Raw genomic sequence first — 219660 nt, 5'->3', positions numbered from 1 at the left:
AGGCACAATTTATGCTTACGGGTCGTCGTCTAGGCACATTTTATGCTTGCGGGTCGTCCTCTAGGCACATTTTATGCTTACGAAAAGTCTTGTCTGAATACGACACCTTTTACACAATTTATAATGTCATTCCAATACGATCATGCATCTTTTTTGCTCTTGAAATGCATGTGAATGCGACGTCATTCACAGAACAAATTTAATTTCAAAATTAAGGCTCTAAAGTATAGTCAACTGAAGGATGCACGTCCGGCTCATAACCCACCAAAATAATGTCTTGCTCCACCTATGGGGTCTGTGCCCCACGTTGGGAATCACATTGCTGCACAACAGGCATTTTCTAACAAAAACCGAAATCTTTGGCTTAAAAATGAAGAAAAAACAGGTTACACTTTAAAATTTCTACAATCGCTGATCAGTATTCCAGACAAAGAAAAAACATTTATTTTCACATTAAAACTCATTTTGAAATACATAATAAAGGACGGAATTACTTGCATTTGGACGGAAAAAACTAACGAACATTGTCAGTAGGCCAAATTAAATAAATCCCCAAAAGGAGGTACAAATTCATAGGCACATGGTATATTAGCTATACAATTGTATACAACTTACACTAACATTTTTCGAAAGATACAAACTGATTTACTTCAAATAGGGAGGATATTGGGGAGGGCCAGTTCTCCAGGGCAGAACTTTCAAAAGAAAGGAACGGTCGGTAAAATTGCGGGACACATAATTTTTCAGCCAATTTAGATCCTGACGAAAACACTTTTCTACAGCCCCCCCCCCCCTAAAAAAGACAGTATGTATATTTTGTGCATCTGTTTTCTCACAAAAGGAAATTCCATCATCCCCTCTTTCCTCCCAAACAGGGGTTAAGTTTAATTATAAGACAAAAACCAGAGAGACAAAAAGAAATAAACCATTAACATTCCCCCTTCCATGCTCTTTCCAAACATGGCAACCATTGCAGTCATAGTTGCGTTCCAGCCATTCCCTCTCCCCTTGACGGGATCAGACATATCCCTACGCCATATGCAAACGTTTTCTAATTTTATGGGTTTGCAATTACTTTGTACTAAATTCTCGTAAATAGTTGGTTCATAAAAAAACAACTGATTATTAAGTCTGCAAAGAGCATTGAATGGAGAACCAAACTGTATTTCTTTTTCATTTTTATTTAACAAGTAACCTTAACCCTAATTGGTACCACTGGACACTTCCAAAACACGTAGCAATATTAATTAACTAAATACTACAGACATTAAAAGAAGACAAAATAAAACACAAAACACCATTTAAAATATTTAACTTTCATTTTTAACTTTTTTCGTTTAAAGAGGTAAGATTTTGGCAACTTAACATTACCCTAACAAGGAACTACATTACAAATTATTGTTCAAAGATTCACGATTGACAAGTATTTTTTACTAAACAATTCGGCTATGTTCACAGATTCACGATAGGTAGACGTTTTTTGTCAACAAAATTCGGCTTTGCTTGAAGATTGACGATTGGCAAATTATTTTGGCTAAACAATTCGGCTTTGCTCGAAGATTCACGACTGGCAAATATTTGCCAAGCAATTCGGCTTTGTCAAAATATTTTTGCTAAACAATTCTACCACGGAGATTCAAAAGATGTCGAATTAAAAAACATAAAGTCAACAGGAGAGCAATTATCAAAAGGATGTCTTCCGTTTTTTTTTTAACTCCTTATCACGACTATACAAAATTTTTTTCTTAAACAGGTCTTCAAAGTAGGTCAAAAATGACTTTTTGAATCGAAAGCTCTTATTTTTATTTATTTATACAAATAAAAACAAGAAGTAGGTATACAACACATTTTGTAAACAATAAAACTTAAAAACGTGTTGAAAACCAATTTGAGCAGAAGGAATCATATTTAAATACAATCCAAAAAGCTTTCATTCGATAAATTTTAGTTTGGCGAATAAGTCAGGATGACTTGCTTTCTAAAACGTGTCGTCACCGCTCAGCGATTTGGACCGCAGCCGAGAAAGCAGTAAAGCGTGGCAACAGGAAAATCAAAGATATAATGAGTCAATGCTCGCCTTTTCTCATTACTCGGGCTTGAGACTTGATTCAGCGTTGCCAATGCGGTATAATTGAACCGTTTTCGGTAGAATTTAGAGATAGTGGTAGAATAAGGTACATTCAAACAGAATCCAAAATATCTAGTACATTTTGATTGCATTCGCCAGGTTGAGTAACTCAACAGAAAAAAATCTTCATGAATCAAAAGGTAATTATTACAAGAGGAAAGAGCACTTGAAATCGGTTTCTAAGAGAGAGTGAAGGTTTGAGTTGAAATAAGGCTGCTTGATTTTCAGTTTACTCTAGGATTTTTGTTGGTTAAATGGAAACTGACGTCGAATGCTATAATTGTGCCACAAAAATCTTTTGTGGTACACCTTGGTCAAAAAAGTGCTATAGTTTATCTGAAAGCATTGGCAAAGCTAACGCTTGATATCGATAGCAACACTTGATATCATCTAGGCCGTTCCAAAGATTTTCATTAAAGACAAAGCTAGTGTTTATAAAATTCAATTAGCATCGATCCCCAAAATCCTTCGGTAACAGAAAAGACGAAATCCAGGACTGTGAATCCCCATCCTTTTAAAACCTCGTATTATTTGACATTATTTGTCCTGCCAGCAGTAGTCTTTATAGGCGGATCATCTTTGAACAGGCAGCTATTATTGGACACTCAACATAACTGAACAGCCTTGGAGTATTCCGACGGCTATGATTGGCTGCCAAGTCAATGTCGGCCCTGCTACTGACATGGTGGATGATGTCAATCAAGATGAGGCTTTAGTTCTCTATATATACTGAATATTTACATACAGCTTCTCTTTGATTGGTCCTCTATATATTTTGACAAAGTCTATGCTCGACTCCTAATGATGATAAATTTTTCATAGAAAAGTTCAATTATGGTTATGATAATTATAGCAATAATGTTAAACAGCCGTGCATATTGAATCAGTAACGTAAGCTCCGTGAAGTTTGTCTTAAATAGTAATGTAAAGTCTTGGATAAACACCAATAGCACAATTATACAAGTAGATATACACAAAGGCACATTTATAACTTCTGATTGTTTAGAAATACCAAATTTCTAAATTCCTCGATTGGTACTCGGTAATAAGTTGGTACATGGAATAAACACAGAGAAAACAGTAGGCCTGAAAGAGAAATGAAACGAAAGGTTATTAAGAGTAGGATAAAAAGGATAAAGATCCTCCAGAGCCATTGCTGGCGCATAGGGAGCCGAATCGACGTTTCAGTTGCTGGGTGTTTTTTAGAGGGACAAGTAGCAAGCTTGTCGCCCAACCTTGCTGCGGCGGGGTCGAACCCTGGTCCCCATATTCCCAAAGGAAGAACATCAATCCACTGTGCTACAACAGGTTATTAAGAGTAGAAGTGCTTTTAAAGAAAGATATAATTAAAGGTTTAATTAAAAAAAGAATAAGAAATACAAAAAGTTCGCTCCTTGGCTATAGGTCCCCCAACATTTTTTCCCACCTCCGCATCTGGCTTAGACGAAATTTACCTGCAGTCACTTAAAAAATCAAACTTGCAATGAAAAAAGAAACGTAACTTATTTAGAATACCCATTGCCTACTGAATACATCTCAGACTTACGCCAGGAGCAATAGCACGTACCATGTACTACACTTTAAACCACCGAAACCTATACTTTAATTCATTGTTTTTTTTTTATTAAAAAAGACAAAACAAACAAACATTCACACGGTCATTTATGCTGATGTTAAGGTGATTCTAACACAAGACTCCCGAAATAATACGAGGATTCAATGAGGGGGGGATAAGGGTAACCTCCCGTCAGAATTTGTCCTCACTAAAACTTCCATACCATTCTTCACATTTTTAGAGCAAAAGATACATTTTTACATTAATATTACTTGTCTCAATTAAGTGATTTAGTTTTTATATAATTTTATTCGCCAAGAAGACATTATTAACCTCAAAACCCTGACAGTTTGTTTAGTTTTCAGAGACCATTAGAAAGATAATATATTATAACTTTTTTTGGTTACTAAAAAATGTTAATTCAAAAAGATAACTGTTTTGAAAATACACCTTAGAATATGTGAAGTCTCTATTTCTTTCAAAATAAGATCGATAATTTAAATAAAATAAAAAGATGGATAATTTAACCAAAGAAAAAGCTTATATTAAAAAAGTTCTTCAAAGAGTAATTTCATGAAAAGATAAAATTAACACAGTCCCTGGTAACTTTCACTTGTCTCTGTGGCCTAACATTAATACCATCTTCCCTTAAAATACCCAGCAAAATATGTAATAGTTGAATAAGGCATTGGATTCTGAAACACGACCCTAGATTTCTATTTCTTCTTACTTTTGGACAATACATAAGAATAAAGAATATAAGAAGAAAGAATATAAGAAAAAGAAAAAAGAACATAAGAATACAAGAAAGAATATAAGAACATAAGAAAAGAAGATAGAAAGAATTTAACAGTATAAGAAATTTAACAGCTAACGAATTTAACCTAAATTTAACCTAACGAATTTAACCTAAATTTAACCTAACGAATTTAACAGCATAAGAAAAGATGATAGAAAGATGTGCTTACATTCAATCCACCCCAGATCCAGCAATAGAAAGCAACGAGGACGCCTCTTAACTAAAAGAAAAAGTAAATTATGAATAATGTAGGATAGCTCTCATTGATTAGAATGAGAAAATGTCTTGATTAGATAAAACCGAAATATTTGAATTTTCTGTAAAATTTATCTAAGGTACAAAACTACTCCTGGCAAAACCAGAAACAAAAGGGACAAGTCTATCTAGTCTTACCACCCCTTCCTCTTTGAAATGTCTTCCTCGATGTTTTTCAAAATTTATTATATTTTTCATAATTTTTTTTTGCTTTCTATTTTGAAGTTGTTCTTACCCCACGTTATGGCTAATAAACATGGCTAAAATAGCAAGGTGGAGTTTTCTGCCATTTTGAAGGGCAGAACAACAATTTTGGCCCATAGAAGAACAAAATGATTCAACTTCAAGAATACTCATTTCCCTCTCCTTCCAAAAGATTCCCCATCCCTCTCTTTGATTTTCTCCCACATACATAAAGACTTCAGATAAATACAGTGCTATTTTTTGCAAAGAAATAGATGTCTGAGGTCTTCCTTCCCTTCAATATTAAAAAAAATATCTTGGGACTATACCAGATTTTTTTTTTAATATATCCCGGTAATAGCTCACAGTAATTCACAAGAGGATACGTTACCAGGGCCGAATCCAGGATTTTTTGTTCGGGGGAGGGGTTACACACAAAAACTTTTTAAAACACATCAAAAATTTGCTTATATGTATTTTTGTTACGCTTTTACGACTCAAAAAACATTTCGAAGAAGGGGGGATGCTCAAATCCTCTACTCTCCCTGGATACGGCCTTAAATGTTACATACAAAATATTCAGGGAAGTGCAAAAACTAAAAATGAATTGTCAAAAATATGCAAAAAACTTTAAAAATTAGCGATATAAAAATGTTTCCATTTTTGTTCTATCATGTCTTTTTATGGAGAGCCGATATTCTGGACCTTTACCCAAGTTTCTCACTATTTTATTTATTATACGATTAATTTGTTTCAGTAGGGTTGAAAAAAAGTGCTTCGTCGCAACTGTCGTCTAGTTCATCCATTCTTAGCTAAATTTGATGGTGTAATTTCCAGATTAAGATACTTGCTCTTTAGGGGCTATTTTGCCCTTTTTTTTGAAAATAGAGCATATTTTAAAGGCTTGTAGCCAATTCTTTTGATAAAAATATTGTTGCCAAAATTTTGGTTTTTGGAGTTTCGGTTACTATTAGCCGATGTAGCTCCTTACCTACAGTCATTACCACGATCTGTTTGGTTGGGTGATTCTTTAACGAGGATCTGACACCTAATAAATTTCAGCACGGCTGAAATTTATCGACCTCCCCCATCCTCCTATATACAAATATATAGAAAATTTGCATTCCCGCAACAGAGTAAGGGTGGGGTATCATACAATAAATATAATCAATATTCACAGAAGGGAGAATAATTGAATTCATAGCTAGAAACAGCCAACCTTTTAGAGAAAATAGAAAGACTATTTCAGGAAGATGTTAAGCCAAATGAACGAGTTGTCAGACTCATATACACTCCCACCCCCTTCCCCCCTACAAGCTGATACGCTTTACATCCCTGCATCACATTAAGGGTGGAATAACACACCATGGATATCATATCACAAAATATAAGAAGGGAATACAATTCTGTTTCAGGATTACATGCGGCTTTTCATCAGTCTAAATGCTCTGAGGTATTTGGGAGTCACTGTCTCAGTCACAAGTGATATTCATAGTTACAATGCTGAGAATTTGCTATCTGTTAGATGGCAGGTAACATTTGTTCTTTATTTCTTTTGTGAGATTTGCAATTTCTATTCTACCACAAAGACACCAAGTAAGAAATAAATATATAATTAAATTCAAAAATGGTTGTTGGTGTTGATTTAATCGAGAACCTTAAGCAGTAAAGAGCCACTAGTGAAAGAAAGGGCGTCAAATTCTAGATTTTTGTTAAAACTTGTGATAGTATTATCTAAAAAAAGTCTATTGTTTAGATTAATTAAAATACTTTTTCCCGCAAAAAAAAATTGTTTAAGTAAAAGTAAAGAGCTATATTAAACAAAAGAGGAACAGAAATAAAATCAAACAATTATTCAAGCTTTAAGGAGCGTAAGCCACTATCAACAAGTACATGAAATCACAGAAAACACAAAGTGCAATAAATAACCAAGGCAAATTTAAAACGAACAGACACTACCCACAAAGAGGAGCAGGCCTAACACTCACTCAATCTTCTGAAGACCAAAATATCATACGGGCTTTACTGAAAACAATTGTTATTTTAAGCTGTGCATTTTTATTTGCCGTAACATCAAAACGAAGAAAGAAAATTACCGCATAAAACAAACATTATTGACTGCCAGTTTTATATATGCTGATATTCATTCCTAGAAGTTTCAGCTATTTTTGATCTAGAAAGTGATACAAAATAAAAAAATATTAACTGACATTTTTGAATAGCGAAGTCAACATAGCATGAGACAAGATTTAAGGCTAGTGCCATGTTGCTAGACCTAATGAAGGCTTCTGACACAGTTGACCATGGCCTATCCCCGAAAAAATGTGGTGCTTAAAGGATGCGAGGACGACATCCCGATCTTACAGGAAGCTGTCTTAGTAACAAGCAGCAATTTGTAGAGATGAATCGCATACAGTTGGGAATTGGCCCCATTGTTTGAGGCATCCCAAATGGATCTGTCCTAGGTCAAATTCTGTTTCTGTTGTTTATAAATGATATGCCGATTATGTAGACAATTGCTGTTTTAATGTATGTGATATGACTAAAAATCTATTTGCTGAAGAAAAAGTAGCTATAAGCATTGCAGAGACAGAAAAATAGCTCCAGATATAGATGAAACACGTTCTTGATATGTTGCATTCTTAGTTGATGGCAATTAGGTTTAAGAATAATCTGAGTAATTCAAATTGTGTCATTTCTCCCGATCTCCAGATTTGATCCTAGGATTCAGGCAATGGCACGATATGGAGCTTTAAAGGAGGCCCCTTCCTTTGATAAGATCCAACGTTTCAAGCGTCAATGCAGACTGTTTATAAAACTGCGTCTCGTAACCTTGGTATAATGACAAAACTTCGGAATTTTTTCCTAATTCAGACCTACGCCTTCCATACTTTTCCTCATCCATTTAAACACTATATATCAAACTGTAGAAGTGTTTTATTTCGCGAATTTTCTTTTACTTATCAACCTGTACGCGGTCTCCACACTAACGCTGTTTGGTCACTAGTTGAGCCTCATTCCCAAGATTCGATACGGAATGCATTTGACAGTATGCAATACCAGCTTCTGGACTTCGGCGGGTTTATAAACTTTGTTATAGACTATTGCCTGGTGTACATCTCCCATGCTTTGATAATTTAGCAAGCCTGGGTTTAAGCCCGTGATTATCATTCTTAGCCTTCTGTAGAGAATAGCACCCCACTGGTTATTTCAGCTCGAACGATGCCTTCTCTCCTTCATATGGCATAAAATTCTCTATGGCTTAACAAACAACTGTGTCTTGAAGAAGTTTAAAAAAAGTGTTGGGATTGGGATTCGAAGGGATAGGGCCCCGCTCAAATCCATGGAGACATCACTGCTAATAATATTTTTAAGTTAAGTTTTTTAAGTTAATTTTTAGCTTAAGTTAAGATCATCTGACCGCATCTTGATTGAAAAAAAAAGAAAATATAATATTTCTCAGCTTAAAAGTCTTACTAATAAACACCTTTCAGTTAACATAACATTTATTTTCTTCTTTTCTAGGTGTTTGTAAGAAGGGATAAATACATTATATGAGCCTATTAATATTACATGATTATGATATTATATTATAGAGGGTTGTTAAGGGGTTTACATTTATCAAGTATCTTCTTTATGCTATAGTACCAGGGAGAGGGGAACGTACTTCGCTCGGCGAAAAAAGACAGCCTTTTTAAGCTCCTTCGATAAACAACTTTAATTTGATTTTCGCTTTATTTGCTGTAGAAAACAAAACCATTAGGGTCTTGGACGTTGGGTATTTGCGATGCCATTCATAGAATTTTTTTCAAAATTAATTTCTGAAGTTAAAAATATCCCACTTTTTCTAATTTTTACAAATTAACACCCCCGTCCCCAACTCCCCCAAAGAGAGCGGATTCAGTCCGGTTATGTCAATCACGTATCCAGGACTTGTGCTTATTCCTCCCACCAAGTTTCATCCCGATCTCTCCACTCGAAGCGTTTTCCAGGATTTCCCGTTTTCCCCTCCAATTCCCCAAATATCACCGGATACGGTCGGGATTTAAAATAAGAGCTCTGAGACACGAGATCCTTCTAAATATCAAATTTCATTAAGATTCGATCACCCATTCATAAGTTACAAATACCTCATTTTTTTTCCATTTTCCTCTCTCTCCAGCCCCCCAGATGGTCGAATCAGAGAAAAGACTATTATCAAGTCAATTCGTTTAGATCCCTAGCACACGTACCAATTTTCATCGTCCTAACACGTCCAAAAGCTCCGAACTCGTCAAAGCACTAAAATCCCCCCCCCCCCAAATAGAGCAGATTCGTTTCAATTATACCGATCACGTATCTAGAACTTGTGTTTATTCTTCCCATCAAGTTTCATCCCGATCTCTCCACTCTAAGCGTTTTCCAAGATTTCTGTTTCCCCTTTCCAACCCCCTATATCCCAGGATTCGACTCGAATTGAAAATGGGGCCTTTGAGACATAATTTTTCTATACATTAAGTTTCATTAAGATTCGATCACCCTTTCGTAAGATAAAGATACCTCAATTTTCACGTTTTCAAAAATTTCTTATTTCCACCTCAAACTCCCCCAATGTCACCGGATACGGTCAGGATTTATAATAAGAGCGCTGAAGCTCATGGTCCTTCTAAATATCAAATTTCATTAAGGTCTGATCACCCATTCGTAAGTTACAAAAACCTCATTTTTTCTAATTTTTTCGAATTACCAACCCCCTCCCCCAACTCCCCCAAAGAGAGCGGATCCGGTCCAGTTATGTCAGTCACGTATCTGGGACTTGTGCTTATTCTTCCCACCAAATTTCACCCTGATCTCTCCATTCTAAGCGTTTTCCAAGATTTCCAGTCCCCCCAACTCCCTCCAATTACACTGGATCCGGTCGGGATTAAAAAAAAGAGATCTGAGTTATGAGGTTCTTCTAAATATAAAACTTCATTAAGATCCGATCACTCCTTCGTAAGTTAAAATCCTCATTTTTTCTAATTTTTCAAAATCAACCCTCCCTCAACTCCCCCAAAGAGAGTGGATCCGTTCCGGTTATGTCAATCACGCATCTAAGACTTGTGCTTATTTTTCTCACCAAGTTTCATCCCGATCCCGCAACTCTAAGCGTTTTCCGAGATTTTAGGTTTCCCCCTCCAACTCCCCCCAATATCATTGGATCCGGTTGGGATTTAAAATAAGAGCTTTGAGACACGATATCCTTCAAAATATCAAATTTCATTAAGATCCGATCACCCGTTCGTAAGTTAAAAATACCTCATTTTTTCTAATTTTTCAGAATTAACCCCTTCCCCAACTACCCCAAAGAGAGCGGATCCGTTCTGGTTATGTCAATCATGTATCTAGTTCGTAAGTTAAAAATACCTCATTTTTTAAAATTTTTCCGAATTAACTCGGGGAAACGACTATTTCTAATTCAATCTAGTCTGGTCCCTAATACGCCTGCCAAATTTCATCGTCCTAGCTTATCTGGAAATGTCTAAACTAGCAAAACCGGGGCAGACAGACCGACAGAATTCGCGATTGCTATATGTCACTTGGTAAATACAAAGTGCCATAAAAACAAAAAACTATGGTATGTTCTTCGAGAAAAAAACTATAGACATATATACAATTATTGTTCATATAATAAGGGAGATAAGCAAATATTTGCCATCCCCTTGTACAAGTTTGTATTATCCGGAGTGGCAATTAAACTAGTGCTGTCATTTGGTTGTATAGTATTTGGTATGCTAAAAAAATCTCTTTCTAAATTAAAATTAATTTTAGTTCATGAACGAAGTGAAAAATATTGATTTTATCAGCTGTGCATTATGAAACGTCAAAAATGGACAAAAACGGATCCATCTAAATACAGAGCCCACCGCATCCTGAAAATGTGACTTACATAAATATAATATCCACAAATAAGCCAGAGACCGAAAACAACTTGAAAAAGAATAGCGATTATCATCAAGATCATCCATGGGAAGAAAAATCCTCGAAGCTGTTTGTGCACACCAACGCACAAGTAGATTGATGAGATTATCATGCTCAGGAAATAAAATATGAACAAAGATCCAATATATTGTGCGCCTAAAAAGAAAATAAAATATAAACTTGAATCAAGATGAGAAAGAAGACTAATGAATTGGAAAAAACGACGCAAAGACACACACAAAAAAAATCTTTATGTGCTGAAAATGTTACAACAGAGAGTCAAAGGGATGGAGGAGGGGGTTGGTCATTGTGTTATTTGAATGTTCATAGATTGACAAAAAATGTGTCAATATTTTGCCCAATTATGATGAAATAAAAAACAATAATAATAATTTATTTTTGACCCGCTACAAAAAATCAAAGCGGAGTATCAATAAAAGAAACAAAACAAACACTACACAAAACAGAAAAAACAAGAAACTAAAGCAAACGAGTAAGGCCTCTGTGGGCGGGCAGATACTTATAAGTAGACTGGGGTATTTTGCCAACAAGCTCTGTGAGCTTCGACCCAATATCCGAGAAAATATAAATAGATATGAGGCTCCTATTCCTATACCATGGAGGCAGATACAATAGAAAACGGGAAAAACGGAAATAATAAGAACGGATTGAACTGATATCTTTTTTATGAAAAATAGGGTAAATACCAGAAAGAAACAAAACCGAATAATGGGTAAAAGCCGAGTATAATTTAGCAAGAGACTTTCTATTGTATCTACCTCGGTTAGCAACAATTTTAGAGTAACTTAATTGGATTTTCTTCTTGCAATCAGCAACAGTGAGAGTCCGAAAGGATTTTAGAGTTTTACTACCGTTAATTCCCAGCCACCGAAATGAAGAAACCGACGGGATAGAAAAAGATCCACAGATTAGAGGAGTAGTGATATTGCTATTAAATGAAAGATATTCACACTTTGAAAGATTAAGAGAAAGTCCAATCGCATGAAGTTTAGATGCTACTGTTGAAACAGACAAAGAGAGCCCTTTTTTAGTCCTACTGATCAAAAGAATATCATCCGCATAGGCAAGATAAGAAATATTTACAGAATTGAGGATGCAAGTAGGTGGGATAGAGGAAAGGACAGATGATATACAAAGTTTGGAAATAGAGGGGGAGAGGACAGCACCTTGCCGGACCCCACGTCGTATTGGAATTTTACTATCTGAAACCCTCATATCCGTTTTAATCCGCAAAAAGGAATTTGAATACCAATATCTAAGAAGAAAAATTACCGATATGTTGATACCGTGACTAAAAAGGGAAAAGATAGCTTGGGAAGGCGTAACAGTGTCAAAGGCTTCGGAGAGATCCAAAGCACATAAATGTAACTCGAATCCCTTTTTAGTAGCCTCAGTAAGAACATTAGCCAAAACTTGATGACCCTGCTGGCAACCTACCCCAGCTGAAAACCTAATCTGATTTTCACCAAAATATGCCGAAGAATTAACTGATGGCAGGAGAAGATACTCAAACATTTTGCTTACATTGCAGGAAACCGTTATAGGCCTGTAAGATGCACACTCAGTCGGAATCTTTCCTCTTTTCAGGATTGAAGTAACTGTTCCACACAAAAAACTTTCAGGCACAACCGAGGTGCATAAGCACATTTGAAACAGAAGTTGTAAATGTTGGACTAGAGCTGGACAATCAACATTTAGGTGTTTGACACTTATACCATCACAATCAACAGAGCTAGACTTAAGCTTCTTTATAGCTTGTGCCACCGAAACTAAATTAACTGGGAGGATCTGGTTCTGGCGGAGTGATATGGGAAGCGCAGAAATAAGAAACCTCATAAAAGTAGCATGAACAAAATGGTTTATAGTGTTGAAAATCTGGTCGTAATATTTGCACCAAGCAGCAGGACTAATTGGGCTACTTGTTGACGAAGAGTCATCGATTTTATTTGAATTTACCACATTTTTCCAATCGAAATTACTTGACGGGAATTTGCAAATTTTAGATTTTGCAGACCGTAAATACTTTTTATACTCTAATTTAGTTTTCTGTTTAAGCTGAAATACTACACCGCTACGTGGTCGTTCGCAAGAAACCCAAATACGTAGCCAAAATTTGGCTTTATTTTTCACTGATTTTAGACCCGGATCCCAAGACCATTCAGGCTTCCGCGTATTAAATTTAACACGTTCTTCGGGAACAGCCACCCTCTCAGCTTCCTTCATGCATGATACAATATCAAAATAATATTTATTCAGAAAATTCTTATCATTTACAAATTTAGATCCAACCCGAAGTAGCTGAAAAGGAACTTTTATCCTAGACAAAAAAGCTGTAAGGGCAGAAATATAAAGAGCCCAATTAGCCTTATTCCAATTTCGTCTGGTAAACCATCTACGATTCCCACGTCTATTAGAACTATCTTGCGACAGAGAAATACCAAGCATGAAGGAAATTGGTAGGTGGTCTATATCGCTTTCTATTTCATGTACAGAAACAGTCGAAACAGATAAATTGGGAGAGCAAAGAACATGATCAATATTAGTAAGGCTCCCAGAATGATGGATGTAAGAAAACAGACGATTCTTATCCACTAGCTTAAACTCAGATAAAGAATCGAAAACCATATCAGACCGAATATTTGAATTCAGTAAATCAGCATTAAAATCCCCGGCGACAACAAATTGATAACCGAGAGATGACGCGGATTCTGTCACTTTTTTCAAAACACTACAGGTCTTGGCAAACTTATTCAGTGATTGAACCGACCTACGATCACACGGAAAGTACACGTTAATAAGTATTAAATGTGCAATTCGCACGGCCAAGAGGTTTTCGTCACTATGGAACAGCACAGGCGTCGTGGATGAAAAGGAGCTACGTCTCAGTATACAGGCGAGGCCTCGGGAAGGTCTACCAAACATAGATCTTGCAGCACTCACAAAAGTAATATGGTTTGCACTCCGTTTCGACAAGTTGGTATTATCTGAAGATAAAAGATGCTCTTGAAGACAAACGATGTCATAGTTGCTCGAAAGTTCGTCAATGATGTGCTCTTTTTGACGTGTTCCATTTATATTGTACGAAATAACCGAGAATTTTTGTGACATCATTTTTTCATAGCGGTCGCAATACGAGACTTGAGCACTGGACATAATAGACTATATGAAGTGTGAGAATCGCCGCAGTTTGCACATTTAGGTCTATTTGTACAGGGCACATCTTTCGAAAAAATGTGATTTTCGGCGCAGCGCGCACATTTTTCCACCTGACTGGTACAATCGTTGATAAAGTGATCAGGAGACCTGCACTTAAAGCAACATCGCGGTACACTTACGAAATCATAAATTCTGAAAATCTCGTAACCTATTTTTACTCCACTCTTCATAGCGTCACGTTTTGCAAACGAATCTGAAAAGTCTAGCTTGATAGTTTGGGACAAACCAATTCGGTTTGCGTCAACGAATCCTGAGTCCATTTTGAATTCGGAAGCATTAAATGACAGCGGGATTCCTTTTATTATTCCAAGGTAACGTTTCTGCAGAATCTTCGTGCCAATACCCGAGACTACAGACTTCACAGACTCACAGAAATCAGAAGCTACCGATTTTTCAATGTTTACGAACAGTTTATCTCCCACCGGCCGAGTACTAGCAACCGAATCATGACCACTTAATTGATCGATAAAGTCTTTACGGCTTGTCGGATCTCTAATAGATGGAGGGAATTTAGAGACAACAATAGTAGAGTGGTTATCGGCAGGTTTCGAGGCTCCAGGCTGTGGTAATGGCGGGAAATGATTGGAAAACACATCAAAATGATAAGAAATAGTTTTTAGCTGGATACGCAGCTCGTTTACTCCCGAAAAGAGAGCAAGATAAGCTGTAGCTGGTATCAATGGGACTTCACTAGGGTTTAATATACAAAATACCGGGATATCGAAATCCTCTGTATTGCCCTTCTTGATAAAATCCACTATATCTCCTAAATGACTTAGTGGCGCTTTCAATCCAGTTCGCTTCTGAAATAAAGAATCTGGATACGGCTTGGACCCAAGCCACTTCTTCGCATTCACAATATCATCGACGTCAAAAAATTCTGTAACAAACTTCTTAATGATCTCATCATCAATTCCTTTTTCAACATTTTGCTGAACAAAATTTAACACCGGAGAATAATGCAAATTGTCCTCATCACCTCCGTGCATGTTAACTAATTATAGCGCGCTCACAGTGAAATGCGTGAAATGCACAGTGAAATAACTTGAATGCGGCTCACAGTGATTACAATCTTGAATGCAAATTAAATCATGAGCGATGGAAATTAAATAATAAGCGAGGGAAGCGTAGTTTCTTGCTACCTGATCCCCGCAGTTTAAGGGAGAATCCACTCCCGGCAGGTACAACGGCCCTAGCGACAAGAGAACTCCCCTCTTCTGCTCGCTTATTATCGCGTAATAAGGCGCTTCTACCGTTCCCAAAGTTAACAACTCTCTCTCTTTATTTACTCTTTTCTCTCTTTTTCCATCAGAAATATCGATCAATCAAAGTTCTAATTGATTCCTTTTTTATCTTTTTATCCAGCAATGGAATTGGAGTAAACCAGTCAGACAAGTTTTAATTAAAACCAATCTTTTGCCAAATTTTTCAAATTCTACTAGCTTCACTGGGATTAAAATTTAATATCCATAAGGTCACTGAGAAAGCTTACTCCTTTGATTTCGTTCATAAATATCCGATTTTGAGATAGATGCATTCACCTTGAACTCTAAATTGAAAACTGCATCTAAAACAAGGTAATTCTAACAAAATACACAGAATAATATCGAGAACACAGTCGAAGGATTCCCTACCACCCAATTAAAACCTTGAAACGCAAAAAAGCTTGACACAGAACTATACAACTAAAAAAAAAAAGCATTTCATACTATCAAATGAATTAATTCTTCTTTCTAATTTGGTTAAGTTAAGTTAGTAACACAGATGAAGGTATGATAATTTTTCTTAACTAAAAATAATATTTGAATTTTTTTTCCAGTTAACACAAATTTTAACAAACCTAAATTTAGAAGTAGATTTGGTAAAATTCTAATTAATTGACTTCTTGCTATCTTGGAAAGGGTTTAGGTTAGGAAAATGAAACTTTCAAGAATGGGTCTACAGGCTGAAGTATGTCCCGGGAAGGTATTTTGAAGTACCCACCTCCACTCCTTCTCCCTCTAGAGGGCCTTGAAATTTGCCTACATGACAGGTCCTATTGACATTTTGACAAAACAACATTTTAGCTTAATTTTCAGTTACTAGTTGCTTTTTCTCAGCCTTTAGTTCTGAAAATACAATTCCTGTTATTTGAGTAGAATTTTGAACCATATCAATGTTTTTTTTGTTCAAAATTTAGGAAATGTATTTGTATATCTTTAAAACCTTATAAAATGGGATTGAGCAAAGTTATGAAGCTGAAAACAATTTTGTTGTACTTCAATTAAGCAGAAGATCTATTTTGCAAGGTTTCACTTTTATAACACACATATTTTTAAAGGTCATCAAAGGTCAGGGCCCTCTAGAGGGAGAAGGAGTGGAGTTAGGTACTTCAAAATACCTTCCCGGGACCTACTTTAGCCTGTAGACTCATCCCTGAAAGCTCCATTTTCCTAACCTAAACCCTTTCCAAAATAGCAAGAAGTCAATTAACTAGAATTTTACCGTAGATTTTGCAGAAGTTAACCAAATTCTGGCATCAATATGCACAACCATGGGCGTACGTACCTTCTTGTCTAGGGGGGGGGGGGCTGAAGTTATATTGGCAGTTCACAAAACCTTACATTACAAGCAATTTCTATCATACCTCATACCACTAGTAAGCTTCAGCATTAATCTTCTTGGATTAGTGCTAAATCTTTCCAACATTATGGATAATTATTTCTTGTTTCACTTTTATTCTGTCATTCTTAATGTTTAATTTCAGCTTTTTAACCATATACCTTTTATTAACAACTTTTTTAGCCATTTACCTTTTTCAACAGCTTGTTCAGCCATATCCAGTGTAAATTTGAGGTTTTAGGGGGGCAGAAGCCCCTCCCCTCTGTCCACACTCCGTACGCTCATGTACACAACCAAAATTATGCTTCTGACACAAGTATTTCAGTTTAGTGAGCAAAATTTTTCGCATAGCTATAATCTACATTTTAAGGCAAAATCACGGTTACAGGAACAGCTGCAGCAGTAGAGAGTGAACAACACCCCTAGTAACCGACAGTTTACAAACGCATTTTAAAAAACTGTCTAGTGAGAACTCTCACATTTAATGATAATTCAGGAATAACTTTTATATAGATTTAACTTAATCGTAAAATTCAACTGGAAAACAAATTTTAGGACATTTTGAAAAATAGCTTGAAATCCCCTGAAAAATGATAGTGGATCGAAATGAAAAGTACCCCATTGGAATTAAAATTGTCAAAAATGCTATACTGGTCAATAATAGTCCCTCAAATTGAGCAATAAGGAAAATTACTTATCTGCATGAGTAGCAGTGTTGTGCCTTCTTTTTTCCCCAGGAGTGACTGCATCGAACAAGCGGTCATATATTAGTGGAAAAGGGCTCATTTGAATGGATATCGCAATATATAAGGTCCTTAGAGGTTTTGACCCCCCCCCCATTTTGAAAAATAAAGGAAATAACTTTTCTGCATGGTTAGAGAGGATGTGTGTCTTTCATCTCAGATCGCAAAGTTTTTCTGTCAGAGATCCAATTAAGGCTGGAAGATCAAGAAATTCAGAAATGGTGGAACGACCTTAGCCAGTCGGAAAGCTTTAATTTCTTACTATAAGGTGAAAGAAAATTATGGTGAAGAGTTTTATTTTAAATTAGGGATTTCAAAAGAATCCCTGAGGTCATGGATGCAGATGCAAGCAAAAGTTGTTACCCGAAAATTCGGTATACTTGCCCGATTTGCGGTGATTTTGATGGCCTGGACCATTTTCTTTTCAGGTGTCAGGGGCTAAAAGAGCTAAGAGGGAGCTTTCTTTGGCTGGGTGGTCGTGAGCCCCTTCTTGGAACTTTGAAGCCGACGTCAAAAATAAATATGGTAGAAGTGGGAAATTTTGTCCGGAAGGGTCTTATTAATCGAAAGTCGAGTGTTACATGATTTAGTTTGTTTGTTGTATATGTATGTATACGGCCTGGAAAATGGCTTTAAATACAGTCATTCATTCATTCATATACAAGTGCATGTTTGTGATTTGTACTGTTGTTTAATTTCCTTGCTTGTTGGTTATTTATTTATACTTTTTTGTGTATATAGTCCATAGGCTTTTGAAATACACTTATCTATCCATCTATCTATTTTTCTGCCATGGCCAACAGGCATCCACAAGGTCGCAGAGATAAATTCAGCTGCTGATTTAGATCCTAATTCTTATATATACGTCCTTCTTATATATAACACTTAATAATTCCATCGTGAAGTGCCATGTGGCACCACAAATGGCACATTGGTACCTTTTCTGGAATATAAAAACCACAAAAAATACAATGGAACCATTGCAATCTGCTTGGTCAAAAGTGCTTTCGGTAGGTTGCAATCCCTCTTTTTCATACACTCCCTTAGTAATTGAACACTAAAAACAAGGAATGAAAAAAGCCTATTGAAAATAAAATGTTCGTTTGTTTGTTTTCATTTGCCCTGTGGCAGTGCAACGGCTTGGTCTCTGCTTGGTAATAAGAGGCCCGGTGTTTTATCCAAAAGTCACAAGGTCAGGCGACAAACTTGGTACTTGTCACTGTAAAAAAGAACCCGGAAAATGAAACTTCAATTACTGTCGACGCCATATGCACGACCAATGTCTCTTGAGTGTCTTTACACTTTATTCCTCCTTGAATTATATTTCCACCAGCGACAGAATTTGCGTTCGCTATATGTCACTTGGTTAATACCAAATGCCATAACAAGAGCTAAGAGCTCATATGGCACTTGTGACGAGGCAAGAAGAGCTAAGAGCCAAGAGCTCATATGGCATGAGCTCTAGCAAAATTTTAAGAATCAATAGATTGATTTAAAAGGAAAATCAGTGGCTTAATGCCGGTCGGGATTTAAAATAAGAGCTCTGAGTCACGAGGTCCTTCTAAATACTAAAATTCATTAAGATCCGACCACCCACTCGGAAGTTATAAATACCTGATTTTTTCAAATTTTTCCTCTCCCTTCAGCCCCCCAGATGGTCGAGTCGGGGAAAACGACTTTATTAAGTCAATTTGTGCATCTCCCTGACACGTCTACCAATTTTCATCGTCCTAGCACGTCCATAAGCACCAAATTCGCCAAAGCGCTGAACCCCACCTCCTAACTCCCCCAAAGAAAGCGGATCCAGTACGATTACGTCAATCACGTATCTGCGACATTTGCTTATTCTACCCACCAAGTTTCATCCCGATTTCTCCACTCTAAGCGTTTTCCAAGATTTCCAGTTTGGTCCCCTTCACCCCCCCAATGTCAACAAATCTGGTCGGGATTTGAAATAAGAGCTCTGAGGCATTATTTCCTTCTAAATATCAAATTTTGTTAAGATCCGGTCACCCGTTCTTAATTTAAAATACCTCAATTTTTCTAATTTTTCCAAATTAACAGCCCCCGCTCCCCCAAAGAGAAGGGACCCGTTCCAATTATATCAATCACGTATCTATAACTCGTACTTTTCTTCCCATCAAATTTCATCCCGATCTCTCCACTCTAAGAGTTTTCCGAGATTTCTATTTCCCCCTCCAGCCCCCATGTCCCGGATCCGATTCCAGTTAAAAAATGAGCATCTGAGACATAAGATCCTTCTATATATCAAGTTTCAATAATATCCGATCACCCATTCGTAAGAAAAAAATATCTCAATTTTCACGTTTTCCAAGAATTCCGGTTTCCCCCTCCAACTCCCCCGAATGTCACAGGATCTGGTCGGAATTTAAAATGAGGGCTCTAAAGCACAAAATCCCTCTACATATCAAAGTTCATTAAGATCTGATCACCCGTTCATAAGTTACAAATACCTCATTTTTTCTAATTTTTCCGAATTACTCCCCCCCTCCAACTCCACCAAAGAGAGCGGATCCGGTCTGATTATGTCATTCACGTATCTTGGACTTGTGCTTATTCTTCTTACCAAGTTTCATCCTGATATCTCCGCTTTAAGCGTTCTCCAATATTTCAGGCCCCCCCCCCAATGACGCTGGATCCAGTCGGGATTTAAGATAAGAGATCTAGTTACGAGGTCCTTGTAAATATGAAATTTAACTAAGATCCGATCGCTCCTTTGTTAGTTAAAAATACCTCATTTTTTCTAATTTTTCAGAATTAACCCTCCCCCAACTCCCCCAAATAGAGCGGATCCATTCCGGTTATGTCACTCACGTATCTAGGACTTCTGATTATTTTTCCCACCAAGTTTCATTCCGATCCCTCCACTCTAAGGGTTTTCCAAGATTTCAGGCCCCCCAACTCCCCCCCCCCCCCAATGCCACCGGATCCGGTTGGTATTTAAAATAAGAGCTCTGAGACACAATATACTTCTAAATATCAAATATCATTAAGATCCGATCACCTGTCCGTAAGTTAAAAACACCTCACTTTTTCTAATTTTTCTGATTTAACCGTCCCCCCACTCGCCCCCAGATGGTCGAATCGGGGAAACGACAATTCTAATTTAATCTGGTCTGGTTCCGGAGAAGGCTGAAAATTTTTATTTTTATTTCTTTTTAAATGAAAAAAAATGTTTATGTGAGCGCAGTATTCTCTAGCCCACATAATTGCTTTTTATAAGGCTACAGTTCCAGTCTTCAGAGAAACGGGTTTATTACTAATGGTCCAAAGAATACAAAATAAAAAGACAGGGAATTATTGCCCTATACAGAGAAGAAATTAGAAATATGTCCCAAAACAAAAAGAAAGAAATAAGTAAAGAAAGAGATGGGAAGAGAGAAAGAGAAACAGAGATTGAGTGAGGGAGACTTACTTCCAGAATGCCTGTCAGTTTCAAACATTGGGAGATAGAACTGATGAGACTCTCCACCATTCATGACAAAGGCAACATATGTGATACATACGACACTCATCATCTAAAATGAATTTCATAACTTTAAAAAAATACTATAGAATAATTTATCCTATTATTAACAAACATCAATACGAATAAAACAAGTGTAGGTATTTCAGATCGAATATTCCCCTAAAAAGATCCAAAAGCTCATATGGCACTTGTGATGAGGTTGGAAGAGCCAAGAGCTCATATGGCCCTTATGACGAGGTCGGAACCTAAAATTAGACCCTGTATTAGAGTTATCGATTTTGCTGTTCTTTGTTTATTCACAACCCCTTGGACATAGGGCCGAAATATTCATTAAAAAATTAGATTTCCACTGTCTTAAAAAAAGATCCTATTGTTCATCTTATTTTTAATGTTTGTGATGGAAAAAAGTGCGCTCTTTGTCACAATTTGCGCTGTCTGCCTTTTTGGAACCACGGAGAGATTCGACCCAGAAGGAGAAGAAGGATTTTACGGTCTTTTCCCTAAGGCCTTCTCTAATAGAGATGGTGCTGTAGCAGGTAAACTCGGGAGCAGTGAGACCCAGTGTCCTTCTTGGGGGAGGGGAAGGGCACAAAAGGGACCCTAAATTATCGACATCAATAACTCTACCAGAAGGCGTCATCAGATGCAAGCTGGACTTGGCGAGGAATAACACATAGTCCTTGTAGTAATTTTGTGTGTTCAATCATCAGCTTCTAACTACAAGAAGAAAGTACAAATTGGAACATTTTCTTCAAAAACCCTTCCTTAACTGTTTTACTGAGGTCAAACATAATAATAGGAAAAACGCAAATTTTACATGTTCTGAGGTAAGAAACTTGGGAGACATATAAAGTATTGGAGAAGAGGGGGGGTGATAGGTACCTTAATTTCAGGCATCAGAGTATCTACCTATAAAAAAGACCAAATCTCTGGCAGGGGGAGGGGGTGAGTTAAAAAGTCTCCTGGTATCAGCAGATTTACTTGCCAGGCTGGAACAATTCATTCGGACCAGGACAAGAGCTACTTGTTTCAGGAGCCCCTGATAGATCACACTTTTGCTTGGGAATGGCCTTAATTAGGTCATTTATATCCATCACAAGCACTTATTGGATCTCAATTAAAATTAGTAGGTAAAACTAGGTAGGAGTTTAGTCATTTTCATTTTGGGGGAAGGGTCGAGTCCAATAGCTTATAGATCATTCTCTGCTAGAAGCCAGTGCCTATGAAGCTTTTTCATTATTGAGGTGCTTCTTGAAATTCGCAAATAGATCGTTTCATGGACGTTCCATGAACACCGGATATCGTCCAGGGCGGAAACATAGGCGACAGAAACAGAAACGTTCTGGACCCAGAAAAATTCTACTGAATCCAGAGCCATCTACGGATTTTCTACGGAATACTCCTGACGATTAACAGATTCTAAAAAGGAGCTAGTGGAAACATCCTCACGATGTTTACGCACGATCTTCACATTTCAAACAACAACAACGAAAAAAAACGTTCTTGTTCATCTTTTTTCAGTAAAAGGAGCAAAAGTAATCTTGAACATTTATCAGTTTAAGGAGCAATGTCACTTCTGGAGAGCCGTCGTCTTTGAATTCACTAAGTATTACGAAGTTGGTATTTATTTATAAATGTAATTAACAAGGCCAGCCGCATAATTAGCTCACAAAAAAAGAAGAAATAAATGCAAAGCGCTGTTTCCAGTCTGGAATGCTATATAAAATCCAACTAAAATTACTATTATTTCAATTAGCACTTAAAAGAGCAAATAAACAAATTACTCCAACAGTGTAGTAGACAATTGATTACCTGCCAGTTTTGAGATTTGAATTTCAAATACATACCAACCAGTAAGTTGTTATAATATAGGCTTCTTATTTAGATTGTATCTTCTTTACTTAAATCGAAGAATAAACCGCAGCAAAGCTTTGATTACAATCTCAAACTTTCTATAGCACATAAATTGAAAATTGTAATTATTTCCGTAAATACTAAAATAATCAAATAAATATAGTTCTTACAGCAGTGTAGTAAGCAACAGAATACGTGCCAGTTTTGAGATTTGTATTCCAAATGCATGGCGACCAGCAAGTTGTTAAAATCGGCATACTGGCTTCTTACTCAAATCGTAAATGAACAAAAACCTAAAAATATAAAAGAAGAGATAAGCACACATGGCAAAAAGCGAACTTCCCTGGGGAACCAGAGAACTTTTAAACGAATATTCTACTTCGAGCTTCGATATCCCAAATCACCTTGTCCAGGAAATATTTCTTAAGTCTCGTCCTTAAGTCTAATGCCAAACAGGCGCTCGTCAAATCCTAATTCTTTAGTAAAATGTTGACATAAAACATGTCTTCAAACCAAAAATTCCATCATACATATTTGTTCCGAAGCTTGCTCGATTTATGACGAATTTTCGTTTCCTTTCAATTTAAATCAAACTCATAAACATATGAAATACTCATAAACATATACTCATAAACATATGAAATACTCATAAACATATACTCATAAACATATGAAATACTCATAAACATATACTCATAAACATATGAAATACTCATAAACATATACTCATAAACATATGAAACTTTATTTCTTAAATTAAAAATTAAAATATAATTAATTTAAGTCTATTTATAAAAAACAAAATTACAGTAAAATTTTCAAATTTTAATGTGGAACATTAACCCAACGATTTTAGGAAAACCTTAATTGAATCACTGTATAAGAAAGGTGATAAGAGATGAGTGTAGTTATTATCGAGGCATTAGTCTGTTCTCCGTAGGTAGCAAAATAATTAGTAAAATGCACTTTTTAGACTTAGAGATGTTGTGGAAAAAGTTATAAGAGAAGAACAGTGCGGACTTAGAAAAGGTAGAGGATATGTCGACGAAATTTCCACTCTTAGGTTAAAAATTCAGAAGTGCCTGAGTTGTCAAACACGTTTGGTCCTCAGTTTTATAGATTATGAGCAAGTGTTCAAATCTGTTGATAGAAGAGCTTTAGCAGAGGTCTTATCTTTGAATAGTATACCAGATAAATAAATTGAAGTGATGGTGCTATGTACGAGAATAGCACTGCTGCGGTTAAGGTAGGAAATGAGGTTAGCAGATGATTTTGTACTAAATCAGGAGTTAAGCAGGGTTTGTGTTCTATCTTCGTTTATATAGATCATTTTGATGGACTTTGTCTTAAACAGCACAGGAAAGGCAATCGGAGACCACGGAATCAAATGGGTAGGAAAAACTCTTCTGAACTTAAATTATGCTGATGATTTAAGAATCCTAGATGAAAGTATGAGCAAAATGAATGAACTTTTAGAGGTTTTGCGAGTTTAGGGTGCTTTGAAAGCTAGAATAGTTTTGAAAATTGAAGACTAAGTCACTAAGGCTAAGAATTCAGGAAGAAGAAAAATTAAACGTTGGGTAGCGAAAAGATTAATAAGGTGGGCAGCTTCACTTACCTTGGTAGTATTATTAGTAAAGACAGTGAGAGCAGTGAAGATGTTAAAAGTAGAATGGCCAATGCTCAGGGTGTTTTTTCACAGTTAAAACAAGATTGGAAGAACAGGAATATAAGTCTGCAAACCAAGATTAGAATATTGGAAGCTTAAGTGACGACAGTGGTCAAACTTGGCTCTGAAGCATGGGCGCTTCCAAAAGCGGATGAACGTTAGCTGGATGTTTTCCAGAGAAGTTGCCTACGGATTGTTCTAGGTCCCCGGCTGACTGACCGCATTTCAAGCGTTGGGCTTTACGAAAATCGCGGTTCAATCCCCCGCTTTCAAGGGTTAAAATGAACGAAAGGTTGAGATGGCAAGAGCACGTTCTGCGGATAAAGGATGACAGATTGCCGACGACTGTCCTTTTCGGCCAATCCTCCAGGGCTAAAAGGAACGCATGTCGTCCTCGTCTGGGGTGGGAGGATGTCATACAGAAAGATTTAAAGGAAAGGGGAACTTCCTGGGAGGGTGTAAATAGGAAGGTTTTGAACAGATTGGGATGGAGGAGGAGCATCCATAGCTGTGTTGGCCTCAGGCGGCTCGGCTGTGGTGAGTTGTTAGTAGTAGTAATATTATATATAGTAGTAATATATATATTAATAGTAGAATACTGCTATATATATATATATATATATATATATATATATATATATATATATATATATATATATATATATATATATATATATATATATATATATATATGTATATATATATACATATATATATATATATATATATATATATATATATATATATATATATATATATATATATATATATATATATATATATATATATATATATATATATATATATATATATGTATATGTATATTGTAGTATAATAAATATGTTAGTATAGTTATACTAGTACTATCCTATAAATTCTACTATAGCAGTAGTAGTATATGTGGAAAGAGGGAGGCTTTGAATAGATTGAGATGGAGGAGGAGCGTCCGTAGCTGTATTGGCCTCAGGCGGTTTGGTTCTGTGGTGAGTTGTTAGTAGTAGTAGTATTTTCAAATTTCCTTAGGGGGAATAATGAAACTCAACCTCATGAGAGGATATATTCTCTGTACAGGTGTGATCCTGAGGATTATCCGAGAACATATCATCCAAAATGTTAACAGTGGGTTTGCTCTCAATCGTCTTTAAACGAATTTGCAATTATGAATACAAAAAAAAAAAAATAGGGAATAACATATAATAAAGTTTATAATTGAAATTGATTGATTTATAATTAAAATATAATTAATAAAATTTATTTTTTTAAAGAATTAAATACATAAAGTTCTCAAATTTCACCAATCCACTGAAAGAATATCTGCTCTACACCAGTTTGATCATGAGGAATATCAAAGAGCATTTCCATCAACATATTATATCAGTGGGTTGTGGGTCTCTACTGGTATGATCATGAGAGCTAGAAAAATACATATAAACCAATATACTTTATCAATGACCTACTTTTTTATACTTTAAACGAATTGACAAAAATATAAACCAAAAAAAAATAAGGAATTACGTATAAATTAAAATTAAAATGTATTGACTTATTATTAAAGTTAGTGAATTTAATATTAAATAATTAATAAACATTTATAACTAGGTTATAGTATATTCTTTCTTCTTTTATTTTATAATTGATACAGATTTATTTTAGCTTTATTTTAGAATATGGCTCAAATCCAAGCCATGGGCGAACTTTGGGAACTGTGTGAAAATCTAGGAATAGTATGAAAGAATCGCGAAAATACTAGGCTTTGGAGGGCATAGGTTTAAAAAACTCCGCCTCGCCACGCATAAGCGCCTTCTCCCACTATTTGTCATTGCATCATTTCATAGTAGAAAACTGTAAATCTAGACCAAAACTTATTCAATACCATTAGAATGAGTCCTTTAACTTGTATATAATGGAACTTTTCATTATATTGGGAACCTTTTCCTGGGTATATTTTTCTGCAAGCAAAAATCATTTATTTGGGATATACTGGGTTAAAGACCCCTATTTTTATAATTATTACTTGTCAAGCAAAAAATCCTATGAGGCTAAAATGTCGAAGGTATCAACTCTGGGTGATGCAAAGCATTGTGAACAAGAAATTCTATCCATAATAAGATTGAAAATATAATATTTCTATCTTACAAACTTCCTTAGTCCAAAAGTAGCCTACTTTATCCTGTCAATTACAAAGGCATGTAGCCTACTCATGGGATACCATAGCTACAATGAGAGGGTCACAGTTCTAACCATGGGTTCCACAGGAGGGGCAGGGGGAGAGCAATGGCCTTCCCTGTGAGACGTAATACCATTAAAAATTGCATACAAAGGGAAAATGAGATATTTTTCCCATCTAAATCTTGGCAAAACAGAGCCCCCCTCCAATTTGCTATAGGTCTTTAAGGTCCAAATAAGCCTCTTTTTCCTAGTTTACAGAGCTTAAAAATATTCAGTCTGGCAGAATTATTTGATGCAAAATTTCGTTAGGCTTTACTGGGTTTTAACAGAGCCATGATAATACCTTGTCAACGACATTTTTACTATAACAAGCAGATTTTTTTTTAGAATGTAATTTTTCTGTAAATAATTTTTGGTGGTTATTATACCCTTAGTAAAAGCTAAACATTTGAAAATCATAATAAAAAGACAGATCTTTCACGCAATATTTTTTCTATATATATTTATACATTTGAAACATTTTAAGATAAACAGGATAGTAAACAATCATGGCAACATTTAGTGTAGTGAAACCATAGAAAAGGTTAAATAAAATTTGCAAGGTTAATTTACTTACAGATTAAATAAAGAAAAACTAATTTTTTTCTGAAAGTAAGGAGCGACATTAAAACTTAAAACGAACAGAAATTACTCCGTATATGAAATGGGTTGTCCCCTCCGCAATCCCTCGCTCTTTACGCTAAAGCTTTTAATTGTTTTAAAAAGTAGAATTGTGGCAAAGAGTCAAACTTTAGCGTAAAGAGCGAGGGATTGCAGAGAGGACAACCCATTTCATATACGGAGTAATTTCTGTTCGTTTTAAGTTTTAATGTCGCTCCTTACTTTCAGCTAAAAAAATTAGTTTTTTTTTTATTTAATTTCTGAACGTTTTTGAATTAATGCATGTTTGGTTTTGGCTCTCCGCACATAAATTATTAAAATGAAATTTGTATATTAATTCTTTTTTTGGCTAAATGGCTTTCTCTTAGTTTTGATCAGACGATTTTGAGAAATAAGGGGTGGAGAAGGAGGCCTAGTTGCCCTCCAATTTTTCGGTTACTTAAAAAGGCAACTAGAACTTTTAATTTTTAACGAACATTTTTATTAGTAAAAAATATACGTAACTTAAGAATTAACTTACGTAACAAACTTTCATAACCTTATATTTTTATTATGTATACGAGGGGGTTTGTACCCTCGTTAATACCTCGCTCTTTACACTAAATCGTAAGTTTTGCCCCAATTCTTTAAGAATGACCCCTGAATCAGAAAGGCCGTAGAATAAATAGTTGAAATTACTAAAAATACTTTAGCATAAAGAGCAAGGTATTTATCTCCTCCTAAATACCTCGCTCTTTATGCTAAAGCATTTTTAGAATCCCTCATATGCGTAATAATCTCTGTTCGTTTTAAGTTTCAATGCTACTTCTTCCTTTCATTTGAAAAAAAAAACGTTTTCATATTTATTTTTAATTGTTTTCTTATAGTAATGCTAGAGAATCCTGCACCCTTTTCATTGAATTTTTCTTCCCCCATGACAGATTCCTCCAAAGAGATCCTCCAACGTAGCCCCCTCTCCTCATTCCCACCCCCAAACAAAATAAAATCCCCCTGAAAATGTCTGTACACTTTCCAATTACCATTTCTATATGTAAAAACTGGTCAAAGTTTGTCACTTGCGGCCCCTCCCCCAGGGATTATGGGGGAGTAAGTCATCCCCAAAGACATAGCTATTATGGTTTTCGACTATGCTGAACAAAATGGCTATCTCAAAATTTTGATCCGCTGACTTTGGGAAAAAATGAGCGTAGGAGGGGGCCTAGATGCCCTCCAATTTCTTTGGTCACTTAAAAAGGGCACTAGAACTTTTCATTTCCGTTAGAATGAGCCCTCTTGCGACATTCTAGGACCACTTGATCGATACGATGACCCCTGGAAAAAAAAAGACAAACAAACAAACAAACAAATAAACACGCACCCGTGATTTGTCTTCTGGCAAAAAATACAAAATTCCACATTTTTGTAGATAGGAACTTGAAACTTCTACAGTAGGGTTCTCTGATTCACTGAATCTGATGGTGTCATTTTCGTTAAGATCCTACAACTTTTAGGGGGTGTTTCCCCCTATTTTCCTAAATAAGGCCAATTTTCTCAGGCTCGTAACTTTTGATGGGTAAGACTAAACTTGATTGAACTTATATATTTAAAATCAGCATTAAAATTCGATTCTTTTGATGTAGCTATTGATATCAAAATTCAATTTTTTAGAGTTTTGGTTACTATTAAGCCGGGTCGCTCCTTACTACAGTTTGTTACCACAAACTGTTTGATAAAGGAAGTTCCATGACAAACTAACATTATTTCTTAAAGAAATATATTTAAAAATTAAGCCTTAAACAATTAGCCTTTATTTTATTTTGATTTCAGGGCCTTCAGAACTCGTAATAGAAAAACAAATGTCAGAACAATTTAGCTCAAAAGCTAAAACACTAAAATTGGAACAACCTTTTTTTATAAGATGCCTATTAATGAATGCATTCGTTGAGACATTTTCACATTTCAATGCTAACGGGTGCTCTGCCATGTCCCATTAGGGTTGCCACCACGGTCTGTTCCTAAAGTGTTACAACTGCCCAAATTTGCGTGTTACATAGTGATTTTCGGCGCTATGGTAAAAAAAAAATATACATGGACTTAACCAGAGTCAGCCTAAAAATACACTTAAAGTTAGTCTGCTCCTAAGCTGTAAAAGGTTGATGGCAAGGCCACATCCAGGATTTTTTTTTGAAGAGAAGAGAGATGAGGAGGGAGGTGCAAATAATTTACCAAAACATATTTTTAATATGCGGTTTTGTTGCTTTTATACAATTCAGACAAAAATTTAGGGGGACATGGTCTGTCCCAGTAATCCTCCCCCTGAATAGAGCCATGGTAAGTGCAATGGAACAATTGATGCATATTCAGGTCTTTTATCAGCCATCATTATTTATCCTTAGACTAAGCTTGAATAGTCTATCAAAGGATTACTTGATTTTAATCAGTCTTCAAGAGATATAATTAGTAGCGATTGCAAATTTCCATTATTACTTACTGATTTACACATTACTTCAGTAATTTACTTCACATTACTTCAGTAATTTATTTCATATATTTCTGGAATAAAACAAAAATCAAATCTTACCTGGCCAAAGAAATTTTGTAAACCATATAATCCATACCAAAAATTTTGTAACGTGTTAAGAAGAAACAGGAATTTTTGAAAACTGTTGTTTTTCTGAATACTAAATTTTCAGAATCCTGCAAAATTTGCCACTTTTTAAGCTACCAGCAAGATAACAAAAGGAAGTGTTGGTCTATATTCTTATGTAAGCCAACACTTCCTTCCTGTATCAGAAAATTATAATTTGCACAAATCTGCAAACATATTTTAATTGAAAATATTTTTAGTATAAGTAAATGAAACTATACAATAATATCAAGCTAAAAAACTTGAAGTTTAACAGCCAACCCAGAGAGAGCATACTCAAATTTATTTCTACATACACAGACACATAACAGTTCATCTTCCTAACCCAAAGAAGAGACTTATTCTATGATTAAAGGAAGTGTTTTAGCACATGGTCCTTCAATATGGTGCAAAAAAGAAGAGCTCGCAGCCGTGCCTTCAACATTAAATTCAACAACAGGTTTCCCTCTTGCAGAAACTTGTGGCGCAAAAGCTGCAGCAGGATAAACAACAGAGGATGTTCCAATCACAAAGCACAAATCACACTCATTCACAAGTTCATCCACTTTTTCTAGGACACTTTGGTCCAAGGATTCACCAAACCAAACAACTCCAGGACGAACTAGTCCCCCACATTCATCACATCTAGGCAAATCTTTTAAGGGGATGGATATATCTTCTGCTTCAGGAAGCCCTTTCCCCTCCAAACCTTTACAGATAGGATTATCAACATTGTGTTTTCTTACTTTGCATTTAGTACAAATTGTTTCAAACAAAGACCCATGAAGGCGGTAAATTGTTTTTGATCCAGCTCGAAAATGTAGATCATCAACATTCTGTGTGACAAGGCTAAATTTTTTATTATCATTCAACAGCTGATTCTCAAGCTTCACAAGAGCTACATGAGCTGCATTTGGTTCGCATTTAAGAACTAATTCTCTTCTGTAATGATAAAATTCCCATACAAGAGCTGGATTCTGCCTAAAAGCCTGAGGTGTAGCTAAACTTGTAGCATCATATTTCCTCCAAAGTCCTCCAGCCCCTCTAAAAGTAGGAATACCTGATTCTGCAGATATTCCAGCTCCAGTGAGCACAAGAACATGAGAAGCTGTTTTCAGAATGTTTCTCACTTTTGCAATTTCAGATGACAGTTTTTCCAGCATCATATTTTGAATGTTGACAAAATGCAATGTATTTCTGAAAATTATAACAAATTTTCAATACATGGAAATACATTTTTCAATTCCAGGAGACAGGCTACATCATAAATAATCATAACATGGATGTTACAAGTATTGGCCACTGATGGGCATACCCAGATATAAGGGAAAGACTCCACACTTCAGACACAACCAAAGAAATGTCTGATGCCCCCACCCTTTAAGGTTCTTCAGACTCTCTCTCTCTTGTTAAATTTACATCCTCAAGTGTTACCCACCGACATCACAAAGCTGATTATAAAACCAATATAAAAATATTATCTGTACTTTTTATCTCTGTTTTGACTTTTACTTAGATTAGGCTGAATATAAAACAGCCACTTTCACCAAAAGATTACAATACATTTATTTACTTGCATTTAAAAATAACCTATTTTCATTATAGTACAAAAGAAATACAAACGAAAATACTTGTCATATAGTTTAATTTCATTAAAGTGCAAATGATGCAGTAGGCTTTAGACTTTCGCATTTATGAAAGGGGGCAGTAGCCAAACTCTTGTTTGTAGTGTTTTTTTTTAGATTTGATTTGAATATTCAATTTAAGTTTTACTTCTTTAAGATCTATTATTCATTTATATTAGTATCTATTGTATGATTATTAGCAATGATTAATATAAAAAAAGCAAAGTTTTTCCAAGGGAAGTAAAGAGCAAAGTTCTTAAAACAAACAAAAATTATTACTTCCCATCCTATCTAACATATATCAAGAAAACTAGTGCAAATAAACCAACTTATTATATATCCCTATGTTTAAAGGGTTACAGAAAACTAGCACTTTACCAAAAACACAAAAGCCAAGTTTAAAAAACATGAATATTGATTTAGGAGTCAAAAGTAAATGTGTAGCCTCACAACAACAGACTAGTCTATAAAACTTTTCATAGTCTTACAGGAGCTGTGATATCAGTGTCTTTCAGCATACAATTAAAATTATATTAAAGACTTGGGCATAAAAACAATATGTTTAAATACATTAAACAACATACAAAAAAACAGACTGATTTATCAGGTAACATCTTGGTTTCACATAGTATTACTCAAAATGAAGAACATATCAACCATAATAAGAACTCTCAAAATCCAGTTATTTCTTTCTAAAAAAAAGAAAATTTCAAGTTGTGATGCAAATTATAAAACAAGTCTGTATGCCTAGTCTTAATACTGGTACATTCAGTACCAATGTTTTAAGAGCCAACCACCTCTGGACTAGTGTTATTTTATAATTTGTAGTGAGAGTGTATTTAAATTTTTGTGCTATTCTTTCTTTTTCTTTTATATACTCTGTCTGTTTTTTTTCATTTTTTGATGGGTAATAAATTAATAATAATAATAAGATTCCTTCATTTCAAACTTGTCTACAAAAAAAATTATGAAATGTCCTTTTCAGATCCAAAACAACAGTCAATAATTGAACTAAAGTAAAACAGTTCAAAATAGGGATGATACCTTTTTATTGACAGTGAAATATAGAATTATTTAAATGGATATTTCGAACACATAAACAGTGTTCATCATCAGCAGTAACACTCTTACTTTTTTAGGAGTTTTAATGCTGATGATGAACACTGTATGTGTGTTCGAAATATCCAGTTAAATAATTTTATATTTCACTGTCAATAAAAAGGTATCATCCCTATTTTGAACTGTTTTACTTTCGTCATGGAAAGGCAGTGTGGTCTTCGAAGTTTTCTAAATAATTGAACTGAGCTCATTGTGCAGAAGTGATGCCAGATAAAAAAAAGCAACAGTCTAAAAATGCTTCACTTTTATATTGTTAAAACTGTCCTTAAATGGTTTACATTTACTGCACCAAAACTCCTATATTGTTTTGTGTTTTCAGTAAAGTGTTAGTTTTCTGTAACCCAAAGTAATAATTTTTGTTTGTTTTAAGTTTTAACTCTACTCTTTACTTCCATCAGAAAAACTTTATTTTTTAAAAATTAATCTTTGCTTGTTTTGATTAAAATTTAATTTAGAAACAACACTGCCATAATTTTTTTTTATGTATATGAAATAATTCCTTTTTGTTTTAAGTTTTAATGTTGCTCCTTTGTTTCAGTTGAAAACTTATTCTTTTACTTGATTTCTAAGCACCTCCAATCTAGGGGAGATAAGACATCTCATCCCTTATTAAGACAAAGAAGCTGTACAAGAATTGAAGGAAAAAATAAGTTTAGAGCAGAAAGAAAAATCAAAACACAGTGTTGCTTCTTTTTGTAAATTTCTTAAAAAAGAAAGATCCTTAATTCTTTGCTCTAAAAAATTAAATTTAGTAGCACTTGAGAAACTAGCTCAAGGCAAATAGCTTCAATAAAAAGGTTAACCAAGCAGATATGCTTGTACAGTGACACACATGTAGAAAAATATGCTAGCTCAACAGAAATGTGCCTTTAGGGTTAGGGAGTTATTTGACCTACCTAAATAGAAAAGCCATTCATTACTTAGAAATAAATTGAAATTTCAAAAAGATTATTTCTAGTGTAGATACTTTGTTTACATTTCAAAACTTTGGGAAGAATAACCTGTATTCTCCTACAGAACTGTTTCCGTTTCTCTTTCTTGCTCTTTGGATCCAAAATCTTACATAAAAAATCCTTCTTTTAATATATAACTTTAAGTACTTCCAAAACCAGATGTCTACATTTCTCTAAAAACCAAGTGGCAAGAGGTTGGGGTCAGGGGTATAATTTGCTATGGGGAGAGGGGCAACTGCCCTTCCAGACCCATTTTTCTCCAGACCCCATTTTGCCCCTCTCCCACTGAAATTTAGTTCCTTCAAAACTGTTGTCAAAACTAAGATAAGCTTGCACAATTCAAGCATCCACTGAAACAGGTCAATTTTCTTTAGTACATCTTTACCTTTTTTATTACTATATGGCTTGTTTTTCTGTCATTTTCACTTGATTGAGAAAATTGGCTCCACCTTTGACCCCCCCCCCCCCAAGATTTTGACAAAATTGCACCATTTGTTCTTGGTATGGATCTAGTGATCTACTAAGAATGTTGTTGCAAACCATAAACTACTACTAAAAACTCAACACAGCACCAAGTCACCTGAGGCCAACACAGCTACACACACTCCTCCTCCATCCCAATCTATTCAAGGCCTCTCTTTTTACACCCTCCCAGGAAGTTGCCATTTCCTTTAAATCTTTCTTTATGACATCCTCCCACCCAATACAAGGGCAACCTACTTTCTGTTTAGCCTTAGATGGTTGGCCAAACAGGACAATCTTCAGCAATCTGTCATACTTCATCTACACAATGTGCCCTAGCCATCTCAACCTCTTTTTCATTATAGCCCTAGAAAGTGGGATTGAACCAAACATTTTTAGTGGTTGCACTTTGACCACTATTGACTCTTGACAACAGCACATATACATTTGATATCCAACCAAAGTTTATATGGCCACCAATTCCATAAAAACCTTACATGTTAACAATAACCAACTTGCAAAGCTCATAGCCCTTGACCTGGAGGCTGGGGATTCAACCCCAGAAGCATAGTTATTTAGCCTACGCAAAATGGCCATCTCAAATTCTTGATCAGATACTCTTGGGGAAAAAAGGCACGTGGGGGGGGGTGATCTTTCATCACTTTGGACTCTTAAAAGAGGAACTAGAACTATTGATTTCTAGTCAAATGAGCCCCCTCCAAAGTTTATACAGCCTCCTTTCCACAAAAACATTATTTATTAACAATGGACAACTCAAATAAGTTACAACCCTTGCTCTAGGGGCTGTGGGGATTTGTCAAACACCAACTTATAGTTATTTGACTTCTTGTACTATTTTTAACAGTGTGGCAATCCAAAAACTTTGAAAGGATGCATTTCATGAAAAACAGAGTTTGAGGGGGCTGGTTACTCTCCAATTATTGTCAACTGTTAAGAACAGCACTGGAATCTTTGATTTCAAATAAAATGAGACCCCTCTAAAGTTTATACAACCACCTTTTCAATAGAATCTTATATATTAACAACAAGCAACTAGTATAACTTATAGCCCTTTCCCTGAGGCCTGGGGGTACCATACTGGGAAAAGTAGTTACTTGACTTTGGACTATTTTGAACAAAATGACAAAAAAACAAACTTTTGACTCTTATAAAAGAAACCAGAAATTTTGATTTCAAATCAAACAAAACACTTCTGAAGTCTATACAACCACTCCTTCCATAATAACCTTACATGATAACAATGGGCAAATTGTACAATTCACAATCCTTACCTTGGGGTCTGTGGTCTGCATTGCACCCCTGGAGGCACAGTTAATATACATTTTGCCAAATTTTGAATAAATGTGCTTTGTCAGAATTTTAGTCAATGATTACCATAATTAGTACTTCAGAGCCAATTATAACTTATCAAAGAAAAGAAGAAATCAATTGATGAAAAATTTATATTATTGATTTCATTTATTTTCTGAGTGAAAGGAACTAAAGCTCTTGCTACTCCTTTTGTTTGAGAAGTATTATTTTGCCTTTTCATATAAATCTATTGCGTGGTTAGAGTTTCTGGAATTTCCCTTTCCTGAACCCAATGTTTCCTAACACTTCTAGCCCCCTCAGGGAAGGGGGCCAAACATCTAATTGGTTATCAGAAGCTGATATTCCTATTGTTGTATCTCCAATATCCAATGATGATAGCCTGAATGAAACCATGATTACTGTCTCTGAGCCACCAATCTCTGAAACTGACAACCTGCTAAATGAAGATTTCCAGACAGTAGGCAGAAAACAGAAACGAAAAAAACCTTCTATGAGTCCTCCTGAAATAATGGGACTCTCAAACCCAAATCCAGCTGTGGAGATAAAGGACAAATCCATTATCCTATTTACTCCAACAGTAAAAGATCAATCTTTCTCTATCAAAAATATTACTAACATTAGAATGAATCTTTTCAAAACTTTTAGATGCAGTTTCACTGTGAATGTGAACAGAGATGGTTCACTAATGGTTATGTTTCTTGACAGAAATGAAGCCTACAAAGCCCTTAGCCTAAATAAAATTGGCAATATCCCTGTTACACCTGAATGGTGGAAACCAACCCTGAAAAATTCTCAGAAAATAGTATTGTACAACATACCATTGGAACTGTCAAATGACGACTTGAAAGATGGCCTTATGAACAATAAGGGGGAAATGCTGGAGGTTCTGGATGTTCATCGTATGGGCAAACTAGATTCTAAGGGAACAAGAAGTAGTAAGAGTGTTCTCTTTATCTTACCTGCTAGTTCCCAATTTGACTCAGTATTCCTTTTTGGTCAGCAAAAAGCTCATAAAATATACCAAGAAAAACCTCTTCAATGCTCAAAATGTTTTAAGCTTGGTCACTCATCTAAGTATTGTTCTTCTTCTGTGCCAGGGTGCCCTAATTGCCTTGGTAATCACTCCTTGTCTACAGAAAGTAGATGCACTGAAGTGCCTAAATGTACAAACTGTGATGGTAGACATCAATCAACAGATCACAATTCATGTCCTAAATATGTTCAACGAGCTAAAGTTTTAAAGATTGCTCTTCAAGAAAATGTTCCTTTCCCAATAGCTGCAATAGAGCTGGCCAAGCGGTCCAAAGTACCTTCAGGTCCAAGAGTTAATGAGGCCAAAGAAGGGAATTTAGCCCTTCCTCAAAAACCCTGGCTACAGGTCCACAAGAACCACCCAAATCAGGCACTCATACCTCCTACTGAGACTTCTTACCCTCCATTGGCTAAGGAGCATCCCAAGGTGGCTGAAGCTAGTCCATCCCTCAACAATCCTAAAACTAAGCCTAAATCTTGGTCTGAAAGAGTGGCAGCTTTTCCTAATATTTCTACTCAAGCCATAACTATGCAAGATAGAGTTGGACCTCATATTACTAATTTAATTAAATATGTTGCATCAGTGGACCTAATATTACAATCAAATATGGCTAAAGATAAAAAAGCCAGTATTACAAAAGAAATTGCAGAATACTACTTTTCCAATTCTATTTTCAATGAAATAGGAACAGAATTATCATCCATTCTCACAAAATATCATGCAGGTCACCTATTCAACCCTTCCTATGTTAACTAAGCTGCAGATCCTACAATGGAATTGCGTCTCTTTAAATTCAAATAAACTTGCTGATCTTATCCAATGTGCAAATGATAAGAGAATTGGAATTATTTGTCTACAAGAGACTAATCTTCATCAGTATAAGAAAATCAAAATGCCTGGGTACAAGTGCTACAGGAAGGATAGATCAACTAACAGAAAGGGAGGGGGTGTGGCAATTTTTGTTCATGTTTCAATCCAACACTCCCCTCAACCCTTAACTATCTACAGGGATGAAATAGATGTTGTAGGCATATTAATTACCTTAGCTAATGGTAACCATCTTGCCATAAAATCCTTTTATAATCCATGTGGGAGTAAGGACATCCAAAGTATCTTGGAAACAGAATTATCAGGTAATAATACCTTTATTTTTGGTGATTTTAATGCCCACAGTCCTCTCTGGGAACAATCAGCAGGTAGCAACAAAGCAGGAAGAGGAATAGAGTACATATTGTCCAATTTTCCTGACACCTTGATTTTCACTCCATTTGACTTTCAGACCAGGTATAATATTTCTTCTAACTCTTTCTCAACTATAGATTTGCTTCTAGGTCCTTCTTCATATTATGATTTAGTTCAGATGGTAAAGGTGTCGTCTCTTCAATCTGATCATTGTGCAATTCTTACATCATTTCAAGATTTATGCTACACTCCCAAACCCTACGTCCCTACATTTATCAACTCCAAAGGTAATTGGTCCCTTTTTCGTGAGATATTAAATGAAGTAGATTTTTCCTTTGTTTCTCCTAATTATGATATTAATGCCATTGAGTCTAATTTGAGATCAATCCTGCTGGAGTCAGCTAAATCGGCAATTCCAATGACTAGAGTACGTTTTTACAATGGTTCCAAAAGACCCAAGAATTGGTGGAATGATGAGTGTAGGGTTGCAGTTCTGGCAAAAAGAAAGGCTCGTAAAATGTTTCAAAAGCACCCATCTCAGTCAACAGCAATCTTTTATAAGCAGTCATGTGCTAAGGTGAAACTAATTTGTAGGAGAGCTAAACAGAGTACATGGCTGAATTTCAGCTCAAGTATCAGTTTTAGAACCCCAATTTCAAAGGTCCATAATTTCATTAGCCAACTAAATAGTGGAAAGCAGCCTAATGATGACCGTAGATATGATATCATTCAGGATGGATATCCAATTGTATCAGATAAAAAGAAGGCAGATCTGTTTACCAATGTTTTTAAAAACGATTGCTCAGATTTTCATCCCAGCCGACCTCCTTTTTGTAATCTCCCTCTTACCTGTTCTTATAAGGGTACTCTGATGAAACCTTTTTCCCAAGATGAATTTTGTGTAGCACTTAATTCTCTTAACATCAAGTCTTCCCCAGGTTATGATGGTATTTGTATGAAGTGGATTCTTGAGTCCCCAAAGGTGTTTCATACAGCCCTCTTAAGTCTTTATAATCTTATTTGGTCAAGTCAAAAGTTCCCAGATGCCTGGAAGATTGCTCAGGTATTCCCAGCTTTAAAACCTTCTTATTCATCTAATGATCTCAAGTCTTACCGTCCTATATCAGTATTACCTTCCTTTAGTAAAGTTCTGGAAAGGCTTGTCTTATCAAGAATTGAGTGGTTTTCTGAAGTCAACAATCTCTTTCCTAGTGAACAAACAGGTTTCAGAAAAGGACATAGCTCTTTAGATAACATTACCCGGCTAGAAATTGATGTTTGTAACTCCTTCAAAAAAAGACATGTCACAATGGCTGTTCTGTTTGACTGGTCGAATGCCTATGGAAATGTAGTCCACAATAAATTATTGGAAATCCTAATAAATCTTGATTTCCCGTATCCTTTTATAAGTTTTATAAAGTCTTTTCTAACTGATAGATATTTTTACGTTCAAGTAAATCAGTCTAGAGGTGAGCAATGCCCCATTACGAGAGGACTTCCTCAAGGTGCAATATTGAGTCCTCTTCTATTCAACTTGTATGTTTCTGAATTTCAAGTATCTCATGCATCATTTGGCCTTTATGCAGATGATTTGATCATTTGGAAGTCAGGAAGGGATATTAGCCTTCTTCAAAGCCTTATTCAACAGGATATAAGTCTAGTCCAGAGATTCTCTTTAGCATTTGGCTTCCCAATATCAATCAGTAAAACTAAAGCCATTATATTTACTAATGGTACTCTAGACCCTCCTAATCCACTGACAATTTTCTCAAGGGAGATCCCATATTGCAATTCAGTGAAGTTACTTGGTTTATTAATGGATTCTAAAATGCAGTGGCATGAACATATTAATTCTTTGAAATCTCTGATTATTCAGAGACTTTGTATTCTAAAAAGACTTGCTGGAAGTAAGTGGGGATGTCACCCAAAGATTATTTTGGATTTTTACAAATTATATATTCGTTCAAATATAGAATATGGGATTCAAATATTTTCAGCTCGTCCCCCATCCTCATTCAAAATCCTTGAATCTTTACAAAATTCTGCTATTCGAATAGCTTTGGGTGTGCATAAGCATACTCCTCTGTCAAAGTTAAGAACACTGTCGGGATTGGTGTCCCTAAGTGAAAGAGCATCTAGTCTAAGGATAAAGTATTTCTCGCAAATCCAGGCTTATGGAGCCAAGCATGCTGTATATGCACATACCTTTGCTGAGAAGTCAGCCTGTCCCAATGCCCATTCATCATGGAATCAGTTTCAACTGGAGGTCCCAAACTGGAATCAACATTCGCTTCATGCATATCCCTTTACGGAGTCCCCCCCATGGGAAATGAGTCCTCCAAGCTGTCAAGTAGAACTTATCTCTATTAGTAAAGATTTGATTCCTAATTATGAGATCCAGACTATTTTGGCTGAACACATCTCAAAGGCTTACCCCAACTATAGAAAAATATATACTGATGGATCCGTCCAGAGGGAAAGAGCTGGAGCAGGAGCATGTATCCCATCCCTGAATTTGAATATTTATTCTCCTCTCCCATTGGGATCTTCTATCTTGTCTGCTGAATTATGTGCCATCCGCCTGGCCTTGGATGCTCTCATAAATTATAACATTGAATCTGAAAATATACTCTGTCTCTCCGACTCTAAATCAGCATTACTACTGATCCAAAATATTAATAGAATTGCTAATGACAAAGATTTATATAATATTAGAAGACAGCTTCTTAATCTAAGGATCAAGGAAAATGAAGTTTATTTTCAACATGTTCCTAGTCATAAAGGTATAAAATATAATGATATGGCTGATTCTCTAGCAGCAAAGGCTTCCATGTTATCTCCTAGTCCTTCCTCTGACCTCAATTCACGAGATATTATCAGGCAAAGATCCAAAGTTAATCACAGTACATTAATGTTATCTCCATTTCATACAAGATTAAATACAGTGCTATATTACCGGCTGAAATCAGGTGCCCTACTTCTAAATAGCTTGTTATTTAATTGGAAGCTACATCATTCCCCTTTATGCCGAATCTGCTTTTCAACAGAGGAAACAATCCAGCATATTTTATTTGATTGCCAGGCTCAGAGTGAGGAGACTGTTGCTCTTAAGCGTTTCTGCTCCTTGGCTAAGATTCCAAATACTTATACAGCTATCCTGGATTCTAACCTGCCATGGGAAATTGATCGTAAGATATTTAAGGCAGCAATTGATACCTTAAAGAAGAGAAATATTGTTTAATAAGGATTAAAGCTTGAAGAAGTCAATTTTTAATGGGAGGCGATTTATCCATAGTTTTTGATTGTGCAGAAGAGAGCGGGAATGAGTAGGAAGAGCCGTATTGGTACCGGCCGGCCTAGTGCCTTAAACTGCTGGGGACAGGTAGCTCAGGTACTCGCACTTCCCACAATCAATAACAGTGTATTATTGTTCATAATCGTATATATCAATTGTTTGCAGACTGGAGGAGAATAGCGCTTCCAGTAGCTAGTTTTTCTGAAGAAGAAGTCAAAGAGGTGAAAGGACTTGTTGTTAGTCCATATACCTCCCTACAATTTTTGGAACTGGAACTGTTTTAGTTCTGAAAAATACAATTCCTGTTATTTGACTGGAATTTTAAGCCACACTAATGGTTTTTTTTTCAAAATCTAGGAAATCCATTTGTGGATATTTGGAACCTTATAAATTAGGATTGAGCAAAATTGTGAAGCTGAAAACAGTTTTCTTTGTTCTTGCTTTAAGCAGAAGATCTATTTTGCAAGGCTCTGTTTCTATGACACAAAGATTTTCAAAGGTAGTCAAAGGTCAGGGCCTTCTAGAGAAAGGGTGGAGGTGCTTACTTCAAAATATCTTCCTGGGATATACTTTAGTCTGTAGATAATTTGCTGAAAGTTCTGTTTTCCTAACCTAAACCCTTTGTAAGTGAGCAAAAGTAGCTAAACTAGAATTTTATGCATTATGTTAGCAGTTTTCAGAGTTTTGTTTTACATATCCTAGGGTAATATCTAGGACTGTGAGGGGGTTGGAAGGGCATTGCCAGGAGCATTAAAATGATATTTGGAAAAGGCATAAGATAGAGAATCCGTTAAAATTACAGTAAATATATGACTGTTCATATCATTGTCTTACCAATAAAGTTAACATAGCCTACCACTCAATACCTTTTTTTATACTCTTTAGGCCTACAAATAAAATAATTGCTTCTATTACAAATTTCATATTTAAGCCCTTTTTGAACTCTTAAAAATGACAAATTTTTAATTAAAGTATGAGTTATCAGTTGTTTTCTAACAAAATAATTACCTTAATTTGTACTTCAAAGCAATAAGGTTCAATGGATCTGTTACAGCTACTACATAATACTACATTTTCTCAGTATTGTTTTCTTGGTCATTTTTGACAAAGTAATGCTATACTCTCTCAGTGCCAAAATTATTTATAATAAGGTTAGCTTAGGTTTAGTTAGATGAGGGTAAAAAGTACTTAAATTTGAATTTCTGAAAGAAGCAATTATTATACTCAGAAAGAGCATAAAAAGGCACCAAGTGGTATGTTCACTTTATTGGCAAGTCAATAATATGAACAGTAATATATTTACCAAAGTTACTTTTATTTTAGTAAGAAATTTCTCTCTGTAGAGCAGCCAAGCTAGAATGTTACTGCTTCAGAAAATGCATTAAGTGGACAATCTTGTAGCAGCCAAGCTTATATTTTTCCTAAGCTATCTGATGTATGTTTTAAAGGTAACTATAAAAGATAATTATAGGTATGAATACAAATTGAATAAAAAATAGTTTAAATACAAAAAACAAGTTTCAATAATAAATTCAATTCGAAAGGTTGATTTACCTCTAGTAAAAAATTCGTTTGTTTCTTCTGAAAAGGCAAAGGACCAAAGAGTCAAATTTTGAAAAAAGGGAACGCTCCTAAGAACTTGTTGGTCTAAAAAGTTTGCCGCTTGTGTTGCTTATGGTTTCGCCCCCCCCCCCCATAATGCGATTACAATATACTTAAATGATAAAGTTGCCTATATGGTTTTGATTTTACCTATACAGTTTGTAATTTGGGTGGAAATTCAACCAAACTCCATATTTCTGGCTTTAAAAGAATGTAGGTGACGCATTAATTTAGAACAAACATCAAAGCTAAACCTTTATTAATCGCTATTGGTAAAATTAGGAAAAATAAATATTTTTTTAAAATTGCTGATAATTTGAAAAACAAATTGTTTTCACGTGGCTACGCGTTTCCCTTAACGTTTATTTCCCTAAGTTTATTCACTAATCTATGCGGTTTTCGAATCAGCATGGCTTGATTATGCTGCTGTGTGATAACAGTAGAGTGATATTCCTTAATCATACCATGTATTCGGACTATATAGTGATAGATTAAAAGACTTTTCCCCTTTGAAAGAATCCTAACGAATACAGAAATTACAATGATTTGCTTATCGAAATATTTGCGTGTTCATGAAACCAATTGAGCCATAAATCAAATTTCCTTTGACTAGAAAAACTTTTTCTGGTAGCTCTTGTTCCCATTGGTCTTTTTAAAGGTAAATTGCACAATTTTTGTAGGAAATTCACATTTTTGTAAAAGATTTCAACTGCGTTAAGATTATTGAAAAAAACAACCGAAAAAAGTATTACAAGTATTTCTGCACTTCAAGCATGATACAACTATGTTAATTTAAAACTAAACAGAAATTTAAATAAGTATATTCAAATTTAATGTAAATTTAAATTTTATTTGAATTTAAAACAAGTAGGGGGCTATGTAATGCGTCATACCAGTAAAAATAAAGTAAAAAAGTAATTATAACTAAAACAAATGAGAAATTACATTGAATTAATAAATGAAGTCTAATTTGACAAATCATTCAAGTCAAACTTAGAATGAACAGAAATTACTATTAAACCTAAGCCAAAAACAATTAAAATTTATATTCTGTTCAAACCTCAACCAGATGGAAACTCTTGCAAGAAGGATTCGAAGAGCTGCTTTTGCAATCTCCCTTAACGGTAAATTGATAAATGCGCTTACTGAACAATTCACAACACAGATAATTAAGTAAATTGCTTCACAAATTACCAAACAATAATTCAAACTCTTGTTCGAAAAGTTAAGCAATTAATTATTATTCAGATATTACCGAACACATTATGGAAAAGGGATAAAATCCTAAAAAGGAAAATTGAACCATAACTTGCAAGTCTTTTTTTTCTCAGTAAAAGAGCGAAAGGGATTGATTTGATAGAATTTCGAAAGTATCCTTCTATTGAAAAGTAGCCTTTTCGACTTTAAGATGTTACAGTTTCAAACGTCTTCGCTCTGTTAATTTAATTTCTTATTTTACATTTATCTTGGTTTAACCAAAAAACTCAGGCAAAAGTAGTAAACTCAGGGAAAATTTTTCCAAATCATGTATCAAGAAGTCGGTCATGCAGAAAACTCAATTGAAAACTGTCTTTAATAATGCTCTCTCTTTCTGTTTATTTAACTTCATTTGCTTTATTGATGACTTTCAGAAATTTTTTGTTTGTTACAACTGAACAGATATTTTTTGTTTTTGTTTACAACCGAAATTGAATGCTGCAGATAGTTTAAGCAATCTTAATCTTAGAGATTTTTAAATTATAATGTCATTGAGCGGAGGAGGTACCGTAGCCACTCTTTTCAATTACTTCTATAAGAGTATATATAATAAAAAAAATACTACGCGGGAAAACTGAAAAAAACAAAATGACAGTAGTACTATCATTCGGCTTTACAACCGAAAAAAGTCTTACAAGTATTTCTGCACTTTAAGCATGATACAGCTACGTTAATTTAAAACTAAACAGAAATTTAAATAAGTAGATTCAAACTTAATGTAAAGTTAAATTTAATTTGAATTTAAAACAAGTAGGGGGCTATGCGATGTGTCATACCAGTAAAAATAAAGTAAAAAAGTAATTATAACTAAAACAAATGAGAAATTACTATGAATTAATAAATGAAGTCTAATTTGACAAATCTTTCATGTCAAGCGTAGAATAAACAGAAATTACTATTAAACCTAAGCCAAAAACAATTAAAATTTATATTCTGTTCAAACCTCAACCAGATGGAAACTCTTGCAAGAAGGATTCGAAGAGCTGCTTTTGCAATCTCCCTTAACGGTAAATTGATAAGTGCGCTTTATTGAACAATTCACAACACAGATAATTAAGTAAATTGCTTCACAAATTACCAAACAATAATTCAAACTCTTATTTGGAAAGTTAAGCAATTAATTATTATTCGGATATTACCGAGCACTTTATGGAAAGGGGATAAAATCTTAAAAAGTAAAATTGAACCATAACTTGAAAGTCTTTTTTTTCTCAGTAAAAGAGCGAAAGGGATTGATTTGAAAGAATTTCGAAAGTATCCTTATATTGAAAAGTAGCCGTTTCGATCTTAAGATGTTACAGTTTCAAACGTCTTCGCTCTGTTAATTTATTTTCTTATTTTACATTTATCTTAGTTTAACCGAAAAACTCAGGCCAAAGTAGGAAACTCAGGGAAAATTTTTTCCAAATCATGTATCAAGAAGTCGGTCATGCAGAAAACTCCATCAAAAACTGTCTTTAATAATGCTCTCTCTTTTTGTTTATTTAACTTCATTTGCTTTATTGATGATTTTCAGAAATTTTTTGTTTGTTACAACCGAACAGAAATTTTTTGTTTTTGTTTACAACCGAAAGTGAATGATGAAGATAATTTAAGCGACCTTAAGCTTAGAGGTTTTCAAATTACAATTTCATTGAGTGGGGGAGGTGCTGTAGCCACTCTTTTCAATTACTTCTATAAGAGTATACATAATAAAAAAAATACTACGCGGGAAAACTGAAAAAAATGACAGTAGTACTATCATTCGGCTTTTTTCTTATAATTGAATTGGGAGGGGGGCACTGAAACTTTCTTTCCCCAGGTACCACTCTTCGTAGGAATGATTCTGCTTCAAACAAGATTTATAAAGTTCTGTAAGATTTATACACTTTTCCAGTGAAAATTTGTATATCTCCATAAAATCGCAGTTTTTCATAATCAGACTTCTATAATTAAATGTTTAAAAAGAGCGAAACGGTGGTAAGTATTCATTTTCATCCCAACTTAATTTCAGTCGAAGTACAGGTACATGCAAAAGCCTGGTATTCTGATGAAAGGGCGACAGTAATCGTATTTCAGATTAAATTGATTTATTTTATGTATTAATTAAAAAAAAACTTTTTCCACAAAAAAAGTTTTTCAAGGAAAAGTAAAGAGCTCCATTAAGCCAAAAACGAGCAAAAATAAAGTCAAATAACCTTCAAGTGGGTGTGGTAGAAGGGTTACTTGCCCTCTAATCACTTTTCAGTGTTGCGCTCGCTTTCAATTTCTGATTGAATGAGCTCTTTTCGAAGTTTCTTCGGTAACAAATTGCCCTCTCAAAATTTGTGTCAAATGCATTTCAGGAAAATACAAGGTGTAGGGTGGGATATCCACCCTCCGATTACTTTGAATCTTAAAAAGGGCAATGAAACTTCTGACTACCAATCCAATGAGCCCCCTCTGAAGTTTATACCATCACCCTTTCTATACATACTTCATATGCCACAAGGAGATAACTTAAAACCCATGCCTCGAGTGATGTAGGGGGTTGTCATCCTCAAAGACATAATTTCACGACCTTTCTACTACGTTGAACAAAATGGAAATCTCAAAATTTTGATTGAATGTGTTTGGAGAAATGATGGGTGTGGGAGGGGTTTAGTTGCCCTCCAATCTCTTTTGACCTTTTCAATTTTCAATTGAATGAGCCCTTTTCGGAGTTTTTACAATATCTCTTTCGATACGAAGTCCCCTGGTCTAAACCAAAAAACCAAAAAATAAATAAATAATACATTGTGCCCACATCCCTCTTCACTGAGGCTGCCCTACTGTGCTGCCTATGACTAGTTTGACCACTGAAAGGCTCTTTTTAGTGGTAGTTCTGATAGTAACCATGATAGTGACGCAGATGAGAAACGGCCTTAGTCCACACAGAGTGGATAAGTTGATTTTCATTGACAATAACTATAGCCACATCACACAGTTCTAATATTACTTATGAAGTTTGCCTGAAGGAGTTTTTTTCGGCTTTTACTAATATTTGAAGACAAACGATGAATTTTGTGATACGGTATTTAAAGTTTTGTGTTAACAACGAATAAAAATACTACTAATTTTGATAATAAATTCTGTTAGGAATGCATAGCTGTTAGAAACTTCAACTATTTTGTAATAGTTCTGAAATACCGAAGCCATCTTTTGTTTCTACCTGATTTCTACTTCTCTTGATAAACAATAAAGAAGACCAGCGTCCAGCGAGTGAATCGCGAAGTTTCTACCTAACAAATAGGTCCAAACCTGTTATAAATTAAAGATGGGATTTGAGACAAGACTGACCAAAAAATAAATGTTTCCGGCCAACAATGATCCCGTCGGCCTTCCCTTATAGATGTGACGGTGGGGACTAGCTGTAATTGTAGTAGGTGTGTTAGCGTACAAATATTATCTTTTTCATCATATTCTTTATCATTTCCTGAAAGTTCCAGATTGATGTGCCCAGTCAGTTATTAGTTACACCCTTTTGACAATTTGTAATACATAACATGTTTTGATTTAGTTCAACCCTCTCCTTTACATTCTCTAAAAGCTCACCTTTTTCCCTTAGTCTTTTTGAAAAATGAAGTTCAAACATGAATACCTCTCTCAGTGACAGTGTGTTTGGAAAATGGTGGACCCGAAGGGGGGTTGGTTGCCCTCCCATTACTTTTGTCTATAAAAAAGGGCTCTAATTCTTTCAATTTCCAATCAAATGATTACTTTTCAAAGTTTCCACGACAACTTCTTCTATACGAAGCGCCCTGGTCTAAAAAATATAAAATAAATAGATAATACATTGTGCCAATATTCATCTTTACTTAGGCAATGCTGTTGCGCTGCCTAAGATATCTGTCCTGTACAAACATGATACTGAGGACTAACGATCATATCAAAAACATATTTTATAGGTGGACTTATTCTCTTTCTGTTTTAAAAAAAAACTTGCTAAAACATGAATCCAAACAAAATAAGAAATAGCACATAGCAAAACTTATAACAAAAATCTATTGATTACTGTTTATTTTTACCAGATTTCTACTTCTCTTGATAAACAATGGAGAGGACCAGCGTCCTGCGAATGACGTCGCGGAGTTACTACCAAATGAATAGGCCCAAATCTGTTGTGAATTAAAGATGAGATTTGAGAAAGACTGATAAAAAAATAAATGTATCCGATCAACAATGGTCGTGTCGGCCTTCTTCAAAGTTTCTACGACAACAAATGGCCATCTCAAAATTTCTATCACTTTAATTTCGGAAAATACGAGGTGTGGGGGGAGCAATCACCCTTTCTATATACACCGTATTTGCCCCAGGGCATAACTTATAACCCTTACCCTGAGGGCCCTAGGGAGGTTGTTATTCCTGAAATGCATAATTTCAGGACCTTTCAACGACGTTGAACAAAATGGCTATCTAAAAATTTGATTGGATGTGTTTTGGGAGATGGTGGGAGTGGGAGGAGGGTTAGTTACTCTGCGGTTACTTTGGAATGTTAAAATGAGTACTAGACCTTTCAATTTCCAATCGAATGAGCCTTTTTAGAAGTTGCTACGACAATAAATGACCATTTCAAAATTTCTATCAGATTCATTTAAGGAAAATACGAGGTGTGGGAGGTATACGACCTTCAATCACATTTAATCTTATATACGGTACAAGAACATATGATTAAATATCCAATGGGGCCCTCCCAAGTTTCTATGACCATCCTTCCACACAAACTCTATATACCCCCAGTTGCAGCACTTGCCTTGAGGGCAGTGGAGGACTGTCATCCTCAAAGACATAATTTCAGAACCTTTTAACTACACTAAACAATAGTCTCTTCAATATCCAATCTAATAAGTCCTTTCAAAAGTTTCTAAGACAATAAATGACCATCTCAAAACTTTTATCAGATAAGTTTCGGGAAAATACGAGGTGTGGGAGGTATATACCCTCCAATCACTCTAAATCTTAAAGAGGGCACTAGAAATTCTGATTAACAATCAGTGAGCCCTCTCCAACGTTTATACGATCACTCTTTGTATATAAGCCTTAAATACCCCCTAGGGCATAACTTAAAACCCTTGCCCCGAGGGCTATGGAGGAGGGGCTGTCATCCTCAAAGACATAATGTCCGGATCTTTCAACTAGATTGAACAAAATCGCTATCTCAAATTTTTATTTTAACGTATTTGGGAAAATAGTGGGCGTGGGAGGGCGGTTAGTTGCACTCTAATCACTTTCAACCGCTAAAAAGCGTACGAGCCCTTTCAATTTCTAATCGAATGAGCACTTTTCGAAGTTTCTACGACAGCTCTTTCGATACGAAGCGCCTTGGTGTAAAAGCTCCTTACTTAGGCAGCACTATTGCGCTGCCTATTGCGCTGCCTATTGCGCTGCCTATAATGTTGCTTAAATCTACTCATATAGCTTCACGACCTTCTTTGAAATAAATTCGGATCGGTCTACATTTGGTCTTGGTATTTGTTTTTTTCCTTCAGTAGCAATCCTTACGTGACCAGACCTCCTAATTAGTCAGAGCAACTTTAGGAGATCTACGCAATTGGAATCAGCGATAAGATATATTCTAATAACGTTTGACGTTTTCCAAGATGTTGAGCTGGTTCTTAGACTAGTTTTTCTAAGAAGCTGTCACTAATAGCCTATAGAAATGTTAGCAGGTATCTTTACAGTTCTATTTATGTATATTTTTTGGCAATGGATTATGCTGCCTCATGATTGCTCTTTTTATAGGGGTAAGGTTTGGATTGATTTATTCATTGTTTCGTACTTGCTATCTTTCAGATCACCAAAGATTATGAGTGTGTTTCAGGATGTTCTTACGTTTGTCTGACCTGACAACTGAAATATGTTTCTATTTATTCTGTTGTTGTTTTTTAAGTCTCAGAGTTTCTGTTAAGTCCTATTACTTCAACTATGCGACTAGATTCTTACTGTTCGCAAGTTGTATGATTCAGTCTTTGTCTGAGATTGTTTCTGATTGTGGAAAACAAAATACAACAGAATGTAATCACCTTTTTTCATGAAGCCTTTCTCAGATTCTGCTTAAAATGAGAAGTCAATCAGTGGTTCAATAAAAGGGTATAGGACTAGGATTGCCGCCGTGAGTCTTTGCACATTTGGATTAGTCCCAGTGAACTGGTTCTGCTGAGTATTCTTTCACATTTTTAGCTGACGGAAAGGAGATATTTCGTTTGCTGCTGACTGCAGATTCATCTGAATTTGGGTCATAGGGCTCTATGACAAAGAAAAAAGGAAAAATCAGTTGGAATGGCCGTTCACGATACTAGCTTTCCAGAAAAAAAGCATTCCAATGTAGATTCATCAATTCAAAGATCATAGCAGGAGCAGTGTTTAAACGTTGGTTGTAACTTAAGTTAAAGGGCAATATATTGTGGCCAAATTCCATAGTGGTTTCTACTCCTGTTGTTGCTACTAAATGCAGCTGTCTATTGACTACGTATTGGCAGCTGTTTCAGTATGGATATCCGTGTGACTCTAACTTTTTTCTTAGCAACGCACACTACTTATCCTAGCTGTTCCTTGGCTTTAACGTCTGAGACAGTTGTTCTGAGTTCCCTTCGCGAAGCCATTTCTCAAATCTTGCTTTAAGGGGAAGTGAATATTGGCTCAATCACATGGTGTGGGACCAAACTTGCCTCCGTAAGTCTTTGTTCATTTACATTTCTCCCAAGGAACAAGTTTTAGTGAATATTTTTGCTAGTTTTAGCTGAAGGAAAAAATCAAATTTCTTTTGCTGGAGAACCTGAACAAATCAGTTGAGACTGTCAAATGTTCCAGCTCTCTGCAAAAAAAAAAAAATAATAAAAAAAAATCATATTTTGAGATATTTTCATCACCTTCAAGATTTTGACAGCGGCACTATTCAGGTAAGGGTTTTAACTTAATGCTGATAGCCTCAATTTGAAGTTTGTTTTCGGTGTTACTACTATATACAACTCCCTCTTCATTAAATAGTGATGAGTGCTTTTGCATAGACACCGGGGTGATTGTAATTCTTTGTTTAGCAGCGTTTTGAGAAGCTGACACATACTGCTTGCATTTCCACATTGGTCTTATGACCTCAATGTCGGAAAAAGTTATTCTGAGGCATTTTAGGTGAAACACTTTCAAACAAATCTTGCATTTTAAAGAAATCATTTGTTTTCTGTTGGGGCTTGCAAACCTGTAAACTTTTGTTTATTTCCGACAGAAAATGTAAAGGGATAGATCCTCACAAGTCACAATAAAAAGCAAAGAACCTCTTTATTAAGAAAGTAAAACAGTTCAAAATAGGGATGATACCTTTTTATTGACAGTGAATAGATATAAAATTATTTAACTGGATATTTCGAACACATATACAGTGTTCATCATCAGCAGTAAAAGTTTTACGAAAGTAGTTTCCATGACTACTTTCGTCATGGAAAGGCAGTGTGGTCTTCGAAGTTATCTACCTCTTTATTAAACTGAAATTTTCTTTTTCTTATTTCTTCTTGATGTTTGTAAATACAAAATAAGCTTGACTATTTGAAAAGTAAAATAGAAGTTTGACAAAAAAAAAAAAATAGAAAAACCGGCAGTAGTGGTTTTGGACAAATTTGAGAGACCTATGGAAACTTTCCTATACTGTTATGCTGTGGAAACGCTCCTATGCTGTTATACTTTCCTCATCCCCAGCAGTTTAAGAAGAAGTTTGGTCGGTTCCAATACAACACTTCTTGTTTACCCCTGTTGGCTTCTGCAAAAGATGTCAGAAATATGTCGTCATTAAAGTCGGCAATCACCGACATTTTGGCTATCATTTAAATTCACCCGATAACCTTCGATCGGCAACTTCCAACATATAAACGTAAAATTCAAAATTTATGAATTGGCTTTGACTTTCAGCAGGAGAAGTAAGGAGCAGAAACGAACTATAACACCAAGGTAACCACTCCATACAATTTTTAGGGCACAATATCAATATATATGCTAGATTCCATCACTGATGTTGGGAAAAGATGAACATACAACTGATGCCTTTTTTTTGCCATGCAACCTAAAATGTAGGCTACCCTAAATAAATTCCTTAGCCTAGATAGACCCCAAGGTGTACCGAATTCCTTATATTCTCAGAGAAAGTACTTTAACCCTTGATTGGCAACTTCAACTTTGATTGGCAACTTCAACATATAAACATAAAATTCAAAATTTATTGAGTGGCTTTGACTTATAATTTGAAATCAGCAGGAGAAGAAAGAAGCAGAAACAAACTATAACACAAGGTAAACACTCCATACAATTTTTAGGGCACAATATCAATATATATGCTAGATTCCATCACTGATGTTGGGAAAAGATGAACATACAACTGATGCCTTTTTTTTGCCATGCAACCTAAAATGTAGGCTACCCTAAATAAGTTCCTTAGCCTTAATGTCAAGTCCTTAGATGAACCCTAAAGTGTACCGAATACCTTATATTCTCAGAGAAAATACTTTAAAACAATCATACCTTAAAAAATCACTGTAATCCATTTTATAACATAGGTTAGGCATAGGCTAGGTAAAATTTTAGACTTGGGGTTTTTTGTCATTCTTGGAAATTAGTTGAATTTGGTAAATAGCAGCAAAGACCACACTGCCTTTCCATATCAAACAAACACAACTTCACAAAATAGAGAAAATTTTTCCAATACATTGGAATTATTGCCTTAGCCTTGCTATTGTCTTTACCCTTTATTCATTATGTTGAAATTCTGTTAAAATTCTAATTGATTGACTGCTTACTATCTTGGAAATGGGTTAGGTTAGGAAAATGAAACTTTCAAGGATGGGTCTACAGGCTAAAGTCTGTCCTGGGAAATCAGCAAGTCCTTGCTGATAATTTTCTGTACCAATCAGTAACCATACCCACAAGAATGCATCCAGGACAAATCCTTCAACACTTGTCCTTGTCATAACCAATGACCCAGAAAAGGTGATCAGGACACAGACTCTCAGTTTGATTGGCTCTAATGACCACATGCCAGTCCTCTCATCTATACAACTCAACTCCAAACCATCACAATATACTAAGCAATCCTTTACTAATTACATGATGATGGTGGAATAGCTGATAGATGCCAATCTGCAAACTCTTATCTCAGATGATGTGGAAGCTTCATGGCTAATCCTAAAAAATACCCTACTTGAGAGCCAAGCCAATCATACCAGTGTGACATGGAAAAAGAAACCAAAAACTCTACCTTTCCTCAGCCCAAAAATCAAGAAACTATGCAATAGCAAGAAAAAACTTTGGGAGAAGTTTGTGAAACAAAAAACAGCAACAGTATATGAGAAGCACAAAATTGCAAGGAATCTTGCAAAATTCCTAAATTGCAAAATCTGACTGCATAAACTGTTGATGCATTTGTTTGTTTGTTTTTTGTTTTTTTTTTATTTATTTATTTAGAGAGAGAGAGAGACACATTTCTTATTATACATATCATCAACGTACAAAAAACCACATCAGCCACTTTAGAAAGTCAAAGACTTGAAAGTCTTTGGTGGTTCTCCTTTGGACACCTTCAACTAGCAATTGATCTTTTGATCTTTAAAAAACATAAATTGAGATTAAACAAAGGTATAAGGCCCAAAACACTTTTCTCATGTCTTATTTGAGCAGAAGATCATTTAGAGAGAGAAGGAGTAAAAATAGGCAATCAAAATAACTTTCCAAGTGGATAATTAAGGCTCTAGATCTATTATTAAGCGTTTTATTCACCTGACTCAACTTATCTCATATTTGAAATTACATATAAGATTTGGGGGTGATTTGTACAAGCAAATTGTGGGAATTCCCATGGGGGGGGGGGAATGCCAGCTTATTTATAGCTGACTTGTTTTTAAGTCAACTAGAATATAAATATATGATGGATAAGAATAATCCAATTAATTTAAAACATGCTTTGTCAAATAATAAAAGATATTTAGATGATATTTTGGTCTTAAATTGTAAGGATTTCATTGATATTTCAAAAAATATATATCCATCAGAGCTTATTCTTGAGCCTAGTCATGGCGCTGGTGATGAAGATCATTTCTTAGATTTAAATATTAATATTTGTGATAATAATAAATTGAGTTTTAAAATGTATAATAAAACAGATGATTTTGATTTTGAAGTGATTAGTTTCCCATTCCCTGAAAGTAATATGCACTCTAATATCACATATTCAGTGTTTTTCTCACAGTTACTTCGTTATGCAAGGATTTGTAGTAATTATATTGATTTTAAAAATAGATGTAAAATCTTAAGCCAAAAATTGATATCAAGAGGTTTTTCTGCAAATAAATTAACTTGGCAATTTAAAAAATTTAGTTTTCATTATAACGAACTTTTAAATAAATATCAAAAGAATTATCTAGAAATACTTAAAGAAATTTTCAACTAATTTCAGAGGTTCAAGAAATGTTGTCGCAGCACCATTTATTTTGAATTGTGTTTCTAATTGAGCGGATTTTCTTAAAAATTAGCCACATGGTAAAGATGAATTATATAATTGTTTAGTTCATTCAGGTTTTTTGCAATGTGTTAATATTTGTGATTTGGTAAAATTTATAATATTTAGTTTACCAATTGTTGCTAAAGGGAGGGATATATTAACAGGATAAGCTTGTTTTGGTTTTACTTGGTTGTTTTACATTTGCTGTTTTTTTTTTCTTTCATAGGCATGTATTTTGGGGGTGATACCTGACGCGGGGATGCCATGGATATTCTGTGGTAGCCACAACAGTGACGAAACCCTATATAGGCCAGTGTATTCTCCTGATGAGCCCTTATGTTGGGTGTTGCCTCTGAATTATTTGTCTATATTATTTTTTCTATTGTTTGGTAAATGACAACTTATACTTATTGACGACATGACTGCCTGTTCATGGATTATTCTTTATGGTTGATTGTGTGTGGCTATGCTGTTTGACCTATGTGATTGTATGGATGAGTAGGGTTGAGGCCTCATTCAAGTGCTGGTCTATATTAATCACTAATTTAGGAAAACAGTCTTCCTTTTCTCCTTCTGTCTCTCTCTTTTTTTTTTTTTTTTTGTGTGTGTGCTGTTGCATTGGTGATTTCTCTTTTCATGATATTCTCAATAGTATTGCTTGGGATGCTACCAGATGGCTGATTTGACAGTGTATACATATACAAATCTTCAAATTAGCCAAAGAGTATTATAAGCCTAGGAGCCCAGCTGGACATAAGGAAACATGTTAAGATACTCCATAATATGCAGAATAATCATAGTTAGCACATTTTGCAGGGGGAGAACCTTTATCTTCACTTCTTTCCTTGTTTTTGCAGTTTTTCTAACAAATTCATGAATTTCTTAGAACCTATAGATTTACAGAGTTATATACTCGCACACCCCTAATGTGCAAATATACACCAAGAATTACATCCTAAATCTAAATATAACATTCATTTGCATCCCAGATGAACTTTACCCCCCATATTAGCAAAATGGGGCATGTCTGTGTAGCTTCATTCTTCCTACTGCTTCTTTTGTGTTTCAAACTTTCATGACACTATACAAGACAATAATATGCTTGGTGGTAGTATATTGTTCCTCTGTGTGGTATCCAACATGGAAACATGACTTGTAGCAAATTGAAAAGGTTTAACATTGGGCATCAAAGTTTGTGTCATATTTGAGTCATTTAAAGTATCAGCATCAACTGCAATGTTTGGGACTTGCTTCCCTGGAGTTTTGATGGGACAGGATTGACCTGATCAATACGTTCTGTATTATAAATTGTATTGATAATGTGGACTGGGTTGATTCTTCAAGCTTAGGCATTGCTCAGCCACTCAACAAAACTTGTATAAATTGTATCAGCTGCAAGTGCACAAGAAAATAGGTCAATGTAGCTTTATTGATGAAGCAACAAAACTTTAGGATAGTTTACCTGATATCATAGTTTCTGCACAAACAGTACAAACATTTAAGAGTGCTCTTATTGAAACTGAGTTCTATGAAAAACAGTTTCTGTAATATAGTTACAGTTGTTTTTACTGAAGAATGTTTTTTTTTGTGTTTTGCAATGTCGCTGTTGAGCTGTCATTTCTTGTATATGTATTGCAACAAGCCTATGGCTTTCTCCTGTTTCGAACAAAATAAATAAATAAAATAAAAGAGTCAGGCTATTAAAAATTCTTTGGGTATATATAATTTGACAATTTTTTTAAATTCATAGATTATTGAGATAGCTAAGAAATAGACTTACATTTAGAATAAGAATTTATCTGAATTCAAATGTAACATTTTTCTGTTGTAATTCAAAAATGGGTCTGGGTAATTTTGTCATTCAGAAATACCAATCTTTTCTTGAAGTAATTGACAACAACATGAAGAAAAAAGTCAAAGTTAGAAATCCTATTAATGTTATGAGTATAATAATTGAATATAGTTCCAAAAACTACTAATCAGAAACACATTTATTTTAGCGACAGGTTTTCATGGCTTACATTTACTCATTGGCACTATTTTTGTTTTCAATAGACAGGTTGAAGATGTTAGATACTAAAAATACTAAGAGTAATTGCCATATTGAAATCATCTTATTGATGCCACGGTTGCTATACTGATATCATTTAATAGGAAGAAGTACATCAGTCAGGCACAATGCAGGGATTTATATCAGAAGGGGAGGGGGAGGAAGCCACAGTTGCTATACTGATATCATTTTATAGGAAGAAGTACATCAGTCAGGCACAATGCAGGGATTTATATCAGAAGGGGAGGGGGCAAGCTCTTCAAAAGAATGGAAAAATGAAGTGAAATATTATGCAGTTATTGACATGACCGTTCCCAGGATTTTTATTTGGGAGGAAGGGGTTTATATTTTTTTGGGGGGGTGAATGGGGTATAAAAAAGCTTTAAAAACGTATCAAATTTGGTTAAGTGTATTTTCGTTGTGTTTTAACAAGTCGGACAAACATTTTGGGAGAGGTGTTCATATCTCCTAACCCCCTACTAGTTGGCTCATTTCACTTTCCAAGTCTAACCGATTCTTGGCTTTTCATGAATGACTTTCCACTAGGTGTAAATAATGGAAATAAATTATGGGAAGCTAAGCCAGTTTTGCTTTTCAGCTTGCAAAAAAGCTCTTATGCTACAGAAAGATTATGGATTTGGTTTGTAGATTTTGTCCAGATATTTAAATTTTAGGTCTATAAACTTAAGGTGTTATCTTGGATTAGCATATCCACAGATAGAAACATTTTAGTAAAGTAAAATTAGCAACCTACCATTGGATTCCTTATTTTATGCTCTTTCCAAATATTATATTTTCGTTCTTAACAAAATTCTATTGCCACCACTTGGTGAATAAATAAAGGGCTCAATTTCATGAAGATAGGCTCATTTTTAAAATTAAGGTAATATACATGGTTTCACAGACATGCAAATTTTTATCTTGAGCTTGTTTACTTTTGTCATTTGTAAAACCCCATGACACTTGTTATAAGAAACCCATCATTAGAACAATTTCCATCAGTGTGAGCACTTCCCACCGACATCAATTAGAGGAGGGCAATTGACCCCTAGATTTGGAAAAAAAAAAGACACATTTTGTCTGTATCTTTGTTAAAAAAATCTAAATTGTCCTTGCCCACTCTCTCACACACACAGCATTTTAGTGAATTGATACTCCTGAAACCTGATTAGTTTGACAGAACTGTTGTATTTTATTGACAAGACAAAAACCTAAAATTAATGTCCATACAACTATTTCTAGCAAAATTAAGCAAAGAGGTTTTTTGTGGAAATCTGAGTATGGGAGCACTAAGGAGTTAAGGGTTTCAATTCCCAAAATAAGAAGGGAGGAGAGGGGGAAAGTATTTTTTCATTGCTTTTAATGAAGATAAGAAAAATATGTTATTTTTAAAAATCTAGGGGTGGGGGCAATTTTGTGTTTTTTTTTCATTTTTTTTTAATGTAAAATGTCACCTTAACTTCCGTTATGCAGGTGTGAAAGGAGAGATTTTTCATGAAAGGAAAGGGAAGTGTTATCCCCCCTAACTGGCACCCCTGTATGATATTAAGACTATAACATCCAAAACCTTGATCTGACCCAAAACCAGGTTCAAGCAATCTTTGATGCTAGATTCAGAAAAATCTATTGCTCCAAGACTTAGTGATACTGTTATTTATTGTATAAGTTGCAGAAGTTGACTGTTGCTTGCTTCAGAGAACAATCTTGGGTCCAGCATTGTTCAACATTTTTATTAGTCATGCTCCAGAAGCTGTAAGAAATACGATGAGCCTTTATTCTGATGATTTAAAGCTTATTGGACCTGCAGAGTCGATAGTTGCAAGAGCTTCCATACAGAAAGACTGATATTTGTTTTCTCTTTGGGCCCATAAGTGGAAACTTGAGTTTAAAACATGTGCAAACAGCAGTTGCCAAAGCATCTAAGACCCTCAGCATAATCAACCATACTGTACACTACAGATCATCTAAAGTTATTACCAAACTGTGAAAGGGCATTGTGCAGCCATTGTTAAAATATGGTATGCATGTTGCAATGCCCCTGAATAAGGGTGATGAGCAGAAAATAGAATCTGTTCAAAGACAGGCAACAAAAGCTGTTAATGGATGCAAGAATCTTGACTACCCATATTGATAGAATAAGCCACATTTCCCAATGTTGTCTACAGACATCAAACAGGTGACGTCATAGGCCTAATGACATATAATCTTTTGAATGCTGACTCCTCCTGTCAAACGCCATTTTAATATGATGAATCCTCCAGGACAAGGGTGGGGGGGGGTGTATCAAGAAGTCCCAGAAGTGGGCATATACCTGAGTCTACAATTGCTACTTCTTCAATCAAGTGATTGCCCATTGGAATAATCTTCCTGATATTGCTGTTATTGCTCCCTCTGTTGATGCCTTTACTGTTGACAAAGGTTGGCCCATTAAACCCTGGAAGACAGATTGGGATGCAATGGAGTCAACAACTCTCCATCATCACTGACCAGCAACTCCACAGGATTATTTCCTTATTTTGCTGGACAGTGCAATTTATAAGGCAAAGGTCTTCAAGCTATAAGTATGAGATAAAATAAAGCATGCAAGGGAAAAATTTGAAGTTCCTGCTGCAATGCCCTGTGAACTTTGAAAGTACTTGGTTGTGTTGAAATAAAACTCATTTAATGGCTCCAATTTTTGTTAATATCAACTTATTAAAGGGTCCCCATTTTGAGGGACCTGGAGTTTGTTGCATATAGTAGTATTATTGCCAAGTATTGTAGCCAAGTAAAGTGCTTCATAGTTATATACTGTGGTAGTGTGGCTTGTGCCTTCACGATTTTTATGACAGGAGCTCTCTTTTGGGAAACTTGATATTTCAGTTCAAATTCAAAAGCTAAAGATGATTTTGGTAGTTTGAACTTGTTCCACCTCTAGATTTTTAAAATGATAATTATAGCTAATTATCACACTGGCTTTGCCTCAAAACTGAGATTTTGTTCTTAGAAAAAATTCCTTTTATGATCTGATACACTTATATGTTTTCAAAATATGGAAAAAGAAAAAATCATCATGCTGGACTGAAAACATTTCATTTTTCACATTTCATGTGAAAAATAATATTTGTTTTCAAAATATACCTTTTGCTGTTAAAAGGGTATTGTAAAAGTACTGATTTTCTTAGGAACAGCATATTTTGCATATTCTAATAGGGTGAACTTGGGTAACTCCAACCCCCCTTCATCTTATTTGGCTCAGTGATCACAGATGTCTTTTTTTCATATGCCATCTTCTTCCCTTAACTTGGGTACTTAACAACGGTGTTCAATATCTCCGCCATTTTCAATTCCTTTTGTAATAAAGCAATTTCAAAATTTCAAGGAGGGCATTTTTGTTGACCATGAGGTAGGTAGCAAATTTTTAGTGATAGTGCAGAAAAATAGAGAGATGGTAAAATTATTCTAAATAGCTGATAAGTTAATTGGGAGAGTTTAAGTAATTACTTCTATTTCTAATATTTGTCATCATCATTATTGTACCAATAATTCCGAATTTCATAATTATCCAACCACTCATTGTACAGATTTTTTGTGTGAATTTCGCCCTACGTCAAAGATTTCAGCATCTGTCATACTGGGTCAAAGATTTGGAACTCAATTCCAGTATCAGTGTGATAATGTAGCAATAAGCAACAGTTTTTAAATTTATTACAACAAATTAATACCGCAGTGATGAAAATATTTTTTTTCAAAAATAAAGAACTTACTATTTATTAAAAAATTGCAAAACATAATTGCGGAGTTGAAATTTGTCAAATTTATTGGGTGCGAGTGTTAAAGCTATGACAGGTTTATGTGTAAGCTATGGCGGGTTTTCAAATATTTAAATAAAATAACAAATAATTAGGTGATTTGTGTTTAATGTTTTTTGGAGTATTTTTATTTTGATGTTTAGGTAGATTTTTTTTTTACATTAGAACATTTTTTTTTTTTTTACAAAGTATGTAACATTGTCAGTGCTAGTTTTCATTTTCATAGTGTAACATTGTCAGTGCATACAAGTGGCTACGTTTTGGCAATTCTAACCTAGATTCCAGTGTATTTGTCAACTATTTTAAATGTCAATAATGCATGCTCAGACAAAGAAGCAGAGATATTTCTCCGACTTGTCCGCTTTTATTCTTGGAACATCTCTTGAACTGCCCAATTATGTTGAGCAGAGTATGGCAAATTCGCTGAAGGTGATGGCAAGTGGGGCATGGGGCTTACCAAATAACGTGTCCTAGACAGGGGAAAAATATATCAGTGAGAACAAAATCAGTACTCATTTTACAAAAAATCAACCAGGTAAAGACTGTTGGTTTGGGTTTAAGAAAAGAAACAACATCTCGCTTAAAGGACTGAGCAACTCGAAAACCCTGAGGGCTGTGTAATAAGCAGACCCTTTCATCATTTTAGGATTTTATGACCTGCTACAGAATACAGTGAAGAGCTTGACATCTCAGACAAACCAGAATGTTGGTACAACTTGGACGAAACTTCAATTTGAGTTTGTGTTTGTGTTATAGCCTTAAAATTGCTGGTGCAAAGGGATCATCAGCAAAGCGGCAAACTGGTGGCAATGGTTGTGATTACACACATGTTCCCGCATGTATTAGTACATCGGATGAGAGACTGCCACTACTGGTAATCTTCTCAGGGAAAAACACTTGGAGTTCATGGCTACCCATTAAATATCATCCAGATGTATATTTTTCAGCTACTATGAAAGGATGAAAGACAGCAGAACTCTTCTATGACTTGTTTCAAGATAATTTTCTGTCTCAGGTGAAAGAAAAAACACTTCTTATTCTTGACAACCTTGGCTCCCATTTATTCTTGGTACTTGTGGAACTTGCTTTAGAAAAGAATGTTACTATCCTCAAGCTGCCTGCCCACCCATAAAATGTTCAGCAGCCCCTTGACAGGGCTATTTTCAAAGGGCTGAAATCATCCTATGAGCAGAAGCTCGTGAACTGGCAATGGCTCGTGAACTGGCCCACCCAGGTGACGTCTCACCAAAAGAAGAACCTGTGAAAGTTTTATGTCAGATCAGGGATACTTAACTCACCTCTTTACTGATTAAAAAAATTTTAACGAAAGGAATTTACAATTCCGCTATTCCAGCATGTATCAATTTTAACATGATTGGCAAGGCGAAGTTTGACCCAGCCAAGATAAAACGATATGTTGAGACAAAGACATCAGAGACTCGGAATTTAACAAGAGCAACATCCAAAGTGAATACTGCGACTAATTAGATTACTGTTTAAATGTTGGTTAGTCCAAAAATGATTCATGTGCACGAGAAATCAATTGAAGAGCTTCTATTGGATTCAGCACCCAGCCCTTCTTTTGATGCCTCAGCACCTGAGACATATGGTAGGCAGAGAATTACTTGGGAATCTGAAGTAATCACTTCAGAATCAGATTCAGAATCACTTCAGAAGAAACAATTGAACAAAGAGAAAAAAGAATAGGTTGAGAACAAAAAACAGAAAGTAAAAGAGAATATGCTCAAACTACAACTGAAAAAGAACGTCTGAAATGATGTCTCACTGGGTTCCAAAACTGACCAGACGAACATCTATCATACCATTGGCAGTGACAATAAAGGAAAGAAGGAAAAGAAGCTAAAAATACAGCTAAATGAGCACTATGCTGTAGGATATGATAGCTAACGTGATCGACAAGGCTTGTATATTGGAAGGGTGCTTTATTTTCCAGACAAAAATCTTTTTTGCTTAAAATATCTCTACTGTCTGTGCCTAGCCAACTATTCATTTGACTGACCCCAAAAAGATGAAATTGGTAAAGTTGAAGAATACATCTTTGCTGGACCATTGGAGCTTTCTGGAGCTGGTTCCTTCACTCTACCATCATTCCAGATTTGGTACGTCATCAGCCTGTACAAGAAGCACACTAGGTGTTGCAAGTTCTCAACTCCCTCTGATACTTATTGAAATTATTTTTTTTAATACAAATTCCTTTTTTTCCACTAAGAAAAAACAACTTATTTTATGTTATATTAGTTGAAATTACAATTTTTCCCTATTATTTGAAGTGTGGTGTTATCTTTTTTGCATTTAAGTAATAAATTGAAAAAATGACGTTCTCAGATACTTCTTCTATGTACAGGGGTAAGACCAACACTGTCATAATTACCCCATGGTAAGAAGAAAACCTGTGTTCCATTGAGATACACGAAAACTATTGACAAGAGTTTTTGTCTCTTATGGTATTTCTGTACATATAAGTATCCTCTCACATGTCTCAAAGTGACATAATTTTTATCTCTACCAGCATAGGATTTACTTGGGGGTATCAGATATACCTTAGACTAGGGGTAAGTTTCACCTCCCTGAGATTGGTTACTTTAATGCAATAATTCATGGAAATAACAAAACTTGCTAACTTTCTGGATTGTGAAGAATATTACTAGTATGACCAAGGGTGATGTCAAATAGTTTTAATTGTACCAGCAACTCCAAAACAATTTTGGGACCAAATTTAGCTGAAAAAAAACTCAATAAGGGGTCGGACTTACCCAAGTTCACCTTATCTTTTCAAATTAAACTTATTCCTTCAAAAAACTTGTAGAATTTTTCCTACAAGTAGCTTTTTTATGGTACTTGGTATTTACCAAGTGACACATAGCGATCGCAAATTCTGTTGGTCTGTTTGTCAGTCTGTCTATCCTGGTTTTGCTAGTTTAGGCACTTCCAGATAAGCTAGGACGATGAAATTTGGCTGGCATATCAGTAACCAAACCAGATTAAATTAGAAATAGTCGTTTCCCCGATTCGACCATCTGGGGGGGAGTGGGGGGACGGTTAGTTTGGAAAGTATTTTTAACTTCTGAACGGGTGATCAGATCTTAATGAAATTTGATATTTAGAAGGATATGGTGTCTCAGAGCTCTTATTTTAAATCCTGACCGGATCTGGTGACATTGGGGGGAGGGGGGTTGAGGGGGAACCTAAAATCTTGGGAAACACTTTGAGTGGAGGGATCGGGATGAAACTTGGTGGGAAAAATAAGCACAAGTCCTAGATACGTGATAGTGATTGACATAACTGGAACGGATCCGCTCTTTTTGGGGGAGTTTGAGGGGGGGTTAATTCTGAAAAATTAAAAAAATGAGGTATTTTAAACTTACAAAGGAGGGATCGGATCTTAGTGAAATTTCATATTTAGAAGTACATCATAACTCAGATCTCTTATTTTAAGTCCCGACCGGATCCAGTGTCATTGGGGGGTTGGCAGGGGGGACCGGAAATCTTGGAAACGCTTAAAGTGGAGAGATCAGGATGGAACTTGGTGGGAAGAATAAGCACAAGTCCAAGATACGTGACTGACATAACCGGGTCCGCTCTCTTTGGTGGAGTTGGGGGGGGGGGAGTAATTCGGAAAAATTAGAAAAATGAGGTACTTGTAACTTACGAACAGGTGATCAAATCTTAATGAAATTTGATATTTAGAAGGATCTTGTGCTTTAGAGCTTACATTTTAAATCCCGACCAGATCCAGTGACACTGGAAGGAGTTGGAGGGGGAAACCGGAATTCTTGGAAAACGTGAAAATTGAGGTATCTTTATCTTACGAATGGGTGATCGGATCTTAATGAAACTTGATATATGGAAGGACCTTATGTCTCAGGTGCTCCATTTTCAATTCGAATCGGATTCGGGGACATGAGGGGCTGGAGGCGGGAAACAGAAATCTTGGAAACTGGAAATCTTGGGAAACGAGTTTGAGTGGAGAGATCGGGATGAAACTCGATGGGAAAAATATGCACAAGTTCTAGATACGCGATTGACATAATTGGAACAGATCCACTCTCTTTGGGGGAGTTGGGGGGATTTCCAGTGCTTTGGCGAGTTCGGTGCTTCTGGACGTGCTAGGACGATGAAAATTGGTAGGCGTATCAGGGACCTGCACAAATTGACTTGATAACAGTCATTTTTTCGATTCGACAATCTGGGGAGCTGAAGGGAGAGGAAAAATTGAAAAAATAGAGGTATTTTTAACTTACGAAAGGGTGATCGAGTCTCAATGAAATTTGATATTTAGAAGGACCTCGTGTCTCAGAGTTCTTATTATGAATCCCGAACGTATCCGGTGATATTAGGGAAGTTGGAGGGAGAAACGGGAAATCCTGGAAAACGCTCAGAGTGGAGAGATCGGGATGAAACTTGATGGGTAGAATAAGCAAATGTCGTAGATACGTGATTGACGTAACCAGACTGGATCCGCTCTCTTTGGGGGAGTTAGGGGGGGGGGGTCCAGTGCTTTGGCAAGTTCAATGCTTCTGGACGTGCTAAGACGATGAAAATTGGTAGGCATGTCAGGGACCTGCAAAAATTGACTCGATAAAGTTTTTTTCCCCGATTCGACCATCTGGGGGGCTAAAGGGAGAGGAAAAAGTAGAAAAAATGAGGTATTTTAACTTACGAGTGGGTGATTGGATCTTAATGAATTTTGATATTTAGAAGGACCACGTGTCTCAGAGCTGTTATTTTAAATCCCGACCGACATTAAGCCTCTGATTTTCCTTTTAAAGCAATCTATTGATTCTTAGAATTTTGCTAGAGCTCATACCATATGAGTTCTTGGCTCGTGGCTCTTCCTACCTCGTCACAAGTGCCATATGAGCTCTAGTTCTTGTTCTTAATAGAAAATACACTTCTAAAACCGCTGAAGCTTGACAGTTTGTTCATTATGTGCTTTACTCGTATCTCAGTTGGAAAAGTACCTCTGGAAAAGGTTCCTATTAAAACATATTGCAGTCCCATTTGATGACTTGAGTCAAAAGGTAAAATCATCAAAACTCTGCTATTTGACAAAGACCAGCTTCCATGCCCAAGTAAACCTAGTTTAACATGTTGATTTGTGTTGTGATATGCTTTGACTGCATTGAAATTTTATTTTTTATCCAAACCTGCTCATTATGTTCTATGTCTTGTCAACATTTTGTTTTGAGATGTCAATTGTGTTTGAAAGTTTACTGATTTCACCTCAGGATCTAAAATCCTATTGCACCTTTTATATTTAACTTAGATAGCCTTCAAGCAGGCTTCACATGAATCAAAGTCCTAGTGAAGTGCAACAGTGGCACTAGTCAAAAATGTACTTAGAAATGACAATCATAGGTACAAATGGTCTATCCCTTAGAAAGGGAGGGTCAGAATATTTTCCCTAGGAAAGGGGGGACAAGGAAAAGTCTGTCTCTTTGGGATTATTTATGAAGTAATCCTTGGGAATCTTTTGGACCAATCTGAAAGATGAGGGACCCCCCTGCTTGGTTTTTGTTGGTAATGCTATTGGTTGAAATGACTTCTAACTAGTGATGCAAATATGTTTTTATTGTAGAGCTTTACTGCACTAATTTGATAGTTTTTACATATATTTTCTCTTTTTAGGAAAAGTTTTGAGCAATGGGAAAATTTGCCACTGTGGCTGTTTGCACCCTTGACCAATGGGCACTTGATTTTTCTGGCAATAAAACAAGGATAATATCATCAATTCAAGAAGCCAAAAGCTTAGGTGCAAGACTGAGAAGTGGTCCTGAGCTGGAAATTTGGTAAGATCTCAACCACAATTCTTTTTAAAATATTTCTATCTTGTCCTTTTTTTCTTTTTTGAGAAGTGGTCCTGAGCTGGAAATTTGGTAAGGTCTCAACCACAATTCTTTTTTAAATATTTCTATCTTGTCCTTTTTTTCTTATTTGAGAAGTGGTTCTGAGCTAGAAATTTGGTAAGGTCTCAACCACAATTATTTTTTAAATATTTCTATCTTGTCCTTTTTTTCTTTTTCTCTTGTTTTTGTACAAAAGTTCCCACTATAGAAAGTTACTAATCATCTAGCTTACATTAAGCATGATTCAAGCTTGCTAAAGCAAGCCAAAATGAAGAGAAAAGCCTCAAACAAGCTATCTTCAAGCCTTCTAGTAGCTCAACTTTTGCCTTGTTGCAAGCTTTAAATCAATGCTTGGAACAAGCTTGCAAAACAAGCCAATAGCAAGGTCAATCCTTGATCCAAGCTTGTTTCAAGCATTCAATCTTGAAGCCATATTGGAAACGAGGCAATAGCAAGGGAGATTTTTGATTTGAGCTTACAACTTTCAAATTATGTTTACAAACAAGCCAATGGTACAGAAATTCTTTGATTCAAGATTATTTCAAGCCTGCCACTTCGAAAATATACTCGAAACAAGCTTGTAAAACAAGCCAATAGCAAGGTCAATCCTTGATCCAAGCTTGTTTCAAGCATACAATCTTGAAGTAATATTGGAAACAAAGCAATAGCAAGGGAAATTCTTGATTTGAGCTTACAACTTTGAAATTATGCTTACATACAAGCTTATGGGACAGAAAGTCTTTGATTCAAGCTTATTTCGAGCCTGCAACTTTAAAAATATTCTTGAAACAAGCCAATAGCAATGCAAATAATTATTTTGCCTTGGTGTTGGCCAGAAGAGTGAGACTAAACCCAAATCTTGATTCAATCTTGGCCTTTGCAATGTCTACCAGCGATTCATCTGTTACCTCATGGACACTTATTCGATTCATATCAATGATTTGATTTATTAGAGAAATTCTTTTGTTGTTTTTCTAACAATCATCTGTCATTTCGCAAGAAAATCTTTGCAAGTAGTATTTTTTGGATGGTAGAATTATTCCTAAATCCATGGGTTAAAAAAAAGCAATAAAACAAGACCTGAATAATTCCCGAATAATGTTATTATATTCATACTTAGGCATTGAGAGGCTAACCTGTGCCAGAAACATTGCAACTCCATGTATTTTAGGTCTTGTAATTATTAAATCAATTAATGGTATTTTAAATGACCATTTGGTATTATAAACATTTACAAGTGTAATTGAATCGCCGTCAGATTAGGTTTTAAATATAAATAAGAAGTGTAATAGTTAATAGTGTTATTCAATCTGTTTGGGTGGTAAAAAAAATATTTCCAGAATTAAGAGATAACCAAACCTTTATACCAAAGACACAGATTATATGAGATTTTTTTTTTTGTAAAGAAAAACAGTCTTTGACAATCATTCATGAAGACTAAGTTTGGTACCCCCTTAACAGTTGGTCATTAGGATGTAAAATTGAAAGGAAAGATGGTCTGTATTTAAGTTCCAAAGAAGTAATGTAACCCACATTCTAAGGGCAAATTGTGATGAATAAATGAGCAACATCCTATAGACGCTGGTCAGCAATGAAGGTAGCAAAGCTCATCACGGGCACTTCAAGCTCTGTGTCATGGCTTGCTGCACCAGTAAATCGGATGCACCAAAGTAAATGTGATTTGGACTTTGTCTTCAGACACAAAATGGCTTTGATTAGATGTATACTGTTTGAAAAGGGGGTAACATCCAATAAGTGCGTGCCCCGAAAATTCCTGTATTGCAAATTATTTTTTGTCCTGGTTGCAGCAGTAGGTGCAATCTAGTTGAGAGCCAAACTCGCCATATTATAACTGAAAATACAAAAACGTGTATGAAATACATTTTTAAAGCCAAAGAATCACTTTTTGACACTGATTCAGGAACAGTAACTATCATCCATTGTTAACTTTGAAGTAAAAAGTAACTACAAAAACAAATCTATGGAAGTCAATAGACGGGATTACTCCCTGTTAGTGTTGTACTTGTAAAATTAGTCACGATAAAATTGGTTATTTACGTATTTACCGTAATTATCTGGACCCCCGTAAAATTGGTATTTTACATAGTTTATCTATCTTACGTATTTTACCAGTATGCTTACATATTTTACTGATTATTTTACGATGCCTTGAAATTTTCACAGCTTCAAAACATACTATACCGTGCACAAATAATTTCTCTTTATCACATAGACAAAAACAGTTTTGAATATGATTCATTGATTTTCTCTGTGTACAGCTTGTATTACGTCAGCTGTATTAAAAGGTCGTTTGTGTGACTTCAATATCTTTTTATCAGAACAACAATAGATTATATTACAGGTAATTAGAATTTTAAAACGTAAAAAAATAAATAAAAAGAATTTTAAAATGGTGTAATATTAGCTAAAAATAAAATTATATTAGTTCTGTGAGCTAATATAAGATAGAAAGGGTTATAGGTAGGATTGAGATATGACGAACAAGCACAACAAAATAAAATTAAATAGTCGTGTAAAAAGAGGGTAATGTCAGCCAGTGGACAGAAAAGAAGCGTCAGGGACGTCAGGGAGCGTCAGGGAAGTGTCAGGGACTTCTGCCTAGCCGTCTCCAGTGCTAAAAAAGAAGGAAAACTAATTTTTGAAGCAAGTCTAGCAGAGTAGAAGAAAGACTGAATCAAACAAACCAAAAAAAACCAAGGCTAAATTAAATGAGAGACTCTTCGTAGACCAGATTGGGCAAGAATTCTAGGTACTTGTTAATTAGCAAGAACAAACTCAAGTTTTTGATTTGAATGTAAGATCTGGAAATTAACTGTTTTCATAACCACAAAGCCAAGTGACGGGTGAGAGGATGCATTAGTCATTAAGTATGGCGACATTAGACCCTCAAAGTCTAAACCGGCGGTGCTGATCTCCGTTTCGTGGCCGTTCAGCCAGGAAGTACAATGGGGGCTGGAGGCCAGCCATCCTGTGGTTTCGCACATCCTTCCTGCTTACCTTCCCCAGATTTCTCCAGGTACCCATTTACAGCTGGGTTGATCCAGGGTGACCTAACAGATTCACGCCGCTGACCCGTTCCAAACCAAATAACTGGCCACACCAAGGGGCGAATCCCCCCTATTTTCCCCTTGAATAATTCATTAAAAGAGGAATTGAAATTTCTACTCTCCTGTTTAAGTCAGGGGCAATCGTATAGCGTTACCTTTAGTAAAGACCCCCCCCCCCAAGGATTCAATGTATTAATATTTGTTCATTTATTTTTTCTCAAAGGCACCTCCTGTGTAAGGGGTGGTCGAATAAACTTCGGAGGGGGGCTCAGTTAATTGAAATTAGAAAGTTCCAGTGCCCTTTCTCAGATTTAGCCTGCTTTTCAACCAATTACTACCGAATGAGTTGTTACCCACTACAGTCTCTTTAAGGAATTATTATTCTAGCTTAACGACCCTTGTGTTTCAGTAGTTGTTTTGAAAGAATCTTCTCACAAATACATAATTAAGTACTTCCGTACTTTATGGTACACACTCGAGAAGTGAAGTGTGGTGAATATTAATGTAATAAAACAAAATATGATGAAAATATAATAGTTTAGTAACAAAACTATTGAAACCACAACAAAGAATTATGGAAGGGGGGGTGCCCAGACAGCATTATATTAAATTCATAATTTAACCTAACCTAACCAAAATACCAACTAAATATTAATTAGATTAATATTTCCGGAGTTTCCGGAATTTCCCAAGATTTCCGGTCCCCCCAACTCCCCCCAATGACACTGGATCCGGTCGGGATTTAAAATAACAGATCTGAGTTACGAGGTTCTTCTAAATATGAAATTTCATTAACATCCGATCACGCCTTCGTAAGTTAAAAATACCTCATTTTTTCTAATTTTTCAGAATCAACCCTCCTCTTCAACTCCCCCAAAGAGACCGAATCCGTTCCGGTTATATCAATCACGTATCTAGGACTTGTGCTTATTTTTCCCACCAAGTTTCATCCGAAGTTTCAAATACCTGGAAGTGCCTAAACTAGCGAAACCGGGACCGACAGAATTTGCGATCGCTATATGTCACTTGGTAGATACCAAGTGCCATAAAAACTCACTGGCAGCAACTGTAACTAAGTTTGGCTTCATTGTCTCTTTCAATCATGTTGAGAAAGTCAATCAAATTCTGCTACCAATTACTGCTTCTCTACAAAAAAAAAAAAATATTTACAGGGAGCAGGTCTTTCCATATACAGGGAGCAGTGTTGCAAAATGATCGTAAAATAAAAACTCGATAAATAAAATTTAAAAAATATGGTGAAATTGGTAAAATACAGTAAAATTGGTAAAATAATTTAAAATAAGGTGCTCCCTAGGAAATATAGGGTAAAATTGGTGTTTCAGAGTTGCGTTGTAGCTACAAGACCAGTTGATAGTTTTCCTCCAAGCCAAAGCTAATTGTCAGGTATAAAGGCTGTGAAACCGGTTATTGTCTGATCTTCGCGATGCAAATTCTCGAGTGTGTACCATATAATACGGAAGCACCCATAATTGGTTCTAAGGGAGAGACGATGGGAGGGTGGGACAAAAGTTGATATATAATATTCAGGGTTTTATCCAGGACTTTTGTTTGGGAGGGGGACATAAAAAACTTTTAGAAACCCATCCAAAATGTGTGTTAATCAAAGGGATAAATAAGACTGTTATTTAAACTGATGAAACTCTAGATGGTGAGATATTATCTTTTTTTAAGCCCAGGAAAATCAGAATCACTTAAAAATTTGATTAACAGCTGAAAGTTATGCTTAAAAAGAAATGCTCAACTGGTCTTGTAGCTACAACGCAACTCTAAAACACCAATTTTACCCTATATTTCCTAGGGGGCACCTTATTTTACATTATCTTTTACCAATTTTACTGTATTTTACCAATTTCACCATGTTCTACAAATTTTACTTACCGAGTTTTTATTTCACGATAATTTTACAACACTGCTCTCTTTATATGGAAAGCCAATATGTTTTGTCAGTTCTTCCATAAATCGATGTATTTGCGGCAGCAAATTATATGTAAATATTTTTTTATGGCACTTGGTATTAACCAAGTGACATATAGCAATCGCAAATTCTGTCGGTCTGTCGGTCTGTCTGTCTGTCGGTCCCGGTTTTGACACTTTAGGCACTTCCAGGTAAGCTAGGACGATGAAATTTGGCAGGCGTATCAGGGACCGGACCAGATTAAATTAGAAATAGTTAGAAATACGACCATCAGGGGTGGGGAGGGGGGGTTCCTTTAATTCGGAAAAAATTGAAAAATGGAAGTATTTTTGGCGTAGTGGGGGGGGGGGGTTATTCTGAAAAGTTAGAAAAAATGAGGTATTTTTAACTTAGGAACGGGTGATCAGATCTCAATGAAATTTGATATTTAGAAGGATATCGTGTCTCAAAGCTCTTATTTTAAATCCTGATCGGATCTGGTGACATAGGGGGGAGTTGGGAGGGGGAAACCTAAAATCTTGGAAAACACTTAGAGTGGAGGGATCGGGATGAGACTTGGTGGGAAAAATAAGCAGAAGTCTTAGATACGTGATTTACATAATTGGGAGGATCCGCACTATTGGGGGGGGGGTTTAATTCTGCAAAATTAGAAAAATGACGTATTTTTAACTTACGAAGGAGTGATCGGATCTTCATGAAACTTCATATTTAGAAGGACCTCGTAACTCAGATCTCTTATTTTAAAACTCAACCGGATCCAGCGTCATTAGGGGGGGCAGTTGGGGGGGGGACCAGAAATCTTAGAAAATACTTAAAGCGGAGAGATCAGGATGAAACTGGATGGGAAGAATAAAAACCTGTCTGAGATACGTGACTGACATAACTGGACCGGATCTGCTCTATTTGGTGGAGGTGCGGGGGGGGGGTAATTTTGAAAATTGAGGTATTTGTAACTTACGAAAGGGTGACCAGATCTTAATGAATTTTGATATTTAGAAGGAACTTGTGCTTTAAAGCTCTAATTTTAAATTCCGACCAGATCCTGTGACACTGGAGCTGGAGGGGGAAATCTTGGAAAACACTTGTAGTCGAGGAATCGGGATGAAGTTTGGTGGATAGAATAAGAAAATGTCCTTGATACGTGATTGACGTAACCGTACTGGATTCGCTCTCTTTGGGGGAGTTGGGGGGAGGGGTTCGGTGATTTGGCGAGTTTGGTGCTTCTGGACGTGCTAGGACGATGAAAATCGGTAGGCGTTTCAGGGGGGGGGGTCTAACTCCCTCTTTGGGGGAGTTAGGGGGGGTCCAGTGCTTTGGCAAGTTCAATGCTTCTGGACGTGCTAAGACGATGAAAATTGGTAGGCATGTCAGGGACCTGCACAAATTGACTTGATAAAGTCGTTTTCCCAGATTCGACCATCTGGGGGCCTAAAGGGAGAGGAAAAATTAGAAAAAATTAGGTATTTATTACTTACGAGTGGGTGATCGGATCTTAATGAATTTTAATATTTAGAAGGACATCGTGACTCAGAGCTCTTATTTTAAATCCTGACCGGCATTAAGCCTTTGACTTTCCTTTTAAATCAATCTATTGATTCTTATAATTTTTTTAGAGCTCATACCATATGAGCTATTCTTGCCTCGTCACAAGTACCATATGAGCTCTTAGCTCTTGTTTTTGTAGAGAAGCAGTAATTGGTAGCAGAATTTGATTGACTTTCTCAACATGATCGAAAGAGACAATGAAGCCAAACTTAGTTACAGCTGCTGCCAGTGAGTTTTTATGGCACTTGGTATCTACCGAGTGCCATAAATCGGAAAAAATAGAAAAAATGACGTATTTTTAACTAACGAATGGGTGATCGGATCTTAATGAAATTTAATATTTAGAAGGATATCGTGTCTCAGAGCTCTTATTTTAAATCCCGACCGGATCTGGTGACATTGGGGGGAGTGGGGGGGACCTAAAATCTTGGAAAACGCTTAGAGTGGAGGGATCGGGATGAAACTTGCTGGGAAAAATAAGCAGAAGTCCTAGATACGTGATTGATATAACCGGAACGGATCCGCTCTATTCGGGGGAGCTTATAATTCTGAAAAATTAGAAAAAACGAGGTATTTTTAACTTACGAAGGAGTGATCGGATCTGAATGAAATTTCATATATAGAAGGACCTCGTAACTCAGATCTCTTATTTTGAATCCTGACCAGATCCAGGTTCATTGGGGGGGGGGGGAGTTGGGGGGGGCGAAATCTTGGAAAACACAGCGGAGAGAACAGGATGAAACTTGGTGGGAAGAATAAAAACATGTCCAAGATACGTGACTGATATAACCGGAGTGGATCCGCTCTCTTTGTTGGAGTTAGGGGGGGGAGTAATTCGGAAAAATTAGAAAAAATGAGTTATTTGTAACTTACGAACGGGTGATCAGATCTTAATGAAATTTGATATTTAGAAGGATCTTGTGCTTCAGAGCTGTTATTTTAAATTTTGACCAGATCCGGTGAAATTGGGGGGAGTTGGGGAGGACCGAAAATCTTGGAAAACACTTAGAGTGGAGCGATCAGGATGAAACTTGGTGGGAAGAAAAAGCACAAGCACTTGATCTTGATACTTGATAATCGACGTTTCGATTATCCATTTTCAATACGAATCGGATCTGGGGACATGAGGGGCTGGAGGGGAAAACAGAAATCTTGGAAAACGCTTAGAGTGGAGAAATCTGGATGAAACTTGATGGGAAGAATAAGAACAAGTTATTGATAAGTGATTGACATAATTGGAACGGATCTGTTCTCTTTTGAGGAGCTGGGGGGTGTTGATTTGGAAAAGTTTGAAAAATTTAGGTATTTTTAACTTAAGAACGGGTGACTTGATCTTAATGAAATTTGATATTTAGAAGGAACTCATGTCTCAGAGCTCTTATTTCAAATTCCGGCCAGATCTGTTGACATTGGGAGGAGTTGGAAACTGGAAATCTTGGGAAACACTTAAGAGTGGAGAAATCGGGATGAAACTTGGTGGCTTGGATAAAAAAATGTCGTAGATACGTGATTGACGTAACCGTACTGGATCCGCTCTCTTTTGGGGAGTTAGGGGGTGGGGTTCAGTGCTTTGGTGCTTCTGGACGTGCTAGGACAATGAAAATTGGTAGGCGTGTTAGGGAGCTGCACAAATTGACTTGGATAAAGTCGTTTTTCCCGATTAGACCATCTAGGGGGCTGAAGGGAGAGGAAAAATTAGAAAAAATGAGGTATTTATAACTTAAGAGTGGATGATCGGATCTTAATGAATTTTGATATATAGAAGAACCTCGTGACTCAGAGCTCATTAAGCCCCTGATTTTCCTTTTAGATCAATCTACTGATTCTTAGAAATTTGCTAGAGCTCATACCATATGAGCTCTTGGCTCTTCCGGCCTCGTCACAAGTGCCATATGAGCTCTTAGCTCTTGTTATAAGAAGTTATTTGTGGATTGTTGGCAAAATTGCTGCACAGCAGTAACAGAGTTCAGAGTTCATTCATAACTCACCAATTAATACATTTTGGAATCAGAATACTCAAATTTCCCTCGAGAGGCTCCATGGCCACGGATACAAGGGAGATCAAAAAAGTATAATGTAAGCAACAACCCCAGAAGTACAAAAAGAATGCAAGTAGACTAGGTTTAGGAGCGGTTTTGGTGAGGAACGATTGGTGTCCGTAGCCAGACGCCATGCTTTATAATGCATTACAGAAAGTGACAGCAGTGTTGAAGGAAAAGCAGACATCCATACAATAGGGCAATACGAAACATGACTGGTTAAGGCAGAAAATATTTTTCAGAATATATCCAGGAAAGGTGTGTCCGAGTTTTCGAATGATTCCCAAACTCCGTGAGACTTTAATCCTAATCATGGCTATATGGTGTCTAAACGAAAGGTTCTCCTCAAGCAGGATACCAAGAAACCGGACCGTTCGATTCTCTGGTCTGCACATGGAGCCCTGTGACACCTGAAGGTGTGTAAGCTTAGGTGAAGCTATATCGATTCGAGAAAAGATAAGAAAATATGACTTAGAAACTTTCAAGGCTAAGTAATTCACATAAAACCATGGCATTACTCTCTTGAATATTGCCATAAGGTTAGACCTGATATCACATTCCGTCTTCCCACGGGTCCCAAGAGTGCTGTGATTAGCAAAAGCAACCAGACAATCTTCATTAGAAGTAGCATTGGAACACAAAGGAAGATCCGGATGACATAGCTTGAAGCACACTAGAGGCCTGGGGTTCTTGACTGCCGAAATTAGATCATTAACATAAATCAGAAATAAAACGGGGCCACCAACAGATCCCTAAGGGATACCATACTCCATTTCAGAAGGGCTCCGGAAAAGCGGAACAATTGAAAAAGTATACTAAAAATATATGATCCAAACCAAGAGAAAGAAATTGATCTTATACCAATATGTGATAGTTTCCAAAGAAGAATCTGATAGGTCAAAGAATCAAAAGCTTTACGAACACCTAAAATGAAGCTGCCGGGATAAAACCAGAATCTACTGCCGAATAAATGAAATTCAAATCGGAATCTCACTCGGAATCTGAACTGGAAATCATGCAAAAACTCTTTTGCATCAAGAATACTAAGAAGCCTGGATATCGTAGCCTTCTTAAAAATTTTGCTGAAAACAGACACAAGTGAAATCGGCAGATAATTATTAGGATCTCTCCGAGACCCACCTTTCTACAGCACTATAAGCTTAGCTCACTTGAGAGACTCAGAGAAAATTCTTATTTTGAAAGACAGCGTTTTTTTTTCGACGGCAGTCGATAGCTCTTGATGAGTTGATCAAAGTACACAGTATGTACCTTACTACTGAAGTTGTCAACCCCTTTAAACTTTCAAACTGGTATATCTCATGAAAGAATTTTCCTACAAAAAAATGAATGATATATACTTTGATCAGCTCATCAAGAGCTAACGACTGCCGTCGAAAAAAAAATCTATCTGTTTTAGTTCAAAAGTTGACTTTTTTGCCGTAGGCCAAATCTCTAACGTCATCACTTAGAAAGGAGCAGAGAATAGACTCTAATTTCTTTAGCAATGAGAGAACTTTTAAAGTTTAAGAGGCATATCTGATACCATTTCTTTATCGGTCTATTTTTGGTTTCAGTGTGTACCTTACTACTGAAGTTGTCAACCCCTTTAAACTTTCAAACTGATACATCTCATGAAGGAATTTTTCTACCAAAAAACGAATGATATATACTTTGATCAGCTCATCAAGAGCTATCAACTGCCGTCGAAAAAAAAAACTATCTGTCTTTCTATCTGTCAAGTTTCTAACATCATCACTTAGAAAGGAGCAAAGGATGGACTCTGATTTCTTTAGCAATAAGAGAAGTTTTAATGTTTAAGAGGCACATCTCATACCATTTCTCTACCGCAATCCCAAGTGCAAACAAGAGCTAAGAGCTCATATGGCACTTGTGACGAGGTCGGAAGAGCCAACAGCTCATATGGCATGAGCTCTGGCGAAATTCTAAGAATCAATAGATTAATTTAAAATGGAAATCAGAGGCATAGTGCCGGTTTGGAATTTAAAATAAGAGCTCTGAGACACGAGGTTCTTCTAAATATAAAAATTTATTAAGATCCAATCACCCACTCGTAAGTTAAAATACCTCATTTTTTCTAATTTTGGGGAAAACGACTTTATCAAGTCAATTTGTGCAGGTCCCTGACACGCCTACCTATTTTCATCGTCCTAGCACGTCCAGAAGCACCGAACTCGCCAAAGCATTTGACATTTACGACATATGCTTATTCTACCCACCAAGTTTCATCCCGATCTCTCCACTCTAAGCGTTTTCCTGGATTTCGGGTTTCCCCCTCCAACTCCCCCTTTGTCACCAGATCTGGTCGGGATTTGATATAAGAGCTCTGAGACATGAGTGCCTTCTAAACATCAAATTTAAAAATACATCACGAACGGTCACCCGTTCTTAGGTTAAAATAACTCAATTTTTCAAATTTTCCGAATTAACACCCCCTCTAACTCCCCCATAGAGAGCGGATTCAGTCCGGTTATGTCAATCAAGTATCTAGGACTTGTGCTTTTTCTTCCCACCAAGTTTCATCCTGATCGCTCCACTCTAAGTGTTTTCCAAGATTTTCGGTCCTCCCCAACTCCCCCCAATGACACTGGACCCCGTCGGGATTCAAAATAAAGAGATCTGAGTTACGAGGTTCTTCTAAATATGAAATTTCATTAAGATCCGATCACTCCTTCGTAAGTTAAAAATACCTCATTTTTTTCTAATTTTTCAGAATCAACCCTCCCCTTCAACGCCCCCAAAGAGAGCGAATCCTTTCCGGTTATGTCAATCACGTATCTAGGACTTGTGCTTATTTTTCCCACCAAGTTTCGTCCCGATCCCCCACTCTAGGCTTTTTCCAAGATTTTAGGTTTCCCCCTCCAACTCCTCCCCCCAATGTCACCAGATCCGGTCGGAATTTAAAATAAGAGCTCTGAGACACGGTATCCTTCTAAATATCAAATTTTATTAAGATCCGATCACCCATTCGTAAGTTAAAAATACCTAATTTTTTCTAATTTTTCTGAATTAATCGTCCTCCCACTCCACCCCAGATGATCGAATCGGGGAAACGACTATTTTCAATTTGATCTGGTCTGGTCTCTTATTCGTCTGCCAAATTTTATCGCCGTAGCTTATCTGGAAGTGTCTAATCTAGCAAAACTGTCAAAAACTAGCAAAACTAGCAAAAACTGTCGACAGACCGACAGAATTTGCGATCGCTATATGTCACTTGGTAAACACCAAGTGCAATAAACCTGAATGATAAACTCAGCTGAAATCACGAACAGAAATGGGTAGAAGCAATAGATTTTTGGCCCCAGGTAAGATTTCTACGAAGCTTTCCAAAATGCAAAGTCATATTCATCAATCCGGTCTAAGGTCCACGCTTTCCGTAAAAATCGCATATTTTAGACCCTAACCACTTTATAGGAAGAAGCTGAAATCGGGGTGCTAGAAAAAAAAACACGACAAAACCGAAGTGCTGCTCTCGCAACACAATTACATGAATATTTCGCCTGTATAACAAAAGGATACTTCAATGTGGAGAAGAATGAATTTAAAAAAAAATTACATAAAGGAGGAAAATTCAAAATTAAAGAAGAACAAAAAGAAAATATTCAAATCAGATGTTCTTTTTCCTTTTTATTCTTCGATTTTAAAATGTACTGTTTTTTAAAATTTAGTTTTCTTTTAAATTCTTTTTTCTAGACGCCGAGGACGCCTTACTTAATATTAAATAAAAAATAAAAAAAATAAAAAAAATAAAAAAAATAAAAAAATGAAAGTAAGGGGTTGAACCCCCTCATATACGTAATAAAAACATACGAATACGTTCGTTACGTAAGTTAATTCGTAAGTTAGGTATATTTTTTACCAATGAAAACGTTTGTAAAAAATTAAAAGTTCTAGTTGCTTTTTTAAGTAATCAAAAAATTGGAGGACAACTAGGCCTCCTCCCTCGCTCCTTTTTTCTCAAAATCTTCAGATTAGTTGCAATTAATTAATATGCAAATTTCGTTTTAATCATTTATGGGCGGAGAGCCAAGATCAAAACATGCATTAATTCATAATCGTCCAGAAATTAAATAAAAAAAAACAAGTTTTTTTAAATGAAAGTAAGGAGCAACATTAAAACTTAAAACGAACAGAAATTACTCCGTATATGCAAGGGGCTTTTCCTCCTCAACGCCTCGCTCTTTGAGCTAAAGTTTGACTCTTTCTCTTAACTCTATTTTTAAAACAATAAGAAACTCGTCGATACCTCGCCCTTTAAACTAAAGCTTAAATTTTGTCCCAATTCTTTAAGAATTCCCACAACTCTGAATCACAAAGGCCGTAGAATAAATAGTTGAAATTACTAAAAATACCGTAGCGTAAAGAGTGTGGTATAACAAGGAGGTAAACTCCTCATATGCGTATTTTTTGTTCGTTTTAAGTTGTAATGCTGCTACTTACTTTCAGAAGAAAAAACTTTTCATATTTATTTTTCATTGTTTTTTCAAATAATGCTAGAAAATCCTGCGCCCCTTCATTGAAATTCTCTTCCCCCATGAGAAGTTTCTCCATGGATATATCCTCCCACGTAACCCTCTCCCTTCAACTCTCCCCCCCTAAATCAAAAAATCCCCCTGAAAACGTCTGTACACTTCCCAGTAACCATTACTATATGTAAACACAGGTCTAAGTTTGTAACTTGCAGCCCCTTCCACGGGGATGTGGGGGGAGTAAGTCGTCCCTAAAGACATAGTTATTAGGTTTTTCGACCATGGTAAATAAAATGGCTATCTCAGAATTTTGATCCGGTGACTTTTGGGAAAAATGAGCGTGGGAGGGGGCCTAGGTGCCCTCCATTTTTTTGGTTACTTAAAAAGGGCACTAGAACTTTCAATTTCCGTTAGAATGAGCCGTCTCGCGACATTCTAGGACCACTCAGTCGATACGATCACCCCTGAGAAAAAAAAAAAAAAAAAAAAACACGCATCCGTGATCTGTCTTCTTGCAAAAAATGCGAAATTCCACATTTTTGTAGATAGGAGCTTGAAAATTCTACGACAGGATTCTCTGATACGCTGAATCTGATGGTGTGATTTTCATTAACATTGTATGACTTTTAGGGGGTGTGAATGAGGCGAATTTTCTCTGGCTCGTAACTTTTGATGATATAACTGATCTTCATGAAACTTATATATTGAAAATCAGCATTAAAATGCGATTCTTTTGATGTAACTATTGGTATCAAAATTCTATTTTTTAGAGTTTCGGTTACTATTGAGCCGGGTCGCTCCTTACTACAGTTCGTTACCACGAACTGTTTGAAAATTGCTCTGTGGGCAATAAACAGAATTAGGTGCGCACGTAGAAACCGAATAATGACAATATTTGGCTAAATTAGCGAATCCCGAAAGATTCTGTTCGGGACATAAGCCGATCAGATTTGTTAAATCAGAAATTTTTGGATTACCTACTTGTAAATACTTAGACCAGAAACAGAATATGTTTTTTTTTATTACAGCCAAAGGAGTCCTGGAAGGAGGGAGAGTCCGACTGTAAGCCATCTTTCATAAATCTGATGATTTGTATATATATATATATATATATATATATATATATATATATATATATATATATATATATATATATATATATATATATATATATATATATATATATATATATATATATATATATATATATATATATATATATATATATATATATATATATATATATATATATATATATATATATATATATATATATATATATATATATATATATATATATATATATATATATATATACTAGCTGTTGGGGTGGCGCTTCGCGCCACCCTAACGAAGCCCCCCTGCGCGCGTAAGTCGTTTCGCGCCATATTAGTTACGTGCCATTGTATTTGTGTCCCTGTGTCCCGCCTGTGGATATAGATAGATATATATATGTTTTTAACTATGTAAAACTTGCGAATATACAACATTCTTCGCTGTTCCATTGTCTGTGTATATAAACAGATTGTCGGGTTTACCGTCTCTTGAGTATGCGATTATATAATTAGACATATAATTGATAAATAGACATATAATCTAGAACATGTAATTGTCCATGGGAAAAACAATCCGTATCTATCCAATCTGTATTCAGAAAACTAATCCGTATTCAGATCTATACCTCATTATTCTAATAATTGCCCTTGGGCTTTATTGATAGTGATTGCTAATCGAACATTCCCTGCGTCACCGTCGTCATTTATATATCCCCCTGTGCCCCCCGGCGTCCCCGTTGTAGTTGATTCCCTGTCTCCCGGTCGTCATTTATATTCCCTGTGTCCCGGTCGTCATTTATATTCCCTGTGTCCCGGTCGTCATTTGTGTCCCGGTGTCACAGTCCGTAATTTCTCTTTGAGTGTCCCGGTCGTCATTTATATTCCCTGTGTCTCGGTGTCCCGGTCTGTAATTTCTCTGTGAGTGTCCCGGTCGTCATTTATATTCCCTGTGTCCCGATCTGTAATTTCTCTGTGAGTGTCGCGGTCGTCATTTATATTCCCTGTGTCCCGGTGTCCCGGTCGTCATTTGTGTCCCGGTCGTCATGTATATTCCCTATGTCCCGGTTGTCATTTGTGATTTGGTGTCCCGGTCTGTAGTTTCATCTTATAATGACGTCATATACAAAGCCTTATATACTTATAATGATGTCATATGCAAACCCACAAACTAACAAACATGCATACATACAACTTATTTTTATATACATGGATATAGTTTCTTTTTTAGTTTTTCTTTCTTTTTTGTTTTGCAGCTTTTTTAGTTTTTTTAGCTGTTTTTCTTTTTAGTTTCTTACCTTTTTTATTTTTTCATTTTTTAAGTTTTTTTCTTTTTAGGTTTTTTCTTTTTTTTTGCTTTTTTCGCGCCATATTAGTTACACGCCATTGTAGTTGTGTCCCTGTGTCCCACCTGTGAAAATAGATAGATATGTTTTTAACTACGTAAAACTTGCGAATATACAACATTCTTCGCTGTCCCATTGTCTGTGCATATAAATAGATTGTCAGGTTTACCGACTCTTGAACATGCAACATATAATTGTCCATGGGAAAAACAATTCGTATTCAGATCTATACCTCATTATTCTAATGATTGCCCTTGAGCTTTGTTGATGGTGAATGCTAATCGAACATTCCCTGTGTCCCGGTCGTCATTTATATATCCCCCCTCTGTCCCCCGGCGTCCTCGTTGTAGTTGTGTCCCTGTGTCCCGGTCTTTTATACTCCCTGTGTCCCGGTCGTTATTTGTGTCCCGGTGTCCCAGTCTGTAATTTCTCTTTGAGTGTCCTGGTCGTCATTTACATTCCCTGTGTCCCAGTATCCCGGTCGTCATTTGTGTCCCGGTGTCCCGGTCTGTAATTTCGCCAGTCGACAAACATGACGTCAGTCGACAAACAACTTCATGACGGCATAATGCTCAATCCTTATAATGACGTCAGTCGACAAACATGACGTCAGCCAACACACACACACAAACAAACAACTTATTTTTATATATATTGACATATATATATATATATAATAAAGAATCTATTTTCCAGCTGCTAAATGGCTAAAAATCGCAGAAATATGTTTTCTACTGTAGTCCTTCACCGAGTGGTGGTTTCAGGAAAAGTGTTTTTTTTTTCTTGAAATCTTCTGGTTGCCAAAATTGTAGACTCTAGGCCCCTATACTGACCGACTCTTGGATGGATGATCAACATGTGGGTCAGCATTAGAGGGTGGTCAGAACCACCTCAAAAACTCTTTTAGTGACAGGTCGGTAGATTCCTCATAAAAGCGAACTCAGAAGTCTTCGGGGAAACAGGTATTTACTTGTTTAGTTCAGAATATGACTTAATGCAAAATGACGAGTCTCAACTCCCTCCAAAAATATTGAGACTTTGAACCCATTCTGACAAAAAGCCATAACCTATTGAATGTGTAGTTTCTGAAAATTATTTCTTTTAATCATAAAGTATAATCATAGTAGCTCTTCAGAGGCATAAATTTTGCATTAATCATTCAAGAGTCCATATAGTCAGAATGTTAGGGTTTGATAAATTGTTAATCAAAACAAATGAACCTTTTTTTTCTGTAAAAGAACAAATTGTTCTAAATATTAGTTATTTCAAATAACTTATATAATCCATTTAGATGCATCGATAAAAGAATTTCGATAAATTATGACGAAAAGTTATGGCTTTGTTTTCCAAAATTGCTTTAGCAAACGAAAACGAGGAACAAATCAAGGCTACAATGAATTTTCGTTCCCTTTCTTGCAATTTTAGGCCTTATAATCCAGAATTTAGCTTAGTAATGAATAACTGTCTCCTACCGAGTTTTTCTTTATTCTTTGTTATTAATATTCATTAGATAAAGAGCACTGACGTATTGTACGAAGGAAAAAACCGACTGAACACAAAAATAAAAAGAAGTGTTAGTCCTTGACCAACAAAGTTTATCAATCCTTTGATTTCCGAAACTGTTTTTGTTTATTATTGTTTCTTACCTCATAAAGTTTTAATCTTAATGTTTGATTAGTCATTATCAATAGCGTATTTTACTTCTTTTTCTTTTTATGCACATGTAACGTATGTTTATTCGAGGGTTCTGAGTTTTTTTTTTTTTTTTTTTTTTTTTTTTTTTTTTTTTTTTTTTTTTTTTTATTTAACAGTCTGTGTAAGAGTATAGAGCAGGAGTTTATTGCCAAAGATCCATTAAGCCATTTAAAGTATTCGTAAGTTCTAACCACTCCTCCCCCTTTCCTCCTCTCAAAATGTGAAAAGTTTTGCTTTTGATCATAAAAAGCAGTTTAAGACTGGTTTATTCGTTAGAATTTACTCTAAATGACAAGCAATCCGCCAAAAGATTATTATAGGTAATTCTCGATGAGACGAAACTGGTAATTTCACTTTACTTGCACTTCTTCTGGAGACCAGAGGCCCCATCTTATCTTATACCACTAAGCACTGAAGTCGCTTTGGATCTTCCTTTTCTTCTTGTTGTGGCGGATACCTTCAAATTGTTTAGCCAGTTCCTGTGCCGGCTTTTTTCATGCCTTTGAAAGCAGTTCAAGGGTTCCACAACCGCCATAAAAATTGGTTTAAGGTTTTTCTCTAGCCATCTGGCTTGCTTATTCCATTGATGTTTTATTAGGAATTGCTCGAGTAAGAGCTCCCGGACTCTAGACACCCGACTAAATCACTCATAATATCAATTTGTCTGGGGAAATTGACAATGCTATATCATCCTATCAACTACGAGATGTAACTTCATCTCTCGGCTTGTGTCACCAGGGAGGAGGAGGATCAATCGGTTCGACGTAGCAACCACAGCTTGGAAAAGCTCGTACTAATCAGTTCCTGATTTTTGCATAAAAAGACGCGCAGTAGGCGTAGAGTCCATATTTTGCACCTTATTTACTTCAGTTTGGTGAAACCAATACCATTTTATAGCCCGTGAATAAAAATTTAACTATGCCTATCCAAGACGCTAAGAAAATCTTGTACAGATCGAGGGTCCATATTAAAGCCAACCAAGACAAGTAAAATATTGTAAGACTAATTTAAGTAATCTAACAACAATTCAGTGTTCCCAGAGGAAAGCAAGTCTAACCGACTGTATTTCAAGCCCACTTTTACATTCATGTAAACTGTTAGTTTCTTCAAGAAAAAGGTGTAAATAAAACACATATGGTAGTGCTCTGGTGAACCATCTTGGAGGGTATTCGAAATCTTTTCAGTAATGCAAAATAGACTTGTCTCTATCACATATGTGGCTCTGATTTCAAACATTTCATCTTTGTGGCATGAACACCAAACCGTTTTTCATGAACATTTTTATACGTTGAAAGGCTGTTTATCAGTGTATCTGAGCATAACATAAATGTTTTTTTTTCTTTTTTTACGTATTTTTTTTAAACGTCCCATTTGCTACCGAATGTATCTTTTAAACAACCACAATCTTTTTTTTTAACTAAATCTTTTCTATGTTCAAAATAATACCTTTTTCTTAGTTTGACTTTCCCTAGTGCCTGTATCACTAAATACTAATACCTACGAAAGATACATTTCAGTAGATAATACAATCAAACAGTTCGTGGTAACGAACTGTAGTAAGGAGCGACCCGGCTCAATAATAACCGAAACTCTAAAATATGGAATTTTGATACCAATAGCTACATCAAAAGAATTGCATTTTAATGCTGATTTTAAATATATAATTCCATGCATTTTGCTATGCGTATTTTGCTATATTTCCATGCATTTTACTATATTTCCATGCATTTTGCTATGCGTCACTCTCATTTCAGCTCGAAGTGCCTCAAAAATATGTTAACCACGATTTTACTGCACATTATGAAATAATAATTGTTTTCTTAACATATTTCCTTCTCAATAGTTCCAATTCCAGGTTTATAACCTTTCTTGAACAAGAGATACGTCAAAGTTAACCGTATTCAACGACAAGATTACAGTTTCATCAAGATTAGTCTTACCCATCAAAAGTTAACTTCACACAATCAGATTCAGCGTATCAGAGAACCCTATTGTAGAAGTTTCAAGCCCCTATCTACAAAAATGTGGAATTTCGCATTCTTTGCCAGAAGACAAATCACGGACGCGTGTTTGTTTTTTTTGTTCTTTTTTTTTCAGGGGTGATCGTATCGACTCAGTGGTCCTAGAATGTCGCGAAAGGGCTCATTCTAACGGAAATTAAAAGTTAGAGTGCCCTTTTTAAGTGACCAAAAAATTGGAGGGCATCTAGGCCCCCTCCCTCGCTCTTTTTTTCCCCAAAGTCACCGGATCAAAATTCTGAGATAGCCATTTTATTTACCATAGTCGAAAAACCTAATAACTATGTCTTTGGGGACGACTTACTCCGCCGCAGTCCCCGTGGGAGGGGCTGCAAGTTACAAACTTTGACCTGTGTTTACATATAGTAATGGTTACTGGGAAGTATACAGACGTTTTCAGGGGGATTTTTTTGGTTTAGGAAAGGGGAGTTGAGGGGAGGGGTTACGTGGGAGGATCTTTCCATGGAGGAATTTCTCATGGGAGAAGAGACTTTCAATGGAGGGGCGCAGGATTTTCAAACATTATTAAAAAAAAAAACAATGAAAAAATAAATATGAGCAGTTTTTTCTACTGAACGTGAGGAGCATTATCAAACAGTTCGCGGTAACGAACTATAGTAAGGAGTGACATGGCTCAATAGTAAACGAAACTCTAAAAAATGAAATTTTGATGCTAAAAGATATATCAAAAGAATCGGACTTATATGCTGATTTTAAATATATAAGTTTCATCAAATTTAGTCTTTGTCATCAAAAGTTACGAGCCTGAGAAAATTTGCCTTATTTTAGAAAATAGGGGGTAACACCCCCTAAAAGTCATAGGGTCTTAACGAAAATCACACCATCGCATTCAGCGTATCAGAGAACCCTATAGAAAACAATTTCAAGGTCCAATCTACAAAAATGTGGAATTTCGTATTTTTTGCTAGAAGGCAAATCACGGGTGCGTGTTTATTTGTTTGTTTATTTGTTTGTTGTTTTTTTTTCCCAGGGGTCATCGTATCGACCAATTGGTCCTAAATTGTTGCAAGAGGGCTCATTCTAACGGAAATGAAAAGTTCTAGTGCCCTTTTTAAGTGACCAAAAAAATTGGAGGGCACCTAGGCCCCCTCCCACGCTCATTTTTCCACAAAGTCAACGGATCAAAGTTTTGAGATAGCCATTTTGTTCCACATAGTTCAAAACCATAATAACTATGTCTTTGGGGATGATTTACTCCCCACAGTCCCTGGGGGAGGGGCTGCAAGTTACAAACTTTGACCAATGTTTACATACAGTAATTGTTACTGGGATGAGTACCGACGTTATCAAGGGGATTTTTTTTGGTTTGGGTGTGGGGTTCAGGGGAGGGGGCTATATGGGAGGATCTTTCCTTGGAGGAATATTTCATGGGGGAAGAGAAATTCAATGAAAAGGGCGCAGGATTTTCTAACATTACTATTAAAAAAAAAAACAATGAAAATATAAACATAAAACAGTTTTTTCAATTGAAAGTAAGGAGAAGCATTAAAACTTAAAACGAACAGAGATTATTACGCATATGAGGGATTCTAAAAATACTTTAGCATAAAGAGCGAGGTATTTAGGAGGAGATAAATACTTCGCTCTTTATGCTAAAAAATTTTTAAGTAATTCAACTATTTATTCTACGGCCTTTCTGATTCAGGGGTCATTCTTAAAGAATTGGGACAAAACAAGATTTAGGGTGAAGAGCGAGGTATTAACGAGGGGACCAACCCCCTCATATATATATAATCAAAAATATAAGAATATCAAAGTTTGTTACGTAAGTCAATTTTTAAGTTATGTATATTTTTTACTAATAAAAACGTTCGTTAAAAATTAAAAAATCTAGTTGCCTTTTTAAGTAACCGAAAAATTGGAGGGCAACTAAGCCTCCTTCCCCACCCCTTATTTCTCAAAATCGTCTGATCAAAACTAAGAGAAAGCCATTTAGCCAAAAAAAGTATTAATATACAAATTTCATTTAATAATTTATGTAGGGAGAGCCAAAATCAGACATGCATTAATTCAAAGACTTTCAGAAATTAAATAACAAAAAAACAAGTTTTTTGAAATGAAAGTAAGGAGCGACATTAAAACTTAAAACGAACAGAAATTACTCCGTATATGAAAGGGGCTTTTCCTCCTCGACACCCCGCTCCTTGCGCTAAAGTTTGATTCTTTCCCGCAACTCTACTTCTTATAACAATAAAAAACTTTAGCGTAAAGAGCGGGGTGTCGAGGAGGAAAAGCCCCATTCATATACAGAGTAATTTCTGTTCGTTTTAAGTTTTAACGTCGCTCCTTACTTTCATGTCAAAAAACTTGTTTTTTTTTTATTTAATTAAAACTGAAAACGAACAGACATTATAACGCACATGAGGGGTTTACCTTTACCTCCTCGTAATACTCGCTCTTTACGCTAAAGTATTTTTAGTAATTACAACTACTTATTCTACAGCCTTTGTGATTCAGGAGTCATTCTTAAGGAATGGGACACAATTTAAGCTTTAGTGTAAAGAGCGAGGTATCGACGAGGGGTGAGCCCTCATATACGCAATAAAAACATACGAATACAGAAGTTCGCTACGTAAGTTAATTCATAAGTTACGTATATTTTTTACTTATGAAAACGTTCGTAAAAAATTAAAAGTTATAGTTGCCTTTTTAAGCAATCGAAAAATATGAGGGCAACTAGACCTCCTCCCTCGCTCCTTTTATTCTCAAAATCTTCCGATTGAAACTGTGAAAAAGCCATTTAGCCAAAAAAAAATTAATATGCAAATTTTGTTTTAATTATTTATGTGCGAAGAGCCAAGATCAAAACAAGCATTAGTTCAAAAACGTCCTGAAATTAAAAAAACAAGTTTTTTTAAATGAAAGTAAGGAGCGACATTAAAACACAAAACGAACAGAAATTACTCCATATATGAAAGGGGCTTTTCCTCCTCAACGCCCCGCTCTTTACGCTAAAGTTTTTTACTGTTTTAAAAAGTACAGTTAAGAGAAAGAGTCAAACTTTAGCGTAAAGAGCGGGGCGTTGAGGAGGAAAAGCCCCTTTCATATACGGAGTAATTTCTGTTCGTTCTAAGTTTTAATGTCGCTCCTTACTTTCATTTTAAAAAACTTGTTTTTTTGTTTAATTATTATATTATAATGAAAATCAACTCTATAAGCTCTTTGAGATATTTTAGAGAAGGCCTTGTTTGTTAGAACTAAGTTTAGACGCTCTGTTGAATCACAAAAGAGATCAAGGTGTCCTACCATGAAAAAGTGACTTCTATTAACGGTAAGGATAAGTACTTATCCGACAATGAGATCTATTCTAGCTGTAATCTACTTTATAGAAGGTCAAATCTTAACCAACTAGAATCTATTTCAAATTATCAAATAATTTTTCTCTTTGTACATTAAAACTTATACAAAGAAGCAAATTCTTTTGTGTCACCGTTTTTTTTTTGCGGCTAGATATATAGCAGAGCATAACCGAGATGCTAAAAACCTCTGTTGATAAAGTTGCAGAACTTGAATATATAATAATCTTTTGAATTAAATGAGCTATTTTTACGTATGGATGTACAAATTTATCTACCCAAGAAGCTTGAAGTATCTGGTTCTAAAATAAATAAACTGAGATATACAACCACGTAAACATGAATGTTTCATAAATAATTAACTAAGTAGCATCTTTCGAATAAAATACATAACTTTTTTACTTTGGCCATCTATTGGCCGTCTATTGGCAATTGAAAAAAAAAATTCTCGAGACTTTTTGGGAAGTACCCAGCTATTCAAGGAAGTTTGAAGGGTCAGGCGGTTGCGGTTAATTTAGCCTTTGCGTTCGGCCTTATGCGAATCAAAGCCTTTATGTGCCCTAAACTAAATATTATTTAAACAAATTTTGAATTCATTTACGTTAAGAAAACTTCTATTTATTGGTTTTCAGAATAGCTTCTAGTTTATCTACTCCCCCCCCCCAAAAAAAGGCCTGTACGTGTCATATATTTATTAATTTTGATTCAAAGCTGAGCCTTAAAAGTGTGTGAACACTAATTTCCTATTCTCTTGCAGGGAATTTTAAAAATCATCAACGAATCCCAAATGAATCCAACTCTAATGAATCACAAAAACATCAAGCAATCTTAACTCTAAGATTTTGTTGTCCTTTTGTGGCAGTTTTGTTTTATTATTATTATTATTCTGATTATTATTACTATTGCTATTATTGTTATTATTATTATCATTATTATTTTTATTCCGTCGTCAATAAGTTCTGAGACCACACTAACAAAAGCCTGATAATAAGAGAAAAGAAAAGATAACGACATAAGAGACAACAACGGCAACAAACAGCGAAATAAGAGAAAACGCAAAAAGAAAATGAACAGCCAGTGAGAACAAGGAAAAGGGCAAATAATTAAGCTGAGATCTCCACTCAACCGTCATCAGTGCAAATACAAGAAAATAGACATAGGTCTAAGAAAACGGAATAAAAAGACATGCCTCAAAAACAACAACCTAAACGAAAAGTAACCTTGGTGACTAAATGTTACAGTTACGAGGAAACTATGCCCTCATAGGGCTCACACCTTACCAACTTCAGATGAATTATATTTTCTTCAACGTTCTTTTCTATTAAACATAACTGCAGCATTTATTCTTTCAAACTGCATTCACTGATTTTTTACTTCTAGATATCTAACAATGCCTATCTGAAAGGCTCACAATCTATATCCCTGACATTACTGAAGATATACGTAATATTTTTATATTAATTATAAAAAGTTTCATCTTCAATTTAATTCAGACCTATGAGTCTTTTCAGGCGCTCCGAACACTACCTTGTGAAGCATTATTTGTTAGCAAAAGATTTTGGAAAGGCTCCAATGGCTTACAAGAAACATCTATGCGTCCTACCATAAAAATGATACTTGCATTAAAGGATAGAATAATTCCTCTTTTCACAACCGAAAGTAAACTTTCCTATTCCTTTCGAAAATAATCAAATTCAGTGTGATTGAATGCATCAGATTTTACTTACTATATTTAACAGTATTGAAATTTACTGCGTTAGAAAGAAATAGATTTCAACTCGATGAGTTGGGACATGAAGAATATTTGTACGCAAAAAATTGCAAAGAATAATTTCTTTTTACTCCTGAGAACTTTTGTATTTCTGAATAAGCATTATTCACCAAAAAAAAAGAAAAATAAAAAGAAGAAAAAACCACAATATGTATGATGAACAGCTATCTTAGTCGTGACTAAAGCCACTTTCAGTGACGAGTAGAACAAATATCCTCGAGTCATCGCGGGCTACAGAGATCTTTTGCCAGAACGCTTTATCATATCCTTTTGCCCTCTTGTGGTCCCCATCTACCATGGAGAGCTCAGACCCACTATTAAAATGAACTTTCGGCAAATTAAAACAGTCTAGTGACCATACTATCAGACTAGAGCTCAGACAAATCGGCAAAACCGGTGTTACGGTTTTCCAGCTGTTACAAATATTACTATTGACCATTTGCTCCTTACTATTCTTGTTAAATTTTTAATTTACAAGCGGAATAAAGTCTGCATAATATCCATCAGGCCTGTCTGCTTAAAGCTTTCTTATCCTGTCAAGGTTTTCCTAGGCCAACCTACCCCTACTTTGTATGAACTACATTTTGACACAGAGCAAGTTATGATTCATTCTATAACCATCACCCCTTAAAATAATGCTGACAATTACCCTTGTGCCGGTATAGTGGAAGCAGCTGTGCCTACCAATCAGGGGAATGCAGGTTCAAGTCCCATACCGGGCAAGGGAAGTGTCACAAATCCAATGATAAATTCTATAATTTTTTAATTAGTTTTTTTAACATAATATTATTATAATGAAAACGTGACTAACTTAAACGAACAAATAACAATTGTGGTTGGCCAAGCTGTTTTATAAAAAGAATTTTTTTTTCTCAAAAAAACTTCAAAAACATAAGAAGTTGTTTATTCATTTGTATATTTGTATCTTCTTAATGTGTTTGTTGATTGCGTGTTTATACTGTAAAACACTTGTACATACTAATATTTAACAATAATCTGACTTCTGTCTAATTCTTGAATAGTGTCTTTATTTAAGGCTTAGAATTTAATTCGATATTTATTTATCTCAAGACTGTCATCTATGATATGAGATCCAGCTGCCAAAGATCTACTCCGGTTAGAATCTACCTTAATTTACTTAAAAAAAACAACAAAAAAACTCATTGATTAAAATGAGATCCGGCTATCGAGCATCGACTCCTTTCAGAACCTAGATTAATTTATTTGAAAAAAAAGAAAAAACCTCATTGGCTGACGTGAGATCCGGCTACAGAAGATCGACTCCTGTCCGAAACTAGCTTAATTTACTTAAAAAAAAAACACTCATTGGCTGACATGAATTTCGGCTAATGAAGATCAACTCCTGTCAGAACCTAGCTTAAAAACAAGCTCTGGTAGAAGATGAACGAGAGAAATAGCAAAATAGCATTTTCTTTGTATGTAAGGTCATGCTTCCAAAAAGTTTTTTTTTTAATTGCTCAATGCGTCTTTCACTACACGGCATGAAACAGAACTGTAGAAGTTAAATTTTCCTATTCCTTTCGAAAATAATCAAATTCAGTGTGATTGAATGCACCAGATTTTACTGACAACATTTAACAATATTGAAATTTACTGCGGTAGAAAGAAATAGATTTCAACTCGATGAGTTGCGACATGAAGAATATTTGTACGCATCAAAAAAATTGCAAAGAATAATTTCTTTTTTCTCCTGAGAACTTTTACAGTCCAGAATAAACATTATTCACTAAAAAAAAAAGGAAAAAAAAGCAATATTTATGATGAACAGCTATCCTAGTCGTGACTAAAGCCACTTTCAGTGACGAATAGAACGAGTATCCTCGAGTCATCGCGGGCTACAGAGATCTTTTGCCAGAACGCTTTGTCATATCCTTGTGCCCCCTTGTGGTCCCCATCTACCATGTAGAGTTCAGACCCGCTATTAAAATAAAATTTTAGCAAATCAAAACAGTTTAGTGACCATACTATCAGACTAGAGCTCAGACAAATCGGCAAAACCGGTGTTACCGTCTTCCAGCTGGTACAAATATTACTATTGGCCATTTGCTCCTTACTATTCTTGTTTAATTTTTAATTTACAAGCGGAATAAAGTCTGCCTAATATCCATCAGGCCTGCCTGCTTAAAGCTTTCTTAACCTGTCAATGTTTTCCTAGGCTAACTTACCCCTACTTTGTATGAACTACATTTTGACACAGCAAGTTATGATTCTTTCTATAATCATCACCCCTTAAAATAATGCTGGCAATTACCCTTGTGCCGGTATAGAGGAAGCAGCTGTGCCTACTAATCGGGGGAATGCTGGTTCAATTCCCATTCCGGGCAAGGGAAGGAAATTCCGTAAAATAATGTCCATAATTTTTTTTTTAATTCATATACATAATATTATTATAATGAAAACCTCAATGAGTAATTTTTCACCTTTTTTGAAACGGGTCGTGACTAATATATACGAACAAATAACAATTGTGGTTGGTCAAGCAGTTTTTTCAAGCTGCTTTAAAAAAGAATATTTTTTCTCCAAAAAAAACCTTCAAAAACACATAAAAAGTTGTTTATATTCATTTGTATATTTGTATCTTCTTAATGTGTTCGATGATTGCGTGTTTATACTATAAAACACTTGTACACATTAATATTTAATAATAATCTGACTTCTGTCTAATTCTTGAATAGTGTCTTTATTTAAGGCTTAGAATTTAATTCGATATTTATTTGTCTCAGGACTGTCATTTATGATATTAGATCCGGCTGCCAAAGATCTACTCCGGTTAGAACCTAGCTTAATTTACTTAAAAAAAAAAAAAAAAAAAAAAAAAAAAAAAAAAAAAAAAAAAAAAAAAAAAAAAAAAAAAAAAAAATTGAAATGAGATCCGGCTGTCGAAGATCGGCTCCTGTCGGAACAGATTAATTTGTTTGAAAAAAAAAGAAAAAACCTCATTGGCTGATTTGAGATACGGCTACAGAAGATCGACTCCTGTCCGAAACTAGCTTAATTTACTTATAAAAACAAGAGCTAAGAGCTCATATGGCACTTGTGACGAGGCGAGAAGAGCTAAGAGCCAAGAGAGCATATGGTATGAGCTCTAACAAAATTCTATGAATCAATAGATTGATTTAAAAAGGAAAATAAGAGGCTTAATGCCGGTCAAGATTTAAAATAAGAGCTCTGAGTCACAAAGTCCTTCTAAATATCAAAATTCCTAGCGGACGAGTTCTCGATTGCAAGGGGTGAACTGGTATCATGTACTATGAATGTTTGTTCCAGATCAAGTCCACGAGAAGGAATTGCTCGTGCTTCGTAGTCCCGGTCTGTTTTCTCTGTACACTTCCATCATACGACAACCCTTTTATACTAGCCAATAGTTTCGTATTTCCAACTGATTTTTCTCAACCTTTATCTTGCCCTGATACGATAACTCACCCCCCCCCGAAAAAAGCGAAATTTAATTAATTAACTGAAATAAAATTGTATAAACTGAAATTTAAAACTATAGGATATTCTGTACCATATATATTGTGCCTATATTTCAGAATATTGGTAGAATGTTCCCAAATCCCTTCTCTTTTTCATTATTATTATTTGTCGTGTTTTTTCTTTGGCTGCTCAATTTTTGAATGTGGGGAGAATTTTCCACGTGAAATAAGCCCTGGAACCTTTTCTATAATTAAATAAAAAAAAACAAGTTTTTTAACTAAAGTAAGGAGCGACATTAAAACTTACAACGAACAGAAATTACTTCGTATATGAAAGGGGCTGCTTCCTCATCAACGCCCCGCTCTTTACGCTAAAGTTTGACTCTTTCTCTCAACTCTTCTTTTTAAAACAGTAAAAAACTTTCGCGTAAAGAGCGGGGTGTTGATGAAGAAGCAGTCCCTTTCATATACGAAGTAATTTCTGTTCGTTTTAAGTTTTAATGTCGCTCCTTACTTTCAGTTAAAAAACTTGTGTTTTTTTTTATTTAATTTCTGAATGTTTTTGAATCAATGCATGTTTTGACTTTGGCTCTCCACAGAGGAATAATTAAAACGAATTTTGCATATTTATTTTTTTGGCTAAACAGCTTTCTCATAGTTTTGATCGAATGATTTTGAGAAAAAAAGGAGCGGGGGAGGAAGCCTAGTTGCCCTCCGATTTTTTAGTTACTTAAAAAGGCAACTAGAACTTTTAATTTTTTACGAATGTTTTTATTAGCAAAAGATGTAGCATAGATGTATTCTCGTCTATTTATTACATATATGAGGGGCTCACCCCCTCGTCAGTACCTCGCTCTTTAAACTAAAACTTAAATTTTTTCCCAATTCATTAAGAATGACCCCTGAATCACAAAAGCCGTAGAATAAATAGTTGACATTACTAAAAATACTTTAGCGTAAAGAGCGAGGTATTAGGAGGAGGTGAGCTCCTCGTATACGTAGTAATTTCTGTTCGTTTTAAGTTTTAATGCTGCTCCTTACTTCCAGTTGAAAAAACTTTTTCATATTTATTTTTTCATTGTTTTTTTTTCAAATAATGCTAGAAAATCCTGTGCTCCCTTCATGGAAATTTTCTTCCCCTATGACAAATTCCTCGATGAAAAGCTCCCCCAACTTATCCCCCTCTTCCCAACACCTTCTCCCAACCAAAAAATCCCCCTGAAAACTTCTGTACACTTCCCAATAACCATTACTATATATAAGCATTGGTCAAAGTTTGTAACTTGTAGCCCCTCCTACGGGGACTGTGGGGAAGTAAGTCGTAGCCAAAGACATAGTTATAAGGTTTTTAGACTACGCTGAATAAAATGGCTATCTCAGAATTTTGATCCGTTGACTTTGGGAAAATAATTAGCGTGGGAGGGGGCCTAGGTGCCCTCCAATTTTTGGTCACTTAAAAAGAGCACTATAACTTTTCATTTCCGTTAGAATGAGCCCTCTCGCAAGATTCTAGGACCACTGGGTCGATACGATCACCCCTGGGAAAAAACAACAACAAAAACAAACAAATAAACACGCATCCGTGATCTGCCTTCTGCCAAAAAATACAAAATTCTACATTTTTGTAGATAGGAGCGTGAAACTTCTACAATAGGGTTCTCTGATACGCTGAATCTGATGATGTGATTTTCGTAAAGATTCTGTGACTTTTAGGGGGTATTTCCCCCTATTTTCTAAAATGAGGCAAACTTTCTCAGGCTCGTAACTTTTGATGGGTATAACTGATCTTGATGAAACTTATATATTTAAAATCAGCATTAAAATACGATTCTTTTGATGTAGCTATTGGTATCAAAATTTCATTTTTTAGAGTTTCGGTTATTATTGAGCCGGATCGCTCCTTACTACAGTTCGTTACCACGAACTGTTAGATCTTATGTTCAAGATGTAGGTTTAGGTTTGATTTGAAAATGCATGTTTAAACCTTGTGGTATTTTGGGAACCTCTTTAGTGGCAATGTTGTTGAAAATTTAAGGGTAAAGATAAATGAGCAAGTTAAGAACTAATTGGTAATTTTCTTTGCAAATTATGTTGCAGCGTCATAAGTGCTACTGCGTCTAGCAAGGCCAGATGCTCTATTTCGTAATTACTTCGTATATGAAAGGGGCTGCTTCCTCATCAACGCCCCGCTCTTTACGCTAAAGTTTGACTTTTTCTCTCAACTCTTCTTTTTAAAACAGTAAAAAACTTTAGCGTTAAGAGCGGGGCGTTGATGAGGAAGCAGCCCCTTTCATATACGAAATAATTTCTTTTCGTTTTAAGTTTTAATGTCGCTCCTTACTTTTAGTTAAAAAAACTTATTTTTTATATATTTAATTTCTGAACGTATTTGAATCAATGCATGTTTTGATTTTGGCTCTCCGCAGAGAAGTAACTAAAACGAAATTGGCATATTTATTTTTTTTGGCTAAATGGCTTTCTCATAGTTTTGATCGAATGATTTTGAGAAAAAAGGAGCGGGGGAGGAAGCCTAGCTCCTCTCCGATTCTTTGGTTACTTAAAAAGGCAACTAGAACTTTAAATTTTTTTCGAATGTTTTTATTAGTAAAGGATATACGTAACTTATAAATTAGCTTACGTAACGAACTTTTGTGTCCTCATGTTTTTATTACATATATGAGGGGGTTCACCCCCTCGTCAGTACCTCGCTCTTTACACTAAAGTTAAAATTTTGTCCCAATTCATTAAGAATGACCCCTGAATCACAAAAGCCGTAGAATAAATAGTTGAAACTACTAAAAATACTTTAGCGTAAAGAGCGAGGTATTAGGAGGAGGTGAGCCCCTCATATGCGTAATAATTTCTCTTCATTTTAAGTTTTAATGCTTCTCCTTACTTTCAGTTGAAAAAACTTTTTCATATTTATTTTTCCATTGTTTTTTTTTTTAATAATTCTAGAAATTCTTGCGCTCCCTTCATTGAAATTTTCTTCCCCCATGACAAGTTTCTCGATGGAAAGCTCCCCCAACATATCCTCGTCTTCTCAACTCCTCCCCCAACCAAAAAATCCCCTTGAAAACGTCTATACACTTCCCAATAACCATTACTGTATGTAAGCACTGGTCAAAGTTTTTAACTTGTAGCCCCTCCCACGGGGACTGTGGGGGAGTAAGTCGTCCTCAAAGACATAGTTATAAGGTTTTTCGACTACGGTGAATAAAATGGCTCCCTCAGAATTTTGATCCGTTGACTTTGGGAAAATAATTAGCGTGGGAGGGGGCCTAGGTGTCCTCCAATTTTTTGGTCACTTAAAAAGGGCACTAGAACTTTTCATTTCCGTTAGAATGAGCCCTCGCAACATTCCAGGACCACTGGGTCGATACGATCACCCCTGGAAAAAAACAAAAGAAAACAACAAAAAAACAAATAAACATGCATCCGTGATTTGCCTTCTGGCAAAAAATACAAAATTCCACATTTTTGTAGATAGGAGCTTGAAACTTCTACAATAGGGTTTTCTGATACGCTGAATCTGATGGTGTGATTTTCGTTAAGATTATATGACTTTTACGGGGTGTTTCCCCCTATTTTCTAAAATCAGGCAAATTTTCTCAGGCTCGTAACTTTTGATGGGTATAACTGATCTTGATGAAACTTATATATTTAAAATCAGCATTAAAATTCGATTCTTTTGATGTAGCTATTGGTATCAAAATTCCATTTTTTAGAGTTTTGGTTACTATTGAGCCGGGTCGCTCCTTACTATATAGTTCGTTACCACGAACTGTTTGACAGATGTAACTATTGTCTGTCTCTTTCTTCTGGCCATGGGCCCATTCTTATTATCGAAATTTTCTTCTTTGTTTTGTCATGGTAGGCCAGTTTGGCTGTATATCTTCTAAAGAGAATTGAGAATAATTTTTTTTTGTCAAATATGTCCTATTGAGCATGAAGTCTCAGTGAGATGAACTGGAATCTGGATACACACTTTTCAGTGGCCTTTCGAATACTTTAAAACCAAAACATGACTTTTTGGGCACAATGTATTATTATTATTATTTTTTGCCAGGTTTTTCTTAGACCAGAGGGTCAGTGTCGAAAGTCATTGAAGGGCAACTAAACCCCCTCCCACGCCCACCTATTCCCCAAACCCGTCCAATCAAAATTTTGAGACAGGTATTTTGCTCAGCGTAGTTCCGAAAATTAAGTCATTGAGGATGACGACCCCCCCCCCCCCAGCCATCATAGCAAGGGTTGTAAATTATGCCCTGGGGCCATATAAAGTTTTTGTAGAAAGTGTCATTGTATAAACTTCGGAGTGGGCTAATTGGATTGATAATTAGAATCTCTAATGTCCTGTTTAAGGTCCAAAGTAATCGGAGGACGGATACCCCCCCCCACACTTCATATTTTCCTGAAATGCATCTGATGGACATTTTGAGATGATCACATGGTTTCGGAGAAACTTCGAAAAAGGCTCATTTGATTGGAAATTGAAAGGGCTAGTGCCCTTTTTAATAGTCAAAAGTGAATGGAGGATGACAAGCCCCCCCCCATACCCGTCAATTCCCAAAACACATTTCATCAAAATTTTGAGATAGCCATTTTGTTTAGCGTTGTTTAGAGGTCTAGAAATTTTGTCTTTGAGGATGAAGCCCACCGCAGACCTCAGCGCAAGGGTTGTAAGTCATGCCCCGATGGCATATAAGGTTTTTATGGAAAGGGTGGTCGTATAAACTCCAGAGGGGGCTCATTGGTACGGAAATCAGATCATCTACTGCTCTTTTTAATAGTCAAAGTGATCGGGGGTAGCCACCCCCCACATTGTATTTGCTATTTAACAACAGTGTTATCGATGCCCAGAAGAAAGTTGAAATGAGCTTTATTTTTTGTGGCTTGGACCTATCGCTTTTGAATTATGCTGAATATATTCTTAATTTGAGTAGAACCCTGGCTTTAATAGAGAAGAATTTTGCAAGTTTAAGTGAGGAGTATAACGATATTGGTCTAAAATTCAATCCGAGTAAGAGTAAATGTATTAAGTTCAACTCTAAATGAGTCCTTTGGGTTATTCTGATATTGAACTTTCATCATCCCTAACTTATCTGGGTTTACCCCTTGGTACTAACCTGAAAAGTACGTGTGCATTTCAGCACAAAGGCTAGAATAGCTTATGGACTACTAGTTAGTGCTAAAACACGTTACAGTAAGAATGTTTTGGCTAGACTCTATAACGCTTACACAATCCCTCATGTCCTAGCCCTAGCTCCTTTTAGGAAGCCATTTACCATGACCAATTTACGGACAATCCGTAAGCTATATTGCAAGTATGCAAAGTATCTTCTAAGTCTTCCTCTTTGGGCTCGTAACTGCAAAGTTACGCAACTATATGGTGTTACTGATCCATTTGTAGCTGTGGATCAACGACGTGCCGAATTTGTTTCATCTCTAGACCGTAGCCACCCATATTTTAGTGCGTATATTTAGTATTGTTTATCATAGTCTGATTTTTCTTTTTTTTTCTCTTCACTTTTTTTCCTATACTCCATATGGGCAGTTTCGTGTTATTTTATATGGGTCAATAAAATTATTGATTGATTGATTTTCAAAAAATGTATCTGACAGAAATTTTGTAATAGCTATTTGTTCAAAAAAATTCCAAAGATCATATAATAAGGTCTTTGGGGTTGACAGGATTCCCCAAATTCTAGGGGCAAGTGTTGAAAGCTATGCCCCAGGGGTCATATAAGGTTTTTATGGAAGGGGTGGTCGTGTAAACTTTAGAAGAGGCTCATTTAATTGGAAATGTATAGTTCTGGTTCCTTTTAAATAGTCAAACATTATGAAGAGGTACTAGCCTCCCCCCATGACATCCTCTTTTCCCGAAATGCATTCAATTGAAATTGTTAGTACCAATAGTCCAAAAATTATATAACAATGTCTTTACCGTCGACACAATCCCCCGGGCCCATGGGCAAGAGTTGTAAGTTATGTCCCGGGGCATATAAGGTTTCTATGGAACGGATGGTCGTATAAATTTTGGATCCGATGGAGCTCATTTGATTGGAAGTCGGAATTTTTAGTGCCCATTTATAAGAGTCGAAAATGATTGGAGGGCAAGGAGAAAACAGGAATAACTGAGTATATTAATTTGGAAAATTCAGGAAATGATAAGGGGATGATCGAAAAGTCAATATTTACTCGCTAACAATACTAACACAACTACCACCACTATTACTACCACACTACTCCATTTACAGTATTGAGGGAAAATTTGAGTGAAATCATAAGGCCCTACGTGCATGCACATTGTCAAAATAGCGTATATCGAGAATTGATTTGGATATTAAGTTGGAATTTTCAGACAATGCTTAAAAAGTGAAAGGGAGAATACTTATCTTCTCACCAAAAGGCAATGTGTTCACCCTACTGCTAATATTACTGTTACTGCTAAATTTACTATTAATTCTACTACTACTTCTATGGCAACTACTTTTTGGGCTAAGAGTATTGAGATCGATGGTGGAAATTTCTAGGACTTGATGAAAGGGGTGTCCTAATCCCCAAAAGGCAATATGTTAATGCTACTGCTGCTAGTAGAACTACCGCTGTTCTATACTATTACTAGTAATATCGATATTACTAGGCTAAAGTATGCCTATAACTATGCCTAAGGGTATGAAGGTGAAATTTTCATGGAATTTTTTTTTTTTGGGGGGGAGGAGATGAACAGAATCACAACATGCCGTCTGTATGCAGGTTGTCAAAAGGATGTAACGGCAATGTCTTAGCAATGTGTGAAGTTGAAACTAAGAGGACTTGTTGTGAGGGATGTTGAAGTAACCACAAGAAAATATTTTCATACTGATGCTACTGCTTCTACTCGCGCTATTATTCTTGTTACTATTATTTCTACTTCTATTACTGCTACTGTCACTAAAGCTTAGGCTACTACAATTAATTCTACTTCTATTACTACTACTGGCACTAAAGCTTAGGCTACTACAATTAATTCTACTGCTGCTACTACTAATACTGCTGTTAAAACTAAAGGTATTAAGGCGAAAAACTCCGGATGCATAGAAACTGTATGGAACTATTTCGAAACACAGTATGTCCACATAGATTGTCAAGCGGACATTAGATTGTCAAGCGGACGAGACATGCTTCAGGAATGGTTGAAGGTATTAAGCTGAAGCTTTCAGCGTGTGTTGAAGGGGATGTTGATGAAACCAAATGTGATATGTGCATACTGCTACTAATGCTGTTACAACTATATTTACTTCGCAAGCTAAGGGTATTAAGGTGAAGCTTTTAAGGAATATTTAGGCGGATGTTCAACTAAATTAAAACAAACTATGAGCATGAGGACTTGCAAAAAGGTGACAAAGCAATATCTAAAGAACAACTTATATTATTAAGTTAGACCTTTAAAGGTAAGTTGCGGAGGAATTTGGACTTGCCAGAAAGTGTTTCAATTAAACAAAAAACATATGCATTTTAGTTTTCAAAATGGCATATAAGCAATATCCATAGGCAGCACCACTCTATAATAGCTAGAAGTATCTTAAAACTTTAAAGGAGCCAATTTGAATCAAAATTAAAAGTTTTGGTGCCCTTTTTAAGAGTAAAAAGAGATTGGAGGGCAAGCAGCCCTTCTATCAAGCCCATTCATTTTCCAAACGGATCCAGTCAAACTTTTAAAACAGCTATTTGTTCAGCATAGTAGACCGGTACAGCAACTATGTCTTTAGGATATTGGGCATGTCAGCCCTCCACAATTATGCAATTGTCCCATTATGCTTTGAAACCAAATGTTGCTTTAAACGAAATCAAAAGCATTGGGTTGATGGTTGCCAATAAGACACCTCAGCAATATATCGAGCACGACTGGGGGTATTAAGTTGAAACTTTTGGGCTACTACTATTGATGCTTCTGATCTATGATTGATACAATTGATACAATTTAAATTAATAAAAAGAGTGGAAGTGTATCTAGGTTGTCAAAAAGCAGAGATAGAATCTTTTGGGAATGATATTAAGTTTTATTTTTCTGGTCAACTTCAGGAGGTATAAAATTAATAAACCTTTTTTTTCTAACAGACTATATGAAATAATAGATCATAGACTTATGATAGGTATCAACTATTATTTTTAGGTAAACTTGAGGAGATATGAACTTAACTAGACAATACTATTTTTGTTAGGATTAAAAATTTTGAAAAAGTTTCTCCAATATACAAATATCAACCAAAACTATGGATTCTTTCAGAAAAAAAAAACAAACTGAAAAGATATAAAATAATATTTTTTTCCATAAAAAAAGTATATTAATAAAAAACGAACCGAAATTAATATAAAAAACTTTCTACAAAACAAATTTTTCAAAGAAAAGTAAAGAGTTCCTTTAAGCCAAAAATGAGAAAAGTCAAATTATCTTCCAAGCGTAAAACCACCGCAAATCACTATCAATAAATTAATGCAACTTACAACGACCAGAAATTACAATAAATAACCAAGTCAAACTCAAACCAAGCAAAAATTAATTTGCGTTTTACTGAAAAAAAAAAATCAAACAAAAACAATTGAACGTGCATTGTCAGTTTAATTGACATATATTTATATTTCTTCCTTAAAGTTTTGATATTTTCTTATTTATAAAAGTAAAAAAAGTTAAAAATTTAAACGTTTTTTTCCAGTAAAGCGCAAATTATGTTCTGATGTTGAGAAGGCATAGGGACCTTTAACCCTACTCATGTTTATTTTTGCTCTTTTTGATTGTGTCTCAGTTATTTATTGTAATTTCTGTTCGTTTTGAGTTTCGTTTGTTTATTGATAGTAATCTATGGTAGTTTTACGCTTGGAACATTATTTGACTTAATTTCTGCTCAGTTTTGGCATAATACAGCTCTTTACTTTTCTTTAAAAAAACTTGTTTTGTGGAAAAAAATTTTAAAATTAATTTTTACTAAGAATTGGATTAGCATATTTCTGTTACTAAGGACACACGCGAACATATATAACAATAAACACTATATATATATATATATATATATATATATATATATATATATATATATATATATATATATATATATATATATATATATATATATATATATACAAGTAAAAAAAAATGTTTGTTATGTTACGTATATAATATTCTCATTCCATTGTAACTGGTGTCTTCCCTCCTATCCATAACCGTAGTGTGTGTAGGGGAAACAATTTAGAAAATTTGCTTTAAAGAGTAAAATTTCGTGACATTACATAGATAAACTTTTATTGGGAAAAAAAAGTTTTCAACATACAAATTTATACATTTGCAGATTGGAATCATTTTTAATTTGTTTTGTGTCCTGTAAGGTAAGATTTATCAAAAAAAAAAAAAAATGCAAGTCAAAGCATCAAACATACCCCTCCCCCGCAAGGCTCTACGGCTGGGAATGCAAGGAGTTTAAAAATGCTCTTCAAGTCAATCAAATGATAATTTAAGAAGCATTATAAGTCAGATAAATGAATAAACTGCACATTGAAGTTTCATCCAAAAAACTGTAAATGAATGAAGTTTCATTCTGAAGAATTGGATATAAGATTTTAAACTGTCTTTTAGATATTTTTGGATTATATTTATGGCTTTTATCCCGCTGACTTTAACCCACTTTAACAAAAATGTCCTGGTCACTATTTACAAGTGCAAGGTTCAAATTTGCATTTCATTATATATATATATATATATATATATATATATATATATATATATATATATATATATATATATATATATATATATATATATGTATATATGTATTATAATATATTCTAATAATTGTTATATATGATAATTAATAACATGCACAAAAGAAGTAGGACAACCATATTCGTGGTTCAAAGGGCATATTCCTTCAGAAAATGCTGTGACCCAGGGATTTTATTTTTTAATCCCCAGTCTTTCATCTTTAATCTTTTGATTTCTCCCTAGACTTGATTCTTTGTCCATCTACGGCTGAAAATAAATGTTATAAATAATGTTAGATATACAAAAAATACTGTTTGCGTAAATTATGTAAATAAATATTACAATGCTGGGGCTATTTCCGATGTCCATTTATTTCAGTACTATTAATGCCCAGAAAGCGAGGGAGGGGGGTATTTGATCTTTCCCCCTTAGCACTGAAATTCGCACAAAAGGTAACACTTAGTAGCATTTAAACAAAAACACCATTGTTTGTCAAAAATTCCTTTTCAAACCATACATCGCCCAATCTCCTCCCAAAAATGTATTTGTAGCCGTCTTGTAAAAATCCCTGTGGGCACCCATTGTCCTGTAATGAGGTTTGAGGCTTGAGGTTTGAGGTTGATAGTTTGTCCTGTAATGGAACTCTTGCGTTTTATATTTTTATTTCTCTGCTTATCGATGTTTTTTTTTTTTCGTTCCAGTGGTTACAGTTGTGAGGATCATTTCTACGAGAATGACACGATACTACACTGCTGGGAGGTCCTTGCTGAACTGTTGGTTCATCCTGCATGCCAGGATATAATAATTGATGTTGGTATGCCTGTTATGCATAGGAATGTGACTTATAACTGTAGAGTTGCTTTCCTGAACAAGTAAGTTTTTAACTTAAAAAAATACAAAAAAAAAACACACACACACACACAAAAAACTATGAACATACTCTTGATTATCTTGTGCTGTAAAAAAAAAAAAAAAAAAAAGAAGAAAAAAAGTAGTTTGGCTCCAAATTCGAGTCAGGTTTTGAGTACATGTTTAACTGTATTCCTTTGAAAACACGTGCGTTATATAATTGATTGGTATCAACAAATTAAAACTTACCATGTAAAAGACTGGAGCTATTCCAGTGCCGTGAGATGTTTTTGAGCTTCTGCTCTACATCAAACTCTGCTCTGTTCTCCTATCCTCGGAATGAAAATCTGCTTTTGTGGCCTCACAAAGGCACTGACGTTGGCCATCATAAGTTTGTATAACCATATTTGGGATTTCCGCAGCTTGGATCAAGAGATTTCTGAGCCCTTGGAAAAAGTATTGCTAGGCCCCCCTCAAAATCTCTTATTTTTCAATGGGTTTTGTGAGTCTCTCAGCTTCAGTTCTTGGAACATTGCCAAAATCTCCAGCTATGTTACTGTTTTCAACAAATCTTCATAAGAGGGTTATGTTGGTGGAAAAGTGGCAGCAATGCATTGATTATACTCGCCCATCTTGTATCACTTGGAGGTTTGATTTGAAGGGAGAGTAAATGGCACTGGATCACTTTTCCACATTGAGGTAATATGGAGAAACAACTTACCATGTTGCATTTAGAAAAAAGAAGCAGCTATTTTTGCCAAAAAAATTCCTAATTCTATAGCTCGTTCCACAGGTGGAAAGGATACGGAAACTGTGAGCTTAAAAGCAATGGAAAATGCTACAAAAAAGGTATTTATGTAGGCCATGATTCTGGATTTCCTTGAGTTTACCTGAGTTTTTTTCTGAACTACTTTGTCTTTATCTTTATATTTCTATTGGATGTCTCTTCTGTTTCTATTATATCTTATTTCTAAGGTCAAATTTTGACCTTAGCTCTCTTTGTGGTAATCCATAATATATCTTAACATTTTCAAGTGTAGCATTTTTAGATAAAAATATTAAGGTTTTTTGTAGTCTAACCGTGTTTATTCTTAAATAAAAGACCTAAGTCATACACAAGTTCTACTGTTTAAACATAATAACTTATTATAATGATTGAATTTATAATGACTGTAAAACGTATTATAATGACTGAATTTATATTGACTGTAAAGCTTATTATAATGACTGTAAAACTGAATTTCTGTAGTCCCGTTACCCTCTGAACCAAATTTGAACTGAAATATCCGAATATAAAGTTTGAGCCGAGGTTAAAACCCCAAAATTGAATAATAATCTATATTTAACATAACTTGCTAGTAGACGTGGATTAAGAAAATCTTATAAAATTATTGTTTTTTCACCTCAGAAACATTTGAGGCTTAATGCAAACTGAGGTATTAATTGAGGTTAGTATGACGAAGGAAGCTAATATCCAAATTTTCCAGGAAAATTTTGCTAGTCAGACCAAAGATGATTCTCTGTGATGATGGAAATTACCGAGAGACCAGATGGTTTACAGCTTGGCGAAAGGTAAGGCAGGGCGAAAGGTAAAGCAAAGGCAAGGCCATACGTTTTTGTATACATCTTGATCAAGTCTCTGTGTAGGGTTTAGTATTGATGTAGCCCCCTGATAGTTTTGCTTATTTTTCTCGGCCCAATTGGCTTTTTGCATATTTAATTAGATTCAGCTTAAGCCCTTTCTTTTAACAGCTCACAAAGTCCTAAACTGCTTTTCGATCCCTCTTTGTAGGGCTATAATTGAATGAAAAGTTGAAAAGGCTAGGACATATTTACAGAGTAAAGACGACAGATTGCCGAAGATTGTGCTTTTTTGACCATTCATCTGGAATCAAATATCAAAGCTTAAAACAAATAGAAATTATTATTTTTATGAGGAAATTCCCCGCGGAAAATTTCTTGTGGACGATTCTGGCTGAAATTTTTTCGTAGTACACTTTCATTTGACAAAGACTTTAATTTCTTATTGTTTTTCAAATCATGCTGGAAATCCGTTGTAAATTTTCCCTGCAAATCATCCCTCCCTCCACTAGAAAATTGCTCCCGCAGAAAATTCCCGTTGAGAATTTATCCCGCGGAAAACTCGCCCATGGAGAATTTCTCCCGTGGAAAATCCTCTACGGAAAGATCCTCTAGACAATTCCAACCCGGTGAATATTTCCCCTGGGCAGTTCCCCTTAGCATCTCCACACATAAATTTGAGTTGACAAAGAGAAAGTAAGACAAATAAAAAGAATTTCGTAAAGGAATTCTGGAAAATTTCCCTTCTTACGGAAAGTTGTCCCCGTGGAAAATTTCCCTCCCTAAAAATGTTTGTATACTTCCCAATAATAAATACTATATGTAAGCAATGGGCAAACTTCATGGCCTACAGACTTTTCCTCGGGGCTGTGAGAATGGGGATTGATCCCCAAAAGCATAGATATTGGACCTTTCAACTATGTTGTGCAAAATGGCTATCTAAAAAAATTTCGTCTAGGGGGCTGGGGGGATATTTGAGGTGCTTCAGCTTAATGAGCTCATTTCTCTAGCCAAAAATTATGTGTTCAAAATAAGTAATAGCTTCCTGTTTATGTAATACTAAAAATTTACAACCAATATTCCTTTTAGATATATATTCGCTTGAGAATTTTTTCGAGAATTTTCATAGGGTGATTTCTGGAATTTCTCGGTCAGTCGGAAGTACAAGTTGGAACTGGATTAGCGATTTTATTTAGTCGGTTTTGTATTGCGAAATTTGCCATCCTTTTTGAGAACTTTGCTTTAGAGTGTGCTGAACCGTGTTTATTTGTTTCGACGGAAAATCATTTTAAATTTAGTCAATAACTGTCATGCAGTTGGTTTTGCTTGATTAAGTGACATTTAACTAGTGACCTAAACATCGGTTTTTCTTCTAAACTTCTTGGCAAGGGTAACGTCGATCATTCGGTTGACCCTTCGGGTACTTTTATAGAGACTCTGTCATAGTAAGCCAAACTGTGTTTATTTATTTTAATTATAGTGTTGATTATGGCCTTCTCTACAAATTGTGGCTAAGAAACCTTCTTATATTTATAGGCTCGAAACGCTGTGAAAATTCATATTGACTCACTTAAATGAGCTTATATCCCACGTAATGAACCATCCGTTTTATTTTCGTAGGTGAGAGAAACTGAAGATTTCTTCCTTCCACGCCTTATTTCAGTGATTACAGGTCAGTTAACTGTGCCTTTTGGCGATGCAGTGTTGTCAACAGTTGATACATGTATTGGATTTGAAATTTGCGAAGAGCTCTGGCATCCAAAAAGGTAAGAGACCCTTACTAGTGCAACGTAGTTTAGTCTTTGTATTAACGACGCTTTTTGACTACAAGATCTTTTCCTTGTGTTGACTCTGGGACGTCTAGGATTAAACCCGGGCCCCCTATTGCCAAGCAGAGATCAATCCACTATGCTACCGAAGGCGTAATAGTGCAATGTAGCTCTGTGTAATAATAATTTAAGTGTATAGAAAAAATGACGTCAATTTGGGGGAGGATAGTGCCCCCAAGGTTTCCACCCTTGATTTTGAGAAACACCCTTTTCCCCTTTCGGATTAACCTTTCAGGCTTTTCATTAAATAATGGATATTTGGGGTACCTTCGTTCAAGTGCACCCCCTCCAAATTCCGAGTGACAGTACTGTGTAAAAATATTACTTGATTATTCAGAAGTTTCAGTCTCCTTTACAGTAACTCTCTTTACAGCTAACTATGTATCGTCCTACTCAGACGGTACCAAGAATAGGGCATATATAAAATCATGCAGTGATCCTTTGTATTTTCTGCCGAAGATAATCAGTACCAAAGTAAATCATTGCTGCTCTAAAAATAGGCGATATTTCTGTGTTTCCGTAGTAGAAATCCAGAATAAAGTTGAATTGAATTTTGATTTAATTTGTTCAAGTTTAGATTCTTATTCACAGTTAAGTATATCTGAATATAATCAGAAATTCTCTGAAAACAAATACTCCTTTATTCTCCATAATAGCCAAAAATCACGTCAATGTTAATGACAACACCTACGTGCTACTTCATTTATTTATATTGCACTTAAAATAACCTCAAGAATTAAAATTACGTACAAATTAAGGTAGAAATGAAGTCAGGGATGGATCAGTCGAATAAGCAGATGGCAGGATTAGCATTTGGAGATCAACCGACCGGATAAACTGTTTAGCAGAGGACTTCAGTCATTACACATATTCAGGGAAAATATTTCAGTGAGTTTCAGATGAAAGACATTTGGAGCCAAATTTTATCGTCAAGTCATTTTTTCTTTCTATAAGGGTCAGTAGACATAATACCCTGAAACTTTTTTCAAAAGAAACATAATGAGCTTTTTAGATAGTTTTGCACGCTCGCTTTTGGATACTCTCGAGCTGATCACTTTGAGTTGAGGTGAGGCGAGAGTGCAACACCGGGTAAGGTGTATAGAAAGGTTCTTTGGCTTGAAGGTATCGTTTTTAAAGTAGTTGGGGCTAGGCTAGTCTGCAGAACATATGCTTATTTCATAAATATAAAGAAATGTATCTCTGCTTGTTGTTCGTTTCTAGATACTCGTTTTTTAGCCAAATTTAAAGCAAAAAGTGATAAAAAACTAACTAAAAACCGTATTTTCTTTTAGGTTTTCATAAATTAACTTTATGGTTTTGGTAGGTCATAATAGACGACATAGATTTTATTTTCTTAAAGGCGAATTTGAGTTACCACTTACTGTTTGCCCTTGCCCCTTTAAGTTTATGGTTTGTTGCTTACCTCCTTACCCAATATAAGCTTGGGACTAGTACTTACCAAATCAGATAATTGTCATTGCACTTGTGCTAACATAGATCATACTCTAGAGCCGTGATTTCCAAGGTGGGGCGCAGGCACCACCGGCGAGGCAGTGTAATATTCTGATGGGCCATGGGTAGGTTGTGCACCCTTCGGCTGACTATACTTTGGAGCCTTCATTTAAAAAAGAAACAACACTTTTTATGTGAATGGCATCACATTCAAATGCATTTAAAGAGCAAAATTGACACATGATAGTGTCCTGTGGTGGCGCAGTGGATTTGACCTTAGCTTGGTAATACGGGACCCAGAGATCGAATCACGCTGCAGAAATGCACTGCAGGGCCGACGCAGGGACCATAGTAGTCAAGAAGCGTCGTTAATTCTTAAATAAATAAATGAGACATGATAGTATTGCAATGACGTTACATATCGAATTAAAGGTGTTGTATCTTGTATTCAGATAATATTTTCGTTAGTATAAAATATGCATAGAGGACGACCTAAAAAAGACACCAAGACAATGGTCTTTTAAGCTTCCTTCATGTGAATTTACGTAGAGTTTTGAGTAACAAAATCTAAATGTCACGAGGGGGTATTAGAATTTTAGAAATGCTTAGGTGGGGCATGGCCCAAATTTGGTTGGGAATCACTAGAGGTTTCATATTCGGACTTTCTAGTTGACTTTGCTAATTATGTTAGGTATTGTGTTTTCATTCATTGTCGTTTTGTACTGTATTATTCCTTATTATTGTTCTTGTTGTTTTGTTATGCATGGTTGTTTGATTAGAACATTATTGGTTTGAATTGATTTAAAAGGGTCTTTTTAATACCTGTCTAAAACAAAGCCAAAAAAGCAATACCATGATCTCAAACAGTGCATAAACAAGAAGGTTTTATTTCCTTTCCACAGGACGGTTTTATTTACAATTTAGCCAGACAAATTTGCATTGTTCGTAATCGAATTTTGTTTTCATAGAGGTGAAAAGGAAACCATATTTATGACATTATGATAGCTATGGGAACATTCACGTGCGACATAAATTAATTTGATCAACTTTTATCGCAATCGGCTTACGAAATAGACAATTTTATTGTATACATTTTTGCCCTAATTTTTATTTTGTTTTAATTTTTGTTATTTTTTTTTACACATCTTCTAACGTTAGTCATAACTTAGGGACTTTGTGGTTTCTAGTTGCCTAGGCTATTTATGTCAGACATTGTATTTTCTTTCTTGAATTGTTTGATTTAGTGTTCTCATGTAAGACTCATGTAATACTTATCTTAAACACAGTCAAGAAAAGTACTGCAAAAATTTCAAACACTGAAAACCACAACTGAATTATGTTTTCACAGGTACAAAAATACCTCTACATTTTCAAAACATTAACATATTAACCAATACTAGGATTGATCTCTTTTTCTTCTATTCGTCACTTCTAACTGATGAAGTCTTTCATGACCAGATGGTTCAAGACTTGTTCCTCTGAATCTATTACTTCATGAGTGAACTGTCATCTAGAGCAGAGGACTATGGGAGAATATGGACAGAATTGGGCATACCTAGGAACAGTTTTCTAAAGTATACTGAATGTTGGTGGTTAATCCTAGTTGATGCTACCATGTGTGATCTTGAGAAAACTTTTGAATGCTTGAGAATAAGGACTCAAGGAATAATTTTTTAAGTACTTTCCGTCCCATACAGAATCCATGACTCGAATGACTTCACAGAAAATGTCCTACATGCGGAAATATCTGAAGAAAAACCTTCTCTCTTTTTGTCGTGTCATTTGTCAAGTATTCAGAAGTTTCATTGTAAATTTTTGTTGAAAAGCCTTTGACCCAAAAGGATTCTCTGGTGATCCAATGATATAAGGCTACCAAATGACTCTTTCCGTGGTCGGTGAAGTCTTGCAGTTATGCGATTGTCCTTTCCCTTCAAAACGAAATTACTCTAATCGACCAATTCTGGAACAGTTTTTTTTTGTCTTAAAGGTGACAAAAAGTAAAGCAATATATTGGACTGTACCTAAAATATTCCCTCAAACTTTCACATAGCAATGCGGATGTTGAGCGAGTTTTTTCGATGTCGTTGAGAGTGCCCACTTAAAGCAAAATATCGGACTGTCGCCGAAATATCGCCGCATTCAAAACAGGATGCTAAAGAAAGAGGAAAAATAAAAGATATTATCTGGTGAAAAATTTAAACTGCAAGAGTCCAAAAAGAATCTTCTTGGTAAAAAGAAGGATGACCATTATTAATGCAATGTCGTTGGGAAGCTAATTTAGGAGGTGGAACTTCAAAAAGCCATGAAGATAAGAGACTTCACGTAAACAGCCTCAGGCCAAGCTGTGCTATTAGCTGCCTGATAACGGAAGGCAAATGCCAAAAATCCAGAAGCCTTAACAAAGAAAAGTTTCAACTCATTATGCACTACCAAAAAATCAATGAATTAGCACTGATTTTCAAAAACGTTGCTAAAGATCTTTTTTCAAAATATTACCAGAACTTTTTTTTGTTGTCTTTTTTCTAATTTTGCAAGTAAATGAAGAAGAAGAAGAAATCAGGTTCTATGCTGATAACGAAAGTGCATGATGTTAACAAACTTTTGGAGGGTTGGACAAAATATCGTCTCTGAGCTAGAAGTTTTTGATCAATTTTTTCCTTATACTGAACTTGTTTTGTTTTTATTTTGAAGAAATTACCTCATCAGGTCACTTTTTGTCATGATTTCTTTGGTTGCATCCCAGATCACAGCCTAACAATTTCATTCTTCTCATTGATCTAAATAAATGTTATTCGTAATATAACTTTCTTAGTGAAAAAAATTATATAAACAGTTGAAATTTATGCTAAAAAATACAGTAAGAGTTCTGTTCGACAATTTGTTGCGATATCAAGATAGTTGCATCGTTAATGGATTTGTAGCATCGCAATATGACATTCAGTTGTTTTCTTTGTGAATGGAACAGCAGAGTAAAGAAGAATCATTATATCAGGAAAGAGTGTCTATCTCCTTACACTATCACCATTCACTTCATTTTTCACTGAATTTTTCTCAAGATGGTTCAAGAAACTAATGTCGGACTATGATACTTATGAGGAAACTTTTGCGTTTCAGGCCCATTCCTGTTTAAAACTTACAAGAAGATTTTGCACCGTCTTTAGAAAACTTCAACGTCCGGGTAATTGGGGCTACCTCGATGCCTAGAGGGCTGTTAATAACAGAAATATATATGTATATAAAATTATAAATATATTTATATATATATATATATATATATATATATATATATATATATACATATATATATATATATCTATATATATAAAAATAAGTTGTCTGTGGATGGATGGATGGATGTGTCAGGTGACGTCACCTGAAAAAACTGGATCAGGTGACGTCAAAACTGAAAAAACTAAAAAAAGGCAAAAACTACAAAAAAACTAAAAACTAATAAAAAAAAATAAAAAAGCTAAAAAACTAAAAAAACTATAAAGGTAAAAACCAATAAAAAACTAAAAAAAAAACTGAAAAAACTAAAAAAAGGCAAAAACTACAAAAAAAACTAAAAACTAATAAAAAAAGTAAAAAAGCTAAAAAACTAAAAAAACTAAAAAAACTAAAAAAAGGTAAAAAACTAAAAAAAATAAAAAATAAAAAAAAATAAAAAAAGGAAAAAACTGAAAAATAAGCTAAAATAAAGGTAAAAACCAATAAAAAACTAAAAAGAAAAAAAGGAAAAAACTAATAAATGACGACACTCAAAGAGAAAGCGACCAGGACAAAAGGAATGTTCGATTAGCAATCAACAAAGCACCGGGACACAGGGAGTATAAATGACGACCAGGACATAAGTAAAAAAAAAAAACTATCTATATATATAAAAATAAGTTGTCTGTGGATCTGTGGATCGTGGATCAGGTGACGTCACCTGAAAAAACTGGATCAGGTGACGTCAAAACTGAAAAAACTAAAAAAAGGCAAAAACTACAAAAAAAACTAAAAACTAATAAAAAAAATAAAAAAGCTAAAAAACTAAAAAAAGGCAAAAACTACAAAAAAAACTAAAAACTAATAAAAAAGCTAAAAAACTAAAAAAACTAAAAAAAAGGCAAAAACTACAAAAAAACTAAAAACTAATAAAAAAAATAAAAAAGCTAAAAAACTAAAAAAACTAAAAAAACTAAAAAAAGGTAAAAAACTAAAAAAACTAAAAACTAAAAAAAAAACTAAAAAAGGTAAAAACTAAAAGAACTAAAAAAGAAAAAAATAAATGACGACACTCAAAGAGAAAGCGACCAGGACAAAAGGAATGTTCGATTAGCAATCAACAAAGCACCGGGACACAGGGAGTATAAATGACGACCAGGACACAAGTAAAAAAAAAAAAATTAACAAAACTAAAAAGAAGGTAAAAACTACAAAAAAACTAAAAAGAAAAAAAAACTAAAAACTAATAAAAAAACTAAAATAAAAAAAAAAAATTAACAAAACTAAAAAGAAGGTAAAAACTACAAAAAAACTAAAAAGAAAAAAAAACTAAAAACTAATAAAAAAACTAAAAAATCTAAAAATCTAAATAAACTAAAAAAGAAAAAAAAGGAAAAAAATAAAGGAGAAAAACAAAACTAAAAAACGAATGTATATACAGACCGGTACACCGGGATACAAATGACGACCGGGACACAGGGAATATAAATAACGACCGGGACACAGGGACACAACTACAACGGGGACACCGGGGGAAACAGGGGGATGTAAATGACGACCGGGACACCGGGACAGGGAATGGTCGATTAGCAATCACCATCAACAAAGCTCAAGGGCAATCATTAGAATCATGAGGTATAGATCTGAATACAGATTGTTTTCCCATGGACCATTATATGTTGCATGTTCAAGAGTCGGTAAACCTGACAATCTATTTATATGCAAAGACAATGGGACAGCAAAGAATGTTGTATATTCGCAAGTTTTACGTAGTTAAAACCATATATATATATATATATCTATATTCACAGGTGGGACATAGGGACACAACTACAATGGCGCGTAACTATTATGGCGCGTAACGACTTACGCGCGCGGGGGGGCTTGGGGGGGGGCGCGAAGCGCCCCCACCAACTAGGTGTTGGGGTGGCGCGAAGCGCCACCCCAACAGCTAGTATATATATATATATATATCATTGTGAGCTTAATCTTCGAAGAAAGTAAAACTCTAAAAAAAGAATCCTATATTTTCTTTGTCAGTTATAAATACATTATAAATATATAAAAATACACATTATATATATATATTATATATAAATATATAAAATTATAAATATACACTATCACCAGTGTGCATGTCTTACGCCAGGACAGAAAAATGTCCAATTATGATTAGTTACATCGGATAGAATAATTCTAACTGCACTGCATATTAATTTAGGACTTTTTGAGAACTTTGCAAAAAATGAAACTAAACGGTGATGGATTCCATTATTTGAAGAAAAATTTCCTTGGTGTTAATGATGGAAACTTTAAGGAGGCATTTTGTGGGCCCCCAAAAATGCAGCTTTGATTGCTGATGTAAATTCCGATGGCTTTTTAAGCCTATGTGAAATTCAGCATGGAATGCATTTAAATTTGTTGTCAATGTTTTGGGAAATCTTACAGCCCATAGTTACTACCTAGATCTGATTAATTTATTGGCAGTAAATTAAAATTAGGACGGAACATGTCTCTGAAGATTTTATTTCTTGGACTCTCACCTCGACTTTTTCCTTGCTAATCTTGTTGCTGTTAGTGACGAATAGGGAGGGTGTTTTAATCAGGACGATTCTAAACATGTAAAATAAATACCAAGGACTGTGGAATGAACACTTGCTTGTTGATTACTGTCGTTCATTGAAGAAAGATGACCTTGTTGCCAAAGACAGCACAACGTAAAAGGCAGTTAAGTTTGAGTTTATTCCTTTATTATTCCCCCCCCCCAAAAAAAAAATTTGTAACCTAGTGTCTTATTTAAATTAGTTTGTAATCAGAATTCTTAGAACGCAAATATATGAACTCACGGCTTAATCTTCGAAGAAAGTTAAACTCCAAAAAAAGAATTCTATGTATTCTTTGTCAATAACTCATTTTCTCTAAGGTGATAGAGTACCTTAAAGGATCACCATATCTCACGTATTATAAACCTTTTTAGTATATGTAACCAAACTGTTTAGAATTGATTGGGTGCACTTGCCTTAACTTGTGCAGTTTAGAAAAGAGATCCAAATAAACGACAGAAACCAAAAGCTAATACCTAGTTTTGTGGAGATCTTAGAAAAGCCATTTAATTCTCTCACTTTGTGCTGGAAATAGAAATATTCCATTTAATGAAATTTAAGTCATCAGAAAATACGAGTTTTTTTTCGACTAAACGGAGCAGAATTTTCTTTTTAAATTTCAGGAAAGAGCAGTCCCTAAAATTGTTCTTGTATATCTGCTAGGAAGAATACTAATTTTCTCCTCAAAAGAATTGTCATTTGAGTGATTCGGAAGCTTTGGGAGTTCCCTATAGCGCTACCATTTTTGATTGATAAGCTTGTCGACAAAAGAAACGTAAAATTTCATTATTTTTTTCTCAAATTTCATAGTCAAGCCAGAGGTTCTAGATAGCTATATATGATGGTTAGTCCCCTGGGAAAATTTGCTATTGGGCTCTTTGTCTTTTTGACGGTCAGCTGATACTGAGGCTCGTAAATGATTTTAAGGTACCGTGTCCTCTTGTCATTGAGACTTGTTCTTTATTGTTTGAAGATCTAAGCCAGACATTTGTAAAAGTTAATAAATATTAATGATTATCATGATTTGGAACATAGCGATCACAAACCGACTACTCCGACCTCTATATTTTTTAGTACTCACGTCGAGATGGGTCTAGATGGCGTGGAGATAATTATCAACGGCTCTGGATCTCAGTTTGAACTTCGGAAAGCCTATGTTGCTGTTGATTTAGTTAAAAGTGCCACATCCAAGTCTGGAGGCTGTTATCTTTATTCAAACTTTCGAGGCTGTGATGGACAAAGGGTATACTTCAATGGTGGATCTTGCATCTCCTTGAATGGAGATATCTTGACAAGAACTCAGCAATTCTCTCTGGATGAAGTGGTAACTATTTCATAGATTTAGAAAAGGGGTGGGAAGTAAGGTCAATAAAGAAAAAGAAGATGATGGTAAAAATCTAGGATTAATACCCATGGTTTATCCTTAGTACCAATAAATAAAAAAGAAACAAATAAAAACAAAGTAAATCATAAAGAAAAAAAGACATTTAATTATTTTAACTGTTAACATATGATTTTGAATGCGCGCATACGGGGAAGTGTCCAGAAATATGGAATCATCTCGATAAGCTGAATAATTGGCGACGGCAACTGTGGTTCGGTCCAATATAGACTGAATTATAAAAATCAGTTCAATATAAGTATATCAGAGAACCTTACTGTAGTGGTTTCAAGCTTCTATCTACAGAATTATGGAATTTTGCATTTTCTGCCAGAAGAAAGATCACGGATGCGCGTTTATTTATTCATTTTTATTCATTTTATCGTTTATTTATTCATTTGTGTTTGTATTTTATTCATCTATGTGTTTTTTGTATTTCTATGTATTCATCCATTTTTGTGAGTAATTCTCATGTGAAACTAATTATGTGATATCAAACACTTCGTGGTAACGAACTGTAAGTAAGGAGCGACCCGGCTCAATAGTAACCGAAACTCTAAAAAATGGAATTTTGATACCAATAGATACATCAAAAGAATTGGAATTTTGCTGATTTTAAATATGTTATAAGTTTTACTAAGTTTAGTCTTACCCATCAAAAGTTACAAGCCTAAGAAAATTTGCCTTATTTTCGAAAAAGAGGGAAACACCCCCTAAAAGTCATAGAATCTTAATTGAAGTCACACCATCAGATTCAGCTTATCAGAGAACCCTGCTGGAGAGGTTTCAAGCTCCTATCACGGATGCGTGTGAAATTTACACGCATCGTGAAAATTTTGTAGAGCTGAAAGTAAGAAATAACATTAAAACTTAAAGCGAACATAAATTATTACCTATAACTTTTAAAGATCTTTTCTTTCATTCATTTCAGTCATTTGAGAATTGCTCAACTTGTGACTCTCATTTTCATAAAAATAGTTTTTGACCTCTTTGGCCGTTTTATTACTATGCCTTAAAAAGTTTTTTTTTTTTTTTTTAAATAGAGTTGTAACAAAGCGTCAAACTTTAGCGTAAAGAGCGCAGTTTTGAGGAGGGGACAGCCCCTTTCATATTCGGAATAATTTCTGTTCGTTTTTATGGCACTTGGTATTAACCAAGTGACATATAGCAATCGCAAATTCTGTCGGTCTGTCGGTCCCGGTTTTGCTACTTTAGGCACTTCCAGGTAAGCTAGGACGATGAAACTTGGCAACGTATCAGGGACCGGACCAGATTAAATTAGAAATAGTCGTTTTCCCGATTTGATCATCTGGGGGGGGGGGGACTCGTTAATTTGGAAAAAATAGAAAAATTGAAGTATTTTTAACTTACGAACGGTTGATCAGATCTTAATGAAATTTGATGTTTGGAAGGATATCGTGTCTCAGAGCTGTTATTTTAAATCCCGACCGGATCTGGTGACATTGGGGGGGGGGGGGGATTTGGGAAGGGGAAACCTAAAATCTTGGAAAACACTTAGAGTGGAGGGATCGGGATGAAACTTGGTGGGAAAAATAAACACCAGTCCTAGATACATGATTGACATAACCGGAACGGATCCGTTCTCTTTGGGGTAGTTGGGAGGGGGGGTTAATTCTGAAAAATTAGAAAAGAATGAAGTATTTTTAACATACGAACGGGTGATCGGATCTCAATGAAATTTGATGTTTAGAAGGATGTCGTGTCTAAGAGCTCTTATTTTATATCCCGACTGGATCTGGTGACATTGAGGGGGGGGGGGAGGGGGAAACCTAAAATCTTGGAAAACACTTACAGTGGAGGGATCGGGATGAAACTTGGTGGGAAAAATAAACACAAGTCCTAGATACATGATTGAAATAACTGGAACGGATCCGCTCTCTTTGGGGTAGTTGGGGGGGGGGGGGGGTAATTTTGAAAAATTAGAAAAAATGAGATTATGAAATCTCGGAAAACACTTAGAGTGGAGGGATCGGGATGAAACCTGGTGGAAAAAATAAGCAGAAGTCCTAGATATCTGATTGACATAATCGGAACAGATGTTCTCTCTTTGGGGTAGTTGGGGGGGGGGGGTTAATTCTGAAAAATTAGAAAAAATGAGATACTTTTAACTGACGAAGGGGTGATCGGATCTCAATGAAATTTGATATTTAGAAGAATATCGTGTCTCAAAGCTCTTATTTTAAATCCCGACCGGATCGGGTGACATTGGGGGGAGTTTGGGGTGGGGGAACCTAAAATCATGGAAAACGCTTAGATTTGAGGGATTGGGATGAAACTTGGTGGGTAAAATAGGCAGAAGTCTTAGATACGTGATTTAAATAATTGGAACGGATTTCCTCTATTGGGGGGGGGGGTTAATTCTGAAAAATTAGAAAAATGACGTATTTTTAACTTACGAAGGAGTGATCGGATCTTCATGAAACTTCATATTTAGAAGGACCTTGTAACTCAGATCTCTTATTTTAAATCTCAACTGGATCCAGCGTCATTGGAGGGGGGGTAGTTGGGAGACCGGAAATCTTAGAAAATACTTAAAGCGGAGAGATCAGGATGAAACTGGATGGGAAGAATAAAAACCTTTCTAAGATACGTGACTGACATTACCGGATTGAATCTGCTTTCTTTGGTGGAGTTGATAGGGGGGGGGGGGTAATTTTGAAAATTGAGGTATTTGTAGCTGACGAAGGGGTGTCCAGATCTTATTGAAAATTGATATTTAGAAGGATCTTGTGCTTTAAAGCTCTAATTTTAAATTCCGACCAGATCCTGTCACATTGGGGGGAGTTGGAGGGGAAACCAGAATTCTTGGAAAACGTGCAAATCAGGGTATTTTTATCTTACGAATAGGTAATAGGATCTTAATGAAATTCGATATTTAGAAGGAATTCATGTCTCAGAGCTCTTATTTCAAATCCCGACCAGATCTTTTGACATTAGGGGGAGTTGGAGGGGGAAATCTTGGAAAACACTTGGAGTGGAGGAATCAGGATGAAGCTTGGTGGATAGAATAAGCAAATGTCCTTGATACTTGATTGACGTGACCGTACTGGACTCGCTCTCTTTGGGGAAGTTGGGGGTCAGTGATTTGGCGAGTTTGGTGCTCCTGGACGTGCTAGAACGATAAAAATGGGTAGGCGTGTCAGGGAGCTGCATAAATTGACTTGATAAAGTCGTTTTCCCGGATTCGACCATCTGGGGGGCTAAAGGGAGAGGAAAAATTAGAAAAAATTAGGTATTTATAACTTACGAGTGGGTGATCGGATCTTAATGAATTTTGATATTTAGAAGGACATCGTGACTCAGAGCTGTTATTTTAAATCCTGACCGGCATTAAGCCTCTGATTTTCCTTTTAAATCAATCTATTGATTCTTAGGATTTTGTTAGAGCTCATACCATATGAGCTCTTGGCTCTTAGCTCTTCTTGCCTCGTCACAAGTGCCATATGAGCTCTTAGCTCTTGTTAGTTTTAATGTCGCTCCTTACTTTCAGGGAAAAAAACTTGTTTTTATTATTTCATTGGTTAATAGCTATTTCGCTGATTAGAGACTATCAGCACGTACTTTTTGTAACCATCACATTTCCCTTTTATTTAGTTTCCTATTTGTCTGGGATTTAATGATAGCTCCTATTTTGCACCAATACCGTCTGTTTTATTTTTCAGCCTTTTATTTCTTTGAGTTTAGTAACAAAATTAGTCTTTTTTCTTCTAGTTGAGGAGATATCTTTTTTTCCAATAGAATAAATGTAATTTGTTATAACAATGTTTTACCATCTTATCGTACCTTCTGTAGATGTTTATAATCCGTGCTCATGTGAAATGTGAAATGTGAAACTGATTCATATGATGTTGCTCAATAGCTACCATGCTAATTAGGGAAAATCAACCCGTACATCTCAGAATCAGCATTTATATCCTCTGTCGATTGTGATATTTTATTAACAAATTCTATAGCAACCGTGACAATTAAAGAATATCAATCTGCCCTTCTCATGATCAACATTTGTTTGCCTTGTCGATTTTAACAATATATGCTTTTAATATAAAATAAAATTTACGATGTTATATTTATGAGAATTTCAGATATGAAACTAATTGCTCGATTTTGCTGAATAGCTACCATGCTTATTAGGGAATATTAGCCCATACTTCCCATAATGAGAGTCTTTTTACCCTGATTTTAGCAGTAGATACTTCAAATAATATGAAATAAGCTTTATGATGTGATATTTTATGAGAAATTCAAATATAAAACTAATTATTCGATTTTGTTGATAGCTACCGTGCTAATTAGGGAATATCAGCCCATGCATCCCATAATCAGTGTTTTTTTTCATGCTTATTTTAGTAATTGATGCTTCTAATATGAAATAGACTTTATGATGTGATATTTTATGAGAAATGCAAATATGAAACTAATTGATCGATTTTGTTGATAGCTGCCGTGCTAATTAGGGAATATCAGCCCATGCATCCCATAATCAGTATTTTTTCATGCTTATTTTAGTAATTGAGCTTCTAATATAAAATAAACTTTATGATGTGATATTTTATGAGAAATGCAAATATGAAACTAATTGTTCGATTTTGTTGATAGCTACCGTTCTAATTAGGGAATATCAGCCCATGCATCCCATAATCAGTATTTTTTCATGCTTATTTTAGTAATTGAGCTTCTAATATAAGATAAACTTTATGATGTGATATTTTATGAGAAATGCAAATATGAAACTAATTGTTCGATTTCGTTGATAGCTACCGTGCTAATTAGGGAATATCAGCCCATGCATCCCATAATCAGTATTTTTTCATGCTTATTTTAGTAATTGAGCTTCTAATATAAGATAAACTTTATGATGTGATATTTTATGAGAAATGCAAATATGAAACTAATTGTTCGATTTCGTTGATAGCTACCGTGCTAATTAGGGAATATCAGCCCATGCATCCCATAATCAGTATTTTTTCATGCTTATTTTAGTAATTGAGCTTCTAATATAAGATAAACTTTATGATGTGATATTTTATGAGAAATGCAAATATGAAACTAATTGTTCGATTTCGTTGATAGCTACCGTGCTAATTAGGGAATATCAGCCCATGCATCCCATAATCAGTATTTTTTCATGCTTATTTTAGTAATTGAGCTTCTAATATAAGATAAACTTTATGATGTGATATTTTATGAGAAATGCAAATATGAAACTAATTGTTCGATTTCGTTGATAGCTACCGTGCTAATTAGGGAATATCAGCCCATGCATCCCATAATCAGTATTTTTTCATGCTTATTTTAGTAATTGAGCTTCTAATATAAGATAAACTTTATGATGTGATATTTTATGAGAAATGCAAATATGAAAATAATTGTTCGATTTCGTTGATAGCTACCGTGCTAATTAGGGAATATCAGCCCATGCATCCCATAATCAGTATTTTTTCATGCTTATTTTAGTAATTGAGCTTCTAATATAAGATAAACTTTATGATGTGATATTTTATGAGAAATGCAAATATGAAACTAATTGTTCGATTTTGTTGATAGCTACCGTGCTAATTAGGGAATATCAGCCCATGCATCCCATAATCAGTATTTTTTCATGCTCATTTTAGTAATTGAGCTTCTAATATAAAATAAATTTTATGATGTGATATTTTATGAGAAATGCAAATATGAAACTAATTGTTCGATTTTGTTGATAGCTACCGTGCTAATTAGGGAATATCAGCCCATGCATTCCATAATCAGTATTTTTTCATACTTATTTTAGCAATTAATGCTTCTAATATGAAATAAACTTTATGATGTGATATCTAATGAGAAAATCAAATATGGAACTGATTGCTCGATTTTGCCGAATAACCACCATGCTTATTAGGCAATATCAGCCCATAATTCCCATAATGAGCGTTTTCTCATGCTGATTTTAGCAATTGATGCTTCAAATAATATGAAATAAGCTTTATGACGTGATATTTTTATGAGAAATTCAAGTATGAAACTAATTGTTCAATTTTGCTGATAGCTAACGTGCTAATTAGGGAATATCAGCCCATGCATTCCATAATCAGTATTTTTTTCATTCTTATTTTAGCAATTAATGCTTCTAATATAAAATAAACTTTATGATGTGATATCTAATGAGAAAATCAAACATGGAACTGATTGCTCGATTTTGACGAATAACCACCATGCTTATTAGAATCAGCCCATAATTCCCATAATGAGCGTTTTCTCATGCTGATTTTAACAATTGATGCTTCAAATAATATGAAATAAGCTTTATGACGTGATATTTTTATGAGAAATTCAAGCATGAAACTAATTGTTCAGTTTTGCTGATAGCTAACGTGCTAATTAGGGAATATCAGCCCATACATCCCATAATCAGTATTTTCTCATGCTGATCTTAGTAATAGATGGTTCTAATATGAAATAAACTTCATGATTTGATATTTTATGAGAAATTTAAATATGAAACTAATCGCTCGATTTTGCTGAATAGCCACCATGCCTATTAGAGAAAATCAGTCCATACTTCCTACAATAAGTATTTTCTCATGCTGATTTTAGCAAGAGGTGCTTCAAATAATGAGAAATTGTATGAATTCTAATATGATATGATATTGTATGAGAAATTCTAGTTTTAAACTAAGCGTTTGCTTTTTTTGCATGTTTGCTATACTAATTAGAGAATTTGTTGTGAATTCTGGGTAATACGGTAGGCTTGAAATATAAAAGGAATATTTGAATGCTCAAATTGACAAGACTGAACAAAACGTAGAAAGAAGGAAAGGAACCTCATATGAAGTGACGTCTGATAAAAAATAAAAAGAGAAAATGCATAGAATACAAATTTTCTGAAAATATTGCGAAGGCACTTGTTTTGTAGATGCCTAAAAATGTTGTGAGCACACTAATGTATGCATCCTATATATATATATATATATATATATATATATATATATATATATATATATATATATATATATATATATATATATATATATATATATATATATATATATATATATATACATATATATATATATATATGGATATTTATATTTTTTACCCTATTGAAATTAGTCGCTAGGCGGAACAAAGTCTAATATTCTCTACTCCTATGTATTTTTGATATTTTAAATGAGGAAAGGAGCCTATAAGGAAATATTCGTTTTCTTTGGGTTCTTGTCCGTTCATCTTTTTTTATGTAAGGCTAAATGCTTATTACCGTCATTATCGACATCTGCTTTATATGCTACGACAAAATCGTTTGTTTATATGTTATAATTAGACTGGAGGAAAAAATTCGGGGCTTCTATTAGTTGTTGCTTTTTAAATTGAGGAAATAAATGCAAGGAACAATTTATGTCTCATTTATTTTTAATCTGTTGTCTGGTTTTTCGATTTGGTAAAGTGGAAACTTACAAATCCCTGTATATGTTAAAAAAACAAAACAAAGAAAAATAAAAAAGACACCCATATGCAGCTATTCAGTTTTTGTTAGTAGCGGACATCAAATTATAAAAAAGAAATGTGGGTGAAAAAAAGATAGAACACGCGACACCAAACAGCTTAAGAAAATGTAATCTATAATTTGTAAAAGATAATCTGAAAAAACAAAAAATAGGAAACAAAAATTTTTTTGCGTTAAAAAACAAAAGAAGCAACATAATATTTTTTATGTTAAAAACAAAAAATGGGAAAAAACATTTTTTGTGGTAGAAAGTAAAAAAAGGAAAAAAAAATTTTTGTGTTAAAAAAACAAAAGAAAGGAAAAATGGAAAAGACACCCATATGCAGCTATTCAGTTTTTGGTAGTAGCGGACATCAAATCAAAAAAAAGAAACGTGAATGAGAAAAATAAAGATAGAACATGCGACACCAAACAGCTTAAGAAAATGTAATCTGTAATTTGTAAACTATAATCTGAAAAACAAAAAATAGGAAAAAAATTTTGTGCTAGAAAACAAAAAATTGGAGAAAAACATTTTTTTGTACTAGAAAACAAAAAATAGGAAAAAACATTTTTTTTTATTAAAATACAAAATAACAGGAAAAATGAAAAAGACATCCATATGCAGCTATTCAGTTTTTGGTAGTAGCTGACATCAAATTATAAAAAAGAAATGTGGATGAGAAAAAAAAGAAGATAGAACATGCGACACCAAACAGCTTAAGAATATGTAATCTGTAATTTGTAAAATATAATCTGAAAAACAAAAAATAGGAAAAAACATTTTTTGTGCTAGAAAACAAAATATGGGAAAAAAACATTTTTTTTGTGTTAAAAAAACAGGAAAAATGCAAAAGACTTCCATATGCAGCTATTCAGTTTTTAGTAGTAGTGGACATTAAATTAAAAAAGAAACGTGGATGAGAAAAAAAGAAACGTGGATGAGAAAAAAAGAGATAGAACATGCGACACCAAACAGCTTAAGAAAATGCAATCCGTAATTTGTAAAATATAATCCAAAAAAATTGTGCTAGTAAACAAAAAACGGGAAAAAATATTTTGTGCTAGAAAACAAAAAATAGGAAATTTTTTTTTGTCTTAAAAAACAAAAAAAAAGGAAAAATGGAAAAGACATCCATATGCAGCTATTCAGTTTTTGATAGTAGCGGACATCAAATTAAAAAAAAAGAAATGTGGATGAGAAATAAAAGATAGAACATGCGACACTAAACAGCTTAAGAAAATGTAATCTGTAATTTGTAAAATATAATCTGAAAAACAAAATTAGGAAAAAAAAATTTGTGCTAAAAAACAAAAAGTAGGAACAAAAATTTTTTATGTTAAAAAACGAAAAAGGGGAAGAAAACATTTTTTGTGCTAGAAAACAAAAAATTGGAATTTTTTTTGTGTGGTAAAAACAAAAAACAGGAAAAATGCAAAAGGCATTCATATGCAGCTATTCAGTTTTTATTAGCAGTGGACACCTAAAAAAAAGAAACTTGAATAAAAAATCCACAAAAATAGATTAAAAACATATGACACCAAACAGCTTAAGAAAATGTAATCTATTATTATATGCTTATCTATTATTACGTTAGATTGATATCCTGTTTCTCATATCCATAGGAAACTGTAGCTGCAACAATCGACCTTGAGGACATTCGCGTTTATCGAAATAAATTTCGTTCGAGAACGCTTACTGCTTCTTCCTCTCCGAGTTACCCAAGGATCAAAGTTGACTTTGCATTAAGCTCTCCAAGCCATCTTGAAGGGTTTCAAAATTTAACTTTACCAATAGTCTGGGAGTATCATACTCCTGAAGAGGAAATCTGTCTGGCTCCAGCTATTTGGATGTGGGACTACTTAAGGTCAGTATATTGTTTGCATTGACTGTGAACAGACTGCATCACGTCTGCACGGTCGTTTCTAAGGTAATCTTAATAAAATAATAGTCTTAACTCTAATGAGATCCTTTGCAAATTGTAAAAAGTCTAATTTCATGATTTATTATCGATCTTTCGAAAACTGACTTCTATTCTTTTGGATTCTCTGGTTAATTCATTATCATTTTGTGAACTTGTTTGTTTTAATGTGGTCATTTCGGGTGATATTTTTGGAGGTATAGTAAGATCCAGTTGGCAATAAAATAATAATATTTGAAATAAGAAATAATGTAAGCAGTTGACCTGGTTTTCGTATCTTTAAATTTGAAGTACAAAGGGCACCAAAATAAATCCTTTTCCTTCCGTGGATCCACATTAGGTCTATTGATACCTACTTACCTTTATTGATTAGGTCTACTACCTAAGGTCAGTCTGTTGCCTGTGCATCCTGTTAAGAATTTGTCATGTGCAGTTGTATAACACTTAAGTAATGACATTTTAACAGACACACAGAAAAAACACAAAGTGACTGTTTTTTTTTTTTTTTCTACGATTCTATACAACAGCCATCTTTTGTGATATTCAAGAAGTAAATGACAATAACAAATAAAAATATACAATAAAAAAAAGAAGGCAAATTACGAGAGTTTTGATGCTATCACTTTATACAAGCTTGGTTAAGAATGGTTATACAAACTATAGATTTAAAAAATGCTCGCTTTTTTGGCGGCTAGTGTTGTATGTTTTTTTTTGTAAATACAGGCTGAGTTCTACCTCTAAGAGTATCAAAGAGCCACATATGTGTTAATAAATAGAAAAAATGATAAAGACACTTATATGCAGTTATCCAGTTGTTGGTTGTAGCGGACATCAAATTAAAAACAAAAGAAATGCGGGTGATAAATCAGTTAAAATAAGTATAAAGCATATGGCACCAAATTGCTTTATTTTGAATATGTATTTGTCTTTGGAAATAAAAAGTAATGTTTAAATTCTTATATACGAAAAAGTGCTGTCAAATTTAACTAATTATTTTGTTAACTAATTCAATTATAAACCAATGAACTAATTAGCCTATTTTTTCACGGTTCAGTTTAGCAACACTGACTTAAATTTGAAACTTTCTAGAAATTTTTATAATTTTGTACCAACCAAAAGAAAAAAAACTTAGAAAATTGCTGTTTTAAGGTATGAATAGGCCTAAAATAGTTCCCAGGTAAAAAATGTTTGTATTTTGTGTGTTTTTTACTTATAAAATTGCTTATAGTTAGTTAGAAAATCTTACAAAATTTAAAATTGTTTAGAAAATCTTGGAAAATTGATTAGAAAATCTTAGAAAATTCATGTTTTCAGGTATGAATTAACCTAAAATGGTTCCTAGGAATTTTTTATTTATTTTTATGTCCTTTTTACTTCGACAATTGCTTAGAATTGATTAGAAAATCTTTGAAAATTCCTGTTTTCAGGTATGAATAGACATAAAATGGTTCCTGGGTAAAAAATCTTCTATTTTAATGTCCTTTTTATTTCTAAGAATTGTATTTCATGACACATTTTATAGTTTCCTATTTCTAACTCGTGTTTATAGGATTAAATTTGAATTAGCCAAGTCTCTGTTAAAGAACGTGCTATTGTTTGAGTTCCGTTTTATCTAGTTGTAGCTTCGCAAAAAGTTCAAATTTCTTCTTAACTAATTGTTTTATACTAAGCTTTACCAACTTGATTCAACCAAATTGAGTCCAACTCAATTTGAGACATTTTCAATATACCAGCTCCGTCTCTGAATCCTGAAACTTTCAAACATAATTGCTGCGACTCCAGATCTGATTCTGAGCTGTTATACTTCTCTTTGTGTTAAGGCCCCTTTTCTTCCCTTTTTGTAAAAAGTATATAGTTTTGACAAATTCTATTCTAAATATAATTTTAATAACCCTGTTAGTAGCTAATATTTTTCTTATAAATCTTATATTCTGTATTTCCAGAACTGCTTCAGATTGAAAAAGAGGTGTTTTGTCATTTTGTATATAATGTATTTGCAAATATTATATTTATATTTGTCAATAGTGATACAAATAGTTGAATAATAATTGAATAATAACAGTTGAATAATAGTTGAATAATAAATAGTTGAATAATAGTTGAATAATAATAATAATAGTTGAATAATAGTTGAATAATAATAATAATAGTTGAATAATAGTTGAATAATAAATAGTTGAATAATAGTTGAATAATAAATAGTTGAATAATAGTTGAATAATAATAATAATAGTTGAATAATAATAATAATAGTTGAATAATAGTTGAATAATAAATAGTTGAATAATAGTTGAATAATAAATAGTTGAATAATAGTTGAATAATAATAATAATAGTTGAATAATAGTTGAATGTTTCTGTAGTGGTACTGTAGTACTCGTGCAAAAAAAAACCTATTCACTCTAATTACTTCACAACATTAATTGTTTTAAATTATATTTAATATTTTATTATTATTATTTTTTATTAGGAGTATTTGCCTTGACTCCAGGCATTGTGTGCTTCCATAACTCAGGCTCCTAAGGGTCTTATACTATTTCTGTTACTCCGACTTCGACTCCATTCAGCAAAAATTTACTACAAGTTTGCTCCATGCAAAATATTACGTTTAAAATTTACTCCACAACTCTGACTCCAAAGCCTTGGTTTTGTATGATGGAAGAGTAATTTAGCCTTTGCCTTTACCTAAAAGACAAAGTTTTATTAAGGGTTATCTTTTGCTAAGAGATGCAATATTGCAAATAAGGCAATATTAGACCCAAGTATTAAATGTAAATAGACGCAATATTGCAATATTGCAACTATTACGATGTTCCTAACTTCAGTGTTTCATTTATAAGATATACGAGAAATCATTATAGTTAGTTATAAACCTTTTTTTTTAATGGAAATTCATTTAGATACAATGATGTTTTGTGATCATCCAGGTGTGGTTACTGGAGGGCGGAATCATCTGGGGTGTTATTTCCAAGGTGTAATTAACTTGGCTGCGATTGTCCCAGAACTTGGGAAAACATATAAGCTAACTATTCTGCGGTACTATATCATCAGTGTGCTAGGTACCACCAGAAAATTTTATAAGTCGAATCCTAAGTTTCCAGCAGTTTTGGGGTGCTGGTACGTGAGTTTAACGGTGACATAGACCCTGGCACAGACTGAACGTTTTCACATCGGTAAAATGCCAAAACAAAAGAAAAAGAAAAATTTCTTATTTTTATTATGGCAACACTGTTTTTATATGAAATTGTAAAATTCTCATAAAAATTACGATTTTGCAAATCACAATGAGATTTTATTAATACCAAAATTCAGCTAGTGCTAATTTGAACCAATCAGATTTTTAAAAGGATTTTCTGATTGGTCGAGATATTATATGAGAAATTCGGATTGATTCTAAGTGCCAGCTAAACTTCGGTATTCTTAAAATTTTGTTGTGAATGGGACTTTACTCTTTTCAGTATCTTTTTTAAATTTTAATTCCATTAGAGCATTCAGATTCATTGAAATCTTATAATTATTGTGTTTATCCTGCATAATTATGGATATACTACGTTGTGGCTGTGGTATATGCAATATAATAATAATAATAATAATAATTTATTTGTGACCCACTTGAAACAACGGAGTATAAAAACAAACATACAGAAAAAAAAGCAACTGATAACACATTAAATTATTGTAGAAAACATTTTAGAAGATCATGAAAAGGGTTAATAGTAAAATGTATCGAGTCGGATAGTTTCTGGTGTAGCACTTTAAGTTTATTTAATATATCTGGAGCCCCGAAATTTGTTACCATATCACTGTTCTTGTACCAGGGAGGAAGATACAACTAAAAACGGAGGAAACGAAAATAAGATGACTTGAGAGCCTTTAAATCTTTTCTTTTTAAAACAGGATACAATCCAGAGAGATATAAAACCGAGTGATCACAAAAGCAAGAATAAATTTGTGAAAGGGCTTTGCGGTTGTATTTCCCCCTGTTTGCAACAATTTTAGAATAACCCACTTGAAGTTTAACCTTAGCATCAGAAACAATTTTATTACGAAAAGAGACTAAATTGTTAGTAAGGGTAATGCCCAACCACCTTAAAGAAGCCACGCACGGAACGCTAAATTCAGAACAATTAAGTCTAGAAGATTGGTTAGGAGAAGGACCAAAATGAAGGAATTCACATTTATCAGGGTTAAGGGTTAGACCTACATTCGAGAAAGCAGTAGAGATAGAACGAACAGAAGCCGAAAACCCAGATTTAGTTCTACTAATGAGAAGAATATCGTCTGCATAAACAACATATGAGACATTTGAACTACCTAAAAGGTAAGTTGTTGGAAGACTATTTAAAATATCAGCAATACAAATTTGAAAATTGATGGAGATAAATTCCACCTTGTCTCACACCTTGTCTTACGGAGATCTTTAACATAGAAGGATCAGAAGGAGAACATTTAACATGAAGGAAAGAATGACCATACCAAAATTTTAATAAAGAAACAATAGAAACATTCACTCCACCTTTAAGCAAAGAAAACAGGGCTTGGGAGTGAACTACAGAATCAAAAGCCTTAGATAGATCTAAAGAACAAAAATACAGATCATAGCCCTTCCCGGAAGCATCAGAAAGCAGAGTAGAAAGAACTTTATGGGCATGCTGACATTCCAGACCCCGCTGAAAACCAAACTGGTTAACTCCAAAATTTATATTATCTGTTATAGAAGGGAGAAGTAAATACTCAAGGACTTTGCTTAAGGTACAAGAAACAGTGATAGGACGATAAGACGAACATGAAAATGGATCTTTCCCCCTTTTTAAAATAGAAGTAACTGTGCCACACAAGAAACTGTCCGGCACGACAGAACAACACAAACACATTTGAAAAAGTAGTTGTAAATGCGATATTAAAGGGGGGCAATCAGGTTTTAAATGATTCACTGATATTCCATCGGTGTCAACTGACTTATACTTAAGCCTTTTAATAGCCAGGTAAATTGAATCAGCAGATATCGGTAATATATCCTGCTGAGATAGAGCAGACGGTAGCATACGTTTCAAAACAGCTGAAAAACGTGAATGAACTGCATAATTAATCCGGGAAAAAATAGCAGTATAATGCGATTCCCAAGCTGACTTAGAAATATAATTGCCAGGACCATCACCAATAATCTTACTAGAATTTAAAACTTTCTTCCAATCACTTGGATTTGATGGAAAATCAAGACCCCGAAATCGGAGTACACGAAGGTATTTCTTATAAGCAGATTTAGTGCGATTTTTAATACTGAAAACAATACCAGAAGCAGGCCTTCCGCATTCTGACCATATACGCAACCATAACTTTGCACGGTTCTTATCGGCTTCAACTCTGAACCATTATTCCACACAGGTTGACAAGTCCCTAACCTAACTCGTTCACAAGGGACAGCACAGGACTCAGCGTTTTTCAAACACGAAATAATTTGAGAATAGTACAGGTTAATATCAGCAACCACATTTTTCACAGGCACCCGCGTCTGGAGCAAATGAAACGGAATACGAATAGAACTAAGTAGTTTAGCAAGCGTCACACTGTAAAGGGCAATATTTCCACGATTCCAATTATACTTGTCGAAACACCGTGAGGGCTTAGGAATAGAGGAATATACAGGAACATCAGATAGGGAAAACGTAAATGACATCGGTATATGATCAATGTCTTGTTCATCCGTAAGGACATGCACTTCAGAAATACTGAGACTTGGCGAACAGATTACATGGTCAATATTTGATACACTTCCTGAATGATGAATGTAAGTGTAGGACTGATCCTTTGGCACAATTTTATAATCCGGAACTAAATATAACAAGCAGTCAGTTCTGGCCGAGCTGTCTAAAATATTGCAGTTCAAGTCACCAACAATCAGATATGTAAGTTCGGAATCAGCGAATTGCTTCACAGCTGAGCATATTGAGGAGCAAGCTTTAGCGAACCGAGTCATAGAATCAATTCCACGTGCATTATATGGCAAATAAGTGTTAGTTATAACAGTATTGCCTAACTGGATGGCAAGAAAATGATCGTTCGAGCATAAGCAAGTGGGATTTAGACCACTTAAACTCCGCTTCACAAAACATGCAAGCCCTCCAGAGGGCCTGCCAAAAGTTGTGCGGGCATTTATAAAAAATAACTGATGTGATGTACTTCGTTGTAGGAAACTGGAACTGGTAAAAGAGAGCAGGTGTTCTTATAAGCAGGCTATATCGTAATCATTTATGAACTTGTCGATCACAGAGGCTTTATCCTTAGTGCCATTAATATTAAAAGAGAGTAGGGATATCGAGCGAGCCATCACTTGGCAGCAGAAATCACTTTTTTAAGGTCCTGTTTTTAGTCCTGTTTTTAGCAGCCGAGCCTTTGACAATAGATCTGTAAACTCAATCTTGACAACTGTAGAGGCACCAAGACGACTAGCTAATGCTATGCCTGGCTCACTGCAGAATTGGTCAACATCAAAGTCAAGAGGAATTCCTTTAGCAATTCCAAGTATTTTTTTGTGACAATCCTAGTCGCACAAGATGTTACCGTATTTTTAATTGAAGAGCAAAAGTCATTCATTGCAGATTCGTCTATATGAACAATCAGTTGTCTTTTTTTGCTTTTACACTACTAACACATTCATGACCAGTAACTTTATCCAGCATTTCTTTTCTTTTGATTGGATTGTCAAGTGAAGCAGGGATCTTGGAAACCACAATAGTCGCCAGGACATTTGGCTCAATAAGTTGAGGAAGGGCCGGAAAATGGTTATCATAAACTTCCGCACGAGATGCAACAGCATTAAGGAATTTTTCCATTCGCGTGAGCTTCGAGGATAGATGTGAAAACATCAGGTCAGGAACCGAAGGAACTTCATTAGCTGACAAGATAATATACGTATGTACGGTTAAATCTTCAGAATCACATTTCGCCAGCAGCTCAAGAATATCACGTAAATGACTCTGTGTAGCCTTATTTCCTGCACGTCTTGGGCAAATTTCTCCAGGCAAAACTTTGTTCCAAAAAGCAGACTTTGCAGCCGCAACAGCAGCTGCATCGAAGAATTCCAAGGCATGCCGAATAATAAGATCATCACCAACACCATTATTTCGGCTAAACTACAAAAAGTTCAGAACTGGCAAATAAACCAGTTCTCCGCTCGCCATTATTCCAGAGCGACTATCACCCATTTTACTGGTGTTTTCCTTACGAGAAAAGTAAGGGAAGTGTTGAGGGTTGGCTACCTTGTCCCCGCAATTTAAGGGGCACGCCCGGTGGGTACCACGACTCTTGCTACCAACTCACTCCCCTCCCCTTCTGCTTACTTTTCTCTCGCCACCTCTATCGGAGCGTGATTGCCTATAAATATCGGAATTCCTAATTATATTCTTACTGCTTGATGGCTAAATGAAGTGTCTAATTTCTTGTTAAAAAAACTAGTCAGACAGGTTTCGTAAGAGATCTTCATTTGTCGAGAGATTGCAAAATAAGTTAATAAAAACTTGCCAAACAGCTTTGTTTAAAATCCAGAAAAAAGTTATTATTTAGTTGTTCACGGAACAAAATCTGTATGAAGACTTGTATGAAGGGTTGTGGTATTACGGGTTGTGGCATTTGTAGCATAAAGTAACAGCCTAGTGCTACCATGCGGATTAACCTCTATTGGTCCCATTTTTCGTCACCATCATCACCACTTAAACAGCTTTTACTGTTACCTCAAATATCCCGAAAATTGTCCATTGAGTAAAACCCTTCTTGAACAAAAAAATAATGGAACTTTTAATTCTTGTAAGTCGATTTTATATTGGCTGAAATTTAAAATTATATTCTAAAAATGCTTATAAACTGAAGTTAATAGACTCTCTAGACTAATCCTCAAGTGGCACTGAACTCATATATAACTGTATTAGCACTCAGATTAATATTTGTACGCGAATTCTATGGAATTTCTATGAGGATTTTTTTTGTGTTTTTTTTTGTTATCCCTCCCTCTTATCATTGTGTGGCATTTGGAGGAGATATGTTTATGTTACGTTTTTGTCAATAATTTTTATTAAATAAAAAAAAAAAATGCTAAATTGAATCACTTACATGCTACTGGTCAGACTAATGCAAAACTGATAAGAGATTAAACTCGAGCTAGTCTTTAAGAAAAAAAAACTACTGCCATCAAGCGTTACCCAGTAAAATCATTGATTCAATTTTATTAAACTAAACATTTTTAGTTCTTTTTTTCTCTTTGTTTGAATTTCGCTTCAAGTTCGGCTAAAGCTAATGAAATATATATAAACTATTTTCTCACCAAGCTTTATATGTAAGACTATTAGTGGAGGGAATGGAAAATTGGAGCAGAGGACGAGCCTTCGCAGTGTTGTGTTGATGTCAGACAGCTTGGTATTATACCAAATAAATACCAAAATAGGAAAGTTAATAAATTGTTTAAAGATTTGTGTACTTTTAAAAACTAGCCAATACTTTGCACACTACCCCCGTCTTAACCATTTTTCTATTGATGAAGACAGCATCAGCAATCTCTACCATATTAATGCACAATATCTAATAAAAATAATTCTACATTACTGTCGAATATATATATATATATATATATATATATATATATATATATATATATATATATATATAAATATATATATACATATATATATATATATATATATATATATATATATATATATATATATATATATATATATATATATATATATATATATATATATGTATGTGTGTGTGTGTGTGTATGTATATTATGAAAAGAGAAATCGCCAATGCAACAGCACAAACACATAAAAAAAAGGAGACAGAAGGAGAAAAGGAAGACTGTTTTCCTAAATTAGTGATTAATATAGACCAGCACTTAAATGAGGCCTTAACCCTACTCATCCATACAATCACATAGGTCAAACAGCATAGCCATACACAATCAACCATAAAGAATAATCCATGGACAGGCAGTCATGTCGTCAATAAGTATAAGTCGTCATTTACCAAACAATAGAAACAATAAAGACAAATAATTCAGAGGCAACAACCCAACACAAGGGCTCATCAGGAGAACACACTTGCCTATAGTCTTTCGGCACTTTAAATTCTCTACCCAGTCAAGTGTTGTGCCTACCACAGAATATCCATGGCATCCCCGTGTCAGGTATCACCCCCAAAATAAATGCCTAAAAAAAAAACAAAAAAAAAAAAAAAAACACCAAATGTAGAACAACCAAGTAACACCAAAACAAGCTTATCCTGTTAATATAATCCTCTTTTTAGCAACAATAGGTAAACTAAATATGATAAATTTTACCAAATCACAAATATTAACACATTGCAAAAAACCTGAATGAACTAAACAATTATAGAATTCATCTTTACCATGTGGCTATTTAAAAATATATATATATATATATATATATATATATATATATATATATATATATATATATATATATATATATATATATATTTATATATTTATGAAAAATGAAAACATTTTTCGAGCCATCATTTTTATGACATAGCAAACATTCTTCTTTACGGCTAACTAATTTATTTTGTGACAAAGGGAAATAAAAACTGGGACGTAAAAAAACAACAACGAAAACGAACGATTACCAACCGCGTTGATGTTTGTTACATTCCATGACGCTTTCAGCAGAACACAAGTGAAATTATTTGTCTTAAAAAAAAATGTTTAGTATAACCCTGAGTCATATATTACTGCGCAAAAAAAAAAAAAAAAAAAAAAAAAAACAACAAACAACTAATAAAGTGTCTTTGGTATACGAGCATAAAGAGTACTGTTACCCGTAGGTTTCGTTCATTTTAGAAAATGCCCTGCAGATTGAGCATTTAGAATTGGGGATGGCGAACCCCCTCTTATTGGCGAGTTCTGTATTCAAATCCCTCTTTGCCTCCAAAATTAAGTGTGTGCATGTGTCTGTATATGGTCAAAATAAGCTCAAATAATGAAGCTGGAAACCTGAAAACTGCTATTTGTCGCTTACTGATTCTTTGCTTTTCAGACGATCTGTGCAAGGTGGCTTTTTTCTACCCCTTAGTGGCGGTGTTGATTCAAGTAGTTCAGCCACTCTTGTCTTTTCTATGTGCACGCTAGTTTTCAATGCTGTTGAGCAGGGAGGTAAGTGTCAGCTCCTACCTCTGGAGTTAAGCTCTTACCTGGAGGTAAGCTTTTGAAAGCTATCAGTTTCTGTTGATTTATAGCATTTACTTAACTCTAAGTTCTATTTTACAGCGCAAACTCTGGATACTCCTACAATTCGACATGTTCTGTTTCGTAAAAAGAAGAAGAAAATAAATCGGCTGGATGTTCATAAAATATTCATAAAGATGTTCATTACATTTATCAAAAGGATCCAATAAGTAGCGCATCTCTTAGCCGACTTAATCGTTAATTTGTAGTGTTGAATTTTCACCTGAAGGAATCAACAAGTTTCTGAGGAAATCACACTCTCATCGAGACGGTTCAAGATGGATGTGTAATGCTGAATACAACTTTTTTTGTAGCCTTGACCGTTCCTTATTCAGATAATCTAAGAATGTTATTCGCCTACGCCTTAGCCTTTGCCACTTTGGCAGACGGTGTTTAAAGGTCAGGTACTGAATACAGCTACTTTCAATCTCGATCTTTCCTCTTTCAGATAATCTAAGCTTGCTGCCCGCCGGTGCCACTCTTATAGACAGTGGTAAAAAACGGGCCTGTCAAAAGAGCCCAATAAGTTGCTAGTCCTTTACTGGGTTTTGTCCGCAAATTTGTTTGTATTTGTGGAATTTTTACCTGAAGGACTCGACAGATGACTGATGAAATCACCCTCTCCCTGAGACAGTGCGAAATGTATGTGTAGTGCCGAATATAGTTATTTTCCAGCTAGATGTTTTCTCACTCCGATAATCTAAGCATGCTGTTTGCCTACGTCTCTGTCTTTGCTGCTTTTGATAGACGGTGTTAAAGTACCGGAAAATCAAAAGAACCCAATAAGTAGCTAGTCGTTTACATGGTTTAATCAGTAAGTCTTTTCGCGTTTGTTTAATCTTCACCTGAAGGAGTCAACATGTGTCTGTGAAGTCACCCTCTTATTGAAATGGCTCAAGATAGATATTTGGTGCTGAATACAACTATTTTCCAGCTAGATGTTTCCTCACTCTGGTAATCTAAGGATGCTGTTTGCTACGTCTCTGTCTTTGCTGCTTTTGATAGACGGTGTTAAAGTACCGGAAAATCAAAAGAACCCAATAAGTAGCTAGTCGTTTACATGGTTTAATCAGTAAGTCTTTTCGCGTTTGTTTAATCTTCACCTGAAGGAGTCAACATGTGTCTGTGAAGTCACCCTCTTATTGAAACGGCTGAAGATAGATATTTGGTGCTGAATTTTCCAGCTAGATGTTTCCTCACTCTGTGGTAATCTAAGGATGCTGTTTGCTACGTCTCTGTCTTTGCTGCTTTTGATAGACGGTGTTAAAGTACCGGAAAATCAATAGAACCCAATAAGTAGCTAGTCGTTTACATGGTTTAATCAGTAAGTCTTTTCGCGTTTGTTTAATCTTCACCTGAAGGAGTCAACATGTGTCTGTGAAGTCACCCTCTTATTGAAATGGCTCAAGATAGATATTTGGTGCTGAATACAGCTATTTTCCAGCTAGATGTTTCCTCACTCTGGTAATCTAAGGATGCTGTTTGCTACGTCTCTGTCTTTGTTACTGTCATAGACGGTGATAAAGTGCCAGGCATCAAAAGAACCCAATAAGTAGCTAGTCTTTTACCGAGTTTAATCAATAAGTCTGTTTGCATTTGTTGAATCTTCACCCGGAGGAATCAACAGATGTTAGATAAAATCATCATCTTATCGAAACGGTTCAAGACGGGTGTCTAGTGATGAATACAGTTATTTTCCAGCTTGATGTTTACTTAGATAATTACTTAGATAATTCGAGCATGCTGTTTGCCTACGTTTCTGTCTTTGTTAGTGGTATAGATGGTGGTAAAGTGCTGGAACATCAAGACAGCCCAATAAGTAGCTAATCTATTACCAGCTTTAATCAGTAAGTGTGTTTGCGTTTTCTGAATCCTGACCTGAAAGAATCAACATATGGCTGATAAAATCACCCTCTTATCAAAACGGTTCAAAATACATGTGTAGTCTTTGTTGCTTTGAAAGACGGTCGCAGTAGGCCAGGTATATCATAATAATCTGTTAATCAGCTAATCTTTACCCGGTTTAACCAGTAAGTTTGTGCACATCTGTTGAATCTTCACCTAAAGGAATCGGCAGATACCTGATAAAATAAACCCCTCCACAAGACGTTTCAAGATGTATGTGAAGTGCTGAATACAGCAATTTTATATCTAGGTAGTTCTTCATTCAGATAATCTTATTGGGTTGTGTGTCGACTTTCCTGTCTCTGTCCACTTTAAGAGATGGTGGCAAAAGGAATAAAGGCTGCTCGGAAGATGGCGAGTTGATGTAGCTGTAAAAAAAAAAAAAAAAAAAAGAAAAAAAAAAGATTATTGATGTCAAACTAAACCTTGCATTTAAAGATACAGTTGTTCTTTGACGATTGCATTGCATGCTCCTCTAGCGCTGTTCTGGGCCCCTTGAAGTGATGCGGCAGGGTTCCAGAAGTTCCATAATAAAGCGGGTAGTCATATTTGCTGACATTTATTATGGTTTTTTTCTCGTATCCTTTGTTTCTTTTTTACTTCATCTGTTTTAATTTTATATTTATTATATCACATTTTTCATATCGTACTCTCCCCGATTCCGCATGCTTAGTGTATTTTCCCTTTATTGAGCTTTTGTAATAATATATGAATAGAAAGAATGCAAGAAATTGCCTCTTATGATAGAGAAGCCACAAGTCCTCTTTAATCGTAATTATAGACAAGCCCATCAGAAGCCCATAACGTACTCGTAGATTTTGATAACTCAAACATGCGGTCTTGTATGATTATGCATTTTATCATGTACTATTTTTAAATTTGGGTTGTTTTAACATAATACCCAGTACACTATTTGTGGGAGAGACTACATAATTAAGTCAGCCTTATTTTTTTTTATGTTTAATATATAAATGGAGCTTCAACTAACAATAGAAACTGAGTCTCTAGTACCTGATACTTAGGTATTAGCCAATTAAAACCAGTTTTGTCAAACAGTTCGTGGTAATGAACTGTAGTAAGGAGTGACGTGACTCAATAGTAACCGAAACTCTAAAAAACGGAATTCGGATATCAATAGATACATCCAAAGAACCTGCTTATTATACTGACTTCAAATTTAAACCCACCCCCTAAAAGTCAATGAATCTTAATGAAAACCACACCGTCAGATTCAGCGTATCAGAGAACACTACTGTAGAGGTTTCAAGTTTCTATCTACAAAAAAGTGGAATCTTGTATTTTGTGCAAAGAGCGGCATATTGAATCGAAATTAAATTTGATGGGGATTACCTGCTGAGACTTTTTGCTTCTCGGCTCCAATTTGTATCAAAAATATGTAAAAGAATAGAACTTGAATTTTACCTCATTTAACGACTTTTTTTTACCTCGTTTATTAAAAGGTTCCAAAGGGTTCTAAGGCGTCTCTAAAGGGTTCGAGTTGAATCCTTTAAATGTTGTTGCTTGTGTAAAATTGACCCATAAGTCATAGTTGATGTAACACTTCATAAAACCTTGGTATTAGAGATTTAAATTTATTGGGTATTTACTGTGCACCGCCTTTTCTGAGGTGATCAATGCTGGTGTTGCTGGAACATTCTTCAGGCTTCTGCTACGTATTTTTCAAATTTTTCATGTGTTAGTTCAGTCTATGTCTTTTCGATCTCGATAGAGTCTTTAGCTAAGACCTCGTTATGTATAGCAGTTGTATTTAAGTTAATATATCCGTTTACCGAGAGCAATAAGGTGGCGAGGCTAATTTTTTGACAGGGCTTTGGTTTATAAAAGTTTCTACAGACGCAAACTTGTCTTTGCAGCGATCATGGTTACCCAGTTAATTTGAATAACAAATCGTTAATTTGACGTAAAATATGGGAATGAAGTACAACTATTTCAGGGGGTTTTAACATGAACTGACTTTAAGTATCGTCATTAGATGGCGTCTTGCATAATATCTTTTCATATAGTATTTTCTTCTTGTATAATATCTTTTTAGATGACATTTTATATGACTTTTACATATCATTTTATGTGACACCTTTTTAAACATCTTATTTTAGAACTTTAGATAATAAATCTTTACTTTAGACATCAAACATATTTACCTGTTAAACATAATATTAAACATCCTATGATATTATGTACTTGATAAGATATTAGACAACTTTTGTTTAAATAAAAAATAAATACGTAAGATTTTATTCGCGCTTTCGTTATGGAACGAGTAAAAATTAAAATTTATTAAATATAAAATAGATTGTCCCCCTTATTACTAAGTCTCCCAAATTTTTTATAGGAAATCCAACTTACTGAATTCACTGCTGGTTTTACATTTAGATCTGTTGAGTGTTTTAGGGGGGCGGGGTATCCGCTTTATTTGTAAAATTCCTATTTAGATTGCAACTACTGCTGCAACCATGATCAGGCATATTTCCTTACGGAAATGGATTTTTGCAGGGTACTCTCACACTTACTCAATATTATAGATTTAGAATCAGTGTAAGAGCTACATTATTTGTTTGTTTGCCTACATATTTCCCCTAGATCTTAGTTGTTTTTTTTTTGTTTTTTTAATTCTCGTTTAGCATGGGATGGGTCGCTCATTAATTGATGAACACTAATTTATAAATTTAGTTATGTATATCATATTAAATACCTTCTCTTTTTTTATTCCGTGTTATAGACACACAAGTTCTATCAGATGTTCGTCGAATAGTTGGAGATGGGAGTTATAAGCCAAACAGTCCAAAGGATTTGTGCAATAAACTATTTGTAACTTGTTATATGGGCAGTGAGAATTCTTCCAGAGAAACCCGCGAAAGAGCTAGCGATTTAGCAAGAGATATTGGAAGGTAGGCCCGTTTTTATTTTTTTATTAAAATTACAGAGAAACTTCCTTAAAGAAAATCTGTCTTTGACACATATTTTTTCTGTGAAATTACAGAGAAACAGATTCTTTATCTTAAGAAATACCGTGAGTCAAAACCTTTTCACTCTTTTTACTGGTTTAAAATCTCATACAGGAGTCTCATAACTTGCTTATGTGAAAACTCAAGTTCTGTGTGAGAGCTTGTTTACTGAAAAATGCCGCACAGAAACGTCGACCGGAAGCTTCCAGTCCATTTCATTGATTATATATACCATCAGATTAGGTTAGATTAGCTGATAATTGTATCTTGGGGTACGTCCAAAACCTTAAAAAGCCTGACAAAGCTAACTCCTCGCCAAACTTACAAGAGCTTCTTGAGCACAACGAAGCATCAGTTATGCATCGAAGCGAAGCATTTTATAGCATAAAAAAGATTAGGATATTCACTTCCCCCGCTGGCACACGCTTACGAAAATGTGCCGCAGACAGAAATTCAATAAAATTAAATTACACTTTTTACAACAGAATTGTAGGAAAGCAGTCTCTCTCCCTCTCTTGTTTAACGCCGTTTGATTTAAAAAAGAAATTCGAATAGACAAGTACTTCGTCTGCTATTTTTGATCAAAGTGAACCACCCTAGTTGAGTGGATTGGATGCTTGACTTGTAATCCTATCTCCTTCGGGAGTAGGATTGAGTCTTCGTTTAGCGAGAGGAAAAGGTATTTCTGATTGAATTGTCAAGGAAAAATCCTAACCACTTAAAAAAGATACGACACTAGAAAAAATTGCCGACAGTAGATGGCGTTAATTTCAGTCACCATTATCTTTCTGCCAAGATTGTTTTTAATTAGTAGTTCCCAGCACTTGCGGATTTGTAACCATAGGCATAAAAAAAAGGCAGTTTCTACAAAATAGTAGATGCAGCTAATGCTAAATTGTAGATGCAGCTGTAATGCAGCTAATGCGTCAACCAGGATTAAAGACAAATGATTTGATCACCAGTCAGGAGCAAGAATAATATTCAATTTATTATTAATTTCATTTAATATTACTAGATAATATTAATATTAAGCGATGATAATTCCACAAAATCTCATATTAGTAGGTGTTTTTAGATAGATTCAGGAACGCTTATAAAATAAATAAAATGTTGTAGTACAGGCACATGCAAAGAAAATTCAAGGAGGGGAGGGGGCAATTATAATTAAATTCTTTTCGTAGTTTGAATGAGAAACATCAATAAATTTAGGATTTCGGAGCAGGGCCTGGAATCACTACAGATAAGATAGTTACAGTCGATTTTGCGTTATGCTAAATTCATGTTTTCTAGGGTTATAATGATAAAATGGTTGAGATGACTAAGAAACGTTCTGTGAATGAAGAATAGCAGATTGTCCTTGTCCACCAACCGTCTAGGGCCAAACTAAAAGTGGGTCGTCTCCGGTTGGGGCGGGGAGATGTCACAAGGAGATATAAAAGGAAATAGGTACTTTCTGAAAGGATGTAAAAATGGAGGCTCTGAATAAATTGTGACGGAGGAGGAGCGTACGTAGCTTTGTTGGCCCGAGGTAGCTTTGTGCTTCAGTGAGTTATTAGTGGTATTATACTTTTATGGAAGCCAAAATAAATGAAACCAATTGGCAAGAATATGCCTTCCATTCCCTTCTCTATCTCTATGTTTTCAACCACTTCCTATGGGCTAATAGACTTCAAAAATTGAACATTGTTTAGATGCAGCAAAATTGCACTTTTATTATAATAAAAAAAGACTAAAATCTGGTAGTTACGTCTGTTAGGGGACGGAAGTCGAATTTTTTATCTATGACACAAATATTTATTGCTTAATGTGCGGAGATTAATTTCATAGATGAGTGAAAATGTACCATTTATCATAGTGAAGAATCAATTAAGTGTTGAAATTTAAGCTTAAATACAATTTGGAATTCTCGAGTTTTGGTCGTTGGCTTAGATTAATTTCTAATCTAAGTTTTAAGCTTCATAAATTGCAATGACGAGTTAAAACAATCGCTTTATGTAGTCCATGAAGATAACAATTTCTACTAAAGCGTAACTAATCGTTTCTAACATTTTTACCAATTGTTGCTAAAATTTCTCAAAATTAAGAAAAACAATTATTTTATATAATTCCTTTCAACTTTTAGTTCAAATCTTTAAAAAAAACTTCAAAAATATAAATCTTTCAAATAAATAGTTCAGAAATTGGATTTCTTTTTATGTAGCTCTAGATGACCTTAAATGCTGGTAAATCAAATAGACAAAAAAAAGAAGTGAAAATCAAGTAGAAAATAAAGGAGTACCCGGCATTATTAGCTGGAAAACTATATCTAATATGCACACCACTTTAAGCTGTTTGTTTTCATAAATTTGAATATTGTTGTTTTATTATTAATATGGGTGGACTTGCCAACTGAGCTGAACTTCAACCATTGCTTCACCCCCCTCCCCCGAAAGTAACAAATCAATGATTTAGGGACGAAAAGCAATTTCCCTTGCTTCTCATATATCTTGTCAACTATTGGACCTTACCCTCAGCAATTATATCTTCCAGCCTAACACTTAATCTGTGTTAGATTAGAAAGCTACTGTATGAGGAATACAATATTTTACAGAATAGTTGAGCCCAGTTGCACATTCTTCCCCTAGATACCTTCTTGTTTCCTCGGTCCTCTGAATTTTTTGGCAAATTGGGGAACCAGTTCTTTCAATTCTAAGGAGATAACTCTGTTAATTCCCTGTTTTTGTTATGGCCTCAGAAAACTTTTGTATCTTAGGCCTTTTAATTGAAAGAAGATGTTTGGTTAGCGTGGGATTAAATTTTGAAATTCTTTCCTTTATTTCTTGCATTTCATTATTTTGTTCCGACCTCTCAAGAGCCCAGCTCCTTATAGCAGCTTTCCATCAGCTCTGAGAGATGGGCATGAAAGGTTTTGAATCGTAACTACTCACTGATGTTTGAGCCTTAGCTACTTTATTTGTCAACTCATCGCCTGTATTCTCAGAACATCCTTGGGCCCTCATCAGGGTAATATAGTTACCATTGGATATTAGTCTGTTTAAGGGGTTCATAGCACTTCAACTCAATTTTCTGTCTGATCTTAAAATTCTCAAAACCTTTAGATGGGCTTGGTTATCAGATACGATATAAAGGTTCTTGTCCACTCCATACGTTTAAGTAGTGGATTGCATGCTGTATCCACATGACTTTTCGTTTTCCTTTTCTGTAAACGTTGTCAGAGTCTATTGGGCCCAGCCCAACAACACTTCTTAATGCTTCTTAATCTAGAGTGTTTTTATAGATTGGAGTCCTATACATAGTTCCATGGATGGTGCAGCAGTTCCATAGTACGCTGATTCAATCTTTAGGCGGACAATCATTTGTACCCTTCTTAAAATGTTTATCCTGAAATTGGGCTGAGTCGACTCAGACCACTACACATACAACAGCAAAGGCAGAAAAATCAAAGTTGCCCTAGTCTCCCATTTCCATCTTCGGATAATTTGGAAAAACATTGTGGACTGTCCCATCCTACAGATCTGCACAGGTTTCTACAGGGGAAAATTTGGTACCGATCAGTGTATATTGGCACCCAAAGAACCTTGCGGAAAGCTCTCTTGTGGTCTTTACTGTGAGAATTTATGTTCAAACGTGCACCTAGAGGCTAAATATCGCCTACTTTTTGCAATGAAAATGCACCTAAAGCAGTGAAGAACCGCTATCAAAAACAAGATATCAGAACAGCAGATCGTTTACTAATGGTTATTCCCCGAATGCAGCTGAAGCTCATATCTCTGAGCATGAACAAATGCAAATATGTAATAGCTCCCCCCCTTCTGTAGATCCTGACTACCAGCACCCCCCAATAAGATGGTAAGTAAGACCACAAGGACCCATTTTAGAAATCAAACCAGGTCTCCGCCAGCACATCAAAATATTACTTCCCACTTTAAGACGATAAACAGATTTTCACTCCTCATCTAGTCGCTAGTCCAATACAGCCCTCACTTGATATCTACCGCTCTATTCAACCACTAACAAATTGAGCTTTACCATTATTTTGCAAATCAACAAAAAATAATTTATCGACTGAAAATAGAGACCCTGCAACACAACACATTTTTCACATTTTCTGTATATTCAATCAATGGACTGGTTAATTATGAACTCTGTCATTCAACACAGCTCAAAAATTATAAAGTTCATTTTTCAATAAATTCTCTGAATTTGGTAATCAACAGTTTTGTTAATTTGGTATTCAAACTAATCTTTCAAAAAAAACAAATATACTCTCGTTACTTTGCACTTGGGGTAAATCTTCCTGGTGAGAATTGTCGGGGAAATTTACCTTGGAGGGGGGGATTTTTCATATTACGATGAATTCGATTTGTATATCTTTTTCTGACTCCGCCCATGTAATCAACATAAATTAACTAGATTATTTATATAAGTATATTGTAAAGAACAGCTTTATTCAGTCTAGGATTACTCTATTTTTAAAAGCATGACATTTGAACAAAATTGACTTTTGTGTTTATTGATTTAGTGCAATATCGTGTTTTTCGATTTATGGACTCGACTCCCCAATGAAGAGTAATTGTTGAGGGGTATTTTCCGTGGGGTAGATTTTTTCAGGAGAGAATTTTTCCGGGGGGATTCTTCGGGGAAGAATGGCCTGTGGGGAATTTCCCGGGGAAAGTTTTTCAAATTCTTTGAATTTGAAAATGGGATCCTTATTAGTTCACGGGGGTTCTTTTCTTTTTATTGTAAGTAAATACTTTAAATAATGTATGTTTAAATGTTTTATAGTTTTCATATAGTTTAATGTTTACAAATTTGTTTGATGATCCCGCTCTTTTACAGGCCACGGAACCTTTGTGGGGATTTCTGATTTTACTTGTTAAATGATTTTGTTTTTTGTTGAAATATATCTTTTTCGCATTTGAAAAACAGGTTTACAGATATTACGTTTTTTATATGTTTGTGATTTCATAGAGAGAAGGCTAAATTTGTGTGAGGTGCAATTAGAAAGCTCTTTATAAAATTTATGTATTTCAGCTACCACTTGAACATCAGTATAGATACGGCAGTTTCGGCTGTGTTGTCTATCTTCTGCTTAGCCACTGGACGAACCCCTCAGTTTCGAAGCAAAGGTGGAGGACCAAGAGAAAATTTGGCTTTGCAAAATATTCAGGTAAGAAAAGCTTATCAGAATTGCTTAAAATTAATAATAGCATTAAATAAAAAAAAACAAGTTTTTTTAACTGAAAGTAAGGAGCGACATTAAAACTTAAAACGAACAGAAATTACTCCGTATATGAAACGGGCTGTTCCCTCCTGAACACCCCGCTCTTTACACTAAAGTTTGACTCTCTCTCGCAAATCTACTTTTTAAAACAGTAAAAAACTTTAGATGTATCTATGAGTATCAACATTTTATTTTTTTAATTTTCGTCTATTATTGAGCCGGGTCGCTCCTAATTACAGTTTGTAACCACGAACTGTTTGATATGTACCAAGGAAAAATCAACATGAAAACTGAATAGAAACCTAAAGGAAGCAGAAGCGAATTTATGATTTTTTAGCGATGTAACTAGTTTTGATTCAAAAACTTCGCATAAAACTCAAGTAGTTTACAGTAAAAAATTAGAATTGAAACTGAAAACTAAAATAAATAATATAAACAGTAATATATCAATCAAGTAGTTTTTATTCAAAAATTTCGAATAATATTCAAGCAGGCTACAGTATAAAATAAAAAATAAAAACTAAACTGATTTTATTAATTTTTGAGAGATGCTTTCTAAACTGAATTTATGAATTTTCAAGCGATGTATAGAATGAACAGCAATATATTTATCAAATAGTTTTGATTCAAAAACTTTGAATAAAATTCAAGTAGGCTACAGTAAAAAATGAAAACTGAAACTAAAAACTAAACTGAATTTATGATTTTTTTTTTAGCGATGCATCGAATAAACAGTAAATGTCTATCAGCTAGTTTTGATTCAAATAATTCGAATAAAACTCAAGTAGGCTACAATACAAAATGAAAACTAAACTAAACTGAGGAATTTTTAGCGATTTATAGAATAACCAGTGATATATAAATCAAGTAGTTTTGATTCAAAAATTTCGAATAATGCTTCATAATGGCTCTTGCCTACTTATTTGTTCAACTGCTTTTAGGGAGTCCGATTGTATTTAACACACCTGTTTGGACCTCAGAATGGTCCAGTAATCTCTGTTTGATGATCGGACTGTGGATTTTTATAAATGGTTCTTGCCTACCTATTTGTTCAACTACTTTTAGAGAGTCTGATTGAATTAAACACACCTTTTTGGACCTTAGAATGGTTCAATAATCTCTGCTTGATGATCGAGCTATGATTTTTATGAATGGTTCTTGCCAACTTTTAGGGAGTTCGATTGTATTTAGCGCACCTGTTTGGACCTCAGGATTGTCCAATAATCTCTGCTTGATTGCCTACCTATTTGTTCAACTGCTTTTAGGGGGTCCAATTTTATTTAACATACCTGTTTGGACCTCAGGATTGTCCAATAATCTCTGCTTGATGATCGAACTCTGGTTTTTATAAATGGCTCTTGCCTACCTATTTGTTCAACTACTTTTAGGGGGTCCGATTTTATTTAACATACCTGTTTGGACCTCAGAATGGTTCAATAATCTCTGCTTGACGATCGAACTCTGGTTTTTATAAATGGCTCTTGCCTACCTATTTGCTCAACTGCTTTTAGGGGGTCCGATTTTATTTGAAATACCTGTTTGGACCTCAGAATGGTCCAATAATCTCTGTCTAATGATCGAGCTATGATTTTTATAAATGGTTCTTGCCTACCTATTTGTTAAACTACTTTTAGGGAGTCCGATTGTATTTAACATACCTGTTTGGACCTCAGAATGGTCCATTAATCTCTGCTTGATGATCGAACTCTGGTTTATAAATGGTTCTTGTCTACCTATTTGTTCAACTACTTTTAGGGGGTCCGATTTTATTTAACATACCTATTTGGACCTCAGAATGGTTCAATAATCTCTGCTTGATGATCGAACTCTAGTTTTTATAAATGGCTCTTGCCTACCTATTCGTTCAACTACTTTTAGGGAGTCTGATTGTATTTAACATACCTGTTTGGATCTCAGAATGGTTCAATAATCTCTGCTTGATGATCAAACTCTGGTTTATAAATGGTTCTTGTCTACCTATTTGTTCAACTACTTTTAGGGGGTCCGATTTTATTTAACATACTCGTTTGGACCTCAGAATGGTTCAATAATCTCTGCTTGATGATCGAATTCTGGTTTATAAATGGTTCTTGTCTACCTATTTGTTCAACTACTTTTAGGGGGTCCGATTTTATTTAACATACCCGTTTGGACCTCAGAATGGTTCAATAATCTCTGCTTGATGATTGAAGTCTGGTTTATAAATGGTTCTTGTCTACCTATTTGTTCAACTACTTTTGGGGTCCGATTTTATTTAACACACCTTTTCGGACCTCTTAAAGGTCCAGTAATCTGGGTTCGTTGGTCAGACTGTGAATTTTTGTAAATGATTTTTGTCTATACTATTTTTAGATGTCCGATATTATTTAGCACACATGCTTGATTAATAAACCACTGTCTAATTTAAATTTAATTAATAAATAATTTAGTATAATTTTCAGATTAATTCCCCGTAAATGGCACCATTGTCCGAAGTGTCGTTTCCTATTTTACCAATGCTAATGCAAAATCCATTTTAGCCACTGTCCAAAGTAGTTCTGTTCCTAATGTGGTTGTTTACCCTATCCATATTTAAGGCTCGTAAATGGTTCTTGCCTACCTATTCTTTTTAAATAGTTTTATGGGTCCGATTTTATTTAATTGGGTTCAATGTGTCCAATTTATATACATTTTATAAATAATTTAGCAACAATTCCGGAAGTCACACCATTATAAACTGTTGTTTTGTATTTTGACCAATGCTGCTGTAAGATCCAATTTAGTCGCAGTCCAAAGGGCTTCCACCTGTGTCTAGAATGTAATTATTTACTTTGTCCTTATTTTAGGCCTGTTAATAATAATAATAATAATGATAATTTATTTTTAATCCGCTACAAAACAACAAACACAAGCAGAGTACAAAAAAAAAATAAAGTAAGGAAAATAGAAACATGAAGAAACTTTCATTCCCATATTCCCAACTGCATTTTCACAAAACAAAAATTCTCGTGTGGAGATCGTAAGACATTACCTACTCGTTGTGCATACATTGCTCTATATCAATAGGAATAAAACCCGTCATGAATTTCTTTAGCTTTTAAGCTTTTAAGACAGTTATGTCTTAAATTTTATTTTATAAAATGAATAAATTATTCAGTTTTTATCCTCATCACAATAAAATTTACAGCATACATTATCCTTTTGATCTATAAGATTACTCAAGATTTAGAAGAAAGTCGACCCTACAGGACAAAATCCCCAAATTTCGAGGAGGGGGATGTATAATAATAAAAATAATTTATTTTTAACCCACTACAAAACAACAAACACCAGCGGAGTACTAGGAAAAAAGAAACACAAAGTAACTTCAAAATACACAAAAATATTATGCACAATCGCTAACGGCAAAACAATCCAATTAACGTGTGAAAACAGCCTAGAGAAAAAACAGCATTATCAGCTAAAACAGAATTTAATCTTTCACATGACTCAGTAATATCCGTAGCACCGTATTTACTAATAATGGCATGATTTCGGTAAGAACGAGGCAAATAAAGTAGGTACTTTAGGTACCGAAAATACATCACTCGAATTGATTTTAGTTGTTTCTTCTGGAGCAGAGGATAAATACCAGAAATAGATAAAACGGAGTGGTCACAAAATGTGCTATAAAGACGAGCGATTGTTCGATGTAAGTAACGCCGACGAATAGCGACGACTTCCCCGTAGCCTATCTGAAGCTTTTGTTTAATGTCGACAAGAGCTTTTACACAGAGGCTAGAGAGCGTAGTGCAAGTATGGATACCAAGGCACTTAATAAAATTCACACATCGAATTGAATAAGATACACTTGGCAGTGCAAAAATTGTATCTGGTGATTTTACATTAAATGCCAGGTACTCACATTTATTAATATTCAGGGTTAATCCGATATTAGAAAAAAAGACGAGAAACAAGATCAACTGATTGTTCTTGCCTGGCTATTCTTTTTAACTAGTACTCGTACTTTACAGGATTGCAGCTACCGCTACAATCACGCTTATGGTTCCGATTTGATTTAATTGGGCCCAATTTATTTATATTGGATAAATAATTTAGCACCTATTTCAGACGAATATTGGATAAACAATTTAGCGCCTATTTCAGACGAATATTGGTTAAATAATTAAGCGCCCATTTCAGACGGACATTGGATAAGTACTTCAGCGCCTATTTCAGACGAATATTGGATAAATAATATAGCACCCATTTCAGACGAATATTGGTTAAATAATTAAGCGCCCATTTCAGACGGATATTGGATAAATAATTTAGTGCCTATTTCAGACGAATATTGGATAAATAATATAGCGCCCATTTCAAACGAATATTGGTTAAATAATTAAGCGCCCTTATCAGACGAATATTGGTTAAATAATTAAGCGCCCATTTCAGACGGATATTGGATAAGTACTTCAGCGCCTATTTCAGAAGAATATTGGATAAATAATATAGCACCCATTTCAAACGAATATTGGTTAAATAATTAAGCGCCCATATCAGACGAATATTGGTTAAATAATTAAGCGCCCATTTCAGACGGATATTGGATAAGTACTTCAGCGCCTATTTCAGACGAATATTGGATAAATAATATAGCACCCATTTCAAACGAATATTGGTTAAATAATTAAGCGCCCATATCAGACGAATATTGGTTAAATAATTAAGCGCCCATTTCAGACGGATATTGGATAAGTACTTCAGCGCCTATTTCAGACGAATATTGGATAAATAATATAGCACCCATTTCAAACGAATATTGGTTAAATAATTAAGCGCCCATATCAGACGAATATTGGTTAAATAATTAAGCGCCCATTTCAGACGGATATTGGATAAGTACTTCAGCGCCTATTTCAGACGAATATTGGATAAATAATATAGCACCTATTTCAAACGAATATTGGTTAAATAATTAAGCGCCCATTTCAGACGGATATTGGATAAATAATTTAGTGCCTATTTCAGACGAATATTGGATAAATAATTTAGCGCCCATTTCAGACGAATATTGGTTAAATAAATTTGGCGCCCATTTCAGACGAATACTGGTTAAATAATTTGGCACCCATTTCAGAAGAATATTGGTTAAATAATTTATCGCCCATTTCAAAACATTATCCGAATTGCCGTCTTGCATTTTTAACAATTCTGCTTTAAAATACATTTTTGTGACAGTCCAAAGGACTTCCACCTGTGTCCAGAATGTAATTATTTACCCTGTCCTTATTTTAGGCTCGTATAAGAATGGTTCTAGCCTACCTCTTTGCTCAATTAGCTTTATGGGTCCGAAATAGAACTGGGGGTCTTCTTGTTCTTGGCTCCGCTAACGTTGACGAAGCTCTGAGAGGATATATGACGAAATATGATTGCTCCTCTGCGGATATTAACCCGATTGGTGGTATATCTAAAATGGACCTGAAGCGCTTTCTTCACTATGCATCGCAAAGGTAAGTTTTTTTTTATAAATATTAAAAAAAGAAGCAATAAAGATATTACTCTAATGGAAGTAAATAAAAGATCTAAGAAAAGCCAAAAAGAAACGGAAAAAAATCCAAGATCAAATAAAGAATAAAAATGAAAAGTCAAATCAAAGGTAAGGTTTTTTTTTGTAAATATTAAAAAAGAAGCAATAAAGAGATTACTCTGATGGAAGTAAATAAAAGATCTAAGAAAAGCCAAAAAGAAACGGAAAAAATCCAAGATCAAATAAAGAATAAAAATGAAAAGTCAAATCAAGGGTAAGGTTTTTTTGTAAATATTAAAAAAGAAGCAATAAAGAGATTACTCTAATGGAAGTAAATAAAAGATCTAAAAAAAGCCAAAAAGAAACGGAAAAGTCCAAAATCAAAGAAGAATAAAAATGAAAAGTCAAATCGAAATATAGATTTACTACCCATAGCTAAACCACGGAAGTAGAAATATTACAATTAAGTCCATTTTGAGTTCGTTTTGTAATTTGATTGCCAGTTGCTTTTCTGCTGTCATAGAAGTGTCTCTTTCAATTTTAATGTTTTTGCTATTTTTTTTGGCCAAGTTTTTTGCTATTAAACCTGTCTACTACTATTACTACTATTACTAAATTGACTGAGCGATAGTAGTACTGGTTAAAAAGCAAAAAATTAAGTTTTTAGAATATAAGGTACGTTCTTTGTTGAGACAACACTGTAAATATGTAATTATAAAATAAAACCAAGCCGCTTTTTTTGTGGGTTGAAACATCCCTGTGTATTGATAATAAGGCCAATCCACTTAGCCATTCCTGACCTTCTCAGGGTAGAAAAATAACGCTTGAACGCAGCCGTAGTGAGGGGAATCGTTGAATCTATCTTCAAAAAATTTGTGTAGAGTGGGGAAAATGATCTTATCACATTGTTTTAAGCACGTATGAAATATTTTGGTGCCACGTTTCCTAACAGTATCCACATTCTCCTTTACAGAGCTAACTCAGCTTGCAAGCTTCCCCTATAGCTGTTTACTTCAATATACCAAAAATTAGTCGAAGTATCTGATATATCCTTTGTTTTTTCTTCGTCAATAAATAATTTCTGAGACCACGCTGGCTTTTCATGATAAAGCATAAAATCGCGAAGAAAGGAAGAAAACGATGACAATAAACAGCCAGTGAAAAAGTTGAAAAATTATGCAAGTATTTCGGTCAAGACCTCCGCTTGACCGTCCTTAGTGCAGAATAAACTGATAAAACTATAAAAAACCAAACCTTAAAACAAAACACAAAACTAAAATAGGATGATCTTTTCTTAGTAACGGTGAAAGGGTAGCTTGTTTTGTTTTTTGTTTTTTTATCAGTTTTATTTTGCACTCAAGACGGTCAAGCGGAGGTATTGACCGAAATATTTGCATAATTTTTCAACTTTTCACTGACTGTTTATTGTCCTTGTTTTCTTCCTTTCTTCGCGATTTTGTTATTTTTTTCTTCGTCAATAGAAATACAGTGCGGAGGAAGCAGGTAATATAGTGACTCCAGCAACTTTCTGTGACTAAGGATTCGCTGATACAGCTGCTGCAGAGAGTAGTTGATAAATGGGTTAAACACAAAAAGTGGGTAATGCATTTCGATATCCTTTACGCTGTTGCATAATTATCCCTATAAGTTTGTTTAGAAACTCATTTGGGCATTCGAATGCTAATTTCAGCATCTTGACCCAGTTCAGTTCTTCAGTAAAAAGAGGATGAAACGCTTCCTTTCTCTCTCTCTCTCTCTCTCTCTCTCTCTCTCTCTCTCTCTCTCTCTCTCTCTCTCTCTCTCTCTCTCTCTCTCTCTCTCTCTCTCTCTCTCTCTCTCTCTCTCTCTCTCTCTCATGTCTCTAACTTCGCTCTTAAGATCGTCAGCGGGTTTGAGAAAATATACGATATCTGTAGTTTCTGATTGCAAAGATGTTGACAAATTGTGTGATAGATCAAAAACTTTACTGACAGTAAGCATACCTGCAATAAAACTGCAACTCTCAATAGCAGATAGCAAGAATAAACTTTGCTTGAAGATTCACTATCTGAATCAAAATGTTATAGAATTCCCCTCCATAGCCTTACAGATAATAATGAAAATCTCTTTAAACAAAATGATTGTTTTTAAGTGCTCTGTCCATCTAGTCTTGCAAAATGTGTTTAATATTGTTCTTTTTGTCCCTGTTTAGAATTACTTTCTTGAACAATTTGTTTAAAAATTGCAAAGCGTTTAGGTGAAATGTTAAAGAAGTTTATTGCTTCTGTCAAGGTTCCTAGGCAATTTCTCATAACATATATGTTTTACAAATGAAACAGGGCTAAATTTAAGAAGTGACTTGTATAGTGAGCATAGACTGAATGGAGAAATATTTCACAGAGTATAGCAGCCCAACCTTGAAACTGGCCGCTCATAGATGAAGCTTTATCGTAATCTTACTCCCCCATAACTTATTTAAAACTGCTTCCGATTTTAACTAAGGTTTGTATCAATCAACTAAGGTCTGTTATCAACCAACTGTTTCTTTTTGAAAAAGTCTTTAATTGTTGATTTTCGTTTTGAAACGATGGACGACTAATTAAAAAACGGGGGCGCAAACTTCTCTATAAACACTGAAAAAGTACACACTGACTTTAATGAAGTTCAACGATCTTGGGAGCCTGAGGTTATAACAGCACTTGGCTTACTTAGTGGCAGCCTAGCATTGTTTCCAATGCATTTCCATAAAACGAAAATTCTCGTGTAAAGATCTTCACATATTACCTACTTGTTGCGCATACATTACTCTATATCAATCGGATTAAAATCCATAGTGAATTTAGTTAGCTTTTATGACAGTTTCGTTTTAATTTGATTTTATAAAATAAATAAATCATTCATTTTTTGTATCCTCTTCACTAAAAGATTTACGGCGTACATTATCCTTTCGTATTAGTCAAGATCTATAAGAATGTCGACCCTACAGGACAAATTTCGGGGGAGGGATGTATCCTCGTTACCCCTCTCCTCTTCTGGGTTCGCCCCTGTTGCCATTAGATCTGTTTGAATTAAAGAGGGACGTATAAAAAATGCATGGAAAATATACAATTTGGGCTATGCATTCGCGCATTTGGAGGTAGGGGTAAAATGTAGCGCTTGTAGGACTGATAGAAGAGTATTTTAGAAATTTAAAGTTGTTTTCAGAATTTTAAAGTGTTTCCTTTTGAGGAGGACTAAATGTAAACTAGGGCCCTCATTAGATTTAAAATAAAAAGAGATATCATTCTTTAAAATTTTATCGCTTTTATTATACAATGTTGTGAGATAGAATTTGCCAGAACAAACATGGGGCCTCGGTTTAAGCCCTGTAACCAGGAGGAAAGCAAGAAATGTTGAGATGGTGATTTTAACATTTTACTTCAAAAAACCATTTCTACAAGGCCGCGTGGCCTAATGGATAAGGCGTCGGACTTCGGATCCGAAGATTGCAGGTTCGAGTCCTGCCGTGGTCGTTTTTGTAAGTTTTTTTTTCAGGTTCAATCTACCAATCCTAAGGAAAATAGTTGCAGCACCTCCGACTGCTGAACTGGAACCTCTCAAAGACGGCCAGGTAAACTTCAGAATTTATTTTCTGTTTGGAAAAGTTATAGGATGCTTTGTATTAATATTTATCAAAAACAAATTCTGTGTTTTCGACTTAACTGAAACTATTTCCTCTGATAGTTTTTTTTTACCAAGAGGATATGCTATATTCCTATTTTCTTTGATATGTAGGGTGTTCAAAATATGAAAAAAAGTGTCCGGGGCATCCAGCGTTTGTGACCCTCGTAAAAAATTTGAATATTGGGATCCTCCTTGAAAAATGAAGCGTATTTTCAGTCCCGTTAATTCACGACCTTTTTTTTGAAAATATTGTTTAGAATAAGATGCTTTATTTTTCCTGTAAATTCAGATATTTAATATTTGACAGGGGGCTCCCATATTTGGCTTCAGTAGTATTGTTTATCAAATTATTTGTTGGGGAAATTTTATATCGCATATTATAAAGATATTTAGTTCATGAAAAGTGGCTAAAATAAAAAAGATAAATTTGCTACAATTAAATGCTAAATTAAATGATTGCTAATTAAATTCAATTCAATTTATTCGAATAAAAAAAAATATAATACCAATAATAATAAGGATCATGGAAGCGAACTTGTTGAGGACCATAACCACAAAAAATTGAAAATGAAGAAGAGAGAAAAAAAAAGGAAAAAAGAAAACATGGGTAATTAAAGCAAATTGAATAAGAATTTAGAGAGTTATAATATCAAAATTTTAGTACATTGTTATACAGCGTGCGAAAACTTGTGGATAGCTCGACACTGGAGGTATTATATTTCATTGAAGTATAGATTTATAAATGGGGGATCGCTGGGCGGAACTAGAGACACACTTGGGGACAATGAAGGAACGGTTGGATGAACGGAGACAGAGCCCTTCATAATTATTAATATTAAAATAAGATAATAATTGAGGAGGAAAATTTTTATGGTAAGCGGAGTATGCAAGGTATAGATTTAATTTTTTGATGATTTGTTCAAAAGGGATAATACCAAAATCGGAGTACAAGTCCTGGGTGGGATATAGTTGGGGCAGCCGAAAAACTGCTTTAATGGCACGGTTTTGGACAGATTTTAATTTAATGGTAACTGAAGGAAAAGTCTTGCCCCAAAGAGATCCACAGTATTAGATATATGGGTAAATAAAAGACTAATAAAGGGTGACAAGGATATCGGGAGGAAGAAAATAATTCGCACGATTAATCATACTTACCTGTCGCAAAATTATGGCTCTGATGTAGGACACATGTGTTGCAAATGATAGGGAGGAGTCTATGTGGACACCAAGAAACTTGGCAACTTCGACCTGTGGGAGGAGATTGGTAGAATATTTTAGGCCAAGTGCTTGCTGAGCTTCATTTTTTTTTGGAAGGGGTTCGAAATAATACAACCTGACTTTTCTTGATGTTAATGGTCATGCAGTTAACGAGACACCACTCCTGTACTCTATTCAGAAGGGTTTGAGTAGAGGCGACGACGGATGGTAAATTAGGACCAGTGATGAAAAAGTTGCTATCGTCAGCAAAAAGTACTGGGTGCACTGATGGACCCAGGTCCGTAACCAAATCATTAATATAAAGGAGAAAAAGTATTGGACCAAGAACAGAGCCCTGTGGGACACCCCTCCGGACAGGTAGGGGATGTGAAGTCAACCCGCCCAGACTCACACTCTGTACTCTACCAGAGAGATAAGATCCAAACCATGAGAAAGGAACTCCACGAATCCCTGAGTTGTTGAGTTTACTTAATAAAACACTGTGATCAACCATATCAAAGGCCTTAGAAAAATCCAGAAATAAGCCCAATACAGTATTTTTAAGGTCAAGTTAGGAACGTATAAAATGTGTGGCGTCTATTAGTGTATGAGCAGTTGAAAATTTGGAACGGAAGCCATATTGATGAGGAGAAATCAACGAATCTGAAGAATAAATCCCAAATAAAAAGGGAGAAAGACGTCGGAATATAATTCTCTCGAGCACTTTAGATATAACTGGGAGAAATGAGATTGGTCGATAATTACTTATCTCAGACGGATCGCCTTTTTTATGAATCGGGATATCAATCGGGATAACAATTGCTGATTTAAATATTTCTGGGAAGACTCCATTGGTCATAGACAGGTTTGCTATGTGCATAATGGGTTCACAAACATAGGAAGATACGGTCCTAAGAACCCTATTACTTATGCCAAAGAAGTCAGGGGTACTACTATTAGAGAGACATTTGATAACTTGAAGCACCTCTTTACGATCAGTTGGAGAGAAAAACATGGATCCAGGATTCTTGCTAGGTTGTACTGACTGGGAGAAGGAACAGGAGTTAGCATTTGGAATATTAGTGAAATAATTATTAAAAGCATCCGGTACTGAACTTGGGTCAATTAATCTGCCACTGATGTCCTTAAGGTTAAGAGGTACAGATCTTGAATTCCTTTTTTTTGAAAGAATTTCATTTATTGTGGACCAAATTTTTTGCAAGTTCCCTTTGCAATGAGAGATTTTTGAATAATAATAATTTTTTTTTTGCTTCCCGGACAAGTTTGATATATAAGTTTTTGTATTTTTTATAATTAGTCAGGTCAATAACGTTACTGGTTTTGCAAGCTAACTTATAACTTATTAAGCCGGCCGTCATGGCCGAGTGGGTTGGTGCGCTGGATTCGGGATCCCTTGTCTGAGAGGACGCGGGTTCGAATCCCAGTGTACCCAATTCTTCAGTTTGGGACGGGGGTCAGTGGCGTGACTCTGTAAGCTTAGCCAGAGTCGACCCAACTCTAAATGGGCACCTGGAGAAATCTGGGGAAGGTAAATAGGAAGGGTGTGCGAAAGCACAGGATGGCTGGCCTCCAACCCCCCATTGCACTTCCTGGCTGAAGGGCCAAGAAACGGAGATCAGCACCGCCGGTACGGACTGTAAAATGTAATGCCGTATCCTTTACCTTACCTTTTACCTTTTTAAGCTAACTTATATAGGTCATTTTTTCGGTATGAAGAGATTATCAGGCTATTAGACATCCAGGGGCGTATATGGGTAGTTTTTCGGTTTGATTTACGAACTGGAAAGGTTGGACTGACAAGATCACTCAGTCCCTGTGTAAAACCATTTGTGCCTGAATTAACATCCTGACAATCCAAAACCTTGGACCAGTCGAAGGATTTCAAACGATCAGTGAACCTCTTCATATCCACAGTATTATATATTCTATTATACGTAGGGGTATTAGTTCTAGAGGGTTGAGTAGCTGGTAGAGAGGATAGGGAGAGATAGATTGGAAAGTGATCTGACAGGTCAGAAAATATTATTTTGGAGGACAGGTGCTTTCCCAGGGAAGTGGATACAAAAATGTTGTCAATTACAGTAGCTGTAGACCTCACAAGATCAATTCTAGTAGGGAAAAGGATTGTGGGAAGAAGACCACTTGAGGTGAATGTCTCAAAGAAGGTATCACAATCATTATTATTGCTAACATTTAGTAAATTACAATTGAAGTCCCCAAAAACTATTGCCTTCTTTTGTGGTAAATTAATAAAACTAGAAAAATCATCAAATAGATTACAAAAGAAAGGGGTCGGAAATGAGGGGGGGGGGGCTTATAAAATAATGAAAAAATAAAAGAATTCTCGTCAACACTTATGTCTACGATTATTGAATAAATGCATCTATTATTTATAGGCTGCAAGAATAAGGATTCACAGTCTAATAGCCTGGTGAATTTCAGACTTGACCGGATGTAAAGAGAAATGCCACCAGAGGACTTGGTTAATTCTCTTTCAATATGAATAGTTCATTCTTTCATTCTTATCATCAATTAATTAAATAAAATCAATTAATTAATTAATTAAAATCAACTCTTTAAAATTAGCCCACTTATCCCTTATACTTCTGATGTTAAAGCAAATTACATTAAGTTTGGTCTGTTCCATTAGCTTAGGTTTCACATTTTTCACAAAATAAAAAGTGTCGAGATATTCACAGTTAATTTGGTTTAAAGGGCTATCGGGGCTAGCTAAGGGGCTAGTGGGCAAATTATTTTGGTCATCGTAATAGTTAAAAACAACATTATTACACAGTGATGAATTCGTGAGAAACATAAAATATTGTACAGTACACATTTAAACATCCATTGTGATCTGAGTTTCATCATCTCCTTGATTAGAATATTGGAAATCTTCTTCAGCCGACGAAATATCATTGGTGGTAATTTTGGACTGGGATGGAAAGTTTGCCGTTTTTTTCTTAGATTTCTTACCTTTGACTAGGGCAGTGGCATCGACTACCGTCTTGGGGGTTGTGGCAATTTCAGAGCCTGCATTAATTTGATTTGCAGTTGAGTCTACAGGCTTAACTAGCTTTGATATGGAATCTATGTCCTTTTTCATGGAGGATAATTGAGCCATAGCTGTTTCTAATATGTCATCACTTAGGAGTTTAGTGATAGCTTTCTTCTTGAGAATATTTTTGGTTTCCTCAGCTTCATTACTAACCTCAATTAAGTGACTGACTGTGAGATAAGTTGCAAGCCTTTGCCATTCTTGGCTACTTTTAGATGAATCTTTTGGAGGGCAGGATGTTGAAGTAAACTTAGGTAAGGGATGGGGGGACTGACTAGAACCTTGAGTATGAACATTATTTGCCTCTTTTGGAAAAGATACTGTCTTTGCATCTTCTACAGCAACTGTTGCTTGGCTTCTACTGGGCCGGTGGGGTGTGGGTTGCCAAGGGATTCTTGCAGCTATAACTGAATAGGGTAGGTTCATTTTATCAAATGTTCTAAGGATTACAACTCGCTTTTGATGAGCTGGGCAAGATTGTTTTTGGAGGACTGTGTGTCCCTTACGGTTACAATTTCTTCAGAAAGGGTCTGACTCAGGGCATTCACTAATTGCGTGGCCTGTTTTCCCACACTTAAGGCAAGGCGGATGGGACTGTTTGCAGTGTTTTTTTTTCTGTGGCCGTGGGCCAGACAAGTGGAGCATTGTAGGGCCTTGGGCTTATAAATCTTGTAAAAAAGGGACATACCGTACAAGAATATTTCTCCACTTAGCTCAACTTTGCAGGAAATGAGGATTGAACGGCTTGGGTGAAGAAAACCTTCTTTGTTTAAACTTAGCCTTATAGCAGTTGAAGGATTGATGAGAAGGCCTGAAGAATCTATTAGTTCAGTTTGTATTTCCTCCACTTTTACACTGGTATCAACACCATACAGCACATACTTGTGTAACTTTTCCACATCTTTTTTTGTGGCTAAAATTTTTGAGCCATCAAGAATTAATTTCTTTGGATTTTTACAGGACATGGTCTGCCGCCTTAGAAGACGTAAAGTAAATATCAATAGACTCGTCCTGCTTGAAAACAAGTTCAAAATTTACCTTGGTGATCAGAAAGACAGCTTTCCTAATTTGCATTATTCGATCTTTTGAAAAGGGTTGGCCATTGGTTTTCTTGATTGAGACAGTATAATAATTGGGGTGATCGTTAGCACTAGTTTCTGGGACACTTGAAGAGAAGGGTTGCACTATCGTTGGTGAACGAGTTTCATCCTTTTTCCTCTTTTTGCCAGGCGTCTCACCTCTTTCATTAGAGTTAGTTTCGGCTAAGGCCTGAATTCCTGACAAGTGGCTAACTTTTTTGGATCGCGTAGTTGGGGGGGGGGGGGTTCTAGGAAGAGTTTTAAAGGTAGGTTGGAATGGCGACTGGCTAAGGTTTTCAGTGGGAGTATCCTTCTCGGGTGGTAGCCTTAGGGGCTTTTTTCCCGTCATTTATTCCGACGAGACACTACAGATTCACAAACTGTTAATCAGTCTTAATTACAGTTTTTAATCAGCGATAACACCAATATATTCAATTATACACTAATAAGTTAATTGCGCAATCTAACACAATACAGTACAAAAAGTAATCCGATAAGGTTCATAAGCTAGTTCCTTTTAGTTCAGATACTAAACTCATACTAATTAAACCTAGGATTTGGTTTGACCAAGACCCACAATATATCTAGGTTAATTTAAAAAATCTATTTATTTCTAAAATTCAAAATATTTGAATCTCAAATAAATCTAAAAAACTTTGAGTTTTAATTTCCTGAAAATTTCTAATTTTTTGAAAAAAATAGACTTCGAGATCTAATTCATTCAAGACTATTTGCTTCTATTGGCCGATATTTCATTCAAATTTTATTTAACATATTATATATATATATAAATAAATAATATATATATATATATATATATATATATATATATATATATATATATATATATATATATATATATATATATATATATATATATATATATATATATATATATATATATATATATATATATATATATATATATTTCGTGGTATCTGTTTTATTTAGCGTATTTATTTGCTTTGCTCAGTACTGTATACCTCTTTTGAACGATATTAAGGGTTTTTACATCAAAACAATATTTTGATTCTTTAAAAAAAAAAGGGACTGAGTAACGCATTAAACCTAAAGATGAAGCTAAACAAAAGACCAGGGGAATTTTGGTCATCTTTTCCATAGGTGGAACTGCATGTTTTGTTAATAAAAACCACTTTGATATAGGTCCATAAGGTGTCATAGAAAAATATTGGCCTGAAAATGCACTTTTTTCATGTTTCGACCCAACCTTAACCCCCACCCAACTTAGTGTTGTAAGTTGTGTAAAAAAAAAAATTACAGCCAGTTTTATCTCAAAAATTGTATGTGTATTTTACTTAAGATATTATTTCAGACGTTTTTTTTTCTTCAAAAAAAAAAAAACGTCTGAAAGGCATATCAGTTGAGACTATAAAATAATTTTTTTTTAACACAAATATAAATACGATACTGAAAAACAGCGCACATGCGTTGTGTCATACCTCAACGCTGTCAATTAAACAAAACTAAAGCCGCCTTAAATCAACTTATCAAGTAAATGAATGAATCAGTGAAAATAATTGATGGTTTTTGGAATATTTTTTTGGGAAAGACAAGGTGTGATAGCATCCCCGTGTCTCAGGAAGTTTTCAAAGATTTGTTCTTATATGCTTATGAACAAGTACCAATCAGAAACATTTAGTAACGTACTTTTAAGATAGTGCAAAGAACTAGGTCTCGGTGAGAAGCAAAAACTACTATGTCATCCGCAAACATTATGATTTTGCAAATAGGTAGTGTCATTCAGGTCATTTATAAAAAGGAGAAATAAGATAGACCCGAAGACAGAGCCCTGAGGTACACCGTAATTAGTAGAGAAAGTTTCACAAACCAAGATCACGGATCAACAAACTCAAGTGGGCTTCCAGAAAGTTAAGCTGCAAAAACTTAAGAGCTTGTGGTGAAAACCTATATGACCTAAGGCTTAGAAAGAAGCAAAGAATGGTTTACGGTGTCAAAAGCCTTGGCGACATCAAGAAAAATTGCCAATGCATTTTGCCCACCACCTAATGAATAATTTTATGCATTGCCAGTTCAGTTGATTTACCTTTTATGAATCCATATTGAGAAGAATGTAGAAACTGATTATCCAATAAATATCTTTGGTATTGTCTATCAGCAAATTTTTCTCCATAATTTTAGTTAAAACTGAAAGCAGGGAGATGCCTCTATAACTTGAAGGACCATTTGAATCATCAGCTGTAGGCAATGCTATATTATTTGCTCCTTTTAACAGCTCAGAAAAAAAACTCCTTGGGTCAATGATAGATTAAAAATATGTACCAATAAAGGTGAAACACTTGACTTTGTATGCTTGACAGTTTGAGCTGAAAATCCAAATTCATCTGCAGAAAAACTCTATAAGCTTTACAATAAATTTGTTTTATCTCTTGAGGCATAATCTCGGAAAAAGTAAGCGAAATTTCTGCAAGTTGCTCATTACCTGGGACAAGAGCAGAATTCAGCTTACGTAAAAGCAAGTGTAGAACAAATTCTCTTAAAATAGTCGCCAAAAGTATTTAAAATATCTTTTGGCTCTGTAATTTCTTCCCATTTATTTCCAGGTCGTCAACACAAGTACTTTTACGACTATGTGAGTGTATTTTCAACCTATAAGATGAAACTGGAAAGGGGTGTATTGGGTATTTTTTATAAGTATCTATTGCTAAAAAATCTGAAAATATTAACACTTCCATCCCAGGAAAGTTGCTATGGGTGCATGGAAAACAGCATGGCGATTAAGTTTCAGTTAATCTACTCTCTTGGGATTTTGAGTTTCTTTTTATGAAACAACAGCAATCAACTTTGCCTTTGCGGGACTTTTTTTTCTTTATTTGATTTCGGTTGGGAAATATAATCAGTTTATAATTTATGTATAGAGCAAACTTAGTTGGTTTGCATTTTGCAAAGACTTGCCCAATGCTCTTGACAATCTCTTCTTCTTGACAATCTTCAATGTATCAGTTAGTCAAGCAACTAACATTAACCTTTCACATAACTTCATTTGCAACAGTCAAAGGTGTGTATTAAGAAAAAATTTAAAAGAAATCGAAACTTCTTGGTAGGGAATAAAGAGTGAAGCTTTGAGAATTGGGGCGAGGCACTCAGCAATGTTTACCACAGGTGGCCTAGGGCTGCAATGAGTTGTGTGTAAGTTTTCAGAAAGAGATGCTAATGTCGCTTTTGCATAGGGCATTGGATGGCCAAATTTTTAGCCTTGGCACCGTTCCTACCCTTGATACTGTAATTTATGCAAGTTTTCTGCTACTGTTCTATGTCGCCCATTTATTTTATTCATCGAGTATAGAATTCCTAATTTTTTAAGGTGTCAAAAATGCAATTCTTAAGAGCCGACATTTCTTTAAACAGAAGATTTTGGATCCACCTATCCCCCTCCTTCGCCTTCCCTCCTGGAAAAATGCTGAAATTGTGCCATAAAAATGTTATTGTTTGTGATTCAGACCTTTCTGCTAGAAAATTCATTTGCTTTAAAACTATACTAATCATAAATTTTCTTCAGGTCTACCACTAAAGACATAATGTCTATTTCAATTTTTCACCATCTAAGTGATACTTTGTTTTTTTTTTTTTCGCCTCGGATGATCCTCAGCAGAATCTAGTTTGTCTTTTGAAGGCAGCCCTCTGTTGGAAAAAGGGTTGACTTAATAAGGGAATTTTGTAGGAATATTTGAGGGCTTAAAAACACATAACGAAGTACGAACAAGCTAATTAATTGATTGTGGAATATGTTGTTGTGTAATCGATTGAATTGTGGCACGAAAAAATAAATTATTGCTTAGTTTGGTTTTGGTTGTACAATCACTAAAACATTAGTGATTGTTTTTTAATGTAATCATTTTAATTGGCAATGTAAATAATTATTTACCTTTCATATAGTTGATTTGTTTTGCGGCATAAAAAAAAGAAATTATTGCTTAGTTTAGTTTTTGGTTGTACTATAAAAACATTAGTGATAGATTTTTAATGTATTCATTTTAATTGGCAATTTAAATGATTGTTTACCTTTCATATAGTTCATTTGAATTGTGGCATAAAAAAAGAAATTATTACTTAGTTGAGTATTCGGTTGTATTATAAAAACATTAGTGATTGATTTTTAATGTATTCATTTTAATTGGCAATTTAAATGATTATTTAATTTTCATACAGTTGGTTCAAACAGATGAGCAAGATATGGGGCTGACTTATGCCGAATTAAGTGACCTGGGACGCCTGAGAAAACAAAATGCTTGCGGTCCCTATTCTATGTTTGTACGACTTCTAAGAACATGGGGATCCACGGAAACTGCATCAGAGGTGAGTTTTTCCTCCCTTCTATTTTTTAATCTCAATCCAACAAATTATTTCCATGTGTTTTCCTTCCTCTTCTTAATATCAATCCAAAAAATTATTTCCGCGAGCTTTTTCTTCCTTCTGTTTTTTAATTTCAATCCAAAAAATTATTTCCGTGATCTTTTCCTTCCTTCTCTTTTTTAATCTCAATCCAGCAAATTATTTCCGCGAGTTTTTCCTTCCTTCCCTTTTTTAATCTCAATCCGACAAATTATTTCCATGAGTTTTCCCTTCCTTCTCTTTTTTAATCTCAATCAAAAAATTATTACCGTGAGTTTTTGCTTCCTTCTCTTTTTTTAATCTCAATCCTCCAAATTATTTCTGTTTGTTATTTCTCCCTTCTCTTAAAAAAAAAAAAAATAAAAAAATAATTTCCGTGAGTTTTTCCTTCTCTTTTTTTAATCTCAATCCACCAAATTATTTCTGTGAGTTTTTTCTCCCTTCTCTTTTTTAATCTTAATCCAACAAATAATTTCCTTAAGTTTTTTCTCCCTTCTCTTTTTTAATCTCAATCCAAAAAATTATTTCCGTGAGTTTTTCCTTCTTTCTCTTTTTTAATCTCAATCCAGCAAATTATTTCCGTGAGTTTTTTACTCCCTTCTCTTTTTTAATCTCAATCCAACAAATTATTTCCGTTAGTTGTTTCTCCCTTCTCTTTTTTAATCTCAATCCAAAAAATTTTTTCGATTAGTTTTTTCTTCCTTCTCTTTTTTAATCTCAATCCAGCAAATTATTTCCGTGAGTTTTTCTCCCATCTCTTTTTTAATCTCAATCCAACAAATTATTTTCGTGAGTTTTTCCTTCCTTCTCTTTTTTTAATGTCAATTCAACAAATTATTTTCCTTCCTTCCTTCTTTTTTTTAATGTCAATTCAACAAAGTATTTCCATGAGTTTTTCTCCCTTCTCTTTTTTAATCTCAATAAAAAAATTATTTCCATGAGTTTTTTCTTCCTTCTCTTTTTTTAATCTCAATCCAACAAATTATTTCCATGAGTTTTTTCTCCCTTCTCTTTTTTAATCTCAATCCAAAAAATTATTTCCATGATTTTTTTCCTCCTTCTATTTTTAAATCTCAATCCAGCAAATTATTTCCGTGAGTTTTTTCTCCCTTCTCTTTTTTAATCTCAATCCAACAAATTATTTCCGTGAGTTTTTTCTCCTTTCTCTTTTTTAATCGCAATCCAAAAAATTATTTCCATGAGTTTTTTCTCCCTTCTCTTTTCTAATCTCAATCCAAAAAATTATTTCGATGATTTTTTTCCTCCTTCTATTTTTAAATCTCAATCCAGCAAATTATTTCCGTGAGTTTTTTCTCCCTTCTCTTTTTTAATCTCAATCCAACAAATTATTTCCGTGAGTTTTTTCTCCCTTCTCTTTTTTAATCGCAATCCAAAAAATTATTTCCGTGAGTTTTTTTTTCCTTCCCTTTTTTAATCTCAATCCAACAAATTATTCCCGTGATCTTTTTCTTCATTCTGTTTTTTAATCTCAATCCATTAAATTTTTTCCATGAGTTTTTTCTTCCTTCTCTTTTTTAATCTTAATCCAGCAAATTATTCCCGTGAGTTTTTTCTTTCTTCTATCTTTTAATCTCAATCCAGCAAATTATTCCCGTGAGTTTTTTCTTCCTTTTCTTTTTCAATCTCAATCCAACAAATTATTCCTGTGAGTTTTTCCTTCCTTCTCTTTTTTAATCTCAATCCAACAAATTATTTCCGTAATAAGGCAATTGCAGGGATCTCCGTTTCTTTTGCCCATGTTCGCTGCACGAACCTGCATCTTCCTTTACTTAAATCAGAAAAGACTAGATTTTCATTAAGTTACCAGATCAAATGTGTGGCAAATAGATGTAACCTATTTGAAATAAGTCCGAAGAATCATTGGTCAGTCAGAAAGTTTGTTTTGAGGATTATTCCTTGTCGGGTTGTGGGGACTTACAATGAGATTTAGATCTGATTGATTTGATTTATGCTCACGCTGGGATGGCCCCTCCTCTTTTTTTGCCCTTTTTTGCCTTTTAATGCTTGTTTTATTCTCTTGTCTTGCTTTTATCTAAAGATTGCTACTTTGTATTTCTCTTCATTAAGCTTAAACATCGAGCTCTGCTCTCCGTTGGCTAGAGTTGAATTTGTATTTTAACTATTCGTTATAGTCACAGTACAGTGTAAATGTTCTAAAATTCAACTTATTTGTTTGTTTTATAAAAGTCTTTTTCAATAAATCTACCTGCCACACCTCTATCCGCACATTCTAAATCACACAGTCTAAATCACATTTCTCGTCGAGCACCTGCCTTATGCGCTTCAGTTACGGCCTAAACACTTCGTTTTAACCATTTTCAACTTACCAGATTTTATAAGGCTTCGTGCGCTGGCTCATGTCCTGTGTATTATGCCTTTCTGGAATTTATTCACTAATACTTATAAAGCAAAAATCTGCTCCATGTTTGTTTTGTTTTACTAAATATTTGATCCAATTTGCCATTATTGACACGCAACTCAAAATTAATTTAATATTCTCGCATGCCAAAACCTGAAATTGCAATTTGATAATTGTTCTGTCGATTCATCGATTTAGTTCTGTTAGTCGTTTACTTATCGTAAATGTTTGTTTTTGTCTTTTTTGCGCAGGCTATTAGCATGGCTTCTTCTCCAGGGGGGAGGGGCAGTTGATTCTGTGATAAAGGGCGGGGGAGGGGGCTGATGTTATATTAACAGTTCACAAAACCTTAGATTGCCAGCAAGTTTTATGACACCTGTGAAATCTTTATTAATAAGTAGTCACCAAAAAATCGTCAATCATCAATAAGATTCAGTATTAATCCTCTTTGATTAGAGCAAAATCTTCCCAAGACATTGTGGATAATTGCTTCTTGTTTTCTCATTATAGCTGTTTATTTCCAGCCTTTTCAACCACCTAAGTTTGATCAACTGATTTTTTAGCCATCTAACTTTTTTCAACTGCTCTTTAAACCATCTTCTTTTTCGACCATCTGCTTTTTCAGCCATACCTGGTGTAGGGCTGTCTAAATCTTAAGTTCTAGGGGCGGAAGATAGCTGCCTCCCCCTGCCCCCTCGTAACGCCCATGGCTATTAGTCTTTATTTTGTATTTTTGCTGATGTGTTTCCGAATAAACCAAATGAAGTGAAAGAACAACCAGACGAGACTATTAAAAATATTTAAAACAAGTAAAAACCGACACTAAAAAAAATACTACTACTACTATTACAAACAACTCACTGCAGCATCAAGCCGCCTTAGGTCAACACAGCTATGCACGCTCCTTCTCCATCGCAATTAAAAAATTGCTTCTCCATCGATTAAAAAAAATCCCTCTTTACATCTTCCCAAGAAGCTTCTATTTCCGTTAAATCTTTCCTTACGATGTCCTCCCACATCATTTCGGGACGACCTGCTTTTCGTTTGTTCCTAGACGGTTTGCCGACAAGGACAATCTGTCATCCTTCATTCCCAAAACGTGTTCTAGCTATATCATCTTTTTTTCATTAAAAATGGCCATATGTAAAAATAATAGGATACATTCTATAGATAAATAGATGGATAGATAGATATTTATCGCTAAAAAAGCCTCATCGGGCCATGGCAAAAGCAAAAAGACAAAAAAAATTATATATATATCGAACACTCGAAATTTTTTGCAGATTTATTAAAAACCAACATTTTTTATTTAGCAAATTTTTTAGGCATTAAAGACACTGAAACTTTCAAAATTTAAATTTTATCAAGCAAAGACTTACCCATTTATTAAAATGACTTCAATTATTCTGTATTAATTACGTGGCATCTAGAGTGTTCAAAGGGTCAACTATTTTAGGGCCAGAGGGAAAAGGCGGGGGCGTTTTTTTTAGTAATAGCTTACAATTTCCCTCATTTACATAGATATTGAATAATTTCGGGTAAATCGACCCAGGCTGACTTTTGCCCGGACTCTCTCCCATGTTCGTGTCGTTCTTTAATCTAAAAATTGTAACACACTTAATATAAATACCATATAATGTAATTGTGAGTGAATACTTCTTGAGCTCATAAGCTGACACAGGTAGGTAGACCTTAATTTTTTGTACTTATGCCCTTAGAGTCGATCAAATTTGCCACCCTTCCTTTGCCCGAAATGGAGAGAGGTGAAAGGATGAAACAGGTCTACAAATTCAGTGGCATTTTGAGTAGTGTTCTTCTTCTTCTTTGTTCATATTCTTTTTTATCCTTTGTGCATCTTTGCAAGCTCCCTAGAAAGTCTATGTCTAAATGAATCACATACGATACTTAAATTTAATGGGACTTCTTTAATTTTTTCTATTTATCTTATTCGTCCAGTTTCGTTTGGTCAAGACCAAAACGTAGAGTGTGTTCAATTGTTAGAGTATCAAGAACAGTGACAATAAATTTGAGTTTTAATTATGTTTTGATATTATATTTTTAAAATATAAAAATACAATATTCTGAAAAATATAATTTATATATTCTTATAAATTATGTATGCCAAAATCGTGTGAAAAAATGAAAAAAGAAGGTATAGCCCTCCTCCAAAAAAGAGTTATCACCTTACCTTAATCACCTTAATCCATCTGAAAGCTTTAAAGTCTTCCAGACCTGTAGTGCTCTTGGGTTGATGACTGCCAGTCGAACCTCCACTGCTTCTCCCACTCTTTGTCAAGTTGGTTTTTGAAGGACTGGATGGAGGGAGCACTGACAGTTGAATCTTTCAGTTGATTCCAATGGTTTACGACTCTTCTCGAAAAGAATGTTGGCGAGTCTTAGATCGGGAGCTTGACTTTGGTAGCTTCTTGGAGTGTCCTCTTGTGTTGTGCTGGCTGGTACTGAGATTGCCGCCAAAGATTGCTGACTTTTCGTTCTGCAGCTTGTAAGTAAGCATCATATCGCTGCGCGATATCGGTTATTTCTTCACCTTCCTCAGTTACTAGTTTCCAGATGCATCGTCTATTATTGACAAGGCAGAATTGATATATTCCGATAAAAAACAAAAAACAAAAAAAAACGTTGAACAAATATAACATATCGATCTCCACAAAGGCTCCATGGCATGTAAATGAGAAATTGGATGCTGCCCTAAAAACTTCCTAATTTTGAAGTAATTAAAAGACAAAAGTCGTAGAAAATCACGGTTCTGGGGTATGATTAGACCCAAGATCGGTCAAAAGGCCAATTTTTTTTTTATCTATTTTGATGTACTTAAGGAATTCTAACATTATCTACACTACTCGTGCTCAGCCTGTGGTTCGTGTAGCACGTGAAGTTCTTTTCAGATTTTGTTTCTTGGCCTAACACTCACACTCAGAAGTAAGTAAGTATTTTCTCAAGTGTTTTTTCCTATGCAATCTAATACTGCAAACATATAGACAGTAAAAGAAAATGGGTTAGTGTAGCTGCTCTAAATTGTTTAATTTTACAGGTCTAATTATTAAGGTATCGGAAAAAATAACCCTTTTATTTATAGGTGGCACGCAAGGTCAAGCATTTTTTCCAATACTATGCTATAAACCGCCACAAAATGACAGTGTTGACACCTTCATTCCACGCCGAAACCTATAGTCCTGACGACAACAGGTTTGACCACCGTCCATTTCTGTACAATGCAAAATGGAACTGGCAGTTTGCAGCAATCGATAAAGAGGTTTAACTTTTATATCATGTATTTTTGAGATGAGTGCACAACCCTATAAAAATAGGAGAAAATTTGGCTTGCTGCCTCAATTTGTCTTACTGACGTACATATTTATTTTACGAGAGGAGGGGGGGGGGGTCTTTGAAACTTTGAAATTCATGAGGATAAAATAATATTTAAAACAAAAAACTTACAAGGCGTTGAGACTACCTAGGCCCATAGCCACACTAATTTATTTACGGATCTGAACCAAAAATTTGAATATCATGCTTTTAGTTCATCCAAAATTTTGGGTTTCGTCAATTGGAAAATAAGTTAGACAGAAAATTTATCTATTCAAATCAAGACGGTGCTCTCTGCTGCTGATTTTTTTTTTACCTTTTCTAAGATCAGTAAATGTTTCCTGAAAGTGCCTGAATTGATTGAAAAACTCTCCAGTCGAGCAACGGACTAGTTAAGGAACATCCCTTAAATCTAATGCAAGCATAATTTAAACCCAAGGGTGTTCGCTAGAAGCGATGAGGTTCAGCTCCCCTCCCCCACTAGAAGGACCGAACTGCATTTCAGTATATATCATGACAAATTTAGAAACAATTGTCATTGTTTCAACGGGTTAGAAACAACACAAGTATCCTCAGGCGGCTTAGCCCTGCGAAAAACTTGTTTTGAGGTTTATCAGTTCATTACAGAAAAGTAATTATGTTTCTACCTAATTGCTTTTTTAAGTTCATAATGGATTTTGTCTTGGTGACAATCAGGATTTGTGGTAATTAAGAAAAAAAATATGTTGAGATACATCGCTGCTTTCAAGTGATAAAATAATTTAAAATACGGAATCCGGAAAACTAAGCCACCGGGTTACTACTAATCAACCATTGGGGAACTGTTGATTTAACCAGTGACACGCTTACGTTTTTTTTAGAATTAGTTTTTTTTCATCATAATTTTGTTGAGTAACACGACATTTAATCGACTATATTGTTGGTCCATTAGTCATTTGTAGCCCTGGCCTTGAAGACTTTTCTGGAGAACATAGAGGGACTATACTAACTGCTCTATGATATCTTAAACCTGAGACCAAAAACTAGAAGAAAATTTATTCTACCCTCAAGGATGTATCGGTTGGGGGGGGGGGTTACTGCGTTTAAATTCTTCTCCCAGAGTTTTTTCAGACTGGTAAAAAATAACTAATATGCACATAAAGAAATTTTGATGCGTTTGGAAAGTTTTTTTTGCACCCTCCTCCTCTTGAACAAAAATCCTGGATACGTCCTTGTCTGCCCTACATGTAATAAGAGGTCAACGACTGAAATTCTAGGACAAAATAAAAAAAGAAATTAAATATAACCAAATCTTTGTCACTTTGACTTGTTGGTTGCGATAATTCAAAAAGGCAATATGTGACGTATTTTGTAAAACTAAGATTTATCGCTCTCTTCTTAATTTAAGGATACTCTATTGGTAGGTCAAGTTCGTTTTCTCCTACCGGTGCAAATTTTCTCTTTTTAATTTACTTTTTAACTAGTGTGCTGTTTTTACTTTTCTCATTAGCAAAAATCTTTGTCACTGCGACATGTTTGCTGCGGGAATTCAAAAGGTGTTATGTAACATTTTTGTAAAACTTAGATTTACAGCTAATCCCCTTGATTTAAGCACATTATGTCTAATTTGTTTCCTCCTACCTTTTTAACTTATCTCTTTTTCTCTTTTTAGCTTCTCTTTTTAACTCAGTGTGGTATATCTTGTACTTTTCTTCTTCAGAAAATTAGTTGGAAATGAAAATTTGATATCAAAGGGTTGAGCCTATGCTGGATACTTAAATATTACCTCCCTTGTAGAAGCAACTAATCCTTAGTAACAGAAAAAAAACGCATCCATTTTTGGTTTTTCTGCTCTACTATAAAGAATCACGTTGTGTAACATAAGGCCTTATGAGCTACACAAGCTATGTCTCTTCTAGGAATCAAAATTAATTGTGCCATATGTAGTGCAGTGTTATCCAGGTGAACTTAAAAAAATTCCTTGTCCAGCAGTTATTGATAATGATCTGTAAGTAAAGAAGGACCTGTGTCTATAATGACCAAAATTTGTGAAAATTTGTGTAATTTACGAAAAGGGTAATCTATTTCTTCTTGGAATTCAAAACTACTTGCGCCACATACAGTGCAATATTACCTAGGTGAACTTAAAAAAAAAAGAATTTAAGATTCTATGTCCAACACTTAGTGCTAATGAACTCTAAGTAAAGAAGCGAAGTAACGAAGTAAAGAACCAAAATTATTGAAAAATGAAATTTTAAAGTAATATTTGCTTCAAAAGAATATCCTTATTTATGGTAATGACAAGTTCATCAAAGTTTATTAATTTAAAAATGCACATAAAATTTTTGAATCTAAAAAAATTGCGTAATGTTCGGAAAAGGTTATCTGCTTCTTATAATTATAAACTATTTGTGTTGAATACTGGTTAACTAAAAAAAGAATAATTAAAGGGGCTAAGTAACTAGTAAGGGCTCATTAGCCTCACCAGCAGTATAGCAGCACAGAGTAAACTTTCGTAACCAAACGTCTGTAAAGTGAATTAGATAATATGTAGAGGTAGATGAGCATAAAAGCAAACTGCCCATGAAGCTTTTTTTTATTTATGGCACCGCTCCCGTTTTCTATTAGATATATTCCCTGATGAATTGGGGATATTAATATTCCCCAATTCTGTTTCCACCTCAGGGTCCCTGTCGTAATATGATTCTTGATTTCGACTCTTTAAATTGTATATGAATAAACTGTAACACCTTTACAATTAACATGCTAAGTGGATCCACATCTTTATCCAAATAGTCTAAAATTATTTACGCTTTCACAAATAATTTTTTACGTACGATTAACTTGATTATCTTTTTATTGATAATACAATTTAAAGTAGGGAGAAATTATCTTTAACTATTTGATATAAGACAAGTCAAATATTAAGTGTATTTTATATGCATTAAGTAAAAAGTCTTGGAAAATGCCCTACAAGAATGAAATAAAATACAAAATGAATTAAAATTAGATGAAAATGAAATAAATGGAGAATGAAATAGAATTACATCAATATGTAGTTGCAGTGAATATGTTCACTAAAATATTTTTTCTCCACTTCGAAAAAATGAATACACTACGTTTTAAAAATGTATTGATATCCGGTAAATCGTCGAACATTCCCATTGGGGTGGCCCATAGTAACCATTAGTTAAACAATGATAACCATAAGTTAACCCATAGTAACCATTAATCAACCCATAGTAACCATTAGTTAACCCATAGTAACCATTAGTCAACCCGTAGTAAGCATTAGTTAACCCATAGTAACCATTAGTTAACTCATAGTAACCATTAGTTAACCCGTAGTAATCATTAGTTAAACAATGAAAACCATTAATTAACCCATAGTAACCATTAATCAACCCATAGTAACCATTAGTTAACCCATAGTAACCATTAGTCAACCCATAGTAACCATTAGTCAACCCATAGTAACCATTAGTTAAACAATGATAACCATTAGTTAACCCATAGTAACCATTAGTTAAACAACTATAACCATTAGTTAACCCATAGTAACCATTAGTCAACCCATAGTAACCATTCGTTAACCCATACTATAGGTCCGAAACCTATTTTTTTTTTATCAACAATGTTCACGGAGAGCTCAGTAACAGCAAGTCTTCCAATTGATGATATTGAATCCATAAAATGTTGAAAAAACAAATAGCTCGAGGAGGAACATACTAGAAAACTCTAGATAGTGTCCCCAATTTAAAAAATTTCAAGGATATCTTGGGTTTTTTAAGGCCCCTCCGTTGTAGCTGCGAAAGTGGGGGAAACCCTAAAAAGGAATAAATATCGAAAATTAAACTTATTTTTACTATTATAAGGTTTTGCAACTCTTGATCCACCTCGGATCCAAATAACCTGTAAATTTTCGTTTATTTATTTATATGCATAGGCAAAGATAGTTTTTCAAATTGAAGCTTTTTTTGTCAGAAGATTCTGGGTTCTTTAAGGCTCTCCACTGTAGCTGTCCGGCAGTGGCGTAGCTTCGTCAAAATCTGGGGGGAGGCAAAGTTGGAGCCAATAATCCCAAACTAAATTAAAATGGCAGTAAAAACAAAAAAATGAGCCATTTGGTACCATGAAAGTACTGTATAGTGCTATAAAAGTATTATAAAGACGCTTCATAGTTCTATAAAAGTAAATATATATTAGAGATAACTCATTCTTTTCTGTTGACGCTTGAATAATGCAGGCTTGTGTTATTTTTGACAAGATTTTGAAAGAAACTAAATTCCAGCTGGCAAACCGAGGCATCTGGGGGGCAAACTGATGTCTTGGAGGGGAAGTTGTACCTCCCCCTGTGTCTCATAGCAAAGTACTCCCCTACTGCCAGGGTGACGAAAACAAAAAACAAGCTAAAAGTGAATAAAAGTCTACATTTTAACTGGTTTTGCTATTCTAAAGTGTCATAACTCTTTATTAATCTCGCATACAAACAATCTATATGTTTTTGGTTTTTGATTTATGTCCATAAATAAAGATAGTCTTTCAAATTGATACTTTTTTTCTGTTGGAGAATTCTGTGGATTTTGATATTTTCACTTAAGCTAGGCTATTGAATATAAGTATTATTGAAAAATAAAAGGAAGAACTGAATCACAACTTATTTTACAGCTACTTAGCCTTGAACAGAAGAAGAATAACCGTGATGTCTTAAATGCTTCTCCTGGTAAAACTGTTTCAGGTAAGCAACTGATATTTTTACTTGAAATCAGAAGAATGTCCTTTTAAAAAAATAGTTTTCAACGAATTTAGATGGCATTGGTCTTTATTCGTTAAAATTCAAGTTGAGGTAAATCTTACGGTTTGGTTAATTTTTATGTTTTTGCTGCTGAAATAATCAATTTCTTTCGCTGTTTGCTCAGTAAGCAAATAATATTACAGAAAAAAGGAAAAATGGAAGTTGAGGACGTTGAGCTCTCTCACAATGTTTTTGTTTTTATTTGACAAGTGGCCGTATCCTTTGTTCGGACGCTTAGCATTCTTCAAGGTTGTCTTTAAAGGGGCTAAAGAATTTGTAACGTGCAAATTTTCAAGAAATTCCCCTCACCCCTTTTTTTAATGGAAAGACTATAAAAAATGTTTAAGGGTATCCTACAGTAGTGGTTCTACGCCTCATAATCGGGGGGAAGGTATACCATTGAAGTTTAAAAATATATAAAAATATAAACTAAATGTCAGATGTTATGAAAAATGGGATGGGGTGGGGAAGCTGCCCCCTTCCTGTCCAAACGTAGAACCGCCACTGTTTTCTTAATAACTTTGTAGGGTATCTTTGAAAATTTGTAAATGGCATTCATTTCGCCCTTAAAGGAAAACCTTATAGGATTCCTGTCGGTTTTAACGTAGCCTTAGAAACAAATGTTTTCGATATTCTGATTTTGAGCATCCACACTGCGCATACTCGGACTATTAAGCCCAACTATTGAAAGTGCAAGAAAACCCTTGACACAATTTTTTTTTGCTTTCTTTAACTGATTCACTTGCCATTTTATCTATTAAGGGCAGGATAAAAATCAACGTTTAGTGACATTTTTGATTACCGACGTGTGATCTTAATTAGACCAGTTGAATTTCGAGTGTTTTCTTGTTTTTTTTCTATCAGTTGGTTATTTCATGTTATTAACTACATGAGAAATGGTCAAATTGCAAAGTTTTCACTACTTGCAACTGACCGACACTAATGATCAACCAACTTTCGGCAGGAAGTTTGAGCCCGGGTATCGTTTGACTATAGCCTTACTCTTAATCTTACTAACTGACCCCAAATAAGAATTGCGTATTTTACTTTACAAAATAAGGATATAAATTGGTTCAAAGTTTTACTACATCCTGTAAACGAGAGGGGCTGTGAAGGGTACAGTACTTAAATTGAGGCTGATTGATCAAAAATTCCAAACGTTTTTAGTATATGCCGTTTTTATTATAATTGAATAATACTTGAAAGTAATAGTAAAAAAAAATTAGATAATTCAGCATAGATACCTTCAAAAAATTGAATTCATTCCTTGTGGTCGAACATTAAAAAATATTTTTTTCAAATTGGGAATCCATCTAATAATCTACAATTTACCTGCAGAATAGGTAGAATAATCTACCTTCAGATTATTCGGTGGTCCTGGAAATTTCCCAGTACTTGGATCCGTGCATATTTTTAAAGTTTTAAATTACACCAGCCCATGATCAGCCAGCAGTTTTTAATCCGCTAGACATAAGTGTTGGTTAGGGCTGCCACCCCCTTGGAGTGCTCCCTGAGATCTTGAATTTTCAGTCCTGAGTTAAAGATCTAGGCAAGCGTATATAGAATATATATTATTATTAGTATCTTGGGATTTTTTTTGCAAGTGAATCTTGGGATGTTGTTGAATTCTTAGTGACAACCATTGCGTGGACTAAAAGTTACCCAAAAATTTTAACGGGTCTACGTATTGAAATATAGGCCCTAAATCATGTTATTTCAAGGGACCTCCATACGTCTTTGCGTTTAGTTGGCGTACTACAAGCTGGCTAGTGAGGGATTATATCAAAACTGAACTTCTCTTTATCCCAGAACATTCTGCAACACTTTATCCATGGGGAATTTAATCATCTCTGGTTTCTCAGTATAACTTTCCCAACGTGGTTGCGGTAACTGAAAAAGCATTATGTACATGGAAGGAATTTTAAATGAGAGTAGAAAAATTGAAAGGTGCGTTTAGAGTTTTTTTCTGAAATTAAGAACCTTTTAATTCTAAGAAGGTTCTATTATAGGCATCCAGGATACTGCATGCAAACTCTAATGTCAAAAGTTCCATTTTCGAAATATTTTTCGGGTAGAAAAATATTAAGTATTTGGGGAGCAACACAAACCTTAACACTTCTTGAGCGAAATTAGATGGGAAAAAAGAGTTAAGGTAATGTCATAATTACTAAAACCTGAAAGCATAGTTTTGACTTTGAATAAACATTGCTTGACTTAAAATCTATTTAATTTCAAGGCCCAAAATGATTTTATGGGAGATTTCGTAAATGTGTTATCACTATATAAGCAATATTGCCATATAATTATTAATTGTCCCAGGTACATATAATCAGTGAACCAGCTAAAGGCTGTCCCCCGCCCTTAAAAAAAACAAAACAAGTAAAGTACCAATAATTTATCGATAGCTGACAATAAAAATGCCGATAAGATAGTGTCTGTTAAAATGGTACCCCGCATTAAAGTGGTAAAGTACAGTACCTTAGACATGTCATATAATATCATTTGAATTCCAACAGCTGCCACATATCGGGTTTAGTAATGTAAAGTCTTCGGCATTAAGGATACCATTGGAAATAGGCAGATCGTTATAGAGAACTAATGATTGAAACCGTAACTATTGTTGGATACTATAGAAAGAAAGAAAGAAAGAAAGTTTATTTGAGCCCTGCGGCCATACACAACATGATTTAATAATGCAACACTGCACAGAACACACACTCAATATAAAACAATACTTATTTGATACAATTTAAAACAATACTTATAATACTGAGTGGAAACACTGAGCTGGTTTGTTCTCTTAAATTGAAGTCAGTGACCTGAAAGCCTTTTAATCCCGCTCGTCAGCTTGGGCTCCTATTAACAAATAGATTCGCTTACAGTGTAGCTATTTGATGGTTGCATGGTCTTTATATCTCCGGTACTTTACATTTATGCTTTAAATAAGTGGTATATCGAATTATCTGTTCTGCACAATTGGTTTTTTGAATCGAAAGTGGAATAGTTGTGAGAAAAGTCAAGTCATGGCCAACTGTTTGGCCATGATTGCCGTTGTTACTGTCTCCCACTTATGCTACACCTCTCATGCATGTCACTACACAATGCCGAACTAGAGTCAACCTTGTTGGAGGGTCTCCCCGGGGAACACACGCTGGTTGACAGTAGTTTACCTGAAAATTTCCAACTATACTTGAAAATTTTCCTCTCATGATCTCAAACCTGAAATGTCTGCTTAGGGCCAATTTTTAATGGGAAGGGGGGGGGGGCTTCGTTTGGATCAGTTAATCCTGAAAAGGAATTGTATGGGGTACTATCATAAATAATATTTAAGATAAGAAGAAATTGCTTAGATTTAGATTCGTCGTATGAATTCGGGTTGGGTTTGCTTTTCTTCTTCCTTTCTTTCTTTCTGTTCTTCATTTCTTTCTTACTTTTTTTCTTTTCTTCCTAAGGAATTAGTCTGTCTTACCTTACCATGGGCTAGTACAAGCTACCGGTAAATATTTTTTTTTTGTTTGTGGTAGGAAATAGTTGCTTATAGTTGTTACCAAACTGTTAGTATTAAATTAATTTCAAAGGGATAAGAAAACTTTCAAAAAAAATCTGTGTTCGTGTGCCAAAATGTTAGATGCTTTTTTCCTGCTAATTTTAATCATGTCGGTATTCTTACCATAGTCTTTTTATTCTACCATAGTCTTTTTACATGGCCATAGTCTGAGCTATTATTAAATCTTTTTTTTTTAAGTTATAGGACATGTTCTTTTTTAACGTTGATGCCAAACATTTAGCACTAAAATTAGTTTCAAAGGGATAAAAAAGCTATTAAAAAAAACAATATTCTTGTGCCAAAAGCAAGATGGGGTTGTTTTTTCCCTGTTAATTTTAGTCGTGTTCACATTCTTTGACTCTTAACCATTTTTATATATATATATATATATATATATATATATATATATATATATATATGTAGGCCTATGCAGGCTATACGTAATCAAAATCTGGCTATTTAGATGGAAACTGGATAAAGTCCTACTTGAATGGGTTCATTATTAACTTTACAATGGACGAAAACATAGACGCAAACGGCATCCTGAAAGAGAAGCGTTTTAAGTGGCTGCCAGTGACAAAAATTAGTTGCAATCGCAGTTCTGCCGGTTCTTTGTCTTTGATCCAAATTATTTTAGCGTACCCAGATGGGTTATATAAGTTAGAAACTCTTAACGAAGCAAGAAGCATATTTTGAGCTTTTAATCAGTTCTAGTTCAAACTTATTTTTAAGCCTTGGGTTGAGTTCAGTGAAACAACGCTTAATTTAAATATGGGTGAGTTATATAAGGGTTAAGTCAACAGAAGATTGATTTAAACGGGGGTCCACTTGAACTACTGTTTACTTAAATGGGGTTGAGTTGCATAGAAACCCTGTTACATGGGTTCAGTTACACGCAAATTTCTTTTATACAATGTAAACGGAATTGAGTTGTACGGGGGTTCAGTCAAATGAGGACTCACTTAAAAAGGGTTGAGTTGCACAGGACCCAGTTAAACCGGGATTCATTTGCACGACACTCTAGTCAAATGGGGTTGAGTTACACGTGGATTGAGTTTCAAAGGGTTCCTAGTTGCACGAGGGTTGAGTTAAAGGGGGTTGAGTTGCAGGGAAGCTCTGTTACATGGGTTCAGTTACATGCACACCCCTTTTATACAATGTATTACATCATTGCATCACATCATGTTTTTATTGTGCTTTTTTGCACATTTGAATGTGACACCATTCACATGAAAAATGTTTTGTTTTCTTAAATAAAGGATGTAAAGCAAAGTCAGCCTAAGAGTGCACATCCCGCCCATGATCCATCAAAATATTGCCACTATGTGCCCCAGGCTGGGAAGCACGAGTCTAGAGGGCTAAAACGAAACTTTTTCGGAATAAGAACACAATTTTTGAAACCTTGTGCAACAGATTTCCAAGGAAAGATCCGCGGCTTTGTTTTATATGTAGCACAAAAATTTATATCTGCTGCCTTTGAGTTAGAGATGTAGTTGTCCTGATCGGGATCAGTCTTCCCTGCCTGCTATTAGTTATAAAAACTTCAGAAAAATAATTATTTCTTAAATGTTATGGATATGCCCTTCATCCTTCTGAGAAGCTATTCCCGCCTTTTTAAGTAAGATCAATCAATCCATTGCACCACGCTGTCAGATTCTGACATTGTGTACAATCAAGGTTACTTCCCTACACAATCACCTTGAAGATTGAGGCATTTGTCATATTTGTGAACAAGCTTTGTTGTATCTCCTTCATAAAATATCGCTGCCAGAGATTTTATATGAGTTGTGACGGTTCCTCGTGAGTATTAGTTTTACCTTCAGCAGTTCAGGGAAAAGAAAGAAATGCATCGCTGTTAAATTAAGGACTTTTCTTTTTCAAAATTGCACAACAATTGAGTCGCAACATGAGAAATATCGTGGTTTTCTCATGTTTTCACCATTTTTAGCAGCATATTTAATGGAAAAGTTTCCTTATTCAGAATTAATTACCCCACTTCAAATGTAGTCTATAAAATTGGCATTTGCTCTTGAATCACTTGCTTACGTTCACTCTCATTTGAACCTTTTTTCATTTTCTATTTTTATTTCCGTTTTTTTATTTAATACGAATGGTAAAATGCATTAAAATCGGGAGATGAAGTTATCAGAAGCGTAAAATCAGAGCATAAAATTGCAACTAGGCGTTAATCACAAACAAATATATGATGGTTGAAATTATGCAATTTCACATTAAAAATATACAGTAATTATTGTTCCCGGTTGCATTAATCGGTTTGTTTGGGGATTTCGGTTGCATTAATTATTGCACAATTTTGAAAAAAAAGTTTCTTTTTTTAACAGTGCAACCGAACTCCCCAAACAAACCGATTCATGCAACCGGGAACAACAATTACTGTATATTTTTATTGTGAGATTCTGCCCGACGCACGGAGAGCTATTCAAAGCAGAAGAAGAAACATTCCGGCTTCTGGAATTGTTCATATCTACGACAACGTTCAGCCTCATAGTATTCATGTAGCACAATGGCTTCTTGAGCGAATTAAAGGGGCCACTGTTAACAAGAAACATAATTGAGTGGCTGGCATGTGCTATATCAAGTGAGAGCCATGCAATTGGGGATTTTGGTTCTGAGAAAATTGAAAATAGCAAATAAGCCAACATGATTGGAATTATGGTCCCTGATTTATAAAAATCTGAAAACAGCAAATACAGCCCAATAAGCTAATAAGATTGTATTGATTATATTGAGCTATATGCCTTATTCTCTAATTTATCGAGAAATTAGAAAACTTTTATGGGAATGTTAGACTGCTGGATAAATTCCAGATGTTAAACTGAATAAACTGATATAAACTGAATAGCAAATAAGCCAACATGATTGGAATTATGGTCCCTGATTTATAAAAATCTGAGAACAGCAAATACAGCCCAATAAGCTAATTAGCTAAAAATCTGAGAATAGCAAATACAGCCCAATAAGCTAACAAGATTGTATTGATTATATTGAGCTATATGCCTTATTCTCTAATTTATCGAGAAATTAGATAACTTTTATGGGAATGCTAGACTGCTGGATAAATTCCAGATGGTAAACAAAGGAAAAAAGGTAGAAATTATAAGGTATTGTAACCTGCATTTAATTTATTTATCCTCAACTTGTTCGGTTATTGCATTCAACGTTGTTAATGCAACTTTCATTTCTGTTGTCTTTCTACGGTTTCATTTTTCTAAAAATTATCGATTCATTATCCAGAAGGGTTGTAAAGGCTAAAGAAACCTTAAAATATATGCACCGCAACAAATAATGCAAAACAAGGGAAAATAAAAATCTGGTCGCGACCTGGTGCGGCTCAGTCACGGGTAATTATTTCCAAAATGATTAACCGAAGACAGTTTACCATGTAGAGTCATATTATATATATTCGTCTTATTTCAGTCACAAAATGTCAGAATAATATATAACTAGATAATTGACTAATCCGCTTATAATTTCCTACTTCTATCCCAACCTATATGTAAGTAGAGGGGGGGGGGTCTCACCTATAAGGAATGTCTAAACGAGTGTTTTAAACCATAATGATGTTTCTTTATCTTTTAGGTGAACAAGCGGTTGTGGTTTGAGACCGATACAACATTCAACTATGGATAGACGTGTTAAACTAGTTCAGTATCCACTTTTTAAAATTTCGAAAGTAATGTCCTTCATTTTGATTTTTAGTTTTGGTTTTTATTCTTTCCGAATAAATTTGCACCATATTTAAAGAATAGAGTTAGATTAGTAAAATATAATTATTAATCTGGAGGATAAAAATATTATTCTAAACCATTATTTAACATAACGAAGAAGGTTGAAAAGACAAAAAAAAAACAATATATAAAGCTTAGTAAATCAACAATCCATTAAAACAAACCAAAATAATTCATATAATCAAATCATAAAAATCACTGTGTAATCAAAACAAATCATAAAAATAATCCAATCCTTGACCTAATTCCCAAATCGAAATCCCTGTTCCTAATTCCTCAGCCAATTTCAGCCTCTGATTGATAGAAAACAAAGAAGGATAGAAAACGGTATGACGTCCGTTTGCATTATACTCAAAATAATGTTCTTCTTCTTCTTTGTTCCACTTCAGGCGAGACTTGGGAAATTTTTTCAATATGTCAATGTACTGGTTACCAAGAATCGGTCCACCTCCTGTAGACGAGTAATCATTACCATAAAAATTCAGACCCAATAGTATCTTCGATCGGTGTGTTTCCGATGGGGCTAAAATTTCCACGCATTGTTTCACCCATTTTATTGGGCTGTTTGCTCCTGAAATGTATTTGAAAAATTTATTTTAGTCTGAATGTCTCAAATAAAACAAATTCTTTGGAGGCCCAAAGAAAAAAAAATGCAATTTTTATAAATTAACAGAAATACACCTAATACGAACCTCAAACTCATACTTACAGAAGACATGCAAAATGAGGTCCATTCATCCCTTTTACTAGATGTTATGATAAAGATAGAGTTTAGGAACCCTTCCCCCCACCCACAGAGACCTGATCAGATACAAACCATCAAAGAGTACAACTAGAACGCTCACTCGTATCTCCCACCTCGTTTGATCAAGATCCGTCTTAAAGACAAGAGATCATAAACCTACCATTACGTCCACTCGCGCACAACTTTTTTCGATGGATCTTGGCTTCGACAAAAGAAGGTTTAGCAGAAGTTTCAAGCAGTGCTATCACAGGCTTCCGCCGATTTTGCAGGCAAACCCGCCTTAGAAACTGCTAATGGCATGCCTCTCTTGCTCGTATGTCCTTGGAACGTATTTTTATGCCCTCTTTGTCGCCCATTACGTCCACTCGCGCACAACTTTTTCGGATGGATCTTGGCTTCGACAAAAGAAGGTTTAGCAGAAGTATCGAGCAGTGCTATCATGGGTTTCGGCCGATTTTGCAGGCAAACCCGCCTTAGGAACCGTAGATAGCTAAGCTTTTGTTTGTAGTAATTATCTATATCAGTATCTGTTATGGTACAATAATCAAAGGGAGTTAAGTTTCATTGGGGATGAGTTTGGCGGGGGTTCTTTGGAGGGTTTAATATCCATGCCCTTTATATTCAGCTGGTCTCTGGAATCTTATTGTTTCAAGAAAGTATTTTAAAAATTTTGCATGGAAATAGAAATGTTTGTCACATATTTTGTCTTTTATAATGCAACTATTTTGGAAAAATTACGAAAAAAGCGTAATTTTCTAAGCTCTCATTATTTTCTAAGCGTAAATACCGAATTTGAGCCATCCTTACTATTCCCTACCGAGGGGAGGTCAGAAGGAACAAAATACCGAACCACGTCAAATCTTTTGATTTTTTTTTATTTATAGGGAAAGAAGATTTGTGTTTAAATAACATTTTCTAAAGTTTGCACCAGGGGCTTTTTGATAGCTTAGAAGTTGGTGCACCAGGTGAAGGAATCTTTCAGGAATGATACAGCTTGAATTAGATCTAGGAAGGTGTTTTTAAGTCTCTTTTATTCCCACCCTAATAATTTTTTATCTATGAATTGAAGAGTTATCAAGTTTACATAATCAAACTACTCCTCAATGCAAACTCATGAGTTTGATGGGGGTTGAGTTAAGAAATAATATCAGTATATGCATATTAAACTATTATTTTATAATATTAATTATTAAACTATATATTATATAATATATGCATATTAATCCACGTAATTTTTTTTAGTAAATTGCAAACTATGCTGTGGTCTGGAGAAGGTATGGGGGTTGTCAGCCCTACTCATGTTAATTTATGCTCGTTTTGAGTTTGAATCAGTCATTTATTGTAATTTTTGTTCAATTATTTATTGATGGTGATTTATGGTAGTTTTACGCTTGGAAGTTTATTTGACCTAATGGAGCTCTTTACCTTTCTTTGAATCTTTTTTGTTGAAAATTCTTTTAAAATTAATTTGTAATAAGGTGTTTCTTATTCCGATAAGATTAGAATAACACTGAATTCCAACTGATAATATACAACTGAACAATAATACTGATATTATTATTCAATTTTTTATGGAACAAATGAAGAACCAATGCAGTTTTAGGCTTTATCTATTTATCTATTCTATATTTTTGTTTTTATTCTATAACTATATTTATCTATACCTGTTACGGGACAATAATGAAAACCAACGTTTTTCATGCAAAATAGTCAATCCACAATTCATCATTTTTGCTCGCGCTTTGAAGAATAAGGCAAAGGCGATGACCCGAGAACAAAATCAAATATTCAAAAGAGACTTGTCAAAAACAGAGAATTATTTATTTTTTGAAGGATTTTAACTTTACATGTAAACCTTTCTTTTAGCATGATTTACCATGTTTTTTCCATTAAATCGCATAATTTTCTGATTATTCTTAGAGATCAAATAGTCATCACTTTCAAATAGAAGCTGGAACTTGTAGAAAGCTTCACTGTTCAGATAAAATCAAATTATTGCAATTATTGCATGCAAAAATACAAAAAAGGGGAAAAAATAACTGGATCAAAAGATGGGAGCTTGATATTCACTCAATTATTCATTATTCATATTTACCGGATTTACAAGATAAATCGGGCGTGAATTTTTTTTACATTGAATGACAGAATATTTTCTTGAAATTAAGTTTTAATTTTTGATAACTAATATTTATGATCAGTTTCCAGTGATCTTGCTTTTAAGCAGATGTGGTTTTATCTGCCCAGTTCAAATATTAAAGCATTAATTAAATTAATATTATTAATATATTATATATTAATATTAATTAATTAATATTAAAGCATTACCACTAAACATATGCACTTGCAGAAATTTTGGATGAAATCTGACACAAAACACAGAAACACTCGTTTTTCGGGAACAACACGTATCTGCACCGAGAGTAAACTTCACATACACGCTTCTAAAACCCCCCTAAAATCAAATATTCTCTCCGGATATTAGAGAATATTGATAATCCATCCAAAATCCGGCTTCTTATCCATCCGATTCCTCTCACATGAAAATCCTTCTGACATCTCTTGTAAAACTTAGCCGTGTTCACTAATGTATTTAACGTAAAAAAAAACAAAAAACTCGACAATATTTACCCAATGTAGAATTAAAAGAGATAATGCCTAAAACAACGAAGGACAATAAATCATAATATGTTTTACGCCATATATGCCACACACCATATATATGTGGGTGTGCGTGATTTTTTTTTTCTCGGAGACAGTACCATAATTTCGTCTGAAAATTGGCATACTACACTTTCTGTGTGAAAAAACGATTTAGATAGGTCACTCCTTTGGTAAAATTCGTTTCTCCCTCCTAGCCCCCTTAATCTGTTTTTCGCAAATCCAGTGCTGGCTGAAATTAGCTGAACAGAACCAACTGCCAACTTAAAGATTGATTAGGTATATTTGTTTAGGATTGATTATATCTGATTATACCAACTATCAACCTGATAGTTGACAGTTGGTATAATCATTACTATTTTTATTTTCTTATGTTTATTTTCCGATGTAAAAAAGCGATTTAGATAGGTCAAAATTTGGGAAAATGTTAGCAGTCTTAAGTTAAAGAAAAAATCTTTCATATAAACGTCACATTCATATCCGTTTCGTAAGAATACTTGGCGTCACGGATAGCGCGTCGGACTTCTTATCCAAGAGTCGCGGGTTTAACTGTTACAACAGTCGAAATCCTCATTGGAATTTTTTTTTAATAGCTCAATTTCCCCTACATCTTCCATATGAATGACGTCACCCAATACTTGGAATAGTTCTAATAAATTTGGGTAGAGACGACTGTCTTTACTAATATATTTAATAGCACATTATAATTTAAATTGATTGATGATAGTATAGAATAATCTGTCGGTATAAATGTGCAAAAACATTTGCCAAATAAAATAAACTGAAATTAAATTAAAAAAAAAAAATTATCATTCATTTCACCGAACAAAGCTTAGTCCCCTGGTATTTCAAATAAGCAAACATATTAATTTCTTTAGCCTTTATCTTACCCTGCTGTAGTAGCTCAATCCAAGCCCCCAAAAAACGCAAAAAGAAGAATTAAAAGAAATGAGATATGAAAATAAATCCCATAAGATATTCTACATCATATATTGTACCTGTATTTTGAAGTATAAGTAGAACATTCCATAATCCCTCCTTTTCTTCATTCTTCATTATTTGTCTAATTTCCCTTTGGCTCCTCAATTATAAGTGTGGGGACAAATTTCCAGGGGGAAATTGTCCGGGGAAATAAACTGAACATAAATTTTATGTCTAAAATTTACTTCACTAAGTTAAGCCGAGTCCCCTGGTATTTGGCATTACCCAAACAATGCATTGCTCAAATCAGCATACCGACTTTATTACCCGAATTAGAATGAAAAAAAGGCAAATCTAACCCTTTATAGGGTTAAAAAGCTTACCTGGCCTGGCCGGGGAAGAGTAGTCATACGTCATAAGGGAAAAGAAATCAACATCGTCATAGAGATCAAGAAAGTGTTGCTCAGTGAAAAAGCCGGGAGTGTTTCTGAAAAAGGAATCAAATTGACTGAAGCAATTCCATTTTAAGTACGACAGCGCAAGTATAATAATCGGAGGTTGAATTCAAGGTGGCGCTAAACATAACAGAGAAAAAGTAACTTTTGATTTTTGTAATTAGAGAATTCCTTCTATTGTGTCAATTTTGGAATGTCTTCTTTTGAAATATTGTGCTACCATCTATTTTCATGCAGCCGATAGCGTTGCGGTACTCGGTTACTTGAATGCAGTAAATAATAATAATAAAAACAATATCCATATAGAAAAGGCAACAGACAATATTTTATGGGCTTTATGCATGAATACGGGTCATTATCCTCAAGGGACTTGTCTGAAGTTTCCCAAACGTACCCCAAAGCTGAAACTTTGAATTTCGCTCTTGCTTTTGCTTCCATAATGAAACTCAACATTTCAAAGCTCGCATCAACACTGACAACTGACTAAATGAACTGAATTATGCATTGTGAAAAGCTGACAAGATGAACTGAAATACTGAAAGGAGTTATAAGAAAGCAATCTTTTCATTTCAACTTTTCTCTCTCTTTCTTTACAGTGATCCTCACTTCTGTACAGATTTCTAGTGTCTTTTTCTAAGAAATATTTTTTAATTCCTAGTAGGAATTCTTCTCAAGTTTATAGTGACATTTACTTCAGAAGATGGTAATTGAGAAAATTAAGTTAGTTCAAATGCAAAATTTTAATTTAATTTCATGGAACGATAATTTCAGTCAAGAAAAAGTCCCATTCTTTAAGAGAAAAATGAGTCAGCTCTGAGCTGGCAAGCTTTCAAAGTGAAGGACTGTTCTTCCTCAGTAAACATAGGTCAATACTGTGCTTTTTTATTAACATAATTATTGTTTATATTAATATATTAATTATAATATAATTTATTGTTTTCGGTGGTTAGAACATATTTGAGCCATATCATGGTCATACCTGTCGATAAAAATCAGGATCTATGAATGGTATGTGTTTTTTCTTTGATTTTAATGTCAAATTTGTACTACATAGTAAAACAAATTATTGGTCCGAAAATTATTGCTGAAAAAATATTAACAATATATTGCTCTCAACTACGGCTTACTAATACTGCGTCTTCGTATCGTTTGCAAGATTCATGCTGTGGGTAGGAAACTGCCATTCTAAGCTTCCATCTATAGTATTTTCAAAAAGTATGCCTTAAATTTTATCTATGACTGGTCAGTCACAAATATTATGCCTGAAAGTTAAGCTGTGTTCAACGCTACTGCTACTAGGCCAGTCAGTGTTAGTAGTAGCAGTCGCAAGAAGTCAGAGTCGCATTATTACAATCAGTATTAGCACAAGTAGCAGATTTAGTAGGCTGACAGGATCGACACAAGATATTAGGGTATATAGGAGTGCTATTATTCATGCCAAAAGTAAAGATCACAATCTAGTAGGGTCTAGTGTTAATTTAAAGCTGAAATTTACGAAGGGTAGCCACTGTCTGGGAGGCTATGATGTTGGTAGAATCCAGCAGGAGTATTTTAGAGATTCCAGAAATGTGGCAATGTAGAAAATCGATGGAATATTTCTTGGATTATAGTTTGTAAAGTCGCTGATGGTGTCTTAGGAAACAAAGTTAGAAACTCAGTTAGGAATAATAGAGAAAATGCTTTATGTGTGATAGAGAGGAGGAGGGGCTCGTATAAGGATTATTTTAGCGATAAATCAGTCTCAAATTTATTTGACTCGAGAAATTAAGAGCCAGAAAGATACTTGGTGCTACATTCGTATTTTGATTTTACGTAACATTCGTAACTTTGATTTTACCAACAGGTATGACAATCAACTCAAAGCAAAGTCCAAAATTAACATACTATGTCTTCTTAATACATATCTATACAAGTTTAAGAATAAGTTCTTTTTAAGTAGAAGTTTCTAAAAATGCGAACTCATTACATCTAGCATTGTTTCTACAATAGACCTTTTGAGAAATTAAATTAAAAAAACAAAGTTTTTCCGAAAGAAGTAAAGAGCGAAGTTGAAACTTAAAACGGACAAAATTATTACTTCACAGCCTATCTAATAAATATCAATAGAATTAGTACAGATAAACCAACCAATAATGCTTCCGTATGTTCCTAGGATTATAAAAAATAGGGTTTATTGAAAACACAAATGTCAAATAAAAAAACAAAAAAAAACAGGAATATTTATTTGGGAGTCAAAAGTGAATATATAGCCTGACAACAATAAACTAATGTATAAAGCTTTTCATAGTCTTACATCAATTGTGACATCAGGACCTATCAGTATACAATTAAATTATCTTAAAAACATAAGCGTAAAATTAAACATTCTTTTAATAACCGCAAAGTCATTGAACAGCATAGAGAAACATTGGATTGATTCATCAGGTAGCATTTTGGTCTCGCCAGCTATAATACCAATAGTGTGTAATATACAATCTTAAATTGTAAGAAATATGCTTTAGTATTACTTGAATTGAAGGTCAAATAAGACATGATATGAACCATAGAAATCCGAATATTTGTTGCTGTACAACAGTGAATTTCAAGCTTTGATACAAATTCTAAAGCTAGTCTATGATCCTAATGCTATCAAGATGGCTTGACTTCGAACTTGTCTACTACAAACTAATCATGACATGTCCTTTTCAGAAACAAAACGAGAGCCAGTCATTGAACTGAGCCATTGTGCAAAATTGATACCAAGTTAAACGAAAATAAATAAATAAAATAGAGCAACAATCCTAAAATGGATTGTTGCTTTATCTTAAAAGGGATTGATAATATTTTTAATCTGTACAATGTGTCCTTAATTGGTTTGCTTTTACTGTACCAAAACTCCAATATTATCTTTCGTTTTCAGTAAAGCGCTAGTTTTCTATAATCCTAGAAACATAGGTAAACAAACTTAGTTGGTTTATTTTGTATTAGTTTTGTTGATATATTTTAGACGGGCTGTGTAATAATAATTTTCGTCAGTTTTAAGTTTGAGCTTTGCTCTTTACTTCCCACGGAAAAACTTTGTATTTTTAAATTAATCTTTGTTCGTTTTTGATTAAAATTTAATGTAGAAACAACGCTGCCATGGTCTTTTTTATTACACGGAACAATTTCTGTTCGTATTACGTTTTAATGTCACTCCTTAGTTTCAGTTGAAAACTTAATTTTAATATAATTACTAATCATCACCGATCTAGGGGATATATGACATCTCTAGAAAATACTGCAGACAACCTTGATAGCTACGAAATATGCTTCTTCATTTTGTACGACAGTCTTTAGACTTCGGCCTTATACCTGCGGCAATATTCCTTGATGTGAAGAAAGCTTTTGACAGCCTCACACACGAGATACTTATTGGTAAGTTGTCGCATCAAGGCGTTCGTGGAGAAGCTCTGTCCTGGTTTTCTTCATTCCTAACTGGCCGATCCATTGCAGTTGAAGCTTCTGATGAGCATATTCCAGTCGAATATGGAGTGCCACAAGGCTCAGTTCTTGGGCCATCCCTTTTCCTCATATATGTCAACGACCTCTATCGACTATTTAGCAACCCACGATCTGATTTCTGTTGTCATTTGTGCCAGAAAGGAGATGCTGTGGTTGAAGCCTTGGATACGCCTGGTCAACATGAAGAACTCTTTGCATTCGCCGACGACACCACCCTGGGGGCTGCAGCACCTGATGAATCATCTCTTATCCTCAAGCTACAATTGATGGCAGAAAATATATATCGTTGGTTTGATGCAAATTTGTTAGCTTTGAATGTAAAAAAATCGTTTCTTCTTATATTCTCCCGCATAGGCAAAAGCTGCCCTACAGTGACAGAGCTTAAAACATCTAAGGGATCCATATCCCGCCCAGCTGACCGGTTTATTCGATTCCTTGGGATACTTCTGGATGAAAATCTATCTTTCAAACGGCATACTGAGTCAATGAGATTAAAGGTTTCTCGAGGCCTTGGAATTATTCGAAAGCTGAAGCGAGTCTTTCCTTTCTCTATCCTTCGTCTATTATATTTCTCTCTTATTTACCCTTATTTATGCTACTGCTCGTCAGTGTGGATGTCAACATTTCCATCTGTACTTACACCTTTACATAATCTCCAACTGAAAGCAGCAAAAGTTCTTCAGTCTACCACCCATATTTCTGTTGAACTTCTGAAGATTAAAGATATTCATACATTACACCTCTCTTTCATTGCGTTTCAGTATTTCCGTGGAGACCTTCCATCAAGTTTTTCCGGGCTTTTTGAAATTGTTCGAAATGTCAGTCCTTATGAAACTAGAAACAAGGATGATGTGCTAGTGCCATCCACCCCTGCAGTGCGCTCGGACTTTGGTCTGATAGTTGCTGTCGGACGTGCCTGGAATTCCATTCCTGTTGGGATTCGACGGTCCTGTACCATAGGATCCTTCAAGAAACGGTTGAAGAATTTTTTAATCAAAAAAAAATATTTTAAATTATAATATTGATCAGTTATTTATATTGTTTAGTTATCAAGATTTAATTTATTTATTTAATTATTTAGATTGAATTTATTTATTTAGATTTGGGTGGTGTGAGTGTTGGATCCTCGATGTATATATATTTTTTTTTATTTATTTATTTTTTGTAAGTAGGTGGTGCGGAGACCGGTTGTACTCGGGTGAGGATTGGTGAGTAGACTCTAAATATATTTTAAGTGTGAATGTAATTAATAGTTATTTATGTTTTGTTTTGTTGTTTTTTTTCCCAAATAACGGGCCATTGAGCCCTTTGGGATATTTTTTGTTTATAAATGGATGGATATTGGTAATAAAAGGAACTTGAACTTGAACTAATCCATACTTTACAAAACAATGCATGTTTTGAGGAACGTATGTCTTTTGATGAATAAAAGGCTGCTTTTACTCGCTCGACTTCGCTGAAAAAGCCATAATGAAGACAGGGCTTTCTAAATCGCCAACTGACTAGCAGAAACTAGAAGGCTATTGTAATAAAAGAGCTGTTTAAGGGCACATTTAAAAGCTTATATTTATACCTAATCGCTTTTTATAAATTTGACTTGACAAAACATTCCCACAAAGTGCACTTTCGGTTGTTTCCCCCATTTTTTTTTCAAATGAAAAAAGTGCCTTTTCCAATGAAATGAACAAAAAAAGTGTTTTTCATAACCTAGGCAGGAGCAAAAAACTAAGGGGACAAGGACTTCCCTTCCCCCGAATTACCGCCCTTAGAACTAGCACACAGGCTTCATCGCAGAGTGAAGTTTGATGGTTCAACTCAAGATTGTTGATTATTCAAGCTTAGTTTTTGGTAGACTTTTAGTTGAAAAGTTTTTAGTTTTAGTTAATTTTTTTTCGCAATAATCTTTTACTTTTAAGATGAGTAGGCGATTTATGAAACTTACTAAGAGGGTTTAGAGAGGGAGTATGTGTGAGGGGTTCTTATAAGCCTCCATTTAAGACCTTTGGACCATAATTATTGCAATGGTACCGTTTTATGCTTCCAAACTCTTCCACCTAAGAGATGGCACCAAAAGTGCCGTTTTCAGGGCTATATGGCACTTATGGATAGTAAAATTGATAGAAAACACATAGATATGAGTAATAGCTTTAAAATGAGCCTTTCCGGAATATGCTTTAAAAAATGAGTGCATCACATTTGCAAAAATAGGGGATTATGTGAAAAGTAATCATAAACCATGATTAAGAAGAAATCCAAGCAGGAATCGAACGCATGATAATTTAATTTTCCAGCGCTGCACTAACAGAACCACGCCTCTAATATTCTAATTTAATATATTGGTGTTGGTAGGACTTTAATTGCGGATTAAGTAATTAATTTTAAATTGCTATTAAGGGGGCCTGAGGGAGGAACATGTAGGAGGTATTCATGCAAACCTCCAGTTAGGGTTTTGAACCATAATTATTACAATGATACCGTTTTATGCTTCCAGGATTTTCCACCTAAAAAGTGGCATCAAAAGTGTTGTTTTCAGTGCTATAACTCAACTACGAATGGTAGAATTGATAAAAAGTACGAAGATATGAGCAAAAGTTTTCAAATGAGCCATTAAACATCCATCTAAAAAGTTCTGGTAGCCTACTAGCCCCATTTCTCCATTTGAGACATGGCACCAACGTGCCATTTTTAGTGCCATTTGAAACTTGGAGATGGTAGAATTTATAGGAAGAACGTAGATATGAGCAATATTTTTGTATGAGCAATCAAAAATCTATCTACGATGTTCTGATAATCCGCTAGCCCTACCCCTTGAGAAATGGCATAAAGTGCCTTTTCTCGTGCCATATGGCACTTGAAGATGGCTGAATTTACATAAACCACGTATATATGAGAAATAGATTTAGAATGAGCTCTTAAGCATCTTTCTATAATGTTCTAGTAACCAGCTAGGCCTGGGAAAAAGAAGTAAAAAAGACTATTTTAACGTTTTTTGACTTTTAGCTACTACGGGCTGTGGTTCACTCTTTATTAGGTTCCAGCTAATGCTTCAATCATGACAAAGAGTTTATTGCAAATTCTCCCAAGACATTGAAGTCTGTGAAACCTAATAGATGGTAGAATTTGTAAAAACCTAGTAAATATAAGTAATAGCTTTTAGTTCAGCCATTAAACATCTATCTACGATGGTGTGGTAGCCTGCTAATGTTTCAGTAGCTTACTGGTTTATGAAAGTTCATCAGCAGACGATTTATGAAACTTACTAAGGTGGTAGGGAGGGGGCGAACCCAGGGGGACGGGGATAACGGGGATACATCCCCCTCCCCGAAATTTGTCCTGTTGGGTCGACTTTCTTCTAGATCTTGAGTAATCTTATAGATCAAGATAATGTACGCTGTAAATTTTACTGTGATGAGGATAAAAACTGAATGATTTATTATTTTATAAAATAAAATTTAAGATATAACTGTCTTAAAAGCTAAAGAGATTCATGATGGGTTTTATTCCTATTGATATAGAATAATGTATGCACAACAAGTAGGTAATGTGTTAAGATCCACACGGGAATTTTTGTTTTGTGAAAATGCAGTTAGGAATAATGCCAGTCTGCTGCCAAGTAAGCCACGTGCTCTTATAACCTCGAGCTCCTAACATCCTTGAATCTAATTTAAATCACGCGTGCTTTTTCAGTGTTTATATAGAAGTCTACTTCCCTGTTTGTTAATTAGTCGTCCATCTTTTCAAAACGAAAATAAAAAATTATAGACTTTTTCAAAAAGAAACAATTGGTTGATAGCAGACCTTGGTTGATACAAACTTTAGTTGAAACGGGAAGCAATTATAATCCTTAAGGGGACAAGGTTATGATGGAGCTTCATCTGTGAGTGGTCAGTTTCAAGGATGGGCATCTATACTTAGTGAAATTTTTCCCCAGGCTGTCTGCGTTCACTGTGCAAGTCACTCTTTAAACGTAGCCCTGAGTCATTTGTACAACATACCTGTTATAAGAAATTGTCTAAGGCCTTAAGGGGTAACTAATTCCTTTAGAATTTCATGAATGCTGTACAATTTTCAAACAAATTGTTTAAGCAAGTAATCTTATCACAGGGACAAAAGGCATAAGATTGAACAAATTTGCGAGACTAGATGGGTGGAGCATTTAAAAGCAATCATTTTGTTTAAAGAGATATTTATTATTATCGGTAAGGCTATGAAGGAAATTCAAGAACATCCTGATTCAGATTGTGAATCTTCAATCAAAGTTTATTCTTTGCTATCTGCTATTGAGAGATACAGTTTTGTTAGAGCGATGGTTACTGTCAGTAAAGTTCGTAGTCTGTCACACAATTTGTCGACATCTTTGCAATCACAAACTATAGATCTTGTATACTTTCCCGAACATTCTGACGATCTTAGGATCAAAGTTAGAGACATGAGAGAGAGGAGTGAAGCTATGTTTCATCCACTTTTTACTGAAGGGACTGAACTGCGTCAAGATTACAAAATCAGCATTAGAATGCCCATTATGAGCTCCAGAACAAACGTATAGGAATAATTACACAACAGTGTCAGATGATCCTGAAACGTATTACCGACTTTCTGTGTTAATCCTATTTATGGACTAGTTTCGTCAGCAGCTGCATCAGCGATTCCTTAGTCATAGAAAGTTGCTGGAGTCACTGCAATACCTATTTCCTCAGCATTGTATTTCCCTCGACGAAGAAAAAACAAAGGATTCATCGGATACTCTGACTTATTTTTTGGTATCTTGATGCAGACAGCTATAGGGGAAGCTTGTAAGCTGAGTTAACTCTGTGGAGGAGAATGTAGATACAGTCGGGAAACTTGGCACCAAAATATTTCATAGTGTGCTTAAAAGAATGTGATGATGCTCCCCACTCTACATCAATTTTTTAAGGTTACTTTATCGTTTGTCGTTACTTTTCAATATTAGCTAAGTGCAAATTTATATATAAATAGCTAAGAAATATACTAAATTTTCTCTCAATTTTGAAAGTGTGACAATGTTTGATTTGTGAGGATAGTAGGACATGAAATATATCAACATCTTTTGGATAAATTATTAAATGCGTTAGTCATACAGCAAATATACTAAAAAATCGATTTTGGACTTCAAATTAGGGGGTTATTAACAAAGTTTTCTAAAAATATTTTCATCAGTTTCAACACAAAATCAAGAAGATGCAAACACAAAAGGATTGGAAGCACAACACTTTAACCCCACATTTTCCCGAATACATTCAAAAAGGAACGAAAAGACGTGTAATATGCTGTTTGAAAATTTGAAACCATAATAAGCTGTTTGAAACCATAATTGAAAATACACAATCCAGATATATATGTATTTTTTAGAAAAGAACCGAAAGCGATAACCACGTTTCCTGCACATGGTACATTTTATAAATAATTTTTCACTTTACTCTTAATTGATTTTACGTTTCATTTCCCGATCTCCTCACGACAATTCATACTTCCGAAATAATGCATAAGATCCCTCTGCTATGTTTCAAAAAAAAAAAAAAAAAATGCCCGCGGTTAGACGGTTGATTTAGCACTTTTATTCGCTATTTCAGAATGCAGTCAACTTAGGAAAGTAAAAGAATAGATTTCAATCAACGAATCCAAGTTCAAAAATGACGAAAAAAGAAAAAAAAAGGAGAGAGACTAAATTTGGTGAGACGAATGCCGTGTAAGATTATCCATGGAACCATTTTTAAAAATCGTGATAACTGCGTATTATGTAACAAAGGCAATAGCCGCGTTTCCCGCATATGGTACATTTTAGACACAATTTTTTCACTTTAATTTTGATTTTTTTTTTTTCGTTTTTTTTCCAGGTCTCTTTACAAGAGTTCATACTTCTAATGTAATAGTGAATAAAATTTACCCCATAATTTTAAGAAAAATCCAAAAATATTTCTGCGGTTAGAGGGTTAACTACTTTATTAGTACTTAAACACTATGTCCGAATGCAATCTGTCTTTTTGGATTGAGAAATAACGTTGACTGAATCCACCACATTTCTTACGTAGGGGACTAAAAAAATAGTAGAAGACAACTTTAAGAGGCAGTAATGAATTCACAAAAAGAAATAAAAATACATACCCTGAATAAACAGGTGGAGGTACAACTAGAATAAATGTCAAGTTCGCTTTATGCATCTCCTCTGCTATTATTTTTATAACTGCAATAAGGGACTGACTTTGCCTGCCACCAACTTGACTCCAGACTTCAAGAACGACTCCATCTAATTTGTGCTTCTGCAATAATTAAATACTTTGAAATAGTCATGTCAAAGACACTACCCAAGGACCACTGGCAGAACCTCTGGTTCTTATTCAAGGCCCACGACTTGAATAATTTAAATAACTATTGAATACCCATTTAGATCCTATGTGCAAAGTTTAATTGGATGTATTAGAACGCCATTCTCACTAAACTCAGAATTAGGCTGATCATCCTGTATCTCCCCTAAGAGGTAAGGGTTTCAAGGCCCAATTTGAGTAGGAAGAGCATTTTTTCAGTTACGGTCATCAACATATAGACTACGATTTGCTCTTGGAAAGAGTGAGGTAGCAGTGTTCACAAATAAGAGGAAATGGGAAGTTCTTTCTACTCTAAAAATACGCCCGATATTACTTAAAATAAGAGCTTAGAGCTCATATGGGACCCGACTCGCCAAAGCACTGAACCCCACCCCCTAACTCCCCCAAAGAGAGTGGATAGTACGGTTACGTCAATTACGTATCTACGACAGTTGCTTATTCTACCCACCAAGTTTTATCCCGATTTCTCTACTCTAAGCGTTTTCCAAGATTTCCGGTTTCCCCCTCCAGCCCCCCCCCCAAGTCGGGATTTGAAATAACAGCTCTGAGACATGAGTTACATCTAAATATCAAATTTCAGTAAGATCTGGTCACCCGTTCTTAAGTTAAAAATTCCTCAATTTTTTTAATTCTTCCAAATCAACACCCCCCAGCTCCTCCAAAGTGAACAAATCCGTTCCAATTATGTCAATCACGTATCTATAATTTGTGCTTATTCTTCTCATCAAGTTTCATTCCGATCTCCCCACTTTAAGCGTTTTCCAAGATTTCTGTTTCCCCCCTCCAACCCCCCATGTCCCCGGATCCGATTCGAATTGAAAATGGAGCATCTGAGACATAAGATCCTTCTATATATCAAGTTTCATTAAGATCCGATCACCCATTCGTAAGATAAAGATACCTCAATTTTCACGTTTCCCAAGAATTCCGGTTTCCCCCTCCAACTCCCCTCATTGTCACCGGATCTGGTCTGGTCAGTGACTGAGAGGCAAATCTGGCATAAACCCTTATTAGGATTGTATCAAAATGATGTCAGTTCATTTGTTGATAGATAAATCTATCAATCATCCGTCCATGCGTCATTCCCAGGGCAGGACTAAGGTAGATAGTCACAAAACTAAGGGATGAAAGGACTGGATTGACTTTGGGCTGATGCGTGACGGACAATGTCCACTGGACCTGTATGCAAAATCTGGGACTGAATTTGCTTGGACTCACAGGCGAACAAGTGAAACTATTACTAATCAATGCCCTCAAATTATGCTCGCTAATGATTCATGAATGACCAGGCTTCATGAACGATCAGTAGTCATTTCCACAGAAATAAAATTAGGTCCGAGGCTTTTCGTTGTCTTTATTATTTATTTATATATTAGTTATTTTCAATTATATTAAAAATATATTTTAATTATAATTGTAATTATTTTTAGTCGACAATTATATTTCCACGTATTCAAAATAAATCGCTAAGAACGATTATCAGCAACAATTCGGGCGACAGAGCCCAACTATGGGTATTTACAGTGTTAAAGCCAAAATAATCCAATTTTTAGCTTTTTACTAGCACCACGTCTCTCTAAGTCTAGTGTTGGCGGTAAACTACTTACAATAATACTATTCTTGATAGTCAATGCAAGCTGCCTTTTTGCTTCATCGTCAGAAAACAGTGTTCGATAATCTCCAATTGCCCAGGAATCAAATAGCACACGTGGAACAACTGAAAAACAATAAACAATTACCACAGAACAGCAGTGATGAGTATCTACTCCATAAGAGAGGATACGACACCAAATTACTCTGTGGTAATAATACATCTCTACTGAAAACAGTCGAGATAATCTCAAAGGGAATATAAAATATACCTAGTAATAAACAATTCGTCACTTGAGAAAAAAAGGGTATATTGTTACAAATTAATCATTACTCCACTACTCATTGGCTTACTAATTTAAATAAACAAAATAATGTCACGTTTCCATTTGCAAAAACTTGATTGTCATTATTTTTACTGCAATATACAGAATAGGACGAGAAGGCCGTCCTAGCCATGGGGTTGGCCCACTGAACTTGTAATCCTATTTGGTTCAGGAAGGGGTCCGAATTCTAGTGTCGCTGATTATCTAGCTTGAGACGGGAGCCAGCAGTGGAACTATTCAAGCTCAGGCAGAGTTGATCCAGCTCCAAATATGTAGCTACGTGGACCATTGGTTTAAGGAGATAAAGTCTTTTATAAGCTTTTAATATTCGAAAAGTGAAGTGGTTACCATACTCTTGTCTTTTTTATGTAGCTGCACCAAAAATAACTCGAGACTGTTCAAGATTTAACTAAATTACATTCCTCTCCTCGGCCTTGGGACTCTTTAGATAGCCCCTGTATTTCGTATCAGGTACAACTTAAAATTGCCAGACTATTACTGAGTGAAAGAAACGATTAATTACCTTTTGGTTTAGGAATGTTTTTTCTAACATCCCTAATCCAGCTTTGATCAACATCTTGAGTCCCAGTGATTTCGTAGCCAAAACCAGATTTTGGCCTCACTTGTAGCCAGACTGGGGACACCAATGAAAGTTTTGCACCAAAGATTTTGGCAATGTCATAGCCATGATTATTCCACTAACAAGAATAAAATAACAGCAAAATTAGTAAATATAAAAATGTTATAGCTGCGTTGCTTAGAGGTCACAATAATCACGCTTTTGAAATTCTTGTATATCAAAGTATTTCTCCCAATTTGGTGTATAGACACAAAAGTAAGTGAAACCAAAGAATTACAGTAATGAAAAATTATTTAACAATGAAACTAAAACAATTGGGTATAGAATATGAAGTACTTTAGAAGTTGATTCGACGAAGTTCACACCGAGAGAGAGAGAGACATTTATAATAATAGTAATAAAATAAAATTACAGCACCAGTTTGAAGACCTCGCCAAGAGAAAAAATTACTTCAATTTGTTGTTTACTGCTCTAAAGGAGACGTTTTTTACTATCCCACGCATATATACAAAGGTGGACCCAAAAATAACTGAATTGAAAGTCCAGAGCTATTTCAGAGAATAGTAGACAGTTCTCGTGATGGGGACCAAAGTAGAGACTTTCGAATCAGTTGTCCAAGCAGTGTAGGCATACAAGGTAAACGCTTGATGGTAGTGTTATTGTATTGTAATAACAGAATTGAAAGTTCCGAGCTATTCCAGAGAATAGTAGACAGTTCTCCTGATGGGAACCAAAGTAGAGACTTTCGAATCAGTTGTCAAAGCAGTGCAGGCATAGAAAGTAAACGCCTGATGGTAGTGTTATTGTATTGTAATAAAAGAATTGAAAGTCCCAAGCTATTTCAGAGAATAGTAGACAGTTCTCCTGATGGGGACCAAAGTAGAGACTTTCGAATCAGTTGTCCAAGCAGTGTAGGCATACAAGGTAAACGCTTGATGGTAGCGTTATTGATCTACAGTCTTCTTATTTCAAATAAATCGTTATGGTAGATTTTAAGGAACAAATGATTTCGGCTCAAAAAAAAAGAAAACAAAACAGCAAAAGGCTTTCAAAAAGATGTCATGAACTGTATATAAGTTTTTGAGTGATTTGGACACTACTAAAGTGGTGAGATGAGCTTTGGAATCTTGCTCTTTCCAATATTTTTTTATCATCTGGAAACAACGAGATCATTAAAAAAATCTTCCAAAAATTAATTTAGATCATCACTTCACAATCGACAAAATTTCAAAGGAGATTGGAGTCAGTAAGAACTCGTCCGAACAGATTTTGAATAAAAACGTGCATATTAATGGTATTGCAGCTAAGTTTGTTCCTTCCTTGCTTACAGAGGATCACCCTGTTATTTTTCACCCTGCTATTTAATTTAAGCATGACTTAAAATAAGATTACATTTTTAATCAAAATCATTGCAAACGATGAGAGTCGGTGTTACCGGTATGGTTTCAAGACCATAGCTCTCCCAAACCGAAGAAAAGAAGATAAGTGGTATCGGACGTTAAACCAATGGTCGTTGTATCATTTTATATGCTCGTGAAAACGTCCATCGAGAATTTGTGCCCCCTGATCAAATTATTAACCAACACTTATTAGGAATTTTTAAGGTGTTTGGAAGGATGTTGAAAGGAAGTACCCTAACTGCTATTTTGGCTCTTAGATTATTGACTTCACTGTCCCCCCCACCCTCCTACAATGTTCAACGTAGAAAGCGTAGAGTATGATGCCGCATCTAGCTTATATATAAAAAAAAACCATATTTCAGAAATATCACCTTACTTCAACTTGATTTTATAGAAAAAGTTGACAAGTACAAAGGACAAAAACTGATTATTAGACTTACCGAAGACTAAAAGTTAAAAAAAATGTTTTTTTAAACATTTTAAAAACATATCTGCCAATGCACTAAAAAATGAATAAAACATAATTTCCCATACCGCCATCAAAGTCAGACTTTGATAATACTAAAATCCGTTTCTAATGTTCACATTGGAGGAGACGGTGATGTAAGATCCTTGAACAGCCATATATATGTAAAAAATATCCACGCTTTCATTTTTTGTCTTAGATTCTTTTTTCCTAATAGCAGAAAAAAGTTTACGTTCTCGTGCATTCGGGGGTAAAGGCTTGAGCATAAAAGTCATTTAGTCAGAGAAAACTGGAGAGCGTAATATAGTTACCCTATTTCCACCTCAATGTGTGGAGGCAATCATTAAATTCTTGGTAGAATTTATTTTAAATACTCCTTCTACTGAGGGCCTTAAGCCTTGTGAACTGATACAACTAAGAAAAATCTCATAGATTTTGTTACAAAATTTTTATTCTTTTCATCTGAGAAATGAGTCTAATGACCATTTCATAATCTTGATGAATCATCTATTCTGTAACATAAAAGTTCCTACTGACAGACTTATAAAAATTTTCCCTAGAACATGCCCATAACCAACAGAAGAAGTTTAAACATGCTTCTTTAAAAAGCTGGTAGTTTTCTATATATAAAGTGCACAAGTCACGACCAAAATAAGGGTATTACATTCGTTAGGCTAACTAAAGGAGCTCGTAAATAGCGACGAAGACCCCAATGTCTTTCCGTCCTAAACATCAACAACAAGAAGAACAATAGGGAAATCTTTTCGCAAGACAGGTGAATTCTATATTTATATGAATATTTCTATTTATTGTTCTTCTTGTTGTTGATGTTTAAAACAGCACGAGAAACTATCTCTGGTATCTGTACCCAGCATTTTCACTGAGTAGCAGTGACACTGCTATCCAGCAGTGTTTTAAAAAAAAGGTCTTGTTTTAACTATAATAAAAATACGGACTGAATTTTCTTTTTTTTTTACATTTAATACATTCGGTCAAACATAAAAGTAGATATGACTACATTTAACACCAAGCTCTCATAATTCTATAAATATTATTAAATAAAAAAAAACAATTTTTTTAACTAAAAGTAAGGAGCGACATTAAAACTTATTCCATCCTCAATGGGCTATTCCATCCTCAACACCTCCTTAACTCTTTACGCTAAAGTTTGACTCTTTCTCTCAATTCTAATTTATAAAAGAGTAAATAACTTTAGCGCAAAGAGCGGGACGTTAAGGAGGGAACAGCCCCTTTCATGCACGGAGTAATTTCTGTTCGTTTTAAGTTTTAATATCGCTCCTTACTTTTAGTTAAAAAACTTGTTTTTTTATTTAATTTCTGAACGTTTTTGAATTAATGCATGTTTGATTTTGGCTCTCCACAAATGAATAACTAAAACGAAATTTGCGTATTAATTTTTGTTTGCTAATTGGCTTTCTCTTAGTTTTGATCAGACGATTTTGAGAAAAAGGGTGGGGGAGGAGGCCTAGTTGCCCTCCAATTTTTATTAGTAAAAAATATGCGTAACTTACAAATTAACTTGCGTACCGAACTTCTATATTCGTATATTTTTATTATGTATATGAGGGGATTCGCCCCCTCGTTAATACCTCAGTCTTTACACTAAAGCTTTAATTATGTCCCAATTCTTTAAGATTGACCCCTGAATCACAAATGCTGTAAAATAAATAGCTGAAATTACTAAAAATACTTTAGCGTAAAGTGCGAGGTATTTAGGAAGAGATAAACCCCCTATATGCGTATAATATCTGTTCATTTTAAGTTTCAATGCTGGTCCTTACTTTCAGTGGAAAAAACTTTTTCATATTTATTTTTTCATTGTTTTTTTTTTCTAAATAGTACTAGAAAATCCTGCGCCCCTTTCATGGAATTTCTCTTCTCCCATGACAAATTCCTACAAGGGAAGATCCTCCTACGTAGCCCCCTCCCCTCAACCCCCCCCAACCAAAAAATCCCCCTGAAAAGGTCTGTAAAGTTCCAAATAACAATTACTGTATGTAAAGGCTTGTCAAAGCTTGTAACTTGCCCCCCCCCCCTGCGGGGACTGTGGGGGAGTAAGTCAGCCCTAAAGATATTGTTATTTGTTTTTCAACTATGCTGAACAAAATGGCTATCTCAAAATTTTGATCGGTTGACTTTGGGAAAAAATGAGCGTGGGAGGGGTAGGTGCCCTCAAATTTTTTTGGTCACTTAAAAAGGGCACTAGAACTTTTAATTTCCGTTAGAAAGAGCCCACTCACGACATTCTAGGACCACTTGGTCGATACGATATCCCCTGGAAAATACTTTTTAATCAAAAAGACATCCATATACAGTTTTTGGTAGTAACCGCTACCAGATTTATAAAACGAAAAATGGACAAAAAATGGCATAGAACAAGCTGAAAATTTATGGCATAAAAAAACTACGAGAAGTAGCTCTTCTTTGAAGGTCTAGTTGTCTTTGGGAATGGATAGATTGTTACTGTGTTAACTTTTACAGATCAAAAATGCAGTTAAATTTAATTACAGTAATTCGCATGTTTATTTATTTTCACAACTCAACGTGGCAACATTGATATAAATGTGTTACTGCCAAAAAACTTCAGAATTTCCAAACACCTAAAAGAAAAATCTTAAAAATTCGTAGTTTTCAGGTACAAATAGATTTAATATGGGTCAGAGAGCAAAAAATATTTTTATTTTGATACCCTTGGTACTTTAAAACAGACAAAAATCTGCTTACTGTATAAAATCTCAATCAAATCAAAAGAGACATAAAGTTTTGATTAAAATAAAAATTTCAATACGAGTTAAATTACTAATCAACTTAAGCTTGTCTTAACCTTTTATTTTGGCTAGGTACTACAGCATTATCAGAGGTGCTTGCAATTTTTAGTTCCTTTTTAAGTATTACAGAAATTTCAGTTCCAATTGAAACTCATCAGTTACTAGTTTTACGAAAATTGATACGATTTTTGGGCTTGTTTTCAAGATTATGTGCATATAGACATTGAACTAAATGATTTTTATAGCGTTTCTTTGATTTTAAATGTTACCCAAGGATTATCCTTGTTGGGTCATGCTGTCTCCCCAAAATACTAGATTTTTATGTTTTTTTTATAATTCCTCAATAATTTCCCTACTATTGCAAGTTTCTTCTTTGGTCCCCCCCGAAAAATATTATTTTATGTCTGCTTGGTGGCGGAAGTTTTTTAAATTTTCGATCAATTCCTCAAAAAAAAGTTTTGTATTTGATAACCTATGACCCTTCAAGGTTGAAAACTCTTTGACTTTAGCCTATAACAGCTTAGTGGGTAATAAGCCCTTGTCATTGCATACCTCCACTTAGTGTTACCCTTTTCACTTGTGATGACCTTACTTCAAAGCTATACAGCACATGAATGTTTCTTAGGCAAGCTCATGCGAAGGCACATTTGAAGAAACTAATCTTAGTTGCAAAATTAGTTTCCAAAAAAAGAGGAAATTTGGTTCTAAATACCACCCTACTAGGCTTTAGCAGCATTGCTTTTTCTTGCATTTGCTTGGATTTTGAATAATCCTAGGGAATGAACCTACTAATTTGCTGGAGCACAAAAGATAGACAAATAGCATTGTTGTTGTTTGTTGTTGGTGTAATTGAATGGAGTTTCCAAAATTTCTTCTCTATGCTCCAGGATCCTTTTTCAGTTTTTTTTTTCAACCTAGAAAACCAAAAAAAAACAACTAATTCTAGATTAGTTTTACATTGACCCGCCATCTTCACACTCATGCTTCATTGTACTGACTAATCTACTACACTCAAAGTAACAATTATTCTAATACACTGTCAAATTTAATAAAATTAGCATTGTTAAAATTTTACCTTCCAATGACTTAGTTTTTTTTTTTCCTTTATTTGGTACATCAGGTGTCTATGATAAATAAATTCACTTTATTTTAGTACTTGGAAGGACTAATCCCCTATGAGGGATTTAATATCCCTCAAAATTGGAATTAAATGTAAAATCTATTAGCAAATATACACTCTTTGTAACCCATACACAGGGGGGGGGGTCAGTTAATTTTACATGTTGGAAAGGGATCAGCATCTGAAAAAGTAAACTTTTATGTTACATATTTTTTTTTTAGAAGGGGCTCTTTGGGCCAAATCAGATATGACCCCCCCCCCTGACGCCCTACATGCAGACAAGACTATAGGTATATTGATATATGAGGGTATTGTGGCAATACTCACAGGTGTAACATACCCAAGAGTAGTCAAGTTATGAAGTTGTCTGTCAGTATCAACAAAGTATGTTTTATGATACTTTATTATATCCTTTGGTTTAGAGGAGGCAACAACCAAACTTCTGTCAAAAACGTCATCTTTCTGGTAGCCAGACTGAAAAAAAGAAAAAAAAATAATTGTGAGACTGAAAGGCTGTAGGGTGTCAGAGAAGCAAAATTGGATTAAAATTGTAATTTTGAAAGTTTGTACAGCTCCATATTCCAAAAGCAGTCAGAATTTAGAGGTTGAATGTTTGGTGAGAAAGTTAATTTAATTTTCTGAGCATAATTTCATACTTAGCTAAAGGAAACTTACTACCACTAAATAAAGAACAGTCTGTTTCATTGCTTAATACTTATACATACTACTACTACTACTACTACTAACAACTCACACAGCACCAAGCCACCTGAGGCCAACACAGCTAAGCAAGCTCCTCCTTCACCCAAATCTATTCAAAGCCTCCCTTTTGATATCCTACCAGGAAGTTCCCATTTCCTTTAAATCATTCTTTATGATGTCCTCCAACCAAGACAAGAACAACCTGCTTTCCATTTAGTCTTAGATGGTTGGCCAAAAAGGACAATTTTTTGGCAATATGTCAACCTTAATCTGCACAATATGCCCTGGCCATCTCAACCTTACTTTCATTATAGCCCTAGAAAGTGGGATTGAACCACATTTTTTGTACAGCCTACTGTATGAAATACAGTCAGTCAGATGGATACCTAAAACAAAACAATCTTCATCCACATTTTGGAGTGCCCATGCTTCAGCACCATTTGACCACTGTCATTGCTATAGTTTCCAATATTCTAATCTTTGGTGTGCAGACTTATCTTCCTATTCTTCTAAACTTTTTTTTAACTGTGAAAAAACTCCCTGAGCCTTGGCTATTCTACTTTTAACATCTTCACTGCTCCCATTGCCTTTATTAATAATACTACCAAGATAAGTGAAGCTGCCCACCTGATCAATCTTTCTGTTACCCAACATCATCTTTCCATCTCTATTTATTCCTAGCCTTAGTGACTTAGTCTTCTTAACATTATTTTTCAAACCTATTCTAGCACCCTGAAATTACAAAACCTCTAAAAGTTCATTCATTTTCTCACACTTCCATCAAGGATGCTTAAATCATCAGCATACTCTAAGTTCAGGAGAGCATTGCCTCCCCATTTGATTCTGTGGTCTCCCATTACCTTTCATGTGCTCCTTAAGACAAAGGCCCTCAAAATGATCCATATAAAGGGTGATAGAACAAAACCTTGCTTAACTCCTGATTTAATACAAAATCTACCACTAACCTCATTTCCTACATTAACCACAGTAGTGTTATGCTCAAACATAGCACTAATCATTAATGTATTTGTCTGGTATACCATACAAGGATAAGACCTTTGATAAAGCTCTTCTATTAACAGGATCAAATGCTTTACCAACAGACCAACAGAATTTGTGACTGCTATATGTCACTTGGTTAATACCAAGTGCTATAAAAAAAACACTATATATTGGATATAGCTCAGAATTCTACTCAAATAATGGGAATTGCATTTAAGAACTAAAGGCAGAGAAAATGGAACTGGTAACTGAAAATTAAGGTAAAATATTGTTTTGTCAAAATTTCAATAGGTATTAGACCTGTCATGCAGGCCTGTCATTCCAGGGGGTGATGATGGTTAAGTGAATCAATATGCATTTAGGAAGAGATTAAAATTTAGGGCTGCTTTGAAGTAGTTTTTAGTAGCCTATTTACCATAAACACCCTTAAAATGCACCCCTGGTCTTAGTCTTTACTGAATGTTGTCAGCTGCCTGAGTGCTAAAAGAACAATCAGCCCACAATCTGAGTTGGCTAAAAGATCCCCTTCTGTAGAAAAAAGAAAAACAAGGATTCTTTGCTTAATCACTATGGGATTCCATCCTTGACCTAAACAAAGACAGCAGTTTCGTACCAATTCATGAGTGATTTCTTTTGATTTCTCACCAGAAGATTCTTTTAGCACCAAAATGTTAAAAATAACAGTTGAAAGACCAAAGCGCATTCTAGGTGAACATAGATTTTAAACTTTTAATACTTGTAAAGCAGTGTTTATAAATATTATCAAGCAGTTCGTGGTAACGAACTGTAGTAAGGAGCGACTCGGCTCAATAGTAACCGAAACTCTGAAAAACAAGGTTTTGATACAAATAGTTACATCAAAAGAATCGCATTTTAGTGCTGATTTTAAAAATATAAGTTTCATCAAGTTTAATTTTACCGGTTGAAAGTTGTGAGGCTAAGAAATTGTGTCTTATTTTAGAAAATAGGGGGAAATACCCCCTAAAAGTCATAGAATCTTAACAAAAATCACACCATCTGATTCAATGTATCAGACAACCCTACTGTAGAAGTTTCAAGCTCCTATCATAAAAAATGTGGAATTTAGTATTTTTTGCCAGAAATTTTTTTCCCAGGGGTGATCCTATCGACCAAGTGGTCCTAGAATTTCACGAGAGGGCTCATTCTAACGGAAATTAAAAGTTATAGTGCCCTTTTTAAGTGACAAAAAAATTGGAGGGTACCGAGGCCCCTCCCACGCACATTTTTCTCCAAAGTCACCAGATCAATACATTTTGAGATAGCTATTCTGTTCAGCGTAGTCGAAAACCTAATAACTATGTCTTTGGGGATCACTAAATCCACCACAGTTCCCGGGGGAGGGGTGGCAAGTTACAAACTTTGATTATTGTTTACGTATCGTAATTTTTAATTATGAAGTGTACAGACGTTTTCAGGGGGACTTTTTTGTGTTGGAGTGGGGGTGGGTAAGGGGGAGGTTAAGTGGGAGGATCTTTCCATGGAGAAATTTTTCGTAAGGGAAGAGAATTTCCATGAAGGAGGTGCAGGATTTTTTAGCATTATTTATAAAAAAAAAGAGAAAATAAATATTTTTTTTCAACTGGAAGTAATGATCAACATTAAAACTTAAAATGATATTATATGCGTGTGGTATTTGCAATAGATTCATGAGAAAAACACATACTGATTTATTTTATCTATATAGATTTGACTAAGGATTATGTTTACTTACTTGAAACGACCCATTAGGCAACTCTGTCCTTAGAAGTTGTTCAGATACCGTCTCCTCCCCTCCCAAAAATAAACCAAACGAGATCCTGAATACAGCACAAAGCATTATATAGATAACGTTGAGTGGGGGTTTCTAAGTTATTTTTCAGATCCATACTACTTTGAGTCTAATGAACAAGATCTCGTACCCCCCACACCTGAGAATAGGAGACATGACTTTGTACCAAATATTTAAGCTTATGCGGTTTTTACATTATTATCAACAGACAACCCTCATAAATACTGTCTGCATTAGCCAGATGTGTTCATATCGCAGGCTGAGAATCATTTCCATATTGTAAAGGTGGAAGGACAGAAATTTACGATATTTCATCACATATAGGGTATATAATCACAGCTCAGACAACAAATGAATAGATAGATAAGTGCTTTTCAAAAGCCCAAGGGCCTTAATGACAATAAAATATACACAAAACCAGGGAATCACAACTAAAACAAGTCACAAAGTCACAAGTCAAACATCTAGAAAATTTGACCTTTTTATTTGTCTATAAACACACCCACTCGAGTTGGTTGAACACATTCTTTAACTTTAAATCAAACTCGTGTGGAAGCCAAAGAAGCCAAATATGCTCAAAATATGAGCATAAATATTACTTATATAAGGGGGTTCGTCTCCTCCACAATACCTTGCTCTTTGCGCTAAAGTATTTTTAGTAATTTCAACTAGTTATTCTACGGCCTATGTGGTTCAAGGGTCATTCTTAAGGACTTGGGACAAAATTCAAGCTTTAGTGTAAAGATCGAGGCGTTGACGAGGGGGCAAACCCCCTCATATACGTAATAAAAATACACAAATATATAAGTTCGTTACGTAAGCTAATTCGTAAGGTACGTATGTTTATTACTAACAAAACATTTGTAAAAAAAAATCAAAAAATGTAATTGCATTTTTAAGTTGCCAAGAATTGGAGGGTAACTAGGCCTCCTCCCCCACCCCCTTTTTTAGCGAAATCGTCCGATCAAAACTATGAGAAAGCCATTTAGCCAAAAAATTATAATATGTAAATTTTATTTTATTTATTCCTATGCGGTGAGCCAAAATCAAAACATGCCTTAATTCAAAAACATTCAGAAATTAAATAAAAAAAAACAAGTTTTTTAACTGCAAATAAGGAGCGAGAATAAAACTTAAAACGAACAGAAATTATTCCGTATATGAAAAGGGTTGTCCCCTCCTCAACGCCTCGCTCTTTACGCCAACGTTTCGTTTATTGTTTTAAAAAGTAAAGTTGTGACAAGGAGTCAAATTTTCAATTTTCAAGGAAAAATGTTGAAGCGAAGTTTTTTTGGGTGAATTATTTTTGAAAAACTTTTTTTAAATAGTTATTTAAAAAGGCGCTTGATCTTTAAGTATTCATTCAAATGAGCCTTCTTTTAATAATTTAGTGATGCAAATTTTGAATGCATATAGCTGTATAGTGTGTTACTATAAATAATATAAATTCTATATAGTATGTTGCCATATATAAGCTATATAGGACGTCCAGTGGCGGTTTCGGCCTCTCTTTTGCCCGAGTCAAAATCTTGATTAGCGCCCCCTATCTTCTAAAAATTCTCAGGCCAAATTTTCATAAAACTTCATTTATTAACAAAAATTTATTTAAATTTTCTTACTTTTGCCTCTGCAATAGTATTAATTATTTTTTTTCCGATTGATTGCTTCTAATTCTTCGCGTTCTATGGTCCTTAATAGTAAATCGATACGTCACTCCTGGCTCATAGTTATCTGAGGTACGTTACTATTAGTTTAAATTTACTAAACGAATGCTCATTACTGGCCACTGACACTCCAATAGCTAATAATATGCAGAGAAAGCTGAATAGAAGTACCAGCAGGCCACAGTTGACTCTATTGAAAGTGAATCTGGGTGTCCAGTAAGGACAAACCTTGGTCCAACGCCCAGTGTAAGAAAGCTATCCAGGCAAAGGAAAAGGCACACAAGTGATTGCAACATTCAACAAGCAAAGAGGACAGGATTGGATTCATCAACACGCGCAAGAATGCAGTTTATGCGATTCAGCAGTCTAGGGTTCGGTATATGGAGAATTTTCCCACCAAGAGTCAGCATGCTTCAGAAATAAGTTGGTGGAGAATTGTCAAAGAAGCTTTATCGCCGTCAAAGGGAACTTCAATTCCTTCTCTAAAGACTAACGGGACTGCGCACAATAGAGTACGATTGGACTAAAAAATATCTGTCCCCTAGACTCTTGACACGTATAAAATCTCTTCCCATTTCCTTTGTTTAAACGATTCATTGTATATTTCCTAGCTGCTCGATCAACTTTAAAAAATAGTGTGAACCTGTATTATTTATGATTGCGAAAGCAGAAACAAAAGGGGGTAAGCCGGCGATGTGGTTCGCTACTGTCCCATCTCACAAGTATGGCTCATGACTTCTAAATGTTTTCTAAATCCAGGATTTCTAAATGTTGGGGTTTGGATTTAATTTTAGAACATTTGCAAATTTTGAGAGCTAAATTCTGATCAACGCTGCTACACGAAAATGGTCAGAATTTCATAAATAGTGGAATAGGGATCTGCGAAGTGGCGAAAATATTTGAAATTTGCCACAAAATGTTTTACCACAAAGGGGTAACCTAATAGTTTTAGCAAACATTATCTATTAGGTTTTAAAATAACCTGTGGTTTTAGATAGTGATATAGTGCTATGGAGCCCCAAAACTTTTTTCTGCTTGGTAAGGAAAAAAATTCCTCTGATTTTTCCCTCTTATAGCCCTACCCAAGAAAATATCAATCGTCTGTTAGGAACTGTTTGTCGTGAAATTCTTAGTGAGTTTCTGAAAATTGACGGACGTCAAAAAATTGTATTTCTTTTATAACTATTGTTTTAAATATTCTGCCAATAAATTGAAAATTACGTAAGATTTCTCATCAGAAAACATTTTCTTATGATTCATTAGGTTAACCCCCAGGGTTCTTTTCATTGTCCTTCCAGTTTCGGGTTACGTGCAAGTTCGGTATAGAACATGGATTATTTCAGAATTTTGTGAAAATACTTAGAATTATCTTATCAGTCTAGTTACCAAAATTATTGCGAGTTGCTAATCAAACTTTGTTTTATCTAGGTGTATGTTTGGAGCCAGAAGAAGGGGGTATAATTTGCTGTAGCTGATTTATTCAGCTTTTACATGGCATATCAAAATATTTTTGCAGATACCAAAATAAATGATTTTAGTCATGCAAATTTCTAGGATTTTTTGTTTTGGAGAAAGGGAGGGGCTTTAGTTTTTTTCTTTTGATTTTTTACATCCACTTCCCGTTTTAGCTGTCTTGGTGTTATTAGCTTCGCTTTCTAAGAAAATTGTCCTCGCTTAGGCATTGAGCGGTAGCTAACAAAATTTATAATGTCGCTCTCTGTTTTCGGATATTTTTGTCTTATCCGCATGTAGAGCTAGCACCGTTATTTGGCATTTCAAGGACTTAAGACAATCCCTAATGTCTGTCTTGTTATCTCCTTAAACATTTATTGTCTCCTTAAATCATTATGACTCCTTAATGAGCTCCTCTGCATTACGAAAAATAAAAATCAAACCTATATCAATCAACATATATAAGAAAGGAAGTGACTAAATTTAATTCAGTTGTGAATCTGCATTCATGCCGACTCCATAATTTCCCTTTCAGAATAAATTGATAAAACTATGGAAGTGAAACTTCAGTGCGAAGCGCCAAACTTCCTAATCAGATGTCATCACAATATTGTTCAAATAAAACTTGTTTTTACCTTGATTATCCTTGTTTTTTCTTTCCGGTCTCAAACCAATGTTGTTTCTACTTTTCGCATTATTACAGCCACACCAATTATTTCCGTTTTTGCTTATCTGTTCAACGTATTGCAATCTTCCTTATCCCCTAGACGCTCGGTTTGTCTTATTTCTTTTCCTGTTCTCTAGTATGTGAATACCGATGCCACAGACATGGCTATCATGAAAAATCTAATGTCGCTTATATTTGACTTGGTTTATATGTTGTCCGGAAGAGCTGCATCCCAGTCCGGCCTTGTGTTTCTCTTGAGATAGGAGATGATCGTACTGTTTAGATGTCTCTATTGATGGACTGTGGTACAAGATCCACGAGAAAAAGCTGAAACTCTTGCTAAGGCTTTTGCTGAATTCTTGAATCTGGATGAAGACAGTATAGAAATGCTAAATTTCTTGGACCGGATCTGTACTGCCCATGATCTTGCGAATTCTTCTGCTCCTAAGATCCTTCGTATTTTGCGTCATCTTGATACGATTAAAGCCAAAGGTCCTGACAACATATTAAATTTTGTCCATTAAATCTTGTAGTGCCAGAGTATCTGGACCATTTTCATTTGTTTTTCCGGATATGCTTTCGTTCCAGAACCTTCCCAAAGACATGGAAATCCTCCCATACTATACCTTCCCTAAGGCCAGATGTCGATACAACGAGCATGGGCTCGTATAGGCCCATTAATCTCCTCTCCTTTTTTCAAAGTCTATGACAGCGTCTCCAATAAAACATTTCAGAAGTTTCTGGAATCAAAGGACGTCCTTGGCGATCTCCAAAATGGATTCCAGAGTGAAGCGCTCAACCTTAGACTTTCTAGCGGAACAGTGTTGAGGAGTGGATCAAACTTCTGGCAATGTGGTACGACATTAAGGTATTGTCATTCGATATTGCCAAAGCTTTCATCCTAGACTGCTAAAGAAACTCTTTGCGTACGGTGTTCGTGGATGAATGTCATGAGTGATTGAGAGCTTTCTATCAGATCGTTCACTGCTGGTTGTCCTCGACGGGTTTATTTTCCGTGAATATTCAGTAAAAGCAGGGGCTCCTCAGAGCAGTGTGATGGGATCTACACTCTTAATTATCTACATAAATGATATGCGAGACAACCTTGCAAGTCCTTTGCATCACTTTGCCGGCGAAATCATGATACACTCAGCCATCCCAAAACAGGAAGACCCAACACAAGCCTCCCTTTCCCTAGAGATAGATCTCTATAAATTCAAAAAGTTGTCTGATAAGAGGATGATCAACTTCATGTATCGAAAACAAAGGAGCCTTATATCACCCGATCAAAGGTGCAGCGCGAACAATCCAGTCTCATTTTTCAAAAATGAAACTATAAACAGATTCTACGAGCTTCTCCTACCGGGGATTCATTTCTCCACTGATCTATCTTGGAATAGTCACATTGATTGGGTGAGAGCCTCCTCCACAAGAAAGCTCAGACTTACTCTTCACCGAAAAACATTTTTCCATCCAACTCGATTATTCCACTTCATTGGTCCTGCATCAGACCAACAAGCTGAATAGGGAAGCCTGCTGTATGCTGGTGCCCCGAAAACGCTGTTGGCACCATTCTAGAAGATCCAGAATACTGCAAAAAAGGTGGGCCACTACAAGCATATGAAATTCGCATCTCTCAGAAGAGCTCTCTTGCATTGTTCCCCCCTTTGTCCAACTGGAAAGGTAGATGTAAAGGCACATAGCTCGATCCAATTATCTATAGAGGACGCACCAAGAGCCAAGTATTTGAGGAAGAGCTTCATTTGGCATTGTACTTCTTTCTGGAACGATCTATCTGGGGATAAAAATTTCTGCAAATCCCTCTGTTGACTCCTTCAAAAGAAGGTTCAACAGACAATTAAAACTTCGAGTTTTTGTAACAAGATAAATAAAAAGCGGCATATCAGATACCTTTAAATACCTGGCATCGTAAATATTTGAATAAAAAAGGCAACGTTTGTGAAGACTTCTTCGTTTTGCATGATTAATTTCTAAAAGAAATTAAAATCTATTAAATTTGGTCTAATTACTTTATTTTTCAAAGGAGGGTGATGAAGATCTGGGTAAAATCAAAAATTATAGATTCACTTTGCTTTTACTTGCTACCAACGATGCCCTCTACTTTATTTTAATAGAAATAAAGTATTGAAATTACAAATGATTATGACTGTTATATTGTTTATTTGAAATTTTGCACCCCTACAATTTCTAGACCCAGGCTAAGCACCCCCTCCTAAATCACCTCTGAGTATGTCACTGTGTGCAAATTCAATGATTTAAGCTAAAAAAAATATTATATGATTTTTTAAAACCAACATTTAATAGAAAAAATACTATCGGTTGCCTTGGGTGTATTTGCAGTATCTCAGGATGACTAAGAGAAGACAGCAAATTTCGACTTAAATGATGAACTTATCAAAAGATACCATAAGCATCCTGGTTGTCAACATGGCGCATCTGCTATACACCAGGAAGGACTAATAAAATATTGTTAAAACTTCAGGAAATGCATAGGGGACTGTTGAACTAAATCAAAAGACAGTTTGTACATCCAAGTTGTTAAAATGGTAAGTGAAATATCTCAGAAATAATTAAAGGAGTTAAGTTAAAACTTTCAAAGAGTGCTCATGGGAAGTTTGAGCTTAATCAAAAGCCACTGTGTGTATCCCGGTTGTCAAAAGGGTGTATCTGCGATATATAAAGAACGACTAATGACACTTAGTCGAAACTTTACGAGATTCTCAAGGAGAATGTTGAAATAAATCAGAAGGTTCCCGGGACATACTTTAGCCTATAGACCTATCCCTGAAAGTTTCATTTTCCTAACCTATCCCCTTTCCGAGATAGCAAGAAGTCACTAAACTAGAATTTTACCGACTACCATTTGCATCCAGGTTGCCAAATGGGTGTATTTCATGCATCTAAGAAAATGGTTAGGATACGAAATTTTAAACTTCTTGGAAATGCTGAGAGGGACATTAAAAGAACAGAAATATATATATGAATCCAGGTTTTCAGAATGATACTTTGCCAATGCCATATCTAAAATAAGTCTAAAGTAAAGAGAGCAGAGTAATATATCTTTTGTACATTCATTCTCCTATTCCTATTTTATTCATATAAGTTATTTTGAACATTCTCCCAAGTGGACTCTTTCAAGTATGTCATCCCTAAATTAATATTTAACAAATTTTAGTTTCAAAACGGTTCCAAATCTTGATTTCAAATAGAATGAAATTTACACCATAATTATATTGACTACAATTAAAGTCATAGGTCAGACCACCATATGACACTTAAGAATTTGTATTTAAAGCAGATATTTTTATTGTTAAGCCAAAAACATGAAAAACAGGCGAAAAATGTAGTACCTTAACAAATATTAAAGCTTTGGAAACCAAACCGAAACTAAATTAATTTAAAAAAAAAATCCAAAAAAGAATCTCTTCAAAAGAAAGTCAAGACTTAAGACCAGCAAAAATGAAATCCTATGATAATTCAAACTCAAAATGACTAGAAATCATTATTAAAGAATAAATAAAGCCCAAAACGAACAGATTTTAAAACAAATGATAATAGTAAACATGAGAACAGCAGAGACTAATGAACATGAATAAATAAATCTTAAAAAGACAAAATCAAATTAACTATTCAAGTTAAACTTAAACCAAACAAAAACTATTGCAAATAGTAGTTAGGCTACTGCCTTTATACCCCTTCCCAAACGGTAAAGTTGAATTTTAATCTAGGTTGGGCTTTCTTTACTGCTAGCAATATAATGGTTCACAATTGACATTGGTGGGGGGCTCCCTGGAGTCCGAAGGTTGGCCAGTGTGGGGCTCTGGGTTGGTGGGGGCATGGAGGATCGTAGGTTTTCTCTCCGAATCCCTCACTAGCACATAATTTACTGACATTAGAGGAGGGAGCTAAAAAAGAAAATATTTTCTTACGTACACACATTACACAACTGCTTTCAGTAGTTGGTAATTTCGTACTTATTTTAAATTTCTGCCGAAAGCCATGTATGCCACTATAGGCCTAGAGAGAAAATATGAAAAATTTCAACATAGTCAATCTCGTAAGGTTCCATCATCAGAACGAAGCAGCGGAGAAAGTAATACCAACAACAACAAAAATAAAGAAAATATGGAATTAAGTCAAATGTATTGCGTCCCCTTGAGTTCACCTCTAATACTCACCCACCCCGTTAAATGGATCCACATATAGGCAAAAATATGGTACAATTTAAACTTTAAGATGAAGTAATGATAAACTTCATGTACATTTGCATTACATTAATAATTTCACTCGCTGGTAATCCGAAATTTCAGATGACAGTCACGTATGTCACTAAAGCTCTAGAGAGAAAATTAAGTAAATATCGGTCCCGCTGTTCAAATAAAATCATCTGTTTGGATATTCAAACATCTGAAAACGCTTAAGTGATGACGAAAGGTGCCACAGATTTCCATGGGTCAGCCATATAGTGCCATGGGGTGTGAAATGCCATGGAGTATCATGATTTAACAATGAAATAGAAAGTCCCACTGTTGAAATAAAAATATAGGTCTAGATGTTCAAGCGTCTGAAAACGCTTAAGTGATGATGACTGGTTCCACAGGTTTCCACGGGTCAGCCACATATTGTCGTGGTGGTGTGACCTGCATTTGAATATTGCGGTCCAACAATGAAGAGTCAAGTTCCCACTGTTCAAATAAAAACATCTGTCAGGATATTCAAGTGTCTGAAAACGCTTAAGTATTGATGATAGGTGTCAGAGAGTGTCACTGGGCAGCCACATAATACAACGATGGTGTGAACTATATTTATCCTCGAAAATAAAAAAAAATATGCAAATAAATTTTTCAAACTATGGTTTGCTCAAAACGCGATGAAAATAATCAAATGCATGCTCAAAACAAATTGCATTTGCTTAAAAATATGGATTTGTTTGACAAAAAAGGGTTCTTTCTCGAAAAAGAAGGCAAGGGACACTACGTGTTACGTGCTTCGAAGCACGGGCATGGTTCATAGATGATAACTCATTTATTGTTATCTCATCCACTGGTTTCATCGTTTCTTTCAAGGGGGTATTCCCGTGGGAAATTCGAATTGGGGCTTAGGTTCGTAGTAAAACAAAATCACGAATTAAATAGTCATCTTACACTATCACTTTAAAAATAATCGTCAACAGGTTTCATGAATAATCATACTACGTTTCGTTGGTTAAATTGAATTTCCAAAGCACGTGTGGGCAATACACAAAATAAACAATAGTATCTACATCTAACCATCGCTCTCATTTAAATTTACATAACTCTGATGAAACACCCACCTGTGCTTCAAATTTAAAACAACTATATTCCTTAAATCAATTTCCAGTAATCGATTTCTCCTTTCCATGGGAATTCTTTCCCCAGGAATAAAAAACACGCGATCCATACCTCGCGGAGAAAGGGAATAGAAGGAAATCGTCATTAAGATAAGGAAGTGTATTATATGAAACCTATTTTCAACAATGTAACAGTAATAACTACTCACCAGTTTAGTTGACAAAAGTAAATATCTGGTCTTACGTTCAATTCCTACACTGGACAAAAACCTTTGATGACGGATTACAAGGGTTCCCTGAAGGGACTGGGGAATGTCCTGAGGGGGGCAAACAACTTGAAAAAAGCCCTAAAGAAAAAATTATAAGATATCGAAAAAAAATCTAGAAGAAAATGTTTTAAAGAAAAAATACAGTATATGGAAGATAACAATGTCTAGAAGAAAAAAAACAATGTGAAGAAAAATATGTTTCGAATGAAATGTCTTGAGGATGAAAAAACCTCTCGAAAAAAGAAATCTTGAAGAAAAAACACTCCCTAAAGTATTTTCTAACACCCACATGTGCGGAACACGTCATCTTCAGCAACATCCAGGGGTTCCTCCACTTGAATAATGTCTTGCAGGAAAAATATCTTGAAAAAAAAGAATTCTCGAAGACAATCTTCTCCTATAATATTACATAACAACCAACAAATGACAAATGTCAGTAAATTATAACAACCAAACATAACAACCTTGAATAATGTCTGAAACATCTTGATACACTTTAATTTTTTTGGGCTTGATTGGAAATTCGAAGTTATAGTTCCCTTTTTATGAGTCAAAAGTAAAAAATTATTGTTTTTGCTTGATTGGAAATCGCAAGTTGTAATGTCCTTTTTGAGAATCAAAAGTGAAAGAGTGTTTGGATATACTAAAACAACTACTACCACTACTACTTCTATCGCTACTGCCACTACAAATACTGTTTTGTAGCGAGTACTTCCAAGGCTAAAGATAATGAAGTTAAAATCTGAAGTGGATATGCATGTTATCAAAAGGGCATATATGCAATATCTTACGAGATGTATGAACAGGGAAGTCGTCCCTTTCGTACCCCAACTGAAAGCTACATATATTTTAAATGATTTCTTTTCTATTATTATAACATTGTAGAAAAAAATAGATTAACAAAAGCTCTTTAAACTAATGTGATTATATTTGTAATATCAATCAAGTTCCATTAGACTGATATGGGCTAAAGTTCCATTCATACTGCTATTACTGCTACTGTGCATTATAATCAGATAGCCTGTTTATAAGAATTGACATCCTTCTTACTATAGTTTCATACGCCTTGTCGCATTCATTGCTGCTACAACTTTATCATGGACACATTTTTTCTTGGAATATTTCATCTTCGCTTATTATACCTGGTATAATAAGACTATTCTATAATTCCCTATATTATATAATATATATATATTCTAATATATATATATATTATATATAATAATAATATATATTCTATAATAATAAGACTATATT

The 219660-nt window shown here is 34.8% G+C and overlaps 4 protein-coding genes and 1 non-coding gene across 8 annotated transcripts; 2 read left to right on the top strand and 3 right to left on the bottom strand.

Moving 5' to 3' along the window:
• Positions 1-421: 421 nt before the first annotated feature.
• LOC136031794 (uncharacterized) lies at positions 422-42457 on the bottom strand. Of its 3 annotated transcripts, none has more exons than XM_065711582.1 (6): positions 42444-42457; positions 22956-23078; positions 20878-20980; positions 10829-11016; positions 4652-4702; positions 422-3214 (listed from the first exon to the last, which is right to left on the bottom strand). In XM_065711582.1, the coding sequence occupies exons 2-6, from the start codon at positions 23040-23042 to the stop codon at positions 3131-3133; spliced, it is 513 nt and encodes a 170-aa protein (XP_065567654.1). In that variant the 5' UTR covers positions 23043-23078; positions 42444-42457; the 3' UTR covers positions 422-3130. The 3 variants fall into 3 exon arrangements, with proteins under 3 accessions (XP_065567654.1, XP_065567653.1, XP_065567655.1); XM_065711581.1 differs by lacking the exon at positions 42444-42457 and adding an exon at positions 42398-42426; XM_065711583.1 differs by lacking the exon at positions 42444-42457 and adding an exon at positions 31019-31042.
• On the bottom strand, positions 30248-31054 carry LOC136032399 (NAD-dependent protein deacylase sirtuin-5, mitochondrial-like). The gene has a single exon (XM_065712709.1). The coding sequence runs from the start codon at positions 31052-31054 to the stop codon at positions 30248-30250; it is 807 nt and encodes a 268-aa protein (XP_065568781.1).
• A 9098-nt stretch (positions 42458-51555) lies between the features above and the next one.
• Positions 51556-182667, top strand: LOC136031792 (glutamine-dependent NAD(+) synthetase-like). 2 transcript variants are annotated; one of them, XM_065711577.1, is made up of 16 exons: positions 51556-51683; positions 65713-65873; positions 104082-104252; positions 105717-105801; positions 107431-107576; positions 115976-116225; positions 125389-125630; positions 135737-135852; positions 140570-140738; positions 145830-145965; positions 151276-151490; positions 155021-155096; positions 164690-164836; positions 170350-170526; positions 175227-175296; positions 182501-182667. In XM_065711577.1, the coding sequence occupies exons 2-16, from the start codon at positions 65728-65730 to the stop codon at positions 182521-182523; spliced, it is 2169 nt and encodes a 722-aa protein (XP_065567649.1). In that variant the 5' UTR covers positions 51556-51683; positions 65713-65727; the 3' UTR covers positions 182524-182667. The 2 variants fall into 2 exon arrangements, with proteins under 2 accessions (XP_065567649.1, XP_065567650.1); XM_065711578.1 differs by lacking the exon at positions 51556-51683 and adding an exon at positions 51934-52021.
• Positions 154926-154998, top strand: Trnar-ucg (transfer RNA arginine (anticodon UCG)). Its single transcript has one exon. It is a non-coding gene; the product is annotated as a tRNA-Arg (tRNA).
• Positions 182668-182802: 135 nt separating the features above from the next.
• Positions 182803-207978, bottom strand: LOC136031793 (chitinase domain-containing protein 1-like). The gene is made up of 7 exons (XM_065711579.1): positions 207844-207978; positions 205854-206000; positions 199695-199869; positions 198863-198972; positions 197035-197189; positions 187357-187460; positions 182803-183220 (listed from the first exon to the last, which is right to left on the bottom strand). Exons 1-7 carry the CDS (start codon positions 207931-207933, stop codon positions 182856-182858), a joined length of 1146 nt encoding a protein of 381 aa, XP_065567651.1. The 5' UTR covers positions 207934-207978; the 3' UTR covers positions 182803-182855.
• Positions 207979-219660: the final 11682 nt, after the last annotated feature.

This window comes from Artemia franciscana, chromosome 10, assembly GCF_032884065.1.
Source record: "Artemia franciscana chromosome 10, ASM3288406v1, whole genome shotgun sequence".
NCBI classification, from domain to species: domain Eukaryota; kingdom Metazoa; phylum Arthropoda; class Branchiopoda; order Anostraca; family Artemiidae; genus Artemia; species Artemia franciscana.
Note: the sequence above shows the minus strand (reverse complement) of the source record. Positions and strands in the feature narration are given on the sequence as shown.

What these genes read in the sequence shown, in the direction of transcription:
- LOC136031794 (XM_065711582.1), bottom strand. Translation starts at nt 23,042, where the DNA reads ATGCCGATTTTAACAACTTGCTGGTCGCCATGCATTTGGAATACAAAT. An exon ending in AACTGACAGGCATTCTGGAA is followed by an intron (nt 11,017 to 20,877) that starts GTAAGTCTCCCT and finishes TTTTCTTTTTAG; the next exon opens with GCGCACAATATATTGGATCT. An exon ending in GGATCTGGGGTGGATTGAAT is followed by an intron (nt 3,215 to 4,651) that starts GTAAGCACATCT and finishes TTTCTCTTTCAG; the next exon opens with GCCTACTGTTTTCTCTGTGT.
- LOC136031793 (XM_065711579.1), bottom strand. Translation starts at nt 207,933, where the DNA reads ATGCGCTTTGGTCTTTCAACTGTTATTTTTAACATTTTGGTGCTAAAA. An exon ending in AAACATTCCTAAACCAAAAG is followed by an intron (nt 198,973 to 199,694) that starts GTAATTAATCGT and finishes ATTGTTTTTCAG; the next exon opens with TTGTTCCACGTGTGCTATTT. An exon ending in CTCTTCCCCGGCCAGGCCAG is followed by an intron (nt 183,221 to 187,356) that starts GTAAGCTTTTTA and finishes AATACATTTCAG; the next exon opens with GAGCAAACAGCCCAATAAAA.
- LOC136031792 (XM_065711577.1), top strand. Translation starts at nt 65,728, where the DNA reads ATGGGAAAATTTGCCACTGTGGCTGTTTGCACCCTTGACCAATGGGCA. An exon ending in GGTTTACAGCTTGGCGAAAG is followed by an intron (nt 105,802 to 107,430) that starts GTAAGGCAGGGC and finishes TTATTTTCGTAG; the next exon opens with GTGAGAGAAACTGAAGATTT. An exon ending in TTGCAGCAATCGATAAAGAG is followed by an intron (nt 170,527 to 175,226) that starts GTTTAACTTTTA and finishes CTTATTTTACAG; the next exon opens with CTACTTAGCCTTGAACAGAA.
- LOC136032399 (XM_065712709.1), bottom strand. Translation starts at nt 31,054, where the DNA reads ATGATGCTGGAAAAACTGTCATCTGAAATTGCAAAAGTGAGAAACATT.